We start from the raw sequence: 273,510 nt of genomic DNA, 5'->3' as shown, positions 1-273,510 counted from the left end.
TTTGCGTTGGGGAAAGCAGCTACCACGTCTTGAGAAACCCATGGAGAGACTTCGGTGATTCCTTCCTAGAACTTACCCCTCTCTTTCTGCTCCCATCCCCCATGGCCAGTACCACCCATTATATCTCATTATCCCTATGTGAGTGCTTCTCTGAATTTCCCCAGCTCCTTGAGACCAGGTATGGACATTTCTTACTTGTCTCTGAATCCTCAGTGCCTATCACAGTACCTGGAACATAGTAGGCTCTCAATAAATGCTTTTTGAATAAAGAGTGGAAGGAAATTTAGTTTTACATTTAGCTTATAATCATACCTCATATTTATTTATTTTTTCCCTTTTGTTCAAGTATCAATTTTTAACATGTTTATTGAAATATAATTGATATATAAAGAAGTGCACATATTTAATGTGTACATTTTGTTGAATTTCAACCTACGCAAATACAGGATACCATCACCACAGTCAAGGTCATAGACACATCCAACACAGCATCTCCCAAAGTCTCCTTCTGTCTCTTTGTTGTTGTTGTTGTTGTTGTTGTTGTAGTTGTTGTGGCTTTGTTTGTTTATATGGTAAGAACACATACCATGAGATCTACCCTCTGAGCAGATTTTGAAGTGCACAATACCATAATAACTGTAGGCACTATGTTGTACAGCAGATTTCTAGAATGTATTCATCTATTATAACTGAGAGTTGGTATCCACTGAATAACAACTCTTCATTTCCCCCTCCTTCTGGCCCCTGGCAACCACCTATTATATTCTCTGCTTCTATGAATTTGACTAGTTTAGAAACCTTGTGTAAGTAGAATCATGCAGTATTTGTCCTTCCATGTTGGGCTTATTTTGCTCGGCATCACGGCCTCTAGGTCTATCCACATTGACGCAAAGGGAAGAATATCCTTCTCTATTTAGGTCGAATAACATTCATATTTTACATGTCAAAAGTGTAGGGTTTGAATGTTTTCCAATAGAAGCCAAGTGTAGCCATCTATACTAGATTTCACAGACATTTAAGATCACTAAGTAAGTCTGTGTGTAGAAGTAAAAGACAAGTCTAAGAAATCTCTTGAACTTCCATAGGGGTTTCGACTCTGTCTCCAAATTCGGCCTCATACTTTTAGTTCCAGTGTGTACCAGAGTTAAGCCCCTCTTCACAATGGAGAACTTTATTTTTTCCCTTCTTTGTCCTTATGCCTAATTAAATTATATCCAGTGTTTATCAAATTATATTTACTAAGCTGAATATTTTGGCCCCAAAGATGTATTAATTCCAAGTTTCTTACTGTTGCCACTTTGGGTCTGTTTTTACTCAATTATACAGTCTCCTGAGATTGGCAGATGTTAATTCCAAGGACTGAGTGGACCTCTAAGAAGAGAGAGGATGGAGAGGAAACCACAGAGGCCAGGCTGACATTTTGTTTGTCTCCTAAATCTAGATTCTGAGAATCGGGCTAACATTGAGCCAAAGGCCCCAGGAAATCTGCTTTCATCTTTCTGTGCACTCCTTCTCCTTCCCTCAGAGACAAAGCAGTCTTCACAAGTTGATCAGCTGATTATATGTGGGTGCTCAAAGTTCAAAATCTTTAACTCCGAAAAATGCCAAATTTATTTTAAAGATGGATTATGAAGAAAAATTATCAGGAGGAGGACATTATATTCATGATGAATCTAAGAAAGTTCTGAAAAACAGTCAAATGTCTACATGCAAAGTTAGGTGAGTGTGTGTGTGTATGTGTGTATAAAACCCCTTCTTTGGTATACAGTGCAGGGTTCTCTTATCTTCCTGTGATAATCTCCTAGAAAGCCATTTTACTCAGAGCACAGAGTTCCATTTATCCAGTTTCTGAGGACTAGTCTCAGGGGTAACAGATGTAATACATATTGGTGATAATACAAGGCTTCTCTGCTTAAATCAAACATCCAAAGTAAGACAAACAGTAAGACAAACAGTACCTTCTCTTCTGTACATGCTGTGTCTGCATATGTGGGGTGAAATACTACTTTAGTAGTGAGAAATTCAGCTCTTTTGAAAGTCTTCACTCCCTTCCTCTTCCTAGATGATTCTGGGATTTAGATGTGCAACAAACAAAGCAACAGAAAGAAGAGGAGAAAAACACTTTTTCCTGGAAGCTACAAAAGACCAATTTCTCTCTTTTTTTTTTGAGCTTTGCAGAACACACATAAGACAGAACACATCTCTAAACAGCTCTGACATATTTATCAGCCACGATGCTTTCTCTGTTAAGAGAGAACAGACACAGAACTATTGTTGCTGCCAAAAAAAAAAAAAAAAAAAAAAGTGCTGTTTGAATCCTTTGCACTTCCTCTTTGCAAGGATGACTTGGGCTTCATTAAATCATCACCAGAAGACAAGATCTCTGTTGCTTTGGGACAGACAAGCCAACGGATTAACTTTGCCACCTCAATGTGGTAAGAGGTATCAGATGTTGACCATGTAACAATTGGCTAAAACTGATAATCATCTCAAAAAGTGCATTAATAGTGTTTATACTTTCTTGGAACTGGGGGTAGCTTCCCTGAGCCCTTCCCCCACCCCAGCTTCAAAAAAGAAATTGCTAAATATTTAATTTTGTGTTTGCCTAAGAGTGGCTAAACCAGTCACCCAGTGTGGTGCTTGTCCTTACTTCTGAGAAGGCAGCCTGTTATTCAGTTTGGTTCTAACAAAAACTAGTCTACTGAAACTAGTAAGGGAGAGAGGACTTGTCAACAAAGGTCAACAGGAATCAATACTGACTCTGAGAATAGGGTTTTCTAGAAAAGCCACAGAACAACTGAAAGGCACAAAGAAATCTTCTGGGTTCCAAAGGAGACCCAAAGACTCCACCTGTCTGGTTGGTCTCCAGATATCAGAGAGTGAATCAAAACTTGTAGAGTGCTTGTAAAAGCTTCCTCTTTAGAAGCATAGCTTGGGAAAAGGGTGGGCAGGGATGTATGGGGGATTTTGTAGGGGTCAGATGCTCTGTTCTTATGCTCTGAAAGTGGCATGTTCTCAACCATATTTGTAAAGTCACAGTTGTTAAGATGATCGTGAAGGATGTTAGAAGAAGCCGAATGAAAAGCAGGATGTCAAGTTGCACAGTCTCAACCCTAGGCTTGCCCCCTAACATTAGAATGTGATGAGAACTCTAATATCTTCCCCCAATCTCCAGAGACCGCAAAGCTGGAGCCAGAGCCAATGAAAGAATAACTCTGTTCAAAGCATTGCTCTGGAGTGTGCAAACTATCTATTTGGCTCTGAGGCCACAGAGATCTGAACTCTACCGGCCATGCCTCTTCCACTTGAAGAAGAGAAAGGAGAGTAGTTTAGGATGGCGGACTGAGCCCACATAGCTACTTCCCCTTCCTCCCAGTGAAACAGGATACATCAAATAAGACAAAATCCCAGGCCTTCCCTAGAAAATGCCGGCTGAGTGGAAACAGAAGAATTCCTGGGTGGTAGCAGACTAGCAAAACTACCAGAGAGTTAGGAAACACAACTGAAGAAGGGGGCTGCTGGGTGAATAATTCTATAGCCTGTAAGCTTCCTCAGGACAAATGATCATCGGTCTTATTCATGACTGTGTCCCCTCTGCTTTGGAGAGCTCCTGGCCCAGAGCAGGTATTCAGTAGTGACTGTTAAATATGATTATGTGGTCTTCCTAGGAGAAAAGTAAGTTTCAGGCCAGGAGGAGAGGATAGAAGTGTATTGTGGGATGCTTGACTGGGGAGTTGAAGCACTGACAGGCCAGTGCCCCCCAAGTTGCACACAGGCTGTTTGGTGTTTGCCCAGGCTCTCTGAGGAAAGTAAAGGATCAGTCATGGGGACTCACAGAATAAGGATCAGGGCCAGAGAGAACAGAAGGGCATGGCGTACATATTATTGAATTGTTAATTAAGGAAAGGCAACTTGGAACAGGTGTGAAATCTCCTGAGGTGTTCCAAGGCTGGTAACTTTCCCTACTTGCTTATTTGGAAAGTGCCACCAACCTGCTGGCCTATTCCCCCTGCCCATTAACCTTAGAGCACAACACATCTGCCACAGTTGGTCGTCACATTTGGAGGGCAAGCCTAGCAAGGGATGTTGGAAGGTAACCTCAACAATTACTCAGGAAATGATGCCAGTTATCAATACTGATCCATTTATGTATGAAACGAACACCCAGAATCACCAGACTTTTGGACCAAACTCAAGTCCTAAAAACTGAATCAGTAGAGAATGGATCTCAGAGGAAAGAGCAAATGCAGGAAGCCAAAGAGAATGATGAAAATGTTTTATTTAGTATCTGAATACTCTGGATATTATATCACACAACAAGAGTAAGCTGCTATAGAAAAAGCAGAATCAGAGAAAAATAGAGGCATCTTAAAAATTAAAAATTTGATTAATAAATCATAAAACTCAATGCCAAGAACGAATTACAGAATAAATACAACCGAAAAGAGAACTAGTGATTTGGAAGACCCAATCAAGGTATTTTTCCAAGAGCATAAAGCAGAAAGTCAGAGAAAGAAATTATGAGGAAAAAAAAAATACAGATTTTCCCAAGGAAAAAAATATGTTTAATAGGAATTTAAGACATTATAGATAGGATAACAGGAAGTCATTAATAGAAAACTACTCTCTCAGGCTAAATAAGGACTCAAGTCTAGGTTAAATTTAAAAAACCATGAGGCACCTGCATGGTTCAGTCGGTTGAGCGTCCGACTTCAACTCAGGTCATAATCTCACAGTTTGTGAGTTCGAGCCCCACATCAGGCTTGCTGCTGTCACTGTAGAGTCCACTTTGGATCCCCTGTGTCCTTCTGTGTCTGCCCTTCCCCTGCTCCCATTCTCTCTCTGTCTCTCAAAATAAATAAAAACATTAAAAAAAAAAAAAGAAAAAGAAAAAAACCAACAATTCTGGGCCTGCTATGTCCCAAGCAAGAATACTGAAAGGAGAGGTACACAGATATCTTCCACTGATGTTTCTGAATTCAAAAATTAAAGAGAAAATCCTAAGCATTCAGTGGTGGGGTAGGATGGAAATAGTTTCTTATAAAGAGATACCTTGGGTTAGACTGGTAACAAACATTTCATTTTTACTACTGAATGATGGACAACAATGGAATGTCTACATACTTTAAAGAAAGAGGATTTCAAATCAACCAGCTATACTAGCTTTTAAGTGAGTGAGGAAAATAAAGACATTTTCCATGTACAAGGATTCAGAATACATACAATAGAAGTAAAAAGTTTTCTGAAGCATTTCACTTACAACTAAGTAAAAGTCATTTCTTCAGTTGAAAAACCATTAGCTACTAGATACATGGAATTACTTTCCCTCTACTCAGAAAATTTTATGTGTACGTATGTGACCGAAAGAACAAGACAGGCTAGCAGTGGTGTAATTTAAACTTAGGCGAAGTTTAAAAAAATATTTTTTTAATATTTACTTTTTGAGAGAGAGAGAGAGAGAGAGAGAGAGAGCTCGAGTGGGGGAGGGGCAGAGAGAGAGACACACACAGAATCCGAAGCAGGCTCCAGGCTCTGAGCTGTTAGCACAGAGCCCGATGTGGGGCTCGAACTCACAGACTGTGAGGTCATGACCTGCGTGGGAGTCAGACGCTTTACTGACATGTTTCCTGAACAAAAACGACTTCCGGAAAAACAAACAAACAAACAAACAGATAAATAAGTATTTCCCATTAGAAGACTTAAAAATAAATAGGAAGGTCTGTATCAGGTTTGTTTGTATTTAATAGGATGACTCAAAGCAACAGTGGCTTGAACAAAAGAGGCTGTTTCTCACATAAAATAAGCCTAATAGGTAGTTCAGGCCTGGTATAAAAGGAAGAGTGTTCTATTCTGTCACTCCCTAACTTTCTGTTCTGTCATCATCAGGCCTAAATGACCTTCTTCAAGTCATCTGATGGCCCAAAAGGGCTGCTGGAGTTCTACCCATTATTTCCACATTCCAGATAGCAGCAAGGGCAAATGGGCATTCACAACTGAGAGAACATCTTTTATTATTTTTTTAATGTTTATTTATTTTGAGAAAGAGAGCACAGGAGCAAGGTAGGGAGAGAGAGAGAGAGGGGGAGAGAGGGGGAGAGAGAGAGAGAGAGAGAGAGAGAGAGAGAGAGAGAGAGAGAGAGAGAGAATCCCAAGCAGGCTCCACCCTGTCAGCATGGAGCCCAATGCAGCGCTCAATTCCACTGCAAGATCATGACCTGAGCAGAAATCAAGAGTCAGACGCTCAGCTGACTGAGCCACACCCCCTGAGGTAACATCTTTTAAAGACACTTCTTGGATCCCCTTCACTACTTCTACTTACATCTCATTAGCCAGAACTTTGTCACACGCTCATACTTAGGGCAAGAGAAGCTGGAAATTTAGTCTTTTATTCTGTATGGCAACGTGCGCTGAGCTGAAAATCCATGCTGTGTTTCAAAGGAGGAAGGCGAGAGCAGAGACTGGGAGGCCACTAAGCAGTATCTGCACAGAATACCACTTTGTTGACTAGAAAGATTCAGTCTTGTAAAATTCAAATTTCTTCAGGTACATCTATAAATTCAGTGCAAAGCCAATGCCGGTTTTCCCTTTTAATTTAAAAACCTGAGGTAAGACCTGATCTAGTAATACACAGATCTTAACCATTACAGCTTAATGAATCCGGACAAGTGCATACAGCAGTAAAAACAACAGGCCTGTCACGACCCAGTGCCCCTGGGCAGGGCTTCATCCTATCAGCGGGGGTCTGGGTAGAGGAGGCCAGACCTGGTTCTCTCTGCCGTGCCTGCCTGGAATAGAACTCCAGCAACACGGGGCTGGGGAGTTTTAAAAAGCCAGTAGTCTGCCCCTCCGGGCCTGAAACCATAGCCCCAGACGGGAAGCCCAGAGAAGAGGGCGCCCTCCCAGGTTCTTAGCTCACACACCCGAGGTGGAGCTCCCGTTCTTGCCAAGATTTAGTAGATTTTCTTGAATAAATATTTCTCTATTTGCTGTATGCTTTTTGCCCTTGGGACAATTTCCAGAGACTTGGCATGATTTATTTAAAAAGGTATTTTTCACGAGTTAAATTGTATTTTCCTGGCGGAGAGGGTCTAGGAAGGCCTGGCTCCACCCCTGCGACCCCATTCGTCATCGCTGGTGAACAATTTTCAGACATTCTTGTCTTTATTCTCATATATATGACGTGTCTTTTATCTGGCTCTTTTAAAGATATTTTTCTTTATGCTCAATTTTTAGCCATTTGACAATGAAGTGCCTTGACAGCGGTTTCTTTCTCTTTCTTTCTTTCTTTCTTTCTTTCTTTCTTTCTTTCTTTCTTTCTTTCATCTTTCTTTCTTTCTTTCTTTCTCTTTTTTCCTGCTTGGGGTTTACTGGGCTTCTTAGAAATATTTCAGCCAAAACTTCCTGAAATATTCTTTGCCCCATTAATTCTCTCCTCTCCTTCTGAATAACACATGTGTTAGATGCTTATTTTTCTATAGATAATTGAGGCCCTGGTGGGTGTTTTTTTTGTTTGTTTGTTTGTTTTTTTTTTTTTTGCCTTTTTTTCCCCCCTTCAGTTTGGTGATTTTTGTTGACTTTTCTTCAAGTTCTCTGATCTTTTCTTCTGTCATATTCACGGTGTTAATTCCATGCAATATTTTTTCAGGTACTGTATTTTTATTTCAGATATTGTACCTTCCAGTTTTATGATTTACACATTTTTTTTTTAGCATTTTCATATCTTTCCTTAAATCCCCATGTGTTCACATTTTTTCCCCTAAATTCTTTAACATATTTGTAATGGTAATTTTAAAATCCTTATATAGGGGGCAGCTGGGTGGCTCAGTCCGTTGAGCATCTGACACTTGGTTTGGGCTCAGGTCACGATCTCAGGGTTAGTGAGACAGAGTCCCCGCATCGGGATCTGTGCTGACAGTGCAGAGCCTGTTTGGGATTCTCTCTCTCTCCCTCTCTCTTTCCTCTCCCCAGCTCACACACACATGTGTGCACACCCTCTCTCCCTCAAAATAAATAAACTTTTAAAAAATAAACAAAATCCTTGTATGTTAATTCCAATATCTGTGTTGTCTGTGGGTCTCCTTTTATTTTCTGGGTTTTGGGGGGGTTACTCTTGTTTTATTAGGGGTCATATTTTTCTGCTTCTTTGTATGGTAATTTTTATTGTATACTGGGCATTGTAAATGATACATCGTGGAAACTCCAAATTCTGTTATCTTCCTCTGGTGAGTATTGGCTTTTGTTCCAGAAAGCAGCTAAATTTCTTGTGGATAACTCTAGTCCTTTGCAGGCTTGTTTCTTGGTTTTATTAAATGAATTATACTTTACTTTTTGCCCTTAGTCCTAGGATACAGCTCATAGTCCTGGGATGTGGTCCTTACATGTAAAGCATGATACTTTTGGTGCACCACAGGAATGCAAGAGATGTTTCTCAAGTCCATCTAATTTGATAGGCTTTAACTTCAAACTCTATCTCCCTAGAACCAGGCAGCTGATGAGGTCTCTGCTCAGCTCTTTCAACCGTCCAGCTGTTGTTTTCTACTATTGCTCCTTGGAGTCTTGCCCTGGGCATTTGCAGTTGGGAAGAGTCAGCCAAGGTTCTGAGAAGATTTTGTACATAGATCTGGGGGCTCCCCCACTGTTACTCCGAACCTTCTGGGACTTCCCTTCCCCCTTCAACTTGCAGTTGCTCTGGCAGCCCTGTACTCTGGCCTCTAACTCTTTAGTCCAAGAAGTCTAAGTTCTACAGATTGCTCAATGTCTGCAGGGGAAAAGCCAGCGAAATGTGGATTATATGTCCTCCAGTTTGTGTCTGTTTGTGGTCCTTCTCTAGGGCCTTGAAGTAGGTCTATAAGCAAAGTTTATAATTATTATCAATGTGAGATTTAGTCTAATCCAAACTACTCTGCCATTACTTGAAGCCGGAAGCCTTTATATTTTTTTAAATATAAAGGAGATCATGTTATATATTCTATTTGATAACACTTTTTAAATTGAATAACATATTTTAGATATTGCTATGGGTCAATATATAGTGATTGACCTTATTTTGCCTGATACATGGTGCTTCAAGTATTCAATTCTAAGGCCGTACAACAAGAATAAGCTTAAATGGAACTATGAGTTATGAGTTAGACCTCTTTCAGTGTTCCTTGAAAGATACTAAGTTACTTTCTTTTGAGTACAACTCCTTATGAAGACTGGACTGTAAGAGCTCTTTGCAGATCTACAACATCATGAATTTAAACAATCCTCTATTAATGTGCATTTTGGTGGTCTCCAGTTTTTCCTATTCCAAGCAATGATGTAATAAACATCCTTATACATTAATTTTTTTGTCTTTCCTACAGAATCATTATCCTAGGAGTAGAATTGATAAATCAAAGTAAATTCATATTTAAAATGTTAACATACAATTACAAATTACTCTCCAATAAAAGCGATCTCAATATATCCTCTCCAACAGTATATGAGAATGTTGTTCAACATTGGATATTATTAATCTTCTAAATCTTTCCCATAAGATTAACTATGCATATGACACTCATAAGATGGGGAGTATCCAGCCCTTTTTGCTGTTCTCAATCTTGATTTTGAGCTATTGCCCCATCCAATTTTCTGACATTGTGTCTCAGTCTTGCCTTTCCTTTGAAGGAAACAATCAGTGCTGTCTTCTGGGCTCCCCATCAAAAACAATTTAGATTCTTCCAGCCATGCTTCCTCTGACTATACCTGCAAAACCTCATTCCTGGTCCAACCTGGCCCAGAGCTTTATCCCCCAGTGCTGCTCTACTATGAATATTCACAATTGACCACAATCCTTTCACATTCCCTCATTTACTTTCACAATTTACTTCATTTCTCAAAATTTTAAATAGACAATTTTGTCTTTGTGAATTAAGGTCACTGCAATTTCATTTTAACCTACAACAATTTTGCCAACTGTGTCAGTAAGAAATGCTTTAACATGCCTCCAAAATTATTGCTGTAACTTCCTTGTCTTTCTTACCTTTAAAAAGTAACCATTAAGAGAGCAAATTACATATTGGGACATTTTCTCAGTAAAATATATGTAAAGGAAGAGTCAAAGTCACTTTAAAGTTAGAAAACTAGACACATTTTTCCTGTACTTTCTCTGGATTCCCCCTAACTGACAGAAAGATATTCTTAAAAAAGATATAAAGTCAAGATAAAAAGAGAATTGGAGGGGAAAGGATAGCTAGAAAACATTGCAAGTTAAAAAATAGGAGGAAAGATAACCTACCTAGCAGACCCAGGAAATCTAAGTCCTAAGTGAGCAAGCTTATAAGCTTGTATAAAACCCAAAGCATCAAGAATTAGAAGCAATAGGAGTCTGTAATTTGGGAATGAAGGGAGGACAGAAATCTAAGGGGAAGCTAGATACAACCCTCTTTCCCAGCAAAAACCCTCTTCCCTACTTTGTGCAATCAGGTGACTCACTCTCTTTCTACGTCAGCAGAAAATGAGGTTTATACCCTGGAGAGAGTATAAACAGGTCTCTGAGATGGGAGACACATGGCATAGTTGAGAGAAGCAACAATTTTGGAAACAGAAGGATTAAATAATAAATATTAAGACACTCCCCTATAGCTCCTCACTCTCTTCCATCACTTGGTTCCCATAATACTGTGCAGGATATAAGGCAATTCTTCTCTGAAAAACATCTGACAAGCCAAAGGAAAGATCTAAAGACACTGACACTAGAGTTATCCAATTAAACAGCGCAGCCTGATCTGGTGGTCTTTCAGTCTCATCGACCATACTGAGCTGTCATTAAGTTTTTCAGTGTCCCCATTTTTTTTTTTAAAAGATGTTTATCCATTTATTTTGAGAGAAAGAGAGAGAGAATGCAAGCAGGGGAGGGGAGGAGAGAGAGAGAGAGAGAATCCAACGCAGGCTCTGCATAGCCAGCATGGAGCCCAGTTTGAGGCTCGATCCCAAAAACCATGAGATCATGACCTGAGCTGAAATCAAGAGTCTAATGCTTAACCAACTGAGCCAGCCTGGTGCCCTGCCCCTGTGATGTAAATGTAATTGAACAACCACAGATCACCAGATATTTGAAGAAAGACTTAAACATGAAAGAGATTAAAAACAAAGAATTAATTTGGAGAAAACAGAAATTAAATAATAAGGTGAAAACTATCAGAGAGCTACAAGGGTATGCTATAAATGTGAAGCAGTAGGATGATGTTTTATTTTTTTTTATTTTTTTTATATGAAATTTATTGACAAATTGGTTTCCATACAACACCCAGTGCTCATCCCAAAAGGTGCCCTCCTCAATACCCATCACCCACTCTCTCCTCCCTCCCACCCCCCATCAACCCTCAGTTTGTTCTCAGTTTTTAACAGTCTCTTATGCTTTGGCTCTCTCCCACTCTAACCTGTTTTTTTTTTTTCCTTCCCCTCCCCCATGGGTTCCTGTTAAGTTTCTCAGGATCCACATAAGAGTGAAACCATATGGTATCTGTCTTTCTCTGTATGGCTTATTTCACTTAGCATCACACTCTCCAGTTCCATCCACGTTGCTACAAAAGGCCATATTTCATTTTTTCTCATTGCCACGTAATATTCCATTGTGTATATAAACCACAATTTCTTTATCCATTCATCAGGTGATGGACATTTAGGCTCTTTCCATAATTTGGCTATTGTTGAGAGTGCTGCTATGAACATTGGGGTACAAGTGGCCCTATGCATCAGTACTCCTGTATCCCTTGGATAAATTCCTAGCAGTGCTATTGCTGGGTCATAGGGTAGGTCTATTTTTAATTTTCTGAGGAACCTCCACACTGCTTTCCAGAGCGGCTGCACCAATTTGCATTCCCACCAACAGTGCAAGAGGGTTCCCGTTTCTCCACATCCTCTCCAGCATCTAGAGTCTCCTGATTTGTTCATTTTGGCCACTCTGACTGGCGTGAGGTGATACCTGAGTGTGGTTTTGATTTGTATTTCCCTGATAAGGAGCGATGCTGAACATCTTTTCATGTGCCTGTTGGTCATCCGGATGTCTTCTTTAGAGAAGTGTCTATTCATGTTTTCTGCCCATTTCTTCACTGGGTTATTTGTTTTTCGGGTGTGGAGTTTGGTGAGCTCTTTATAGATTTTGGATACTAGCCCTTTGTCCGATATGTCATTTGCGAATATCTTTTCCCATTCCGTTGGTTGCCTTTTAGTTTTGTTGATTGTTTCCTTTGCTGTGCAGAAGCTTTTTATCTTCATAAGGTCCCAGTAATTCACTTTTGCTTTTAATTCCCTTGCCTTTGGGGATGTGTCGAGTAAGAGATTGCTACGGCTGAGGTCAGAGAGGTCTTTTCCTGCTTTCTCCTCTAAGGTTTTGATGGTTTCCTGTCTCACATTTAGGTCCTTTATCCATTTTGAGTTTATTTTTGTGAATGGTGTGAGAAAGTGGTCTAGTTTCAACCTTCTGCATGTTGCTGTCCAGTTCTCCCAGCACCATTTGTTAAAGAGGCTGTCTTTTTTCCATTGGATGTTCTTTCCTGCTTTGTCAAAGATGAGTTGGCCATACGTTTGTGGGTCTAGTTCTGGAGTTTCTATTCTATTCCATTGGTCTATGTGTCTGTTTTTGTGCCATGGATGATATTTTAAAAGGTGAATTCATAAAACAAAAAAGTCTTAGAAATTTAAAAAATGGTATAAACTAAAAATCCAATTAAAAGGTTGGAAGAAAAATTTGACAAAACATTACAAAGGATGACAAAATGACAGAAAACAGGACAGAAGAGATCAGAACATCTGAGGACCAAATCAGGAAGTTCAATATCCAAATAATATGAGTCATGGAAAGAGGAAAAAATTAAAAAATGGAGGAAATAAAATCACTAAATAAATAATTCAAGAAAAATTCTTAGTATTGAAGGCTATTGTCAGATAAAAGGGGCCTATCACGTGTCCAGCAAAATGAATAAAATATATTAGTCAAACTATATCATATTTAAGAATATTGGAGTCAAAGAGAAAACCCTAAAAGCTTCGAGAGAGTAAAAAACTGGTTAAATTAAAAAAAAAAATCAGAATGGCTTCGATCTTTTCAACAGCAACTAAGGAAACTAGAAAAAAATCTGCAAGTAAGTGAATTTTATAGAATTTTATGTCAAATGAAACTAGCAAAAATTAATATTAAAAAAAGAAATAATTAAATAATGTAAAGCCTTTTCAGATAGGTAAGTTCTCAAACAACATACCCACTAATGCAGTGTTCTCAGGATGCAACTGGAGGAGCTATTCCACAAAAATAGGGGAATGAAATACGAGAAAGACATGGGATCTAGGACAAAAGGAACCCACAAGAGAGAGGTGAAAGAAACCCCTGCGTGTTGGTGAAGGGAAATCTCGTGATAACAACCATACTGCAGGTCTAAAGAACAACTAGTCTAGATTGGAGCAAATCAGAAGACTCTGAGAAAAACCTGGGAGGACAAAACTGATAGAATGCCTAATGCATATGAACATTTTGAGAGGAGATGAAATAAGGATGAATTAGTGATAGATACATAGAAAATAAATAAGACAAATAACTCCAGGTAAAATCAAAAGTTCCTTAAGGAAAAGTAGTCGTAGTTCAATATTTATATTATCATATTAATTCTGATCCAATCAAAATTATGATATAAACATTGGAAGAATGAAGGATGGGAAGTGTGTATGTGGAAGAGAGGTAGCAATGGAAGGTAAGATGTCTCCATAGTGACTCCATGTGAGAAGCCAGTAAATAATGCCCAAAGCTTGAAAAATCAGTGACTCAGCAATTCCACTCCTAGGTCTGTACCCGAGAATTGACAACATATATCCACACAAAAACTTGTACACGGATGTTCGTAGCAGCTTCCTTCATAATAGCCAGAAAGTAGAAACAACCCCAGTGTCCATCAACTGTTGAATGGATAAACAAAAAAGTGGTATATCCTTTCAATGGAGCATCACTCAGCTTACAGAAAGGAATAAATTACTGACACATGCTGCAACATGGATGAACTCTGAAAACATTACTCTAAGTGAAAGAAGCCAGACACAAAAGGCCATATACGGCATGATCCCATTAATGAAATGTCCGTAAAAAGCAAATCCATGAGATGGTAAGTAGATTAGTGGTTTCCAAGGCTGGGGACAGAGGACATGGAGAGTGGCTGTTAGTGTGTTTGGTGTTTTGTTTTTTTTAGGATATTGAAAATGTTCTAAAATTACATAGTGGTGATGGTTGCATAACTCCATGAATATATTTTTAAAAATCAATGAATTGTACAATTATTTAAAAGGGTAAATTTCATGGTATATGAATTATATCTCAATATAATTGTCATAAAAAATCAAGGGGTAGCAGCTATTAAGAGATATAGTGGATCTGAAATGAAACAGCTAAATAAATTGAAGTGGGTTCCCTAGTGGACTAAATTTAAATGAGGGAAGTAGATGGTCAAAGGATGTTCTTTGTAATCAGTCATGTAAGACTATCTGACTCTTTATAGGGTTGCATTACTTCAATGGAAGTAAAAATGACATAATCAGTGACTGAAGAGCAAGTGGAAAGATCTGGAAGTTCTTGCCAATCCCCTAAGCTGGCAGCACGGACTGTGGCTTTGTAAAGTCTGGACCACGTGAGTTGCCTTGAGTATGACTGTTGCCCCTTCACCAACAATGGGCAGCATCTCCACTGACGTCCTGATATGTTCATTTAACTTGGCAACAATGGACACAAGCTACCTTGAACAAGGTGCTGTTCATGTCTTGTCACCATAGCCCCCTCACTGCCCTAGCATCTGACACATTGGCTTAAATATTTTTTTGAATTAGTGGAAAAATGAAACAAGTTCTAGGCAAACTAGAGGCAAATGAAATAATATTGAGGTCTTAGAATATTGGGGTCCTACATATAGGGCCTGGACAGTATATGCTGTCTGAGTGTGGTGAAGGGCCAGGTCACAAGAAATGGCACCTCATTACCAGTGCTGTAGAACCGGCACAGAGAATTTACAGTAATATTTTCAGGTTACAAGCTATTGTGTCTCATGCCAACCTCTTTCTCACTGTTTCCATAGTCATTGACTAGCATTTGTAAAATAATCCTTGATAGCTTTCGCCCTGTTATCTTTGACTGTGGTTCATTGAATAAAGGGGCATTACTGAAAGGTGACATCTTGGAGAGGAAAACTCAAAAGCAAAATAAATGGTCCAACAGAGCCACCAAAATGGAAGGCTAACCGATGACAGAGCTCAAGGACCAAGCCTGAGGTAATGAAGCAGAGAGTAGAGGACCAGAGCATCCTCATAGGAACCTTCTGACCCCCAAGTGAGAGTGGGCCTCCTTTCAGTATGCTCTCATAGCTCACTGCACTTTTTCTTCTTATCATTTGTTGTAGCTTATAACTCTTCACTGGATTGTAAGCTCCATGAGGACAGGATATATGCTTGTTTAGTTCACTATGATATCCCTCACCAGTGCTTGGTACATTGTAGTACTACAAAAACTTATTTGTTGAATGAATGAATGAATGAATGAATGAATCAAGGAAGAACAGAAAAGTCTGAGGTTGCATGTGAGATGTAGAGCCTAGGGAAAGAAGAGGAAACCATTAGTGACTTGATGTGGGATGCCAACAGCCTGGACATGGGAAGGAAGAGGTTCACAGAAGTGCCAACTGTACCTGGAGACTGGAGCAGTAAAGACGCACACACATGAGTTTGTGCCTGAAGCACTCACTATGAATCTTAAATACTGGAGCCATTACTGCCTGAGCAAGCCCTGTACTGCAAGGGAGGCCACCATGTTTGGAGATCTGTTTAGGTCACAGTCAGTGGGACCAGGAAGGGAATTCCTCAGATTGTTACATGTTACAAACTTCAGGTTGACCAATATTGACTTCACATAATCTTTGCTGAAATTAACAAATTCAGATGGCAGATCATGTCCCAATCCTGTGAGTGATTTAAAAAGATAAGCTGTTTGGAAGGCTGGATGGCAGTCACAGTCAGCTATAAAGGGCAGGGCGATTGTTCCTCAGAGGGTAGAGTGGGCTAATGACATTTCACTTTGGAAACAGTTTTGGCGTCTACTCCTTGGAGACAGAAGGAAAGCTTTAGGGTGAGGACAGAGAGCAATGAGATTCTTTAGTGATGTCAAGGAGGAGCTCAGATTTCCTTTATCTAGATCAAGTAAGAATACTTACTCCCCAGAACACTCAGATATGATGATAACTTCTTAGTACTGCCCCCATAATTGTGGGAAAAAGAAAATTTAAACCATTTATCTAAATCATGGTTGCCAGGAATGGAATGTGGAATCCTCATGCTCAGAGAAAGGGAACAGGCCCCTTCTTGCTGAGAATCTGGCTTTTCCTACACTTTCTCGTGCAAAGGCTATCAGGAGAAGGTTATGAATAGAGTCCTTTTCCTTCAGCCAATGAGACAAATGCTCTATTCAAACCCAAGCTGTGCCCTGCCTGCAGACTGTCTCAGCCAGGATTATCTTGGCTTTTGATGAAATCCCACAGGGCAATAACCACAACCTCACTTTGCTGTGCCACATCACATGACTTTATGGTTGGCGCAGCAGGAGATATTAAAGAACATCTATTTTATGAACATCACTCACTTAATTTCTGTAATAATGACAGGAGAAAGGCACTGACACCAAAAATCCAGCAGGTGGACTGGAGACATGTTTCATATAAAGCTGACGGGGCCATTCTGGGCCCTTGGCTATACCTCAGGAGGTTATAAACAACAACAACAACAACAACAACAACAACAACAACAACAACAACAAAAACAAAACAAAAACTCAGGCAGACCTGAGTTCAGATTTTGGCATTGCTATATATCTTAGTGAATGACCTCGGCCAGGTTAGTTAACTTCCTGGAGCATCAGGTTCCTGACCTGTAAAATAAGAGAAGTGAGACTAAAATCCTGGCTCCTAAGGTTGTCAGAGGATGAAATGACACGAAACTTAGTTGAGATCACCTTCCATGTGCCTGGGTCATATGCTCCATCAGTGCTGCTTCCTCTCCTTTTCTCTCCTCCCACCCTCTGCTCAGGGTATGTGAATGTGGTGCTCTGGCAGACTGAGTCCATTGAGATGGAGCAGGAATTTAGCTAAAGGGATGTGTTCTAGCATTGCCTTAAATAAGTACCAGGACATAGTCTCTATGCAACCTGTAATTAGGGGGAAAGGAAGCATATCCTGGGTCACCTGTTCTGGAGAGTTCTTTCTATGCTGATGACTACAGCAGGTCCCCTCAGCGGAGCCTGGGACGCTGTGCTTCAGCAGCTGCAGCTGCCCCCGGGAACTGCTCAGCATCAAGGATGTGGAGTGTAGGAACATTTAGACCCAGCATCCGTTGACTCCCTCTTTCCACAAATATTGAAAACCTAAATACAAGACAGACACCATTCATTCATTCATTCACTCATTCATCAAATATTTCTATAACTTTTATTCTATGCCTGACACTGTTCTAAGCACTTTACAAATACTATCTCAATGACTCCTCAGATCAGTGCTGTGAGGGTGACACTATTATCTCTATTTCACAGGTAACGAAAGTGAAGCACAGAGAAGTTCCAGAACTTGCCCAAGAAATACGTGCACAAGACTGATTTTTACAAAGGGACAGTTAACATTTATAGTACTTCATTGTTTGTCTAGCGGGGATGGGTAAGCATACACTCATTTGTTCACATTTTCAGTCACTGAGACTCATTAATCATGAAGCTTGTGCCATATTAGGAAAGGCAGGGTCACAAGGTACAGGTCTGCCCTCATGGAGCTGACAATCCAAGGAGCAAATGCCAAGTGAGCCTCACTTGTATCCTATGACTTTGCAACCAGCAAAGTTGGGTCAAGAATGCTGACTTGGGTCAGGGATGCTGTCGTTTCCAGTCGAACAGACTTCTTTATATAAAATAAATGACTTTTCTGGGACATTAAACAGGTGGCCTTTGCCCTTATAAGGCCCATACTAAGGAGTCCATCAGTTGTGCTTGTTTAAACTTCATAGTTTAGAAGAGAAAGTGCATGTAAGGCTAATGCACCCATCAAAAACCCAACAGAGTATAAGAAGGGCCCAGTGTTCCCAAACTTCCTATGTGTATCACTAATGAAGAATATTTTGTATGAGGTGTTAGGTATTTATTTCTGTGTGTCCTGTAAAACATATACACGACAACAGTGACTCATATTTCAAACATACTATTGCTTAAAGATTTTTTAAAGTGAGTTAATTCAAAAAAAAAGTTAAATTAATAACGGCACAGGTGGTATATTTGATACTGAAAATTAACAAAGTGGCACTCAGCTGACCGGAGTTTGGGAAGCATACAGCAGCTCCCATTGGGGGATGACTGGCATTTCAAGCAAGGCAGCTCTTCACTGGGTAGGGCGACCTCCCATAGTGTCAAATGCTTACTATGGTACCCCCCACGCATGGGGACAACCCCCTCCAAAAAATGCCTCCAAACATTTCCAAATGCCACCTGGTGAAGGGCTAGGGGGATGTAGTGCCACCCCGGTTAGGAACTACTCCTAAAGATTTTCTGGAGGCCCCTTTAGAAAAAAAAAAAAGCTATTTTCAGATATTTTTGAAATATAGAAGGAAGAGAAGAAAAAGCCAAGTTCAGTTTCCAAGTGGCAAGAGGTACCAGAGTAAGCAAATTGAGAACCCAAATGGGAAGACAGCAAATATACAGAAACTCCTGGCAAGAGTGGGGACAGACAGAGAAGGCCTGGGGCTGTCGACAGAGCCTTCTGGCTTGGGGCTGCTGTTATGGGGCAAGAGCAGTTCCTTCCTGCTTGTCTTACAGGTGCCACCTGGCATCTGACAATGACCAGAGAAAGTGCCCACTGCCTGCTGAAGAACAGGCAATACAACCTATTGCCTGAACCAAATGCAATGACAGCAAGCCAGGAGGGTATTTTGCAAGAATACAAGGATCATATGATAAAACAATGTGACAGACTCATCAATCATTAAAGCAAGAAAAGAAGGTCCTGGAAGACCACAAATCTGTTTCCAAGTGACCCACAATGTGCTGCTTACAGTGAGGAGGAATCATGAGAGGAGAATAAATTAATGCTATTCGTACGCCACCCAGGATACTATTCGTGCCCTTTAAAAACCTTGATAATTTTTGGCACCTTTGAGCCACTAGTCTTCCCAGCACGCTCTATGTTTGAGTGTCCTCTGCCTCAGTGTGCCTATAGAATAAACCTTTCCAAAGATGGCAACAGGTGGTCTCATGGAGAAAAGTTTTCAATGTCAAAATAGGTTTGGGAAATACTGCCCATTTCCATCTTGGAGATTCACAATGCATATTAGCACCTTAAAGGTTTTGAGAAAATTTCTTCTATTCCCTTGGTAATCAAAAAAGGTGAAATTCAAACCCTTCTGGTTTTAAAAGTTAGTGAACTTGTCCCACTGAACCCAACTGATGTAATCTTCTTGGGAAGCAAGCTCATCACCACTGTCCCTAGTCTCTGTCTTATCCATCCTCACCTCTGGGCCTCCTGTCACATTCCTCCTCCCTCTAGAAACACCCTTCCCCAGCCTTTCTACTTATCTATGGTCTGTCAGGCCCCAGCTCAAAGATTCATGTTCTATTTATTGTACCCTACAATGGACTTTTTTTTTTTTTTTTTACTATGAACTTTCTTAGAGCTGTATCTGCGCAGGGCGGTGTCATGTCATGTTGCCTTGGGATTATTTTCTGGGTGTGTGATATAGAGAGTTTGTAAGCAGCTTTGCTTCTTTTCAACTTCTCAAGGGAGTCTGTTATTGTACTATGAATTATAAGGGCCTTATTAAAAAAAAAACACTTCTTGATACACATCCTGGTGGATGTGCCAATGGCTGGCTTTGTTTCCTTATAAAACCACTTAGACTCTTTCTGTCTCTATGAATTAGCAGCCATTGCATAATGGTTGAAAATATGTATTCACATTTTGTATGTTTAATTACTCTCACATTCCTCAAATTAAATGAAATGTCTACTACAACAGATTTTATCTAAAACTGTGTAATGTTGGGGAGTATTCAAAGCCAAAGTTAAGAATGTCCTCCTGGAAATGGAATTTGGCCTTTTACCCACATGAATCTTAAGAGTTTATTTTTATTTTTAGTATATTCCCTACCTTCCTCACCCCCCCCCCCCCCGCCCCTGCTCAAAACCCCTGCCTTTCCCATGGCCTTTCTCTTAACGGTAAATAGTGATTTCATCCTTCTATTTGTTTAGGAAAAAAATCTTGTCATTTCATCATTGATTTTTTTTTACTTTTCTTTTTTCTTTTTCTTTTACAGATTTGGGGGAAGGGACAGAGGGAGAGGGAGAGAGAGAATATTAAGCAGGCTTCATGCTCAGTGTGGAGCCCTATGCGGAGCTCAAACTCATGAGTTGTGAGATCATGACCTGAACCGAAATCAAGAGTCAGATGCTTAACCAACTGAGCCACCCAGGTGCCCCTGACTTTTTTTTCTTTTAACATCACACCCAATCCATCAACAAATCCATTTGGCTCTACCTTCAAAACATTCAGAATCTGACCACTGCTCCCACTCTCCATGTGACAGGTTGTGTCCCCTGGAAGCTGACTCTGAGATGGAGTTAAGTGGACAGGAAGGTTATCAAGGAGTGCTCCTGGGATTAATGCCTGGGGAAGGGAAGCAAACAGGCTTGGGCAGAAGGAAAAGTTGGGCTGTGATTTGGTCACCCCAAAGGCCTGTGCTGACTCCACGAGGAGCCCTGAGCTGGGACGGCCCTTAGGAGTTGTCTTGAAGTGGGGTGAGGGGCCACGTCTTTGTACCCCTTACTGGTCACAGGATGCAGACTGCCCTGGGAAGGGGGGATGCCACTGGGCAAGAGCGCTCTCTTCAGAGGAGACAATCCTTGAAGACGGCTGCCAGCCAAAGGCCATTAGCTGGAGACCTCCCAGCTGCTGGAGAAATCAATCTGCCATGCCCGAAGAAGAGCTGAACAGCGTATCTGACATTCACTACACTTGGCCATGACCATCTTGATCCGAGCCCCCATCTTCTCGAGAATGGTGCAATAGCCTCTCTACTGTTTCATTCAGCCCTCTTAAAATGTTAGCTAGCCCAATCCTTTGCAAATGTAAGTTAGATGATGTCATGACTCTGCTGAATGCCATCCAGTAGCTTCCCGTCTTACCCTGAATGAAAGCAAAGTCATTACAGGGGCCCGTCAGATTCTCGGCCTCAGCCCCTAGTACTTGCCCTCTTGCCCACTGCACTCTAGCTGCTCTGACCTCCTTGTGATTCCCTGAAAACGTCTGGCAAGTTCCCATCTCGGGCCCTCAGTTTTTTTCTTCCCTCTACCCAGAAGATTCCCTCAGGCCTCAGCATGGCTCCCTCCCTCACCTAGCAGACTTTACTCCTGTTACCTTCTTACTGAAACCTTCTCTGACCAACTTTTTAAAAGACGGCATCACTCCTTCCTCTGGCTCTCACCGTCCCTTTGTGTGTTCTTTTTCTCCATAGAGGAGAGCTCCATGAGGGCACGAGTTTTGGACTGGAGCATCGACTGCTGTAGCCCCAGCACCTGTACCCGTGCCTGGCATTCAGTGGGTGCTCAAAAAGTACATGTTGACTGAATTTTTGTAAGTCACAGCCTTCCCATAACTGGTGCAAACTGAAAATCGTTCCATGTGTTCTCTGTGTCTCTAGGAAAGTCATAATAGCTTTGTTTCCTTTCCTTTTGTTGAGCTTTGATCGTGTAGGCCATTCATTTTTCTCTACCCAAATTAAATGAGGCGACAGCTTAAGTGTCTTTTATAGAACAAGCAGTCGAGATGCCAGAATTCTGATTTTACCTCATATCCAACTCTTATAAAAACAATTTTTTTCTTCCAAATTTTGTTAGGCTCTTAAAAGCTAAAGAAGATACGACTTTTGACAGTGTTGAACTTTGTCTAAACCCTGTGCTCCCTGACGGCAGTGATCTTTGAGAAATCCCCCCACGCTTTTTTGTTCTAAGAAATGGCTAACCACCACAATGGACAACTCAGCCTTCCCATATTCTAAGATCCACCTCCATTCTTCCTCATTATTCCCACAAGACTTGTGGATGACTCCCTTGTTTACTTGCCTCTACAAAATTCAGGCCTCCTTCCTTTTCTTTGAGACATTTCTCATTAATAAGTGTTCCTCCTATTGCAATAGCCTGAATACAATTATATCCACAAGTGACTGGTCTATTGTCTTCCACACTATCATAAAGAGAGGACTTGTGTGGGGAGGGTTTATTTTTAGCCTCAAAGATAGTGTTGGTTGGAAAATCAGCAGCTGACAAATAGTAAGTGACAAAAGAACTCCTGACAATAGAATAGCGACAAGCCAAAGGGTCCACGCTGTCAGCAGAAAGCCAGCATGGAGCCCAGTTTCAGAGCTGGGAATAATTACTTTTTCCAGAGGTTGACAGACAGAAACTTGATTCAAGCAGATGGCTGGACAAAAAGATACTGTTGGAAATAATTTCCCAGTATATAAAGTAGATGAGACTGTATATATAATTTGCCCCTGAAAATCAATGATCCCCAATGTGCTGGGCACAAAAGTCTCAGTCCTCTCCTGTGTAAGATCTCTGGTTGTAAAGAGTTGGGGCTGAGGCAGAAAGCTCCTAGAAGCCGGAGACTGTCATGCACTGCATGTCTGCAAGCTCTTACCTTTCCAAGAGGTGAGTCTAGGAGGACCACCTGCCTGCCCTCCCATAGGGCAGATGGTCTATGACCCGCTGTGTAAAGATCAGAGCTCAGACAAATGGTTTCACCATTATTCCCATACTGTGGTTAGCCCTTCATACCAGGAATTACATGCTAGCAAAATCCAACAGAAACATTTAGCTTCATTCTGTTGGACACAAGGCTTCCAAATACTCTACAAAACGAGAAAATGACCAGTCAGGCCTAGATGCTAACGAAGTCTGATGCCAGGGACCTTTTGACAACCTAAAGATTTAGGGTTCTTGGGATGAATGAACTAGATGCAGGTGTGGTGGGAATCTCCTAAAAATTAAATGCCAACTGTTGTGTGTGTGTACACATGTGCATTTTTTAAAAGAATGATTCCTCAAAGAAGCCTGCATTCTTCTTGCAGATCTCACAGCCTTTTCACACCCTTAAAGGGATCTATGCCCCCTAAATGGGTAAGAACCACCACCTATCACAAATATTCTGAGCCTTCAAGAAATATTCCCTACACAGCTCCCCCAACCCCCCCCCCCCCCCCCATCAACGGCCATGACAGCCAGAGGCACTAAGTTCACCACTCATCTATGAATGGACTTACTCACTTCATTTGTGAACACTTGGTCTCTTCCTGGGATCAGCAATGAGCCAATAAGTCATGCCAAAGACTGTGGTATCAGCAAAGTCCTGATTAAATCAATACATCTCCTAGAAGCTGATGAGGGAGGTTTTATGCCATCAAAAGAAAGAATAATAATTAGTTGATCTAATCCATTTGATATTGTCTCACTCTATTTGTGCTGCTATAAAAAAATATACCACTGACTGGATAGCTTATAAACAACAAAAACTTACTGCTCACAATTCTGATAGCTGGGAAGTTCAAGACCAAGGCACCACCAGCATGGTCACGTTCTAGTGAAGGTCCTCTTCTGGTTCAGAGCTGGGGCTTTCTCACTGTATCCTCACTAAGCAGAAGAAGCCAGGAAGCTCTGTGGGGTCTCTTCAAGAGGGCTTCATGCTTGTGACCTCATCACCTCCCAAAGGCTCCACCTCCTAAGACCCTCAACTGTAGGGGTTAGAATTTCAACATATAAATTAGGGGAGGAGGAACACAAGCATTCAGACCATACCAGATATTTTCCACGAATATGCTCCATGAAGAATGTCATTTGACACTGCAATCAGCACCGGCTAAAGACAGAATGTGAATATGAAATGGAGACATGTAAATATTATCAACACATTGGGTCTATGTTTTTTCTAAGTACTCAAACCTGGATTTCACGGCCTATGTTTTGAATTAATAATAGCTTTCAGAACCATTGCCATATATTTTGCATAATTTTAACAAACAAGGCTTAGTTGGCTCACTGAACTATGTCTTTGTGAGACTTTAATTTTTCCTACAAAAACAGTAAATGCCAACAAGATGGACATCCCTGTTCTTCTAAGCCCTGTTTATGATTCTAAGAAGTAAACAGGCAGTTATTACATTAAAAACATTCCCTGTATGCCAGCAACATCTAATTTTAATCTGTGGGTCTTTCAGAGGAAGAACTAAGGGCTAGAAATGGCACAGAGAACCCCCAAATGAGCCTGATATCTGAAATCTGAAGCCTGATCCCATTCTCCTGTGGATAAATAAACCACATGTTTCTCAATGTCTTGCTGTCTTGATGTACGGAATGGGATAATATTGGCCAACTTAGTCTATAAATAAGGTTCTCTTTATTTCTAAATCACTTTGAGGCAGCACCAGGGAGGTATCCTGTAGACCCATGGCAAGAAGTGCTATTTGTCAAATTGGGCATGAAATAAATTAAGTGGAATTCTGGTGTCCATACACATTAATGCCCCAAGGAACCAACATGCCAACTTGGGCAGAACTTACAAAACCTCAGTTGAGGTGCCACCTCCTCTGTGGCCAACTTAATTGCTCCTTCCTCGGTGCTGGCCAAAGAATATCAGAATTGCTAGCTGTTACACTGGTGTCCTCAGCAGGCTGAGATCCTATAGGGCGGGAACTAGGTCTAATTTATCTTTGTATCTCTGGTAGCTTAAGCAAATTAGTAGCTCACTGTTTGTAGGGATTCATTTAATGACGGTCAAGTGTTAGATCAGAATCCCACCCCAATTCTGAATATGCTCTGAAGTGTGCCTACTAGTTCCTGTTTCTTATTTTTAGAGTCCTGCTAAAAGTACTGAGAAACCATGCACTTTGTTTCCATATTGCAAATCACATCAGGAGAAGGTGATTCTGACCCTCGCACTTCTCAGGGCCCCAGCAGGGTGAAGAATGTTAGAAAAACCCTGATAGCTAAAATAATTCAGCACAATGATTTAGCGAAACATTTTTTCTCTACCGGACACTGTTATAAGCTTTTATCTTGTGGGATCCTCACTGTGACCACAGGTGGGTACTGTTACTGTACCTATTTTACATACGAGGACTCCGGCACAGAAACGTGTCCAAGAGAGGGAGCCTCTGGAGAGTATTCCCCATGCCTCTCACCTCTGAATCAAGGCAGAATGAATTGCTTCCCCTCTGCATTCCCAGAGACTTGGTACTCAGGCATGGACCTTATTGAATCGTGCTGTGATTAGAGATCCATGCTTCTCACTGGCCAAACAGTAAGTTCCTGTCGGACTGTGGACTTATTGGTCATCTTTTTGCTTCCCCACCCAGCACAGAGACAGGCTTATAGTAGCTTCTCAATACATGTCTGCTGAGTAACTGAATGAGGGGAGTCTCTCTCCAAAACTACCACTTCTGGGGAATTCTCCAGAGAAAGGGATGAAGACAGACTCATTCTACTGCCTCAGTTGCGTGTGTGTGTGTGTGTGTGTGTGTGTGCATGTGCACGTGCCCCAGCAGGAACTTCCGCAGTGACCACTGATGTTTGGGGGAATTAACTGGCGTAATATTTCAAACCAACCCATTATACTTTGCTCACGCAAGTAGTTTTTAAATAACTTTTTAAAAGTTTTAGAAAGTGTAAGTAGCTTTTAAAAACGTGCAACGTTAAGCTGGGCAATTCCTCTTCTAGGAGTTAATCCTAGGAACCTTCCTGGCTGTACGCCCATAAATGTAAATGTCTGTGGGGGCTGAGCGGATAATGCAGCAGGCAGAGGAGCTGGGTAACAAGTGTGCATTCTGTCGAAGGTGAGGATGGTGACACTCTGCAACAGGTCTGCCCATTAGTGCAATGGGACAGAGGAGATCCAGGGTAACCAAACTTTGTTTTTCAACAGGGCCCAGAGATCTCAATTTTAAAATACTGGCTATAGTAGACTGCAAAAAATGTACCCACGTTATTCCCCTCCCTCTCCTAACGCCCTTTGGGAAAGCCTTCCAATGTAGACTCTGGGCTGGCTTTAGGACTCACTTTAGCCAACAGAATATTAGCAAAAGGGATGCAAACAGAGGCTTGACAAGTGCTTGCACACTAGGGTTTGCCTCCTTGCTGCCCATGGGGACCCCCGCCACCACTGCCAAGTGAAGAAGGCAGGGAAACCTTTATGTAGAGATGAATGACCCAGACGCCTCTGTTGCTGCAGGCAGCAGCATGTCACTTTCCAGGCGTGCAAGCGAGCCGTCCCAGATCAGCCATTCTCAGCCAGCCCCCCAGCCGACCACAGAGGCAGAAGGGCCCACAGAGATTAGCTGAGGCGACCCAGGTCAGAACAGTCCAGCTGGCTTCAAGAATTGTGAGCCAAGTTGTAAGCCAACACACCTTGGGGTGGTTTGCTGTATAATAAAACTAACTTATCTGGCGCTAAACAAAGGAGGGATCCAATTCATTGTAACTTCCGGTGAATGTAAAGATTTAGCAACAAGGAACTTCCTTGCATCACATCGCTGCTTACAACAGTCAAAAAGCAGAAACTACCCAAAGATCCATCTTGTATAATGGGAAATTGGTTAACAAATGATGGCACATACCTATGCTGGAATAGTATGCTACCACTAAACACGAAGGTGTAGAGCAGCAGTCACACACGGGTCTATCATATTTGGTGTGCCACCAAATTTGGACCAGCACAATATTACCGCTCACCGGAACACATTCTACTCGTGTAGAAATGAACACTGAGGGGCGCCTGGGTGGCGCAGTCAGTTAAGCGTCCGACTTCAGCCAGGTCACAATTTCGCGGTCCGTGAGTTCGAGCCCCGCGTCAGGCTCTGGGCTGATGGCTCGGAGCCTGGAGCCTGTTTCCGATTCTGTGTCTCCCTCTCTCTCTGCCCCTCCCCCGTTCATGCTCTGTCTCTCTCTGTCCCAAAAATAAATTAAAAAAAAAAAAAAAGAAATGAACACTGAGCTGAGTGGATCGCACGGTGCAGTGGAGAGGGCTTCTGACTAGAGGAAGAAATAAAAAGCTCAGAATAAAGCCCAGAATGTTTACAGGAAAGTGCTCAACTTTGCTTTTTCAGGACATAAGTGTTAGGGGGGAGCAGCAAAAAGCTCTACTCAAGCAATGACACGGCCCTAAAAGAGGATCAAACACTGGGATAATGGTGGATGTTTTGACAGCGAAAGACAGTCTTACGTAGCTAGAGTCTTTTAATTTCTCCAGGCATGCTGCCAAAAATTATAGGACTTGGAAGTGTGCTCCAAACACAAAGGATGCTGAAAATCACTGGTATAGAAAAATCTTTAATGACATGGAAAGATAGCTATATGTTAAATAAAAGAAGCCAAGTGTAAAACAGCATGTACAATACAATCCTATTTTTTATTGAAGTATAATTGACATATAATATCCTATTATTTTCAGGTACACATCATAGCGAATTGACATTTTTACACATTATGAAGTGATACCCACGATAAATCTAGTTAACATCATACAAAGTTATTACAGTACTACTATGTTCCCTATGCTATACATTGTATCCCCATGAGTTATTTATTTTATAGCTGCAAGTCTGTACCTCTTAATCCCCTTAATCTATTTTTCCTGCCCTCCCAACCCATCCCCTCTCCATCCTCCATAACCAACATTTTATTTTCCGTACCTATGAGTCTGTTTATGTTTTGTTTTGTTTGTTCATTTCTTTTATTTTTTAGATTCCACATATAAGTGAAATCATATGGTATTTGTCTTTTTCTGTCTTATTTATTTCACTTAGCATAATACTCTCAAATTTCATCTATGTTGTCATGAATGGCAAGATTTCCTTATCTTTTGTGACTGAGGAATATTCCATTCTATATATACGCCGCATCTTCTTTATCCATTTATCTATCGATGGACACTTAGGTTGCTTCCATATCTTCACTATTGTAAACAATGCTGCCATAAACAGAGGGGTGCAGCTTTTCCAACTAGTGTTTTCATTTTTTTCTGGGTAAATTCCTAGAAGTAGAATTACTGGATTGTATGGTACCTCTGTGTTTAGTTTTTTGAGGAATCTCCATACTGTTTTCCACAGTGGCTGCACCAGTTTGCATTCCCACCAATAGTGCACGAGAGTTTCCTTTTCTCCACATCCTCACCAATAGTTGTTATTTCTTGTCTTTTTTGATACTAGCCATTTTGATAGGTATGAGGTGACACTTATCTCACTGTGGTTTTGATTTGCATTTCCCTGATGATGGGTGATGTGATTTTCACGTGTCTGTTGGCCTTCTGTCTTCTCTGCAAAAATGTCTATTCAGGTCTTCTGCCCATTTTCTACTTGAATTATTTTTCTGGTGTTGAATTATATGAGTTCTTTATATATTTGGGATATTAACTCCTTATCAGATAGAGATTTTGCAAATATTTTCTCCCATTCAGTAGGTTGCCTTTTTGTCTTGTCGATGGCTTCTTTTGCTGTGCAGAAGCTTTTTTGTTTTCTGTAGTTCCAATACTCTATTTTTGTGTTTGCTTCTCTTGCCTAGGGAAACATATCCATACATACGTTGCTAAGGTTGATGTCTAAGAGATTACTGCCTGTGTCTTCTTTTAGGAACGTTATGGTTTCAGGCCTCACATTTAGGTCTTTAATCCATTTTGAGAATATTTTTGTGAATGGTGTCAGAGAGTGTTCTAGTTTCATTTTTTTTTTTTGTATGCAACTGTCCAGTTCTCCCAGCATCATTTGCTGATGAGATGATCTTTTCCCCATTTATATATTCTTCCCCTCTCTATTGTAGATTAATTCACCATGCACGCGTGGGTTTGTTTCTGGGCTTTCAGTTCGGTTCCATTGAGCTACGTATCTATTTTTGTGCCAGTACCATAATTTTGATTATTATAGCTTTGTAGTATATTTTGAAAACTGAGGTACTTACATGATACCTACATCTTTTAATTTTGTGCGTCCTTTAACTACTTATTATAATTATAGTTGATTTGACACAATCCCATTTTCATTATAAAAATATGCAGCCATAGGAAAGTAACTGGGGGTAGAGACTAAAACTCGGGTGTCATACTGGTTATCTTTGAAAGACAAGAGTAGGGGTAATGTTTACTTTGTCTTTATTCTTGCTCAGTGGTATTTTTCAAACTGCTATAATGAGCATGCACTATTTTTATACAGAGAAAAATTAATAAAAGTTATAGTTTTTAAAAACTAAGAGGGCATACTCATGAACGCACATGCATGTGTATCCCAAACCAAAGTGGAGCAAGACTTTATCTTTTTTCGGGCAGTGCTTGCAAATGCTCTGCCTCTTCACTGTACTCCTTCAGAATTCTATTGGGGGTAGGCAGCCTCTGGAACTGTAGAATCTTCCACCATGCAAAAACACACGGACTCCTTGCAGGCGCATCACCTACTCAATTCTCTTGGGAGGCGGGCAGAGGCATTCAGTATCACTTTTCACAGCCACAGGCAGAAATGAGGTAGTGATTTAGATGCTCTGTTCTTCCATTCTGCTAATCTCCTGCAAGAAAGTGAGCAGGCCTAGCAGGTGCGACTGCTATTTGATGGTGGAGGCACCCTGCTCGTTAAGGGCAACAAGTCAGAGCTCTCTGATGGCCCTGGCAGCCCATGATGGGCAAGTTCATCACAAATTGTCCTTCACTGCTGACAGAGCACCAAGGTATCTTTGTGCATGGTAGATTCCAAGCAAATGGTGGGAAGATGAGCTAGCTTATCATCAGACCCATTTCTAAAATGCCATCTAGTCAGAGGCAGCAGAGCCTGGCCATACTCCCTTGGCCATAAATGCGGTGAGGACAAAAGCCAAAGCAATCCTCTATTAGCAAACCCAGGGGACAAACAGCAACGTAACAAGTCCAAGGTTCAAAATGACAGGCAGTTTATTGAAGATGCCATAGAAGTTCAGTCTATCACTAGCACAGTGATGGGGCCAGAAGTCTGAGAATTTTACAAGACAGTGAATTAATGGCTGGGCTACAAAATGGAAAATTAAAGCTGATGGGGCCAGGAGACCATCCTTTTGAACTGCTTGTTGAACTGTGAAATAACTGATCTTTTTTAGTAAAGGGAATATGGCTGCCAGACATCTGAGAGGATGTTATCGATGTGCCACGGTCACCTTGGTGAGCACTCATTTCACATTCAATTCTTCCATTCTATATTCTCATCCCGGAACACAGCGAGGTAAAAAGTCTAATTTTTTCCCTTTGAAAAAAATCCTCGGTTAAGTTAGGATTAGGAAATAGATTCCCCGATTGTTCAGAAGAACAGGTCACAGATTGGAACTGTTCACCCGTCCTTCTCTTGATTGGACCCACGGTAGAATTAGTACGTTACATCACAGGTTAAAGCTTGGCAGGAAGCATGGTAATAGCACTTCCTCCTGCAGTGCCCTCACCTGTAGCCACTATTCGGCTTTGCCTGTGAACTTTGTCCATGTGCAGCCACAGCAGCAAATTAACAGCTCCCATTTTCTGAGAGCTGACAAAAGGCAAGGCACTAGACGAGCCCTTGGCAGACATTATCTCTTTAACCATCACAAAAATCTTGGAAGAGGGGACAATCATTTCATCATCTGTAGAGGCTTAGGCTAGAGAAGTGGAGTGATTTGTCCAAGGTGATGCTGCTAGCAGGAGGACAGCAGGACTCAAGCTTCTTCGAGGGGCAGGTGAGAAAGAGGAGAGGCAGCATGGAGCAACAGGAAAGGAGCAGGGCTCCAAAGACACCTATTCTAGCTCATTCGGCCCCGGAAAATCATGCAATTTCACTACAGAAGGAGGCTCACCTCTCTTGCCCAACTGCTTCATAGGATTTTTGTGAGGTCCAAACGAGATCACATACATGAAAACTCTTGAAAACAGTGAACCATTTGACAAATATCATGTGTCATTAATAAAAAGACAGAAGACTAAATCGTACTCCTTTAGAGCACAACACTTAAATCCCTGCAATTTCAACGGAAAGACCACACCCTCTTTTGTCCCCCAACTAAAGCCTTTAAACAAATGGCACAGTTATTTTCTTAAGCAACCTTTTAAAGATCAAGGGCTCAGGTGTGCATGCTGGTACCTGAAGTGGTCTTGCAGGGGAGCTTCAGTGTCTTAAATTTAATGCAGACACCCTGCCTATTTACCTTGACTGGAGAAAGTAAGAATTTCGTTATTACCTGCAATTCTGTTTCAAAACAAAAATGACTTCTGTAATTACGCACTTTTAATCTATGCACTACAGGAATGAGAAAAACAAACAAACAATACTCTCTCATGAAAGGGTCACATTATATATAGTAATTCACTTTTTATTATCATCATCATTAATAGCAAAGTGCACAGGTCAGTTTCCAGGAAATATAAAAGTGGATGCTTTATATATAGGACACCTGCATGTAATGTGATAGCACAGTAGGTTTGTGTGTGTGTGTGTGTGTGTGTGTGTGTGTGTGTGTGTGTTTTGAGCCAGTATGATTTACCAGTTTACTGAAAGGCAACCACAAAATTAAAACCTGCACAATTAAAACAATGCAATCTTCAAGCAATTAAAAACAACCAATTGTCAATGTGGTAGAGCCACTGAGTAATCTGGCCTTTCAAGTAGTATCAACTGGAAATCCTATTTTCTCCTTTTATCTAAGAATCTTAAAAAGAAAACAACAACAACAAGAACAACAACAACCAAAAAAACCCCGAAAACTACCTGCCCTGGGAGAAAGTCAGGATTCTGCACATGCAACTTGGGGACATGCTCCCCATGGGTGGATGGAGGGAGACACCATTATTCCAACATGTGCTGGAGCACCGAGGGGTCCACCTCCACGGCCTGAAGGCCTCTCTGCAAGCTCCGGAAGGTGGCCTGCTTCCCGTAGCGCTGCCGCCAGCGGACGAAGGCCTCCACCATCTGTGACTGCACGTTGTGGGGGTGGTTGGCCTTACAGCGGTAGATATCCGTCTGGGACAGTCCCAGAGACAGCACCACGGGCTCCCACTCAGGGCCCAGCCTTTGCGCCAGCTGGTTAATCTGCTGGTCGGATGGGGAGCTGTTGAGGACGTGTGGGGGGATACCGGTCATCCGGTCATCTGGGGAAAAGAAAGACATAAAGGTGAAAAGAGCAAACATATCAGATGGGGGCAGACATGAAAACTGTGGGAGGACAGCCCAACACTTCCATACGGAAGGGCCAACTTTTCCTAGTCTTCCTGGGGGCTGCTCAGTAAAAGGCCATAAACAGGAGTTTACAAAACACCATTTAGCATCTATGAAAATGTTTATTGCAGAAAATGTGAAAATAAGAAAATGACAATACTAGAAATCCCATCAGAGAAACCCGCTGATGATTTGATCTACAGTAAAACCTTGGTTTGCAAGCATGTTCCAGAAACAAGCTTGTAATCCAAAGCATGTGTATATCAAAGCGAATTCCAAGAACCACTGGCTCAGTTGTGACCATGTGACATTCGGCATCACATACTACTCGTATTGCAAGACATCGTTCATCAGGTCAAAATTTACTAGAAATGTTTGCTCATCTTGCGGAACACTCGCAGAACAAGTTACTCACAATCCAAAGTTTTACTGATATTTCTTTTCAGTTTTTTTGTATATAAAACATACATTTAGGATTACCTGGCACATAGTGCTTTATAACATGATTTTTTTTCACTTCCATATCTTTTACCAGAGAGGCCAAGCAGGGGTTGGGGAATTAAGAATGCCAGCCTGGGCCCCAGGGGTGACACTCTCTCCTGCAGGAATGGCTAGTGCTGGAGGGTAATGGGCTACATGGAATACCTACTCTCTCCTGATAAATGTGAACACTACACAGAAAAGTTGCGGTTTCTAACAGAAGCAGAAGCAAAGAGGCCTGCTCAGGAAAAATAAAACTTAGGGGCCACGAGGTAGCAGGAGGAGAGTTACCACCCTGGCAGAGCCCAGTGGAGGAAGAGAAAGCATGTGCTGTGGAGGGGCAGTGAGAGAACCTGACCTTGCACCTCCTAGATCCCCGTCTCTCCGAGGCCAGTCTGCTAAGGAACTCTGACACTGAGTGAGTGACTACAGACGGGCTAGGCATATCCAGTAAGAAGTACCATCGGTTACGATATAGAAGGCCTTCCAGAGGAAGGGGCTTAAAGCTAGGCCCTGAACACGAGGGAAAGAGCCCAGGGAATGGAAAGATAAAGAAGTGTGTCCCGCACAGAGGGGATTGCCTGTGCAGAGGCCCTGAGGCAGAAAACCATGGTAAATCGAAGAAAAGAAAGCAGTTCGGGGTAGCTAAGCGCAGAGAGTCAGAAGGACTCCAAACATCCCAAATTCTGGGGCTGCTTATTGGTTAGGCCGGGACTAGAAGTGAGGCTTTCATATCCCTGGCTCAAATGTGTGCACGACAGTACTCTACTTGTACTACACTTTGTCACCAGTATTACAGGGATCTGGAGTCAATCCTACTTCACACTCACCAGCTCATTGTTTAGATTTATGAATTCAAGAAGAAGGCACAAAGCATCCTATTAGAACAGCTAATGTTTTCCACCGCATGTGCCTTTGGTCCCGAGGCACTTGCCAGTATCTTAGGCAAGTTGCAAGTTGCTGAGTTGCAAAAATACGGTCAAGGACTCTGGTGGTGTCGAGACTATAATTTTTTTTTTTTTTTTGGAAATGATTAAGAAGCAATTAGAATAATGATGATACTACTGACAATATTTTATATTAACAGTAATGATTTTACAGCTTTTATACAAATATGGGCACTTTTATAAAAATGTGGGCTCATTGAAAAAAGCCCTTATTCCTTATTATTCAAGGAAAATAAAAAAAGTACAAAGAAGAAAACAAGGCATCCAGTATCCCACCACTAGACTTACAGTTGCCATACATCATTCTGGGCATTTCTTTATGCACACATACTGCTAAAAGGGTAATATAATAGCTTTTGTCTCATAAGAGTTATTGATTTTTGCTTGAATATAACAACAAAAAAAAGAAACAGAGATGAAACTAAATGGCTTTCTGACCTACAGTCAAATATTTAAACAACAATGACAACATGTACACCCAAAAGATATAATGCTGAGAAAAAAAAGTATAACATAATTTATCTATTTTCACATATAAGTGGTAAACTATATATTTTCACATTAACACTCTATAATTAACACTTGATATTTCCTGTTCATTCCCTCATGATTTTTCTTGCTTATATCATTTTTATTGTGTTGGGTACATAACATTTTTATGCTTCTGTAACAATAATCTGCCACCCCCTTGCCCCCCACCCAAGTTGTTTAGTCTTAAAACTACATTATAATGGTTTGAATGTTCACCGAGGCTTTTTTGTTGTTGTTTGTTTTAAACCATGACTTTTCTACTTCTGAATCTGTTCTTTTGATTTGAGTCAGTTGGGTCAATTTCATCACAGGGTGATGTTTTTCAAGAAATGCTCATGGTCACCATATTCTTTGAGTTCCTTCAGATCAGGACTGTCTGCTTTCTGCTTTCACTGTTGAATAATATGCAAACAAATTTATATATTGTTTTACTATTATACTTTTAAAGTTTTTTTTAATGTTTATTTATTTTTGAGAGAGAGAGAGAGAGCAAGCAGGGGAGGAGCAGAGAGAGAGAGGGAGACACAGAATCCGAAGCAGGCTCCAGGCTCTGAGCTGTCAGCACAGAGCCCGATGCGGGGCTCGAACCCACGAACTGCGAGATCATGACCTGAGCCGAAGTTGGACGCCCAACCGACTGAGCCACCCAGGCGCCCCACTATTATACTTTTAAATTATAAATATAATTCTATATTATTTAAATAATTTTATTCCTCTCCTAAGTTTGTAGATTGTGCTCATATTTTATGGTGGGAATGTCGGTATGGGGAATTTGGACACCAACTTGACTGTCCCCCATTTTGTAGAACTTGTTTTTTCTGTCCGAAGCTTATGATCCTGAAGCTTTAGACCAGAGTACATCTTGGCCATTCTCTGTCTTCTTTTCTAGATATGTAGCATGATCTTCTGACTGAAGATTTAGCCCTTCTTCCCTTTCAGAAAAATCTTCCTGTGTTGTATCTCTGCATTCTTTTTCTGTTCCAGATGCCGGATGGCTTTGCCAATCCGCCATGGCTATCACTTTCTGTCTTATTACCTTAACTCCCTTCCTGTGATTATCTCATGCCTCTGCCCCATGCCATTCATTTGATGTTTGGTTATTTTTATGCTGTTTTATTTTGCTTTGGGTTTTTTTGTTGTTGTTGTTGGGTTCAAATCTTCTATTGTGTTTTTATTTCTCAATTTCTTTTCTTGGCTCTTCAATCTAGCTTTTAAAAATCCCATTCCAGGGGCGCCTGGGTGGCGCAGTCGGTTAAGCGACCGACTTCAGCCAGGTCACGATCTCACGGTCTGTGAGTTCGAGCCCCGCGTCAGGCTCTGGGCTGATGGCTCAGAGCCTGGAGCCTGTTTCCGATTCTGTGTCTCCCTCTCTCTCTGCCCCTCCCCTGTTCATGCTCTGTCTCTCTCTGTCCCAAAAATAAATAAACGTTGAAAAAAAAAATAAAATAAAAAAAAATAAAAATAAAAATCCCATTCCACTTCATATCCATTAGGATGGTTATTGTCAAAAAAAAAAAAAAAAAAAAAAAAAAAACAACTCCAGAAAATAACAAGTGTTGGTGAGGATATAAAATGGTACGGCTGTTATGGCAAAGAGTATGGTGGTTCCTTAAACAATTAAAAATGGAATTACCATACAACCTAGCAATTTTACTTCTGGGTCATAGTCCTGAAAGGATCGAAGCAGTGACTCAAAGAGATATTTATACACCCATCTTCACAGCAGCACTGTTCCCAATAGCCGAACAGTAGAAGCAAACCAAGTGTCTATCAAGGGATGAAGGGATAAACAAAATGTGGTAGATTATACATTAGAATATTATTGAGTCTTAAAAAAGGAAAAAAGCCTGACTCGTTCTATGTGTGTGAAATTGGAAGACATTATGCTAAGAGAAGTAAGCCAGGCACGAAAAGACAAGCACTCTGTGATCCCAGTCATATGAGCTACCTATAGTAGTCAATCCCACTGAGATGGAAAGAATGAAGGTCACCAGGGGAGGGGAGAGGGGAATGGGGAACTGTTCAATGGGTAGCAGGTTCTGCAAGATGAAAAGAATTCTGGAGGTTAGCTGCACAATATGAATGTACTTAACACAATGGAATTGTACACCTAAAAATGGAAAAGATGGCAAATTTTATGTTATGCATATTTTACCACAATTAAAAATAAAAATTAGGGGCACCTGTGTGGCTCAGTCGGTTGAGCATCCAACTCTTGATTTCGGCTCAGGTCATGATCTCACAGTTCATGGGATCGAGCCCTACACTGGGCTCTGTGCTGTCAGACAGCTTGCTTGGGATTCTCTCTCTCTCTGTCTCTTTTTGCCCCTTCCCTACGTGTGCACGCATGCATGCACCCTCTCTTTCTCTCTCTCAAAATAAATTTAAAAAATAAAAAATAAATAAAAGGAGGGACTAATCTTATAAAGATAAATAAATAATGAAGTTTAAAAATCTCGTTGTTTTATCGTAACTACACTGAGTTTTTATTTCCACTGAATCGATACTGAGCTCTCCTATAGCATGAAATATTCGTGAGGTTGAGTTTTCTTGGGTTGGGTTTCCACTCAGGCCACACTGGTGTATGTTTACTTTCTGCAAGCCGGGCTCCTTTCTTTTTTCTCCTGTAGCATTTTTGCACAGTTGTCACGACACTTATCTTCATCTTGCTCCCATTTAACATGAGCATCTTTATCCAGGGCTTCTGTTTGCTCTCTTATGGTAAGCCAAGGTACCCTTGACACTTTCTCCCTCCGAGCTACAACTTGGGGTTGGCTGTTGCCTTCTATGCAGTGTTCTGCCACGGAGGAGAGATAGGACTCACTCGCCTGCCCTTGCTGGGAGTGCGGTGCCCCGCTCTCTCTTTTGGAAGCCAGTTAAATGTCTTGTACCAAGCCTGCTTTGCCTAGCCGGGGTGCACTTACTCCTGTGGTCTCTTTCCCGTAGCTCAGCGTGGAGACTGGGAGATGGCCTGCGTTTGGTTGCCTTCCTGCCTCTGCTGAGGGTGCTTCTTGACATTTACCAAGGCCATCCACTCACCTCCTCCACCAGCTTCTTTTCATACTGATCTGAACTAACAGGAGTCCTTAGGATTTTGTACACTTCCCTTCTTTTCCCAGGATTGCTTCTGAAGGGTCAGGGTCTGGTGTTTCTTTCCCTGCCTGCCCCTTTTCAAAGCACATGGCATAAAAGCCGTGATTGGGTTTTGTTGTTGTTGTTGTTTGGCTGCCGCTGGCAAATGTTTCTGCTTTTAACTTTTTTGGTTCAGTTTATCGGGTGTCGGGGAGGAGCCTGTGACTGCTGCACTCGGTCATCATTCTGACTCCTGGCCAACTATTAATGCAACATACGCTTTGGGCCAATTATTTGGGAGCGAGGGCAGTATTTGCTCTCATTCCTCTACACTTCAGGGTCACATATGCCTTGTGAATACTGCCACATAACTGGGAGAGGGCCAGCAATCTGTGGACACAGTCTGGAGCAAAGATAACTGGCACACGAGCACGACGCAGCCAAGGGCAACTCAAGCCCTTCCAAGGAGACCTTACACACAGAAAGAGAGAATAACAGCTGTTTGTGCTGTCTGACCTCTATCAGGAAAAGAATCCTCACGAGGCCCTTCCAACTCGTGAGTTCTGCTGAATATGAAGTTATTTAAAAATGAGAATCCTAAGGCTGGAGTGTCAACATCCAAGGATTTACTGCATAAAATCAGGTCAAGCTATAAATGAATCCACCGTGACCATCTGGACACTGCTCCTCAAAGCTTGCTATGCGTACCACTGGGGGTGTACAAGATGATATCAGGTGGTACACAGGTGAACATTCTGTATTTGAATTGTCAGGTACCTACTTAAATACAATTAGAAAAGTATAAATACCAGTTCAAACTCATGACTGCAAAAATCAAGACAAGTAAATGAAAGTACATTACAAAGTGGATATAGGATGACAAAGCAAGTGATCAAAAAAGAAAAATAAATGTTTAAATCAACAGTAAATTTAAATTAAAGGACGAACTTAGCGGCACCTGTGGTACAAAGATACAGCAAAAATTGCACAAGCAGAACCCCAATGACAGAAGTGTGGGGGACGTCGAGTGTTTCTACAAAGGGTGCTATTGGCACTTGAGGCAGGGAGATCCGCTCAGCAGGGCTGTCCCAGTGCACAACAAGGCCTTCAGCGTGCACTTACTAAGTGCGAGTAACACCCTAGCCTGAGCACACAAGTCCACATATCCTGGGCTGAGGCAATACTGTTCCTGGTTGAGAACCACCAGATACAGTGGCGTTAAGTATCCACTAGTTTTAAATACCCTAAAGCAGGGATTCTCTCCCTCTATACTGACAGAATGTTCTCTCTTATACAGATCCTAAATCCTTCCTGCAACTCTTCAATCCCATTCCTGGTGAAGTTCAAACTCCCATGTTTCAGAAGAAACAACATTCCCTGACAAACGGGTCTATCACAATGAAGCCATGCATTTGAAGGGATAAATGCCCCCCTCCCCAGGTCTGCTCCCCACCCCCACCCCCGTCTCCTCCCATCCTTCCACCCCCCCCCCATCTTTGTGGTCATGACATGAATAAAAACAGCATAATGTTCCCTCTCTTTCTCTATCTCCTCCTCCCTCACTCATACCAATCAACAGCTGTTCTGGCCTCAAACCAAAAGTCTCCTTCCCAATTCTTATTGCATTTAGAGTCAAGTATAAAGATTCACACTTCACTTTTTTGTTTCTTATAGGCCACTTGTCTCCCAAGCTCATTATGGGCAGAGATCATGTCTTTTACTTCTTGCCCTCCTTCTCCAATCTTTAGCCCCTTGCTAAGCAGAAAATGGAGCTCAGTGTACAATAACTAATCACATTCTTAAAAAGTTGCTCCAAGTCAAGTTTCCAACTCATCATCTACACCAGCTCGGCGCTTCTGACTTTTTCATTCGTTACAGAAAAAGAAGTCATCTCTTCCAACAAATCTCTGTGCAGACAGCACCCTGTGGTCTATCCTGGCTGAGTATGTAATCTGTGAGAGAAGGAAAGCCCACGAGCCCATCCTCCCTGGTAGACCTCTCTTTTTTGAGCTGTATTCTATAATATGCGGCCACCTTAATGGTGACCTGCAAGGAGGAACTATACAGGATTCCAAAGCACAGTTCAGAGAATGAAGACTATGGAAGGTCACAGAAGACATGTAAGCAGCTGCTGGGAGACTCAGACACATCTATGCTCAGGAATCTACAATAACGGAAAGGATTTCAAGGATAAATTCCTTTAACTATAAACTTCTGTAATATAATCGGAGATGTAAGTACATAGGAGTTCCTTATAAGAGTGACTCAGCTGGACATAGGGTTGCAGTTTTAGAAACTATGTATGTTCCTTTGCAGAATTTGGTAACATATCCCTCTTGCCAACTCACTGCTGTAGTCAGCCGCTATCACTGCTGCGAGTATCATTATGCTTCAGGTTTGCTGGACCAGAAAAAAAGTTGAGCTATGAGACTTCCCCTTTCTAATGTGGCCACTGTTGGAGTAAAAGGCTAATCCCTGCCTCAAGGACATGTGAGGCCTCTACTCAGGTTGAGTCCACTGATGTTCCACTGACCAACGCAAGGCATGTGGCCAGGACCAGTGTGACAAGGAATTAAGTCTTTTCATAGGGTGAGAGGAGTAAAATTTTGCCAAGCAATAATCTATAAACACTGACCCAGCAATTGCACTACTAGTTATTTCTCTAAAGGATACAAAAATGCTGATTTTAAGGGGCACATGCACCCAATGTTTATAGCAGCACTATCAACAACAACCAAATTAGGGAAAGAGCCCAAATGTCCATCAACTGACGAATGGATAAAGAACATGTGGTGTGTATATACGTGTGTGTGTGTGTGTGTGTATATATATACACATACATACAATGGAATATTACTCAGTGATCAAGAAGAATGAGATCTTGCCATTTGCAACAATGTGGATGAACTAGAAGGTATTATGCTAAGCGAAATGAGTCCGAGAAGGACAAATATCATATGGTTTCATTCATATGTGGAATTTAAGAAACAAAACAGATGAACACAGGGGAAAGGAAGCAAAATAATATAAAAACAGAGAGGGAGGAAAACCGTAAGACACTCTTAAACACAGAGAACAAACTGAAGGTTGCTGGAGAGGAGGAGGGTGGGGGGATGGGCTAAATGGTGATGGGCATTAAAGAGGGAAGTTGCTGGAATGAGCCCTGGGTGTTGTATGTAAGTGATGAATCACTGGGTTCTCCTCCTGAAGCCAATACTACACTGTATGTTAACTAATGTGAGTTTAAATAAATATTTTTTTAATTAAAAAAATGAAAAAAATCCACAAGTGTACAAATACATTTTTTTAAATCTAGATGAACTGATACTGGGATATATAAAATACGAAAATTAGTGCCGGAAAAAATAGAAAACTCGAATAAGTCAAAGCATTAATGAAATACGTTGAAATGGCAATCAAAGCATTTCCCTGCTAAAGAGCCCTAGGCCCAGACAGTGTTCTGGTGAGCTCTATCAAATGTTCATGAAACGTTTCACTTCCTAGCTTCTATAAGCGATTCTAGGAAATAGGAAAATAACAAAAGTTGTGTAGCCTATTTTAATTAGGCTGCTTTACTTTTTGTTCCAAACAGGATAAGGAGAACACAAGAAAAGAAAGATTACAGGTTCTTTGCAATTATTATTTTAGATGTAAAAATCCTAAATATTCACTGAGTAAAAAAAAAAATCTATTTAAAATAATATATTGTGAGCAAGTAGAATTTATCCTGGGATTACAATAATTTCCATATTACAAGGTCTATCAGTTAATTCAACATAGCAATCGTCCAAAGTGGTAAGTCACTATTATCTTACTAGATGCAAAGAAGTATTTGATAACATTTGATAAAATTATGATTCCTTAAAAAGATATCTTTAATTAGGAATGTGAGGAACCTCCTTAACTTGGTAAAGACTGTAAAAACCTTCAATAAGTATTTGGTTTAATTGACAGCTTTTAAACATTCTCCTTTTAATGGTAGAGACAAAACAAGGATGCTCGATGTCACCACTACTGTTGCATATTGTCGTGGAGGTCCGAACCGGAGGTATAAAGAAAAAGAAATTAGGTACAAACATTTGAAGGGAAGAGGTAAAACTATCACTATTTTCAGGCTAGTTGATCTAATACGTAAGAAAAGGCCAAGATCAACAGATAATCCATCAGAACAAGTGAGAGGGTTGAGTAAAATTGCCAGAAAACAAAAATAAAAACCAACAAACCAGTATTTCTGCATTCTAGCAATAATCAAACACAAAATATAATAATAAACAATAAAATTAAACAATAAAATTGTAAAGTATCTAGACATTCAATTAACAAAGATCACACAAGACCTCAATGGGGTAAATCTTAAGCATTTATTAAAAGACATAAAGCAAGATCTGAATAAATGGGGAGTCATTCGTGTTCTGGGTGGGAAGGCATATAAACATGACAAGTCTCGTAATGACAATTGAAATTTTATAATGGGGAAAGGAGAGGCTTTCTCCAAACTGGGGAGAGCTAATTATACAGAAAAAAATAAAACTGCACTTTTGTATCACACCATAAGCAGTGATGGATTCCTTTGGATAAAGGTCCAAACATAAAAGGTAAAACTACTAAGTTAATAAAAATAACAGCGAGTATCTTTGTGACCTGCAGTGGGAAGATCCTTTTCAAAAGATAAAATTTTTTTTACATCAAAATTAAAGATTTCTGTGCAATGAAGGAGACCCTCATCCAAGATGACGGAGCAGAACGGGTCTACACCCCAGGAGGGAAGACCACCCGGACGGTAAACGGTAGTCCCGAAACCAAGAGAAGGAAGACAAGCACCTCCACGGGGAAAAGGATGAAGGTGGGACAAGGCGATTCAAATAAGAGGGAACTCAAAAGAGAGAGAGATGCTCAAACACAGAAATTTAAGAAATAACAACAGAAATAACCATGGCAGGGGCGCCTGGGTGGCGCAGTCGGTTAAGCGTCTGACTTCAGCCAGGTCACGATCTCGCGGTCCGTGAGTTCGAGCCCCGCGTCAGGCTCTGGGCTGATGGCTCGGAGCCTGGAGCCTGTTTCCGATTCTGTGTCTCCCTCTCTCTCTGCCCCTCCCCCGTTCATGCTCTGTCTCTCTCTGTCCCAAAAATAAATAAACGTTGGAAAAAAAAAAAAAGAAAAGAAAAGAAATAACCATGGCAGATCACTTTATGTGCCTGGAAATCTAGACAATGCCAAGCTCTGGCCGAGATGTGGAGACGCAGGGACTTGACTGGGCACTGGGCAGCCAGCCATTCTACAAGCCAGCAGCAGGTGGGCAACGCAGTACACAATCTCGTTCTCACGCGCGTGTACCCACGAAAAACTCTGAAAAAGCCCCCTCAGGGACATGTACAAGGTTGTTTATACAAAGTTGCATTATTTGTGCTAGCAAGTACACATATGCCTTCCAACCCGGTTCTCCTGTTTGGGGGTTTATAGATCCCAGAAAAATTCTCACACAGACTCGTGAGGAGTCATGTACGAGGCTGTTTAGATCAGGTAACGCTGTGGGAGGAAAGGAGCTCAAAGCAATGTCAGAGCTCACTACTAGGGGAAGAGGCAAACATGAGGGAGTACAAAGGGAGTGCTGGACAGTTAGGATAAAGCAAAAATATAAGAAAAAAGAAGGAGACCTGTAACAATGGAATATTTAAAATGTATGTTGTAAAACACCACCACTGGTGAAAACACACACAAATGAAAGAACATATCCGAGACAGAAAAAAACGTTTTGTCGTGGGAGGGAAGGGAATGGAAAGGCTGGGGATGCCAGACTGAGAAAGCCAACCTGACTGGGCACCTCCCAGGGCCTGCGTTAACCTGGGTCCCTGAGTATAGCGTTTCTGCAGAGACGTCCCTTTGGCTGAGGCGCCGGCTGCCTGGAAATGAAAGAAAAGCACTTTAAAAAGAAAACTAATTAGAACCACTTGTTCTGATAGATAATCACAGAGAACAATGTGGTCCTCACAGAGAGGTGGAGAAATAAACTGGTCTTTCTAAAACTGATTCCTGGATAACGAAGTGACCGCCTACTCCAATAACAAGGCTGTGTTGCCAAATACAAGTAAATCAGACTTATTGCAATGGAAAACTTGATTTGACTATAGTCCACGGAAGGTCAACAACAAAACTACTAGCAATAACTGAGCTCTCACTGAAATAAAAGAGGGAAGGGACGGTGGCCACAGCTCTGGCTAAGAATTAGCAGGTGTGGGTCCTATCTAAATTTGAATCTGCCATCAACTGGCCCCATAACATGGGGTAAGACACTTAGCCTCTCTCAGAATGTTTTCTCATTTGCAAAAGGTAAAACCAGATGATTGCCAAAGCCTCACTTAGATTATATTATTATATTATTATTATTATATTATATTATTCTTAGCTAAGATGATTGTCAAATATATAGGTAAATCGGTAGATATCTTATTCTTGAACAGAGAAACAATTCAAGAACTTGTTCTGAGCCTTTCTTTAAAAGTCTTGGCAATCTACCTAGTTGGTATAATGAATAAAATAAAGATACCAGCAGTGCGATACCAAGGGTGAATACATGGAACCGTCTGCTTCAGATGCAAGCAAAAAAAGGATGCACTGTTTCTAGAGAATTGAAAAACAGTAATAAAACCACTAAAAATCTGTTTTTCATATCAACATGTGCCAAAAATTCTAAACAATGCAAATGACAAAATATCTCTTTTCTCTGGGGTGGAATGCTTCCCTGCCGGGTAGTCTGCCCTGATCCCCTTGACCCATTTCTTGATATCAGTAACAGGAACACCACAGTAAAAAGATTAGTACAGAACACTGAATTCATTTAAATATAAAACTAATTTTAAACAACTGAACAGAATCTAATGTTATATACCCCGACTATATCAAAACAATACAAGTGATCAGAATTAAAGCTAGATTCTAGAACAGAAGATAAATATTGTATCTTGACTTTGTGATGATAACAACGTCACTAACAAAAATCCAGAAGGGAAGAAGGACAGACTGTGAGAGCACCGATGATCTCATTTATCACAGTAGGGAGGAAATCAACACTTCCTAAAATGGAGAGGACGGCAGTCAGGATAGACTATTATCTATGGTAGGAGAGAAGCCCTGAATCTCAGTGAGGCCCACATGGCTCTTCAGGGCATCACCTGCGCGACCTGGGTGCGCACCCTATGCTGCATTGATATTATGCTCCTCCACATTCACAGAAGCGTCCATGCTTACCAAGACGGAAAAGAAAGGCTAAGAGATAGAAGATCTGGCAATTAAATACATCACTCCATAAGTGACCTTCTGCTCACTTCTGCTCACATTTTGTAGCTAAAGCAAGTCACAAGGTCATACCTAACTTGAAGGGATTGAGGGAGTACTCCTATATCCCTGAGGAATTCCTATAGGAATTCCCCCATGTCCCAGGATGGGGAGAGACCTGGGTGAACAGCATTAATGTCTCCCGAGAAACATAATTGGGGGGAAAGAAAATACAAAAACATCAAGTTCTTCATCATCTCTTAACCACAGACGAAAAAAAGTAACATTTCTTACTATGAAAAAAAATGTTTATTCAAAGTTCAGTAATTTCTTAATTCTCACTTCATTTCTTTTACTCTAGTTAAATTCAAATAAAATTAAATGTAGTGGTTCTTAAATTTAAAAATCAGCATGTATCATATAACCATACTTTTCTGAAAGTATTTCTCCTTCCTCCCTTCCTCTTTCTTTCTTTCTTTCTTTCTTTCTTTCTTTCTTTCTTTCTTTCTTTCTTTCTTTCTCCTCTCTTTCTCTTATCCACCCATCCATCCATCCATCTTCCCATGTATAAACATGCTTAAAGAGATGTCCAACAGGATGTTCACTTATTGTTGAGGCTTACTTCTAAGTGATAGAATTTGTGATCTTTTCTTTTTACTTTTCTGAATTCCTGGGATTCTTTTTTTTTTTTTTTTATAAATTTTTTTTTTTCAACGTTTATTTATTTTTGGGACAGAGAGAGACAGAGCATGAACGGGGGAGGGGCAGAGAGAGAGGGAGACACAGAATCGGAAACAGGCTCCAGGCCCTGAGCCATCAGCCCAGAGCCCGACGGGGGGCTCGAACTCACGGACTGTGAGATCGTGACCTGGCTGAAGTCGGACGCCCAACCGACTGCGCCACCCAGGCGCCCCTGGGATTCTTTATATAAAGTGAGCATGTATCATTTTTATAAAAATAGCAAGAGTCATTATTAGAATATGAATGAATGAGAGGAAACACCGGACCTTCTATCACTAAGCCTTAGAACCACTAGAGAGTGAGAAAGAGATGAACATAGCTTTACGTTGCTGTAGGAAAGGACAGGGGATTATAGGAGCAGAAAATGTGGTATTTCATGATCATTATAGCTCGTTTGAAATTACAAAATGGGTAAATGCTGATAGCTTCAGGCCATGTAGCCGGTTTGAATCGATTATGTAAAGGACATACATTTCTCTGTTTTATCAATTTCTTGAAAAGCCCTTTATATTTTATTCAGAATAGCTGTTGATATATATTCAAGGCTGATACATGTCATTCCCACTAAATATGCAGTTAGTTGCTTATTGAGTTTAAAAGAGATGTTCTTTGGAAATGGAGTTGGTTTTCCCCATTTAAAAAATAATGGACATTAAACACAAAAGAACGATTAATAAACTGAAAAGGGAAAATCATAACTTCTAACAAGAGCCTATTTACCCATTACACACAGTGGGGACGGGGATGAGAGCCCATGAGAGCCCACAGTACTTCTGGAAGCCCATGGAAATGTTTTAATTTCTTTTAAAATGGGAAGAAAAAAGGAACTTTAGGTCAAAGAAAATGTTTGAATGTATAATATTAATATATACATCTTTATAACAAGAGTCATAAAATGTAACTTTTAATATTTTTTTATGGAGGAATGGGCCACAAAGGCAAGAGTGCCTCCAGCCCATTCAAGTCATAATGCAGCCCTGCTTCTAACATCTCTAAGTTACAAGTTCATTGGCAGGTGGCAAAAAATTACTTGGTTTATTGAAACATGCTTAAAAACTACCTTTGGAAATTAAAAACAGAGTGTGATTGTTGAGAGACAAAATTCCAGAGTGCCTTGTAGATTACCCAGAGTGCGCAAGTGACTAATGCAAATTCTCAACGTTAATGACAACACTGCTTTTTCGTAGGTAATAAGCAAATGACATTAAAGATTCCTTTACATGGAAGTTCCACTATATGGATATAAAGTTTTGGGTTGTCGCCTTTTTCTAAATAGGCAAAATGAGCTCCTTAATCACATTATTTTCCACAGATGATTGTTCTTCAAAATTTTCAAAATCGTTTAAAAATGTTTGCAACTCTATTTTAGCCCTCAAGATGGAAACATCAATGTTTAAACTGATACCCAAACTACAAGAAGCAAGCTGCCCCCATGGTCCCTTGATATTATCTTTGTGGCTGATTCCCAGGCAGGAAGGGATAACGGGAGTTAGTTTAAGAAGCCTCAACTGCATATTATAAATTATAAAATAACTCTGATAGCTATGTGTTCCTTATCAGTACTAAACCTGCCTGGAAGAAGCGTAAGATCGCTGATGAGTGCTTACAGGCAGCTGACTCCAGGCATCAAAAGTACATTCCTTTGACAGTTCCACTGGGCTGAGCGGCTTGGCGGTAAGACCAAAGAAATAAAAGGGGATGGAGACCGTGTACATTTGCCAAGCGAAATCTTTCAAAGTTATGACACAATAACCTTAAAAGTGAAAATTTCAGTCCTCATACCAGCAACTGAAGGAGGGGCACGAAGTCAGGTTTTTTAAGTTGCTGCTTTCCCGCAATTGTAAGAGACTATTCGTGTGGTGAGTGACATAGTCGAGAATCAAAATCACTTGGATAGATCGATGGAATGATACTAACAAGATTCAATTTGTGTCGGCATAAATGTGACATCCTACCAAGCTTAGAAAATCAATCACAAAAGTACAGAATGTTTTCAGCTTGTCTTAAATGCAGTTCAAGGGAAAAGGTTCTGATGTTTTCATTGCTGGCAAAGGGAATAGGAACCCAGCACACGCACAACACGCTCGCATACAAACAACAAAACACTTCAGTTTGGAATCAGAAACGAGAAGACGATAGTCTCACAGAATTAACACGAGTCAGTCACACGGACCACTTCCAAGGTCAATGATCTGGCTGCACACTGTATGGACAGAGATGCGGGACCCTGAATCTCAGAGATTATACGGACCTTGAACACCGGGTCTGCCCAAAGCCAGTAACCTGCAAACACACAGGAAGTTAGTGTGAAAGCACTCGGCACCCACCACAGTGAACCACAAGTTTTAGCAAGACAGAAACTGTGTATCAGTCTTATTCACAGTGAGGACCTCGCACATGTCTGGTACTAACAGCTCCCAAGAAATTTCTTTTAAGTCTTTAGTTAAAAAAAAAAAAAAAAAGTATGGAGGAAGCGCATTTTATGGAGGGGATGCATTCCAAACATCTCACACAACGTAAGCACAGGGGTACTGCCATGGAGCAAGAGCTAAGCACAGTAGAGAATTCCATTTGGCTTCAGAACTTTGTGATTCTTCACAAAATTGGAATTTTCTAGGATTTGCAGGACTTCAAATTTTGTGCCTAAAGTACTACTTACCGATGATTTCAAATGTGTCTAATTTCACGTAAGATGGAACGGTACTCTGAAAATAGATGCGTTAATTCAGCAAATATTAACTGCGGCCTACAATGTTCCTGGTCACCTCTTAGTGCTAATAATGCAGCAGGGGGCAAATTTAGCTATTTATGCAAATCGTTTGCAGCGTGCCTAACACACCTCTGTGGAACTTTGGGAGTGAAAACGACCTACCTGGACGAATTCATTTATCTCACCAGGAAAATAATGCAGGAACTAAAATCAGAAGAATTAAAGTCACTTGCTCATTCTCACAATTAATGGGTGACAGAGCTCAGTCAGGGCCATCCACAGATACCTCTCCTAGCAGGTATTCAGTGTCTACTTAACAGTCGCAATCAGCAGCTGAAGTTAACAATTTATGACAGGATCTCAGAAATAACATGGGGTAATCATTAATAACTATTCTTTTAATCTCCTTGTTCTTCTCAAAAAAAAAAAAAAAAAGGATATTTTTCCAGACTATGCTTTTCTGTTTTTTAAGCTAAAAATTTTTTTATTATTGTATTTTAAAAAATTGTTAAGCTTATTTGGGAGAGGGAGAGGGAGAGAGAGAGAGGGAGGGAGGGAGGGGCAGAGAGAGAGAGAGAGAGAGAGAGAGAGAGAGAGAGAGAGAGAGAGATTGAGAATCCCAAGCAGGATCTACACTGTGAGCACAGAGCCCGATGCGGGACTTGAACACACGAGCCGTGAGACCATGCCATGCCATGACCTGAGGTGAAATCAAGAGTCAGCCACTTAACTGACAGAGCCACCCAGGTGCTCCTTTAACCAAAAATTTCTTTTAAAAAAATATGTATTAGAAGCACGTGCATGTATGTGTGTGTAAAACTGAGTGAAAAGTTTAACAAAACAAAAAATACTTACCTTTTACTATATGATATCCTATTTTATTTTAGCCCTGATTCAACCATTAAAATGATTTCATGTTCCACAAACAGGTAGCAACAGGAAATCTGCTGAACGCTGTTCTAGAATATATCCAGCTGGCTCATTTCTAACTCTACATTCAATCATTAGCTTGTATGTCACCGCCTCAGAGAAGCCTCCCAGGACTCTTCCAAGTATAACCAACCACGCCCTTCTTCGAAGCCTGAAATGAGTGACAGTGAGGATACAGGCAAGGGGCAGGGTTCAGGAGAGAATGGGAGGTGACACTGGAATGAATGTCTAGGCCACACCTAAGCCCCACACTGGAAGGGGAGCCTCTCGAGCACAGGGACAGAAAGGGTGCCTCCCATCGCTGATCGATTTCCTGGCCACCTGAGCACTTCCTGGCACATGACGAGTACTCAATAAGCAATTGTTGGAATAAGTCCTTTAGGGAGCTGATGAAAGGGCTGACCCCGAAAGCAAATAAAAAAGCCCATCCATCAGAGGCTGCACACTGGTAGCCAATGGACTTCATTTGGCCCGCAAACATGTTTCGTTTGGCCTATGCTGTTCAAAAAATACAGAGACAGCATTTGAAAATTGGGAGCTTTAGCAAAATTCCAGATTTGTGGCTTTGCTGGTCAGCTCACCAGAGTCATCCTCATGCTGGATACCCCCCAACATCCACTCTCTCCCACAATGCACGTGAAAGTCCAGTTCCTGGGCTGCTTTCCCTTGTCCTGGATCGCTCAGGCTCTACAGGTGTTTAATCTGTGACTCCTATACTAAGCCATAGTCCACAACAGTCTACTGCTTGGCGAATGAGCCTGCAGCCATCTGGGGAAAGAAGAGCATAGCAAAAGGGACCCTTCTCACCCAAGAAAGCATAGATCCTCCCAATTATCTATGGTCTTTTCCCAGTGGGGGAAATCTGCCCGAGATAATTGTCGTCTTCCCTGCCTCTGGGAGGAGAGTTTTTAAAAGGGTGAATTTATAGGAAATAGGGACCAGAATTAGAACATTTTATTTTTCCTTGTATCCTTTGGCACTGAATAACACCATTTTGCACAGGTGGGTTTTCAATAAACTTGGAAGTGAGGCTGTGGAAAATTTTTTAAATGCTGTACTGGTCTCAAAATTCCAGTTGTTCAGATTATAAAAGTGATGTTTGAATACCTTCCTCCCATGGACACAGCCTCATGAAAGTCCAACAACTCCCAATTGAAATCATGCTCCATCAAAATCCCAGCATATTTTTAAATAGGAATTGAGAAGGTAATTCTAAAACTTACAAGGAGATGTGAAGGAACTAGAACAGCCAAAATAATTAAAAAAAAAATTTTTTACCGTTTATTTATTTTTGAGAGACACAGAGAGACAGAGCATGAGCAAGAGAGGGGCAGAGAGAGAGGGAGGCACAGAATCCGAAGCAGGCTCCAGGCTCTGAGCTGACAGCATACAGCCCAATGCGGGACTCGAACACACAAACTGTGAGATCATGACCTGAGCCAGAGTCAGACGCTTAACGACTGAGCCACCCAGGCACCCCGAACAGCCAAAATAATTTAGAAAAAGGACAAAGTTGCAGAATTACACTGCTTGATTTTAAGACTCATTCTAAAGAAATGAAGACAGTGGAATATGTTCGCGAAAAGACAGAGAAATAGATCACCGCAACAGCCTGAAGTCCAGAAATAGATCTACAGCTACGTGAGCCATGGATTTTCAACAATGGTGTATAGGCAATTCGGCAGAGAAAGGAGAGTCTTTTCAAATGATGCTGAAACACCTGGGTATCTGTGTGCACACACAGAAAGGGGAGGACTTCAGCCTGCCAATTACAAACTTGAACTCAGAATGGATCAGAGTTCCGAATGAAAAACACGTAACTAGATACCTTCTGCAAGAAACATTAGGTGGGAAATACCTGCAACTTTAGCTTAGGCAAAGATTTCTTAGAAATGACACCAAAAGCATGATCCATAATAGAAGAAGATCGTCATCAAAATGTAACACTTCTCTTTGAAAGACACAACTCGAGGGGCGCCTGGGTGGCGCAGTCGGTTAAGCGTCCGACTTCAGCCAGGTCACGATCTCGCGGTCCGTGAGTTCGAGCCCCGCGTCAGGCTCTGGGCTGATGGCTCAGAGCCTGGAGCCTGTTTCAGATTCTGTGCCTCCCTCTCTCTGTGACCCTCCCCCGTTCATGCTCTGTCTCTCTCTGTCTCAAAAATAAATAAAAACGTTTAAAAAAAATTAAAAAAAAAAAAAAGACACAACTCGAAGAATGAAGAGACAAACTACAGACTGGGAGAAAATGTTTACAAATCATATGTCTTATAAAGGCCTTATCTACAGTACATACAAAGAATTCTCTACACTTAATAAGGAAACAACCCAATTTAAAGATGACAAAGACTTGAATAGACTCTTCAGCTAAGGAGATATATAGATGGCAAATGAATACATGAAAAGATGCACAACACATCATTAGTCATTAGAAATATGCAAATTAAAACCACAGTGTGATGCCATTATATACCTATTAAAATGATAAAAATTAAGAAGACCTATTCGATGTTGGCCAGGATGTGGAAGAACTCAAACTTACAGGCACTGCTGGTGGGAATGTATAGTGGGGACAGCCACTTTGGAAAACAGTATGGCAGTCTCTTAAAAAGTTAAACATATACCTACCATATAATCCAGCCATTCCACTGCTAGGCGTTTACCAAAGAAAAAAGAAAGCCTGTGTCCATACAAAGACTTGTACGTGGACGTTCACAGCAGCCTTATTTGTAAGAGCTAACGATACGAGTGTCCATCAACAGGTGAATGGAAAAACAAACTCTGGTATATCTATACAATGAAATACTATTCTGTAATAAAAGGTCATGAAATATTTATATGCACATCAACATGAATGAATCTAAAAATGATTATGCTGAAAGAAGCCAGGCAAAAAAAGAATTTCTATGAAATTCTACAAAATGAAACCAATACCAGAAAGCATGTCTGCCTGGGGATGGGGCAGACAGGAAGAAGAAGGAATTACAAAGGGGAATGAGGAAACTTTTGGGGTGATATGTTCATTATTTGATTGTAGCGATGGTTTCGTGGATGTATACATGTGTCAAAACTTATCAGATTGTACACTAAGAATATGTGCAGTTTACCGCATGCCAATTATCCCTCAATACAGTGGTTTGTTTAAAAAAAAAAAAAAAGACAACAGAACAAGACAAAACACCAACCCTTCTTGTCCCCTGGCCCCACATCATGGTGTGAGGTCCTCCTTCCTAGGCTGCCCCATAACACTGCACGCTGGCCCCACGGCCATCTTCATCACTGTGAATAGCTATCATCTAACTACTGGATTGAGCCATATGAAACTGCCAATATTCTACCATTTCTGGTCTAAAAAACGGCAGCTTCACCCAGTTCAACCTAAGTGCTTGCTGTCCCCCATACCTGATGGTGAATTCTCTGAGGTCCGAGGACAGTCTGGCCCAAGGATGTTTGCTAAGTGAATGCACCGCCACTTTGGAAATCCTTTGCTCTCCAGCCCGCCCCTCTCTGTTGGGTCATCACAAGCAGCTGAGTAAAGGGGCCCTGGGGGAGGGGGGCTGCCTTTAATCCTCATCCCTTTTATCCATTTAAAATCACTCGAACACTCTGAACTGTGAAACCTCCTTTTTGCATAATTTTAAAGCTTCCCATTTGAAAACGATCTTTCAAAGCAACAGAAACACACCCCTAGGTGCTGGAAGCAGAGGATGTAGCTTTGAAAATGTAAAAAGTGTTAAACATTTAAAGCAACCATAAATCAAAGGAAAACTCTGATTCCAGACATCTCTCTGAGGAAAAATTCCAGAGGCTGCAGTATTTTAAAATAATATCATGTGCTTTGGCCCCAGCCTTGGCTGCTTCTCCCTTGGAACAACAAAGAGAACCGCACCAGCCATCACAGGCGGTCTTGTTATATAATGCAGTTAATCGCACATCCTCTCCCCTATGGGATTTAACCTAAGTTTCACAGTGGTCTATTTTATTTAGCATTGATAGTTTTATTCGTTTCATATTAAAGAGATCTTTCCACAAAATTGGCTGCTCTCTCAGCCTTGGCTTGAGAAGGAAAAATATCTGAATTAAAAATCTGTGCAACAGATGGACCTCAGTTACAAAGAATATCTCTGGCTTCAGAAATTCCTCACAGAGGCAGGTGTGAAGCCTGTTAATAAGTTCCTGGCTTTCAGATTTTCCTGAAGACGATGCAGCCCTTCCATTTATGCATTCTGTAGGCAGAACAGAATGTAAAAACACACAGCTCTATAAACACGTGTCCGATTCTAGGGATGTATTTGCCTCGCTATTTGTTCATTTATAAGGCACTGTACTTTTACTAATGGGAAAAACAATACCATCAGGCAGACCGGAGGAGGAGGGAGAGAGGGGAGGTGTGGGGCCACTGACAGGCCCCCTCTCCTGTGTTCAGGGCTCCGGGGCCGCGAAGGGTCCGAGAGGTGGGGAGTGATGCACCGGGCATCTTATCCCCTCCTCCTTGCTGCAGTGGCTCTTTTCCAGGGAGGGGTTGAGAAAGGGTTGCACCAAAGAGGTTCTCGTGGCCTCCTGCTGCTGTTCATCCTCGCCTTAACCCAAATCTCCCCTCCAGCTACTGAGTGGATGACAGAGAGGAGAAGCAAGAGAAGCCCTTTCATTCTCCACTGTGACTAATATGACAAATGCCCTGCTCCCAGCTTATAAACGGTTTCGAACACGGTCCTGGGCGGTTTCAGAGAGTTCTCCTATATAAGTGTGTTCCCCCTTGTATCATTTTAAAACAAGGAGAAGGGACGGCAATGGCAACACTTTTACTCTTGAGGCCGTCATCAGGAGATAGGTGTTATCATCATTCTCTTTTTGTAAAGAGGGTGTTAATATTAGGAGAAGCTGAATAAGTCTCTCCAAAGCACTCAGCCTAAGAAGTGACAGTCTGGTTTCAAAGCCGGGTCTGTCTGGCTCTGGAGTCTGCTCTTCCGATGAGGCTCTGTGCTCTGCTGTCTCTGTCGGATTAGGTGTGTGTCCACAGATCCCTTGCGAAAGAGGATTACTGGGCAGTAATTTCGTGCTGGTTCAAATATGGTTCCCAAACTGTTCAGATGCCCAGAGACACCTACTAAATGGTTGAGCCTGGAGCCAACGAGGAGGTCGCCTACAGAAAAGAAATTATTCATTTCACAGCCTGAGTTTCAGGGGCAGGTGTACCCTAATAGATACTATAATACAAATAATAATACATATTTATTTAATAAATAATACATGATTGATTTAAAACAAGCCCCTTATAAATCCACATTGGCAATGTCCATCTGACTGAGAAGATAATGTGAGCATTTAGCTGACAAGTAGACGAATGGGCCCAAAGGAACTTCCTGTAAAGTGTCCCCACCAACATGTCCCATTTGTGTCAGGGGCAGCCTTCACCTCCCGCTGGTCAGTCACGTTTCTTGGACAGAGCAGCGCCCTCTCACCGATGCAGGAGACACAGATGTCACAACCAGCATCTAAAACTTTAATAAATGAATACAGTGACTTCCCAGAGGGAGTGCCTTCAGGAATACCACTCAGCAGAAAGCTAGCTTTTAACTTCAGCTATGATAGGACATTCCGAAGTATTCTTGGGTGTTAACACAATAGTTCCAGAAGTAATCTGAGCCCTGGGAAATACACTCAAAGTAATTTTTTTGACTTTCTTTCCCCAGCAGCAAGGTATTTCCTTAAAAAAAGAAAGGAGAAAAAACCCAAAACAACAACAGAAAACCACATGTAATATTTTTTTAGCTTACTTACTGGCAGCATTGTGTGTGTGTGTCTGTGTGTGTGTGTGTGTGTGTGTGTGTGTTCCAAAGAGCATAGAAGCAGCTTTTATGGTTAGAAAATTGAAGTGCTATCAAACCTAGCAAATTATAGGGATGAAAAATAAAACAGCTTATCTACATACGTCCCATCTGCTTTTGGTTTTGTGTTTTGCACAATCAATTACTGGAAGCATTGGAAAGTATGCCGAGACACTGAAAATGAGACCCAGGGTGTGTCATAAGAGCGACCTAGAGGTGAGGGGGATGCCGCCTCAGAGCCTGCACCAGAAGGCAGAGACTCGCAGTCGAGTTTCCAGGAACCATCAGTGCAGGGTATTACAAACAAAAACACAACTCACCCCCTGGAGCCGGTGTTTTGGGATATGGTAAAAAGCAAATTTCCATCCACTGGGGAATCGCCATCCATTTCATTATGTTGTCAGAGTGGGTCACTGTGTTCTCCACAACTCGGTATTTTTACTGCCGAGAGCAGTTGCCCCCGAACTGCTTGGATGGCGGACTCTTTGCTATTTGGTAATTTCCCAGATTTGTGCAGCTGGGTTTTTATGACGGCAGCCCTTTAAAGTAGGGTCTCTTTGGACCACTCCGTTCCAACAGCCCTGCTTCCTTCTCCTGTGACAATCCCCCCTTCATATCCCACTCTCACTAATTAATTACCTGGTTCTATGCTCTCCCCCTTGCACCCCTCCTCTTAACTAGATCCTTCTCTCTACTTCTGCCTGAACCCCAGGCAAGGAAAAAGGCCTCACTTTTAAAAAGACAAGCTTAGACAAAGATGAGAATAGCAACAGATTTTACACTTCGAATGAATAAAGTCAATGCCTCCTGAACTGAAGAAGTATTGTGACAAACTAACAAACATTCTTAAGCTGAAAGAACTTGGTGGCAGAAAAGTCTTCGCGAAAAAAGAAAAAAGTTTCTTCCTCCTGTTGATCCAACCAACTAATGGAAATATATCATTAGTGGAAGTAATTTAGTCTGAATTTCGAAAATTACTTTTGTCTAAGAGCAGGGAGTGGAAGACTATTAGTTATTGTTTAATTTTAATTCCAGTGTAGTTAATTTAGTGATGTATCAGTTTCAGGTGTATAATATAGTGATTCAGCAATTCTGCACATCACCCAGTGCTCATCAAGCTAAGTGTACCCTTGGGGCACCTGGATGGCTCAGTCAGTTGAGCATCTGACTCTTGATTTCAGCTCAGGTCATGATCCCAGGGTTGTGGGATCAAGCCCCGTGTTGGGCTCTGCAGTGAGCAAGGAGACTGTTTAAGATTCTCCCTCCCGTTCTCCCTCTGTGCCTCTCTCCCACTTGTGTGCTCTCTCTCTCTCTCTCTAAAAAATAAATAAAAAAATAAGTGTACTCTTAATATCCATCACCTATTGCACCCATCCCCCGCCCCACCCCAGTGTTACTTATTGATCCATTACTCACTCTTTTAAGTATAGTCTCTATGGGGAAAAACAGAGGCCCCAGGGATTCTAGAAATAAAATCAACAATGTGAGCCTATTCTTCTACGAGCACATTTTGTTTGTGTAAATCACTATGTCCATTAGTCGGCCATCAAAAGGAGAGGACTATGAAATTATAAATCTGACTTCCATTGTTGAGCAATGGCTCAGAGATCTGAAAGAGAGGACTTGATTTCTACATCTAGGTCTAGAGGAAAATATTTCTGTTACTGATAAAATATTCTAATTGCCTTGGCTTAATTATGAGAAAGTGTTAATGTATGCATGGGTTCCAAGATACACTTGAATACAGATAAAAGAAGTGTAATTAAGTACCATTAAACATTTTTAGACCCTAATGAGAAACAAAAAAGAGAATAATACAAGAGAGACAAAGCCCAGAAGGTGAAAGCATGTCACACTGTACCCCCCTGCCCCCCACCTATGGCTTGCTTTTGGAGACAGGTCCTGTCACTCCATTTTCCCCCTCATACACAGCCTGCCTCTTTATTAGCTTAGGAGAAAGGAGCCCAGGGTTGCAATGAGGATGAGGTCTTGAGTCACTCAGGACTCAGAACAGCTTCATGGCAGTGTCCTGACCATGATTCACTAGGGGACAAAGAGGATGCAGTATCCAGGAGGATCTGGTAGCTGTCGTGGCTAATTTCCCTATGCGTGATGTGGCCTCTTTCCTTAAAGAACACAGGACGACTTTATCTGATTCGAGACTCTGGGGCTATGCTTCATCCAAGTTCCTCCTGGTTGGTCAAGGCTATTGTTTGCCAAGTCAACTGCAAACTTCCCTTTTTGCAATCATCGATTTGTCCACGGTAATTTTCAGGGTGTGACAGCGTGGCATGGGGCACTGAGCCCACAGATCTGCTCTCTGGTCCTTTTCCTGCCACTCACTCCTGTCTGTGTAACAGACTCACTGCTGTCTACACCTCGATCTCCACACCCCGGGAAAGGCATCAGAGCCCAGCTGGCTTTCCACAACTCCGCAAGGAAGAGGCCGTTCCTGTCTCAAAAGCTGTCCGGATTTTATTTTCCCTGTCCTTTTCAGTCCTCCCTATCTCTCCACTTTACTTATTTGGCCTAGAGTCTCAAGCAGTGTAGGTGATATTCATAGAACACCATCCTGGTCCTCCAGACTGTATGTTCTAATTTTCACGTTGCTACAGATATAAGCAAAACTAAAGGACGCGTTGGTTAGCAATCACAGCAGAAAGAATAATTAACCCAGTTGCATATTGTGTCTTTCAGTCTTCAACTGAGAGGCCTCTGTGATTCAGTAGAGACAGCAGAAGCCACGAGATGGTTCAAGACCCAGCACAAGACCTGGAGACTGATGTGCCACCTTTCTAGCCTCAGCTTCTCTCCTGTCAAATGAGCTTAGGGGATGCAAATTCAAATATCTGCCAGGGCCTAGTAGGGGTCACAAGTGAGTATAAAACGTGGAGCAGTGGCGGCGAGGGAGAGAGCGCCACTCAGCACCAACCAAAGCCCTAGGAGGAGGAGGAGACAATGTCTCCACATCTTGTAAACTTTGGGAAGCCAAGAATCCAGGTTTTAGGTGAAATCTCGATTTTAATTAGGGTCAACTAAACATTGGTTTTACATGCTGTGATAGCCTGTCTGCAGGCTGACTCCAGACCTTAAGTGTCCAGCCTATCGCCTCTGTACTAGGCAGAGTGCCTCTCAGCTCTATCTTGGAGCTAAAGTTCCGGATCTACCCAGAGCTAGTTTTTGCAGTAAAATCTCTTATTAGTAGCTATTAATGCCAATTACTGTACCATTGTAGATGGAACCCAGATTTGATTTAGAGCTCAAGGGCAACAGGAAGCCATGAAAGACTGGGGGTCTGGGTGATATTAGAAAGAAGTATGGTGAGATCCAATTTACATTTTAATAAAATCGCTCTGTTGGAAGAATGAACTGGAAAGAAGGGCCAGTGCACATGGCTGAGCAGGTGTTGAGGCACAAGGACACCAGCCACACGAGCACATGATGGGGGAAACCCGGCCTCTGTCTGCTTACAAATACCTGGTCCCAGCTGCAACTTCTTATGTGGTCAGTATATATTTTTTCTACCCCAAGCTGCCCTGTAGGCTTGCTGGCCTTAAGGCAGAGGTAAAACAACAAGGCCAGTTGGAAAGTTACTGCAGGGGAGAGATGATTGTTTGAACAAGAAACCAGTCACCAGGCAGTGACCATGGAGAAAAGTAGATGGACTCCATATTGAAGAGTAGAGTGGGTATCTGTTGTTGACTGATTAAATATAAGGACCAAGATAGAGGCATCAACAACAAGACCGGGGGTGCTGGTATTGCCACTGCTGGCATCGAGATGGAGAAAGATGCAGGAGAAGTAGGTAGACGCAGGATCCAGAGATCAGCTTTTTGAACATGTTAAGCATAAGACGCCTGGGGGACATCCAAGTGGAAATGCCAAACAGACGACTAGATAGATATGCAGAACTCAAAAGGGTCTGGGTTAGAGAAGAAACCCCTTCAAACTCTCAAGTTTTCTTTGCTCTTTATTTTTCAAGGTCCCCTGTTGGGTAACTCTAATTTTTCAAGGTCCCCTGTTGGGTAACACTGAGGCAGATTTTCCATCACTTTGTCTCCTCTGCGTACCAGGTGCAACCCACTGTCTGCTCCCTGCCTTCTTAGGCATAGCAGCAAATGCTCGAATGGTGCTCTCTCACCCTGTCACAAGGGCTTACTGTGTATCAACCTGCTCAGTTCTCCCGTCAGCCCAATGAGATAGGTACCATATTGTCCTTGCTTTCTTAAAACGGAGAAAGAGAAGCACAGGGAGGTGAAATGGTTTGTCTGAAGTCACACAGGGGGTAAGTGCCTTCGGAGGTTGGCTTTTACCTACCACACATTAAGTCCTACTGCCTCTCCAACATCCGAGATGGTGTTCACAGCTTCTTTTAGTTACCGCCCCCCCTCCTTCCACACTACATACCCCTCCCTGCTTCCTCACCTGAACTGGCGACCAGAATCCCTCACTAGCTTTATTTGCCTCACATGAGCTGGTTTCCAGACACCCCCCATTAGTTTTATTTTCCTGTTCTTGAACCACCGAAGTCTGCTGCCACGGACCATGTGTATGAATGAGTCTTCTCTTCTAGACGAAGGGCAGGAAGCAGGCCCTGTGTTTATTCCTTCCGAATCCTTTACAGAGCTGCCAAGTGTAGGCACACAGAGCAAGCCCTCTAATAAGGACAGGGCCAGACCAAGTAGGGATGATAGGTCTGCCCATGCGGATAACAGGGGTTGGCTGGGAATATATTTTTATCTGTCACGGCCCTAATTAAGGGAAAAGGCCTTATCTTGTGGCTAGAAATGTCAACATAATGAATTGGCTAATTGTTCCTTCTGCAGACCTTCTCCGGTGCTGTCTCCAGGTCAGGACGCTGGAGCTGGAAGGCACCTTACTTGGCTGCTCTGGGGCCAGGTTGTCTCTCACAATGTTTTTGGTCCCTGCCCTGTCCCTTTGGGGTGTTTTCCTGGGGGAGGGTTGCTGCCCCCTTCAAGACAGTGAAGGGGCAGAGCCCCCCTTTGTCTCTCCCACTCTGGGGTTTTCTTTCCTGCCCTGTTCCCCAGAGGCTGGGAGTGGTTAGAGAAATACCCACCACCCGTCCACTTCCTGCCAGGGGCCTGGGTACACTCCTTTGCACTGTCACCAGATCTCCTCTCACTCACCCCCACACCCTCCCCGGGACAGTAGAGCTCTTCCCACTCCACAAGCCCTGCGTGCCCCTCTCCCCAGCTGGCCTGTATCATCTCCACGCTTCCCACCTCCCGACCCTCTGATGTGTCAAGAAAAAACTGGTCCAGGGAGGGAGACCACCCAGAAGACGCAAGTTACCTGCAACGTAAGTAACGTTGCAAGAAAGGCCTGTGCAGTGGGCACATCCCTATTCAGGAAATACAGCCTCAGACAATCTAACTTGTGGAAGAAATTGGGAATACGGGTTGCCTCTGAGGAAGGGGCTAAGGACGGAGAGGCAAGGCCTGGAAGAGAGGCTGACCTTTCTCACGAAATGCCATTTTGTATCACATCCTCTTCAACTATAAATACTTAAATGTTTCAACAATAACTCTCCTAGTTCTGATTCCAGGTGTGGTACACAACTTCCTGATAAAAATCTGGCTCCTAATGCAAGGTTTTTCTGTGGAAATAAAAATATGCTGGCCTGCCTGCGGACATAAACATCTGTGCCTTCCAGCACATTAATGAACAGGTGTTCTGATTTATACATTAGTCTCTCCTACGACTGGGTGTCATGAATCAGCTTCTCCCACGCCGTCTCCCAGCCTGTGCTGCCCTCAGTCTGAGATTACCCTTGACGTGCAAAGCTGAGGAACAGACCTGGAGGGGGGAGTTCTGGCAAGGCTCTGCTCATCGGCAAGGCCCTGCCTAAGTGGCCAGGCAGCCCCCCTCTGGTCTTGGGAAGCAGCTTTTCTTCCTATGGATCCCTAAGGCTGCTCTCATGTCTGGATCCCTGGGAGATGACAGGCGAATGGGATCCCCCATTGGCCGAATGGTGACCTGACAGAAGTTGAATGTCCCACATTCCCAGCTTGAGCTTCCTAAAAAAGGAATCTGAGCCATCAAATGGAAAACCAGTTTAGAAGTCTGAGGGGCACACAGAGTGGAGTAGAAGCCCTCAACATGTTGTACGATGAGGGACTCCCACCTGAAGCACATTTGTGGTGGAGGGTGAGGGGTGGGGAAAGAAGGTGGCATGGAAAAGAAAGATGAGCACTCAGAGGCAGGCAGGTTACTGCCAAGAAAGAAAATTCTGCCTGGCAACCATAAATATAAAGATGACAGCTACTGGGACCTGGAGGAGGTTACTTAACCTCTTTGGCCATACTTTCTTTTGTGGAAAATGAGGATAACTATACTGTCTACCTCAAGTGGCTGTTCTATTGATTCAGTAGGACGATGTAAGTAAAGCACTTTGCCCAGCCAGGCTCCACGTTCTCTGCCCCCCATACCCTCCATCCCTACACACACACAGCCCTGAACATAACTCTTAGCGATTATGAAAACACATTTCAAATACCTCAGGGCCAGGCAAGGCCTGGCCAGGAACAGTCCTTTGAAACACCAGGTCAGAGGTTCTGATGGGCCCCTTTACAAATGAGGGGGCAGTAACCTGGACAGGGAAGGGCCTTCGACGATCACCAGGTCTGATTCCTTTTGTACGTGCATTGCATAAATGAGCCAAATGAGCAGATGAAGATGAGAAGAAAAAATAAATTACTTAAAAAGTAGTAAACCTGTGACATTCTGTAGTCAAGTTCTGTATACTGAGCCCTCGAGCGTCTGGCACTCAACCACTTCTCCAAATCCCAACCCCGGCTTCCAGGTCATCAGCCCTCCCTTCCTGGGCTGGCTCTTTAGCACACTGACCTATGTGAGCAAGACTTCGCAGAAACCCTCCGTACTTTCAGCGCCTTTGACGCTAGCACAGGGAGGAGGTGGGTGGTGGTAAACGCCACTGCGGCACCCCCCCCCCCCCCCTGCCGTCCCCAGCCGTTGTCATCTCACGGGAGTGCATCCTCTAGATGGGAGTCACTGCGCGGGATGGGAAGTCATGGATGGGGTGCCTACATGGCTGAACTAGGTGGAGGCAGAAAAGGCGCTGAGAGCCACTTCCCTGGAGCCGCATTGTCCAGTACAGGAGCCACCAGCCGTGTGTGAAATGAGCCTTGCACGAATTGAGGGCTGTGTGAAGTATACACCAAGATTTTGAAGTCCCAGTGAGAAATAGAGGGTAAAGTATCTCATCAATACTTGTTTGCCATTCCTTTCCTGTTGAAATGCTAATATGCTGGGTATATTTGGTGAAACAAACTATATTATTCGGACTAATTTTACATTTCTTTTTACTTTTTCAAATGGAGCTACTAGAAAATCTAAAATCGCGTTTGTGACTTACGTTGCAGCTTGCATTATATTTCCACTAGAGGACGGCGCTCTAGAACCGGCTTTCTGTGCCCCCTCCCCTCTCACCATTGACGGCCTCATGTCAATTCTTACCCTCATGCATGAGCAGCGGTACGGGTGGTGAGCTAAACAGCTACTCCTGGGCCTTTGTTACTCGGAAAAAGAAAGTAAACTAAAATCACGTTCCGTTAGTTGGTGGGATATTGCCTACCTACCCAACGATCAGAGCCAGAAACATTTCTGGCCTTATCATGTCAGGCCCCCCCTTCAGGCCGGGCAGGGAGAGAGAACCAGCCCTCACAGCAATGGTGGGTTCTAGATGCAGCTGAGCTACTAACCAATTACTGGGTTTTCTTTCTTTCTCTTCCTCTTTCTCTTTTCTTTTCTTTACTTTTTTCTTTTCTTTTCTTTTTTCTTTTCTTTTCTCTCTCTCTGTCTCTCTCTCTCTGTCTCTCTCTCTCTCTCTCTCTTTTTTCCTATTTCTTGGCATATATCTATCTCATCTTGGCTACCAGACCCAAGGCTCCTTGTAGACAAGGATCACATTTTTTGTGCATAGCACACAACTACATGCCCATCTCCCTAGGAGACCATCGGTAAATCTGTCGAATGCAATGCATGAAAGACTTAACGGCCTTCAGTTTACTCACCAGTAAAAATGAAGGCATCAGATTAAATAATCACATATGCTGAGAGAATTTTAAAACTAAAAGGGAGCTTAGGATCCTCTGGCCCAGTGGTTTTCAATTCAATCAGATACAATGCCTTGTTAAAAACTTTTTATCGTAGTATATTTACTAACTGATAAAAAACCTACCAATATTTTTAAACAATATGCAAATTATAATACAAAGGAGCAATGAAAAGAAAATAACTTCTATAAAATGATACATATGTCAATATATAAATACTCTGCATGACTCTTCTAAAAAGCAATTTTGCCTCAGATTCATACACCTGTGGAATCACCACGAATGTGACATCGATAACACAGACTATTCTGTGTTATTGCTGTGTTGGTGACTCAAACATCATTAGTGTTTGCTATTGCTGATCTGGTTTTTCTGAAATGATGAATACTTCTTGGTAAAGTTTTGAAGAAAACAAAGTACAATCTTACCTCTACTTGTACATATTCCTGGAAAATTCAGTGTATATTTTGAAACGTGAAAAATACACATCTATACGGAAAACAAAGTTACATTTAATATCTGGCAGCAGATATGAAAGCCGTGCAAGTTGTGGGATAATTCTTTGCTCTGCAGGATTGTCCAGAGTACTGTTCAACAGCTGGGCTCCTGCCCATCAAATATCACCCACACCTCCCTGCCCCTAATCACTGTGACATCTAAAAAACACCCCTGCAGATTGCTAAAAGCCCCCAGGGGGGTGATTCCAATCTCTGTGGAGAAGCCGTGACAAGCCAAACTTTTGATCGCTGGCATAACTTGAACAAATGTGGGGGGGGGTCACAGATACCAGATCGTCATCTAGTTCATTTTCTATTTTGAAGACACAGTTGCACTGATCCACTATCAGAGAATGAATGGAACCATGAACTTAGGTTTCTCAATTTGTGTGGCTGATTTCATGCACCCCTGTGGGTTCTATCATGTTGCAAGTTAGAAAAACGACTTGTCCTCTGAGATGTTTTGCCCATGTCCTTACTTGACAGAAGAGGCCCTGGGGTTCAGGCTGAGCTGGAGGACCCAGGCCTCCTGACTGCCAGTTCCACGTTTTCAGGCCTGTTTCCTCTGGCATACTCCAAAGTTTCTAGGACGTCACAGCAGAAGTTGTACTAGTTGCAACACTTCTGACTCCAGTTCCAGTGTTTGCTTTCAGGGCCTTGGTCATTAGCACTTACACATGACTCTAGGATTCATGACGAAGGGAGATTAAATATTCAGATCCCTCAAACAAGTCGAAATGCACTTGCACTAGATTTGTACTGGGTAATCCCACTTGAACCTTATTTATTCTGGGGGATGGGGGGGGTGGAGTGTGGGCTCTACTCATTTTATTCAGAACCTGCATAAACAGAAGGTGAAGTCAGCTCCTCTCCACCCCCTTCCTTATCTCAGAATGAGAAATCCATCCAGTTCCTCTGAGGATTTGCCCTGCCTTGCTCACAGCACAGTGCGTGTGCTCAGTGGGAACAATCTGCTCATGCCAGGAAACTAGATCCTGTTTGAATGACAGTAGTTATGAGAAAACAGTATGTCTACAGCCAGCACCAAAGTATGGCTTGTACTTGGTGGCTGGCACTGACCCACCAGAGAGTCGCCAGGCAGCTGAGAAACCTCATATGACCGCCAGGCTCCGACTACTGACTTTGCTTTCCCCTACCTGTCCAACCCTTTGATTTGAGCATTTATCTGCAGGCAATATTCTGTGGCTTCAAGTCGGCTTCTTTTCTGTGACCCCCTCAGCAGGTGGGGGAGAGGGTGGTTCTGGCTTGCCCTGAACTACAATCTGCTCTCAGATTCCCCAGAAATACCTCTTCTTCAAACACATACTCTTTCCCTTTCCTGGGTAGTTCTGAGCTCACCCTGCCTCCCACCCTGGCTCAGCTCCATACCCTTCCACAGTCCAGTGGTTCCCCAATATCCACAGAACCCAGGGCAAGCCCTAGTTCTGCCGGCAAGTGCCCCTGTTGCTGACGCTTGGACCACTGAGGTCCGTTTGGCTTTGAGATGATCTGTTATACAGACTCTGGTACATGAGCTAGAGACCTCAATCTAAAATAGTTACAGAGGTGGGACAAAAGAAACCAACTAGGGGCACCTGGGTGGCTCGGTCGGTAAGCGTCCGACTTCGGCTCAGGTCATGATCTCACGGTCCGTGAGTTCGAGCCCCGCATGGGGCTCTGTGCTGACAGCTCAGAGCCTGCAGCCTGCTTCGGATTCTGTGTCTCCCTCTCTCTCTACTCCTCCCCCACTCACACTCTGTCTCTCTCTCAAAAATAAATAAACATTAAAAAAAATTAGAAACCAACTAGACTGGTCATCAAGACTTTTCCAACAGGCATGGATAACGTAAATGTGAGAGAAGGTATAAAGGCACACATATGTGCAGGAAAAAGAAAAGGAAAAGAGAGAGAGCAAGTTTCTGTCCCAACTTCCCCTGACTGCTTGCAGTTCCATGTCTCTAAAATGAGCCAAGAAAAAGCTGCCAAGCGAGAGGTAGAGGACAAGGACATAAATGTAACATTTAGTTGCAGCTCTCAGTAAAAACCCAAAGACTATTTAGTGCATGTTCTTGACAACTTCTCTGCATTGTTGTACTGGATTCTGTGGGATTTGGCCACTTTGGACATTTTTGCATGGCTAGATTCTTAGCATCGACTGAAAAAAGGAAAGAGACTCGGACACATTCGATTTTCAGTCACAGAATAGGTGTTAGTTCTTATTTAATTATGCACCCCCTCGTATTCTATCAGATGTCGGCAAATTTAAAATGTGCACCATTTTAATGCTTTGTCATATAATTCTTTTATGCTTAACATGTGTCACTTAAATTTATATTTCCTGCCTATTCTTCCCACGCTAATTTGAACCATACAAAAAAAACTTACAAAGAGGAGAAACTTCATGCAAGACAAATAAGGATATTGTATCGGGGCAGTTCTTGATTAAAGGCAGAATTTTACATAACAATACAGGATATATGGCAAAATCAACTCAAGACCTTATATTGCAATCGCATTATATAACTAAGCAAATCCAGACCCAGAGTTTACACCAACCGTAATTCACGGACTGAAATAAAATTCAATGAAACTTGTGCCTGAGCCAGAGTTTGCTTTGCTTGGGTTTGGCAACAAATTATTAACTTAGCAGAGGATGGGTGGCAGGGGGAGAAAACAGACGCTTCTTTGAACCAATCCATGATTATAAAAGACAGCTAATTCTCATTTGGTAACCAGCTAGATTTTTAAGTAATATTATCACTTTTAATTAAAACTGATACATCTAACCCAGACAGAAACTATGTCTAGGGGCGCCTGGGTGGCTCGGTCGGTTAAGCATCCGACTTCGGCTCAGGTCACGATGTCACGGTCCGTGAGTTTGAGCCCCGCGTCGGGCTCTGGGCTGACAGCTCAGAGTCTGGAGCCTGTTTCAGATTCTGTGTCTCCCTCTCTCTCTGCTCCTCCCCTGTTCATGCTCTGTCTCTCTCTATCTCAAAAATAAATAAACGTTAAAAAAATTAAAAAAAAAAAGAAACTATGTCTAAATGATACTATTGGAACTTAGAATAAGAATAGAAATGATAACAATATCTATCATTTATTAGAGCCTAGCATATACTAGTTAGTAGGTTAGGTCGTTTAGATACATCCTTTTGTTTGATCTTTTGAGGAAACTTTCTTTGCGTGTTTATTGAAGTCCACAGTTTACATTAGGGTTCACTCTTGGCACTGTACGTTCTACGGGTTTTGATAGGTGCTTAATGCCATGGATCTACCATTACAGTGTCATACAAAATAGTTTCACTGCCCTAAAAATCCTCAGTGCTTCACCTCATCATTGCTTAGCCCTTTACCCCAAACCCCTGGAAACCACTGAGGTCTCTACAGTTTTGTCTTTTCCAGTATGCCATACAGTTGGAATCATACAGTATGTAGCCTTTCCAGACTGGCTTTCTTCACTTAGCTATATGCATATGTTTCTTCCATGTCTTTTCATGACTTGATAGCTCGTTTCTTTTTACTGCTGAAAAATATTCCATCACGTGGATGTACCACAGTTTATCTATTCAATTACTGAAAGGCATCTTGGTTGCTTCCAGTTTTTTGGCAAATTATGAATAAAGCTGTTATAAACACTAGTGTGCAGGTTTTTTGTATGGACATAAGCGTTCAACTTCCTTGGCTAAATACCTAAGAGGAGGGCTTCTGGATCATGTGGTAAGACTATGTTTAGCTTTTTTGTTTAAAGCTTATTTATTTATTTTGAGAGGGTGAGAGAGGGAGCAGGGGAAGGACAGAGAGAGGGGGGGAGAGAGAGAAGGAATCCCAAGCAGGCTCTGCACTGCCCGTGCACAGTCTGATGCGGGGCTGAAACTCACAAACCTGAGTTGACCTGAGCTGAAACCAAGAGTCAGATGCTTAACCAAGTCACCCAGATGCCCTATGTTTAGCTTCTTAACAAACTGCAGAACTGCTTCCCAAAGTGGCTATCCTCTTTTGCTTTCTCATTACTTAATCTTTTAGCAATCCTTCAATGTATGTATTTTACATCTGTTACTCAGATGAGAAAATGGAGATTCCAAGAAGTTAAATAATTTGACCAAAGTCACACAGCAGAGTAAGGGCTAATGTTGGAATTCACATTTGGGTTGGTCTGGCTTTCGAGCTGGTGACCCTTCTACCAAACTATGCTGCATCTCCAAGCAAAACTCACATTCAGCCAGGGCAGGGTCCTTCAGTGGTGCTTGTGTATGTAGCCAGTTTCTACTGGAAATATTAATGTCCCTGTCCTGAGCCCAAAGCCAAACATCAGGGAACTGTCTGATTGCACAAGTCTTATAACTTTCCTCCTCTGCTGAGCCATGGAGTCACTCTCCCTTTCCTCCTTGGCCACAGCTCCAAAGAGGGGCTACAAGGCCATGTGAACAGGGCAGAGGGCAGGTGTTAGAGGTAGATACACCTGAGCACAATTCCAGCTGTGGACAAAGACAGTTTGCTATCATTAACCTTTGCATTATCACTCCATAAAAGTACTTTCAGTAATGCAAATACTAACCAACCACCCCCCACTCCCCGCAGCGGATTTCTGAATTCAAGGCATCTTTCAAAGATCTAGAAAACCAGCAGCTGGCTATTCTAAGATGCAAGACTGGGGGAAAATGTCACTGGCTGCCATTTGTAAGTTGTTTTGTCAGAAAAGAAAAAACAAGACCTATAAGCTAGGAGATTTAGTCACTTAAAAATGTTTCTATATTTTTAGCTCAAGACAAGGGAGTTTTACATTGCATTCTTGAAGTGTGATCTGAGATATTCCTCATTCTCAAGCAGGGCAGAAATCCAGACACACTTGTACATCAGGTAACTGATCACCATAACATGCAGGTAGGTGTGGGGAAGGAGTGACAGGCAGTGATGGTTGAGGGAAGCAGGGGCTACAGCCAGCCTATGTTCACTGTTAGGTTTGAGGTCTAGCCGTCACTCACTTAGTATGACCCTGAGGTGGAGACCATTCTACCACATAGAAGTATGGGATAGTATTTCCACATAATAATACACATATCAGCCACACTGTATTCTGCAAAGAGCCCGGTGAAATTCCCTATTCTTAAAGCACCTCAGTTATCTCTCTTTCTCTCCTCTTTTTGGCAATTCTAGCAATGTTAGTCACACCAGCTTGCAAAGGGGCACAGAATGTCCTACTTTAAGAGAAAGCACAATTTGGTAAAGCCTGGAGAAATAGCTTAGAAGCTTAAGAAGAGGGATGCTTGCTCTCATGGATAGTACAGTTTGGTTAGTATAGAGAATGTGCTTTACATAGCAATTTGGATGAGCCTAGAAGTACTGCCCTTTGATAGCGGTCTTTATTTAAAAAGTTTATGTAACGTTTTGGCTATTGGTAGAGGTTACACGGGAATATTTTGTTGGCTGGTACTTGTATTAGTGGCTAGGTTTCTATCAGGGAGGATACAGGTTGAAGGGAAGGGATGAGACTGTTGAATATGAAAGCAGACTAAATTCATGAAAACCTTAGGTCCATTTCTTTATTTGCCAGATAAAGGCTCTGGACTTAATTCATATTTCCATCTGGGTAGGAAAGGGAAAGAAAAATGTATAAACCACTTATGCCAAGATGCCCACTCATCTTTATTCATTCAATAATCAAAACTGAATTGTAATCATGAAGTAGTAAAGAAGGGCAAAAAGTTGTACAAATTGGATCTTATGTCTATAATGTGCAACCACCTGGGCCTGAGGTCATGGATCCAGCATGCCAGAGTCTATGTCATTATAGAATGACAGGAGGAAGGGGATTTATGGTTATCCAGTCTGGCCACTCAACTCTCCTCATTCATATAAAGGAAATGGAAACCAATAGCTTCAAACGATTTTCCCAAGGTCACACAGCTAATTTATGGCAAAGATGGGGCTACCCAAATACTTCCATCCCCAGCCCAGCCAGTGTTCTTTCCCATACATCCAGTTCCTAAAACTGAGGCAGAACCATTCCCTGGGGTACAATCAGTGTGCAAGCAACAAGATAAACATGGCGTATTTTCCTAGAGGGTCAATTTTATTAAATGATAAACATTTATATGTCAAAACAAATATGAATATATTCTGGAATAGAAATTTTAAAAAATGTTTAAGATAAAAAGGTTTCACAAAGATTTTATGCTTGAGGTGACCTATTACAGTCTACCTTCCAAGACCCTCCTAGTCTGAGGCAGAGGTTCTTCAGAGAAACTTGGGAGAAGCATTTTAGAGTATGCATTCATGGTGTTTAGCTATTCGATAACATTGGCTCACTCCGAGATGAACAGGGACTGGACCTGTATTAACCAAAATCACAAAGAGCTGAACTAAAAGGATACAATTGCAAAGCAGTCTGAAATACTGTCACTTGCCAGAACCTTCTTGTCTCACTGGCCTCCTTGAGAAACTGGGTAGCAACAGTATTGGAATAAAGGGGAGAAGAATAATTTCAAGATACAATAAAATCAGACAAATCTACAATGGCATGACATCATTTCCTCCACGGAACTTCATGGTTACACTGGCCAGTCAGGATACCCTCTCCCTTCCCTTTATGACAAAACTTCTTGAATAATTTGTCTAAATCAGCTACGGTAGTCCCCCCTTAACCATGGTTTTGCATTCCATGGTTTCAGTTACCCCTGGTCAACTGTGGTCACACACTGTCAGAGGGTCAAGAGTAGCCTAACGCTAGGTCACAATGCCTATGTCACTCGCCTTGCTTTATCCCTCATGTAGGCATTTCATCCTCTCACATCTCAAGAAGGGTAACTGAAGTACAGTAAGATATTTTGAGAGAGAGACCCACATTCACACAATTTTTATTATAGCATACTGTTCGAATTGTTCTTTTTTACTATTAGTTGTTAATCTCTTACTGTGGCTAATTTATAAATTAAACTTTATCATGTGCAGAAGAAAAAACATGGTATATATAGGGTCCAGGACTATCTGTGGTTTTAGGCATCCACTGGGGGTCTTAGAATGTATTCCCCGTGGAGGAGGGACTACTGCCTTTCCTAGTTTTTCCACTTCTCCTTCATGAATGTGTCACAGAAATGAATGAATAATTGATTTAAAATGGCGACTTTAACCAATAAATTTATAAATAAAATAACTTTAACTATACTAGATATAATATTAGACAGAGTATATTATTTCAAATTCCTTTCTGAGTTTTGTGAACCAACCTAGTTCCATGATGGAATTTGGAAAATAGCCAGTTGTCATGGTTAACACCATGACTTTTGAAAAGTTTTCTCGAAGGTTTTTAAAAACTTGGTTTCCAAATTATGGGGCTATATAGCCTGTTTAGAACCTAGATACTGAAGGGGGGGTGACGCATTTAACCCTAAAGACTCCACACTACATTGTACCAAATTCAGAGAACATTTTTAGATAGTGAATATATACTTTATTTCCTCTTCATTTTCTTGAAAGACAATAGTACACTACAAAAGTTTCTGGGTCCTATTCTGTTATTAAAACTGAAGTTACCTAGGCAGAATGTTCTATTCATATAGAATGGAATAAACAGTTCATGTGTATATGTCTTAATTCCTCACTTTTTACACAACGCACCTGTACTATTAAGCGCAGGTGACTAGCTGGTACATCTGTGCCCGGAAGTCACTAAAAGCAAGAGTCACTCTGGTTTTCAGAGCACCCCTGCCCTTTCTTTCCTTCGTTCTGGATTTGTCTCTTCCATTCCAGGTTCTACCACATCCAAACTCTGTGTTTCCGCTGTCAGTGTTTTTGAATAATCTTGGTTTCCCCATCTTCATCCCCTGTGCCCTCTAAAAGACCATGGCTGTGTTCAACCCTGTGGCTCTTGAGCTGCGCTGGATGGGTTATCTAAAACCCGACCAACACTCCTTATATTCCAGCTTCTCTCAAAGTAGAATACAGGCCTCAGAAATTACATCTCTTCTATACTGACACAAACCAAAGATACTCATTAAATAATTTTTATTGTCTTAATCAACGGCTAGTAATCGTATTTTCCCACATTGATGGGAAGCATCAAGTTTATACCAAAAGGTCGTATAGGAAAAAGTGAAGCTGCAAAACCCAACTTTAATGACTTCCACACAAATATTTCGGAGAAACATTAAAGTTTCCAAAATTCTAAACACTGAATTCTCAACAGTAAAATCACTAAAATCAGTGAGGACAAACAATACTACTCTACTTTAACTACTGGCTTCCTGGAATATATCAAACTTGAATGGGAAAAACAAGCTTGACCACTATGAGTAGTTGAAATACTCTCCCAAGAGCAAAAGCACTTTCCAGGGCATCCACTTGTTACACCATCCCTTAATCTCATGGTTTCCTGTGTTTGGTCAGGATTCCTTGGTATAACTTGAGCTTCAATTTTACTCATGTTGCCAGAGCTAAGAAAACAGAATGTCACTGTACTTAATCGAATCTAGGAAATAAAGAGATACATCTCCTACCATTTCTTCCTGGAGTTCTACAAACAAAATTACTATAAAATCTGAATCAAATTCTATAATAGATAGTATTTCTGCCACCTGCCTTTATATCTGGTCACTACAATGCAGTGTCCACAGTTTTCAAATGCATTGCTAAACAGCCTTGAAAACACACAAAAACCCTAAAATATTTAATATAGTTAGTATATTTAGTACCCCTAAGTTAAAACAAGCTTAAAATAGCAAAGAGAGTCAAGAAGATATTTAACTATTTAACTATGTACTTAATTATAGCGTATTTACCTATGTATGTGACATTCCCCCTGTGATGTCAAATAGGAATCTTAAATTTGACATGACCTAATCAGATGTATTTCTCTCTCTCTCCTCCCTACCCCAAATCCAGTTCTTGACACAAACCCTGCTGCCCAACCTTCCTCACGTCAGCAAATGGTAGTACCTCCTACCCATTTCTCAGACTAAGACTTCTTTGGTTCCTCACTTTGTTCAGTTTTTTACAGACCATATTTTCTTGTCCTTCCTGACTTTTAGTGAACTAATTAAGTTTTTGTTACTTTTCCCACTGCCACCTCTTAAAAGTATATAGTCTACTGATAAATTTTAAACATACATATTTAAATTAAAACTTTTAGCACACAGCTACAGTATATTTACATACTCCCCTGAACAAAACAGTACCTGTGGAATACCTTCTACCCCCCTCTATCTCCTTGGCCTCTCTTTCCCCCGTTTCTGCCACTCCCTCATTTTAAAAATCATACAGTTTCAGCCCCAGGTGATTTTTAAGCGCATAAAATTCAGTAACAGTTTTTTAACGTACAAGTGGAAGAATAAAAAATTCTCCTTCTGCCTCTGTGCTTTCCCCGAATCTTCGATCCAAACCTGCTCCACGACAGCTTTCCTGATGCCATCTCCCACTTACTCAGGGCACAACCTTGGAACCGTCCTGTGTCTTCTCTTCGTGCCACATCCTGGTCCAATCTGGAAGGAGATGGTGCCGCCTCTCCCTTCAGTACACAGCTAGTCCCACCACGTCCACCACCTCTTCTCTGAAACACCTGCTCCAGACCATCTTCACCTCAGACCTGGATTACTCGGCCCACTACACCGGGCCCTCTTCCTCTTAATCCTGAGTATCTACTCTTTACACAGCAGCCACGGTGACCTGTTGAAATCTAAGTTGGCTCAAAACTCTGCAACGCATCTCCATTTTGCTCAGAGTGAACACAAAGACTCCTCCCAGGGGCCTATAAAGCCTAGAGGGCCTGGCCTCTGGTGACACCTCTGATCTCCTGTCGGAACCCTAAGTCTTTCATTCCCTCTGCTCTAGCCGTCCTCTTGCTGTTTTCCACACGTATCAGCCATGATTTCCACCTGGGGCCTTTGCTCTAGCTCTCCTTTATGTGGTCCCTTACACACAGCTAATTTCTTCGCTCCTAGGTGACTGGCTCAGTGTCGCCTACCCCAACCACCCTAAGGAAAGTTACGTTTTGTATCAACAAGAGCCAAAGTATGGAAAGAGCCCAACTGTCCATCGATGGATGAATGGATAAAGATGTGGTATATATATACAATGGAGTATTACTCGCAATCAAAAAGAATGCAATCTTGCCATTTGCAACTACGTGGATGGAACTGGAGGGTATTACGCTAAGTGAAATTAGTGAGTCAGGGAAAGATAAAAATCAGATGACTTCACTCCTATGAGGACTTTGAGAGACAAAACAGATGAACATAAGGGAAGGGGAGCAAAAATAATATAAAAACAGGGAGGGGGACAAAACAAAAGAGACTCCTAAATATGGAGAACAAACTGACGGTTGCTGGAGGGGTTGTGGGGGGGGGGATGGGCTAAATGGGTAAGGGGCATTAAGGAATCTACTCCTGAAATCATTGTTGCACTATATGCTAATTTGGATGTAAATTTTAAAAAATAAAATGAAAAAAAAATGAAGGTTACATTTTGTTCCCATCCTACCCATTTTCCCTAGCCTGTTATACACCTTGTCTTTCTGCATAACACTCAACACCTTCTAACATACCATATAATGTACTCATTTATACTACTTACTATTTATGATGTGTCTCCCCTGCTGTCCAAGGTAGAATGTAAGATGCTCAAAGATCTTTGCCTGTTTTCCAATATAAACCAGGTACCTAAACAGTGCCTGGCACCTAATAAATATTTGCTGATTCTGGATGTACTGATTGATTTTTCTGTAGATGACTTTAGGTCTCAACATGAACACCACTTCCTCTGAGAAGCCATTTCTGATCAGCCAAGCTAGAGTTGCCATGCCAGTCATAACACACAGGTGGTTTTTGTCATGGCGTTATCCTGTCTCACATGTTCTCACAGATTTGTGTTCCCTGTCTCTCCACCTCCCTGCTCCCCAACTTCACAGAGGTACCACTTTATCCGCCTTCATTACCAGAGTATCTCTGGTACTTAAGACAATGCTTAGCACATAGCAGACACTCAAATGCCTCAGATCGTAAGTTGGAGGACTAGTTACCTGTTTCTTCATCTAGCATAGCAGCCTGAACGAACTTAGGGGGCTGAGGTCATGAGCGATCTGAGGGTGCCCCTTTGGGGGAAGCCCTTCCGTCTCTTCTGTCACCTTTTGTTGGAGAGAACTGCCTGCACCCAGAATGAGCTTAGCGCACCTTCAAATGGACTGACCCATGGCATCTAAACTGATCTAAATGGAGCATCCCTATTCTTTCCCTCAGTCTGTCTTATCTGTCTCTTCCATATTCCTCTTACTACACAGCCTTCATCAGGTCCACGGTGAATCCCAGCAGCCTTTATTCCAGCACTCCTCAAATGGACTTTCCAAAGGGATAGTTTTATGGAAATGAGCTCCTATATCCTCAGCTTCCATATGTACCCTTTTCTAAAACTGCCTGACAGCTTTTCAGCAGTAACAACATTTTTTCTCCCACCCTACAAGTCCTACTATTTATAGATCTCAAATCTCACCATGGTGCACCACCCTAAATGATTCCAAATATTGGTTTGGGAAAACCTCGGGCTTTTCTGTTTCTCTCTGTCCTCAACAGGTCTGTTGAGATGAGCCTGGCCAGTGTTGAGAAGTTCTGAATTCAGAATAAAGTAACAAAATAGTGATGTGGATTATTTTAAAGTAACTGTAATGTTAAAAAAAAAAAAAAAAAGAAAGAAATCTGGAACCACCAGATGTGCTGGATATAGTCTGCATATGTTTTTTATTGATTCCTTTCAGACTTAATATGTTATTTGGTGAGGTCATTAAAACCTATTTTATCAAATCATGTCATGAAATAATTTATTCCATGCATGATCAATCTTTACCTTCTTTCAACTAATGAAATGTGTAATGTTTTCTACCTTCTATTTTTACAAATGATGAAGACATTTAGATGTCAAGATAAAAACTCAAGAAAATATGATGTTTTAAAAAAATCCTAGGACACCTGGGTGGCTCAGTTAAGCGGCTGACTTCGGCTCGGGTCATGATGTCACGGCTCCTGAGTTTGAGCCCTACGCTGGGCTCTGTGCTGACAGCTCAGGGCCTGGAGTCTGCTTCAGATTCTGTGTCTCCGTCTCTCTCTGCCCCTCCCCTGCTCACGCTCTCTCTCAAAAATAAACATTAAAAAAAAAAAAATCCTTGTAGGGGTTATCCAGCAAAGAAGTTAGAAGACCACTGATCTACACTTACTTCTCTCACAGCGATGCTTCCGTTTTGTGAAGATGACTTGGAAATGAGTTCTCTGGAATCAGCTTACCGAACCTATTAGAAACTCCTTCAAGTTTCTGACACACGGACAGCACCCTCCTCTGACTTCCAGCACTCAGCAAAATATTTCTTATTTTACATATCATTTAGGATAGGAGAGAGTGTCAGATGACTATATTCAGGCACTAACTACTATTTAAAAACTAATCTGGGGGCGCCTGGGTGGCGCAGTGGGTTAAGCGTCCGACTTCAGTCAGGTCGTGATCTCGCGGTCCGTGAGTTTGAGCCCCGCGTCAGGCTCTGGGCTGATGGCTCAGAGCCTGGAGCCTGTTTCCGATTCTGTGTCTCCCTCTCTCTCTGCCCCTCCCCCGTTCATGCTCTGTCTCTCTCTGCCCCAAAAATAAATAAATAAAAACGTTGAAAAAAAAAATTAAAAAAAATAAATAAATAAAAACTAATCTGGCCTGCATGGTGAAACTGTCAGCAGCCCAAAAGTCTGACCTTGATCTTTTACAAACATCACATGTCATACTCTGGGAGAAAGCAACTACTACGCTTTGCCTTCACAGCACTTGTCAACAAGGAGAGGCAAGGCGTGGAGTGGGGGAGCAGAAGAGAGGCAGAAGCGGCTCATCCAGTGGGTAGGAGACACTTTGTTAGCGTTCAAGCCACCAGAGGACAAAGAACGACAGTGTGTCAGTCCACCTCCTTTGTTTTTGTAAAGAAGGCCAGCTACACCTGTCTGATGGTAACTGACATTTTTGGCAGCTGAAAGGAAACAGAGGTGTACCCGGAAAATTTCCCAAGGCAAGAAAAGATGCCGAAATACCCAATCAGCTCATTACCAAGCATGCCGCCCTTGCCAATGTCTAAGAAGACAGCAACTCACGCACACGGCGTTCTTTCCTTTATCAGGCCGGAGAAACCACAGCATCCTTCAGGGACGTACGCTACTTTGCCCAGCCAAGCGTTTCTGGGTAATTTCTGAAGGAACCGAGTACTATGCAGCATTAATATGATCCGTGTTCTCCTCTTTCCCTCTGGCAGGCATACCATCATAAAGACACTTGTCACACTCTGTCCCAGAGCCAAGAAGCAGGCTGCTGGATATGGCTGTAATGTCCTAATTTCACATAACAAATCAAGGTGGGTTTCTGGCCATCTTACTAATACATATTTCTTCAGGGAATTTGTGAGGGGTTTTCCTATATTAACTAGCTGTTGGTCTTTTTTTTTTTTTTTGTATGTATACAAAATACTGTTGTTGTTCCTTTTCAGTGAACGACTCAATGTACTGGGTAAGAGAAAAGGAGAAAAGCATGTTCCGCTCTGAGGACTAGCTCAAAAAAAAGGGGGGGGGGAATGGACTACCAAGTGATCTCTTTAATAAATCTCTTTAATAAATCTCTTTAATAAATATAAATTATTAAAATAATTTATTAAAACTTGTATTATTTTTTTTAACGTTTATTTATTTTTGAGACAGACAGAGCATGAATGGGGGAGGGTCAGAGAGAGGGAGACACAGAATCTGAAACAGGCTCCAGGCTCTGAGCTGTCAGCACAGAGCCCGACGCGGGACTCGAACTCACAGACCGCGATATCATGACCTGAGCCGAAGTCGGCCACTTAACCGACTGAGCCACCCGGGCGCCCCTAAAACTTTTAATAAAATAAATTATTTTGACCCTATGTAACCCCTCCAAAGGAATTTCTATGCTTTAATAATTTCCCATTTCTTGTTAGTTATATCACAAATTTGTCAAGAAAAGAATGACTTAGAAAGCTCTTTCGGACCCAATCAACTTCAGTGTAAGGCTGATACCTGTATTGCAGGATTCCACATATGGCAAGAGAGGCACACCTCAGAATTCCTAAGCACGAGGATGGCATGATTTGATCTTCAGAATTGCTTTACAGCTCTAGCAAGGGAATTCCTGCGGCTTTAAGAATCTTTACCACAGAAAGATAACCAGTGCCCAGCTCAGAGGTGACTTCTTTTTATTTTTTTAAGTTTATTTTTATTTATTTTGAGAAAGATACAGACAGCAAGTGGGGGAGGGGCAGAGAGAGAAGGAGACAGAATCCCAAGCAGGCTCCACACTGTCAGCACAGAGCCCCATGTGGGGCTCGAACTCACAAACTGTGAGATCATGATCTGAGCGGAAATCAAGAGTCCAACCTTACCCAACTGAGCCACCCAGGCGCCCCAGAGATGACTTCTTGAACTCATCACAGTCCTTAAAAAAAAGCAACATGAATATATTCTGAGAAATCTTAAAAGCAGGAGCTGTTATGTTGGCTGACTCACCATCCTTAACTACCATTTATTAGGTCTCCCCACCCTTATGTGGCAAGCGTTATTAATCACTTTTTAGAGTTCCGGGAAGTTAAGGGTCAAGGAGGTCGATGCAAGGTCAAAACGGACTCCATGGCCAAACAAAGACGTGACCCAAATCTAAGAGACTTTCATTTAGCTTTGGGTTCCTAGTTGTGTGTTTCCTCCCTTTCCTCCCTCTCTCCTCTCCCCTCAGCCCAGCCATGAGGTTTTATTTTCCTCCTGTCTTGCTTGGTGTGACTTAGAAGGGTGACACCCTGAGAGATGAAGCAGCTAGCCACATTTCAACGGTACAGGAGGGGTGGCGATTTAGAAGGAAAGAAAAGCTCAGTGGTGTCGCTTGCCCAAGGGCCTGACCACAACACTCAGTGGCTTGTCCTGATGAAAGCACCATGAGTCCAGCGGACATCCAGGGCCACATTTCATTGTTCTCCCACCACACGGGAACGACATTAGTTCCAGCCGGATCTCACACAATCTGGATATGTCAATGCTTGCCAGATGTCCAGACGAAAACTAAAAAGATCCCCACGGCAGTAGCTGGTCTACACCTGGCTATACGGTTCCAATATCCACATATTTGGAATCATACATATTGACTAACTAAATGTTTACATTCTCTCTGGAACGTCTGGCATCATTTCCCCAGCCTAAATATATTTCGGCTACTGAGGAACATCCTCATTGACATCATGCCTGTCAAAATGCACTAATTAAGCATCTATGCTTCTAGAGATAAATGCGAGGCAGTAAGGACCTCTAAGTGTATCTATTGTACAGAGATACACTAGACAGGGAGAGGAAGAGATAAAAATGTAAGGGCTTTCTGGTATGAGTTTTCTATTGCTGCCATAGCCAATGACCACAAACTTGATGACTTAAAACAACATTTATTTATCTTATGGCTTATTATCTTACTGTTATGTAGGTCAGAAGACCAACATAAGTCTCGCTGAGCTAAAAATCAAGGCATCAGCAAGGCTGTGTTTCTCTTTGGAGGCTCTGGGAGAAATTCCATTCCTTTGCTTCTTGCAGCTTCTGGAGATGGCCCACATTCCTGGGTTCATGGCCCCTTCCTCCGTCTTCAGAGACTGCAACAGTGGGTCAAATCCTTGTGGTCGCATCTTTCCAACCCACTCTGCTGCCTCCCTTTGCCACTGTCTTTCATGTGATTCGACTGGGTCCATCTAGATCATCCAAGGTAACACCTGCATCCCCAAATCAGTCCCTTTTGCCACATAAGGTACTCATTCCCAGGTCCTGCAGGTTGGGATGTGTACATTTTGGGGGGGCCATTATTCTGCCAACCACAGATGAGTTTTTGTTCTGTTTATTTTCCATTTCAGCTGGAAGTAATTTGAGACCTCTGCTTCTCAGAACGCCAGGAGAGACAGATCTCCCGAGTTAAGACTTGTTAACAGCTTATTGGCAAGGCAAGGCACTTACAGTTTTTTGGATGGTTTCAGATGCTTAGTGCCAAAAGGTGGATGTCGAATGGCTTCAAGAGAGAAACTATATTCGTTAGGTTCTTTTAAATACAGCAGATATTTCTTTTCTTGCTCACAAACAGTACTGGGTGGGCAGACAGGTTGGAGAGCTGGCTCCTACGCATTACAAACGGGACTGCCAAGCTTTCTGCACCTCTTGGTGTGATACGTTTGTGAGCTTACACTATCATCTATGAAGTATTCTTGCCTGAAATATTTAGCCTGAGTTTAATCAAGCCCCTAGATCTAACTACTCCGCTTACGGGACATACAGGGGAAGGAAAAACACACCAAACACCACCACAAGAATAAAATCACCCGAATCTACAATGTGTGAAACTGTACAAGTTAAACGATACATCCACTTTAACAGTGTGTCCCAAAATAAATAAAATACGGACTTTAAGTTTAATGAAGAAAGCACCATCTACTTGTTGCCGCATTTTCTGCTAATGAATTGCTGTAAGCTGGTATATTCAGAGAGAGGACCCATATACACACCTGCTGGCAAAGTAAACAAAACGGCCCGGGAGGCCGTGGCAGAGGCTATCATGCTGCAGCTGCCTATGGACCTGTCACACAACCTCTGTTCCCGTGGCACAGAGACTCTGAGTTGGCCTTTTCTTGGTGTGGTCATTCTAATCCACAGACTAAACCACCTGGGTAGTACTCTCAGTGATCCAGAACAAAAGAGTCATTACTTCGTACCTTTAGCTTATTCTCATGATCTCAAAGTGAAGGACCTAATTCATTAAGTAACTGAAGAAACTGAAGACGTATTCCATAAACATGTCTTTCAGGGGCAACTTTCCACTGCAAGAGAACTTAGCAGCCTGGACACGCTCAGTGCTCAGTGCTGTGACCCTCTAACTGAAGTTGCGGTCGTGACTAGCCGGGGAGGGTGGGGAGCGACAGGGCACTTCCCGGGTAGAAAGAGCACGTGACACTCCAGGAAGCGTCTGGTTGCACACAGATTTACATGGATGTGTGTGCTGGGTTATAACATAATGTAAATTTCAAAAAGGCTGACGCTTCAGATGACTGACACTTGTTCTGACGTCACGGTGACCGACACAACTTCAGAAACTGAAATCAAGAGGCAGGGGGTCCATGAGAAATGATCCCAAATAAGGCAATATTAATTTTTGTTTGAATGTTTAAATAAAATTACCTAGTACTCATGGGACTCATAGATCCCCTGAGTCCTGAGACCCATTTGGAGAAAGAATAATGTAGTTCAAGTCCCTCATATTAAGGTTAGGATACCAAACTCAGACAGGTAGGAATACGTGCCACCTCTCCCTGTCCCTCACTCTGTTTGCTCAGAATTCTGTCTGGGATCTCTCTCTCTTCCACAGGCTGTAGGAGGGATGGGCCCCCAGGCCTGCAGGACCAGGTTACCAGACTTGCCGTGAGCTGGCAGCTGACGTGGACAGGTTTTCCCAGGACCACAGCGAGAAATTCCTCAGCATTCCTTGCCCAGCCTTTCTAGGGCTCACCTGTCCCAGCTATCTGACAGCTCAGCAGGGGTGCATCTGGAGGGGGTGGGCTTGCGAAAGGAGTCAGCCACACGTTCAGCGTAGCGCTTTAATAATATTACAGTAGTACCCAAATTACTATTACTATCACACTGACAGTAATTACAATAATACAGCAACAGGAAAGTAATAGTACGGTAAATCTGCGACCACGCAGATCTCACATGTCCAGGATCTGAGCTCTCTCAGTGTCTTCCAACCTTAGAGAGGAAGGATAATGGCTAAAAGCCCAGCCTGTGGCGTTCAAATCCCAACTGTCAAGATTACTAGCTGTGTGATGTTGAGCAAGTCACTTGACCTCTCTGGGTCTCTGTTTCTTCCCCCATCAATTGAGGGGAGGACCTAATAATAACAACTGCTATCTCACAGGGTTGTTATAAGGGTTCAATGAGTTAATCCCTGCAGTGCTTAGAACAGTGACTGACATAGCTATTATTAGCATCGCCAATATTATTTCTCCCTCTGCCTCTTCACTTGTGCTTCATACCAGCAAAAAGACAAAGATAGTAAAAGTATATCTTTACTCATGCCCCAAAGGCATTCATTCAGCAAATATCTGTGGGAAGTCACCAAACACAGACAAGACACACTTTCCTGCCTTCAAGAAAGGTATAATCTCCTGGGAAACAAAGAAAAATTCATACGACCGGTTGCAAATACTGTGCCAAGTGTAAAAACCGAAAAGCATGCAAAAGCGCTGTAGGACCAAGGAGGAGACAGCAACAGAGGTTACAGGGGTGGGGTCGGGGGAGCCTCGGTGACGCTTAAAGCCAGAAGCCAGGGGGTGATGCTCCCAATGAGGCCTCAGCGATGTGGAAAGAGACTCTGTCCGGTCTTGAACAAAACTTCACTGGTTCCCCATAATCAATTCCGCAAAGCCTGGAAGACGCTACCGGGCTGCGAAACCAAAAACAGCTGATTCACAGGATGCGGAAACTGTGAGCTCAATCGGGAAAGCTGCTTAAAAACAGCAGCTTTTTAAAAATGCAGCTCCACCCTGACCACCTGTCTGCCACACATTCTAGACACGTTTGGCTGAACGCGTCCCTTTGTCTTGCTTTTTAAGGTTGTTCCTGGTACGCAGTTATGTAATATCCTTTGTGCAATGAAAACATTTGTAACAGAATTACGGACAGAGCACACACAAAATACAACATCAGCAGCCGAGCTACCGAGGTAGCTGGGCTCGTGTGTTAGCTGGAGCTCTCACCGTCCTTCAAGATGTAGGGAAAATTGGCTCAACCCTCCACCAGGTCTGCAGCCTCTGGAAACCGAAAGGCCTTCTCAACATTGAGGCAAGATTATGTTCTCGGGGCCTCCTTTACTTCCTGGGCCCCCGATGGCATGGGTGCCATCTCCCCGCTGCCCCACACCGACTGAGATGTGAGCGTCTGCATCTCGGGTGCCCATCCCGAGATCCACTCGGTGATGGACGTGCACCAGCTCGGCACACTGCACAGAAAAGTCAGGGGGCCACCCGGAACAGTACCCTCGGGATCCTCCCCCACAGTCTTCTGCACTTAGCTGGGACCCCGTCCCTCCCCCGCCCTCCCCTCTCCTGTTCTTGCACATGTCCCTCTTGCTCTCTGAACAACAAACGCTTTCCCTTGACTTCGTGCAGAGTAGTTCTGCCGACATCCAGACCTTTGGGGCCTCGTATTCTTCCTCCAGCATTCATCAAGGAGTTTTTCCCAAGATTATTTCCTTCATAAAACAAATTCCGATGCCAGATGTTCAGGTAATAGTGTATCCATTTCCCCCTAACATTTCTATGGAAGAGGAGGGGCGGAGCCCGGCAGAAGCAGCAACAGTGCCAGGCAGATTCGGCCGTGGCCAGTGCAGACAGCGGAGGTGGCATCAGGACATGTCACGTGACCTCAGGCCTAAGCTGCTCCCGAGCATGGGACACACGCCGAAGGGGAAAAAGAGATTTGCAAAGGGCTGGAGCCCTGTTAGAGCAGAAGTGCTAAGAACCGGCAAACTGAAAATTATTAACGTCAAAGAGACCCATTAACCCTAAGACCTCAGGAAACGGGCTGCAAGGAAAAACTCCTACGAAAAATTGTAACCTTGACACGGAATAGCCCCAGAAATGGTTTCATTGGTCTACAAGTAAATACTTAATATTTATAAGGTATAAGTATTATTCAGATGACTTATATGGGAGTTCATAAAGAATGATCTTGGCAAAAGAACAGACATATCTATATTGCAAAAGAATGTCAATAACAAAACTGTTAGCTATGGCAGAAGAGAAAATCCCAACAGCTTAATTTTACCTCAAGTTTTCCCTTAAGATAGAATTCTTTGAGAAAGAACCCAAAAGTCCTTGAAAACAGAATGTACCCTCCTACACTCTCTATCAAATAAACACACATAGCTATTATTACACCCATTAGAAAAATAGATAAAAATTGGTGATTCCAACTCATCCCCTGTCTAGGAGATTCCTGAAGTACTTGCTAACCTACTCTGAGACATGACAACGGATTTCACTTTTGTCAGAAATTTCCTGACGTCCTCCTCAGAGAAGACTAAAATTTGTTCAGATCCCTGAGTCAGCCCTGGCCTGTCCCAGTCTAACAGTCAAACTGGTAACAACACACTTGCCCGGTTATTTTATACAAGCCTGTTCAATTATCATATTAAAATTAAGACTTGAGCATAGTTTTTAGTTATATAAATAAAACTGGGGAAGGACCTTTCCAGCAGTTGATCTCACTAAACTAGAAATTTATGAGCTGTTTGCTACATGAAAAGAAAAATAAAGGGGAAAGAAAGGAAGGAGCAAATTGACAACTAAAGACAAAGAAAGATAAGAAACAAGAGTGTCTTAGATCAAAGAGCAAATGGAGCTGGTGAATCTCTGTTGCTCTTTGCTCAGACCTAGCTCTGCAGATGAATGGTCTGAAGCTCAAATACTACTGGAGAAGAAGACGTGGCGAGCAACTATGAAATATTACTGTCTTTCGGAGAAACTGGGAAACTAGACAAGCCCCCTGTGGATGGGGCCCCCGACAGAATCTGACAGCTGGAAATGACAAAGAAACCAAAGTACAATATGTCCTTAACCTGTTTGAAAATGTCGAACAAGGTTTTTACCCAGTATGCAAGAACAGAGTCCAAGTGAGCAGGGGACAGAGGATGGGGAAGAAGTATGGGGGAAGACTGCACAGACTGGTCCTTGGGAGCGAAGTTCTTTGATCCTGAATCAGAAACACAAGTCTTTTGTTCCTTCACGCAAGAAGTACTAACCTCCTATATGTCCAAGATATTATTCTAGGTACTGGGGAGACAGCACACACAAGACAGACAGGGAATCTGCTTTTCTGGAGTTTACAGGCTAGAAGCAAACAATAAACACACAAACACACAAGCACACACATGCTTTTGTATAAATTAAAAGAAAACAAGCTGTGGGCAGGAGTATAACCTGGGATCACGTGGGCACTTTGGATGGGGTAGTTAGGGAAAAGTCTCTCTCAGCTCTTACTGAGCTGAGACCTAACTCACGAAAGGAAGCCAGCCTTCTAAAGTGATCTACATACCAGCAAGAGAGAAGAGAACTGCAAAGACCTTGAGGTTGGTCACCCACATGGTGTATCTGGAGAATAAAACAGGGGCCAGTGTGACTGCAGTAGTGAGCCATGGGAGAGGGGTGGGAGATAAGGGACAGGTATAGGCAGGAGCCACATCATGAGGGAGTTTGTATTTTCTTCTAAGAGCAATGGGAAGCCAATGGAGGATTTTAATCAGGGGAGTGACATTTATGTTTTAAAAGACTGCTCTGGCTGCTACCTGTGGTTGATGGCAGGGGCGAGCACAGAAGCAGAACGACAGGTCAGGAGGCAATCTGGAAGTCCAGAGGCAGATGTCAGAGGTTTGGACCGGAGTGGTAGTTTAAGAGATGAGAGAAATAGATAGATGGATGTGGGTACATGCGGAAGTCTTTCAGCAGGTGATAGTGATAGACTGGATGTGGGAGATGAGAGGAAAAAAGCAAGCAAGGATGATGCTCAGGTTTGAGGCTCAGTTAGGTGTATATAATGGGGTTCCTTGTCGAGACGGGGCTAACAAGGACGGGCCGGCCTCACAGAGAAAGCGGAGTGAGAGTAAGAGTTGTAATTTGGGTGCATTAAATTCAAACTGCCTCTCAGACATTCCAGTCTGGAAGTCAGGGTTAAAGACGTCAGCTGGCAAACAGAAGATACATAAAGCAATAGGACCCACTGAAATTATCCAGAAAAGGAGAAAAAGAAGTCCAAAGACTGGGCGTTAGAAGCTTCCTAATAGAGGTCAGGAGGAGGAGGAACATCAGTGAGGTATAGAAAATAACAAGAAAATGTGGGTTGACATCAGCCAAGAAAAGAAAATATTCCATAAAAAAAGTGACCTATAATATCAAATGTTGCTAAAAGTCAAGTAACATGAGAAAAAGGCACGGACTGTCATAAATCATCACATATGACAAGATGGAGGTCAGCAGTGCCCTTGACAGAGGCACAGCCAGGGGGCTGGAAGCCTCATGAGGTGGCCTGAGCACAGTATGAGGAAACAGAAGCAGAGATACAGAGGGTTCTTTCTAGAAGCTCTGTAATGAAGGAGAGGCAGAGAAACGAAGTAGGTAGGACAGGGGTCAGGGAAGGTGTTTTGCTGTTGCTGTTGTTGTTAACTTTATTGTCAAAGATACAGAGCAGAGAGTAGAATGAAGCCCTAGTGTCACAGTCTCAACTCCTCATCACACTTCTTTCACCTAGTCCCCCACTCATTCCCCACTCTCCACCCACAGGGTTATTTTGAAGCAAACCCCAGACGTTATTTCAAGGAGAGGTTGTTTTGGGTTTAAGTGAGGAAGACTGTTTGTTCTGAAACACAGAAAACCCCATTAAACAATTGTTTCATGGAGAAAATTCCAGCTCTACTGCTTTAACAGACTGACTTCAATAAAAGGTATGAACTGTATTTTTCCTTTAAAGCAAGAATTCTCAAACTATGGCCCACAGCCAACCATGCGGCCATGACGGGCTTGCAGGTGAACAGCAAACTGATGGGAAGACCTAAGCCCTTCCATCGGTTCTAACGGTGGAAAAGGAAGTCCAAGATCATGGTCTTTTGTTTGCTTTTTCTATTTTTGGTTTTCGTTTTGTGCATGAATAAGTAGTATAACTTAGTAAGTAAGTTGTCTAGGATTACTAAAATTAGGACATTCCTAGAATTTGCAGATGACTCTCATTCAAAATTATGCTAAGAAGTCTGATTGCCACACAATGCCTAGTACTGTTGTAGAATATATATGTATGATTGGAATTTCTATAAATTGAAGGAATTTCACCCTAATCACCCATGCATGCCTTGAGCTGCTTACTGTTTGCAATTCTTCTATTCTTGCTTTTTGGCTACAAATTACTCAGCTCTATCAGCAACAATTTAGTGTATTATGGGTTGTTTGGGTAAACCCTCAGTATATAGGGATGCATATTTATATCATTGATATTAATTTGCCACTTGTTCATTCATTGGTTATCTGCAGTACTGGCTACAAATATTTGAGACACAGAACTTAAAACAGAAAATTCTATATACTCTTAACCTCTGTGGATCGAGGGGGACTTGGTCATTTTATTTCAGTTGTGGAAAACCTTAATCCTGTTGAGACATATAGCAGTTAAGATCACAAACTAGAACTCAACAGACTCTAGGTTCAAATCAAGGCTTTGCTACTTAGTAGCTGTGTGACCTTGGCAAGTTAAGTCACATAACTTTTCTGTTCCTTAGTTTCATTATCTGAAAAATGGGAATAACAGTACGACACAGAGTACTCAAACAGTGTAACTTGTAATGACAGTGACAACTTGTATCTTTAAATGAGTAGGATGTCCATAACTGGAACAGTACCAGGCACACACTAAGTTCTGCATTTTAACATACATATTTTGCTACTACACCTGCTACCACAAGTGGTACCAGTATTATAGTTTATGACACCAGCGTTCCACAAGAGGACACTGAAAATCAGTAAAACCTAACTTGAAATCTATATAAGTGATAGACATAATAACATAAATAGTGTCAGGTTTTATTACCAAACCGATTTCACCCACAGTATAACCAAACTACTCACTAAGAGTCCTAGTATCATTCCCTTCATGAATACTGGACCAGCCTTGGAGCACAGCAGAAAGCAGATGGAAGGTCTTCAACATCCTATCACATCTTTCTGCAAGCCTCCCCTACTTCCGAACTACGTGCTCTCCAAGCCCCCAAGTACCCTTATTTTGTCCTAAGTCCTTTACTGTAATACTCACCAGTATTTACCATGATAGTCACCCATGAATTCTTTCACTAGGACCTTCTACCCCTAGCTATGTGTAAGGAGAAAAAATTTACAATTTTATTTCTTTTCCAATTTACAATTACTTGTATATAGCTATTAACATCTTAAGAGTCTCAGAAGTATTTCTATTCTCAAAAGAAAGTTTTTATCAAAAGTTCTAATTACTGGAAATTTAGGCAGAGTAAGAAAACTAAGTAAAAAAAAATTAAGCAGTCTAGAACACCATAGCGCTTCTTTTGGAAAATGGCCTTAACTTAAGAAAAAAAAAATCCATTAGCACTATTTTCATAGTTTGTTCTGTTTTGAAACAATGCAGTTTTGTTTGACCTAACTTTTCTCTACAACAGCTCCTGTGGTAGCAGAGACCCCAATGTTTGAGTGAAAGGAGGAAAGAAAAGGAGGGGAGAGGCAGAAATTAGCTCTGTATGCCCAGAAAGAGAGAGTATGTGTGTGTATAACATTTTACTTTGGAGGAGATGCTGATTCTCAATAACCACTGTTAATTAAATGACTGCCTTTTCTTGGGGGGGGGGTATAAAATATGATTATTATTCATAATGAATTCATACCTAGTCAAAATTTGAGACCTAGAGGGGCGCCTGGGTGGCGCAGTCGGTTAAGCGTCCGACTTCAGCCAGGTCACGATCTGGCAGTCCGTGAGTTCGAGCCCCGCGTCGGGCTCTGGGCTGATGGCTCAGAGCCTGGAGCCTGTTTCCGATTCTGTGTCTCCCTCTCTCTCTGCCCCTCCCCCGTTCATGCTCTGTCTCTCTCTGTCCCAAAAATAAATAAACGTTGAAAAAAAAAAAAATTTGAGAGCTAGAGAGACCATTCCTAAAGTCCAGGGCAAACCTGAGGACTGAACATGCTTAAACCTGAAGAACCCTGTTAGTATTTCAAATTTACCATAATCTTTGATTTTTCTAGCACAAATATCCCTTGCCCAAAGAAAAGTTACTGGATTAAACCACAGATTTCATCTCCTGACTCATTATAAGAAGAATTTTAGGGGATTTCTATCAAGGTCATAAAATTATCAATATTCAAAAACTATAGTGTCTAAGTCAGGAGAATATAAATAAAATAGAAATTCATGACCCATGAAAATATAAACACAGTTACACAGACCATGATTGTTATGGCTAAGCTTTAGGTCTATCTCTGAGTTGCTTGGAAGCCAAAGAGAAGAAAGGAACAGCATCTGCTACAGTTATCAGAAAGGATAATAGATACTATTTCCAACCAGAGAAGCAAAGCTCTTCCTGCAGCTGGGCTCCACAAGAAATTTTTGAAGTGGACTTTGTGGCCTTGAGTAACAGAGCGGATAGGATCCTTGGCTCCAGGACCTCAGGCCAGGGCCCACAATGCTTGGGAGTCTCTGCAAAATTCCATCAGATCACAGATTCCCGGGTGGGACAGGGGGCTTATATTCAATTTACAAAAGCAACACATGAACATGACTTTCTAAACCCACATCTGCTACCTAGATGATGAATTCAAATGAACTTTAAAGAGTTCAGACTACTTTTACATATTGAAAGAAATCCAATTAAAGGCCCAAAACAGAGAATTTGTGGGAGGGGGAGGGGGAGGAAGGAGAGGAGGAGGAAAAGGAGGAGGAAGAGGAGGAGGAGGAAAAGGAGGAGGAGGAAGAAGAGGAGGAGGAAGAGGAGGAGGAGGAGGAGGAGGAGGAGGAGGAAGAGGAGGAGGAAGAGGAGGAGGAAGAGGAGGAGGAAGAGGAAGAGGGGGGAAAGGAAGGGGAGGAAGAGGGGGGAAAGGAAGGGGAGGAAGAGGAAAAGGGGGAGGAGGAGGAAAAGGGGGAGGAGGAGGAAGAGGGGGAGAATGAGGATGAGGAAGAGGAGGAGGAGGAGGAAGAGGAGGAGGAGGAGGAGGAAGAGGAGGAGGAGGAGGAAGAGGAGGAGGAGGAAGGGGGGAGGAGGAGGAGGAAAAGGAGGAGGAGGAAGAGGAGGTGGAGGAAGAAGAGGAGGAAGAGGAAAAGGAGGAAGAGGAAGAGGGGGAAGAGGAGGAGGAAGAGGAGGAAGAGGAGGAGGAGGAAAAGGAGGAAGAGGAAGAGGGGGAGGAGGAAGAGAAGGAGGAGGAGGAAAAGGAGGAGGAGGAAAAGGAGGAGGAGGAAGAGGGGGAGGAGGAGGAGGAGGAAGAGGGGGAGGAGGAAGAAGAGGAGGAGTAGGAGGAAGGGGGGGAGGAGGAGGAGGAGGAGGAGGAGGAGGAGGAGGAGGAGGAGGAGACAACGACCACCCCACAAAGAACCTGAAAAACTATGTTTGGTTTTTCTTTCTAGAAGGCTATTCTCTATAGCAAACATCTCTTCCAAAATTTCCCTCCTTCCAGATGATAAAGCTATACAATTTTTAACCACTTTTTTCACATACACCTGACATAAAATAAACTGTACGTATTTTAAGTATGGAATTTGGTACAATTCGATACACACACACACACACACACACATATGTAAAACCATCACCACGACCGAGATAATATACATATCCATCTTCACCTGAAGTCTTTGCCTGCCCCTTTGCCATCCCTTCCTCCCACCATGCCTAAACCCCTCACCCCAGCTAGCCACTCATGTGCTTTCAATTTTTAATGCTACGTGATTTAAAAAAGCAAAACACACACACACACAAAAACAAACAAAAAAACCCACCTGTTTTTTAACCAAAAACTAAAATCTATACTTAACACTATTGTTTTGCATGTGTTCCATAGTCATGCCCTGGATCTTCCAGACCAACCCATCACCTTATGTTCTCTCTAAAATTATACACTATAGGAAGTCGAATACCATGCCTTCCGGTTCGTTCTCGCAGAGGAGGCTGTATCAAGGTGGCATGCGGAGTTCACTCGAGAAAGATGGAGTGACCACCCTGGAGGCTTCACCTTCCGGGGCAATTTTCTGGAGATAAAATAGCCACATTCTGAAAACAAGTGACTGCACAGGGTACTTCTTAACCTCTGTTTGGGGAGAAACATGAACCCAGACTCTCAGACAAGAACTTTGGCCACTCTGAGAAATCAGGAGATTCTGTCAATGTAGGATGTGTGAAAATAGAAGGAATGGGGGCGGGGCTGGGGGCGTCCACCAGCACAGTCTCTGACCTTGAGAAACTTGGCTACTAAAGTTAAGACATGCAAATAACCCACAGGAGGAAGAAGAGATAAGAGCTAAGGGCTGCGAAACAAAGTCTCAGGAGCTCCCAGGGAGAGCTAGTCTGTCTCGGTGCAGCTGAGTCGTCATCATCAGAAGGACAATAACAGCAACAAGGCCTAACATCCCCCAAATGCTTTCACACACCCAGGCCCCCGCAGTGCCCCACAACAGCGCTGTGAAGAAACAGGGTTACTGATCTCCCTCGGAAGGTGAGGAAATTGAGGTTTAGGTAGGTCAAATGACCCTGAGGAGAGCAGAGCGGGGACCGGAAAGTGTTGTCTTCTGATTCCAGGGCCATTGCTCTTTCTCCTTCCCCAGACAGCATCCTCAAGAGGTGATGGAACATGGCAACAACCTCGGAGCCTCCCCCGCAGAACCAAAAACATCATTCTAACAAGGGCTCAATGACACATTTGGGTAAGAGGTGCCCCGAGATCGATCCTTGGACCTGCGGGACCACACACGTGGTGACCAGGTGCCACGGCAGAGTATAGACATACTCCAATGGTCCTAAGGTGAACAGTATTTCAAATGTACCAGAGATGCTCACCACTTCATGAAACTCCAAATTATCCTTTAAGAAAAGAGTAGGACAATTGATAATACTACTATTAATTATATTCAGGTTACTTATAGAGTAAGTTTACATTCTTACATATAAGGCTTCCCTGGGGTGAAACGTATCTATCATCACCATCATCATGATAAGTGCCTGATAATGCCTGGCATGCAGTCAGCCTCAAAAGATATCAGTGGAATGAATGAATGAGGTCAACAGGCCACACCACAGAATTCTTTATTTCTACTGTTAAACATTCTGACAGGAAATTTATTTGTCCCCAAATCATGGTAGAATAATCACGGTCAACAATGAGGCAATCCTTTCCAAAACAGACAGCTTTAAAGAACTTGTTATAAACATGTATTTCTTTCTATTAAAGTCTTCTGAGAATGGATCTAATTTGTTTTATTTTCTTGGAGGAAATCTGCCCCTGAGCTTGAGAGAATGCTATACGATTTTAAAGGGAAAAACAAAACAAAATTCAGTCTGCTACGAGGTTAAGTACGAGGATCTTTAAGCAGACATACTACACACAGGGACAGATGAACCCTGCTTCTTTCAAAGCAGCCCTGTTGGGAAGCTATAAATATATTCCAGTGATACTGGTTTTGAGCAACACGCCTGCAGAATGCCTCTTTTGGAACTACCCTTACCTCTGTGATCAGTTTAGTGACATTAAAAAAAAAGAAAAACTTGTCATATTGCTTTACGGTCCTGGCCATCTTTTAACCAAAAATGACTCTAGCCAGTTTGATTACCACCTGTGTGGCAGACTTAGTCATGAAGTGTTCTTGGCCAGAATCAAATCAAACCCACCTTCTAAGGATGAATGCCATCAGCATGAAAATCTTCAGCAAAATGCACCAAGGGCTCTAAAGACAAATTCCAAAGGGAGACTTCAAAGATACCTTGAACAACATCACAGGATGGCCTGTGTAGCCTCTCGAGATGAACTCATACACAATTCTGTCCAAACTTGAATCTAAAGAGTCAAGACAGTCTTGTACGTAACAACTGCATTAGGTCTTAGCCATCTTTATATTATTCCCTTGGAATAGTGCCCTGTACATAGTAGGACATGTAGCAAATTCTTTTCAAAATAGATTTCCCTTGGGAATAATCAAACTATGAAATTACTACCAGTAACAGCAGGGTCTCCAACCACCAGACATTTTTTTTCTAAGGAGGAAATGCAGTGTTACATTTCATCATTGTCAAAAGTAGTTTTTAAGAGTAACAGACCATCCTATACTGCCTCCTATATCCACTGGCAAATAGGAAAAGTGTCCTTCCAAAATGGTGTCTTTTAAAGAAGAAATCTTTATTTTTAAACCACTGAAATGTAGGTTGAAGAGATTTCAAAATCTATGAAAAAGCACTGGCATCGACAGCATTCTTTTGTAAATTTTGAGCAACTCACCATCAAGATAAGAATGAAAAAATTACAGGAGACCTTCCACCATGACAAAGGTAATGGAATTAACATTTAGAATGTGGCTACGGTGTGTTAAGTACCGTGGAACATGTAATCTTCAGGAAACCAACAAAAGAGGTACAGCCATTCTCACTTCTACAGATACAGCAGCTTGAAACTCTAAGAAGTTAAATACAGATATACAAGCGAACACATTAGAAGGCAGAGCTAAGGTTCAAACTCAGGCTTGTCAGAATCCAAAACCTTGTCCTTTACCCCTTAAGTCTGAAGTCCATCCCAGAAGTCTAAAGCAGAAGGCCCATTGGCCAGCTGTGTGTCACCAAGAACGGTGATTTGATAAAAATGAAAAAACTTGACAATGTTGGGGCGGGGGGATGGGTGAAACGGGATGGGGATTAAGAAGGGCACTAGTTGTAATGAGCACTGGGTGTTGCAGGAAGTGCTGAATCACCATATTGCACACCTGCAACTAACATTACACTACACGTTAACTAACTGGAATTTAAATAAAAACTAAAAAACTAAACTAATTAACTAACTAAATAAGTGAACAAATAGATAAATAAAATAGAACCACATGATCTAACAATTCCACTTCTGGGTATTAAAAAAAAAACAAACAGAAAGGACTTGCCAATGTTCAAAAATAAGGGGTTTTACGGGGCACTTTGGTGGCTCAGTTGGTTAACCGACTCTCGGTTTCAGCTCAGGTCATGATCTCAGGGTGTGTGAGATCAAGCCCTGGGTCGGGCTCTGCACTGGCAATGCACAGCCTGCTTGGGATCCTCTCTCTCCTTCTCTCTCTGACCCTCCCCCCACACTCAAAATAAATAAACTTAAAAAAAAATTAAAGTAAGGGGTTTTACATAAATTATGGATTTGTACTTCTCGTATATCAAATTCACTTCACTCATCTGCCTACACAGGCCAGGCAGATAATGCCTTTAGGTCTGTGACCCCTGCCATTCTCTGTTGCCTCCCCAACACTTTCTTTCAAGGCAAAAACCAAAACTAATATTCCACCCATACCTTACCTGGGTATTTCACAGGAACTTAGAATCATACCACTGTGATGAAGTAGACCATAACTACTGAGGTCGAGTGCAAGCCTTTCATACAGAATTGAAGGCCAAAGAGTTAAGTGACCAGTTCATCGTCACAAGAAATAGGACTAGATCTTGAATGTTCTTAATCTTGTCTGCTCTGCTACCCAGCTCATCTTTGATAGCCAAACATATGTCTGAGTTAATGACCTACGAAGTGGGGTATCACTATTCCTCCGAGATTCTGTTTGATACTATTAGCATGAGCTTGCGTTTCTAATAATCACTGCTCGTACTGCCAAAATTTCACATCTATTTTCTTTTATTCGCCAAAGCGCTCCTATGCACAAATCGCTCTGCTTTGACGCATCCGCTCCTTGGCCTCCCTTCCTGTTCTGCCAGAAGCTGCCAGCAGCACTTGTGGTTGAATACCAAAGGGTAAAAGAAGGTGTGAAGGAAGCTCCAAAGAGCACCCTTCACTTCCCACTCACAGGTCGAGGACTGGAAGATGATACCAGTGGGTAACTCAAGCCTACTACCCTCCGGAGAAGACACTGTTTTAATGCTGAAGTTTTTACAGCTTTATTAGAGAAAATCAGTTTGAGTCATTCTCAATTATGATATAAATGCTAAAGCATATTCCAATCATATAAGCTGGCAAAACTTCTTGTCCTTACTTGTAAAGGTACTGAGTTGATCAAATTTAAGTTTTAAAACCTTGTCTCCTGGACCAGGAGAAGATACTAAAGAGACAGCTTGTCAAACTGCAAGTTATTTTTAGAGGTGTTTGTAGCATATGCATTAGCAAACATAGTTCCTATTTTTTTTTAAAAGCGAAACGTCACGTTGGACTCATTCCAATGTTTCTATATGTGACTGAAGCCAGAAGCAGCATTTGTGAAAATACCACTCTTGAGGGAAGTACACCACATTAATAATGAGTTGGGCCCGAAAAGATTTTAGGATTTCAAAGTAAGCAGTTTCCATGCTTCTCTAATAAATCAAGAGAGAATAGATACTCACTTTACTAAGCAGGAGAAAATTTTAGATTTCTACCAAAATGCTATTTCTTTGCCATCTGTCTTCATTCCCGACCTGATTTCTTTCTGGTCGTCTTGAATGAATATCCATTCTTATGTCCTTAACTGTCTTGCAAGGTAGCCAGGCCAACTGGCTTTCCCACTGGACTGCAAATCACTCTGGAACCCTGTGTTCTAGCAACAACTGCGTATCTGACATCAAATACCAGAGATCTGCTACAGGTGCTTCGTCAATCTCTTCATCTCCTGTTTGGCTTCACGTGTCTGCAGAACTATAAAATGGCACTCTGGCACATAACCCAGGTTTTGAAGGTGCCCTCATGTCCACCAAGGGACAAGCCATGGCAGTGTGGATTACTGGGTGGGATTACTTCCTGCTGATGCTCTGAGACTGTACAGGGGTTGACAGCAAAGTCTGGGGACTCAGAAAGCCTGACTCCAGAGCCCTGCCATTCTGCATTCTCTAAGTGTGCAACCTTGGGAAAGTCACTTAACCTCTCTGCGCTTTAGCCACCTCAGCTCTAAAACAAAACTGCTAAGAGGGTTGAACATTAGTAGGTATTTAAAGGACTTAGCACAGCTCCTGGCATACAGCAAGATTCAATATTTATTATTTATCCATTTTTGGTGCCTTCACTGGCACGCCCTGGATATGAGCAAAATTTTGTCAGTTAGCCTGACTACATTTAGTGCCTTGATTCTTGAAGGAAACAACAATGTCAAACCCATTAATATAATTTTCTAGGCTCTCAGTCAGACATCTCTAGGGCATAAATCACTGTGTGGGACCAGCCACGAAGAACCACACTGCAGGTGCTTTGGAACGTCACACTAAATCTTACAAAGCAGAGGTTATGATTCCCGCACGCCCTGCAGCAGGAATTCAGTGATGTGGCTTGCTATCATGCCCTGACTGATGACTGCTATTGCTCACATCCAGAGCGTCGCACGTGACAGATGACAGTGACATGGCTGCACGTGCCCATGGGCACGCCTAGGTTTTACAAATGCCAAAATACTTTTGCAAGAAAGTAAAGCAAACCATGGCTTGGGGGAAGTTCAGGATTTTACTTGTTTGTTAGTTTTTGAGGGTTTCCTTATTGCGATAGTCCTAAACGTATTTTACAAACACAAGAGAAAGGAAATCAGCCATTTTTCTCTGGCCTCCATTTCTAGTAAAAAGACGATTCAACATTGCTGTTGAAGAGCAAGCATAAATTAACCTTATTTGGGGGCTTAAAGTTACAATTTATAGAGTCTTACTTTTTTATGAGTATGAAGAAAGTTGCTACATTTCAGGCTCATCACTGCTTTGCCTTTGATCAGGTCTTTGTAATTATTCCAATAAGGAAGACACTTTGTGTCTTTCTCATACACAGATGCTACTCCATTTGATTTACTCAGTGTTTAAAATTTATTAATAAACATTGAGGCTGGAATTGTCAACAAAAAAAAAATAAAAAAAAAATAAAATTTATTAATAAACAAAATTAAAAATAAAATAGAAAAATTATAAAATCAAAGGCCTATTTCTGAGAAGCAGCATAAAATAATGCCTAAGAATTCAGATTTCAGTGACAGACAGATGTGGGTTTGTGGACAAGAAACTTCACCCCTCTGTATTTCAGTTTCCTCACCTGTATGGGGACAACAGTAGTGCCTAAGTTTTGTAAGGCTGGCAGCACCAGAGTGATGCCTGGTGCAAAATGTGGCTGAGTAAAAGACAAGTGAAGCAGAAGGAATGGAAGAAATGGAAAAAGGCAGGGAAGCAGGAGAAAAGGGAGTTAGCCAGGACTCCCCGAATTACACAAATACTGGCTAAAATCCAGGCTTTTTGCCAGGATTTGGCCTCTAAAATAGCACAGCTTGATTTTCTTTATTAGGTAGATTTTCCATATTCAATAAAGGGGAGAGAAAAGTGGAAAGAACCCCCCTGACACACCACCAAACTTCAACAACTGTTACTTCCTACCATTCTGATTTCATCTACTTCCCTAAACACACTTTTTTGTTTTCTTTTGATGGCATGGTTTTAAAGAAAATCTCAAGGCATAATATCAACTCAACAGTAAGTGCTCCTGGAGGTAAAGACTTTTAAAAAAATAATCACAGGGGCACCTGGGCAGCTCGGTCGGTTAAGAGTCGACTCTTGATCTCAGCTCAGTTCTTGATCTCAGGGTGGGGAGTTCAGGCCCTGCATTGGGCTCCATGCTGGGTGTGAAGCATACTTAAAAAAAAAAAAAAAAGTCACAATACCACTATCAGATCAATAAAACTATCAATAATTTCTTAAATAACACATAATAGAGTTGTGTTTCATTTTCTCCTATTGTTTAAAAAAAAGAAAGGTATTTTTATATTATTTTTCTTCAGATCAAGTTCCAAACAAGGTTCACACATGGCATTTGGTTTATAGGTCTCTAAGTTTCGTAACATATAACCATTCCCCCTTCCTACACCCTACTTTTTTCTCATAACATTTATTTGCTGAAGAAATTGGGTCATTTGTTTTGTAGAACTTCCCACACTCAGGACTGGGCTGATCTGTAGCCTTGTGGTGGTATTTAACATGTCCCTCTGTCTCCTGTATTTCCTGTAAATTAGCAGGTAGATATGGAAACTTGGTAAGATTCTGGTTCTAATATGTGCCGAAGGGATGTGGGCAGAATACTGCACAAATGGTATTGTTTCTTTTCAATCAGATCACGTCAGGAGGAGTATGATGTTTGGCTATTCTACTTTTAGTGATGCTGAGACTGATCAGTGGGTTCAAATGTCGTCAAGCTGATTCTCAATTACAAAGCACCAATTTCACTTAAGATTTTAGCAGCCATTAATGACTGTTGCCTAGCTCCATTATTTCATTAGATGCTGCAAGACGGTGGTTTTCCATTTCTAGCTCCCTTCTGCATTTATTAGCTGTCATTCTCTATAAAGAACTTCCCTGCCCTGGCACTTCCTTTTGTGGGGGGGCGATGAAAATGGAGGGTGCGCCCTGAGGCGTCAGGCACACCGCGGGTGTACAAGGTGGTGGGGTGCTGCCTGCCCAACCCTGAATGCTGCACTCTGCCCCTCTACGGCACATGAATCTTTGCACCTAATCATGTTGTCGCCAAGGCCCGTTTCTGGTACTTTGTGTTTCAGCCGAAGAAGATGACGTCTTCAGGGTAAACCGTCTACTGTGGACAGGTATTCGAGAAATCCCCTTACGGGTGAAGAACTCTGGTACCTGGCTGTGCTATGGCTCTCGCAGGGGCACCCACACCAGGGGAGCCCTGGAACCTGACCACTGCAGGTGCTGTCACCCAGTGCCAGCGAGGCATGGGCACCCCGCACCGCACCCAGGCCCACTCCATCCAGATCATGAAGGTGGAGGAGACTGTGGCCAGCAAGTGCTGCCAACAGGCAGTCAAGCAGTTCCACGACTCTGAGATCAACTTCTGGCTGCCACACCGGGTCCCACCGTGCCACCACAAGCCCCACTTCCCCACCAAGAGGTCCAACGCTGTTTTTCAGATGCAGAGCCTCCTTGTCCCCAGGTCTGCCCAAATTCCCTGGGAAAACCAAGAAAAAAGAACTCACCCTGAAGTACTGGCTGTGTGTGCGTGTGTGTGAACACTCGTATCTTCCTTTCTTCCTTATACCGCAAGGACCATACTCTGTAAACACCTCGCCATTTTACTTGTACAGTTAACAATGGATCCCGAAGACGACGTCATGGCAAGATGTGGACATTTTCCTGGTTCCTTCTTATAACTGCATATTATGCCTCTTTATGAACGTACCATTTGGTAATTTCAACCATTCCTCTATTGATGGATATTTGGAAGGTTTCTAATATTGGACTATTACAAACAATATTGTATTAACTTGTGTCTGTACCATTGTAGATTTGGGGCACAACATGTAAATGAACTGTTCGATCCTCTCTTAAGTTAAACATGCCATCTTAAAAATGGTATTTTCAGTGCATTACATTTAACAAAAAGAGGCTGAAACCCAAGATACAATATGGCAGAGAGAAAAGCTTTTTATTTTTTGTTTCCTTATTTTTAAATGTTTCTTTCTTTATTTTGAGAAAGAGAGGATGTGTGCAGGCATATGGGGGAGGGGCAGAGAAAGAGAGAGAGAGAGAGAGAGAGAGAGAGAGAGAGAGAGAGAGAGAATCCCACGCAGGCTCCACACTGGCAGTGCAGAGCTCAGTCCCACAAACCATGAGATAGTCACGCCTGACCAAAATCAAGAGTGGGACGCTTAACCAACTGAGCCACCCAGGCGCCCCAGAGAGTTTTTTAAAGTACAGTCCATTATACACCTGCATCACAATCAGTCTCCTGGAGTATGTGACAAAAATGTGAATTTCTAAGCCCACCTCCAGGCCTTCTGAACAGTCAGGTGTGAGATTCCCTGATATAGTGGGGAAACTGCTGTACTCAGAATGGAAAGACTGCCCTCTGGGTTCAGTCGTGAGATCTGAGCCAACAAGACCAGCCCTGGGTTCTTTAGGAATGATTCTTCATATGCTGGAGATAATAAATACCTTCCCTACCAACTTCACGGGATTTCCATGTAGTTCAAATGCAATTATGTGTGAGAAATCAATTTGAAAACTAAAGTAAAATTAAAATGTTAACATCTAGCAATAGGAAAGGCTTTTGCTCAAGCAATATCCCCATCTTCTCCCTCAACAAATATCCTACTTATTTATGTAGCATTTAATGTTAAAGACCCATAATTTTCCCTAAATGCCCACATTCCTTCCTTGATTCATTTTTGAAAGTTCACGTAAAATAACTTAGCCAGTTGGCATCCAAAATGCATTCTTTATACAAGACACACTACTCTTCAGGAATACCCACTCACCTCTGTCTAGGATACCATAAGGCAGTCATGACAAAACCTTGATCCAACACGGAGAGGAAAAGTAACTCAAGGCCACCACGGGTCTGCCTTTGATTAATTTTATACAAAGGTGGAAAACGCCTGATGCTTCAGAAATCATTGCCAGTAATGAGACACACAAAGAAAGAAAGAAAAGCCCAACCTACCATCAGTGTCCTAAAGAAGAATTTGTTCTGCCATAATTTGGTGCATGGTGTACTTTCAGTCTGGTTCTATGAAGCCAATAAATCCAGACAGGTTCAGAGTCTGTTTATTTTTAAATGACAGGCAAAACCACTATAATTTTTGTCTTCTTTCCAAAGGAGAAGACTATGCACTGTTCAGGAGTAGTTTTTTCTTAAGGATCCGGAACAGTTCCTACCATGTGACTTTGAAAGTCATTCCTCCAGTACAGGGCTTGAAGTACAAGGTATGGTCAAACAATGTACACGGGTAAATATGAAAGCTTTCGAAAGAAGAGGGGGGGTGGCTGGGAAGAAGCACTGGTGTTTTTTACATCTACCCTGAGGGGAAAAAAAAAACTTTAGTTAACACCTATTGATGAGTCAAAGAAATAAAAAAACACCCCTGATGCAAGACGAGGAAGCTTTAGACGACTTTTCAACTGTTGGATCCGAGTAAAGCATCCATTTTCAGAACGCACGTCAGGGGTTAGGTTTTTGGTGGATAATTGATTTTAAATGGCCTACTCTCCGAATCAGGAATTTACTAATCACAGATGGAGGTGCTACTGGGATAGGGGTGTGTCAAACCAGAGCCCCTCTTCTCTATGAGCTGTGGCCTCAGAAACAAGTATCCTTTTCTATATGAATGTTGATCTTCCGAGCACACGTTCAGGTACAGAGCAAACAGTGAAATGAAATTATTTTCTTTTCAGAAACACACTTCACAGTGGTACTGTATTTTGGTGCGGTGAAGTGCTATGTTTAGAAAAGGTATAAGCAGGGGAATTCTTCACTTTTCTCCCTCTTGGCGAGAAAGGTTTCACGAAGGGAAGGGGACTTCAGAAGGCCCTTAAAGCTCTGTAAGTGAGACCAGCTGACAGAACCGGACAGGGAAGATCGGCCCAGCCCAGACAGTGGGATACGGGTGGAGAGGATCCAGACTTACCGGTGGACAGTGGTGACAAAGCCTGCGTCACAGATCGACCCAGACCAGAGGGACAGGCAGGACACACACCAGAGTGATTAGAAATGAAAACATCGGGAAAACCCAAACAGTCTGTGGATGAGCCTGAAACTATGAGTGACGCTCTTGGCCTTTATTCAAAAGAACACTTGACATTTATTGAGGATTTGACTATGGGCTTTTTACTTTAAGAACTTTTATCTGGGTGATATGCATAATCAGCAATCCTGTGATGGTGGTACTTTCTCATCTGCCCTTTTCAGGTGAGGAAACTGAGACACGGGGATAATTTATCCAACATGACACGGCCAGGAAGAAGCCAAAGCCAAGATTTGAGGCCTGGCATTCTGACTCCAGAGCCCATGATCTCAACCACCCCTCAATGCTGCCTCTCTAGAAGAAAACAGGGAGAGTTCCCATAGGATATATTGGAGAAGAATGGCACAGTTAGCCTGGTAGAAAGATGAATTCTTCCATGGTGTTCAGACCTGTTGTGGGAAGTAACAGAAGACACAAAGACTAAGGTCTGATAGGCAAAGTGGGAAATGGCCTAGCACTGACCAAAGAGTTAAACAGGGCTGAACCCTGAGGATATCATGTAAGAGGATCACAGTTTCAGTATCCTTTGAAAAGTGGGATGCCAAGGATCCACCTCAGTCTGTGTCTGTGTTTTGCGTGAGGGAACAGCAGGTGAGAAAGGGCAGGGATGTCAGAGAGAAATGAAAGAGCAAAGATGCGTGCAGTCCAGGGAGGCTGCCTAGTGTAACAGCAGGAACGGGAGATTTGGACCCAGGGATGACTGGGTTGAAACCTGGCACTTTCTCTTTATTTCTATGTGAGTGCATGTAAGTTAGCTCTCTGTGTCTTTGTTTCTGTACCAGCAAAGTAAGAGTTGTTGTTGTTGTTGTTGTTGTTGTTGTTGTTTTTAACTGAGAGCATTATATAGGATTAGATACATGATATATGCAAAAGTATTAGCATAGTGTTTGACATGTGTGAGGCATTCCAAAAATATGGGAAGGGAAAGGGAGGGGAGGGGAGGGGAGGGGAGGGGAAGGGAAGGGAAGGGAAGGGAAGGGAGGGGAAGGGAAGGGAAGGGAAGGGAAGGGAAGGGAAGGAGGGACGGAGGGAGGGAGGGAGGGAGGGAGGGAGGAAGGAAGGAAGGAAGGAAGGAAGGAAGGAAGGAAGGAAGGAGAGAGCGAGAGATAGGGGAGGGAGGAGGAAAGAAAGGGAGACCGCCCACCAGCTGCTACATCTTACAATGGGGAAATTGGCAGGAAAGGCCTCAAAAGTAGCCAGAAAGGGAAGCAAGACTGCAGCCATATCACAAGTCCTATGACACAGTGCCTGCATGCCACATTTGCCACATAGGATACCAATGCCTGTACTGGCCAGTCCTATTTCCAGAAGGGTCTGCCAGCACATAACAAAAATGGTTTGCCTGTTCATTTATTCCTCCCTTTGCTCATTCAACATTTGTTATAGCCACAGAGCTTGGCTAGGAAGAATGCACAATTGAGGAGATGCGAGAGACAGGACCATCATGATGTAGTGGTTCCCCTGCAGCTCTGTGATCATCCACCTAGTGGCTACATACAGCAGAGGGATCCAGGCACAACACAGTGACGACCAAGACATAATCTATAATTGCCCCCAATTCACTTACGATCTACTAGGAAAGAGACACACGAATACATTTTTACAACACTCATATGATCACTGCTATGAAGTAATTTGGAACGGGGAGGCAACAGTGACAAAATCTTATAAAAGATTTCATGACTGTCAATACTTCCGTATCAGGGTCCCATAACTCTTACAGTCAGACAAGACCATATAATGGTTACTCCAACATGACTCTCTATGCAATTTATTCAACACTCATACTTTATCAGTCCCTTGTTCATTTCATATTGTTAAGCACAAGTGTGCACCGAACATCATAAAACTATTCTCTGTTATATTCTTTGGGGGGGGGGGGGTGGAAAATATTTTACACGCACTTGACCAAGAAAAAAATGGTTGTTTGTTTGTTTGTTTGGGGGGGGGTGGAACTGTTATAGTCTTAAAACGCTGATGTTACCACTAAATTCACTCAAAGTCTGGTCCCGAATTCCAGCTATAACTTCCAGCAATGTTTCGTTTCAACAATAAGACACAGTTAATCCCATTACTAAGTTATTCATTACTGTGGAGAAATGAGCTATTTTCAAAGAACCACTGCTTGCTTTGAAAAAGTGAACATACAGCTCTTTGCCCTGGCAAAAATTTCAGAAGCGTTGCTTCCAATCTACCTGTAGGGCAAGATAACGTTCATTTTATTTCAAACTTCCGCAAGATTTTAATCTCAGCATAATCAGGTTATATGCAAACAGTTTCCTAACCAAAATTTGACTTCTCTTCTTTCAAGATCAATAAAAACCACGTAGAATAGTGCTATTGGAAGTTCAGGCAGTGGTGACAACCAATCATTTCACTGGAATAAACTGAAGGGACCATAAAATAGATCCACTGCCCAACCACCCCATTCCCTTTGAATAACCAAGGCAGCAATTACTTTTCAGAACTGGAGACTGCACATGCTTTTCTTGGATAATAATGGAACCACAACAAAACAGTCTTTGATTTTTAAGATTTTGACAGTACCCAAAGGCTATCCTATTTTTGATTACGTACGAGACAGAAATGTCTATAATCATAGAATATTAGAGTCAGAAGGTCATCTTCTCCATCATCTATCCAACGTCTGAATCTCCTCTTTATATCTCTAACAGATATAATATAATCTCTTACTGAACCTTCCAAATTACTAGAATGCACTTCGTTATATTGATATGAAATCTCTTTATTTGTAACTTCAACTTACTGCTCCTATCTTAAGCTACTGGCCACTACACACACTATGTCTAATTCCTCCTTAAATCTCAAAAAGTAAGGTATAAATAGAGATTAAAGCCTAAAACAAGAAAGAATATGCCTAATTCCTTTAAAGGAGTCCAAGTTACCAAGCCAAGATGAATTCTATTTAGGATACTGAATTAACTGACAGATATATTAAGATGTGGAATACTCTGAAAAATTAAAGAGAAAGCAAACAATCCAGATTTTGAAAAGGATGGATGAATCTGATTCCCTAAGTCATAGATTAATGAACTTAATGCCTATCCCTAGCAAAATTTAACAACAAATTATTATACAGATCAGCATTTCTGAAACAGTGCTCTCATGAGACGACACCTATTCTATTAACTTTTAAAGCATCTTTAGAGTTCTTCACAAAACAGCCTGAGGAAAGCTGAAACAGAATGTTCATACTCACTTAGAAGGCAAAAAATACCAGGAACCATCAGGGGTTTACCATGAACAACTTAAGTCAAAAAACTTCATTTCCTTTTTTGATAGAGTCGCTATCCAGACAGATAGGGGGACTGCCACAAACATGGTATTGTGATTTCAGTAAAGCTCATCTATCTAAAGTCAATAATCTGTATAAAGTGGTTCAATTAAATATGAATCTGCCTACTGAGTCTACATTAATTCAACTTGTTTACCGGCTTTCTGGAGTCCTCTATCGAATGACAGGAAGAAAGAGAAGGAAGAAGGGACGAGTCTAATTGGGCGTGCTTTGCGAAGCTAGGCCCCTTTTTGAGAATCCTTACTTTCATTCACAACCATCTGCTTGCATAGCACAGTCGCAAGCGTGCTGAGGGTCAGTATCAAGCAATTTGTTCTAGACAGTCCAAAGTGAACCTTTAAAAAAGAAGTCAAGGCAGGCCTTGTCTGTGTTTTATCATTTTGATGTTCCATTTTCCTTGTTTTCCCTGAAATTACACACTATGGCTCTTGGCTAACATCTACAGGGTACTGTTTGCTTGTTTATGTGTCTTACAATATAATTTAAGATGCAGACACAATCCTGTTTAAAACCACTAGGTACTGATAGGCATGGGAGTCAGGGTGTCCAGTCAAAAGAGCCAGACTTTGAACCTCGTCAGGTGTGGATCTGAATCCTAGCTAATCACTTAACGGTTGCGTAGCTTCAGGCTTGTTATTAAATCTTCCTGAGCCTCAGTGTCCTTGCCTATAAAATAGGGTTGATGATAATACGTGCCACCCACAGTGGTCATAAGCAGTAGAAAAAAAAAAGTAACTAAATTCTCCTTCCTCGTACTCGGTCCTGAGTGGAAACTCAACAAATTGTAGTTGTGACTATTATTATCATCACCAATCTTGTGTGCTTCAATTTATTCTGAACCATGTTTATGTTCTACATTCCAGTTTGAAGATCACTCTCTTTGATAGAGAAAGAGAGAAGCCAAATAGTTGAGTGGGTCTGCTTTTCGTCATGCTAACATTAGTCCATCCGCCCCAAGCAAAGAGCTCAAGCCCTCAATTGTTCTTGTTTTGCGCATAGCTTTTCAAGAGCCTTTTCTGCCGTCTTTAGCGCTCTCTCCAGCCTCACCTCGGTCTGAACTTGAGCGTTGCAGGTATTTTCTTTTTTTAAATTTTTTTTTTCAACGTTTATTTATTTTTGGGACAGAGAGAGACAGAGCATGAACGGGGGAGGGGCAGAGAGAGAGGGAGACACAGAATCAGAAACAGGCTCCAGGCTCTGAGCCATCAGCCCAGAGCCCGACGCGGGGCTCGAACTCACAGACCGCGAGATCGTGACCTGACTGAAGTCGGACGCTTAACCTACTGCGCCACCCAGACGCCCCTTTTCTTACAAGTTTTATGCCACTCTTCCGAATTGGTCCTTGAGCATGTGCTCCGCTTTCAATCTTGGATACATGTTCTCTTAATACCCAACTCACTAAAAACTTCCTTGTTCTTAGAGTGGTTCCCTCCCTTTTCTCCTTCACCCCCCAAAATGGTGATTTTTGCCCTCAGAATTCCCCTTCCCTCCTTCCTTCCTTCCTTCCTTCCTTCCTTCCTTCCTCCCTCCCTCCCTCCCTTTCTCTTTTTGTAGTGCCCTCTTTTCAAGTCTCTGGACATTGAAACATACCTATCCTTTCTCTATATTTTCCTGAAGTCACCATTACTATTTGGTTATGTCCAACTTTCCTTTCTTTGGCAGTTGCAAAACATTACGATCACAGCCATTCCCTCCCAAGGTTTCAGTCATTTCTACTTCAGTTACAGTTGGTTAGAACTAAGTTCACAGTAATATTTCCATCTCCTTGCTTCCTCGATCTGTGGTTTAAAAAAAGAAAATGGCAGAAGGACTTCTGCTCTCCATGGACTGAAACATTTATCAGACATGGAGAAATTTCAAGTCCTCATCAATGACTGTATCTTGGCTTGTGGCAATTTTGACATTTTGCTAAATCTAAGCATGTGCAGTATCACCAACCAGCCAAGTAAGACTCTCACTCACTTGTCTACACTGACCTACAATAGTTATTCAGGCATAATCAAAATGTTTTGGTGCCACTGCCAAGAGAACAAGCTGTGCTTTGAAGTTCAGTCACGACAGTTCACGGTCACAATGTGAATGGGGTTGGAAACAGATGAAAGTTCGTACCCCCAACTCTGTACGTGGTAGAAACCTTGCTCTCACATTCTTTGTTCATTTTGTGTGTTTTTGCTATTTTTTTAAATTTAGATATAATTGACCCATAATTTCTTACATTCTTGAGTTCTTCTATGAATTCATTACAACTTCCAGAACCCTAATACAAGAAGGAATTCTAATACAGGCCATAAATGTATTTAAGAGAAACAACCCCAAAATCAAACAAACCCAAACCAAGCAAAAACTCTGTGTGGCTACGTTAATGGTTAAGATTTAGCTAATAGCCAGAAATAAAGAGCAATTTTAATTACCTTGCAGTTTAATCTGTCTTATTAATCGGAAGTTTTATTCTTCATTTATTGAATGAGAGGGAATTCCCTAAGAGAGGGTTTGCCTTTCAACAATCAGCTAAACATACTTAAGTTCCCCCAGAGGTCTAGACACTGACCTATCCAAATTAAGATCACCAAGCCTGATAAGTGTAACTGAGCTTGGTTACTTCCCAGTTAACTGCAGGCTGGAGACTAAGAATAGAAATGCATATAAAAATATCTGCCAGTTATTCAACTAGTACGCATGGGCCAGAATAGCTCCCTTCCCTTCCCTCGTGCTCTGAATCACCAACCAAAGTGTCTCTCACTGCTAAAGTTTCTTTGGCAAGTCAAAATAAAATCAGAAGAAAATTTATTTCTTATAAAGGTTTAAAAGTGAGTAAGGTTCCTATTTACATCCTAATCGAGCACAAAGGCTCGTGGTTTCTTATCCACGGTAGATTCTTAAACGAAGTTTTAGAGAATAAAGTGTATTCCAGGTAGTAAATCAAATACAGTGACCAAGAAAAAGATTTCTTGTAGAGGCTGCTTTTAGGCAACCAACTTGAACAATGGAAACCTGAGGAAGGTAGAAGGGCCCACAGTGACCCCCCCCCACCCCCCTGGCTGAATATAAACAGGGCCATTTGGCAACCCGCCTCAAAATATCCATAGGCCCTAGATGACCACTGAGTTACTTACACCGGATACAGGTGCCAAAAAATGAAAATTCCATATGTTCCTAGAGCTCCTCACCTTCCCCCTTTAACTACAGCCCCCCACCACCGTCTCCTGGCAGACAGCCTCTGCTTTGCAGTCCTGTCTGCTGCTCCTTTGTGCTGGATTCAGTAAATTTCTACCTCCTTTGTTCTGCCTTACATGAATTCTTTTACCACCCATGCCGCCAGCCTCCACCCATTCAGGAGACCCCACACTTCTGCCTGATACAAAATAATTTTGCCATTATGTCAATACGGACCCACACATGTGCCATCCTGGGCTTCTAAAGCAAACCGTTGGTGAGCAAGGAGTAGCCACCTAAAAAGATTAACCTCCAAAATGTAACCATGGAGACCTACCTGAGGCTCTTTCTGAGGCTAACCTGAGACCTGAGAATAATAAGAAAGTTTTGGATGTTACAGTTTAACCTGCTCTGTGCTACAGAGCCACAGTGATGGGTAACGAGGACACGAAAGGGTAAAGAGTGTTAAAAAAGCCCCAATTATAAGGAAAACTGGGCCTTCACGGAAAGGTATGTTGATTTGCCCGTAACTTTCAGTGTTTGCTGTTAAGTTTAAATCTCTTTCCCTTAAGCTAAATTTTATCAATCAGTACAACTCAGAGGCCACTTAAAATCATAACTTCCTTTTAAACATTCTAATCATGATAGTTGCTGGCAAACACATTCCAAAAGAACAGTCACTTCCACTATGTAGAAAAAGCTTAATTGCTGAATTTAAAATGGACAAGTTGCTCTTATTCACAAAGGAGGGCCTCACTGTCCTTTGTGACCCTAGGCCTTCCTCCCCTTCTCCTTGACTCAGCAGCTGAGCTCAGCTTCCTCTCCCTGACCTTCCTTTTCCAAATGCTGGAGCACAGCAGGCATTTCTAGGTCAGCAAAGGAAAGTATTACTGCCTTCCAGGAGAACAGTATCTTCTGTGTATTCAAAGGACTGAACAAGGACAAGGAGTCAGTAATTCAGTGTACTAACCCCCATTCTCACCCTAACTAGGGCATGGCATTACCTGCCCCTTGTCTCCATTCTGCTAGGGGAGAAACCCCACCAACCAACTCTGTAGCTGGCTATCATCAACCACCTGAACACAGCTCAGCTTTGCATAGAGAAATACCTTCCCCATCAAATTCCCTGCCACACCGCTGTAACATTGTCTTCCTGCCTGTCCCATAAGCCCATGGTAATGGCCACCTCCTCATCCTTTCCATCCCATTCCATGAATTCCGCCACCACTCATTTTTTTAAACGGCTTCACTGACAAATAATTCACATACCATAAAATTCCACCATTTAAAATATGCAATTCAGTGGTTACTCACAGAATTGTGCAGCCACAATTCTAACTAACTGTAGAATAGTTAGTTAGAGCCACAATAATCTAACTGTAAAATATTTTCATCACCACCTAAAAAGAAATCCTGTATCTATTAGCAGTCACTTCCCAAATCTCCCCTGCCCCCACATCCCCGCCCTGAGCAACCACTTATATACACTCTGCCTCTATTGATTTGCCCATTCTGGACATTTTACATAAACATGTATGGTGTTTGTGACTGGCTTCCTTCACTCAGCATAACGCTTTCAAGGTTCATCCACATTATAGCATATATCAGTACCTTATTCCTTTCACTGCTGAATAACATTCCATTGTGTGTACATACGACATCTGGGTCATCCATTCAACAGCCAATGAACATTTGGGTTGTTTCCACTTTTTGGCTGTTATGTATAATGTGGCTACATGCAAGTCTTTGTGTGAACACGTTTTTAATTCTCTAAGTCATCACTTATTTTTAGTAGGCTCTCTCCTCTTTGCCTGTTCTTATCTGACCCAAAGTCCAGGATCCTCTTTAAAATGAAAAATATTGGGGGGGAAAAAGGAATCCACGTACACTGTGGATAGAATGAAAATAAGTGCAGCCTTTCTGGAGGACAGTTTACCAATATCTATCAAATTTTTAAATACATGTACTCTTTGGTCTAGGAACTCCACTGCAAGTACCCTACCAAAAAATCTCTCCATAAGAAGTTTGTGGATGGCTACAAAAACGTTCTCTGAAGCAGAGTGTGCAATAAATAGCAAAGGATTAGGAAAAAAACCTTAAAGACTGTTCATTAAGAGTCATGGAAAAGTCCTACAGTGGATGACAATGCCATGGGCTAAAATAATAATAATAATAACAAGATAGAACTATGTGGCAGTATGAAAAGCTGTCTTACATAACTAAGAGACTTACACAAAAATGCATATATTAAATGAGTCCACGTATGTAAAAAAGGATACATCTGCGTGTGCTTCTTTGTCCACACGTCTAGAAAGATAACATTTATTTTCATTAGAATCAGAGGTTTCGGGAAGAGGGACAATGACTTTGCACTTCATATCCTTTTTGTACAACTTGAATTCTTTCTATAAGACTGCTTTTAGAATTTAAGGTGTATGTTTTAAAACAACACAAATCCTCTCTCCAGGAGTCCCTTGATACTCTACTATGAGAATGTTAGGGAGAGTGTGAGAAAATGCTCGCTAAAAAGAGAAGAGATGCACCAAAGAGGAGTGGGGTGCTGAAAACAGACATCTCTTGCTTGCTGACTGATTCCAGGTAACCCTCAATCTAACCATCGAAAGCCGCTTAGATTCTGACTCCTACCTGCGTTCCCAGAGAGACAGTACGGCACTAAGGGAGAAGGACAGACGTCAGACAAGACTGGGTCCCAAGCCATATATGCTGCCACTTACTAACAGTGGAACTTTCACTACACCTGTCTTCCCCCAAATCCTCTTGGCCAGACCACAGAATAACCCATGCTCTTTCACTATGATGTAACAGTAATGCCAACTCCCAAGCATTCCCATCAGTCCTACAAATTTAGGCTCCAAATAGTACCTGTCAGAGAAAACTTTTGAAGATCAACTCCCAAATTCAGACCTATATACGTGTTTGCACATCCTCTGCAGTGGGTGCATGTGCTCCCCCTTCACACTGATTCAGTCTTCTGGTATTTCCGGCCTCTATAAACTCTTCTAAGGGTCTGTACCTAACCAAAAATTATGCAAGGCCCATTGGGCCTAGAAGGATGGTATCAAGAACTTGTTGGCTCACAACAGAGTATTTGTTTTTGATGACTGATCTGTATCCAAAGGTTGTCTTATGCAATTGTTTACTTGTAAAAACTCGACAAAATGATAAATGAATGGTAAATATAAGTGTTCAATGCTCATCTTATACAGGAGACTTGATCAGGATTTGGATCTGTTTGTTTGCATTTTTCTCCCCATTTTTCCCAGTGTATAGTCACCACCGGCCAAAGTTATCCACACAGATTACAGAAATACAGATGTGTCTGTTTCAGAGCAAATCAAACTCCCAATAAATGAACCCATTCTTTAAGATCCAATTCAAGTACCCACCTCCTCCAGGAAGCTTTCTTTACTCCCTTCTCCTTCCCACCCCAGCAGCTGGTCACTTCCACCTTATTGCTTCCAGGGCACTCTCATTTTATGTAGTAATTAGGGGTAAAATATTTGACCCCTTCCTTAGGCTGTGAATGTTCCTGTCTTAATCACTGCTCCATCCACACTGCCTCTCATAATTCAATACACATACACGGGGAAGAAAGAAAGATTGCTCAAACACAGGAGTGGGTGAGTGAAGATTAATTCTCACCCTCAGTATAAAACACCCACTGGCTGTGGAGACTCCAGCCCCTGCAGTGTCTATCCCACCACCCTAAAATACCAAATCCTCCTTCCAAGGAAAACTGAAGTCCAATAATGATCAGAATAACATGTTTTTAAATCTCCATCTTCATATGCCAAAAGGCAAGGGCAACCCTATGGCAAAAAACAAGGAATAATGTTTAAATAATTAAACGCAGAATAAATAGCAGGATTTGGGAAAAGTGGGTTTAAGTTCTAGTCCTGTCACTAATAGCTGGACTAAATTCTCCAGGTCTTCAGACTCTTCATCTAAAGAGAGTAAAATGTGATCACTGCTAAAGCCCTCTATCAGCTCTAACACTCTAGGAGTCCATGAAAAAGAAAATGAACAGAGAATCCATTCTTTCTTTCTTTCATTTACATAACAAATGTTACTGGATGCTTGTAGTGGAGGACTATGTGCTCACCAAACAAACCCATTTTGTTTTCCTCCTAAGACAGACATTTGGAGGGCTAACTTGAAAGTAGGTGTGTCTATGGAATTGAGTTCTGGCCAGTGCGAAATTAGTGAAAGTGATATACACCAACCCCAGCCTGTCCCACAAAGCCTCCTGTGCGATCCACATGCTCACAATCTTCCGTCACCTCCCAGCCAGAGAGAGATGACCCAATGAAGGTTCCAAGGTCTTGGGGAACGCCAAGAAGTCTGGGTCACTGAATGTCTGCATGGAGCAGGGCCCTCCCTCCCCACAGCAGGAAATGAACCAGTGAGATTTGGGGGTTCTTTGTTATAGCAGATAGCCTGCTCTAAGTAGTACCTTACATACATGATCACCTTTAACCCTCCCAACCTGAATGGTAGATATTACTATTTACATTTTACTGATGAGAAAATTCTCAGAGAAGGGAAGTAATATGTCAAGGTCACATAGCTTCAAAGTGGCACTGGCAAGATTTGAACCAATGAATCTCTAACTCCAAAGTTCACCTTCTTTATTTTTTTTTTTAATTTTTTACTTATTTTTGAGAGAGAGAGAGAGAGAGCGGGGGGGGGGGGGTGCGCAGAGGATCCAAAACTGGCTCCTCGCTGACAGTAGAGTGCCCAAGCAGGGCCTGAACCCACGAACAGTGAGATAATGACCTGAGCTGAAGTCAGATGGTTAACCAACTGAGCCACCCAGGCGCCCCCATCTTCTTTATTCTGTATCACACAGTTGCTACCAAAGCCCCTCTGTACCCTCCTCCTTGCTCCTGGGTACCTCAGACTTGTTGCTAATAGTTCACAGGTGCTATTCCAACACAAATAAACTTGTTACTGAGAAGTAGTGCAGAATATGCCAAGTAGACCTATCTAGAAACTGTAGGCAATGGAAGGCCAGAATCTGGCTTTGCTGCAATCAAATATGGAAGTAAGTCTTGTATCTGACTCAATTTGGCCTACAAACAGAAGATTAAAGCATCCAGTAAGACCAGATAACCAGAATTACCAGTAACATGCTCTAGGAAATAATCAAGAGATAACCATACCATTTTGATTTTCCCTTCAAAGAGTCAATTTGACATCATTAAGAATGACATTTAAATGCTAATCGAAAAGCAGCGTTTCTCTAGACAAGCACTTGCATGTTAATTAATTCTGAGGATAAGAAGACCAGCTTCCAATATGAGGTGTCAAAGGAGACCGAGCTCCTTTGGGGAGGAAGATAAAAGGCTATGGCAAAGACATAATTAAATTACCTGGTTTCAAGAGTTTTAAAAAGAAATGTTACCCTTTGCAATGCAAATTCATATTGCTCTTTTGTGAGGACTGCATTTTAAAGAATGGACCAAAGTACAGATTTCCAACATCAATGCCCTTTTAATGTAGTACCCTTATCACAGATCAAAACTTTTACCAGAACAGTAGCTAATGAGCTCACAGAGAATGTCAATACTGGAAAGAGAAGCCTAGTGCCCTAGAAGCCAATATACCACAGACACACTTAATTGTCATAAAGAATATCAGCTTCAATTTTTTAACATTTCTTTTTAGAGGAATCATGTAAATAAGTACAATAGCCACAAACCACAGACTGAGAAAGATGTTAGGTTGAATATTTTATGTTAGGTTACCTCAAAAGGTAAATTTTTTTTAAGATTTTATTTTTAAGTAATCTGTATACACAGCGTGGGGCTTGAACCCACAACCCCGAGATCAAGAATCACACATTTCACTGACTAAGCCAGCCAGGTGCTCCTAAAAGATAATTTTAACAAAGCATACATTCAACTTGCTAAAATTATACCATACTTATTAGCGTATTATAATTTGTATTGTGTTAACTTTTACTGTTTACAATGTATGGATCTCATCTTAGCCCTGCGAGATATATGATATACATTGTGCTCTGTACAGATAAATGAAGGCCCAGGGAGAGTCTATGGACTAACCAAGATCTCAGAGGTAGAGACTGGTCAGGCCAGGTCTAGTACCCAGGCTTCTGACTCTAATTTCAATGATCTTACCACTCTATTACATTATCTTTCTTCTATCTAGTTGCTACTAGTCCCTCCTGTCAAGCACATTATTGCTATGATATTACTAAATATGTGAAGGACATAAAGATTTGGGGAATCATCACAATTTGAAACAGGGTTTTCTTTTTGCTCTTCAACAAAGGCCCATTCTAGTAACAAAAGGATTCTGGTTAACTCATGTGTTGTACAGATGTATATTTTGTAAATATATGTGACAAAGGGTTTTTACCTAAGGTATAAAAAAAAATAGAAAATATGCAAAAGCTATGAACAGGCTATTCACAAAAGAACTACAAATGGCTTGCTCAATTCCATTAGTACTAAAAAATGCAAATTGAAAGAACAATGAGTTATTATTTTTTCCCATCAAACTGAAAACTATTTTTTTTTTAAATCACAAATTCCCTAGGTTGACAAGAATGGAACCTATTATAACAGTGGGTGAGAGTTTAAAATGATACAATTCACAGGGGAAGATAAATTCCAGTTTTCCAGTTTTCCAGTTTCAGGAGTTAATTACAAGTAAAAAGGTATTGAAAATGCATATACATGGGGACACCTGGGTGGCTCAGTCAGTTAAGCATCTGACTCGATTTCAGCTCAGGCCATGGTCTCGTGGTTTGTTGAGTTCGAGCCCCACACTGGACTCTGCTCAGAGTCCAGCACAGAGGCTGCGTGGCAGCCAGCTCTCTTCCTGTCCCTTCCCTGCGAGTTCTCGCTCTCTTTCTCTCAAAATAAATAAATAAACTTAAAAAAAAAGTTTTTAAATGTATATACATGAATGCTCATACCGTTTATAACAGTAAAAGAATAGAAATAAACTATGTTGTAACATAAAGTTACTGATTAAATTTTGATGTTAACCACAAAATTCTAAAGCCATTGAAAAGAATTAGAAAACCAAATAATTAACATATGAAACACTGAGTAAAGAAGACCAAATGAAAAGATATCCCACGCATACAAACTGAGCCGCTCAATACTGCTAAGATGTCAACTCTCCTATAGATGTGACTGTCAAAGCAATGGATCTACAAGTCCAAAGCAGTCTTTTTTATTCTTACATTACCTTTCTTAATCCAAAGCAATCTTGATCAAAATCCCTGAAGTTTTAGTATGTCTCTGAGTATGTTTGTGGAAACTGACAAGCTGGTTCTAAGCTTTATTTGGAAACGGAAAGAACTAAAGAGTATCATCAGGAACTGGTACAAAGAAGACTTGCCTGCAGTTTATTAAGCTACAGCAATCAAAACTTGCATTAGCGCAAAAGAAATGCACCAATGAAAGAGAAGAGAAAGTCCAAAACCGGATCTGTACATAGATTCCTACTTTATTTACAGAAAAGATTGCACTGCACAGCAACACAGAATGGATGGTCTTTTCGACAAATGCTGCTTCATCAACTGGATATCAATGTGCTATAAAATGAAACTTGAGCCTAACTTCTCACCATACACATAAATTAAATCCAGGTAAGCTGTAGATCTAACTACCAAAAGTAAAACAATAAAGCTGATGTAAGATAACCCAGGAGGATATCTTGAGGGCCTTGGGGTTGAGACAAAGCAAAGATTTCTTAACTAGGACTCAAAAAACACTAATAACAAAGGGGCAATTCGTAAATTGGATTACACTAAAATTAGGAACTTTCACTAACCTCTATCAGAAGAATAAGAAAAACAAACCACAGAGTGGGAAGTGATATTTTTTTTTTGAGGTATTTTTAACACATGTAACTAACAAAGGAACTTAATATCTAAAATATATGAAGTGCTAATAAATCAGAAAATGTCTGGCAATCCTACAGAAAAAATGGGCAAGACACTCAAGTAAGTACTTCAAACCTCTTCCTCCCCCACCAAAGACACCCAAATGGTGAATAAGCACGTCAAAAAGTGTTCAACCTCATTAGACATCAGGAAAATGCAAATTAAAATCACAAAATACTACCATACGCCTATCAGATTGGATAAAATCAACACAACGGACAATACCAAGTGTTGCCAAAGATACGGAGCAATAGAAACTCACATATGAGTTGGTATGAGGGGGTATAAATGGGTGAGAGTATAAACTGGTGCAGCCACCAGAGCGGTACCCCCTAAAGTTGAACACAAACATATCCTGTGACCCGCTAATTCAATTCCTAGATACGCAAACAACAAGAACTAGAACCTTCCTGGCTATCCCAAAAGCCATGTACTACAAGAATGATCGTAGCAACATTTTTCCCAACGGCCCCAAACTGAAAACAACCCCAACGGCTATCAACAACAGACTAAGTACGTATTCTGGCATTTCATTTCAATGAAAAAATGTTCAAAAGCGACAATGAATGAATACATGATACACATTAAAAACACGGATGGAAGCTCACAAAAAGTGTGGAGTAAAAAAGTAAAAAAAAAAAAAAAAAAAAGGTACAGATGCTTCTTTTATACAAAGTTTGAAAACAGAAGTGCAACAGCAGTTATCTCTGGCTGGGAAGCGGAGGCTAGGGGGGCTCCCAGGGGACTGGCAATGTTTCTTGACCTGGGTGGGGGCTCCACGGATGTGTCTGCTTTGTGATCATTCAAGGATCTGTGCACTTTTCTGAACATATGTCATACTGTCATAAAATACTTTAATCTGTATTTATTGGCTTGGAAATGTGTCTACGATGTATTAAGTGAAAAAAAAAAAAGTAGCTCAGCAGATTACATGATTCTCCTTTTGAGATATACAGAACAGAAGCATGCTTCTCTAACACATCTGGGAGCAGAAGTTAATCGCTTGATTTCAAAAGGTAGTGAAAGTGAGGATTCACAAACAATAAAATAAAATAAAAATAAAAACACCTGCCGCCCACAACATCTCGTATTTTCACTTAACACTAAGGACCTGAGTATTTGCTTACTAGAACTCCACGCCATCTTTCCTGCATAAGTCATATCCTACCCCATCTTCTCCATTTCAGCTTTAGTTCTGTTAACATCAAACAAAAACGTAAATACACTTGTGAAGCAATACGAATGTGGACTCCTTCACGACTTCTAACATTTCTTCTCAAATCTTTTATAGCTATTTCACCCACTGTGAATTCCAGAGCAATTGTTTTAGAGATTGCAATTTGCTAAAGCATTCAACCTAATTTTAGTGGAGAAAACTGTTCTATTTTTATACTCATATTTCATTGGTTTATGTAATATTTAGATTACGTAACTGCAACAGTAACTTCAACTGGCATGAACAGGGCTAAGAAAAAGCACAAAAGGCTCTTAGCAAGCACACCATTTGGGGTACACTAAAGACACATTTGTTAGCAGAACGCACTTAGCCTTGAGAGTACTTCACTTGCTCTCTCACTCGCTCCCCCCAAAAAAGGGGGGGAGCCCCTGGGTGGCTTAGTTGGTTAAGCATCTGGCTCTTGGTTTCAGCTCAGGTCTTGATCTCTCGGGCTCACAGGTGTGAGATTGAGCCCTGTGTCAGGCTCCATGCTAGGCGTGTAGCCTGCTTAAGATTCTCTCCCCCTCTCCCACTGCCCCTCCCCAGCTCATGCTCTCTCTCTCTCTCTCCCTCTCTTGGGGGCGGGGGGGGGGGGGGAGTGCTTCTTATATATATACTTAAGTCTTTGCATAAGAAATATAGAGTATATATTCCAAAATGTTAATACTGGTTTATCTTCATTGGAAGGGTTTCTGGTAATGTTTAATTTAATTTGCTTGTGTATTTCTTCACAGAACTTGTATTCATACATTTTTTTCCAAGTTATAAGAAGCTTGTTATGAGAGCGGTTTAAGAAAGTTGGTGGGGGTTGGGGGAACTAGATGACATGAACCCTGCCCTCCTCTAAGCGAGTGTGACATGTGATGATTACGGCCACTGAATCAAACAGATCAGTTGAAACCCCAGTTCTGTCATGTGCTGGCTGCACATCCTTGCACATGCTCCCCCTCTAAGACTCAGACTTCTTTTCTGTAAAATGGGGATCATCCCACCTACTGCAAACAGCTGCTGTGGGAATTAACATGATAGTGTAAGACCTACAGTGAAATCACAGTGCTTCACACATAGTAAGCCTCAATAAAAGTTACCTTACAGAACAAAACCAGGAGGGAGGGACCAAGATGGCAACATAGAAGGCTCCTGAACTTCCCTCCTTCCCCAGACACATCAACTGTACAGCTATACAGAGCAATTCTCTTTGAGATAAATCCAGAAACTAGCTGAGTGACACCTAAACATCAAGCAAATGAGAAAATTCCCACATTAAAACTGGTAGAGAAGGTGGAGACACATCTTGCCATAATCTCACCCCCAACATCTGTGCCATACAAACAGGAAGGAACTTCCAACTCCCAGCTTCTCCCCGAGCAGTGAAGGATTTGGACTATACACCTAGTGCCCCAACTTTTAAGACTCTCACCCAAGGGACAGGCCCCCGAAACACTCTGCTCTGGAAGCCAATAGGGCTTGTATCCATGAGACTCCTAAGTAATATTATAGCAAACAAAGAAGTAGTTCTTAATGGGCACAGAAGCACTCACCGAGGCTATCCCCCAAGGGTTCAGTGCAGAGAAATCAGGCAAAAACATCCATCACTCAGTCTTTACCTAGAAAGGATCTGAGTGCATACTTTACAAGCTGCTGCCTGAGGGTCCAACTTTAATTTGGAATGCATCCAGGGGCTGGCTGCAATCCGCCTAGAGCCTGGGGAGCTAGCTGGAAGCCACCTCCCCCACCTTCCCCCTCTGGCCTACTACTGTGATAAAACCAGGTCACCTGCATCTCTCTGGAAGGAGCTTGAATACAGGTCTGGCAACCCAGCTTCTGGGACTGCCACCTGACACAAGCCCCCAGACTGCCCAATTCAGGGCTTACATTCCTGAGTCCCACAGGACTATAGCAAACAAGGAAGCAAAGAAGCAGTTCTTAAGAGGCACCCATGAGCACTCGCTGTGGCTATACCCCCAGGGCTCAACACAGAGAGAACAGGCAAAAATGCCCATCTCCTAGTTTTCACTGGAAGGGGTTTGAGTACACATTCCATGAGCTACTGCCTGAGGATCAGCTTCTAATTAGCATGCTTATAGGGGCTGACTGCGATCCTCCCTGGAGCCCAAAAGTGCCAGTGGGCACTTCTTCCTCCTCCCTCTGGCTCACTCCAACAATAAAACTAAGTCACTAGTATTTCCCTGGAAGGAGCTTCTCTACACTATCTTGTGCCCTAATTTTATGGCTGACTGGAGGAATGAGCCCCCAGATCACAGAGCTCTGACAGTCAAAGGGACAAGCATTCACGAGTCCTATAAGACTATGTAAATAGAGAAGTAGTTTTTAAACAGGAGCAGGAGTACCCACCCCCCACAGCTATACCCAGAATCAGTGCAGAGGGAGCAGGCAAAAGTACCCATCTCCCAGTATCTCCCTGGAAGGGGCTTAAGGTACACGTACTCAGAGTATATATACTTTCCCATCTGCTGCCTGAGATAAGCCTGCATCCAGGTGCTGACTGCAATCCTTCCCCCTTTTAAGACACTGATGGGTCTTTACACATACTCAGCTACTGGGAACCACTAAGAACAAAGATGGCAACTTGGACGATCACAAAAGTTTGAAAGACAACCAGGAGAGCTCGGGCTAGGCTGATTAACAAGGTTCATCTTCTACACGAAACCAGTCTGTCAAGAAGGGGAGAGGTAGTTTTACCTAATGTGCAAACACCAACATAAAGAGTCAAGGATAACGAAAAGAGAGGGCAATATGTTAAAAAAAAAAAAAAAAAAAAAAAAAAAGAACAAGATAAATCTCCAGAAACTAATCTTAATAAAATGGAAGTAAGTGATTTATCTGATAGAGAGTTCACAATAATGGTCATTAAGATGCTCACTGAGGTCAAAAAAACATGAAAGAACAAAGTGAGGATTTCAACACAGATAGAAAATATAAAAAAGTACCAAAGAGAAATCATAGAGCTGAAGAATATAATAACTGAACAGAAAAATTCCATAGAAAAGTTCAACAGCAGACTAAATCAAGCAGAAGAAAGGATCAGCAAACTTGACAGGGCAGTGGAATTCATCCAGAGGGGCAAAAGGAAAAAAGAATGAAGATAGCTTAAGGAACTTATGGACACCACCAAGTGGGCCAGTATTTGCATGATAGGAGTCCCAGGAGAAGAGAAAGAGAAAGGGGCAAAAAGCTTATTCAAAAAAATAATGGCTAATAACTTCCCTAACCTGGGGAAAGAAACAGACATCCAGAGGCAGGAAGCCCAAAAAGTACCAAGTAAGATGAATCGAAAGACCCACAAATATTATATTTAAATTGTCAAAAGTTAAAGACAAAGAGAAAGACACTTCAAAGCAGCAAGAAAAAAGCAACTCGTTATATACAAGAGAGGCCCCCATAAAACTATTAGCAGATTTTTCTTGCAGGCCACAAATAAATAAAATGATATATTCAGAGCTGAAAGAAAAAAAACTACCAACTAAGAATACTCTACCCAGCAAAGTTATCCTTCAGAATTTAAGGGGAGATAAAAGAGTTTTTTAAACAAACAAAAGTGGAAGGAGTTCATGACCACTAGAATGGCCTTACGAGAAATGTTAAAGAGTATTCTGAAAAGAAAGGATGCTAATTATTAACAGGAAAATAAAAGTACAAAACTCCTTGGTAAAGGTAAATACATAGTTAAATTGAGAATACTCTAATGGTGTGATGGTGGTAGGTAAATCACAGCTCTAGTATAAAGGTTAAAAGACAAAAGTAATTGTAACTACAATAATTTGTTAATGGATACACAATACAAAAAGATGTAAAATGTGACATCCAAAACATATAATGTGGGGGGAAAGGGAATGTAAAACTGTAGAGCTTCCATATGCATTCAAAGTTAAGTTGCTATCAACTTAAATTAGACTGTTATAAATATGTTTTATGTAAGGCTCATGGTAAACCAAAAAGCAAAAGCCTATTCCAGATACACAAAAGATAAAGAGAAAGGAATCTAAGCATACCGCTACAGAAAATCAACACATCACAAGGGAAGAAACCAAGAGAAAAGGAAAGAAACTACAAAACAGCCAGAAAACAATAAACAAAATGGCAATAATAAGTCTATATCTATCAATAACTCCTTTAAATGTATGACTAAATTAGGGGCACCTGGGTGGCTCAGTCAGTAAAGTGTCCGATTTGCGCTCAGGCCATGATCTTGTGGTTTGTGGGTTCAACCCACACGTCAGGCTCTGTCCTGACAGCTCAGAGCCTGGAGTCTGCTTCGGATTCTGTGTCTCCTTCTCTGCCCCTCCCCTGCTTGTGCTCTCTCTCTCAAAAATAAATGTATGACTAAATTGCCCAATCGAAAGACACAGAGTGTGGCACAAAAACAGACACATAGACCAATGGAACAGAATAGAAACCCCAGAACTAGACCCACAAACGTATGGCCAACTCATCTTTGACAAAGCAGGAAAGAACATCCAATGGAAAAAAGACAGCCTCTTTAACAAATGGTGCTGGGAGAACTGGACAGCAACATGCAGAAGGTTGAAACTAGACCACTTTCTCACACCATTCACAAAAATAAACTCAAAATGGATAAAGGACCTAAATGTGAGACAGGAAACCATCAAAACCTTAGAGGAGAAAGCAGGAAAAGACCTCTCTGACCTCAGCCGTAGCAATCTCTTACTCGACACATCCCCAAATGCAAGGGAATTAAAAGCAAAAGTGAATTACTGGGACCTTATGAAGATAAAAAGCTTCTGCACAGCAAAGGAAACAACCAACAAAACTAAAAGGCAACCAACGGAATGGGAAAAGATATTCGCAAATGACATATCGGACAAAGGGCTAGTATCCAAAATCTATAAAGAGCTCACCAAACTCCACACCCGAAAAACAAATAACCCAGTGAAAAAATGGGCAGAAAACATGAATAGACACTTCTCTAAAGAAGACATCCGGATGGCCAACAGGCACATGAAAAGATGTTCAGCATCGCTCCTTATCAGGGAAATACAAATCAAAACCACACTCAGGTATCACCTCACGCCAGTCAGAGTGGCCAAAATGAACAAATCAGGAGACTATAGATGCTGGAGAGGATGTGGAGAAACGGGAACCCTCTTGCACTGTTGGTGGGAATGCAAATTGGTGCAGCCGCTCTGGAAAGCAGTGTGGAGGTTCCTCAGAAAATTAAAAATAGACCTACCCTATGACCCAGCAATAGCACTGCTAGGAATTTATCCAAGGGATACAGGAGTACTGATGCATAGGGCCACTTGTACCCCAATGTTCATAGCAGCACTCTCAACAATAGCCAAATTATGGAAAGAGCCTAAATGTCCATCACCTGATGAATGGATAAAGAAATTGTGGTTTATATACACAATGGAATATTACGTGGCAATGAGAAAAAATGAAATATGGCCTTTTGTAGCAACGTGGATGGAACTGGAGAGTGTGATGCTAAGTGAAATAAGCCATACAGAGAAAGACAGATACCATACGGTTTCACTCTTATGTGGATCCTGAGAAACTTAACAGGAACCCATAGGGGAGGGGAAGGAAAAAAAAAAAAAAAACAGGTTAGAGTGGGAGAGAGCCAAAGCATAAGAGACTCTTAAAAACTGAGAACAAACTGAGGGTTGATGGGGGGTGGGAGGGAGGAGAGGGTGGGTGATGGGTATTGAGGAGGGCACCTTTTGGGATGAGCACTGGGTGTTGTATGGAAACCAATTTGTCAATAAATTTCATATTAAAAAAAAAAAAAGAAAGACACAGAGTGGCTGAATGGGTTAAAAATCAAGATTCAATCATATGCTGCCTATTAAGAAATCTACCTTAGCTTTAAGGACACACATAGACTAAATGTGAAAGGATAGGAAAAGATATTCCATGAAAATGAAATCCAAAAGAAAGTAGGGGTAGCTATAATCATATCAGATAAAATAGACTTTAAGTTAAAAATTGTAACAAGAGGGGTGCATGGCTAGCTCAATAGGTACAGCACATACCTCTTGATCTTGGGATTGCGAGTTTGAGCCTCATGTTAGATGCAGACGTTACTTAAAAAAAAAAAAATCTTTAAAAAACAAATGTGTAACAAGAGACAAAAACGACCATCATATAATGATAAAAGGGTCAATTCATCAAGAGAATATAACAGTTGTGGGGTGCCTTGGTGCCTCAGTTTGGCTTCCGACTTAGGCTCAGGTCATGATCTCTCAGTTCATGGGTTCAGGCCCCACATCAGGCTCTTTGCGGACAGTTCGGAGCCTAGAACCTGCCTTGGGTTCTGTCTCTGTCTCTCTCTCTCTCTCTCTCTCTGCCCCTCTCCTGCCCATACTCTGTCTTTCTGTCTCTCAAAAAGAAGTATTAAAATTTTTTTTAATTAAAAAAAGAGAATATGACAATTGTAAATATTTATTCGTTTAACATAGGAGAACCTAAATAAAGCAAATATTAACATACCTGACAAGAGAAATAGGCAGCAACACAAAAACAGCAGAAGTCTTCAGTATCCCACTTTCAACAATGTATAAAATATTCCAGACCCAAACAAACAAACAAATAAGCAATGCAGAAACACTGACCTTAAAATTACATGTTAGACCAGATGGACCTGACAGACATAGAGAAAGTTCCAGATGATAGAATACTCATTCTTCTCAAGTGCACATGGAACATTCTCCAGGATAGATTGTATGTTAGGTCACAAACAAGTCTTAATAAATTTAATGAGGTTGAAATCATATCAACCATTTTTTCTGACCACAATGGAATAAAATTAGAAATGAATTATAAGAAGAAAACTAGAAAATTCATGAATATGTGAAGACTAAACAACATGCTCCTGAACAACCAATGGGTTAAAGAAGTCAAAAAACAACAAAGATCAGAGCATAAATCAATGAAATTAGAGACGAAAGAGACAACAGAAAAAAATCAATGAAACTAAGAGCTGATGTTTGACAAAATAAATAAAACTGACAAACCTTTAGCTAGATTAAGAAAAAAAAAAGACAATGACTCAAATGAATAAAACAAGAATGGGAGAGGAGATATTACAACTGATAACATAAAAGCACTAAGGATCATAAGAAACTACTATGAACAATTATAGTGCCAACAAATTAGATTACCTAAAAGAAATGAAAAAATTCCTAGAAACATACAACCTACCAAGACTGAATCATGAAAAAAGAGAACTAAACAGACCAATTACTAGTAAGGAGACTGAATCAGTAATCAAAAAATCTCCCAGCAAAGAAAAGTCCAGGAGCAGATGGTTTCACTAGTGTATTCTACCAAACATTGAAAAAAAAAAAAAAAAACCACATTAATTCCAGCCCTTCCCAAACTCTTCCAAAAAATAGAAAAGGAGGGAACACTTCCAAACTCATTTTCTGAGGCGAGTAGTACCCTGATACCAAAGACAAACAAGAACACTATAAGAAAAGACAATTACAGGCCAATATCCCTGATCAATACAGATATAAAAACAAACAAACAAACAAAAACCCAAAACAACAACAAACAAAAACTCAACAAAACATTAACAAACTGAAGTCAACAATACATTTAAAGGCTCATACAACATGATCTAGTGGGATTTATTCCTGAGATGCAAGGATGGTTCAATATATGCAAATCAATAAATGTGATATACACATTTTATCCTACAAAATGAAGGATAAAAGTTATATTTTCATTTCAATAGATGCAGAAAAAGCATCTGACAAAACTCAACACCCTTTTGTGATAAACATTCTCAACAAACTGGGTACAGAAGAAATGTACCTCAACATAATAAAGGCCATATATGACAAGCCCACAGCCAATAACATACTTAAAGGTGAAAAGTTGAAAACTCTTCCTCTGTCATGGGAAACAAGCAACAATGCCCACTCTCACCACATTTATTCAACATAGAACTGGAAGTCCTAGCCAGAGCAATTAGAAAGGAAAAGAAATAAAAAGCATCCAAAATAAAAAAGAAGTAAAACTACCTGTGTTTACAGGTGGCATATTATACATAGAAAACATGAATGCCTCCACCAAAAACATTGTTAGAATAAATAAATTCAGTAAAGGTACAGAATGAAAAATTAATATACAAAAATCAGTTGCATGTCTATATGCCAACAACAAATTGTCAGAAAGAGAAAATAAGAAAACAATCCCATTTACAATAGCATCCAAAACACACACACACACACACACACACACACACACACACACACACACACACAGGAACAAATTTAACCAAGTAAGTGAAAGACCCATACACTGAAAACTATAAGATTTTGATGAAAGAAACTGAAGAAGATGCAAATAGAAAGATATTATGTGTTCACAGATTGGAAGAATTAATATTGTTGACATGCTAATACCACCCAAAGTAATCTACAGACTCAATGAAATCCCTATTAAAATTCCAATGGCATTTTTCACAGAAATACAAAAAAAATCCAAAAAGTGTATAGAATCACAAAAGACTCCAAATAACCAAAGCAATCTTCAGAAAGAACAAAAGTGAAAACATCACATTTCCTGATTTCAAACTATCTTACAATAAGCTATAAGATACAATAATCAAAACAGTGTGGTCATTGACACAGAAAACCCAGAAACAAATCCATACATATATGGTCAATTTATTTTTGAGCAAGGGCCTAGAATATAAAATGCTGGTAGTTTCTTCAATAAATGATGGTTGAAAAACTGGACAGCCACCAGCAAAAGAATGAAACTGGACTACTGTCTTAACAATATACAGAAATCAATTCCAGATGGATTAAAGACTTGAACATAAGGTCTGAAACTCCTAGAAGAAAACATGGGTAAGCTCCTTAACATTAGTCTTGGGAATAAATTTTTGGATTTGAAACCAAAAGCAAAGGCAATAAAAGCAAAAATACATAGGTGAACTCCATCAAACCAAAAGGCACAGCAAAGAAACCACGAACAAAATGAAAAAAGGCAACCTACCAAACGGGAGAAAATACACTAAAACCTTGGACTGTCAGCAACTTGTTCTGTGAGTGTTCTGCAACACAAGCAAACATTCCTAATAAACTTTAACTTGGTAAACAAGAGATGCCTTGCAATGTAAGTAGTACATGATGCCAAATGTCACATGATCACAACTGAGCCAATGGTTCTCTCTCTCTCTCTCTCTCTCTCTCTCTCTCTCTCTCTCTCACTGCAGGATTGTGGGTGATCATCTCCCATGCTCAGGCTACGGTGTTTGGCAGAAATCAGTGGTGTTTCACAACGCTGGAAGGTGCCCACAACTGGCACTAGTGTATTTCTTGTCACTTCAAAGCACCTATGGATGGTCCTTTGCTTTTCCATACAAGGGTACGCTTGGGAATGCTTTGCTTCATTCTAGGTTAGGCTGCCTGCAGATAAAGACCCTTCCTCTGCTGCCTTATCACCAGTTACATTAAATACAGTACATGACAAGAGTTTATTAATACTGTACTGTAGTCAATCCATGTGAGCATATACAGTGGCCCCCGTGCAGAAAAAAGTTGAAAAGAAAGGTGGTAAGAAGATGATTACAGTGGAAGCTAAGAAGGAAACCATCAAGAAGTATGAACAAGATAGGTGAGTGGCTGAAATTGCAAGATTTTATAAGAAGTCTACGTTGACCTTTTGCACAATATTAAAGAAAAAAGAAGAAGTAAGGGCGCTAGATGCAGCAAAAAGAGTCAAGAGAATATCAAAGCAATGGCCATATGTTCTGGAAGGTGTAGAAAAGTTGCTTCTGGTTTGGATAAATGAGAAGCAACTAGCAGGTGATACTGTGACTGAAAACTTTATCTGTGAGAAGGCAAAGGCCTTGTACACTGACCTCGTAGGCAAACGGCCAGATACATCAACAGAAAATGAAGAAGGCTTCAAGAAAACAGGGGATGGTTTGATAATTTTAAGAGAAGAAGTGTTCTGAGGCACAGAAAGGCTGTGAGTTTGGACATTACGGCAGCTGAAGCAATTGCTACCAAGTTCTAGAAGCTCACGGTTTCTCAGTGTTACCTGCTGGAGCAAGTTTTTGACTGCGGTAAGACAGGGCTTTTTTGGAAAAAGATGCCAAAGAGGACCTACATTACAGAAGAAGAGAATGCAATGCCTGACTGCAAGCCCATGAAAGACCTCTCACCCTCTTGTTTTGTGCGAATGCAAGTGAGGATTTCAAAGTGAAGCCCCAGCTCGTGTCTCATTCCAAGAATCCACAAGCCTTCAAGAAATACAAGGTGCAGAGCAGCCAGTTCAACATTATGTAGAGGTCCAATAGCAAGGCTTGGGTCACTTGTATCTTGTTCTTTGAGTGGATCAAAGAGGTCTTCCGTCCTGCAGTGAAGAAATACCTTTTAGAAAAGAATCTGCCACTCAAAGCCTTGCTGGTTATAGATCATGCTCCTTCTCATCCTCCAGGCTTTGAGGACGATTTACTGCAGGAATTCAAGTTCATTAAGGTCAAGTTCCTTCCTCCCAACACCACTCCAATCCTCCAGCCCATGAATCAGCAGGTCATTTCGAACTTTAAAAAGCTTTACACCAAAGCACTATTTCAGCAATGCTTCAAGGTGACTGAAGGAACAAACCTTACCCTCCAAGAATTTTGGAAAAGTAATTTCCACATCATGAACATCAACAAAGCCTGGGATGGGATCATCAAGAGAACCCTCAATTCTGCTTGGAGAAAACTGTAGCCTGATTGCATTCTTGGACATGACTTAGAGGGGCTTGCTCATGAACAGGTGCTGCCAATTGTTGATGAAATTGTGTCCTTGGAGAAGACCACAGAACGGGAGGTGAATGAGGAGGGCATTCTAGAGCTAGTGGAGGAGCATGGCCAGAAGCTGACCACCGACAAACTGACGGATCTGCATTGTGAGCAACAGCAAGAGGTGTGGAGGAGATCTCGTCTGCAGAGGAGGGGGAGAAAAAGGCAGAGGAATCCCTCACTTCAAATGAGATAGGGAGATGTGTAAAATGCGGGAAACTGCAAAATTTTGTAGAAAAGTACCACATGAATAAGACTGTAGCAGTGCGAGCGATGAATCTGTTTAAGGACAATGTAATGTCGCCATTTCCACAAAATCTTCAAAAGAAGGCAAAAGTAAGTGTCTTTGGATAGGTTCCTTGCTAAAGTTGCACAAAAAGGAAACGATTTCATTGAGTCAGTAGATAGCAGTGATTCCGTTAGTGATGGTGAAAGTTGTCCTACACAATAACCCTCCTCTCTCTTGTCTCCCTCACACCGGCCACAAAAGTTTTCAAAAGTAAGTTAACTTGTTTATGTTTCTTTATATTTTGTATTTTCTTTATTATTTTATATATTACAGTATCGTAATCATTTTTATATGAATATTTTTGTTGTAGAATGAATTATCTGAGTTCCCATTATTTCTTATGGAGAAATTCGCTTTGATATTCAAGTGCTTTGGATTACAGGCATGTTTCTGGAACAAATTGTGCTTGCAAACCAAGGTTTCACTGTATTTGTAAACCATATATACAATAAGGAGTTAATATCTAAAATATACAAGAAACTCAACTCAATAGCAAAACAACCTAAACAACCCAATTTTAAAAATTGGCAAAAGACCTAAAGTAAACACTTTTCCAAAGAAGGCATACAAATGGCCAACGGGTACATTAAAAGGTGCTCAAGCATCACTAATCATCAGTAAAATGCAAATCAAAACCACAAGGAGATATCACTTCACACCTGATAGGATGGCTATTATCAAAAAGACAAGAGATAACAAATGCCTGTGAGGATGTAGAGAAAGGGATTACTTGTGCACTGCTGGGGAAAAGGTAAACTGGACAACATGGAAAGCAGTATGGTAGTTCCTCAAGACACTGAAAAGAGAAGGAACACATGATCCAGTAATCCTACTTCTGGGTATATACCTAAAGAAAATGAAATCACTATCTTGAAGAGATATCTCACTCCCATGTTCATTGCAGTGATATTCACAACAGTGAAGGTATGGAAACAACCCAAATGTCTGTTGACACATGAATGAATAAATGGTAAATTTATATATAAAGGGAATATTGTGCAGCCTTAAAAAAGATGAAAATCCTGCCATGTGAAACATGGATGAACCTGAAGGACGCTTATGCTATAGAAATAAGTCAGAGAAAGACACTACTGGATGATATCACTTACATGCAAAATTTAAGAAAAAAAAGTAAAATTCAAGTAAAAAAGTAGAATGGTGGTTGCCAAGGGCTGGAGAAGGAGGGGAAAGGGGAGAGGGAGGCAAAAGGGTAGAAACTTTCAGTTATGAGACGAATGTGATCTGCGGATCTAACGTATAACATGGTGACTATAGTTGATAATACCGTATCGTGTAATTGAAATTTGATTTGCTAAGAGGGTAAAACTTAAGTGTTTCCATAAAAGAAAAAGGAAAGAAAACAGATTTTAAAAAAATAAAATCTCAGATTGTTCTTAGTAATCATTTTGTTGGTGGTAGTATCAGTGTTGTTACATTAAGACTATTGTATGTATGTTGTAGAATAAAGTAAACGATTTTTTTTTTTAATGAAAGGTGGGGGGGTAGAGAGAAACAGAACAAATGTATACATAATGTAACAAAACAGATGAAAGGCAACACAGCACAACCTACTGGCAACACGCTGAGGAAACACAAGGTGAGGTATGAGGGACGTAAGGGAGATGAGGTTAATGAGGGAAGGCTTCTTAGGTAAGAAGGGGCTCCAGTTAAGGCTTAAAGGAAGTGAAGAATAGAAACCAAGAGTTTAACACTTCACCTATCTCTAGAAGGGGAAGGATATAAAGAAATCACAAATAAATTTGTTGAGACCCTTTACATATGTTTGAAGCTTGGAACATATAGATAAACCAGAAGAAATTTTTTTTATTCTTTGTGAGTGTGAGACTTAGTATCTTGGAGAGCAAGGCGATGGGCTTTCTGCCTAGAACCACAGAAAGGACAAGGACTTTGTCTCTGGTTGGGTACAAGTGAGAGGAAGAGAATCATGGAAATGGACCAAGCTCATTCTATATCCTTCACTTGCAACCACGAGACCTGATGCACACATCTCTCAATTGAGCCAGCTGTCTCTAGGGAGTCCCCACAGGAAAGTTTCCCTCCTTCAACTGGCCAGTCTTCGTCTATAATGTTCCAGGCACTGTCCTGGGCCCCTGGAAGAGAGATGGATAAAACAAGTTCACTGCCCTCGTGGAGCTTACATTCTAGGTTTGATTCTCTACTACCCAGCAAAGGATAGTTGATGGCATTTACACTTAAAATATCCATTTTCTGAGAATGGGGAATACCCAAGAAAGAATGAAACATGACCACCTTCACCAGGATCAGCTTCATTTTGGAGTTAGTTTTAACCTTGGCCAAAGGTAGAAGAGAACTAGAAAAAAGCATTAGGATCCTTGCCAGTTCAATAAAGGGACTGGAGGACAGTAGCCAGAAAAAAGTCCCAGAGTGGCGACAGGGAGGTGACCATTCAAATCAGATGATACAGCCCAATGGACAACTCCGATAAAAGTATCTTGTTACAGGTGACAATTGGGAGTCTTTTAGCTTTTGTTTTAATCAGAAAAAGCAGTATCTGTAATTATACTGAGCATTCCCTTATTACACCCCCATTAAAAGACTGCATTCTTGGCTAAATTGTGTGCAGCAAAAGGCACTGTAATAGGGAAGGGGCGTGGGCGGGGGCGGGGAGGGGGGAAGCGGGTGGAAAGACACAGCATGGGTGCAATCTATCCACTAAGCTTGGCCCTAGAATCTTTAGATTCGCTAATGAAGGCTTATAGTAAGTCTCAAAAATAACCAGAGATTAGTAACTTAGCTAGTTTAAGCTGTCAAAAGATAAAGGATGTCAGGGGCAACAGGCAGGCATTCAGAGTTTTCCATTAGATATTTACTAACTGTCTCTCAAAAATTATATTTCTTTATAATGCTATTATTTCAAATATGAATGATTTAAAAATCTACACAAATGTTCCTCAGAAGGCATGTCTACCTTTTCAAGTCATGTCCATTTTAATCACTTTTAAAGTGTTTATGTGGTTCTTAAACTATGCCCCCAAGGATTACTGGTTAGAGTTTCTCAATCGAGACCAAGATATTCATTCATTCTGCTAATATCATACATAGCAGTCTTTTACTAATTCACAGAAAATAAGTCAATAAATAAAACATTCTCAATGTAAAGGAATTTGCACGTATTTTTTTCCCTTAAATTTATGGCACTACTTAATGCTCTTCCTAAAGAATCCTAGAGAAAGATAAGGGAACCGAAAACAAATTTTATTGAGAAAAAAATAAGGACCAGCCCATCACGCTTAGTCCAGCATCTTTTTTGTTTCCATTCACGTGTGCGATTAGAGTTGTGTGTTTTATATTGCAAATTTTTAAAGCAATCCGAAGAGCACAGCTAGGAGACCATACACTACCTCACCCTCCCTAAAGGGGCTCCCCTTCTCCACACTGATGCACCATGGACACCATGGTAAGGCACAGAGAATACTGGTGTTTACTGGGAAAAGTACCGCTCTGGGAATCAAATAACTGGAGGTAAACCTTGGATCTCAGTTTCCTCATCTCTAAAGTGGAGAGGATATTTGTCCTGCCTACTTCACAGAAGGCTAAAAGGACCACGCATTTTAAAGAGCAGTGTAAACTGGGAAGGGCTACACAAATATAAGACATCACTAATACTATTATTATTAATTTAAAACTTCATTAAAAACAAACCAGAAAACCAGTAATTCTCTCGACCTCTTTCTGAATAGCTGTCCAAAAAGCCCTTTACTCCCTGATAGGCTGGCAGTTAGCACTAAAATGATGTTTCTCTTCAAGCATATCAAGCTCACAATCTAATCATTAATATTTGCAAAGATGCTCAGTCTTTCTCAGTCTCTAGATTGGACCTAGACTAAATCTTACATTTCTAATTTATAACCACACTCATGATTTAAAATGTCCATTGAGTCATATCTCAGTATCTGAAATTCTGAATTAGAGAATTTTACTGATCCCTTATGTTCATTTGCCCATGGGGGTTTCTTTCCCAAATAATTCAAAACTGGATGAGTGCCTTTCATTTATATGAGGTATTTATCCCCTTTTCCACATTCATAGAAAGAATTCCATGAAGATACTTTCCTTGCACATAAAATTGCATCAAAAACTTAAGAGATAGAATGAACTTTTATATACCAATGATCTCCATTCCAATCCCTGTAGTCAAAAAAAAAAAAAAAAACCAGTAACAATTACCAAATATCACAAAGAAGTCTACAATTAGGAAGAAAATTGTTCTATACCGCAGACTCTTTCCTAGCATGAAGGTGATTTCTTGAGCAACTGAAACTCAAACCCTCTTCCCAAAAAAAATTAAAAAGAAAGAAAAAAAGGAGACAGAGACACAGAACGAGCATGAAGAAACATGATAATTCAAAAGTCTGAGATGACTTTATTAAAATCCATTGATAAAAGAAAGACTACGAAGCACCCCTTCTATATGCTCTTTGTCATCAAAGAATACCGTTACACAAACCAGAAATTCCCAAGCTACTCGAGTCCTTCTTCTCCTTCTTTTCTATCCCTAAACATTTCTAGAATTCTGCCACTTCCCTCCATCCGCACTGCCATGATCGCCACTCACTGGGGTTACTGTGATCGCCTTAAACAGGTCTCCCTGTTTCCAGTCCCATCCTTTCCAATTCACTGTTCACAGAGCAGCCAGTGATTTTTCTTAAGCCAGAAACCTGATCATGTCTGATCCTTCAATTAGAATAACTCAGCAGGAAAAAACTCCTAAATCCATAATGTGGTTTACAAAACCTTCCAAGTCTAAGCCATGCAAATGGCTTCAGTGTCATCTCTCAACCCTAGCTGGTCTCTCACACTCTGAACCTGCTAACCTTACTGAACTCCTTAAAATTCCCTGCACAGGTCATATTTTCTCTCTGCCTCTGGGCTGTAGAAATAACAGAGCAACTAAAAGAAATAAGGCTTATTTCTCTCACTTAACAAGGCCACAAGTAAGCGAGAGACGGGTGAACATCTCAATGCTTTCAGAGCCAGTGAATCTGTTATTCTCTAGACCTCTCTCTCCTTCAAGGTCCCGGACGGAAGCCACAGGCACTACATTCATATTCTAGGCACAAGGAAAGTAGGAAGAGAAACTAGAAAATGGGGTGGGACTAAGAAAAATAATAACAGTAGCCAAGAGCATGTTTACTTTGGGTTAAACACTGTTCTAAGTGTTTTATTTATACTCATTTACTTCATTTAAAGCTTTGAGGTAGACATTCTATTCTATTCTTCACTGTGCAGGTATAACTTGCCCAAGGTCCCGTGACTAGTAAGTGGGAGATCTAGGACTCAAACTCAGAGTCCCTGTGCTTTAACTAGACCCACTCAGCCTCCTCCAAACAAACAAAACTAGCCTGTCAAGGATCTGCTATGAGGGAGCTCTCTCTCCAGCCTCGGGTTATAAAGTCCACCACTCTGAACACTGACACTAGCTCATGCATCACTGGTGAGACACGGCAGTCACACGAGCCTGGCATCACCTCCTGCCACAGAGTGTTGGCATTGTGCACGAAGCCTGGGACCAGTTACACATAAGCACACTAATAAAAAAAAAGTGCAAAACAAGCAAGAAGACAACTGTCCTCCCTATTTTAATTTTTTGACAATATTTTGTCAAAGGAGATGCTGGACAAAACGAAAAAAGAAAAAATTTCTAAACTTGAATCCAAAATGCTAATTAGGAGAAGGTACTTGTTATTCATGAGATTCTCATCTCAAGTTCAAAAAGTCAAAATGAGAGAGGCGGTTTATCCACATTAAATACACACACACACACACACACACACACACACACACACACACACACAGCTTTGACTCACAGACCCCTGTAACAGAGCTGTGAATTTGCCGTTTTCCTGCTGGCAGACTTTTTTTAATAGAGAGGAACAAAGCTTCTGCTCATTTTCCCTCTCTTGGGTCACCACAAGTTCACATCAATGTCTCAGAACTTAAGCCTCAGAAGAAAGAATGGCAGCAGTACTCCAGCTCAAGTCAGCTCCAACCTTGACTGCACCTCCTATTTGCCGTGTGGCCTGAGTCTCAGCTTCCTAATCTGTAAAAGAAGGAAAAGGCCCACTTGGTGGAGTTGTGGTGGAAATTAGAAAAGATAATCATGAAGTTCAAGCCCAGCATAGCACTCAAGACAACATTATCATCATTCTCCAGGCAGTTGAGGTTCACAGTTGCTTACTTTCCAGTTACTGAGATTCTTTTTTTTTTCATGTTTACTTATTTTTGAGAGACAGACAGCATGAGTGGGGGGGGTGGGCAGAGAGAGAGGGAGACACAGAATCCAAAGCAGGCTCCAGGCTCTGAGCTGTCAGCACAGAGCCCGACGCGGGGCTTGAACCCATGGGCTCCGAGATCATGACCTGAGTTGAAGTCAGATGCTTAACCGACTGAGCCACCAGGTGCCCCGAGCTACTGATATTCTAGTGGGTGTGGAAGCAAACATCACATGGAAAGCAAATCTCACTCACATGTTGCTCACCACCAATGAATGAGACCGGCACAGCTGGGACCTGCCAACAAGGAAACCATTTGTTGGGTTTCTTTTGGTTTGGTTTGCTTTGGTTTGGGGGTTTTTAGATCACATGTTCTTTACTATTTTAGCACTTGGGAAAGGGATACATTTAAAAAATGAAACTAATCAATTCAAATAAGAAATGATATATATATGTGGCTGAAAGTATTACGTTGTATCTGGAAGGAACTGTTGAGAAATGACTCATATCACTGCCTCTGGCTAGGGCACTGAGGAGGAACTAGGAACACAAAGGAGGAATACAAAGGAGACCTTCAGCATTTGTAACCTGTGTACCTGTTGACAGTTCAAAATAAGTAAAATGTGAGATATTAAATCAACACTGAATAAAGTCCTATGTATCATTTAAGGTCCAGCTCAACTTCCACCTTCATTCAACCAAACATTTGAGAGCCAAGCCTATGACCTAGAAGGCCTCTACTGATCTCGTGGCTCTTCCTGCTGGCCTCCCTTTTCTCTGAATGTCCATTCTTCTCATCTCCATCATTTAGCTCCCAATTACATGTCATATACTTATTATCTGGTTCAAGAAAGTCAGGCATAAACTCATACTAAGCGGTGTAAAACTGAGAACTCTTCCCCTAAGGTCAGGAACCAAAGATGTCCACACTCACTGTTATTCAACATAGTACTGAAGTCCTAGCCACAAAATCAGACAAATAAAAGGCATCCAAATTGGTAAGCAAGAAGTAAAACTCTCACTATTTGCGGATGACATGATACTATACATAAAAAACCCTAAAGATTCCACCTGGTTGTGGATGCTAGAACTGATAAATGAATTCAGTAAGGTCACAGGATATGAAATCAATGTACGGAAATCTGTTGCATTTATATACACTAATAATGAAAGAGCAGAAAGTAAAATTAAGAAAATAATCCCATTTAAAATTACACCGAAAACAACAAAATATCTAGGAATAAACTTAACCAAATAGGCTAAGTACTCTGAGAACTATAAAACACTGATAAAAGAAATTCAAGATGACACAAAGAAATGGAAAGACATTCCATGCTCATGAGTAAGAGCTAATATTGTTAAAATGTCTACACTACCCAAAACAAACTACAGATTTAATGCAACCCCTATCGCAATACCAACAGCATTTTTCACAGAACTAGAACAAACAATCCTAAAATTTATATGGAAGCACAAAAGGCCACAAATAGCCAAAGCTATCTTGAAAAAACAAAACAGGGGCGCCTGGGTGGCTCAGTCGGTTGGGCGTCTGACTTCTCAGGTCACGATCTCGCGGTCTGTGAGTTCGAGCCCCGCGTCGGGCTCTGGGCTGATGGCTCAGAGCCTGGAGCCTGCTTCCGATTCTGTGTCTCCCTCTCTCTCTGCCCCTCCCCCATTCATGCTCTGTCTCTCTCTGTCCCAAAAATAAATAAACGTTAAAAAAAAAAATTAAAAAAAAAAAAAGAAAAAACAAAACAGAACAAAACAAAACCGGAGGTAGGTATCACAATTCCAAATTTCAAGTTACATTACAAAGCAGTAATAATTAAAATAGTATGGTGCTGGCATAAAAATAGACACACAGATCAACAGAATAGAACAGAAAACTCAGAAACAAACCCACAATGATATGGTCAATTAATCCTTAACAAAGGAGGAATGAATACACAAGGATAAAAGACAGTATCTTCAACAAATGGTGCTGGGAAAACTGGACAAGTACATGCAAAAGAATGAAACTGGACCACTTTCTTTCACCATACACAAAAAATAAACTCAAAATGGATTCAATACCTAAGTGTGAGACCCGAAACCATAAAAATCCTTGAAGAGAGATAGGCAGTAATCTTTCTGACATCAGCCACAGCAACATTTTTCTAGACATGTCTCCTGAGGCAAGGGAAATAAAAGCAAAAACGCAGTAGTGGAGCTACACCAGCATAAAAAGTTTCTTAGCAGCAAAGGAAACAATCAACGAAACTGAAATGGGAGAAGATACTTTCAGACAACATATCCAATAAAGGGTTAGTATCCAAAATGTATAAAGAATGGATACAACTCAATACCCCAAAAAACCAAATAATCCAATGTAAAAATGGGCAGAAGACACAAATAGTCATTTCCCCAAAGAAGACATACAGACACATGAAAAGATGCTCAACATCACTCATCATCAGGGACATGCAAATAAAAACTACATGACATATGATCTCATACCTGTCAGAATGGCTAAAATAAAAAACACAAGAAACAACAGGTGTTGGTGAGGATGTGAAGAAAAAGGAGCTCTACCACACTGTTAGTAGGAATGCACACTGGTGCAGCCATTATGGAAAACAGTATGGAGATTCCTCAAAAAATTAAAACTAGAACTACCCTATGATCCAATAATCACACTACTGAGTATTTACCCAAAAAATACAAAAAACACTAATTAAAAGGGTCACATGTACCCCTATGCTTACTGCAGCATTATTTACAATAGGCAAACTATGGAAGCAACCCAAGTGCCCACTAATAGATGAGTGGATAAAGAATGTATGTATGTATGTATATACACACACACACACACACACACACACACACACACACACACACACACCTACACACAATGGAATATTATGCAGCCATAAAAAGGAATAAAATCTTGCCATTTGCAACAACATGGATAGAGGTAGAGTGTATAATGTTAAATGAAATTAAGTCAGTCAAAGAAAGACAAATACCATATGATCTCACTCATATGTGGAATTTAAGAAACGAAACAAATGAGCAAAAGAAATAAACGAAACACAAACCAAGAAACAGACTCTTAAGTGTAGAGAACAAACTGATAGTTACCAGAGGGGAGATGGGTAAAATAGGTGATGAAGATTAAAGAGTAGACTTACCATGATGAAATAAAATAAAGTAAAATGGAAAAAAAATGAAAAAAAAAAAGATAATTGAATGGAAATGTGCATAGGTCTTGACCCATGCCCAGATGCATCATTCTGGAATCACTGAGTGCAAACCCCAAAACAGGAGAGCCACAGACTCTCACCTGACTGGCTCCTGTGGGGGAGGGAGGGAGGGAGGGAGGGAGGGAGGGAGGGAGGGAAGGAAGGAAGGAAGGAAGGAAGGAAGGAAGGAAGGAAGGAAGGAAGGAAAGAAGGCAGGCAAGTACACAGGCAGGCATAGTTCTCCAATAGACTGCAAATCCCTTAAAAGCAAGGAACAAGACTTCTTCTTTATTGCTCTCAGCCTTAACCCAGAAATGACGGCAATAAATATTTGTTAATGGCTTGCCTAACATAAGCCAGAGAGTAGTAGTTACAACTGATCACACCATCTTCAAATTTCTTTATTCAGTTATATATCATGATGGAACCCAGAAGAGGCAGACTATCACTTCAAAGACTACGAGTCCTTTCTTGAGCTAAAAAAAAAAAAAAAAAAAAGCTTCAAGTTATTAACCTTTTCAAATTTATTTTAAGCTTATTGGTCTTTTACTTTCTGCTGAGTTGGATCTTTGTTCTAGGTTTTTATTGCAATAGGGTAGTGCTTCCTTTAATATTAGGAAGAAACAGCACAGAAGATGGAAGGAAAGCAAAGCTCATCCTCCAAAAAGACACTGTAATTTTTTGAGTTCACAGTATTTATCTGCCACTCCTTTATATGAAAATGTGACAGAATTTTTCTGAAAATCAACAAGAAATACATCAGGACCCAAAGCATACTGAGCAACAGAGAATTAAAATTGGGGAAATTACTGAGAATTTTTCCTCTGTTCCTATTTGACACAAAATGGAACCAGTGCTCTTAAGCCCAATTTGGTCCCATAGTGAATTTTGCTGAAAATATGCAAGTCCACACTAGGCGGTACAACCCGACAGTGTGGTAATGGAGGCATGAACCTGAAGAGTTGTAGCAAGTCAAGGCGTGTCATACGAGCTATGTCCTACAGGAGCAGATGGAGTTGCCAGAGGACAAAGGGAAAGGGATCACAATCCAGGCCAACTTCCCTCTCCCTGGCCCACCAAACCTGCCCTTCCTTCACTGCCCCGACTCAATTAACAGCCACTCCACCAACCCAACTGTTCGGGCCCCAAACTGGGAGTGACCCCTTGACCTCTCTCATAGCCCCACACCCCACTTCCTGAAAGTAACCACTTCTCACAGTCACCTCCCATGCTGCCTTAGTTCAAGCCACCATCATCTCTTGCCCAGGACATGACTAGAACCCCCTAAGTCATCTTCCTGATGACACCCTTCATCTCTTTCCTCCCTTCACACTACACACAACCCCAAAGTGATCTTTTAAAGAATGACAACCTGATGATACCACTCTCCTCCACACACTCTCCAGGACAATCGGAATAAATCCAAACTCACATTAGAGTTGCCCAGGGAGTTTTTTTTTTTTTAAATGCTGACGGCTGAATCTCACCACATAGATTCTGAGCCAGCTGCGGGACCGCAACTGTGCAGCCAGGGTTAACACGCTGCCGACCTACCCCATCTCATCTCCCGCCACTTCTCACCTTGCTCCCTGAACCCCAAACACAGCAGCCTCCTCTCCCTTTCTCATACGCCCGGCTCAGCCTTACGGCCTCTGCACCGCAGGCCCATCTGTTGGGACCAATCTTCCTCTTGCTCATTACTTAGTTTTCAGCTCAACTGTCCTTGGGGGGGGCTTCCCGACCCTGGCAAAAGCCACCCATCACAGTGCATGGTATCCCCACATCCTCACTAAAGACACCAGGAGAAAACAGCAAGTCACATGGAAAGTAGGGAGCCCCCTCACACTCGCCCCAGATAAACAGCACCTGCAACAGGGCTGGTGCTCAGAGGATGCTTGCTGAATTAATGAATAAACAAACAAACCAGCCAAGACATGGATGCTCAAATGGAAGTTCCTACTGAGGAGCCACCATCCTACCTCTGGGCTCTGGTTCGACCCGCTGTGAGTGGTGAGATATTAAGTGCTAGCAACTACGGAGTAGAGGAAAGTCTATAGACTCTCAGACATCTCATGTTTTAAAAACAGACAATAAGAACTGCTAGTCTTAGGTTAATTTCTCTACAAACGTGAGAACTAGAAGACTTCTCACAGCAAATAAAAAATGCCTAAACAAATAATCTTCTAGATATATTAGCCAAACTCCTAAAAGTGTGGCCTGGTATCCAAGACCTTCTATTATAAGGCAGACCTTCCCTTACATGCACTCTCCCCTCCAGTCATATTAAGTTGGTCCTTTTCCAAACTCACCTCATGCCTCTCACCCTCCATACCTTCATCATCCTACCTCTGGCTCTAGAAATTCCCTTCTCTCCAAATCTCCATGTGTCCAAACTCCAACCATTCTTACAAGTCCATATAAAATATCATGTCCACAACATACTTCTCAATCACCTAAGTCCTCAATACTCCGTTTTGTCCCTTGTAGTATAGATCATATTGTGGTTTCCATGCTTCCACTCTGGCCCCCTAAAATATATTCTCTATACATCAAACAGATCGGACTTTAAAAGACAAACTGCCACCAAGCACTCTCTTTCGGCGGCTCTCCAGTGTACCTACAACCCCAACTCCTTATGGCTCCAGGCCCACCTCCCTCTTGGATCTCATCTTGGACACTCCTACCTTGCTCACTCCAGCCATCCTGACTGTTGCCAGTTCTACAGAGTGGCCCGTTCTTCCCCTCAGGGCACTTTCCCCTTTGTATTTACTTCTCCCTCTGACCAGGACACTCCTCTTGGCTCTCCCCAAGACCGGCTTCCTCTCACCCTTCAGACGTCTCCTGAAATAGCCCTCCTCAAGGAGCCTGCCCAGTCCTCCCTAGGAAGGCAACTTCCCCCCTCCGCTGTGTCACTGCAAAGAGTATTTGTTTCCTTCACAGCCCTTTGTACAACCTGTAACTCTTTACTATTTACGGGCTTGTTTCCTGTCTCTCCATTAGCATATAAGCTTCTAGGAGATGGTGATCATGCATATATTGTCACCACTATTACACTGTTCCCTCAGTTCCTGGCAGGCAGGATGCCTGGTATATGGGGGATGGGGGAGGGGTGTCAATGAATGAATGAATGAACCATGAATGCAAAAAAAATCATGCCTAATTATTAGCCTCCACAAGTAGATGAAGTCATTTTTCTCAGAACCACCACAGAACTTTGTTTTCTATCTCTCGAGTAGAATTATTCTCACTGAGTACCTCGTACAGTTATTTGTGTGTGAATTTGTTATCAACCAAGCTAGATTTGTTCTTAATCGTCTTTGTTTTCACCACAGCACCATCCATATTAAGCTCAAAAAAGAAGGATAAAAGGAAGATCAGGAGAGAGGAAACGAGGAAGAAGAGAGAAAACAAAGGAGAGGATGAAAGGGAAGGAAATCAGAAATCATAAGAAAGAGATAAGGAAGGAAGGAAGGGATGATAGGGAACACGAATATAACACATAGATTAGTAAGGTGATGGTTTGCTTCTAACTGTAATTTTTTGGCCAACATTTCTATATTTTTCCCTAGCCTCTTTTCTACCTTCTTTCCATTTCAACTGAACATCCTCCCATACCCTTGTGCTGCTTTCACCTTGGGGCCTAGACGGACGAGCGACTATCACTCGCCACTTCTTTCGAGGGGGGGACCGTTAGCCGGTTATATCTGCAATCAGCACACTGACTTTGCAAGGCCAACAAGGGTGGCTGCCACTCCCAGCATCCGGCGTCTGGGGGAGTAACTAACAAGGCAGTCTGCTCCAGGTCAAAGTTTATTTTGAAAAGAGTAGACTACCAACAATTTCCATTCCTGGAAACCAAATGAACAGTCTTCGTTGTTCTCACATTTTCCTTTGGCCACTTCTTTCTATCTGCGTGGAGTCGAGCTGCGTGTTTTCCTGTACTTCCTGTTGTTTGTTTTTCTGGGATCAGACGGAGGGAGGGTGCCTGTGAGTGTATCGTACCAAAGGGATTTTTCAGTAGGTTCATAAAAGAGAAAATCATGGTTAACAAGTTCCTTCCTTGGCTATAGTAAAAGAGGTGGTGATGAGGCGAGCAGCGGGGCGGAGGAAAAGGAAGAACGAGATGAGGAAAGGCTCTCAGTGGGCAAAGTGCAAGCTAAGCTGGAAACAGAAATGATTTCAAAACAGCCAAACAGTATTCTCTGGTGACTAACATGAAAGATGAAGAGCTTCAGAAAGCAAATAGTGGAGTTAGTTTTTCATCTAAAGAACCCAAGAGGAATTTTTCCCTTTATCAAGTACCTAAGCAAAGAAATAGGGAAGATGTTTGTAAATGTTCAGAAAAGCTAGGTAAAGGTTTTGTTGTTATTCCTTCATCTATGCAATTCTGTTTAACTGTAAAAGATTTTTTTCTCTTCTTGTGCAATACTCCCCATTCCCTGTGCCCCCCCCCAACTCCTAGGCAAGATTATATCAACAATTATTATTTCTTTGGTTTTTTTCCATTCCAGTTACATCATGTGCAGTAAAAGTAAACATACTTATAACACTGCATGTTGTGTAACACAATACAGTTCTGCATTTTGCTAGTCCTCAAAACTTAAAAAGTAATAAACACTCTGCACTCCCATAAAATTAAATGCCTTGGTATTTCAAGTTCTTAGTATAATGTTTCTTAGCCCTTGCATTCCCAGAAACCTGTAAGGGCTCAGAAGAAACAACTATAAAAGCACAACAAATAATGGCTGTAAAACGATTATGAGAACTTATCTGATTTCACAAGAGTGAGCTGTGAACAGTCCCAGCCTAAAGGTTCCATACGTTTCTTTCTTATAATAAAATAGTATAAGAAGATTGGATACTTAAACTGTGTACTCCCAGGATCTTAATGAAGCTTTTGAATATAAATTGATATACAGTGGTATCACATCAAAATCTGCCAAATCGAAAATTAATGATAAATCAGGTAAATCAAACTAAAAACACATCAAACAATTTGAGTAATGCCAAATGTAAAACCCCCAACTGTATCTAAAACTCTGAAACACTCAGGCGATCTTATTTTATTTAGAAATGTCATGAACTATAAAAGAACCACAAAAATTTTAACTAGAAGAAATGAATCAAATTGTAAATTATATTTCTTAGTATCCTGTAAGAGATATTTCAGCCATTGAGTTGAAGATTTGTGTTCACTTCCTGAAAAATTGTGGCGTTTCTAGAAAAGCCTCCAAATTACCTTTCTTTGGTACATTATATAACAAGAATCGCAAGGGGCAATAAAATCTAATGTTTATTGCTAAACATACATTCTGACAACTCTTTAGAACCAAATTCTAATTTCTAATCTCAGACACCTGGATTGCTTGCCCACAGGGTAGGGACTGGTCTTCATTCTTCATTCCTTATTGGTAATGTACCTTTCAGAGCAAACCAACCATGGTCCTAACAGTAGCAATGAGGACTAACTGATACACTTGACTCCTTAGCAATCACCAGTGTGGGGTATGAACACACATTACTAAACTCTAATAATAGGAGCGATGGACCATATAATCTGTTCTACCTCAGTTACATACTGAGTCCAACCACCCTTTACTACCTGTACCACTTCTGCACCTGCCCAAGTCACCATCTTCCCTCACTTGGACAACTGCCACAGCCTCTTGACTGGCCTCTTTGCTCCTTCCTGATCCTCAACAACCCATTTTTCCACTCCAAAGCCAGAAGAACCTTTCAAAACTATCTACTAGAACATGACACTCAGTGCGCCTGGGTGGCTCACTTGGTTATGTGTTCGACTCTTGGTTTCAGCTCATGATCTCATGGTTGTGAGATCAAGCCTCACATCAGGCTCCGTGCTGGGCATGGGCCCCGCTTGGGATTCTCTCTCTCTCTCTCTCTCTCTCTCTCTCTCTCTCTCTCTCTCTCTGCCCCTTCCCTGCTTGCATGTGTGTCCATGTGCACATGCTCTCGCACTCTCTCAAAATAAATAAATAAATAAATAAACATCAAAAAAAATCCTACTTCCTGCACATTTTCTCTTCCCTTCTTCCTCCTCCTTATCCTTCTTTTCCCGTAGAAACAGACTGGGTGAACAACATCCTATGGTTGTTTTCTCCTTTTCAGGCTCTGATGAGAATGGGGCTAAGAGAGCTGGCCCCTAAAATTGGCACATTCTTAGTAGTGATATTACTGGAGTCATTAACACCTCACTTACCCAGAAGCCACATGTCTGATGAGCCAAACTTTCTAAAACACTACTGGAGAAGAACCAGAAATTATAGAAAGGGGAAAGAAGACTCAGAGATATCACAAAGTCCTCACATCAAAGTTCCCTCATATTTGGGTGCCTGGATGGCTCAGTCTGTTGAGCATCTGACTTCGGCTCAGGTCATGATCTCACGGTTGCTAAGCTGGAGCCCCACGATGGGCTCTGTGCCTTCAGCTCAGAGCCTGGAGCCTGCTTCGGATTCTGTGTCTCCCTCTCTCTCTGCCCCTCCCCTGCTTTGTGCTCTGTCTCTGTCTCTGTCTCTCTCTTTCTCTCTCCAAAATAAAAGGTAAAAAAAATTTTTTTTTAAGTTCCCTTATATTTTAGACAAACCTAATAACCCCAGGCATCCCTTTTTCTACATATAACCAGAGGGAATATATTGTTGAGGATGGAGCTCTTGAGGCAGGCACACGGCAGTATCAGAAAGTGAACACTAATAGCCTGCCAGAGAGGAGATAACAAAACTATGAAAAATAAACATGAGAATTTAAAAAACCAAACGATAATATATGGTATTCAGTGTAATGGAAAAACTCCACCTGGAGTAAACCCTAAGTGTATCACTATTTACAGCACAGTATTTCCAAAATGATCCTGAAATAACAGGAAGACGTTAGATGGTATTCCAAATATTTTCTTAGGAAGATGGAGAAATGCACAATATGTTTTAGTAAATTTTCCAATAAAATGGTTGCAACGGTTTTAAGAGATGCTGTTTAAAAGGTTATAATTCATTCATCCCTTAGACGAAAAATTCACTCTTCTGTGACAATGGTAATAACATGAATAAAATACTGACTGGCAAAGAAATTACTCTTGTTTAAGTTGAGTTCCCCTGCCAGTGGTGTGCTTATCTCAAGAGGGCACTCAAGGCTTCTCCCCTGCCGGTGTGCCAGAGGAGGGGGCATCCTGGTACAGATGAACGCCAGGAGGCTACGAGTTCTCAACAGCTTGCAAGCTCCCCGGATACCTGACAAGCTAAGAGGTTGAGGTTCTATGCCTGTCTGGCATGTTTTCATCAGCTTTTCCCCATTGGACTCATTTCCTCTTTGGATTTTCCTCCCTCTTCCATCCTGTATACAGAAGCTGCCTCCTACCTGGGAAGACTTAGCCGTTCTGCATTCAAAAAATATTTATTAAGTACCTATTACAGATCAGGCCTTGTTTTAGATGCTGGGGATACAGCAGTAAACCACGAAGGCCCCACAATGAGTAGCTGATGCCAGCTCTGTCCTAGGCCTTCATTGTCATGTAGGGTACGGGATGAAATTAGGACACAGAGGAGGGACCTTCCAAATCAAAAGGAGATAAAAGCCTGCACAGAGGAAATGCTGGACTTCTCTGAAATGTGGCCTCCTAAGCCCACCACTCTCTTGTGAGGGATAAGGCCACATTCAGGAGCTGTATCCATTTACCATCAGATAGTCTTTGTCCTGACTGGTTAGCATACATCTTTTACCCAAGATAAGAAAAGCTACAGACCTTAGTACATGTCTGTGTCCAAATGTTCCATGTCTGCTAACCCACTAATCCACAGGGGACTCTGGCTCTCACAGTCTAAACTCACAGAGTTAATGTGACCAGTCTATTTTTCCTTAAGACTTAACAGGAGATACGGTCTTAGTAGTTGGCAAAACAAGGTATCAAAATTCCTCAGTGATCACTATCACAATCTAATATCCCTGCCTTTAATGTGAACATGGCTGATATCCTTTTTTTTTTTTAATGTTTATTTATTTTTGAGAGAGAGAGACAGACAGACAGAGCACGAGCAGGGGAGGGGCAGAGAGAGAGAGGGAGACACAGAATCTGAAGCAGGCTCCAGGCTCTGAGTTGTCAGCACAGAGCCTGATGCAGGGCTCAAACTCACGAGCTATGAGATCATGACCTGAGCCGAAGTCGGCCACTTAACCAACTGAGCCACGCGGGCGCCCCAACATGGCTGATATCCTTATCTAGCAAGTCTAAATAGAAAGACCTTGAACCCAAAGGACCTCTACATTATGACTTAACTAGATAGTCGCCATCCCCAGTCCTTCATGCTAACTATACTTTGGAATGCCACCTGGAAACTGTCAGCAAAAGCCCTGCCTTACCCTCCCCTGTAGTTCAGTGGGAATAAGGGCCTAGGAAAAGTTACGGCCCACACTTAGCAAGTAAAGATGCTTTCAAGAGTTCCTCAGCATAGGGCAAGCAGTTACTTGCCTGTTCCTCTCCTGCAACCTTCTGAAGGCAAAACTATCCTCCACTTCCTGCTTTTTCACTACCTTCTCCAGAGAAAGGTGCCTATGTGGACTCTACTGTTGTCAGACAGTCAGAAGTTCCTGCTTTGTTGCTATACCTCTTTGGATAGAACTTCTGAGATTAATAGTAACCATAGTTTTTATACAAATATACAAAATGATTCTGTTATCAGTGGAAACTGAAAACAACAACTAGATATGGGTATACTTTATAAAAAAAAAAAACAAGCTTTTTTGTTAATTTGTGGGTAAAAGGATCTCAGTTTTAGGATTTAAAACGTCAAGCCTTAAAAAACTGTTTTAAAACACAGAAGTCTTTTTGTGATAGCCAGCCTGCAAAACGACCCAATAATTCTTGCCTCCTAATATTTACACCCCTTTGTAACCCTCCCCCCCCACCCTACTCAGGGTGAACTGTGTAACCAATAAGATATTCCTGAAACAACAGAGGAGTGTGACTTCCAAGAGTAAGTCATAAAAAAACATTCTGGCTTTCACCTTGCTCTGTGAGACTATTCGCTCTGGGGGAGGCTGGCCTCCAGGCTGTGAGGATACTCGAGCAGCTCAGGAAGGAGCTCAGATGGGAAGGAAGGAAGACCTGCCAACACCCAGCCCCATGTGAGTTGTGTGTCAGTAAGCCCATTGACAGTGATAGCATGGGCAAGAAAGGCATCCCCTGGGCCCAATTACTTGTGGCGAACCCTGATGGAAGCCAACGTTCTGGCTGGACCAGCCCTTGTGGCTCTCATGACTGCAGGATACACACTTCAGCAAACTATCAGGGAACTTCGAAGAATAAGATTCTTTACTCACAAGCCCTGGAGGATATCCGACACACCCAATGGCCACACACCAAGATGGCAGGTAGAGAGGAAGGAAGAAGAGCCTGAGGCTCTGCCTTTATCGGGTCTGAGGGCTGGGTGCCTAGGAGTTCATGGCTTCACTCCTTATTGGCAAATTTAAAGCATTAAGGCATGAGAAGGGAGAAGCAGAGTCACCCAAGTGGTCAGCTATCCAGGTTACCAGGGGCTTTCTAAAAGGGGAATTTCATGGATGGGGGCAGCCTGGTTCCTTATCTAGTTGTTTTGCTAGTAGCTGTGTTACACAGCTAGAAATACGTTTATTCAAGATGGATGTCTTTGAAGTAAATGCCTCGGCAATGAAAAACATAATGCCAGGCACTTACATCACAATAAAAAAACCTAATGCTGGACACTTACGCTACATGAGTGGACCATCTGGGAAGTGTATTCTCCAGAAGCATGCCAGCCTTCACATCACTCAAGTGCCAGTTGACATATTGAGATGTCATGAGGGATCCCAAGCCAGAGCTTCAGCTAAGGCCCTTCTAAATCCCTGACTAAAAGAAAATGTGTGAGATAATAAACGCTTACTGTTAGCTGCTGCTAAATTTGGGGGTAGTTTGTTATGCAGCAACAGATAACTAATATAAAACTTTATACTGTGAAGTTTCCAGCTGACAAATGAACCATTCGATGTTAACTATCAATTCATACCAGATCCAGCTACTACATACATTTGAATAAACAATACACATACACCTGTAGTCAACAGCAGGAACTCAAAAGTCAGACGAATTGGGTTCAAAGAAAGGTATGTTCTACACTGTGTGACCCAAAACAAGTTATTCATCTGTCCAGTCTTATAAAATGGGGATGATGATAACAGTACCTGTCTCATAAGATTGTTGTGAGTAATCCTAGTAAAGAACTATGTCAGGAATGTAGTAAGTGCTCAATAAATGCTACTTACTATGATTATGAGTAAATGAAGTTATTCTTTTTAAAAGGGTAAAAATGACAGTAGAATGAATTGGGAAAACACATTCACTTGGCTGCTGATTCTTTTTTGGCTTCTGCAACATATAGGAAAGGGGGAAAAAGGAGCCAAGAGACCAGAGAAGGCAAACAAGATTTGGATTAATAAGTCTTAATCACATCTAACCAGGGAAAAGGACGGTGACCATATAGTTTGCCATGAAAACAGGGATAACTCTGAGAGTGAAAAGGAACCCTACTGAGAATGGTATTGGCATAAAATAGGACGGTCCCTAACAAAGCAGGTACGTAAACATCCTTCAGTGACTACAGTGTGGGAAATAAAACAAAAACTGTTGAAGATGAGAATAAAGCTCTGGAAAGGAGATTCAAATTCCAGAGCTATCCTGAGAGGAGCAGTCAAAAGTAAAAATTTAGAGCCAAGCATGTCAATAAAGCATTATGCTAGAGCCTTGACTGAGATCAGCTCTAAGATTCCTTTGAGCAGCGATGGAGAAGTTAAGAGTTTACCAAGAGGTACCAAATAAATGTTTTATGCCCTTAGTTTTTCTCTCACTGTATCATATGTTCAAATAAAGAGTCAATCTTCCTTAGGTTTTTAGTGGGGTGGAACACATACTAATGTAGGTTTCAGTTAATAGTGACTTTAAGTGAACTTCCAGTTTCGACAAAGAGGACAGGAAAACAGCATCAGGTCCTGACAGCTTGCCTTCATTGTCGGTAAAGAACCCTTGAGGAAATAAACACTAAGCATGCTGAACTTCCAAATGCAACTGGAAGTGACTTCCTATGCTTTGGGTCTAGCAATTCTTTATGGTAAACAATTCAGAACCTACTTTTCCTATAATTATGTTCATGCTCTTTTTTTTTTTTTTTTAAGCAAAAAAAAGCAAGGCTATATTTGGGGAAAGACTCTCAAGCTTACTTATTTATTTTGCTACCATATAAGAAAGAGTATGGTGAATACAGGCCCATTCCCAGGGTCAGTTCAATGAGAGCTCTCCCTGAGACTGGCTAAAATTAAGATTATTTACATTGAACTTGAACAGGGGCAGATGCCCTCAGAGAACCTCTTAAAGTACAGCTTTTCTGGAAGCAAAATTTTTAACTATGTATCACACTAGAATTCCCCTTATTGTGACATCTATAATGTTTCTATTCAGAAGTTATGTGGTAACATATAATTAGGTAATTTGGATAATGACATGTACGTTCAGGTCTAAGGACTTTACCGAATGTGAATGCCAAAATATATTTTTTAAAAGGCTAAAAATACAGTCGATATATAAATATGTAGTGAGCACATGTCAAAGACCTATGTAACTTATTAATGGGGAAAACAGCAAGGTGGTAAAAAAAATTGTTATAGCGAAAAAAAATAGTTATAGTGAATTTAAAAAAAAAACTGAAACAAGATCGCTAAATTACATACAAAACCAGCTAGTGTTCTATAGGTCAATAAAACTTAACGCTCAGGTTATCTCTTCTACCTGACAAAAATCATTTGCATCACAACAATTTTCTGTAAGTTAACTTTTAACTTTAACAGAGTCCGGGTACTAATTAATAGCAGTTAATACATAAAACAAAGTTACATTGTCTAGAGAATGAGATGACCCACAAATTTACATTCTCTAGAGAATCTCCGATGACCCTTAGGTCTTACTATAGAATGCTCTAGTATGATTTTAAATGGTTATTATTTTGTCTTATTAACTTATTACCAAGTTTCAGAACATTTTCCTTAAACTGAACAAACTCCTGATTCAGTTGTCCATTATGATAACAACTATACTTTTTTCCCTGAAAACCCACCTAATTAAAAAGCCAGAACAGAGGCTAGATCTGAGGTTCGGGTGTCAAATTTATACCCCGAAGTTCCTTTCCACATTGTACTTACCTCCCATTATCAGGGTCCTATGCCAAACAATGACATTTAGTCCTTAAGTGGCCCCACTTAGACAACAGCCCATTTAAGGGCATAAATAGGACATATTCTTGCTCACGTTCACCACAAAAGCCCAGATCTTGCTATTTTTTCATTTACATAACAAAACTTTACTGAGAACCTACTATGTACAAGGAGCGGTACCAGGTCTGTTATTTTTTTTTTTTTTACACTGAACCAAATTCTGTATAAGAAATCAGCATAGCCAAAAGAGAATGCCCCAAAGGTCCCAAAAGAAATGGACAAACACAAAAAAATCTATCATAAGTATAAAACCAAGGGAGGAAAAGAGGAAGGATTAAAAGAGAAAACATGTCAATGCTGGCAGCAAAGGATGGGTGTGCTGGACGATAAATGGACAACAGACAAAATCCCCAGTAGGAATAAAGACAACAGCAACAACAGGTAATAGAACTGCTCAATATTACAGAAGTAATTGCTCATGCATTCTTTCACCAAAAAGCAATTTAATGACAATTGTTAATTGGATTTGAAGAGAAAATATAAAAAATAAAAGAGGGGCAAATGACATCAAATTATTTACATTTGAGTTAAAAACAAGGGAAATACTGGAATATTGCCAAAAGAACCTAACCCTGCCAATTTTTAATATTACATGATGTCCCACTGAGGCAAAGTGGACTCATGCAAACCATATTCCTTCCTTGCTTAAAAACCTTCGGGAGCTTCTTGTTCTTCAAATGAAATCCATATTCTTGTTCAGAGCTTACAAGGCTCAGCAAGGTCTGGCCCACCTGCCTTTCCCTCCATCCCTGATCCTCTCTCCCCTTTGGTCATGAAGCTCCAACATGGCCTCTGAAGACCCTAGGAAGAACCAAGCTCCTCCCCATCTTAGGTCTTTCAAACTTGTGGCTCTCTATCTAGGATTCTCCTGACATGGCTAACTAACTCTGTCCATCCTTTGGAACCCAACTTCAATACCACTTCCTCAGAGAGACCTTTCCTAACCACCCCAACTCAAGGAGCCCCCATCTGCCTGCATCTTACTATTTCCTAACTTAGTACGCTCACTTGTTTCCACGACAGCAGGGATCTTGTCTACGTCACTAACCATTACATCCCCAGAACAGTACCTAAGCACTTAATATTATTGAAAGAATGCATCTGGTCAATATGAAGAACTAGATTACCACCCAACAGGTCCCACATCAGAGCCCTAGAATAGGTAGATTCTATTTCCTAGAATAGGTAATGCAACTTCTTGTCACTTCTTGGAAGTCCTCCTGCTACTCCTACTAGGCCCCAGCCCATGAAGCAATATCAGCCCTCATGGCTGCAAACAGCTTCAGATAAGCCCCAGAGACATTTGGTTCCAACCTAACTCTCAGAAGGGCACACAGATTATTCCTTCTTCCAGAAGCTTCCGAGTCTGAAGGGTTACCAAGCCAGGATCAGGCTCTAAAGAGAGACTGGACACCCTGGTCAGGCCAGATACAAATGCTCACACTGTGGGGCCTTCACGCCTCTGCAGACCACTTCTCCATCAGTTGAGAAGAGTCTTCCCTCCCGTTTCTAGATACACTGCAACTCCACCCAGGCGCTGGTTCCCTGCACCTCAGCCAAAGTCGGGAGAGAATTACTGGAAGGTATGTGAGGGGACAACAATGCTGGTAGATACTACTATTTATTGAACACTCATTCTGTGTGAGGCACTTTCACATAACAACATCACACTGACCTCAGAATCTAGAATTTTCTCAACCACCCTAGGAAGCAGATCAGATTTTTTTTTTTCCCATTTTGTAAACTGAATAAACCATCTAAGGTCACATTGCTAGAGGGGAGGAGAGGGAGGATCTAGACTTAGGTATAGCTACCTTTAAAAGCTACATTATTTCTGGCACCATCTGATGTCTTTACAGGCAGTTGTGGGGAAAGGATGGGAGTAGAGGGGAGGGGAAATGCCATCCTGACATCACTGCTCTGCTCCCCACCCTAACATTAGGAGGAAAGGAAATCTGGGAGGAGAAGGTAGAGTAATGAATAGTAAGAAGAAAGAAAGAAAACCTCCCACCCCGGCTCTCCCCACTCTCCCCTGATGCTTCTTACCAGCCCCCCCCCCACCCCCCACTTTGGTCTCGCACTTTCACCAGCACCTGCCTGACAAGAGCCTCCCCTCTCCGATTCTGGCCTGATTGAAACACTTCACTCTTGCTGCAGGGCTACAACAGTGTGATGGCTTACTAGCTTCCCTAATTGGAATTCAACACATTTTTCCATAAAATTACATTACATCATGGTTAGGGTTTATAATAGCAGCAGCCTTTTTATTTAGAAGAAGAAGAAGAAGAAGAAGAAGAAGAAGAAGAAGAAGAAGAAGAAGAAGAAGAAAGAAAGAACGAAAGAAAGAACGAAAGAAAGAATGAAAGAAAGAACGAAAGAAAGAAAGAAAGAAAGAAAGAAAGATAATAGAGATCCACTAATCTGAAATCCAAAATGCTCTGAAAACCATAAGTTTTTTCATAACTCATTTGGCAGCAAAACCTGACCTGACCTGAACTCATTTGGCCTGAATTCATTTGGCGACAAAACCGGACCTGAACTGACATGTGGTTATTTATAGTTTTTATTTATCCCACTGAGTGTGAATATTCATCAGTTTCACTGCAGAAGTATTAATGTGTCTGATTATAGGATCCTGCTCCAGACCACACTGCAGTGCTATGTAATAACTGGTATATACACAATATTATCCTTTACAAAAAAAAAAAAAAAAATCTAGAGTCAGCAAAATCTGGCCTCAAAGGTTTTGAATACAGAACTGTAGACCTGTCTTTATTCAGATTTAACCTCTTTGAACCTTGGGTTCATCGCAAGTCTGAAATTAGGTCACAGACAGCATCATTTCTTTAGGAAAATATATTCTTAATTTCAAACAAGCAACTTAAAAATGAACTTTTGGGACACCACTAATTCATGGGTTGGAAACTATATAAAAGTATACAATAAAGAAAAATTCTTCATGATAAAAGGTTTCCATCCTGCAAAAAAAAAAAAAAAAAAAAAAAAAAAAGATCCGACCCTGCTTCCCATTCCCACACAATCTTCAAGGAAGTCTTCAGCTTCAAAAAAAAAAAGGCCAATCTTCTTGCACTTCTCTATACACTGAGGAGTGTTGGAATATTAGAACATGGACCAAAGAAAAGAGAGGTAATACTAGAAATTCTGTTAACTGCTTCCATTCTGTCCTTCTGTTCATTTATATTTCTGCCAAATTATGTTTATAAGACTTTTATTGCCAAAGTTTACCTTTCTAGCAGAAGGAAAGCATCAAATGCCCTTTTCAACACAAGATACATTCAAAGGAAAATTCCAATCTTCTTATAATCATCTTACGAATGTGATGAATCCTGTAGCTGATTATTTTTCTCCCATTTTGTTTGGTAAAAAACCAGAGCCAAATTTATAGCCTTCCTCTAGCTCCTATATAGAATTTTACACTGTAAAGTTATACCAGCCTTGTTGTTCTTCTCCTATTTTCCTTTGGCCCAATTTCTTCATCTATTTGTTTTATGCGGTGGTGGTAGTAGGGGAAGCAGTGGATGTGTTTGTATGTGTAAATTTCCTCAAAATCTTCTTTTAATAAGGTGGAGTTTGGATAAATAAACAAATAAGTAATTGTATACTTAATAATGTACTGGCATGGATCCATTTACTCCCAGCTGTAAAGACTTCAGTAGTAACAGAACTCTAAATCATTCTACTTGATTAACTGCAGGAATACTGAGCCATAATTAAAACCTTCTATACCAAAATGCCCATGGCCATCATTCATTATATGATCATAAATTAGGGAAAGCAAAAAAGCATCTTAGCTATGTTGCGTGTTTCAAATATATATATTGTCACCCGAGCTATGTGATTGAGATTTGACCATCACTTTACCCCAAAGGCTGGGGAGACACGAGTTTCAAGTCTCGGCATTCAAGCTATCTCTCTACTCCATATCCCCAGACCATCAGTTGTTTCCCACAGCACCACATCTGAGCCTGAAATTATGAAATTCCCACTCTTTGCAGCAGACCCCCTACTTGCTGGAGTTACTGGAAGACAATGGAGTTACTGAAAGATGGGGAAATCCCAAAGAGTATTCACAAAACCCCTAAGAGCCAAATGCTTTCTGTTCTATGGCTGCATCTGGTGAGCAACCTTTTCTTTTCTTTTGAGTGGTTCCAAAGCATTCGAATTTTTCCTTATAGAATCCATACTTCTGAAGAGTTATCTAGTTAACATTTCTGAAAGGAAAAATTAGAATTTTAGTAACAAATGGCGGTCAAGATCCATAAATAGTAAATTAGGGTACATAATGTAAGCCTGCCCGCCCCCGGCCCAAACTGTAAGAAGCTCCATAAGAAGTGGAAAAGGTGTTTATATGTGCCCTACGACAGAAGTCACACAGTCAAGCACATCTTAGGTACGAGTAACTGGTAGCTAGGTCAGTTTCTTATCCCAGATTGGATGCTGACCGAATTCTATTTGAATAGATCGAAAACTCACCAAGGCTGAAATCAGGCTGCAGAGGAAAACTATTCTTTCTAAAGTGCAATTATTAGTATTACATATGATATTGGTACTATAAACTGAAATCTATTTGATGCTACCCCATATGATGCCAAAAACAAAATGAAACAAGAAGACTGGTGGAGATTTTGCAACATAAAAGTCTAAGTTGAAAAAAAAAAAAAAACAAAACTTAGAGGTGATGTTTTATTAAACCTCGAAAAATTCTTAATATTTGATGTTACCTGGCCTTTTTAAATTTTAATTTTACCTTGCAAAATTCTGAGACTTAAGGTGCTTAAAATCTCTTTAAGATGATGGATTAGTACTATTACCGTCACAGGAAAGCTGTACCTGGAAGGATGTGGTAAGCAGAATTCTAAAGATGTGCCCCCAATATTCCCATCCCCTGTGAGGTAGTGCTGTGAAGGAACTTCACTGTGTAATTAAGGTTACTAACCAGTTGATTTGAAAGAGATTATGCTGAATTATTTTAATTACACAGGGAATTCAATTTTATACAAGGAATAATGTTCTAATAATTAGAGCTCTCCAGCCACAAAATGGACTACCTCAAAAGTCAGTCAGAAATGTTCTAGGATGCTTACAATTCCATAGGGGGGGGAAAAAAGAAGGCCTGAATGAGCTCCACCTCCAACTCCAAATTCTGTGATTTCATCCACTTAGTAACAGAGTTATATTGGCTGCTACAAGAACTCTGGCATTCTCAGAGTCCTGGTTAAGGTGCTATCATTCTATATACAGACAGGCACATGAACTTAAACTCCAACATTAAGGTGCACAGGGTCATTCTCCCAGCAACATAAATTCTTACCATTCTAAGTTTCTAAATAAGAATAACATACATGAGTATACAGAAACAAAACTATTTTAGAGGGCAGGCTTTTGTTTTTCATTCTGTAGAATTCCTTTTCAAAAGTGAAGTTTGGATCTCTCCTTCTGGTTCTGAAGTGGAGGATGAGAAGGTGAGAGGGACCCAGCGAACCTGCCCTGAATAAGAAGGGACCCAGAACACAACGTGTTAATGTCCCTGGGTCACACAAACACCTGACTACTAGTACGGTTTGTCCCTTCACAACAAAATCTGCAGAACCTCCTCATCACACAAAAGCAAGAAGTTTCCCGGCAACCTGTGATTGCTAATTTACTGAAGCAGCAGGCTGCTGTAAGGAATGCCAATTTTCCCTGTATTCTCTTTCCCAGACACAAATGCAAGTGTTCGTACAAGATTCACATTTCACTCAGGTTCGCGTTAGGTTTGGTTTGTTTCCTTGAGATTGGCTGAGATTCCCTGGTTTTGGTGGAGTGAGGACAAGCCAGTCACTTCATATTTACCTTTCACTAAGGCCAAATTGGACGAACGCAAATAAACACGTCTTTCAAGTATACCTCTGTCACGCCGGGCGCTGCGTTTGCGTAATAGGCTGAGAACGAAGAGAAACTGCCCAGTCACCCGCAGATCACACCCAGGGCGCCCTCGGGGCGGCGGGGTGACTCTCCGCCTCCCGATCAAGGCTGCACTGGACCGACGAGCGCCCCGAGCCAAACTCTCGGCTTATCTGCAGTTCGCACAGCGCCGCCACCGCACTCACCAGTTCCTAGAGAAGGCATTCTGAGAAAAAAGAAAGAGCCCGGTTCCCTAGAAACATTAAATTAACACAAGGGATCTGGAAACAAAACAGCAGATGCCTGAAAGCTTTCCCCTTCACTGTTTCCTGCCTTCTTGGAAAATCTTTGCATTAAAATAGATTGGATTACCCTGCGGAGCCAGATGCCGCTTGAGAACTTCATTTTGGGTTAACATGAAAGCAAAGTTTGCCATCTTTTAAAAAGATTTTTCTTTCTGAGGTGGTTTGAAATATCGCCTTTGGGTTGTTGATATCGGCTAGGACCTGAGGCTGAGATTTTTCTGCATCACAATAGAGAACTTGCCATAACATTGACTTGCAAATCAGATAACAAAAATCATGGCTTGCATGAAAGGTGAAGCATAGAATGATTACCAAGAGTTCAGAATCGGAGATTCACGTCTCTGGAAACAGCCTAGAAAGAGCACAGTCCAGCCCCTTATTTTACAAGGAAGTAATACGTTTGATTTCTAAGCCTGTTTACTTCAACCACAGCTAAAGGCATACAAAACAATAAAACTATCTAACAGCATTTCCAGAGAGTCAAAAACAGAAGCACAAAGGCTCATGAGTATTATTTCGCCAGCCTCCTCATTTTAAACCCCATGAACTAACTTCCATCTACCCTATCTGCAAATTAATCTCAGACTACATAATTTGTAAATTCAAACCAAGATTAATAACCGCACACCTTGAGAACAGTGGGCCTTCGGCACAGAATGTCTTACACGTTCACGTCACCTTTACTTTCATATGTAACCATTTTTGATAGCTGAGGACAGGATCCAAGGCCTCCTGTGAGGTATCAGGGTTTTACGGAGGAAATACAGTTTCTATTGTCACAGCACTGTCTTTGGCATTTTCACTTTTTTTCTTGATAACCTTTAAGTAAGGACTCATAATCCTTAGTCACTATTTTACATGAGTCTTGCTTTTCAGTAAGAAGTTACCTGTAGTCCTAAAAGGATTCTATGCTTATCCCAAACTTGGGAGCCTGAGATAGGGGAGAAGTATACTACAGGAAACTCTCAACAAATATAAAATTAAATATCTTTGCCTAAGCAGGAAAGCAACAAAACTCATTTGAAGCGAGGCAGTCAGACAAAATCATTTCATCTGTAATAAGACAAGTAGACCGCTCCACGAGAAGAGCAGCCCGAAGTATTTTTGTTTTAACAACTCACAGGGGATACACAAAATCTATCTTTCCTCCCTGATGTATGAAAAATAAAGGGCAATTTTTAGTAACTTCAGTGCTTTCTAGCTTAATGGTTGGACTTACGGAAAAGCAAGGAAAATTTTTAAATGTTTATAAGAAAGCAAAGGAAAATACTGCAAAAATTATTTAGCTGGCAAGTCACGGAGAAAGCCAGAATCTTTGCAGGAGTCACCAAACTACAGAGCAGTTTTAAAACCGAAAGTCAATCCAAACAACTCTTAACAGGTATTAAGTGTTCTACACAACAAAATTATCAAATGTACATACTTTTTTTTTATATCACAAATAGACATATTTCTATGAGGAAAAAGCTATAGGTATACAAAAATCACTAAACTGCTGTGCCAAAAATAAATAGCCACACAATGCTATTAGCCAATACAGGCTTTAAAAAAAAAAAAAAGATCAGAAAATTTCAAACTGATTACAAGTGATCAAATGTGCCTCCTGCATTTCCTAGGTAGGTACTGATGTTAGGACTATAGCTTTCACAGAAATCCATTCCACTCTAATTTTCATGTATTAATCACAGCAACACTAAAACAAAAATGAACGGACTCAGCTTCTTTAAAAAAATTTTTTCACTGTTTAAAATAAAACCTTTGGTAAATGCATTTGGGAAAATTAACAAATTTTAAAATCCCCCTGCAAAATTATTTTTAGAAAAAAAAAATCTTCATGACATAGAAAACTGTGGACAGCTTATAACTCTCAGAATTCCTTTCACACAGCTAATGGGTCTCTAATTTTGGGGATTTCTTCACATTTAAGTGAAATGTTAAAAAAAATGCATATTTAGATATTCACTAAAAAGTTATTCTAATTATCCTGCTTTGCTCTCTAATTTCAGCTCAACCAAGTTAAAAATCTAGTAAATACCTGGTCAGCTTCGGTAGATTTTTTTCCCCCTGTTTTAAAAACCATTACTAAACAGATGAGGTTGCTATAGTTAAAACTCTGAATCCAAATGTCACATGCTGTATTGTACAAATGTGCACAGTATTAAATATACTTTCCCTTCTATATATCTTTGTGTCTTTGGCCAAACTCCCCACATAAAGTTTTGGTTTATGATTTTGTATCCTAAAATACAAATGTTTGTATTTTATGCTATAAAAATCAGTAAACTCTTTCTAAAGTCAGATGCTTCAAAATAAATGATTCAAGTGTTTTAATGAAAGCCCTCTTGTAATTAAAGAAGGCAGTTGGTAATGAGGAGGAAAATTGAAGGCATATTTACAATAAATCAAAAACAGTGTTGCAATTAGTAGCCTCCACAATGATTATTAATGTTCATCCATAAAACACCGGTCTTTGCATTAATTCACAAAGACAAGCTCATTTTTGTTCTTAATACATGAAAAAAAGATTTCTGTTTTTTTTCCATTTTTAAGGTGAGAATGACTAATTTAAAAACAGAAAACAACTGCCAGCATCTTTCCTTTTCTCCATTTTAAAACTACAAGTTTTACTTTTATTTATCTTTTGAATTCTTGAAATTCAAGGACATTGTCACAGCTCTGAGAACCGAGAGAACAGAAACCACCAACAGTAGGAGATAGCCTTGGTGCTTCTGATTATATTTTCCTAGAAGGATTTATAGGATACTGATATTTAATCTTAATAGCTTTTACTTAAGAAAATCTTGCAATGCCAGAAAAAGTTAGACCATCTAAAATCTCAATAGTTCAGGCAAATTTAGCCTGTCGGCATACCCTGAAAACAGGATAATTTAATAAAACCTAAATAAGACATTGTATTTGATTTCAAGTAATATATGCTTTCAATATGTATGTCCTGTTAAGATTAGTGACACCAGCCTCAAACCTGTCGGAAATGGGCAGTGTACGCATTTTTCAAAGAAGAGGCTCCGTCAACCACGGCTCGAAGTCTTCCCAGTTGGGTGTAAGACAAGGACGGAAAGAGTGCACGGCCAGCCTCGTTCTCCTGCGGGGAGCTGCCTACCCCGTAGCACCACGCTTCCCACTACATCCTGATCATCGTCAAAGTCAGTCAGAAATCTCAGTTTAAGTGTCTCTACAGCCAGCTATCTGTCTGTTCTGCTGTGAGAAAAAGGGAAAAAGCAAAGAACATAAAACTCTCTATTCCCAAACTCCCTGTATCCTTTCGAAATCAAATTTTACTACCATAAGTTAGTATGAAAGAACAAGAAACCACCCATAACCTAAATGATTTCCCCTTAAGACACATTTGAAGGCCAACAAGTAGGCACATTCTTTTCTTCCCTTTTTTTGGTCCCCTTTTTCCTTTTTTTAAGTCAGACTCACTTAATGATCTTTATTCTGTTTGAATCTGGTCCCTGTTATCTTAGGTGATTTTCCGGAAAGAAGTAAGATTTCCGTTGCTTATAAAGATGAAATAGCAGGGCAACACTTTACGCACAAAGAGGCAGAGACAAAGGTTACAGTGACGTCAACTTCAGTTTCTGCTGAGGGCTGCTGGGGTGTCAGTGGGGTTTTCTGGCAGGGCGGGGTGGGGGGTAGGTGTGAAGAATTGAGTGTGCTTTCTTAGCAGAGAGAGGATTTTCACTTCGTGTCGGTGTTATCCTCGTTCTAAGGAGGGGGCCTGCTTTGCCAGCCCTTCCGGGCAGACTTCAGAACAGAGTGAGCAGGCTCTATTCTCTAGGAAGACTGAAGTTGGCAACTGCATCTCGTGGAAGATTCCACAAAAGGCTAAGTTAGGATGAGATCGTCAACAGGCTTCAAAAAAGGCAGAGTTCCAGGCTCCATCCCCGAGGCCAACGGGCCCCTTCAGGTCCTTGTCCCCACAGTCTGACACTCTTGGCCTCTCCTCTCTCCTCCAGCTTCCCACCCCATTCTTCTGCCAGCCCTTCCTTTCTCCTCTAACCCTGCAAAAAATGAGCAGCGCTGTTGTTTTGCTCCAACTGACAAAACAGCTAAGAAACACCAGAGGAACATGACTGCCCTTTGCAAAATGGGCCACGTGATCACCCTGTTTAAATCCAGCTCTTACAGTAAAAATGAATAGAGAGGGAGCTGTTTGCAAAACTCTCCTGCTTGCCTTCATAATACTGTCATCCCCTCCCCTCTCAGCCTCCTAAATACCCACATGAAATTATATAATGAGCTTTATTTTCTCACTCTGAAACTCTTCCTTAGTCCAAATTGCTAATGCGGCAGGTTCCAGCTGCCTAAATTCCCTAAACAACATTCCCTGTTCCATAAAAAGCACACAACTGTGAGCACAGCAGTCCTGCTCCAGGGCTCAGAACTAGGAGGCGACTCCCCAGTTCCTCGGGCCCGGGAAGGCCGTGAAAGAGGCAACATGGCCGATGTCAAGACATATGATATCCAAGGGGCCTTTTCGCTCCTAGGCAGCCAAGAGTGGACAAGGAGGGGCCGCCCTCCATTTTTCTTCTGACTCTTACATCGATTCCATGGGAACTACCTCTGCTCCAAAAGAAACCGCCCTCCCAGTGAAGAAAGGTTGACACTAAATTTGAACTGTTTTTTATGAACACGCATTTGTTTCACCGAGAGGGAGCAGAGTTCTGTACAACAGAGTGCCTTAGTGGGGCTCTGGGGTGGCTGAGTCGGTTAAGTGTCCGACTCATGGTTTAGGCTTGGGGTCATGATCTCACGGTTTTGTGGGTTCAAGCCCCGCGTCGGGCTCTTTCCTGGCAGCACGGAGCCTGCTTGGGATTCTGTCTCCCTCTCTCGCCGCCCCTCCCCGACTCACGCCGTCTCTGTCTCTCTCAAAATAAATAAATGAACTTAAAAAAATAAAAATAAAAAAACAAACAACAGCCTGCCTTACTTAGGTGACTTGAAAACTGTACATACAAAACAGGTAAATATAGCGAAGTGCAAATTTTGAGGCCATTCTTTAAATTAATTAATATAATTTCAATGTTTACGTAAAAGTCATTGACCTATCTAACACTTACGGTCATGTGCCTCTACCTCTGACAAAAATAATACCCAAACCATCCTAAGCAGATGTGAATGCTTTCGTGTGATTTTTAAGACTCCGAAGACAGAAATTCCATGACCTACCTTGCGTTGCCAGACTTCACAACAGCCTTTATACTTAACAATCGAGCAATCTAATTACTTGGGAGTTTCCTGCACACACACTGTGCTAAGCCCACGTCTCGCTGTCTCTCCATACACTGTTTCCTCTACTTAGAATTCCCTCTCCAACCCTATCTGCATAGCAAACTCTAATTTACTCTTCAACAGCTGGCCCACGTCGCCATCTCTCACCTGTCCCAGACCTAAGTCATCACGGCCCCCTTTGCTGCTTGTACACGTACCTAGATTACCCCTCTCAGACAGCAGCACCGTTTGTTCCTCCAGGGGAGGGACAGGGGAGGACGTCTGTCTCCCCTGCTGGACTCACATTCCTTAAGGGACGAATTGTTTTTATATCTCTAGTGCCTTGCATATTTTGCACCAAATAAAATAAAATTAAAATTAGGAAAAATTTAAAGATAAAATAAAAATTAAAAAGAGAGAAAGAACTAAGCTCGTGTGGCTGTAAAATGATTTGTAGTTTTTAACCATAATGAGCATAATGAGCCTCATATGCTCATAGAGACCAAGTTGGTTGATCTTAAGTCTGTCACATTATTGTCTGAAACCATTTGTTCTTGCTCTGTCCTCAAAGGAAAAGAAAAAAAGCCTGGCCACACTTCTCTGTGCTCTTTGGTGGGGGGCAGTGGGGCGCTGGGTTACTGGAGAATAACTGGATTACCTAGTCGTATCCTAAATCAGTGTAGAACTCAAGGAAACCAGTGGATCTATCAACATTTAACATACCCTCCGCGCTACCCATCATAACAATTGGAATTGGCATGGACGGAAATAAAACAGAGAGTTTACTGTTGCGAACAGGATAAAACTACCATTGAGAACAAACAGAAGCAATAATCCAAGGAAGAGCTGGGATGAGGCGGTATCTGGAAGAAAAGATGGGAAAAACAGAACGACGAATGTCAAAACAGAAAGTTTTGAATGTGAGGGCTTTAGAAATCAGTTTGGTCTCTCTTTTCTAGTAATAGGCTGCCCATAGACAAGAATAATAGGAACATCATTCCCCAATTCCTACACAGTGCGCTGCACTGCTGTTTAAGCATCCCAGCGGCTTGCTTGCTTTGACAGACACAAGGGCTACGTACCGATTCACGTCATAGCCCTGTTGCCATTATTATGCTCTCAGATTCTCTTTCTCTATTTTAACAATGTACATACCATATTCCTCAAAAACCTTCTGGCACTAGACCAAAGGGAGAGAGGCAGAACAGGAGAGCTAAAGATCTCTTGAGGACCTGTTATATCTTCCTGGTACTTGCTAAGCACTTTATATACACCATCTATCCACCATTCTCCCAACAAGTCCATTTAGTAGGCATACTTATTCTCATTCTCAATGCAGTCTTAAACCCAGGTGTCTCTGGTTCTAAATCCAGTATTCTTTCCATAAATCGTACTATTCCTGTTTCTAATATCAGCAGTGAGAATACAAGAAGTCAGCTTCAAAGGTAAGAAGTGTATCATTCATTCATTCATTCATTCATTCATTCATTCAACATTGATTCAGCAGCTACTATGAGCCAGGCACTTTACTCTTTTTGAGGATATAAACACAAACTAGTTCCAGTATTTGACTTCAAACTACTCAATTTATTGGGAAACAGACACCGAAACAAATGACTTGGCTTATTCTTTTCCCCCAGGCTCTATATTAGGTTTTGTTTTCCCCTTTTGTCACTTTTTACTGCCACTTTACTAACTTTCCAAATCTTAGGAGTTGCTTTCCCATTCTTTATTTAAATATTAGTAAAACATGGGAAACCTCCACCACCATTTCATAAACTCCCTCCATTGCTAGAATGACATTCTGGAGGGAGCCAAAACTGAACAAACCATAATCAATTTAAATTTGCTCGTGCCACTCTCAGTTCCATGCTGCTTGAGTAATCATTCGTTTGTTCACATATTTTTAGAGCATCTACTATAAGGCCCAGGGCTAGCTGAGGTGACAGCAGTGAGAATTAAGATAACCGGGGTCTCTGCCGTCATGGAGCTCATCTTCTAGCCATTCCAAGAGGGGAGGAAAGCAGCAAACAAAGCCACGGTTTGGGGCCAGCATGCTGTGAAGGAAAACCACAGAGTGCTGTGAGAAAGCATATAGGGCTAGGGATCTGACCTTGGCTGGGGAATGAGGAGGGCCTGCCTTTAGAAGTGACATTAAAGGGGCACCTGGGTGGCTCAGTCAGTTGAGCATCCGACTTCAGCTCAGATCATGATCTCACAGTCCGTGAGTTCGAGCCCCACATCGGGCTCTGTCCTGACAGCTCAGAGACTGTATCCTGTTTCAGATTCTGTGTCTCCCTCTCTCTGCCCCTTCCCCGCTCATGCTCTCTGTCTCTCAAAAATGAATAAACGTTAAAAAAAAAAAAAAAGAAGAAGTGACATTAAAGCTGAGACCCATGAACTGAGTGAAGCTTGATGAAGATAGGGGTGGAGGGACAGGAAGGGGAACAGAGAAGAGCATTCTAAGCAGAGGGAACAGCATGCGCGAAGGCCTGAATCTGGAAAGAACACAATGCTTCTGAGGTGAGGAAGAAAGGCCAATGTATCCAGAAGACAGGTAACAGAGGGAAGGTGTCCCACGTTACAGCTGTGAAGGTGGCACAGGCAGTTGATGCAGGGCATGGCAGACTCCCTTTTGGGTTTCAAATCTCACCCTAAGAGCAACGGGAACGCACTGAAAGGTTAAAGCAGGTCCACTGAACTCACTTAATGTTCTTTCAAATTCCCTTGGCTACCTGAGATCAATGTATTAAGAAAAACCAAACAGTGTGAAAAAGCATTTTTAATGATAAAAAAACAGATTTAGAATAGAAAGCAGAGTGTCGGGGAAGAAAGAGTGCTAAACTAAGAATGAAAAATAATGGGTTCTATTCATAGCATTATTACCCTGAGTAGGTTATTTAGTGTCAAAATATCTCCATTTCCTCAACTATCAAAATACTAAAAAAAAAAAAAAAAAAAAAAAAAAAAAAAAAAAAAAAAATCCAAATTCACATGTGTTTTAAAAAGCAAATGCATTATTCATAATAAATAGTCATATTATGGAAGCAACCCAAGTGTCCACTGATAGATGAATGGATAAAGAAGACCATATATATCCATATATCTATGTGTATATATATATACATATGTATATACGTATACATATATACACACATATATGTGTATATATATATGTGTATATATATACATATGGATATTACTCAGCCATAAAAAAGAATGAGTTCTTGCCATTTGCAATGACAGGGATGGCACTAGAGAATGTTACGGTAAAATAAGTCAGTCAGAGAAAGACAAATACCATATGGTTTCGCTTATATGTGGAATCTAAAAAACGAAACAAACAAAACCAGAAACAGATCATAAATATAGAGAATTGGTGGCTGCCAGAAGGAAGGGGGCTGGGGATATAGGCAAAATAGGTGAAGGGAATTAAGAGACACAAACTTCCAGGTACAAAACGAATTAAGTCATGGAGATGAAAAGTACTAGAGAATATAGTCAGTAGTATTGTAATAAACATTGTATAATGACAGATGGTGATGACACTTACCGTGGTGAGCACGGAGTAGTGCTTAGCATTGTCAAATCACTATGTTGTACACCTGAAGCTAATATAACATCGTATTGCAACTATGCTTCAATAATTACAAATAAGTGAATAAATAAGTAAATAAAGCAAGCAAGCAAATGAGATAACACACTCGAGAATGCTTTAAATCTCTAAAATGGAAGCTCCTTAAGGCAAGGGCCTTACTGTTTTGTCCACTGTTATTACTAGCACCTAAAGGGTGGATGGAAGGAAGGAAGAAGAGAGGGAGGGAGAAGAGGGAGGGAGCAGGCAGACAAATGGATCCCATCAAGCACCGAACTGTACACATATGAAGCCAGAGGTGCCACGTGTGGACAAAGCCCACCCAGGAGGGCAGCCTCCACAGGGGAACGAGCTAGTACAACATCACAGACGCTTGCGGACGAGCCAGGCCTCTCGGTGCCGACGCACCTCCAGCAGCTATCCTAGAGGCCCGGCCAGCAGGCCAGCCCGCACAGGATCAGAAACCTGCGGCACCCACTCCTTCAGGGTAGTAAGCGGAGGTGATGTGAGAAATGAAACCACTGCCCTTCATGCTGCTTCTGCCCGAGAGACTGGTCCCTGACAGGGACCCCAAAGTCAGGTCTTCTCTACCAATACAACCCATCACTCCAGATTCTTATCCTTTCTCTTTGCCAAATGTCGTGTTATGATGAATTTTTATATAGCTTCTTAAACTTTTCTTATCTTGCATAGTCATGGCCGCGTGCACTCAATTTCTTAAAGAATTATAACTAAAAGGCAAAAAACAAAGATAAGAGGGATAAGATGTTCTTTGATATTTATTAGCTTTATGACAATGATAATAGTAACCATTCATTGAATACCTACTTAATTCCAAACAGAGAGTTTGATACTTAGCCTATTATTTCTAATTTTTTTTAATGTTTATTTATTTTTGAGAGACAGAGCACGAGTGGGGGAGGGGCAGAGAGAGAGAGAGAGAGAGAGAGAGAGAGAGAGAGAGAGGGAGACACAGAATCCAAAACAGGCTCCAGGCTCCAGAGCTGTCAGCACTAAATCTGACGCAGGGCTCGAGCTCGGGAACAGCAAGATCATGACCTAGGCCGGTCGGACGCTCAACCGACTGAGCCACCCAAGCACCCCAACCTACTATTTCTAATCCTCAAAACATATGAAAAGGTAAGCATTACTGACCCCATTTCACAGAAGAGAAAATTAAGGCTCAGAGCGTAAGTGACTAGCCGAGGATTACAGGGTTATTAAGAGGCACATGCAGGGTTCAAATCTAGGTCTTTTAGATAATACAGTAAACATTCTTTCCATTATACCATGTATTACTAGGAAAATGTTCTAAAAGAAATTGAACTATATATTGGAAGAGCAACCTGAGCATTTACCGTGTACCAGATGCTATTAAGCTCTCTACAAAAATTCTCTCATTTAATCCTCTCAACAATCCTATAAGGCTGGTACTTTTGAGATGACGAAGCCAAAGCCTCAAAGACTGGGGTAACTTTCCAAAGGTAAATACACTGCTACGTAGTAGAGATTGGATTTTAACTCAGGTCTGTCTGACTCCAAAATGCACCCTCTTAACTGCTACTAGCCACTTCCTTAGTCATCTTGTTCTGTTGCCCCAGATGGCCTCTGGAACAATCCACAACCAGCATTTTCACTACAAGTGTGTTCCTTCTTCATTTGATAAGCAAGTTAAAAATCTCCTTCTTAAACTACCAGTCCAATCGAATGCAACTCCCTCCTCTGCATCCAAATCTTCAGAGATGCCACCAAAATGTACACTAGTTCCCCAGTCTACAGTTCTCATCATTAAACAATGTTGAGTGGTTAGGAAGATGTTCAAAGCCACTATGCAAATTATCCACATGCCATATAGAGTATCAACTTTCAGAGTTTCGTTATCAACTCTAGGTTATGTATCAAGCCTCCTACGATATTCCCAACATGGCTACCTCCCTACCAGAAATAATACTTTTTTTCTAAACCAGCAGGTTCCCTGGGGAGGACTCCTTCAGCTATATTTAGGACTAAGTTTAAAAATTCCATTTGTTATTAAGAAGGGGTCAGCCTGGAGCACCTGGCAGGCTCAGGTGGTGTGGCACATGTGCCTTCTGATCTCAGGCTCTTGAGTTCAAGCCCCACGTTGGGAGTAGAGATTAATTAATATAAAAAAAAAAAAAAAAGAACAAAAAAAAGGTTAAAGAAACAAACAAAAAAAAAAAACGGTGTCAGCCCAATAAAGAAACCTGACCTTGTGGATCTACTGATTGGTCAAACATGAATAGGACTCCCTTATATCTATTCAGAAGTTTACTCACATCAGTTTCACACTGATTGGATTTATAAACCAAACAGCAGGCAAACCATTACTTTAAACACAATCAGGGGGGCGCCTGGGTGGCGCAGTCGGTTAAGCGTCCGACTTCAGCCAGGTCACGATCTCGCGGTCCGTGAGTTCGAGCCCCGCGTCGGGCTCTGGGCTGATGGCTCGGAGCCTGGAGCCTGTTTCCGATTCTGTGTCTCCCTCTCTCTCTGCCCCTCCCCCGTTCATGCTCTGTCTCTCTCTGTCCCAAAAAATAAATAAACGTTGAAAAAAAAAAAATTTAAACACAATCAGTAAAAAAGAAGTCTGGCAACTCTTGGAAAAACATGGGAAACCATGTGTATGTGTGAACTTATGCCTGTGTGAACTTTCAAAGAGTAAAATGTAAGTACAGGAAGTACCTAAATACTCTCTAACAAAAGCAAAGTAAATATACAGACCTGGATGAAATCCTCAAATTTGTGCTTAATCTTCACGTTGGAATGTTCCGTGAGTATGGGAAAATTATAATAAGTACTTTTAAATACTTTTTAAAAACCAGAGTATATTTGTACAGCAAAAAGAAATCAATAAATACTACAGAAAAACATAAAGAGGAAAATAAATCACTTATAATTACCCCACTGTCAACACCGTGTCCCACTTTTTTCTTGGCATGCATGGGTATACAAACAAACACTGAGTTTTCTCAAACATAGATAGGGTTGCGCCACACGCACTGTTTTGCAACCAGCTGTTTTCTTTTTCCATCCAACGGTAAATCAGGAACAATATTCAAAAATAAATATAGCTGTACATCTTCAACTCTCCTATAACTGATTTCGCCAGTCTTTCATTAATGGACAAGTTTCTTTCAGCCTTTGTGCTTTTATAAACAATACTGAATTGAACATTCTTGTACATGTAGTACTTGTCAAATTAATCCTTTCAGACAAATTCCTGGAAGTCGAAATACTATGTCAAAGGATGTGGCTCTTGATACATATTGACAAACTGCCTTCCAGAAAGATCATGTCAATTGACAGTCTCACCAACTACAGAAGCGAATACAGGCTTCTCCACACCCTGACCTTCCCTAGCAATGAGTTATCTTTTTTTTTTTTAATTTTTTTTAATGTTTATTTATTTTTGAGACAGAGAGAGACAGAGCATGAACGGGGGAGGGTCAGAGAGAGGGAGACACAGAATCTGAAACAGGCTCCAGGCTCCGAGCTGTCAGCCCAGAGCCCGACGCGGGGCTCAAACTCACGGACCGCGAGATCGTGACCTGAGCCGAAGTCGGCTGCTCAACCGACTGAGCAACCCAGGCGCCCCAATGAGTTTTCTTTTTAAACCATAGCCAATCTGATAGACAAAACAAATGGCAACTTCTCGTTGCTTTCACCTGCATTTTCTTTTCATATGCATATCGATATATAGAGACGGTAAGTCAGTGTCTACCGAAGACCAAGAGCATTGGACGCAAACAGTCCTGGGTTACAGAAGCCCTGCTAAATGTGTGACCTGACCGAACTCCTTAAACTGGACCCTCTTCATGGCAAAATGTGAATAATTGCACCTGTCTCGTATTTTCTTAAGTCCCTTAGCTCAGTGTCTGACATACAATAAACACTTGGTAAATCATAGGGCTAGTTTTAGTCGTCATAATGGTCGTCAGAGTAGTAGCAGAGGATTAGCAGCCTTTTGTATGTCTTTCTCTTGCTAACTGCCTTTTCATGTTCTTGGTCCATTTTTGGGCTAAAGAATTCATTTTTTTGTTTAGTAACCTATAAGAGCTCATTCTAAATTATGAGTTATAATGACTCTTTGGCTGCCATATATGTTGCCAATATTTTCCCCATGTTGGCATGAGTTTTTAACTTTATTTATGGGGTTCTTCACTATCTAGAAGTTAATCTTCACATAGTGAAGTCTTTTTTTTTTTTAATTCTCTAGTTTCTGCCATTGGTGTCATGCTTACGAAGATCTTCACTATCACAAGAAAGTGAAGTCTTTATAAATAAAGATTGGGTATATATTTCATTCTACTGCTTTTATAGACTTCAATTTTTTAACAGTAAAATATTTAATCATCAGTAATCTTGCTACAAAGTAGGGATTTAATTTTATCTTTTTTTCTCTCTTAAATGACTACTCTGTAATCCCAACACCTTCAGAAAAGATTTCAGAAATCCCTTCATCACTGATTTGAAATGCTACCTTGATATCAAAAAGTTGCTAATTCCTTATCTGAGATTCTGAAATCATAAAGCTCTGAAAACAAAGAACTTTTTTCCTGTTTTTTTAAAGAATGGTGCCAAAATTCGTCTGGTAGCAAAGTCTGACCTAAACCAACATTGAGGCCATTGCTATCTTTATTTATTCCATTTCATGTCACTATTAATGTGTTTGGCTATGGAAATAAACACATATATGACTAAGGGAAGTTGCTAAAAACCCTGAATTCTGAAACACTGCTGGCCCCAAACATTTCAAAGAATGGATTGTGGACCTGTACTAGGTTTCCATACATACTCAAGCCTGCTTTTAGACGTCCCATCATAGCTATGCCATTCTAAATTCTTCTATTCTGTTACTATGATGAAGTATATTGACTTCCAAATGCTTCTCGAGAGGAAGAGAGAGAGAGAGGGAGAGCGAGCGAGAGACCAATCTTGAATTTCTGGGATAAGCCAATCATTTGGTGATGACATATTATCATTTTTCTGTTTTACTGTATTTAACTTGCGAATATTGTGTTAAGGATTTTTGCATCTATGTTAATGAAGTCTAATTTTTCTTACAATGTCTCTGTCACATTTTGGCGTCCAGGTTATACTGGCCTCTATGTTCTGAGTTTATATGCTATTTTACTTTCATTTACTATATTTTATAATATTTTAAAATTTGATGGGATAAAATCTTCCATTTTTATTCTTCACTAGTTTCAAACAATATTTTTTCTAAACTTTAGAATTATTCTATCAAATTCCATAGAATAATCCTATTGCAATTTTTGTTGGAATTGTTTGAAATTTTAGATTAATGTGGACAAAAGCAATACTGATATACTTACTATATTAACACTTCCCACCAAAGAACATGATATGTTGCTCCATTTATTCAAATGTTCCTCTATACGGGTCAGTCAAGTTAGGAAGGGTTCTTCATACATGCCCTGCACAATTGCTATGTATTTTATGATCACCTTTATTTTTCAACTCTGTTCATGTCCATGGTGCTATTCTGATTACTACTGATCCTACTGATACTACTATTCTGAACTAATTCTGACTACCAGTTGTGGGTAACTGGTAGGATTTCTGGTATAATATTTGTCCTTGGAAGGGATGGAGGACCTTGTGGAAGAAAGGAGCTGAATATCGCCATTTCACTTGCTTGACATTTATTGAATACATAGTGCGTCCTAGGCATTCAGTTTCCAAACTACCCCTGTCCTCAAGGGTTCACAGTTTAGACAGTGAGATACACAAGGACACAGATCAGCATAATATGGCAGCATAAGCTCTGTGTTAGAGGAGAGCTCAAGAGATCAACACAGTCTTCCTCCACAAGTAGAGGGTATAATTAGAAAAAACTTCCCAAAGAACTGACCCCTGATCCCCGAGGTGGGCCCCTGTTTCTCCCCTTAAATAGACCTGGCAATGAGTAGGCACATCTAGAAGCTGCATTAAATCCTCCAGAACTAATGAGTGCCGTTAAGGCAGAGCTGAGTATGTCCTGTCTTCCATGTCTAAACATGGCAGCAAAGCCCTTCAACTTGCTGGCTTCACCCACTGGCTCAGCTACCCTGGCTGCCTGTCATTGAGCTGGACCGTAAGAACACTGTGGGTCAAGGAGCCACACTTCCCATAGCCCCTCTCTTCAGCCTCAGGAAAAGGCCATCAGTGTCAAGTTGAGTCATTACAGTTTCAGTTACTAATGGGTCTGGCTCTCGACTCCTTAGAATCCCTAAAGTACTTATTTCTAAGCAGGGACATTATGTTCTGGAGAAAATGGCTCCATTTCAGGCCTATAATGGTAACAAATCAAATGAAAGCGAAATTGCCGTGTGTCTCCTGGACAGTGACAGGTTTTGGTACCAGATAAGCAGACCTAGTCAAGCTCAGGGACTGGCTGCTTGAGTGAACTATTTACCCCTCCTCCTCGGTTCAGTATGAACTGTGGAATCATCCCACAACTACAGAGCCCTCTGCAGTGTGACTGCAGGAAGATGTGCAGAGAGGAAGGGGAGAGAACACACAATCACTTGTGTTTTTCCTGAAGAGATCCCAGGGATCTGCCCAGTTATTCCAAAGCACATCTGGAAAAAATTCACCTGTCTTGAACCCTGCTTGCTCAACACAAAGCAAGTGAAAGCACCACAAAATGCTAGATCATAGTGATCTTTTCAGTTGCTGGGGCTGAAAGTTTTCCCACCTGAGCAGCATAAATGAGACAAATTGCATAATAGGATAATAAGAGCTGCTGCTGAAAGATGCAATCACAAAATAAAAGGACCTTTCAAAATCTTGGTATAGTTGGTAATTAGCCAGGAATGGAATATACGGAAGAACAATCCCAAGGTTCCTGCTTCTTCATGTTATCGTGAAACTGAGATGGCCCAATGCCAAAGATCACTCTCACTTACAGCAGACCTTCTTCCTCTTCCGTCTTCGTCTTCGGCAGCAGCTCTATTCGTTTCTGTTAACTAGTGTGCTAGAGTAGTCCTGTCTACCAGTCAAATCTCAAATGCCACAATTCACAAAGTTGCCATTTGTTCTTTCCTGCACTGAAAACAAAACTTTAACCTTGTAACATTCACAGCAGAAAAGAATAAGGAAAATGCAATAACTTGCAGTTCTTTGTGCTTCAATCACCATGGCATGGATTTATTTATATGAGTAAGATTTTTGCCTGAGAAGAGATGTTCCTGTCCAAGAAGAGTACTAGTAAACTTTGGTTCCCTCATACAAAAAGCAAGATCTGAAAAAAATCAAATGCGTAGTTAAATGTGAAAAATACATTTATTGACCCAAATAAATAATATGTGGTCTCAAAAAAATAAGCCCAATCAAGTTGAGAGAGTCATTAAATAAACTACTTGTTGCCAGTTCAAGAGCATCAACTACGAAAGCAATTACAGCTGCAGACTTTGCATTCAGACTAACTCAGTTGGAGAATCACAGGTCTTGGGAACCAGTTCTGAGTTTAAATAATAGTGCCATGATGTGTAGCTTTGAGGCCTTGGAAAAATTCATCTCTCTGAGCTTTCTTCTCTGCAAAATGGGAAAAACACTTACTTCATACGGAGAGGTTTTGAGGATTGAAGAAAGGTATATATGAAGCCCAACAATGAATAGACAGAGGAGGCATTTCACCCCACTAGTTTCCTATTCAAATTCTCAGCCCACTAAGTGGTCAAAATAAATGTCTCTAGCTTTTCAACACACAATGGACACTTACTATTTAATATACGGATCTTTCTTGCCTTACAATTAGGTTACTTTCAGATAACCCCATTTTAAGTTGAAAACATCATAAACTGAAAACGCATTCAATACACCTACCCTACAGAACATCATAGCTTAGCCTTGCCTACCTTAATAGTGCCCAGGGGCGCCTGGGTGGCTCAGTTAGTTAAGTGTCCGACTTCAGCTCAGGTCATGATCTCACGGTTCACGAGTTTGAGCCCCACGTCGGGCTCTGTGCTGACAGCTTGGAGGCTGGAGCTTGCTTCAGATTCTGTGTCTCCCCCTCTCTCTGCCCCTCACCAGCTCACTCTCTCTCTCTCTCTCAAAAATAAATAAACATTAGAAAAATTTAAAAAAATTAAAAAAAAAAAAAAACAGTGCCCAAAACACTTATGCTTGCCTGCAGCTGGACAAGGTCATCTCACACAAGACCGATTTTATAAGAAAGTATTGAATATATTATGTGATTTACTGATTCCTGAAAGTGGGGAACAGAATAGGTATATGGATGGGTTCAGATGGTCGTGAGGGTAGGGGTTGTTCACACCTGATCTTGTGTGGCTGACTGGGAGCCGTGGCTTCCTGCCGCTGCCCGGTGTCACCAGAGTGCTGTCCCGTGTATTGCTAGCCCAGGGAAAGATCACAACAAAATGTGAAGTGCGGTTTCTGCTGAATGTGTGTAGCTTTCACACTATTATAAAGCTGAAAAATCAAGTCAGGGACCAGCTGTTTTGACTTCTTTCCGTTAAAGCACACCAAACTCATTTTGCATTACAATACTCCACAAGTCCATTCTCTTCAGCAAAACTTGAATTTCTTATATATTTCCAACCTCTCATTTTCCTGTCCTTACAAATACCATTGTACCACCACCATTTCCCATAGTAGTTCACAAGGGATTCTGCTGGGAGGAGTGGGGCAGGGTACAGTGGGGTGGGAGCCTTTAGTCTTCAAAGGCAGTACTGGCATTTGGTTCAATTTGTATTTTTTAATCAATCAACATTTTTTTCTTCAAAGCAGAACGATTTGAGAACATGCAAATGATTATCTAAGGAGTACGTGCAGCAGGTGGTGACAATCAGAAACTCAGCTGAACACTGCCAGTAATCATGGTGGTTTAAAATTGTTTTATTCTTAGACATACATTGTTCATACATTATGATACCCGTAATGGGCCAGTGGTGAAAAAAGAGAGGCACAGAGAACACTCATAGGCAAAGACAACAAGTTAACGAGGAGGTTAACATAAAAATTGTAACTCTGCTACTCATCGGATAAGACTACTGAAAATTCCTTTGTAGTAAAACAAAATGTCCAAACCAATGTTAAAAAGATGAAAAATGGTGACAATTATACCCAACGTGCCTTATCATTTTTCAGGAATACATTCTTCTTGCTAATGAGGTTAGAAAGGTAGAAGGAGATAAAACGAGAAGCCTTACTTTTACCCTACAAGTAATTTATGTAAGAATCAAAGGCGGGGCGCCTGGGTGGCGCAGTCGGTTGAGCGTCCGACTTCAGCCAGGTCACGATCTCGCGGTCCGGGAGTTCGAGCCCCGCGTCAGGCTCTGGGCTGATGGCTCAGAGCCTGGAGCCTGTTTCCCATTCTGTGTCTCCCTCTCTCTCTGCCCCTCCCCCGTTCATGCTCTGTCTCTCTCTGTCCCAAAAATAAGTAAAAAAAACGTTGAAAAGAATCAAAGGCAAGAACATCTCTGGTCCTCAGTTAACTCATCTCTAAATAGGAGTTGTCTAACAAAACTCAACCCAGGGCACAACCCATCAGTGGCAGCTAAAATCACTCCAAAGAATTTTTAACAATAAAAAGGGCATTGGATGATGTTCTCTCTTGACTGCAAAGCACTCCAATGTGACTTGGAAATAGTACCCCCAGTCACACCTAAGACTACCTGTGACAAACTCCGTTCTTTGGGCTAATGTAACTATCGTTGCCAACCTCTTTCTCCTGTACCATCTCTACTCTAGAGGCTGGAGGAGCAAACGTTCATGTTGCAGCCTCTCTCGAAGCAAGGGGTGCCCATGTGACACTTTTAGCTAATGAAACAAAACAGGAAATGTGCTGAGGATTTCTGGGAAGACCACTGCTTTTCCTGATAAAAGTGACAGATGCATCAGGAGTGGCCCCTTCCCCGCTAACTTCCAGCCTTACGGAGGCAGCCATATTGCAACCACAAGGAAAACCAATTCCTTCAACTCTCCCTTCTGAGAAAGGCAACAAGTTCTAATGACACACATACGATAATGCAAGCCACCCACACAATTTTAAATTTTCAAGTGGCTTAGCAGCCACATTTCTAAAGAGAAAACCAAGCTGAAATTAATTTTAATAATGTATTTTAGGTAACCCTGTATATCAAAAATATCACTTCAACAGATATTCAAAACAAATAATGATCAAATATCTCACATTACTTTTTTTATACTGAACTCCATTATGCATTTTCCACTTCAGAACACATCAACTTGGAGTTATCACATTTTCCCTATTCAACAATCATATGTGTTATATGGGGTAGAGGCTGCCATGTTGAACAGCACAGGTGTATTCGAAGAACATATGCAGTTTTCTGTACACGGAAGATAGAGTTCGGTTAATCAAATAAACTGGCCAAATATCATAGTACCAAGGTTCTTGACCTAGAATACCACACAAACCTCTTTTAAAGGAGAGGAAAAGGGAATTAGAACTCATGGATCTCTAAGAATATGTCCTTGAACTTCCAGGGATCAGTGTTCCCCAACTGAGTCTTCAAAAGGCTTTCAAAAGTGGCTTTTTTTTTTTTTAGCTTATCCTCAAAATAACCACATACAAAAGAAAAGATTCTATTTCGGGGGCACCTGGGTGGCTCAGTGAGTTAAGTGTCCAACTCTGACTCAGGTCATGATCTGGCGCTTGGTGAGCTGGAGCCCCGCGTCGGGCTCCGTGCTGACAGCTCAGAGCCTGGAGCCTGCTTCCAATTCTGTGTCTCCCTCTCTCGCTCTCCCTCTGTCCCTCCCCTGCTCATGTTCTGTCTCTCTCTCCAAAAATAAATAAAACATTAAAAAATTTTTCTTTTAATTTTTTTAAATCTTTTATTTCTTTTTGAGAGAGAGAGAGACAGGGCAAGCAGGGGAGAGACAGAATCCGAAGACAGGCTCCAGGCTCTGAGCTGTCAGCAGAGCCTGATGCAGGGCTGGAACTCATAAACTGGGAGATCATGACCTGAGCTGAAGTCAGATGCTTAACCAACTGAGCCACCAAGGCATCCCTAAAAAAAAAAAAAAAAAAAAAAAAAAATTGTTTTTAATTAAAAAAAATTGTTTTTAATTTAAAAAAAGATTCCATTTTGTATAAATACTGAGGAGCTCTATGATCCCAGTTTGAAAACACTGTTGGAAAAGAATCAGGAGGTCTTTATTTTTATTTGATTCTACTACCAAACTACATGGTGACTGGGGTTGGAGGAACCTATTTTTCCAGGCCTCTTTCTCTAAGGGTGCCCCCACTCTCCCACTAAACAACAACACTGTTCAAACATCCACAAACCATCTGTTAATAATCCATTCTAGAACTCTGCCACAAGGAATTTAACACTCCCTCTCAGTCTATAGCTTTTGAGCCATATTCCTCACTACTGAAAATCAGGACTGCGTTTACCTACCTTCATAATTCTGACATTTTTCCATTCTTCAAAATTCCAGGAAATAATACTTAATAATAATATATTATCCTGAAGTTCTTTCAGTGTCCTGGAATAGAATTCTTCTGGATCAAAAATCTTAAACTCATTTTGAGCAATTAAACAATGTCTTCCTATCCATTCAAGTTTCTCAAGCTTTAATTTCATGTTACCAAGGATTTTTCTGGCTTGTTCAGGATGACCATTCCTGCCTTTCATTTATTCATTTTGTAAGTACTTATTGAAGATCTACTGTATATGCCAACATAATGGGACCAGAGATGGGACATGCACAAGACAGGCAAAGGCAGTCCCTGCTTGCAAAGAGCCAACAGTCTAATAATGGATAGAAGTCAGTAAGCAAGCAAATAAATAAATATGACAATTTCAGGTAGTAGAGAGTGATAGAATAACACAGTTAACGTTTGGGAGCACATCATGTAAATACTAATTTAATCCTCATAACAACTCTGAAGGATTTTCTGTTGTCACCAACCCCATTTTATCTATGAGAGAACTGAGAAACAGAGATTCAGTGCTAGAAAGAACAAAAGAGAGAAACAGAGAGAAAGAGTGCCTGGTGCACTGCTCTGGTCTGGGAGGTCAGGACAGGTCTCTCCGAGGTCATCTGGGCGGGGCCTGGCACGAAGAACCAGCCACACAGAGATCTAGGAGCAGAGTATTCCAGAGAGAAGGAACAAAAGGCCCTAAGACAGGATGAACCTGGCAGGATAAATCCGAGGGGCTCCAGAAACAGAAAGAAACAAAAAGTGGTTTGGAACATAAACAGGGAGGGGAGAGTCATAGGAGGGGAAGGGTAAGAGGTGGAGCAGGAGCCAATTTATGATAAGGAGTTGGTATTTTATTACAAACACAACGGAAACCCTTTGGCATATTTTACGCTGAGGAAGGACATGATCTGATTTACATTTTTAAAAGATCGCTCTGGTTGCTCTGTGGGAAATGAACTGTAGGAGGCAAGGATGGAATCAGAAAAACCAGTTGGGACAGGGAAGACAGAAGCCAAACAGCAGTTGAGTAGCTGACATTTTCCTCTGCCATCTGTTAACATTATAGCATCAGCCCAGGGCAACAGGCTTGTTGTTTCCTTTTGCTTCTTGGCCTGTGCTTCCCTGCCCTGCAGATGGAGTCACTCGCTCTAGGTTACACTGAGAACTAGAGAAGAGCCCAGGACCACCTTTCAGATGCTTTGGCTTTTGATTCCAATCTCCACTCTAACCAAGGGAACACAAACAACACTATATAAATGGCAAGTAAAGCAGAAAACAAGGGCAACACAGTCAATTATGGAAAAATAGGTGCTGCTTACATAAATGGGTTAGAAAAAAAGCTAGGGCAGAAAGCCGCCACCACGGGGTGAAAGTGCCCAAGTTTAGCTAGCGAGATATTGTAATGGGATCATGAGAAACTTGTTATATCACCTGCAGGAAATTACTTTCTATCTGGTGCCAATGTACCTGATCACAAACACCACTTGCCCCCCAGACCTTTTGCCTTTTTTTTTAATGTTTATTTATTTTTGAAAGAGAGAGACAGAGGGAGAGAACAAGCGGAGGAGGGACAGAGAGAGAGAGGGAGACACAGAATCCGAAGCAGACTCCAGGCTCTGAGCAGTCAGCACAGAGCCTGATGAGGGGCTCGAACTCACGAACCATGAGATCATGACCTGAGCTGAAGTCGGACACTTTACCAACTGAGCCACCCAGGTGCCCCATGAGACCCTTTGCTTCTTACACATACAAGTTAATGATTACTGTCTGATTGTTTTCTCCACATTCATGTGTGTAAGGTCTTGTTGTCTTCACGTTCACCACATGGGTACTACCTTGTGAGCTCAATAAATACAAAGACAAAACCCCTGTTTGGGGCTCTTGTCTCTTCCCAGACATTAGCCTCTCTCATATTCAATTCTGCATCCACTCTCTCGCTGGACAAGAGAGAACTCCAGACTCACAGTCTGCAACACTCAATGATCTTCGGCTGCTGCTCAATTCAGCCCAAAATGCGCACAGCACTCCTCTCTATAAACAATTCACAATGCAAAAACAAGGGGTTCAAATAATACTCAAAGACATGTGACTTCACTAATAATGCTCCCCTTTGCATTGAAAACATACTACTACTAAATATCTAAGCATGCTGGCATGTACTGTCTGCAAACATTGCCACTAATAATTGCTCACATCCCTATTACATGCATGTTACCCAACCCACCAAGAGGTGGAGTTTACTTCCCCTCCCTCCGAATTTGGGCTGGGGCTGGCCTTGTGACTCACTTTGACCAATAAAATGTGGTGGAAGTGATGTGGTGCCAATTCCAGACCTAGACCTCAAGAGCACCTTCCATATTTACCCACTTGGAATCCAGTGACCATGCTATAAAGAGACCAGACTAGATGCCAGAGGAAATGAGGCCTTAATGGAGAAGAACAAAGAGGTCCCATCTAAAACCAACACAAGACATGTGAGTGAAGCTCTCTTGGACATTCCAGCCCCAGCCAAGCTCTGAAACTGAAAGCATCTGCTGCATTAGTGATACTAAGTGACACCACATGGAGCGAAAGAACCACTCAGCTGAGCCTAGCCAACTTAAAAAATTGTGAGGAATAAGCTATTATTGTTTGAAGCCACTGTATTTTAGGGCAGTATGTTATGCGGCTATAGTTAACTGATATAAAAATGTGTGAGTTGTTGATTCACAAGGCCCTGTGCAAATCATGAAGTCATCCAAGGATGTTAAACAGATCAAACCAACCAGAAAAGCCCATGGATGAAGTTACTTTATTATTGTTTAGTTTCCTGGGGAAATTCGCATTGCCTCTTCTGACTTCTAGGCATATGTATTTGTTTTACATTAGAAGCTAAAGTACTCTAATTTCTCATGCTCAAGTAAATTTAACATGTTTTGTTAAGAATCATTTATGTACTGTACTGGAAAATAAAAGATAAACTAGACCCAGGCTCTGCTCTCTAAGAGTTTATATTTAAGTGGAAGAACTACATGTACATAAATATTTGCAATTGAAGCAGAATGTGCTTATTTGATAATCAAATCACATAACTAATAAGTACAATGGATGAAAGAGGTCATTCACATGGAATTTCAATAGGTCAAGGCAAAAACCAGGATACTCCAGATGGAAATATGAACAGGAGCAAAGACAAAGAAGCACTGTAGTACAGAGTATTTTTTAGGAATGGCAAGTTCTCTGACAACTGAGACCCAGCATGACACAGCTATTCTAGTCCAAGTGAATCACTCCCTGTGCAAGCCCTGTGATGTGCTTACCACATGAAGCTATGAAGAGAGGGGTCTGAAGGACCCAAAGTTATAAAATGAGGACCCCTGATGTCAAGGTGTTAAAACAAATTATCTATGAATCTATCGTGTATATTTCTAATTCTCTTTCACTCTACCTTGCAGACAGTCAACAACACCATCTGTTCTCCACTTTGCTAAATCCTTCCCCTGTCTCAAGTTCTACATTTGCTTACCCATTTATTCATTCAACTGTTTTTTATCAGGCACCAACTATTTGTCAGGCACTGTTCTAGGTGCTGAGGATACAATAATGAGCAAGGCAGACAATGGCCCTGCCTTCATGAAGATAAACAGGAATGAAGGATAGGAGGTAGATACGGTAGGTGGTCAGAGAAAACTTGAAGAGGGCATATTTGACCAGAGGTGTGATCGAAGTCAGAAAGCAAGCCATGGGACCATGTGGGGAAAGAGCATTCTAGGCAGAGGAATGAGAAAATGCAAAGGTCCTGAAATGTCTGCAATATTCCAGGCAGGAGGCTAGTGAGTGAGGAAAAGAGAGGTGGAAAAGGAGATCATAGAGGAAGCAGGGATCCAGTTCACAGAGGCACTTATAGGTAATGACCAACACTTTGGATTTTGTTTTCAGTGTAATGGGAAGCCTATCTCCTGATGCCCTAACCCCGCCCCAACAAGCCTCTACTGATCACTTCTCCTTCCTGTGCATTTATCACCTGTCCTTTTATTTGCCACCCCGTCTATATTCAATGGACTTCTATTCATCTCTAATGCATCAATTCTATTTCCTCAACTATGTCTCAAGGACAAGAATTGTATCATATTCTCCTCTGCATTTCCAGGGCTTGGCACCTACCTACATGGTGCTCAATAAATCTTTTTGGAAGGTGATAATGATGATGTAATCCCTTGAAGTCCTTTCCAGCTGTAAGATCTATGTTTCCTTTGAACTCTTTTGACAAACTAGTTTGCGCTATGACTCAGAGGACTGACATCTTTCTAGATATTTTGAGATTACAGTCATCCATTAAATGACTGAGATGAATCACATCAGAGTTTTTATTTAAATGAAGGTTGTACCACTTGGAATGGGATCCTCTTAAGTGGAACTACTTATTAGTATTTGTACTTTAAGCCATTTGAACCTCAGGACAGGCATATATTGCTATTAAGTAAATACTATCCTGATGTGATCCCAACACCTGCCATTAAAGATGGCCTCGAATTCTTCGCTGCTTCTAATGAAAGGTGGAGGATAATTCCCCTCACCTGGAGTCTGAGTTGGTCTTAGCGACTTATCTGACCAATAAAATGTAGGAGAATTAGTGTTCTGGAACTTATGGGGCTAGGTCACAAAAAGCCTTGAGCCTTAAAGTTTCCACCCACACCTTTCGGAGACACTCCCTCTGGAAAGTCAGCTGCCATGCTGTAACTCAAGCACAATGGAGAGACAATATGTCAGTGCTCAAACCCAACAGCCACAGCAAAGTTCCCTGCCAAGAGCCAGCATCAACAGTCGACCACCCCAGCCCAGACACAGGAGTAAAGAAGCCATCCTAGAAGTGGATCCTCCAGCCCCAGGCACTTCAACTGACATCCTATGGATCAGAGACAAACCACACAGGTAAGTCTTTTCTAAGTTCTTAACCCACACAGTAAAATGGTTCTTTGAGTCTGCCATGTTTGAGGGCAGTCTGTTATACAATAGTTTTTTTTTTTTAATTAAAAAAAAAAAAAAACATAGAACATCACTACTCACAAAAGTGCCTGTCCCCCAATCATTTATAAAAATGACAGATACACACAGTCCAAGATTTGTCCTATGTCCAATGAACTGCTCTTCCCAGAGATTTAACCCATAGACACAGGGAAGACAAATGAGGTGATTTTGAATGAGTACTCTGAATCAATCTCACTACTAAAATTGCAGGCCAACAAAAGTCACCTGAAATGCATCCAATGTAAAAGCCACAGCATCCATTTGGTTATACAGGTCACAGAATTATGCTATTGACCAAATTATACATATTTTCACTCAGTCACCCAACAGGTAAGAAAACAACTTAGAGCTGACCCTTGAACAATATGGGTTTGAACTACGTGGATCCACTTACACATGGGTTTTTTTCAGTAAATACAGAACAGTACAGCAAATGTATTTTCTCTTCCTTGTGATTTTCTTAATAATACTTTCTTTTCTCTAGCTTACCTTATTGTAAGAACACAGTGTATAGTAAATAAAAATACAAAATATGTGTTAATTGACTGTTTATGTGATTGGTAAGGCTTCCGGTCGACGATAGGCTATTTGTAGGTAAATTTGGAGAAGTCAAAAGTTATTTGCGGATTTTTGACTGCGCAGAGGGTCAGCACCACTTAACCGTCATGTTGTTCAAGGATCAACTGTATTATACTATTTAAAAACATGGGTGGGACTTAAAACAGAAATTAAATGCACAATTCTATCATGCAAATAAAAAGATCCAACTGCGAGACAATGATTACATGCAATACTAGGAATTTGTGAATATTATTCTCAGACGCTACCAGAATGGAAAACACTCAACTGCAAATGGACCCTCTCTTTTAGAACATCCTTTTGTTTGTGCAAAGAAGTTCTATTATGAAAACAAAGGCTCCTCAAAATGGGCAGGCATTTTTAGCCCCATCATTATGAATATCACTTTTCCCCAACAATAGTCATTTCAGACCCTGCACGTGAGAGGCTTCTGGGAAAGTAGCCTGCTCATTTTATAGCCTCCTCCTCTTTCTTCCCCCACTACCTTGTTCAAGTCATGTTTGGTTCTTCAAAACACACACACACACACAACACAACACAGAACCATTATGTGGTGCCAAGGGCAGGGAGGAGGGGTAAGATGAAGAGAACAGATTTTGGTAGTAAATGCTTTAGAGCATCAATTTTTCACATAAACGACTACCTTGTAGCATGTCTAATCATATTCCACCACGGTTTTCATAATATGAATTCACACTCACCACTGGTATGCCATTTTTAAAAATCAACAGAAGAAAATAAGTTCTCAAGAAAACCCCCTACAAGCGAGAGGCATAGCAATGTGAAAATGGCAAAATGCTTTTAACAGAAAACATCACCTTCCAGATTTATAAGCATGTGTGTTTGCTTGAAAAATAATTCATTATCAATAACAACAATAAAATCATAACAAAAGGAACCAAATGTCGACATTTATATCACTAGCAGCTACGTGGGTACATGCATTTTTCAAAAGAGAACTCCAGAATTTAATTAGAGAAAAATGTATTAACCTCTGATAAAAATACTTAATGAAAGACTAACGATTTCCTTCACACAGAAACCATTCCTTCAGCAGCAGTAAATCATTAGGTCAGCAAAACACATGTCTAAAAACACATGTATTTATATTCCTACACTGCATTGTATTTCTAAAACTGCTTAAAAGGCACAAGTAGCTAGTAACACCATCAAAGCACACACAGTGACGTTTTGGTTACGTGGCTCTCACTATCAATAAAATGAAAGTTAAACAGGAATTTAAGAAATGTAGCAGAGGACATAAATCATGCTCTTTTCATTTCAGTGAGGACATTAGCAGCTCTGTGTCTTCCAGCCTCGGGAGCCATTACTTATATGTGAAATTCAAAAGAAAAGGAAGGCGTTTAAGCCAATAATGAAAGCAAGTTTGGCAAAATGTCAAACCACATGATACTAAGTTTCTTGCACCTTATTTATTACCAAGAAAGCTAAAACTTGCTCAATGGTCTTCTCTAATGCCAAAGCACCACTGATGGGGGAAATGAATATATGTCAAATTTACTTCTTCAAATCACTAATGTGGCCTGACATGTTCAGGCAGACAGGAGCCTGTTACCAAGGTACAGAGGATTTACATTTTCCACCTCAAATGGCCCTAACTCAGAAATAGACCTGTTATTAATACACGGGTACACAAAAGGGAACGTATAGTACCTAGGAATTGAATCATAATGCATTCCTCAGAGTCCCAAATACAGAAAAATTTAATAATTTGAAACATCAGATTATTTCATTCAATCAAGTAATCTTTTTGGTTTCATGAATCTCTGTGATTACCTGGTCCATTGATGGACCATTGATGGTCCAATGATGGCTACTCAAAAAATAATTACTGATGGGGCAGGCACTGCCCTAGGGGGCAGGGGCTGTCCTGGGCACTGGGGATACAGGGTAGCAGCCCCACTTCTCAAGGAGCTTCCAGTCTATGGAAGGGTAACTCACTGGTCAAGTAAAAACAAATTCAATCAAGTACAGGGATAGATTCTGATGGTGTTGAAAGCTACAGAGGAGACAAAATAGGATCACACGATAGAAGGTGACAGACGAGGGCTCTAATTTGGACCGCCCAGGGAGGCCTCGCTGAAGAGGCCCGACACCTAAATTACCAGAGGAGCTAATCATGACAGGAAAAGTAGGAGCAGGGCACACCGGAGAAAGGAACAAGCTAGAACAAAGGCCTCGGCAGAAACTGCCCTGGGCACCAGGAGAAGCTGCTAGTTGACCTGGGTCACCGTGGCTGGAGCACGGTGAGGGACAACAGCAGATGTGACTGGAGCAGCCTTCCGACCACAAGGGCCTCATGGGCTCTCATACGGGTTCGGACTGCATTTCAGTACAATGGAAAACCACCGGAGGAGGGTTTGCTCAGAGGAGTTGCACACTGCTGTGTGGAAAATGGATGTACTCCCGTACATGTGGAAGCCACTGTAATTATCCTGGCAAGGGAAGAAGATAAGTAGACAGATCTGAAGAACATTTTAGAAGGTTGGGTAATGGAACAGATGTTGGGGAGGAGGGTTAGTGCGGGAAAAGATGAAAGCAAGGATGATGATTCCCAGGTTTTCAGCTGGAACCATGGGAAATCAATATTTCTGTCCAGGTTAGGTCCCTCATTCCTTCTCCAGTTGGACAGCTGGAATTAGAACCTGACCTTCTACTTCCTAATCCAGAAGTCTTTTAATTAAGAGTATTAAATTGAGATTTCCACATTAAATAATACCCAGTTTTTCTATTTTGCTATTACTAATTATTCACACAAAGGCTCAGAATAATTTCAAGGTAAGTGTGCATTAAAAATCAAAAACATACACAAATCAACATGTGATAGAATTTCATAGAATGAACACGCGCGCACACACACACACACACACACACACACACACACACACAGTACATGTTAAAACTATCCCAGTACGGTCTATATTTAAGTTAATAGTACCAATGTCAGTGTCCTGGTTTTGACAATGTATTATGGTTGTATATAAGATATTTTTGGTTGGTGGGAACTGAGTGAAAGATACCTGAGAACTGTCTGCACTACTTCTGGAACCTCTTGTCTTAAATTATTTCAAAGTAAAAAGTCATTAAAAAAAAAAAATCTTGTCTAAGGACACAGAAGCAGTGGGAAACAGCCAATATCTAAGTCTAGATCACCTGATTTCTCGTTCTTTTGAGTGTACCATATTTTTTATTCAAAACTTCTTTGAATTAGGGGCGCCTGGGTGGCTCAGTCGGTTGAGCAAACCAACTTCAGCTCAGGTCATGATCTCGCCGTTTTTGAGTTCGAGCCCCGCGTCGGGCTCTGTGCTGACAGCTCAGAGCCTGGAACCTGCTTCAGATTCTATGTCCCTCTCCCTCTGCCCCTCCCCTGCTCACGCTCTCTCTCTGTCCTTCAATAATAAATAAACGTTAAAAAAAATTTTTTTTAAACTTCTTTGAATTAAAAGAGCCTTAAGATAAAAAAAAAAAAGCAATACCTGATTGGCATCTGTTTTCTTGCTTTCTAAAGAGAAACTGCCTTTTTGCCCCTTTTGAAGGCAAAAAGAATCTTTGGTTGTGTTCACTTCTGCCAAGAACATGGGCAGCATGCAGTCAGCAGCCTTGGAGGCAAAATCTACATTTGGCTGGTCTATAGTAGGTGCAAAGAAACACTCATTCTAAAAACAATTAAAATGTCAGCTTTGTGTCTGTTTTCATTTCCCAAGTGAACTGAACAAAATAACCTAAACGATGGAAGCCATTGGTGAAACGAATCCGGATGGAGCTTATCAAATGTGAATGGCCCAGAGTGTGGAAAACCAGTGCCCTCAGGTGGGTGATTTTCTCTCATTTTTCCAGGGCCACTGCTCTCTCAAGAACTATCAACAGTGCCAAAAGACCAACAGCGGTGCCCCCATTCACAGGCTCACCACAGCACCTACAAGGTGAATTTTCCTGGAAAAAGTTGCAGGCGTTGGTTTGGTTGTTCGTTTTGTACAGGGTAGAGAAAGGATGGAAAAAATGGAGATACAGTTTCCAGGTGGTGGCACAGCGTGACCCTGAAAACCAGGTTGAGATACTTCCCCTCTCACAAGGGAAACTGCAAGGTTGAGCGTCATGCCAAGCAGAGCCACAGTCAGTTACCACCCGGGACATGGGATTCTCGGTTTTCCCCCAAAGCCTATCGCTACCAGACCTAACAGCACCGACCTAAAGCCAACTTAAGTTAAAATGAGAAACGGAATGAAAATCTCTGTCTCTGCTAAAATCTAGGGAAACCTGGAAGCAGATGGGGCAGATAAGTCAGCCCCAGAAGATGGCAGATGGAGTGATGTTCTCTCTCCCTAGGCCAGTTTCCTCACATTCAAGGCTCGACCTCCGCCCCCAAGCCCAAACAGTAAGATTATCCGTCAGCTCATCTCTCTCTTACCTGCCTCTCTCTTTTTCTCTCTTTTTCTAAACACATCAATTCTTCATTTGAGCCAAACAATCTATTTGCTATCCTTCCCCTCACAGAATCCACTCATTCAAGGACCTGCTTTGTAAAAAGAGCAGGTATATAATTCAGAAAGTGAAATGACACTGACAATACTAAAGGCAAGAGGAGGAGCTGGGGAAAGGTCATTCCATTTGCAACATGATAGGTTTAATGTTCCAGCAAAACATCTTGGGAAGGTATCTTGGAGAAAGCACTCAGCATCTACTCTGGACTGGCTTCTCCCCTAGGAATCATGACTACCTTCCCCCCCGACCCAGAGCTGCCCTAGAAGCATTCCGTACTTTACCCTTCTTCCCACTGAGATTGCTCAGTCATGCTTCATGCTCTGGTGCCACTCTATTCTCTGCAGGCCACTGTTAAATGTCCAGAAATTCACATGCGTGTCACCCCTCTATTGCCATAAACACTACAAACTCCTTGAAGGACCTTCTATTTCTGATGTAATCACTTTGACGCCTTTTAGAGCCCACAGCACTTTGTGAACACTCAAAATGTATTGTTAACAAATGCCTCAGGGGATTGAGAAACCTCATACAGCCACACTTCTGAATAACAGACAGAAATAGCACAATGGCTATCTCAGGAAATGGGAAGAAATTTCTTAACCTTGCTTGGCATTACTTGTCAAGAGGTTTGAATTTCAGTGGTAAATGATTTCCTTCAAAGGAGGTGAAAACAGAGACAAGATAGGGGGTTGTAAAAAATACACTAAATACGTGAGAGATGAGAACAAAAGCCAAATCCTCATGACGGCAAACCTTGCTTAACTCTTTTTGTGGTTAGTACCCAAATGCTAACATTATCTCATCACCCCAATACTTCATTTTGAGACTAAACCATGAGTAAGTATATGGGATAAGCTGAAATGAAATCCTCGTGTGAATGTGCAGAGCACAAAGGAGTTTTATCTGTTTGGTTTACCTAATTCTTTTTCTCTTATGTACAATTTTAGAAATGAAAGAAAAGGTTCAATGGCCCTGGTATGATGAATCGCTTCTGGCAAAATTTAATTCTAAAGAAATGGCAAAGATAATAACATACTTTCACAGAAAAAGTCTGTCCTGAAGAAGGGCCTCTCCCCTTTGGACTCTCAAAACAATTTTAGAACCAAGCATTAGCTTTAATCCAGCACTCTGGTAAGCACAAAGAAAAGAAAGGTAAACAAAACTGATTCCTGTCATGCAAAGCTATTTTCTGTCCCTTCTAACTCTTTATACGAAGTGTGGGGCAGACCTTCTCTGTAAAGGCCCAAATAGTAAATATTTTCTGGACCTTCTAGGCCAAAAACTCTCTATTGCAACTACAGAACTCTGCCGGTATAGTGTGAAAGCAGACACGGACAACATATGGACAAATAAGAATGGCTGTGTTCCAATAAAACTTTATTTATAGACGCTAAAATTTGAATCTCCTATAATTTTCATATGTCATGAAATATTCTTCTTTTGTTTTGTTTTTGTTTCAACCCTTTGAAAAGGTAAAGACCACTCTTAGCTCACAAGACACACAAAAGCAGGTAGTGGACTGGATATGGACCACAGGGACATGACCATAGTTTGCCAACCTTTGCTTTATACCAAAGGCAAGGTGGCAGCAAAAAGTCAAAATTAGCTTGGAAACTTCAGCTTGCTTCTAAAAGAAGGTTGTTGGGGAAGGAAAAGGAACAGAAGGTGAATAGAGAAGGAAGAAGGGATGCCCATGAGAAACCAGGAAACTGCAGCCTAAGGGAGGAGAAACCCAAGTAAAAGAGGTGAAAGCTTGGGGCTGTGGGAGGAGGGTAGAAAAAAGGAAGCAGGAGGCCAAGTTTCTAGGGCATCTGTGGGAAATGAAGGGATGAAAGGGAAGTCAGCTAATGAGTAGCCCAGGGGAGGGGCTGTAGATTAAACTGTGAGAAAGCTGAACATCATAAAAATGCAGATTAACCGAGCAGCCCAGAATTTAAGAACTGAGGCTACTATGTGTACAAAATTATTCTCTTAGCAGGCAAGGACAATTCTCCTTACAAGTCTGTTGGAGACGGTGATTTTCGTTTTGCTTTTATGCAATTGCTCCTAGGAATATCAGTTCAAGAAGGCCAATTGTGAAAGCCTCAACTCTTCAGTCTTAGAATTTCCCTCATCCTTTTTTTTTTTTTTTTTTTTTTTTGAGAGAGAGAGAGTGAGTGGGAGAGAAGGGCAGAGGGAGAGAGAGAGAGAAAGAGAGAATCTTAAAGCAGGCTCCACATTCAGCATGGAGCCCAACATGGGGCTTGATCCCATGACCCTGGGATCATGACCTGAGCCAAAATCAAGAGTTGGACACTCAACCGACTGAGCCACCCAGGCACCCAAGAATTTCCTTCATCTTTAAAATGATTTGGCCCTGGGAAGAGATGTGCTTCAAGGATTCTAACTGCTGCACCCACTCCTATACCTAATCTGTACCTCTATGAGACAAATTTTCACCAGTGAGAAGGTAAAAAACACACACATATGTGAGACTTCATTGTTACAACAGTTAAAAATAAAGCTGATAAAATGGTCTAATAACCAGACAGGTTAAAAACTGCAATGCACAGAGACCAGAACAAAATGCTTTAAGTTTTATAAAATGAATGGTTAAAGGCTGGCACCCAGCAAACATTAAATAGCAACCTTTAAGAAATGCCAAAGAGTCAATTTCATGGAGGATCAAGAACCAAAGGGTTATTATCTACTGACTACTGAAGAAGACTGACAAATAAGATAAAGTTAAAAAAGCGATAATAGTGTCATGGGCTGAACTGTGCCTCCCCAAAAGCCGTATGTTAAAGCCCTAACCTTACCCAGTGCTTGGGAATGCAACTGTATTTGGAGTCTTTAAGAAAGTAATTAAGTTAGAATGAGGCCATTAGGGTGACCCTAACCCAATATGAGTGGTATCCTTGTAAGAGAAGGAAATTAAGATACATGGACACACACACACACACACACACACACACACACACACACACACACACGGGAGACCATTTGAAGAGGCAGCAGGAGGGCCGCCATCTGCAAGCCAATGGGGCCTCAGAAGAAACCAAACCTGCTGACAACTTAACCTGGGACTTTCAGCCTCTGGGACTGTTAGAGAATAAATTTGGGTTGTTTAAACCACCTAGTCTGGATACTTTATTATGGCAACACAAACAAACTAATATAAACAGTTATGACACCTAGAGATTAAGAGGAAGGTGAGGGGAGCAAATAAGGCTACCACAGATTCATACACTCAACCAATATTTATTGGTCCCAATAAGTATTTCTGCAATGTGCTAGGTTCTGAGTCTACAAGGGTGAAAAACTGAGTTCTTGCCTTCGATGAACTCACAGTCTACTTGAGGACAAAATTTTCTAACATAGTATGGATGTGCCATAACAGAAATATTCCCATGACACTTTGGAAACACAGAAGAGGGGTTTCTCAGTCAGCCATGAAAGGGGTGCACAAAGCTTCAAGAACAAGGTGACGTCTGGGCTAAGGGCTTTCAAAAAACCAAACAACGACAACAACAACAACACTACTTTCTTCCGGTTGTTTGAATAGGAATATATTTTCGAAGTGGAGAAAATAAGTATCACTGAGGAAGAGGAAGTGTGATGCGAGCGATGGGAGGTCCTCCTTTGGCCGTGTGGAGTTAAGGTGGAGGACTGAAGTGCAGCTGGCTATTCGGCCAGGAGACAGGGATTTGGAAGAGTTCACTCTGAGGTGGTCATCAAGCCAGGAGTGCAGATGGGCTCTGCCCTAGGAGAAGGTTGCTGGGAAAGGAAGCTGAGCCTCCACCCAGGGAGAAGATAAGAATTTAACACATCTCCAGAGAAGCGAAGCATTTAAGAGGCACGTAGAGCAAGGAGAAGCGGAGAAATAATAAATAGAGGGGCAGGAGGAAAAACAACACCGAGGAAGGGGGCAACACCAAGAACGAAAGAGAGAGCGGCCCCCATGTCAGATGTTGCCAAGACAGCAAGTGGCAACCTGAAAAATGCCAATGGACTTAACCAAAAGTCCCTGGTGACCTCTGTGAAAACAGCTACAAGGAGCAGAAGTGCAATGGCCACAGCTTGAGAAGTGAATCACTGTGTTCAGATGGGAGGACATTCCTGAAAAGTCAAGGAAATAAAAGCCGCTTGAGTCATCTTCTGGGGCTGGTAAGAGAGGAGGAGATGGACGACACAGAGGCAGTTGCAACAATAATGCTGGGGGTTGAGGCTGGGGGGGGGGGTGGGGCCGAGGGGACTCTCGTTCTGTTCTTCCAGTCTTCTGGGGGCTGCTTGAAGAGAGTGGAAAGGAAAGTGAGGCAAAGGAGAAAAAAGGCATTTATTGACTACCTGTGAGGCACTCGCTGACATGAAAAACACTACCTCCATGAACACAGCACTTTTTGTTTTGAAAGATTCATTCATATACCCTCTCATTTAACCTCAACAACTACTCTCAGGGAAGAATACCGGCAGCTCTGTTCTACACATGAAGAAATTAACATTTAGAGGAAAAAAATAAAAACAAAATCATCTACCTGACCTCACAGAGCAGATAAAGGTAGAAGCAGGACTTCATCCAGAGCCTAGACCCAGGATCTCCAAACGCTCACCCAGCATTTTCACAGAACGAAGTGCTCGTGGCTCTGGGCTGGGTCTCAGCTTCCTCCTATGAAAAATGGGAACGACTGGGGCGCCTGGGTGGCTTGGTCAGTTAGGCGTCCGACTTCGGCTCAGGTCATGATCTCGCAGTTTGTGAGTTCGAGCCCCGCGTCGGGCTCTGTGCTGACAGCTCAGAGCCTGGGGCCTGTTTCGGATTCTGTGTCTCCCTCTCTCTCTGCCCCTCCCCTGTTCAGGCTCTGTGTCTCTCTGTCTCAAAAATAAATAAACATTAAAAAAAAAAGAATTTAAAAATGGGAACGATAATAGCCTGTACCTCACACTATTAATAAATGTAAGGCACCTAAGGGGCTGGCTCACGGTCAGTGCTCGATAAATGTGAGCCACTGTCAGCTTGCATTCAAGGAGCAGAGCGTGTACACAGAGCTTACACAGCACGTGTCCATTCTCGGTGAGCAGGAAGAGCTGTCCAAACTAGAAATCCAGGAATCACGCCGGAATCCTCTTTCTCCTCCAGCCCACAATTCAACCAGGCAATGAGTCCTTCTAACCCCGTGCTTCTCAGCCTTCGTGTCGTCACTGCCTCTCTAAGAAGACGTCCCTAATAGCGTCGCTCCCATGAAATTCTAACAGCATGGATAACTGCTTATCTGTTTATGTACTGTGGCCCTTTTGAATCTGAATATCTGAGGATTTTTTTTTTTTTACATCATTCCCCCAACCAATTTTCACCTTGGGAAAAGATCCCCTTGGGACCACCGCCGCCCCCCCCCCACCGCCCACCCCATGAAGAACACATCTAATAATCCTCCCTCCTAAATCTCTCTCAGCCCATCCCCTTCTTCTCTATCCTCAATGCCAGTAACTAGCCCTCACCATTTTTCATCTAGATTGTTCCAACAGCTTCCTAACTGGGCTTCTTACCCCTGTTTTGCCCAGCTCCCCATCCATATGTCACCAGAGTAGGCTTTCTAAATGCAAGTCTGTTCGTGTCAATCCCTTTCTCAAATTTCATCAAGTTGTGCTCCATCACGGATTGAACCTTTACATGGCACTCAAGGCCCCTGTCGAGCAGCACTGGGCCTGAGCCTCCAGCCTTAGCTGCCGTCACACCACCCCATCCCATCCCTAGACACTAGGTGCATGCGACGTAAAGCCATTGCCTCCGTGCCTTGGCACTTTGTTACCTCTGCCTAGAATGCCCTTCCCCTCTGCTTTCTTGTGAACTCCTACTTACCCTTCAACACTCAACTATACACGCTCTCTAAAGCCTTCCCCAGTTCGGTCTTACCACAGGCTAGGTGGAGCCATCCCGTCCCCTGCACATACCTCTCTGCGTCACAACTCTTCAGTTACCTCTAATGGTAATAGTGACAACTAACATTCACTGAATGTTAAACAGATGCCAGACTCTATTCTAAGCAGTTTACATGTATCATCTCATTTATTTGCAGCAACCCGAGCGCAGGAATTATACTTTATTAATTTCCGTATCTAACCTTCCGCATTCCCAGACAACAGTAGAAATTCAATAAATGCTCACTGAAGTAATGCAGGAAGCAAAGTTTTGGAGATGCTCAGATCTGCTCTTTCCTCTGACTTATACAGCCCCTCCTACAATGATTTATAGTGTTTACTCTGATAATAAGGAGAGGGATGAGATATGATTATTCCGCCAAAGGTTTTAACAGTTTCTTTGAAATATACTCCGTGATTTAGTGAAAACAGTCATTAGGAATGCCTTTCCAAGTGCAAAGGGGGAAAAAAAAATCTCATCTACCATCCAGAACACTCACATATTTACAAATCCAGTCAACGTGAGGGATATAAATAGATCTTAAAAATGCCACAGGCAAGAACTTAATCACCTATAGTGGAGCAGCTTGAGAAAAACAATGAAGAGAAAAGATTTAGAAACATAATATTTAAAAACATACAAACAGGAGACCTAGAAAAAAAAATCAGGTTATATAATATCCTAGTGAAACACTTTGAAATAGAATACTCATAGAAAGATAAACAGAAAAATACTTGAAACAACAGAGTGAAGAATATTCCTCATAGTTCCTTAAGGGTAACTGGAGAAGGTCATTTAAGTCCAGCGCACCCCACCCCCACCCTCTGCTAACTGAAATGAAACGACGAGGGACTAGCCTCAAGGATGATTTAACGGACTACGTCAAATTGATTCCGGAAGTTTTACTCTCTGGAGAAAAAAAAGTACATATATTTTTACACACACACACACACACACACACACACACACACACATATAATCTTCTGACTTTTATTCTTTAGTTGGCATCACAAGAAATTCCAGATTTAAGTGTTAGTATCAAGTAGATAATAACGTTCTGGAAATGACTGCAGTTGAGAAAAGAGAGCGCTTCTAAAACAATGTCCTAGAGTAAAAACCCAAATACTGCATTTCACTACTCATTTGTTATAAACGGTGACTATCTCTGGGCAATAAGATTATGGATGACTTCCATTTTTTTGGTATCTTTCTAGAGCCTTTGCTTTTTAAGCAACAAATTGCCTTTATATTTGGGGGGGGGGGGGGAAAGAGCTATTTTCACTTTTTAAAACATTTTTTTTGTGAAACTAATAAGAACGTTTGTTATTAATTTACAAGTCACTTTCACGTATGGCAGCTACATTTCCATTTATGATAACAAATATACATACTTTAAGTCACTACATCTGGTAAGTGCAGTAAGGCCCCAAAATGATTTGACATACCTCCCAAGAAAATGTGAGGTTTCTATTTTGACTCTTTGAATCTGGCCTCTAGGACAGCTGAACCAAAGAATACAGTGAGAGTTAACACTATGCCAGCATCTGGGCCCAGGCCTTAAGAAACTGGCAGTTTTCACTTCCTGTCTCCTGAAACTCAACTACCATACTGTGAGGAAACCCCAGCCACCTGCAGAAAGGCCTCTGTGGAGAGGAACCGACAAGCAGCACCAACTTGCCAGCAATGTGAGTGACACATCTGGAAAACGGCTCCTCCTGCCCCGGTTAAGCCGCTCCAACTGACAACAGCTAGAGCAGAAATGAGCTGCCCCCTCTGAGCCCTGCCCAAATTGCACGTGCACGTAAAAATAAATAACTGTTCATGATCCCAGGGTCGTGGGATCGAGCCCCATGTCAGGATCCACTCTGAATGTGGAGCCTACTTAAGATATTCTCCCTCTCTCTCTCTCTCTCTCTCTCTCTCTCTCTCTCTCTCTCTCTCTAATTAAAAAAAAAAAAAATCATGGAAAAAAATAAACAACTGTTATTTTAAGCCATCATGTTTTAAAGCTTGTTACACAATAAAATATAACTAGAATACCATATTATATTTTGCCTCTACCTTTCCCCAGTTATAATTTAAACTCTTTGAGGGTATGATTCCATCTTTACATCCATCTTCGTAGTCATTCCTTCGTTCATTTGATAAACATGTGAGGACTAATGTGTACCCAGCACCATGCTAGACAGGTTATGCAGGTACAGAGATTAAAAACAGTCTCTGCCTTAGATGTGATTAGTCTGTATCTTCAGAGACAAACAAAAATAGACAATGATAGCCATAACACAGCCTCTGCTGAATAGCCAGCAATGGTAGACAGTCAATAAATGTTGGCTAAATAAACGAATGACTAAATCAGGTTCTTAGAACTACTTTGGGAATTATATACTCTCATCATTTTATAGATGAGATGCACCAGTTAGCGATGTATTACTTCTTAGTTTTAAATTCGCCCTCTTTGCCCTGCTTCATGACCCTGGGGCTGGACCCTGGGAACATTTGGCCTTTGCCAGATGGTGTAGTGTTCGTTTCCATCAAAAGAGGGCACTGGAGGGACACTGAAAGCCCATGGCAGAGGCAGGGGCTTTTCATTCGGGTTTGGGATGCTTTATTCCCTCCCACCCCCAAAGTGTACTGCCAGTGGCATTTGGGAAACGCAAAGGTGCTTACTCTCCAGGGAATTTCTCTGCCACTCAGCAGGCTGCTAAGGATCAACTCTGGCCCACCCACATGCTCTCCCAAGATTCTCGGCCAAGTGGGCTTACAGACCGGTCCAGCCAGTTCACTGGCCACCAGTAGGCCTCATATTCAAGTGGCAGTCACTCATCTCCAAAGGGGACTGAAACTCAGCCTTGGGGGTGGCGAGGGGCCTCTTGCGAGCTCTTGGTGCCTTCATCCTGTGCTCTCCTTCAGCCCTGGAAATAATAGCTCCTTCCATCTGCTATTCCTATATTCCTTAGAGACCTCTTTTACCCCTTCAGTAGTTAACCATAGTTAACCTTCTACTAGTTAATTATTCTTTATATTAAATTTTCCTTGTTCAAATTACTGTGTGGTTTTGTTTCCTGAATAGATCCAGACTGGCACAAAAAGGAATAAAAGGGCTCAACTACGAGGAGGCCTGAAAAAGGACAACTGCCCACAGCCCCATCAAAGGGCTGATTGAGAATAAAAAGAAATTGAAAGGGAAAAGATAAAGACTCAAGGAACAAAAACTGCCGTGTCAATCTCATTCAAAATCTTTATTTTTGTCTAATCACGCTTCTTAGAAAATATTTTTTATCTTCTTTGGTATTTTTTTAACTTCTCATTTGATAAGCTATTTTTAAAAACACAATGAAAATGTTGGCTACATGTGAGGCTCAAGGGAAGAAAGGGTCAGAAAATAAAGAAGCTGTAGCAAGCCCAGGTCAGGTACTCTGAGACACGTGACATGGACCAGAACCAAGAACTGGTATTGGGAACAGAATAGCCTAGCAATTAACAGCATGGACAGGAGGGCCAGACTATCGGTGTTCAAATCTCAGCTCTGCTACTACCAAGTTATGTGACCTTGGGCAATTCATCTAATACTTTCATTTGTAAAATGCAAGTAACAATAATAGTGCTGACCTCAAAGGATAAAGTGAGTTTATGTACGTAAAGCCCTGAGGCCAGAACCCAATCCAAATTCTCTTTCTACCACCTCTCTACTTCAACATTCTCAAATCCGTTTTTTCCGAACATCTTCTCATTTTGGAAAGGTTTCAGAAGACCTACCTTGCCCTCAAAATTGTTCTCCTCTACTTTTCCTACTACCTCTGGCCTTCAACCTCAGCCTTGCTATATACTAAGACTAAGATGTAGAACATTCTCCTTCCTTTAAAGGGCTTTCATTTTTTTCCAGGTCCACAACTATAGAATGGGTTCAATATAAAAACAATGGGAATGATACAGTATGGTGGACATGTCTTCACCAGCTTTCACCTCTTCCTTTTGGATCTGTCCCTTTCCCACTCCAGGTGACTCTGGTGTCCTAAACGAAGGACTCATGACTCAACCTAGGCCAGTCAGACCCTGAATCTTGAGAGACGGCAAGGTGGAGGGACTCAGAGGAGGAACACCAATGGCCAGAGATCCCCAGAGGTGCCCCATTCCCACCTTACTGGGCCCTGAAATTTTAGCAATTCTTTCAAAGTTGTGAATAATCCAGTATACGTCAGAGAAATTCCTATTTTTGCTTACGTTAGCAAGAGGGCTACTGCTTGAACCAAAGAGTTCACATACATGCTGTCAGACTGACTTACATCTTTGAGTTTCCTCATCTGTACAGTGGGGGTCTCTGAGGTCCCTTCCGGCGCTAACCTTCCACAGTAGTTCGAACAATGGGGCAAGTCCCAGCAGACGTGCTCTACTGCCTCTGCAAGTCTCCTAACAACTTGGTCATTATCACTCAGCACCTTACACCTTATATACAAATGGTGGAACTGAGAGGTGCTTTAAAAGTCTTATATTTAGGTTATGAAACCACAAAGCTCTCCTTTGCCACTTACTACATCTCAGCAGTATTATTTTGGTAACAGCGTCACCACCCTCTCTGAGCATAAATAGAACATGAACATTTCCAGGAATTGTCAACTTGGCACTTCTTACAAGGAGTTAAGATTTCTTTTATAACATTAACAAAAATAAAGCCTAGGACTAAACTTCTTTTAGAGGTCACATTTCCTTCTCAATTAAAATTTACTGTTTGGAAAAGTACAATGTACCCTTTTTCCCCCCTCTGGGGGAAAAGTCCTCCAAAGAAGCATATACATATACTCCTTACTGTTCAAACTGAGCAACAAGTATAAACACAGCTGCCTATTAAAATTAAGCAAAGGCAAACATTCCTGCAGCTAGCTACAACAACGGCCTACAAGTTTGAACGACACCCGTAAAAATAGAAAGCTACCTAGCTAAGCATACGGTTAAACTCTGAGGTTGTGCCATCGGAAAAGCTGGTTATTAGAACTGATAGCTTTCACCTTTCGATAGCAAGATTTAAGAGCTGCAAAAGTGGAACCTGATTCCAGTATCAGGAGAGCCAATACACCGTCTCCTAATCACAGCCAAGAAGATTTAGTCTTTTTTTACTCTCAAGGTAGCAAGCTGGGACAGGAGCAACCCAGGGGCTCTGTTCCTTGACCCCATGTGGCCTCACATTAGACCTCACCCCCCAAAAAAGAGTAAAATAAGAGACGGGGGAGAGAGACATACCAGCCAGAATTTAGTCTTCTGACAATAGGCAGTAAAGAGAAAGACAGAGAAGTCCCTCGGGCTGCACGCCTGGGAGTGACTGGAGTAGGGGAGGGAAGAACACTGGGGGCTGGCAAATGATGGGCTCTAGAGCAGCCACCGTTGTCAGAATTAGGGGGGAGAGAAAAGCGTACCTTGAAAATGTGTTTTTATAGGCCATGAATTAGCAGGCTTTAAAGTGCCTGGATTCCAAATTTGGCCCTACTGGGTTGTATGACCCTGAGCACATGACTAAACATCTCCGTGCAATAACAGTAATAATACCACCACCTGTCTCACCACGTTATTGCCAGAATTAAATGAATTAATAAATGCAAAGGACCTGGACCAGTTCCTGGCACAAAGTAAAGCTGCCAATAAATATTATGGTAGTTATTTCACTGGCTAAGCCATTCCCAGTACATCAAGCCTGTATATCCCCCCAGGGTTCTTCTAATGGATTTATATGTTGGCAGCAGAGTCACACCTGTGTAGGGTCTAAGGTTCTGGAACATTCTTGAGCAACACAGTTCAAGAAATTCAAAGAATTAAAAACACTTGGTTTTAGGGGCGCCTGGGTGGCGCAGTCGGTTAAGCGTCCGACTTCAGCCAGGTCACGATCTCGCGGTCCGTGAGTTCGAGCCCCGCGTCAGGCTCTGGGCTGATGGCTCGGAGCCTGGAGCCTGTTTCCGATTCTGTGTCTCCCTCTCTCTCTGCCCCTCCCCCGTTCATGCTCTGTCTCTCTCTGTCCGAAAAATAAATAAACGTTGAAAAAAAAAAAAAAAAAAAAAACACTTGGTTTTAATCAAAACAAAACTACGTATCCTTCTACATCTCCATTCCCACCACCTTTCCACCTCACCTCACCAGAAAACAAGAACAACTCTTCAAGCAAGTACACAACTTTGGGAAGTTCATACTTGGGGAACAACAAGTGACAAAGGAGCCACGCGCCTAATCAGCTGGTCTGATTTCAAGGTTCTCAACCCTGGCTGCATTCTACAATGACCTCACTGAGGCATTTGCACATGTCCCTGTGCTTGCTTGTGTACACATGCATGGGTGTACAAATGCGTGTGTGCGTGTGTGTGTGTGTGTGTGTGTGTCTTACTACCACTGCCCAGATCACACCTCCACAGATTTTGGCACGAATTGGCTTGCATCAGAGTCTAGCGATCAGTAATGTTTTAAAGCCAGGGCCGAGAAACAACAACCTAAATCAACCACGATAGTCAATAGGGTGATTGATGTAGCCGCGTGGCCCATACATCCACAGGAGGGAGAAAAAAGTCACGGTGAGAATTTCTAAGAGAAAAGAACATAAAATCCATTTTTTAAAGTGAAATGGAAGCATCCTGCTGGGGAGAGGCCTGTCACATGGTTTGCTATTCCTAGAAAGAGCTACAATTAGCTGCCAACAGATGCATTATTTCATCAGTCCCATAAATACTCGATAAAAGTCTTCCACTCTCCCTTTATGTCAGCCTTGCAGAAGCAGGGGGAGAAATCTTCTGATAAAATGCAGTACTAAACTATCAAAATTTCCTTTTAAATGATTAAAATTAGCATTAATAAAAATAAAATATTTTAGCAAAATCTTATCCCAGTACACCTCTAAAAGCCCTTGAAATTTTTCCTCTTAAAACAAAAAGCATTACTATAATTTTTTAAAAGCTTATTTCAATTATTAACACAACAGCATAATACAATTCCACTTGAAACCCAGTGGGGAGCCAAGAATAGCAAAAAAAATCCTAAATCAAGAGTTGGGAGGCCTGGATTCTAGTTCGACAATAAATTACATTAACTAGCTATGTAATCATGGGCAAGCTGACTTAATCTCCCTAGGCCTCAGCTTTCTCAGAGAAAAATTAGATGATCTATGAGTCCCTCCCAGCCTAAAATTCTGGAATACCAGAATATGTCTCCATCTTGCTGACTCTGGTACACTAGCAAATGAACATGTTTAGAACTTAGAAAAATTAAAATTCAGTCATTCTGGCAATTCTACTAATAAATTTAACCAACTCCCAGCCACTCTGCATAATCTGAATGAGAAAAACAATAAAGTGCCTTGAATATGGTACCATCTTCTATATGAACTATAGCTGGAGCCTTCCTTCCCCAACTACACGACCAGGGGATGGTTTCTGCCCCAAACTCCTGTCTTTTTAAATAAGAAAATGTGTGGGAAGAATCTTTACAATCTTTTGCCACATCTTCAAACCATTATTTCATAGTATTTTTCTTCAAGTGACTCATTTTTACCTAAATAAAAGCTATGGATTTTTTAAAGTAACTTCACGGGACGCCTGGGTGGCTTCGTCAGTTAAACGTCCAACTCTTGATTTCGGCTCAGGTCATGATCTCACGGTTTGTGGGTTCGAGCCCCACGTTGGGCTCTGCACTGACAGTGCACAGCCTGCTTGGGGTTCTCTCTCTCCCTCTCTCTCTGCCCCTCCTCCTTTCACTCGCTCTCGTCTCAAAATAAATAAATAAACATTAAAAAAAATAAAAGTAAGGGGGCGCCAGGGTGGCTCAGTCAGTTAAGCCTCCGACTTCAGGTCAGATCATGATCTCATGGTTTGTGAGTTCAGGCCCCGCCTCGGGCTCTGTGCGGACAGTTCAGAGCCTGGAGCCTGCTTCAGATTCTGTGTCTCCCTCTCCCTCTGCCTCTCCCCCACCTGTGCTCTGTCTCTCTCTCAAAAAAAATAAATAAATAAAATGTAAAAAAAAATAAAAGTAAGTTCATAGATAGAAAACAGTTTTACTTGCCATAAATGGAAGGAGACCACGAGATTAATATAAGGGAAAAAAGGCAACACAACTCAAATCTAGCTAAATACTGTTGTCCACAGAAGGCTTTAGGCATAAGGACCTCTTTCTCTTTGTTAAAAAGAAAAACCGGCAAGTGTCAAGAGATATATTACAGCAAAGGGAGGCTTTCATTTGGATATCCTCAGGATTGAAACAGAAAGAAAAAGGAAATGACTCTCTCGCCATGAGATTCACTCCCATATCTGCACATCACCTAAAATCATTTTAAGAACTACCCAACGTCATGGCTGTGCACGCATCTCACATTTGGGGAAGCACAACAACAAATGACCAAGACTGGGCCTTTGCTGACACGCAGCCTGACTCATCTCTCCGTGAGGGAGGTTATTATCCCAGACAGGCCTGGGCTCTAGCCACACTGTCACTGAGGGCTCCCACTGGAGCTCCTGCGCCTTTGTGGTCCCCTTTATCTGAAACGTTCTTCCTCTCGGTACCCACTCTGTTGCAGAATTCAGGTCTCTGCTCTGTGTCATCACAGCGGAGAGACTGTCTCTGACCACCCCGCGCGGTCTGCAAAGCCCTCCCTCGCCACCACCACCACACACACACACACACACACACACACACACACACACAGCATCCCCCCCATCTGCTTGTTGCCTATCCGCGTCAGAATACAGAACACAGTGAGCTCCAGAAGCACACGGGCTTTGTTTCCCATAATATCCTAGCACCTAATGTCAACACTCAATATTTGTTGAATGAACAGTGAATCCCCTCAGTTGATCTGGAGGCCCTTCACGTGACTTTATTTCCTAGCGCCTGGTATCTAGTTGGCCCTCAGGAAGGACATGATGGTCACGACGGGGCTCTCTGTAGACTCCGCCCTCACCACAGCGAAGGGTCTTACCGTGGATGCTGACCCACCACTCCCTCTCGAGCACACAGGATGCCATAAAGTGAACTCTACTCAGCCACACAAGTGCCTGGATAGACCACAAGCTGGAAAAACCGAGATCAACACTGAACTTACATATGCCGAGTAGGGCTCGTTCATGGTAATGACCGTAGAATCCCAGGCTAGAAATTGTTCCAACAAACCTACTACAATCCCTGAGATTTTTGCTATTATTGCTCAGTAACTTCAGATGCATCCAAGCATACATCTGAGAGCCAGAGTGTATCTTGAGAGGGTAGCCGATGTGCCTCTGCACGGTCATATTCCAAAAGGGACAGACAGAGCCCTGGAGCCCGTGGGTAGAGGAGAAACAGGCCCGTCCTGCGTCCTGCAGGGCAGGGCGTGAGGGCGGCCACGGTGTCAGGGCATAGGGTCAGTGGCGAGGACCGGCTCAAACTCAAGCAAAGCTGAAGCAAATAGCCTCAGGAGGCTAGAGAGTTGAAGCAGCTGATGCTAACATATGAGGCACCGAGTTGTGTTCCAAGACTGCTGTTCTTCATCCTTGCCAGTGGCTAAGAGGACATAAAGCAGGAATCTAGCCTCCGGACAAGGGGGGAGAAAAACACTCCCAAGTCTAACAGAAGACTGGAGTTAAAGGCAAAGTTGCCAGGCTGACTGTTAAGTGAGAATCACAGCAGAGACCTAGTCCCACAAACAGGGCCAACACCTTGGAACAGAGAGTCCCGGGGCCCAGGAGTCCCTCCCACCGTGACTTAGGCTAAGTCCTACCAGCTGGTGAGACTGGGGCTGCCCATAAACCTCCTTTCCAGATCCAGATTAGCTCAAGCACTAGAGACAGCTTGTCAGCAGACAGGGCCCATGAGCAGTAGGAAGCCAGGCAGGCGGGCACATGCTGTCTACATCCAGATTCAGCCCTGTTCTCATCTCCTAAAAGACCAGACAGGAGCCCAGGGAGGACTGCCAGCTGATCTACTGTCTACTGTGTGACCTTGGCTAGCAAGGGACACACTATGAAGTGTCCCTTCCACGGTGCCAAGCTGGATTAAGTAATTTTATTGCCAGAAATCCTTTTTTAAAATATTAAGAGTCCTTACAAGGTGAGAAAAACACAAAATCAATTATCCATTAACATCTTAGACTTTTTTTTTTTTTTAACAGAGATAGGAAAACCTATCATCTAGGCAGACTGAAGGAATCAAAGCTTTAAGGTATTTCTTCATGTTTCTGGATTTGATAAGGGTGGGATTTAAGAGACCAGAGGGGATTAAGATACAACTCGATTTTTCTCTAAAAAATTACACCCAGAATATAAATAAAAAGCAACTAACTAGGATCAATCACCAAATAAGGCCTTCTGAGGCAGCTCAGAATTTACAGCGAAACACAGAAGTTCAACAAGCAAAGGGAAAACCAGGATTCCTGGAGAAGACCAAAACAAAAATGCTTTTTAATCAAATGAAATCAGTTCTTTCTTGGAGAAGTTGCAGGCTCTTGGCCAAAGAGAAATAGGTATTTCAGCCCATTTGTTCTCAGGCCTCCTAAGAGGAGACCACCAAACCTACGCAAATCAATTACTAACAACAAAGTGAGTAAATGATCAGACGAGGTTAATGTATTACACAGAATATATAAGCTCCACATTGTCCGACAGTTTAATCCCCCAAAATTCAAAAAATGCCTTTACAAGATTTAAATGGACTCTTTAAAAGTTTATTAAAACTACTCTCTTACAACACTGGAAAAGCACAGGGTCCGGGGGAAATAGACCTCTGGGTCCATCTGCGTTTTTGCGGGAACATGAACTTGAAGGCATCTCAACTCTCATACTCTTTCCAGGATTTAAAACAAAAAAAAAAAAAAAAATATATATATATATATATATATATATATATACACATACATATATATGTGTGTGTGTGTGTGTGTGTGTGTAGGTTTTCAATTAATTAAGTCCCAATTAACTATAGAATTAAAATATTGCCATCAACTTAATTAAACACTGAAAGTTTAAGCTCCCAAATAAGAGAAGGCTATTAACAGCTCCTTTAAAATATATCATCTCTTCCATCTTTTACCCTCCCACACACATTTTATATATTTTTTAAATTTATATCTTTATATATCTTGCTAAAACTTTTGGTATAGTGGACTTTCCATAACGTGTGGATATTAAAAGTGATTTTTATGAGAGGGAAAACTACAAAGTAAATAAGGGAGTGATAAATTCCAAATCTAGGATTTATCAGTAAGTGGGCTTTGGGGATGAGCTAGGACTAGGAGGAGCATCCAGGGTCCTCAAAGGCAATGGTGATTTTTTGTAATTTTTTTTTAATGTTTATTTCTGAGAGAGAGAGAGAGAGAGAGAGAGAGAGAGAGAGAGAGACAGCGTGAGTGGGAGAGGGGCAGAGAGAGCGGGAAACACAGAATCCCAAGCAGGCTCCAGGCTCCAAGCTGTCAGCACAGAGCCCAACGCACAGGCTTGAACTCACTAACCGCAAGATCATGACCTGAGCCAAAGTCGGACACTTAACTGAGCCACCGGGGCGCCCTCGTGATATTTTTTTAAAAAACTGAGTGATGGGGAAGCAGGTGTTCTCTGTGCCGTTTTTCTCCACACCATACCTATATTTTATAATCTTGCTTAAAATACTCAATAATTAACAAAAGTTATTTTAAAAGTGAGTTTATGTGATTATCATTGTAGAAGATAAAGAGAAATACATGTAAATCAAACTCTCCCTTCAAAACATTTTTCAATAGCTATGTTGCTCAACAAAAAGTAGGACAGTTAAGAGTATTCAATGTCTACAGTAGCCAACCTATCGTTCATTTGAACACTTCCACAGAATTAACAAATCGATATTATTTTTCACACAGACACATTCAACTTTTTCTCACGTTAAACTGTTTCATTCTGCTTACTTAAAAAAAAAAAAAAAACCTATCTTGCTCTCGGCTTCTGTGTAACTTTCACCATTTGGTAAAAATAAACCATAATTTTTTTTCTTGTTCTCTGAATAAATCTGAAGAAATGAAAATAGGGTCACACCTCTATGAACAACATACAACAGGACAATTTACATCACCTCACATCACTTACATCACCTCAAATGATTATAAAATTAAATTAAATATTTTGGTAGCAACAGGCTCTCAGTTTGCCTGCTTTGTTGTTTCCAACTGTTTAGCGCAAAGAGGAATCTCAAAGTCGAATACCAGGAAAAGACACTGGATACCCTATTTTTCTTCACGTGTCCCCAGTTCTATGTTATTTATTTTGTTTTCAGTAAAGTGGTAGATACGTCTTAGACACTTCAGCTTCAATTTGTTCACATACCTGGAGTATTTAATTTTGTAAGGACAGTCGAATTTGAGAATTCCTGTGGTCCTCAAAGGACAGCTATTTTCAGTATTTCAGAATGCCTAAAACATACATTTACCTATAATTTGGTCATGCTAGAAAATGAAAATATGTTTGCTGTTTCCACTAGGATTTAACCAAGCCCTCTTACATTAAGCGGTTATCTCATGCAGAGCAGATATTCAGACATATGCCATTAATAAAAATAGAAGAGTTAATCATGATTACTTAGTATGTGTGGCCTGAAAAATCATTCAAAATATGAGGTCCATGAACAAAAAACAAAAATAAAATATGAGGTCCATGGGGCAAAAATAATAAGATCGGTCTTTTATTCCTTATTTGTTTTTTAACCAGTTAGGTTGGTATGTTTAAAACTACAACAACAAAGTCTGAGGACTACCGTCTCAGAGGAGTTCTATCACTGCTTTTAAAAACTAAAGAGAAGGTTGACTTCCTGTTAAAAATTTGCAAGTCAACTTGAAACTATTTATTTTCTTTCTTTTTTCATTGATTTGTTTTTATTTTACTTATGTATAGATTTATTTATTTTTATTTTTATTTTTATTTTTTATTTTTATTTTTTTGCCAGTTCAATTCTCTGCTCCTCCTTCTTTGTAAAACAGTAAACGCCATGGAAGTGTCAGAGGGAAAGTGTTTCATAGCACATCTTCCTGCTACAAGCCATGCTAATAGCACCAGGACTGTTTCTCTTCTCCATAGCTTCCAACTTACCTTAAAATCGAAATGAGACCCTCTCCAAACTACTGACCCTCTAACATTAAATACTCCGGGTGTCTGAACAAAGCCAAACAAAAAAGAACGACTTTAAATCGTAACCTTTAAAAACTTACTTAACCAGCTTTCCAAATAATCCCCTTTGGCCATGTAGGACAGCTTAGGGAACAGGTGCAAGGCGTGCCTTCCTAGAGGCTGTCTCCTCCTTCCCGAAGCTGACCTTTTCCAGCCAGCAGCTCTGGCACCCCACAAATCAGTTATCAGTGGGCCCAATGCCTGCTTTCCCATCTGCACTTTCCAAATGGCTCCCAATGCCAAGGGCTGAGATATGACCTGGCTCTCAGATGAGAACATGCCTCCCAAGTGACTTGCCAAGCTTCCCTGGAAGCATTTCTAAATGTATTCTCTGACCTCCCTTCCCACCCTCGCAATCATGGTTCATTCTTCCTTCCTTCCCTGCACTTCCTAATTCCACTTCCTCATCCTGTGCCTCCGATACCATGTGCCTTCAGTCCAAACTGCTTACCCACTCCCAGCCTAAAACCCCAACTTCACATCCAAAGGGCAGTTTCAACAATTTTGCAACTGAAATCAAATGATCTTTTTGAGGCCTACCTGCAGGCAGCTCCGTTATGGCTTCTTCCCTTGCCTTCTCCAGCTTCTCCCTAACCCAGGGAAATTCCTGCAGGGACTCTAGGAATGCATCAAACGCTTTAGGACCTCTGGAAGGTAGGATATCCAGCAGCAGCATTGTTTTCCGGAGGCCTGTGGCTTGAGCTTTGATTTCCTGAACATGGTTTTCCGTCAAGACGCCTTCCTGGTAAAGATATTGAAGAACCAGTCCCTCCACCAGTACCTCGGCACCCAGCTCCAGGCGAAGGGAGCGAAGCACCTGCTTGTCTCTAGCCTCCATCTCTCCCTGGGAAAAGACAGAATAACAGCTCAGATTACAGGACCGCTGACCAACCCCTAAAGACAGTGTCCTGCATGCGAGGCAAACTCCTTAAGGTCAGGTACCTCTTTGAATCCTAGCTGAGTGCCAGACCACGGTGTATAGTCCCTGGCTGTTAAGTCAAGGCAAATTAATCTTGAACGTTTCCGAACATAACGAACAACCCTGAACATGAATCATCTTTTCTGTTTCTACTTTCCTCACAGTGGGGTCCTAGCTCGATTCCTTGCTTGATAAAGAGATTCGGAAAAACGTGGGTCAGAGACCCTGCTTTAAAAAAAAAAAAAAAAAAGCAACTTTGATCGGAGAATTACAGAGCAGCATTTCATTTTAACATACTTAAAAAGAAACAGTGGCTTTATTTTAACACTGCCTTCATCAGAGATGCCCAATACCAGAGTTAACTGCCAATACGCATGCAAGGTGCCCTTCTGACCATGGGCATTTGCTGAACTTGTACAACAATGGGAGTGAGCACCAGAGCCCAGTAGGTACCAGTGAGTCTAAGGTTCTTTTCCCAAAAAAAAAAAAAAAAAAAAAAAAAAAAAAAAGCCCTATACACCATCACCTTCAAGAAAAATATTGTGTATGCCCAGTCTATGATAAACCTTACATATGGTCACAGACTCCACCCCTTCCCTCTAAGAATTACGAATCCCTGTGACTACACTGCCAGGACCACACACGCATGGGACATTTAATGGGGATCTTCTTTTTCTCTACAAGAAAAAAAATGTCCACACGCCACTCCTGGTCAGTAGCCATGCACGATTTAAAGGCCACTACCCGTGAACTCCAGGGCGCCGGTGCGGAAGCCGTGGATGTAAAGAAGCGGCGGGGATGGGGGAGGGGAGGACGCGGCACATGGGGCTTCCAGGCACCCACAGAAAGTACCACCGGCCGGGGACCCGACCCCACCCCGTCGAGTAGCCCTCGGTGAAGTCTGAGAGGTGGCAGGTGAGGGGGAGGGTGTGCACTTTTGGCCGCCAGAGCCTATTTGGAACTTTTATTCCCTGCCTCGCCAGCTGAAATCCTGTTGTATTACGAAAGGGAAGAACTATGAGAGATTCTCGGGGCAACCTGACAAGCTAAAACGAGGGTGCTGGGAATGAACTTCATAGCGGACAGAAGCGGGAGCGGCCCCGGCACCCCCCACCGCCACCCCAACCCGGTCGGGCTCGGAAACGCCGCCAACAAGTTACGTGGGCGGGGGAGCCAAGCAGTGCCCAGGCCGCAGACACCACAGTGCGGGGCCTTCGAGAAAAAAATGGATACGGGTTTCTGGTTTCCTGTTACTTACGTCTGCAAACACGTATATTGAAAGGAAAAAAAAAAAAAAAAAAAAAAAAACGCAACCGAAATCCAGACTGTTAGGGAACCTGTACCATAAGCACCATCTTTGTTGCAGGCGAAAGCCCTGAACAGGAAGTGGTATCGCCATCTTTGTTGAGGGCAAACACGGGAAGCGCTGTGAGCATTTTTATTGGGGGACCCAAGCGTCAGATTGAAGCCTTTTTCGCCATGTTTACTGTGGGTAAACAACATAGCCTCTTGAGATGGAAAAATAGTAGCATCATTTAGCGGGTTATCTAAGGAAAGGAGTAATTGGATAATTGCATTTTAGTCCTAGAACTCCACCAGGGCCTTGCACACAATTCGCGTACCTTGTCAGCGAAGGCTACCATGACCATTCTATTTTAAATTGCAACATTGGGGCCCCCGGGTGGTTTAGTGGTTAAGCAGCAGACTGTTGATTTGAGCTCAGATCAAGATCTCAGGGTTGGTAGGATCCAGCCCCTCATCGGTGCCTGCATTAATAGCGCGAAGCCTGCTTGGAATTCTCTCTTCCTCTCCCTCTGCCCCTACCGGGCTCACATTCTTTTCTCTCAAAATAAACAAACATTTAAAATTGCAACATTCATCTCCTGCACTCCCCATCTCTATTCCAACTTTGTTTTTATCTGTAGCACGTATTACTATCTTATTAAAACTTTCACTTAATTGTCATCTTTTTCCCTCCTCTAAAAATGTAGGATTGTTTATATCATTTTATATCAGAGTTCCTGCCCACAAAGAGATTACAAGTCAGTCAGTCATGATTCAGTTGTAGCAATCTGCTACTCTAGACAGTAAGGAATTTGCCACAGAAAATTGGGGACATTCACAAGAAAGGCTGGAAAAGTCCTGGCCGTCCAAAAATGACTCCCTCAACAACATTGCCTAACTGACTCATGGCCACAATTTGGAAGGTGTCGTCAGGAAGCCACCACTCCACAGTCCCCACCTCTTCTCAACACTGACAGAGCAAGTAACTGGACATTGAAACACTTCTGCAGAAAAACCAAGGTCTCCACAGCCGTAATCGCCAACAGCATCAAAACAGCACCTGCAAATCTTATTCTGATGCATGCAATTGGTAAAACCTACTTTGCATGCAGAACATTAGCAGCAAAGGTGTCTGGGGCATGATTTGGAGTTTTCCAACTTCTGAAACGCAAAGACATTCTAAAAAGACAGCAGCTGATACTGGGGGGTGATCTTCTGAGTTCACCACATTTTTCATTTGGAAGGCAAGACAAATGCATGATCCAAATATAGAAAGATGGCAGAATATCAATATCAGGGTCCTTCCTGAATTCTTTTATGAAATGAGGCAATCAATAAATACATTCATTGATTCACTTTTAAATCAGTTGGGTGATATATGCAGAAAGTCATATGCCTGCTAAAAATTTGTTGATAGTAACAGGAAAAAAACCTCAAATATCACTATTTCTATAAAGGTTTTCTCAACCAACACCTCTAGTGGAAGATGAAAATATCTTTGTAAGCAAGTCAGCGGAAAGCAATTCTAAACCTCCCTCCTCAAAACCTTCTAATTTTTGTAACCAGTTTAAAGTGTTATTATACTAATATACCATTTTATTATACCAGCAGTGACAATTTTTTTACATAGGTGACAAGTATTATCACTAGCATTTTACATATGTGAATACTGTAGAATCAAAATGCCCGAATGTCCTCGCCAAAATTTCACAGCTATATGTAGAAAAACCTGAATTCTAACCAGGTCCTTCCAACTTCATGCCCTTTCAGTACACAGTATGCGTGGTGAAGAGTCTGTTATTCTAATGACAGCCAAAACATTGGCGGATCATTCTGGTGCCACCTCCTACTCTTGATAGTCCTGAGTTCCTAGTACTCTCTTCACTCTCTTCCTCTTTTTTTCCTTTTTTTCCCCTCTGGAATTGCTTTCCTTTCTTGGGCAAGATTTATCTTTTGTATGTGGACAAGTATTAGAAACATCCTCTGCCTTCAGCCAGATAAAGTGCAGACCTCTCGTGACACTAGCAATAGCTGAGGTTACAGACTTTTGGGTGTAGTTTTTCCAACTATAAACTTTGATCATTTTCAAACATGTAGTAAAGTTGAAACACATGGCACAAAGCACACCCACATAAAACTACCTAGTTTAAAACGCTTCCTAATGACTTGTTCTACTTGGAAAGACTTGAGATCTTCTGGGATCTAGAAGGAGACAGTGATGATGATGCCCAGGGGAGGTAGGGAGCCAATAGTGAGTTCCATGAAGAGTTCACAGAAGAGAAGAAAAGAGAGTAAGAGACAGCATGAGATGAGTTAGTGCAGGAGCTGAGGGCTGTGGAGTCCAGATGGTGAACAATGTAAGAGGTTGGCTATTAAGAATTTGACTTAAATCCCGAAGGTGAAGCCCTTGACCATTAAATTCCTCTTCCTATGGCAAATTTAGATGAGGATTCATGCTGCCCCCTAAGCAACTAGGCTGGCTTTCTGATTACTAGCCAACTGCCATCACTTAGCCTATTGACGGATCACCACCCCACATCAGCATACAGTGATACTTCTGAGCAGCACGCCAAAGATTCAGTTTCACTCATATAAATATCTAAGACCAGCAGACCCGAAAAAATCAAACAGACCAGAATCTCTATCACGGATGATTCCTCCTCCACTCTGTTTATTCCCTCTCCGTAGGCTGGAAATGTGCCCCCACAGAGGATTAAGCACCTGTTACTCGGTGGTAACAAATCTATTTTCAGGAAGGACAGATATTTTCTTTTTTCTCTTTCTCCTACCATGTTTACTTGGGTCAAACCCATTGTTAGTTTGCAAAACAAAGAGTCAAAAAGAACAAATGTATTATTTTTCTGTCTTTCAATTTGGTCTTTGGTTCTGCAACTTTCAAAACAAAAATCAAAGGAGTTGGACACTTTTGCTTCTTACTGTTTAATGGATGTGGAAATCAAGTCATGGAGAAAAATAGATTCTCTTCAAGCACACTTGAAACAGTCACAAAAATAGGTCACGAATTAAGTCACAAAGAAACTTTAATAAATTCCAAAAAAAATCAATAACTTACTATGTACTCTACCATTTTACAATAAAATTAGAAATTTTAACAAGATAGCTTCCATCGATCCCATCAGCTTAGAAACTAAATAAAATAACTCTTAAACTCTTGATTTAAAAAAAAAGTCTGTTAGTACATCAAGATGGAAAACAGCGTGGAGATTCCTTTAAAAAAATCAAAAGTAGAACTATCATATGATCCAGCAATCTTACTTCTGAGTATAGATCCGTGTTCATTGCAGCATCATACACGATAACCACATCACGGAATCAACTTAAGTGTCCATTGGCAGATGACTGGATACGGAAAATGTGAGATTATGTGTATGTGTGTGTACGTATAATTCTAAATATGCACATATTTGGCCTTAAAGCAGAAGAAAATCACACCTGTTAGAATGGCCAAAATCCAGAACGCTGACAATACCGAATGCTGAAGATGTTGAGCAACAGGAACTCTCATCCATGGCTAGTGGGAATGCCCAATGGTAGAGCTACTTTGGGAGACAGTTTGGCTGTTTTTAACAAAACCAGATATACTCTTATCATATGGTCCAGCAATTGTCCTCCCTGGTGTTTACTCAGAGGAGTTGAAAACATGTTCCCACAAAAACCTGACACAAATGTTTATAGGAACTTTATTCATAATTGCCAGATTTGGAGGCAACCAAGATGTCCTTCAGCAGGTAAATGGCTGATTATACCATCATACTTCTGGACAGTGGAATATGATTCATCCCTAAAAAAAAAGAAATGAGCTATCAAGTACGAAAAGACATGGGGGAACCTTAAATGCATATCACTAAGTGAAAGAAGCCAATCAGAAATGGCTACCTACTGTACGTCCCAACTCTATGACATTCTAGGAAAGACAACACTATGGAGACAGTAAAAAGATCACTGGTTGCCAGGAGATTGAGAGGGGAATATGAATAGGGCAATCACAGAGGACTTTTAGGGCAGCAAAAATACTCTATGCAATGCCATAATGATGGATCCATGTCATTATACATTTGTCCAAACCCATAGAATGTACAACACCAAGAGTGGGGGCACCTGGGTGGCTCGGTCAGTTAAGCATCTGACTTCAGCTCAGGTCGTTATCTCACAGTTTGTGGGTTCAAGTCCCACATTGGGCTCTGTGCTGACTGCTCAGAGTCTGGAGCCTGCTTTGGATTCTGTATCTCCTTCTCTCTCTGTCTCTCTCTCAAAAAAAACATTAAAAAAAAATAAACAGTGAGCCCAAAGGTAAATTATAAACTTTGGGTGATGATGATGTGTCAATGTAGGGTCATCACTTGTTACAAATATACCAGTCTGCAAGAAGATGTTGATAATGGTGAAGTCTCTATATGCATGGGGTACAGGGTATATGGCAAATCTCTATACCTTTCCCTCAGTTCTGCTGTGAATCTTAAACTGATCTAAAAAATATCCTTAACAGAAAGAAAGAGAGAGAGAGAGAGAGAGAGAGAGAGAGAGAGAGAGAAGGAAATCTTGTTGTATACCACAACATGATGAACATGGAGGATATTATGCTAAGTGAAATAAGCCAGACATGGACAAATGCTGCATGATCTCACTTACATGCAAAATCTGAAAAAGTCAAACTCATACATACAGAGAGTATGATGGTGGTTGCCAGGGGTTGGGAGAGGGGAAAATGAGGAGATGTTGGTCAAATGCTACAAAGTTTGAATAATGAAGGATGAGTAAGTTCTGGGGATCTAACGTAGAGTATGGTAGCTATCATTAGTACTATATCGCATACTTGAAATTTGCTATCAGAGTAGATCTTAAATGTTTTCACCATACATTAAAAAAAATAACTATGTGACATGATGGATGTATCGATAAGCTTGATTGTGGTAAACAACTACAACGTATACATATATCAAACTATCACATGTGCTCCATAAATGTAAACAATTTTTATTTGTCAATTATATCTCAGTAAATCTGGGTACAACAGCACTTCTAACCAATATAGAAAAAAAAAAAAAAAACTTCATAACAGAGAAACCTGGCAGGCACCACCTGAACCCAATGATCAAGGTTAAACCTCACGAGAAACCAATCATATTGACATCACGTGTCCCAACATGATGTGACAAGAAGGACATACCACCTCTGTGGTCCTTCCCCAAAGTTCAAAGTCTCAGTCTTTTCATGAGGAAACATCAGGCAAACCCAGACTGAGAGACCTTCCACAAAACATCTGACAATCACTAGTCAGAGTGTCACAGTCATGAAACTGTCACAGATCAGAGAAGACTAAGGAGATAGGACAACTAAAGAAAGAGAAGAACAAAGGTACAGAAGTGAAGAGGAAAGAAGTAGAAAAGGAAGATGGTGAAAGGTTTGCCCATCATCAGGTAAGTATGAAGACTTCTGAACCTGAATTCTTATTTCTCATTTCATGTTTGCTATTTTCTGAACACGCAACAGGAATCTCATGTAGCTACTCTTCCCCATACCCTCCCCTCCCCCCCAAAAAGATTTAAAAACAGAATTTGTCAAAGGAAATATAAGCATCTATCTCTCTAACTGTAAATCTTTCAACTATACTTGGAATCTGCAGCCATGCTCTCCCCTTTTCTGTATAACTCTTGGTAAAATGCTGTAGATAATATTACATGAATCGTGTGTACTAATTGATACCTCTTTTACTAAGTTATGGATTCTAATGATTCCTTAAATTCTCTAATATTTTGTTTTGATCTTAGGTCAATTATTGCTTATTGTAAAAATTCTGGGACAGTTTATAAAAACCTAAATTGTAAACCTTTTAAAAGAGCTGAATACATTATCATGCAAATTATCATGTACTTATGTAATATCCCAACAACATTTCTAGATGTTCGAAGTATGTTAAGACTTGATAGTCTAAGTGATTGATAGTACTAGGATTACTACAATTCATTCATAATTTGACTACAAGTTTTTATTGAGCATTTACTACGTGCTAGGATCAGGTAGGGCTAACATACTGAAAGAGAGATATGGTCTCTGTATGGAGCTTAGAGTCTAGAGAAGGAGACAAACATAAACAAGGACAAATAATAATTAATATTTACAAAATATTACAAGTTCAATGAAGGAAGAGTGCTTTGATAAGAAAACCCGGCCAGGGGGCCAGGGGAGGGGAAAGCCTCCTATTTTTCTTCAAAAAACTTGCAATTATTATAAACCTGTACTACACACATTTAAAAGATGGATAAGAAGCCAGTTAAAAGTTTAAGATATTAGGATACCTAAAGATATTAGGACATGCTAAAATAAGTTCTTAGTTTCCTGGCATTCATGATAGAAAGAGAAAACCATTTGTACTGTGGTTCCCATCTCAGAAAATACACTGAGTCATCTAAAAAGACCAACATTTCTCTGATGCTGGTTTCAAGCAGGATTTTTTCCTGTGATTCTTTATATAAGGAACACTAGATAAATTAATACTATGATTTCTCTGTGTTATTTTGTATAAGATACCAAAATGTTCTTCAAATGTACCTTCCCGGTATTAACCCAACTTAAAGCACAAAATAATACAATATCAGAATGACTTTCTGGTGATATAACTAAATGCAGTGACTGAAAAAAAAGTAGTAAATGAGTGTCATTTAGATTCTCAAGTACTAGCTAACAACCAAACCGAAGTCTTCTGAATGGCAAAATTTAATAGCTAAATTCTCTGCTGAATACCTACTGGGCTCAGATCATGTATCATTATTTGAGGAGAAATCCATACACTTCCAATAGCAGACATAAGGAATTAACGGAATTAACGTTTGTGATGAACAACTTAGTAACTAACCTTCTATTCTTGTTCAAGGAAAGTGACAAAGAAGCAAACTATATGGATATCAGGGGACAAGGGTTAAGACGTTTCTCAACGAACAGCAACAACACAAATTTGAAATTGTTTAAGCGTATGGCCAAGCATTTGGCTGAGATGACAAAATCTGACATCATAAGGCACCAAAAAATTATTTTGACTCTATCCCCCCCCAGAAATGTAAGTATTTCCATTACTAATTGACCACACTGACCACAAAAAACTTCACATGGAACTCACTGAGTCTTTCTTTCCAAGCAGAACTTCATCATCACAATGGGTCTGCCAGGATGATTTATCAGAAAATGTACCAGGTATTCGAATGAACTAAGCTTTTATCTGGGTTTATTTAATAAAGTCCATTTAAAAATTAGACAATGACTACTAAATATAATGATTTTTGTTTCCACATAATTGATGCTAGGCTGTTCTTTCTGACAACAATCCACCAAAACATTCAGCTGCATCTTCATAAAGCAAATACAACCATTAGCCCAGAAGAGGTGCTTCCTTTCCTTTCCATTTCCACTGATAAGTGGGCACAGATCCAATCCATCCACTAGCAATGGAGGAAGTATAGAATTCTGAACAGTGGATATCAATATTGAAAGCATTAGAACTGTTCTTCAGAGAGACTGTGCTTGATTTAATGGGGAAAAGAAATCAGCCATTAAAAGTGCTGATGGATTCTCTATGTCTCTTGTCCCCAGATAATAAGGATGTGAATGCTGGGGTGCTTGGAGCACGAGTCAACCACAAGTATGAGATGGGCTGAAATAAGCTTCTTTCCACTCATGGAAGCCCTCCCACAGACAAGAAGTAGAAAGGAGGGGAAAAAACAAAATGGGTTTTGTTTATTTTATGATTTATTTATTGACTTATTTATTTATGTATTTCTAATATGAAATTTATTGTCAAAGGGCACCTGTTGGGATGAACACTGGGTGTTGCATGGAAACCAAAATGGGTTTTAGACTGTGGCCTACTTCACCAAATTCATTTGGCCCACATAGACCTTCTAATGGCCAATGACCAAAGGCCATCCATACGTAGAAGAAAAAAGAAACACACTTTCCTTGCGACTTTTGAGGGGTTTGTTCTCCTCTTGAGCGGCCGTGGTAGACTGTCTTCTCTTGGGAAGAGAGAATTGATTTTTCATTTTTGTGGTCTATACACACAAATCATCTAGTACAATGCACACAGCATGTGTTCGGCAAATATGTTTCACCAATAACATGATTGGTTTCTTTTGATCTCATTTTGTACATAGTCCCTAACAAGGCACCTGGCAGTAGGCACTCAAAAACATGGGTCAAATGAATGCGAATATAAGACAGGTGTATTAAAACCAGACTTCTTTTTGGCCCCCAAAATATATCAAAGAATGTAAGAAAGTCAAAAATTCCTTTCAATTCGTTTTAATTCTACAAGAGTGTTATTACTCTGAAGTTTTGTTATGAGTCATAAGTACCTGAGGTTTTAAGAATACTCCTACAACCTCTTCTCTTTTCTAACTGTACTCATTTCCCTAAGTACTCTCATCCAGCTCAGTCCATTAAGTATTATCTAAAGGCGAAAAAAAAAAAAAAAAAAAAAAGAACTCCCAAACGTTTAATTCTGGTCTCATGTACCCAGTTGTCCACTTGAAAACTCCACTCAGAGTTCAACAGGCAACTCGATCTTTCCAAATCCAGACTTCTGATTCTTCTTACCCCAGCCTATTCCTCCCCAACCTGCTCGCTTCTATAGATGTACCACTAACTCATCAAGCCAGAGACCATGAGTCATCTCTGATTCCTCTCTTGCCCTCACACCTTCCATCCAACCCATCAATAAATCCTGTTGATTCTATCGTCACATCTCCTAACTTGGTCATGTCTCTCTCCACCCTCACCACTACCGCTATCTTATCTTTCTCAGACTTTAGAACTTTGCTCCATCTTGTCATTCACATGACATTTTAAATGTCACCTCTTCAAAGAGGCCTTCCCTGAACACCTGATCTAAAACTGCTCCCCAGACTCTATCACATCACCTTGTTTCATTTTTTTCTCAGCATTTATCACTATCAGTTAATTTTCTTGTTTGTTGCTTGTTTATTCTTACTTATTTGTTTCTTTCTTTCTGTCTCTCCCCATTAACATGTGGGTCCATAAGAGCAAGGACCTTTGCTATCTTGTTTGCTGCTGTGTTTCCAATGTCTGCAAGAAAGTCTGACACATAATAGGTGCTCAATAAATAGTTCATTTTCTTCCTTTTTTTATCGTATTTTTAAAAAAATTTCAAGTTTATTTCTATTCATTTTGAGAGAGAGAGAGAGAGAGAGAGAGCAAGTGTGGGAGGAGCAGAGAGAGAGGGAGACAGAATCCCAAGCAGGCTCCATGCTGTTAGCGCAGAGCCCAATGTGGGGCTTGAACTCATGAACCCCAAGAACCACAGATCCTGACCTGAGCCAAAGTCAAGAAGTCAAGTCAACTGACTGAACCACCCAGGGGCCCCTCTTTTTCTTTTTTTTTTAAGTAGGCTCCACACCCAATGTGGGGCTCAAACTCACAAGCCCTAAGATCAAGAGTCACATGCTTTACCAACTGAGCCAGCCAGGCACCCCTAAATGGTTCTTGAATTAAGAAGTCAATGAATCAGGGCATCTGGGTGGCTCAGTTGATTAAGCGTCTGACTGTTGATTTCAGCTCAGGTCATAATCTCATGGTTCATGAGATCAAGTCCCACGTCAGGCTCTGTGCTGATGATGCAAAACCTGCTTGGGACTCTCTCTCTCTCTCTCTCTCTCTCTCCTCCTCCTCCTCCTCCTCCTCTGCCCCTCCCCTGCTCTCTCTCTCACACACTAAATAAATAAATAAATAGTCAATTAGTCAGTAAACCTAAGACACAACTGTATATGGAGAATAAGCAGAATGCAAAACAACACAGGTTTGTATGTAAAATAACATATTCACTGAGACCCACTTTGGATGATCCAATTGCCCTCAACAATTCTAACCTTAATTTTTTAAGCTAATAATTATTGAACACTTACTTCCTCCCAGGAACTGTGGGCATTCTTTACACATATCATGTCGTTTAACTTTTTTCAATCCTTGTACAGCCTTAGGAAGTAGGTACCACTAGCTAAGGGGCAAAGCTAGGATTCAAATATAAGTCAGTCTTATCCCAAAATCCTAAATCCTAATTACTGCCCTCCTGATACCCTATTCCCTTCAAAACCAGTCAAGTTCTCTGGAAATATGCGCCCCAGAGAATATGGTCATGGCAGCTTAGCCTCAATTTAGAGCTCACGGATCTTTCCTGGAATGTCATGGTTCACTTTGAGAACATATAGAAATCAAGGCATGGCCACCCAAAAATATGCTTCTTATGATGCACATCCTGCAAGCTCAGCAAGACATTACCCAAAACAGCATGTCCAGAGTCAGTTGATTATTAAATGCGTGAACCTTCTGCTGAACCCTATACAATGATTATTACATGCTTTCTAAGATTCAGGTCTCCAGTACAGAAGGATTGTGTTCTCATAAAAGTCAAGTGAGCTAGTACATACGATATCTCTCTGAAAAGAAATGAGATCTTTCACAGAATGTGCAGTATCATCCACTCACAGAATTCTGGACACGGAAAGGAATTGAGAAATGGCCCCTTATGTTACAAAAGTAGTACAGGAGGCACAGGAGAGGTGAAGTGACTTGTCGCAGAGCTAGTAGCTGATGGAATGAAATTACACCATTTACCAAATTTAATTCTCCATATGTAGCTGAGCAATGACCTTTTCAGTCATTCTGCCTGAGTTAGTACCCATTATTTCAAACTTTCAAAATGATGCCGAGTTTCATGATATTGATGTGCACATATTTTTTTTTCTAGACTTCTATTTTGTTTCATTTAAAACCTTTCAGGTTGCCAATCTCCATTGTTATAAGCAATGGGCATCGTTTCACCTTAATGTCTCTGGGGAGAGAGAGAAAACAAAGAAATTGCTATATAGTCTCAGTAAATGATCTCTTCGGTAACTGACTGCCTGTAGATGTACCTGGTGAAAGGTGTTTACAAACGGCTCCAATTACAGCAGGGCATAAGTGTGGTCTGCCTTGAAAAATCTCTTTCATTACATACGCTTTTCTCCCTCTATGGTTATTTCCTGAATTAATTTCTTCCCCAGTTCAACATGGTTCAACAGTTCCACAGTTATTCAAGATGATCCACTAGTACGAAACTGAACTTAGCCCTTTGCTATCTACTTTGACATGTCTCACACAGTAATCCTAACTCTCGATGTCCCTGGTATCAAACTTTAAGGGTCATTAGAATCACCAGGTGGGCTAATGAAAATGGGGTGCTGAAACCCCAGGGTTTCTGATTCAGAGGGCCCAGAATGGGGCTGGGGAATTTGCATTTCTAACGAGTTCCCAAGATGATGCTGTCTGGAGACCATTGTTAAATTATGCCAACACACACTTTTCCATCAAGATTAACTGGAATTGAAATTACTTGAGATGGATTCTTATAGTCCTGGATTAAACCTAGGCCGCAGATCCATACCTTCCACAAAAAATGAATGTCCAAAACCTTGTTGAACTCCTTCACTCAGAGAACAGAAAATGTAAGCTAGTGTCAAAGAGTCTCCTGTGAAAATTAGTTATCAACTGCTGATTAGTGCCCTGAAAAATAACGAGTGATACTGTTGCAGGTAAAATTCTATTAAGCACTTTCCATTTAGTAATTCTTCATCATCCTGAACAAAGAAGAATTTTCAGTCCTGGGCAGTCCAGACCTGGTTCTGTTGCTTAGCAATTGGCTTCACGTACCGCTACAGTATTGTGTTTTCCTCTTCAAAAAGGGACAGTGTGCCACAGGAACTTTTTAACTTTACCAGAGTGCTCCCATGAAAAAGGATTAATAATCATTTTGTATTTAATCTAGCAGACTAAAAATTCTCAAGTTGAGAAGCTTTCTTTTGGGATGTTTAAATACACTTTGCTCTTTCTTCAAAGTGAAGCTTTATGATTCACAATCACTGAAGTAACTTCTGGAGGGATTCATCTTTCTGACAAAGAGCCATCAATCAGTTCATATACGTTGTAGAGTGCCTTGTCCATGTTCAGCTGTGAGCTGAGCAAGTGCAAGGTTCAAAAGATGTGCAAAAGAATACCTGTGGACACGTTCTGTACAATGTAAGGGAGCCGGTCTAGATATTATTAAGACAGTGTCTCCTTCATGAAATTTATGATGCATAGGAAAGATATGATTAACTTTGAAGAAATAGAGCAAACTATATAAGACAGTATGCGATTAGCTACTAAATTATGAGGCACTCCACCAAAAGCCTTTTAAGGATTCAGAAAGGGTATAAACGAGCTAGCATTTATCCAGTGCTTCCTATATGCTAGGCACTTCAAATGCATTATCTCTTTTAATGGTCACAGCAGTCCTGCGAAGTCAGAATTATTATTATCCTCATTTTCAGATGAGGACACTAAGGTTAATTAGCTTGCAAGTAAACAAACCCAGCTCTGGGTTAAGTAAAGGAGAGCTTGGTGGAATATATCTAGACAGAGAGAGACTCACCCATCATACTGCCCTTTTCCCTGGCATCACTCTGTATTATTCATAAATGCAGGGCCTAATTCCTACTTCCTCAGGGAAAAGACCTATGCTCTATTTCATGCCTATAAACCACTGTGAATACCTTTCAGCCAATAGAAGTTCTTCTGGGACAAAGGTAAAGGAAGAAGGATTTCTTTCTATATTATCTTTGAACAATGAGTTCTGTAAAGTAATGTGTGATTTGCATGGAATTAAGTACGTTGACCTATAAATGCCTGCCCCATATTTTTGTAACAGCAGAATCACAACAGCCTTCCAGATTTGAACTGTTCGACATCTCTGTCCAAACTACCTTTCTTTTTTATTGCATTAACAATAACCTAGACCTATTCTGATGAACTTTTTCAATTCAACTATTCCTTGAATTTTATCTCTAGCTGTGTCTTAAAAGGGCCCCAACTCTCCAAATGATGGCATATCACACCATCCCCAATGCTCTGCCCCTATTTCCCATGTACACTTAGAAAAACACAGCAAGGTAAGTGGTCATGTTTTCCATGAGGCTTTTGAAATGAAAGGTAAGGATGGATGCATTTCCCTACTGCTAGACAGGTTGAGGGGAGTTATAAGGCAAATCCAAATTCCAGGCCCACAACTATGTCAATTATCTTAAAATTTGTAGAAAGTAGAGATACAAGGGCGTAAATGGTTAATATTTAAACCACTACTGAGCCCTGGGTTGAGAATAAAGAATCCTGAGTTCCAGAACTATTTTTGCCCAAGTTCTGAGACTTCCAGAGTTTATAAAGCGTGAAGGACAAGAATGAAAAAAATCTGACACTACTCAACCCTGTCTAGGATACAAAGAAATGAGAACTCTCATAATCCAAAGAGTTTCTTCTATGGACAAGGAAACAATCAACAGGGTGAAAAGACAGCCTATGGAATGGGAGAAAATATTCACAAGCCATATATTTTACAAAGAGTTAATATCCAGAATAGATAAAGAACCCCTAAAACTCAACAACAAAATAAACAAACAGTTCAATTTAAAAATGGGCAAGAGACTTGAACAGACATTTCTCCAAAGAGGATATATACAAATGGCCAACAAGCATACAAAAAAATGCTCAAGGTCACTAATGATGAGGAAAATGCAAATCAAAACCAAATGAGATATCAAACCTCACACTCACTAGGATAGCAAACATCAGAAAAGAAAAGAAAAGGTAATAAAAGGAAAGGAAAGGAAAGAGAAAGAAAATAACTAGTACTACTAAGGATGTGGAGAAATTGGAACCTTTGTGCACTATTAGTGAAAATGTAAAATAGTTCAGCTGCTTAGAAAACAGTAGAGAGGTAATTTTTTAAGGTTTATTTATTTATTTTGAGAGAGAAGAGAATTCACACGTGCACATGGGGGGTGGGGGCAGAGAGTGAGGCAGAGAGAGAATCCCAAGCAGGCTCTGTGCTGACAGCCCCAATGTGGGGCTTGATCTCATGAACTACAAAATCATGCCCTGAGCCAAAATCAAGAGTTGGACACTTTTTTTTTTAATTTATTGTAGTTAGCTAACATACAGTATAGTCTTGGCTTCAGGAGTAGATTCCTGTGATTCATCACTTACATACAACACCCAGTGCTCATCCTAACAAGTGCCTTTCTCAATGCCCATCACCCATTTTCTCCACCCCCATCTCCCACCCCCATCAACCCTCAGTTTGCTCTCTGTATTCAAGATTCCCTTATGGTTTGCCTCCCTCTCTGTTTGTATCTTATTTTTCAGTCCCTTCCCCTATAGTCTTCTATTAAGCCTCTCAAATTCTACATATGAGTGAAATCATATGATATCTGTCTTTCTCTGACTTATTTCACTTGGCATAATACCCTCCAGTTTTATCCACATTGTTGCAAATGGCAAGATTTCATTCTTTTTCATCACCAAATAGTATTCCATTGTATATCTATACCACATCTTCTTTATCCATTCATTAGTCGATGGACATTTGGGCCCTTTCCATACTTTGGCTACAGTCGATAGGGCTGTTTTAAACACTGGGGTACATGTGCCCCTACAAATCAGCACTCCTGTATCCATTGGATAAATTCCTGGTAGTATTATTGCTGGGTCATAGGGTAATTCTATTTTTCCTTTTCTGAGGAATCTCCACACTGTTTTCCAGAGTGGCTGCACCAGTTTGCATTCTCACCAACACTGCAAGAGGTTTCCCCTGATCTCCATATCCTCACCAACATCTGTTGTTTCCTGAGTTGTTAATGTTTGCTATTCTGACAGGTGTGAGGTGGTATCTCATTGTGGTTTTGATTTGTATTTCCCTGATGATGAGTGAGGTTGAGCATTTTTTCATGGGTCTGTTACCATCTGGATATCTTCTTTGGAAAAGTGTGTATTCATGTCTTTTGCCCATTTCTTCAGTGGATTATTTGTTTTCTGGGTGTTGAGTTTGATAAGTTCTTTACAGATTTGGGATACTAACCCTTTATCTGATATGTCATTTGCAAATATCTTCTCCCATTCCCTCAGCTGCCTTTTAGTTTTGCTGATTGTCTCCTTCTCTGCGTAGAAGATTTTTATCTTGATGAGGCCCCAATAGTTATGAATTTGGTAGTGTGTGGGTGTCTGAGAATTTGTCCATCTCTTCCAATTGTCCAGTTTGTTGACATACAATTTTTTATACTATTAATAATTGTTGTATTTCTGTTGTGTTGGTTGTGAGCTCTCCTCTTTCATTTGTGACTTTATTTGGGTCCTCTCTTTTTTCTTCATGAGAAGTCTGGATAGGGGTTTATCAATTGTGTTTTTCTTCCAAAAAACTAACTCTCAGATTCATTGATCTGTTCTACTGGTTTTTTTTTTATTCTATATTGTTTATTTCTGCTCTAATCTTTATTATTTCTCTTCTGCTGGTTTTGGGCTTTCTTTGCTGCTATCTTTCTAGTTCCTTTAGGTGTGAAGTCAGGTTCTGTGTTTGGGATTTTTCTTGTTTCTTGAGATAGGCCTGGATTGCAATGTATTTTCCTCTTAGGACTACATTTGCTGCATCCCAAAGGGTTTGGACTGTCGTGTTTTCATTTGCTTCCATATATTTTTAAACTTCTTCTTTAATTTCCTGGTTGACGCATTCATTCTTTAATAGGATGTTCTTTAACCTCCATGTATTTGGGGGCTCTCCAAATGTTTTCTTGTGGTTGAGTTCAAGTTTCATAGTGTTGTGTGATCTGAAAATATGCATGGTATGATCTAAGAGTCAGAGGTTTAACCAGCTGAGCCACCCAGGTGTCCTTAGAAGTTCTTTTAAAAATTAAAAATAAAATTACTATATGATCCAGCAATCCCACTTCTGGGATTATCCAGAAGAATTGAGAATAGGATCTCTGTATGACTCCACTCACGTGAGGTGTAGAGTAGCCAAATGCATAGAAATAGAAAGTAGAATGTGGTTACCAAGAGAGGAAATGGGGAGTTGTTCAATGCTCCTAGAATTTCAGTTTTGCAAGATGAAAAGTTCCAGAGATCTGTTGTGCCACATGGTGAATATAGTTAACACTGCTGTGCTGTACAATTAAAGATGGTTACGATAGTCAATTTTATGTTATACATTTTTTACAATAGTCATTTTTATTTTTTTTTTCAACATTTATTTATTTTTGGGACAGAGAGAGACAGAGCATGAACGGGGGAGGGGCAGAGAGAGAGGGAGACACAGAATCGGAAACAGGCTCCAGGCTCTGAGCCATCAGCCCAGAGCCTGACGCGGGGCTCAAACTCACGGACCACGAGATCGTGACCTGGCTGAAGTCGGATGCTTAACCGACTGCGCCACCCAGGCGCCCCTACAATAGTCATTTTTAAAAACATCCATGAAAGCAAACTGGACCTTAGACTTTATTAAAATTAAAAATCCTTTAGGGACGAAGATTTTGTTATACAAATAAAGTTGGAAAGACCAAAAAAAAAAAAAAAGCAAATAGAACAGGTGAAACTAAATATGCTTAAAGAAGTAATTCACGTAAACCACGTACTACAGTGCCTGACACACAGCAAGTCCCAGTAAATAATGACTGTTATTTTATGTTGTTACTGGCAAGGTTCATGTAGCAATTTGTGTTCAAATAGTGAAACAATTTCCTAGGTTAGAGCAACACTTTCTTGAAATGACCATACTGTAGTCTCAGCTCCATTTCTAGGCATCTAGAGGATACTCTTTAGTGCACATGAGATATGTATATGAAAGTTTATTCTATTATTGTTACTGCCCCTCCTGAAAAAGTGGCAGGTCAACCTATCTAGATGTGAATAAATCTCAAATGTATATGCTTACCTGAAGATGGCAAATTTTAGAAGCATACTGTGATGTGCACTTTGAAAATACATGGAATAATTCTATGTATACATACTTACTTATGCAGGAAGCATCGCAACATTTGTATGGTGATACCCAGCAATCTCATGCTATATATTACTTCTGGATAAGGAAAAAATCAACGGATGAAGGATAGAACTTACGCTGTAACTATTGCATTTTATTTCCTAAAATTAAAACAAATGTTAGGAGAGATATCTAAAACAAAGCTCAGTGTATTACACTTGGGTCATGGGTATGCAGAAGTCTGCTACAGTATTTTCTGTGTTTTGTGTATGTGTAATATGCTTCATAGTTTACAGCCTATAACATTAGAGTGTTAATATTAATTTTCACACGCATTTTCATTACTCAGTAAAACTCATAAGCACCCCTCTTGAAAGCCTCCTCAGAATCCTCTGGAAGTTTCTCTTTCTGGACTCTCACAGCATCTATTTTAGTCCCCTATGGTCAGTTCCTTATTTATTTTTTTTTAAAACTCAAGGGTAAACTGTTAGATTCTCATTTTCAGTGACTGGCACTTCTTCACCTTTGTATCCTATCCAAAGCTTAAAGCCAAATTGGCTATGTTAGCATATTTTTAATAAACATACAATAAAATAATGAGGTTAAATTACATATTCCATAATTGCTGATGAAGTATGGTGTGGCTGCTTACAAAAATGAGGAAAGAAGTTAATACAAAAAAAAAAAAGGTATAGTCATGAGACAATACACCTGAGAAATCCAATTTATTCATCAAATCCTCAGAAGCCTAAATCTCTGTCTTAGCTCAGGCTACCATAACAAAGTACCATACACTGGGTGCCTTGAACAACAGACATTTATTTCTCACCTTTCTGGAGATTGAGAAGTCCAAGGTCAAGGTGCTGGCCAATTTGATTCCTGGTAAGAGCCCTCTTCCTGGCCACCTTTTCACTGTGTCCTCATATGACAGAGACAGAGTTCTTGTGTCTCTTGTTCTGCTCGTAGCAGCACTAATCCCATCCTGAAGGCCAACATTCAAGACATAATTACTTATGGAATTTACATTCCAATAATCTCCTTAAGCCTGCGTCTCCAAATACCATCACAATGAAGGTTAGGGCTTCAACATACAAATCTGGGGATAAGCGGGGGTGGGGGGTGGATACAAACATTCAGTCCATAACATCCATCCAGATGTAACACTCCACCTGTGAACATTATCACAAAGTGAGCAGGCAGGGTGTGGGCACTGGGGGCTACTACCCATGCTCAGAGTCTCATGTCTGTGTGAGGCAGGGAGAGGACAATGGTGGCAGAATTGTATGGCTTTTCTCCTGGTCACACATTTCTAAAATCTCTTCCACACCTGAGTGCCAATGAATTTTAACACTTAACACTTCGTAATTGGCTTCGTAATGCTCATCAGCTTGTCATTGATTGCCTTCATGTCTAGATGATGGAGGATTATAGAATTTTGCATTCAATTATAGAATTTCATAATCAATTACACAGCCCTTGAATGGTCCACATCTCCTTCATGCAAAAGTCATCTCAATGTTAAATTGTTGAAAAATCCAAGGAAAGCAAAGAAAAAATGATTTGATGCATCCATTTCCTGTGGTTTAAAAAAAAGACCTACCATAAGCATAAATTGTTAGCATTAGATTTAGATAAATTATTGTAAAAATCAATTTAATAGAATTATCAATAATTACAAATCTAAAGAACGGTTTCTACATGAAGGTTGGTTATGTTAACATAACCAGGTAGTTGTTTATTGATGGACAAAAGGGTGCGTAATTATTCATTGTCTTGGAGATGATGCTGATTCATCACTCTGCTGATGGGCAACATTAACCGCATCAGAAAAGGAAATCTGGTTCATTTGTCTAAGGCTCCATAAAAGTCAAGTGTTAATTTTTGTCACAAAATTAAAAAGGTTCTTTTCTTTATTTTTAATCATGAAATAAAAAAAACTGTGCACTTTCCTCGTTTAGAACTTGAAGCTCCTGGGTTTGAAAGATAAACTTCCAAGCCTCCCTTTGCCAAAACGAGGTTCCAGGAGATCCCCCCACCCCCTCTTATTCATTTCCTATAAACCTAGAATTCAAACCAATGACTCACCATATTAGTTTCTCAGCAATAGACTGATATTTCTTGTTATTGCTCTCCTGAGTTCTGCACGTCTAGCCTTAAGAGACCATGATAATCTCTCCCAACTGCAAATTCATTCTCATAAAACTGGATGAGAATTCTATGAGGAGTCATTATAAGAATCACTACCGAGGTGAGCAGTTCTATAATTAATATGTGGGTTGCTTTTTTTCTCCAGGTGATGAAATTTTTTCTCCATAGCCCATCAAAGTACTTTCAGCTGAAGTAATGATGACATTGTAATGGTCATTGTAAAACTGGCTCAAAAGCTAGCCAATGGAAAATACACTGAACTAACAGGAAGTAAGCTGAGCTTCAGACATGACTGCCTGACTTATCCTGGGAAAGTCTCTTATTCCGTTCCCAGGCTGCCTTAGGTCTCTAACCCATAACTTTCCAGTCTCTGGAGGTCAAGTGCACTGAGAACTATTCTCCCACCTATTCTTACTTATTACTACAATACACACACCAAACTGTGTGTAGGCGCGTGTATATGTGGGCATTCATTCATCTGACAAGCCTTTATTTTGGGCCAACTATATGCAGAAACAGCCTCAGGCTCTCCGGCATTCAGAAAATAAAACACAGTTCGCTCAGAAGGATGTACTTATGTGCAGTGTACGAAATAATGTGATTCAGCAAATCACAATAGAAATACAATGACCAATAAATACTTGAAAAAATGTTCACTCCCACTGGTAATCAAAGAATATTACATGACAATAGGGAACTATTTGTCACCTATCAAATTAGAAAAGGCTTTTAAACATTTTAATATCCTGTACCAAGTAGGGAAGGAACTTGGCTCCTATAAAACAGTTACTCTCAAATCTTCCTTAATAAAAAAAAAAAACATTTTTTTTTTTTTAGGTATTGGATGTGATAGGATACATCTAAGCCAATCACAGAGTCTTGCTGCCCTTACAAGCACCTGGTTTCTGCATTTGCATATGAAGCAATTCTGTCTGTCAGACCTAAGGGGAAATTTTCTGGGAAGAGGAGGTTCCTGGGAAGGTTTTCCTCTTCCCCTTTCTTTCTTTCTTTTTTTTTAAGTTTATTCATTTAGTTTGAAAGAGAGAGAGAGAGAGAGCAAGCACGAGCAGGGCGTGGGGCAGAGAGAGAGGGAGAGAGAGAATCCCAAGCAGGTTCCATGCTATCAGCATAGAGCCTGACTCTGGGCTTGATCCCAGGAACTGTGGGATCATGACCTGAGCTGAAACCAAGAGTTGGTCGCTAAACCGACTAAGCCATCCAGGCGCCCCAAGGTTTTCCTCTTTCTGTGAAAGGGACCCAAGACAGTAACATTTGTTGCTTTCTTTCCTTTGGATCTTGTTTGCACACCCCTGAACTCAGCAACTGTATTTCTAGGTCTTCATCCTTAAGAAACAATCAGAAGTATGCAATGATTGACATCCAAGGCCACTCATCCCAGAATTATTTACATTGGAAATGGTCATAAACAGTAGAAAACTGGCATAATATACATGGTGCTCTATTTTCTCCAAGGATTACCCCATTGAGGGTCAATTGGTTGGGAAAGAACTGCTAATATTACATTGCTCTGAATAAAGAATGTTTAAAATTGGGGGGGGGGGAGAAATAGTCATAAACATCTGACAATCCATTTTGTTAAATAAAGTATGGGACGTCCATCCATAAGGTATTACATATTTTTTTTAAATTGTATTATAGGGGCGCCTGGGTGGCTCAGTCGGTTGAGCATCTGACTTCGGCTCAGGTCATGACCTCATGGCTCATGAGTTCGAGCCCTGCATCGGGCTCTGTGTTGACAGCTCAGAGCCTGGAGCCTGCTTCCAATTCTTTGTCTCCCTCTCTCTCTGCCCCTAACCCACTTGCATTCTGTCTCTGTCTCTCTCAAAAATAAAATAAACATTAAAATTGTATTATAGATTGGGGTGCCTGGGTGGCTCAGTTGGTTAAGCGTCCAACCTCAGCTCAGGTCATGATCTCTCAGTTCACAAGTTAGAGCCCTGCCTCGGGCTCTGTGATGACAGCTCAGAGCCTGGAGCCTGCTTTGGATTCTGTGTCTCTCTCTCTCTTTCTGCCCCTCCCCGCTCATACTCTGTCTCTCTCTCTCTCTCTCTTTCAAAAATAATAAAACGTTAAAAAAATTTTAATTGTATTGTAGATGTATAAGAAATTCCTTGTGACATATTGTCAAGAGAATAAGTACAAAATGAAAAATTTTGGGAAATTATATGTATATGTACATGATGTGTGTGTGTATATATGTTGTACATATATACCTCCTGGAGGGTGCGATGATGGCAGATTTTTATTTTCTTTTTTGTTTGTTTGTTTGTTTTGAGACAGAGAGAGAGAGTAGAAGCAGAGGAGGTCAGAGCAAAAGGGAGGGAGAGAGAATCTTAAGCAGGCTCCACACTCAGCACAGAACCCACCGCAGGGCTCAGTCTCACAATGATGAGATCATGACCTGAGCCAAAATCAAGAGTTGGACGCTTAACCGACTGAGCCACCCAGGCGCCCCCATTTTCTTTTTTGTGCCTATTTGGACTTCCAAAGTTTGTAGCATTCACATTTTTTGGTTACTGCAATTAGAGGGGAAAAATGTTGTTTACAAGACCAAAGCATCATGGGTAGGTGTTGTGACAGAGCATAAAGGAGACACGGCCTAACCCTAACTGTAAGTGTGCTGGAGCTGAGTTTTGAAATTAGCCAGGATTATTTACTCATAAGGAGGAATGGATATTTCAGGCAGGGGGGAAAGTACACCTTGAAAACTGAGCCTTTGGGGAACATAGCCCTTTCAGGGAAAGGGCTTTAACCTGGTTAGAGGCTGGTAGATAGAGTGTGTGATAGGACCTCGTGGCAGAGCACACTGGGGAGTGGCTCTCACAAAGGCCCTTGTAAAACATGCTCTGAATCTCAACTTATCTTTCAGGCAGTGGGATGTGACAAAGACACAGAAAATTACTTACGTGGAAAAGCAGACATTTGCGTGGCCACTTTTTTGTTTTGTGATATTTCCTCCGTGCTTTTGGGGGAGTCAAACTCCTATCTATCTACCATCCGCTGCAGCACCATCCTGAGGTCCCTTTCTGGACTTTCCTGCATCACACTTGAAGTCCGACGCACAAGATAATAATCCCCACCCATCACCTATTGCAGACGGTGTGATCACCATGTCCGGTGTGGCCCACAGGCCAGAACCTGCAACTCCTACACCAGTGCCTCACAACCCTGGAATCTCCTTAGAGATTCATTCTCCAGAGGTATAGAAGAAAGAAAAACGTGTCTGCACTCTGGCCACGTTCCTTTTCAAAAAACGTCAGCAGCAAGTATGGGGTACCGGGTAAATGTGTTTTGAGCTGGCGGCCAAGCACCACCTTTCTGGAATGTCCCCCTCTTCCTTATCCCACAGATGTCATAGAGTGATGGTTCAGAGACTGACACCTATTATGAGCTGGAATTAACCCAGTTCTCTCAAAGGAATGTGAAATACGAAATACAATTTTTTTTAATTTTTTTAAATGTTTTTATTTATTTTTGAGAGAGAGAGCACGCAAGCAGGGGAGGGGCAGAGAGAGAGGGAGACACAGAATCCAAAGCAGGCTCCAGGCTCTGAGCTGTCGGCACAGAGCCTGACGCGGGGCTTGAACTCATGCACTGCAAGATCACGCGTGACCTGAGCTGAAGTCGGATGCCTAACCAACTGAGCCACACAGGCACCCCTGAAATAAATGTTTTTAGTTGCAATCAAGCTGTTCTCTTGAATGGAAGAGAGGTCACCTTGGTTGCTATGGTTGGTGGCCACTTTCCCTCATGCTGAATAAGAAGGCAGAGGAAGCTGGTATGCAGCAGACAGACAGACGATGAAGGGGGCAGGCAACAGCAGACTCAAGGTATGGTGCATTGGGGTAGACCACTATAAGAAACAACCCCAAGTCTCCGTGGCTTAACACAATGCAAGTTTATTTCTTGCTCACACAAAGTCCAATGTTAATGTTGTTGGCTGGGCAGTTCTCTGGTGCAGCTCTCTCCAAGAGGCGATTCAGGGACTCAGGCTCTTTCATTCCATCTCCACAATCTGGTGGTTTCAAGATTCCCCCCAGCATCATCCCCTCCCATCCAGTACTGAAGAGAGAGAACATGAAAAATCACACGGGATATTTTGTAAGCAGGCCTCGAGGAGGCATATATCACTTCTTCCCACAATCTATTGGCCAGAACTCAGTCGTGTAGCTCCATCTAGACACGAGGAGGGCAAGGAAATAGAACTTCACTTTGTGTCTATGAACGAGAGCGGAACCAGATATTGGTCAGCACTGGAAGGATCTGCTGCATATGGAGAGAGAGAGAACCTCTTGGTTTCCTGTAGCCCCTCAATCTTGCCTCATATACGAGGCTTCATTAGTCAAATCCAGTATCCTTACTGATGCTCACTCAGTTGACTTCTATTTACAACCCAAAGAAAACACTAACGAATAATCAAAACACTTTTCAGATCGTAAAGCAGTTCAACCACTCACAATCTCAATTAAATCTCACATCAAGCGTGTGGGATAAATATTATTACCATTCTCATTTGCTTGACGAAGAAACAGAGTCTCAGAGAAATTGTGTCAATTGCCCAAGTCCCATACCAACATGTCCTGTCAGGACTGGAATTAAGGCCTTCAGACTCCAAAGCCGAGCTCTCTCTTCACTTCATTGTGAGCAAGAACCTCTGGGGGGATGGGAATTACACTCCTGACTCCTTACTTTGAGAGGTTTTTATGAGACTAGTGAGAACGCTGACAATAACTCCGGAGGGAGAGTGAAAGATGGTACAAAGCCACCAGATCTCAGGGGGAAGGGTAGATAAGGAGGAAACAGAAGGACTTTCCTGTAGAACGTCCAGGAAGAGCAGGCACTCCACTTTCTTTCCAGTTTTGCAGAGGCTGTGCTGGGAATTCAGAAAGAAAACTTGATCAGAGCCGAAAGGGTAGGAGCCGTTGCCGTATGGAGACCCACATTTTGCGTTCGGTGCCGGAACAGAGTCCAGACCATGACCCTGAAGAAACACTGAAAGAAAGCCCTGAAGGAAAGCAAGACAAATGCAAAGTCCTTGAGTCGTGGCCCCAAGATGAAAGGCATCCGTTCCCCCAGCCTGGGTGAGAAGAACAAGGATGCGGGAGAGCTATAAATCCGTCTTGGTGCACAATGAATGATGAGATAGCTCTGGAACGACAGCGAACAGCTGCCTGGTTTCCTCCGAGCTAACAGCTGCCGCCTCTGCTGGGCTTTCTCCGCCACCAGCTCCTTTGACATCCAGCCTAACAGAATTGATGATCAAGGCTCTCCGGTGTGGCAGCGAAGCCTCTGCCAGGGGGAAAGGCGTTTGAACTGCCGCTGAGTGAGAGGGGAAAGTGCCAGGTGGGAACAACCTTGACAAAATAAGGATAACAGAAAGTGCTCAAAGCAAATTGGTAAGAGGGAATGGATAGGGCTCTTAAGGTAGCCGTTCTCGTGTGTCTTTGTAGAGATTTTCACTGGTCCCAGGCAAAAAGAGAAAAAGGACAATGTAGCAAGTATTTCTTTTGAAATGCATTCCATTTAAAGGACCGTCCTTTATTGCAAGATTATTTCCTTGCTTGCTTTGATGTTAAAATGTCCTTTTATGAAGTGATAATAATAGAAAATGGTATTTTTAAAAAGGTGTACTCCCGGCAAAATAAAATGTTGGCAGAGGATTTCAGTTCTCAACTTTTTTCTCTTTTGTTGGTCCACGAAATTGATAAGTCTGGTACCCATTCAAAAGTCCAAAACTCTTTAGGCATTATTCACAAAGAAATTGTAAAAAGGAGAAAACTTGGCAAACACCCTTACGAATCAGATGGTTAAATCACACAAACTTCAAGGGTACATCAGTGCTTATAAGTAGGATAAATAATAGACCTTTGAGAAAAGTCATAACTCCAAACAGAAATGAATTAAATAGTCAGCTTCTATCAGCCTCAAATATCAGAATTCTGGGGACGCCTGGGTGGCGCAGTCAGTTAAGCGTCCGACTTCAGCCAGGTCACGATCTCGCGGTCTGTGAGTTCGAGCCCCGCGTCGGGCTCTGGGCTGATGGCTCAGAGCCTGGAGCCTGTTTCCGATTCTGTGTCTCCCTCTCTCTCTGCCCCTCCCCCGTTCATGCTCTGTCTCTCTCTGTCCCGAAAATAAATAAACGTTGAAAAAAAAAATTAAAAAAAAAATCAGAATTCTGGGGGTGCCTCGGTGGCTCAGTCACTTAAGTGTCCCACTCTCGATTTTGGCTCAGGTCATGATCTCACGGTCGTGACATCAAGCTCCACGTTGGGCTCCACGCTGACAGCATGGAATCTGCTTGAGATTCTTTCTCTCTCCCTCTCTCTCCCTCTCTCCCTCCCAAATAAATAAGTAAACTTAAAAAAAATTCAGAATTCTGGGTGCCCCTTCAAGACATGTGAAAAAGGGTTTAGATGGCCCAACCAGTCTCAACTATTACTCATAATTATCTCTAAGACAAGAAACGTTATGCACATGAAAAGCCAGAGGCTATTCCATTTTGCAGAATGAATTACAAAATACTACCAAGGAGCCAGCTGCAAAGACTTTGATAGCAAAATAGTCCCCAGTGTTCACAAGGAGACTGGGAAGCACTGACAACAGCAGCTGTTTTACAAACGTGCAAAACACAGGTAAAAGAACAAGAGGAAAATGCTTGGCATAGAAGCCACAAGTGTTTCTACATGAAGGGGACTACCTCTACCTGCCCCCTGCTTGCATTATAGGACCAGGGCATGTGACAAAATGAGACAGGTTGGGAAAGGCAAAGGCTTGGGGTGCAGTGCAGAGGAGCAAGGTAAAAGAGTAAGGTATCTTTTCCTTGACTGGTTTTCCATGAATTTCAGATACCCATGCCTCAGCTTAATTCAAGGTTGTGTTCCTAGCATGCAATAACTTAAAGAAATGTTGAGTGCTTTATAAGCAGGAAAAGAATTGTAAATGGAATGTCAAGACATTCACGTTCCCTGAAAATTATAACAATCATTCCCTTGTCCCGTGTTTTTAACTTTCCAATGGAAACAGAAGTGATCGAGAAGGGTTTTGGGGAAGGAACTAACATTTATTAAACACCTATTATGGACCAGGCATGGTGCTTGAAACCCTCTTTATGTATGTTATCTCATCAACTTCTAACAACAACATTCTGAGGTATCATGGCCCCACTTTTCAGACAAGAACTCTGAGGCTCAGTGACAATGAGATGCTTGCCCAGCGGTCAACAGCTAAGTGTCAGAGTCAAGCACGTGTTTTCGCCACTACTGTCCACATCCAGCTACTCTCTCTGCATGGGGGCAGGATGAATGGCTATGGCAACTGAGATGAAGACGACCCCTTCTCTCAGAATCCCTCCTCCTACTGTTGCCCACTTTGTCCTCCACAGCGTCAGTTTCACACTCCAGTGTCAGCCCCACCTAATGCTGAACCCTCTTATTAGCTCACATCAAAGTTAATTTACTTTTCCTTTCTGGTAAGCACAGAAAATCACTTTGGTGCACCAAGTTAGAAGAGCATTTATCTGGTCAAATAATACAAATAATCTAACAGAGGAGGACAAAAGAACAAATCCCCTACAGGGTAGAGATACTGGACCTGTCTTTATTAGCAACCGATTACAGATTCCACTGGGAGGAATTTCAAGTCCACTAACAGGATTGCTCAGCAGAAATCTGGTGGGGTTTTCTACTTCCACTATCCAAAAAGCATTCCTTTTGTAGTAATTACCAGTTCAAAACTACAATGGCTAAAAAATATATGCAGGTATCCTGTTCCCAGCAGGCGGCACAAAGACATGAAAACTGAAAGACTTGTTATGCTGGGTTGAACAGTGCCTCTAGTCTGTACTCCCAAATGCATGCCCACCAGAAACCTGTAAATGTAACCTTATTTGAAGATAAGTCTTTGATGAAATGAGATCATACCTGATTAGGTGGGCCCTGATCCAATGGCTGTGGTCATTATAAGAAGGAAATTTAAACACAAACACATACAGAGGGAAGATGGCCGTGATGGAGACAGAGTTTGGAGTAAAACAGCTACAAGCCAAGGAACACCAAGGATTATAGGCAACCACTAGAAGCTGGAAAGAGACAATCTTCCCTCGAGCCTTTTAGAGGGACCATGGCCCTGCCAGTACTTTGATTGCAGATGTCTGGCCTCCAGAACTGTGAGAGAATAAGATTCTGTTGTTTTAAGTCATCCTACTTGCAGTACTTGGGTTCAGCAGCCCTGGAAAACTAACACACTTAGCACGTTCCATCAGTGAGAGTCTTGTCTAATGTAAAATGGCTAATTCTGTTCAAATTCATGTTTGCTACAACTCCAAACAATACCTAAGTCCCTCCATCCTAATCAAAATCTCAGTGGGATTAGTGGAGGGGACAATTTAACAAGTTGACACTTTGTGTTGTCTGGAGCTAACTGGATCCTAGCAAGATGGCAAACTACCAGAACAGTGTTGGTGGGGCATGCCCAGAGATGCTCTCACCGAGCAGAGAATGAAGGAGGCAAGAAGAAAGCCCTGAAGGCAGACGACTCCTCCAAGCAGAGGAGCAAAATGCAAAAGCACAAAGACTCTTGGAGGGAGTGTGTCTGAGGCCTCAAGGAACCAGAAGGGCCTGGGGAACAGGGTCTGGTGAGCAGCAGGAGATGAGTTTGGAACACCCAGAACACGAGGAGCGCATGCAGTTCTATGAGACCTGTGTGAACCCTGTGAGAAACTTTTGGGGAATGAGGACAGTTGGAAGAAGAGAGGATTCTTTGGGAGCTGTGTTCTTTCTTCCTCTCTCACAATACCCTGGGGTTGATTTTCACCTGCCTCTAGAGAAGCAGAAAAACAGTGGCACCAGCCCCACAGTGCCAGCGTAGGCAGGGTAACACATTGGCAGGCGGCCCTGGAGCTGGGTGGGTGAGAAGAAAACAACAGGTGCAGGTGGACTGGCTAGCACAAGGTACTTCATCCTGCTCTCATGCCCACCCTTAAGAGAGAAAAACTCTTGGAAAAAGCTCATATGTAGGGCAGAAGTGATGGAGGTTCCCTAAGGGACAGGTGACTTGCCCTATGTGTGATGAACAGGAGACAGCAAAGATGGCTCAAGCCCATACTATGGGGCTGAGAGTGGGAGGCAAGGAACTCTCCATCCTGGGGCAGGAGACCCTCTGCCTCCCAGGACCTGACCCTACCACACCCCAAGACCTGACAGTTCCCCAGTACAAGTGCATATTGTCAAATACTGAAGTTGATTTCCCAGGGGAACAGAAACCCAAAGAGAGGAGCATTACTATTTAACAAAAAAAAAAAAAAAAAAAAAAAAAGACAACAAAAAGAGAAGAAACAATTAATGGAGTAGTTAAATAATGCTAAGTGACCATCAAAATTTTCAAACACATAAGAGACAATATTGGTAACATGACATCAGAACTAACAGAATAAAGCACCAGGTTGAATACCTAATTTGCTTTGTTGAAATAACTCAATAAATGAGATTAATAACTTGAGAACTACACCCAAAGAACAAGTTGCTGTGCTGGGAGACCAAGTTGGAGGAACTCTACCATATAGATACACAGAAGGGATAGGATGATGAAAAATGTATAAGAAAAATTAAGAGATAGGAGAATAGACATAGAAATGTCAACATGTGTTATAATGGGAATCCCAGAAGGAGAAAAAACAAACAGAGGGGAGGAAGTTTTGAAAGGGTAACAGAATTTACCAGAGAGAGGAAAGCTGTTTTAGATCAAAAGACCTTACAGAAAGCCAAACAAAACTAAGGGAAAGACAACACCTGGATGTATTATGCTGAAACTTATAACCCAGCTAAAGTATCTTTTCTATGTGAGCATACAATAAAAAAGAAAAAAAGACCCAGAAAGTTTACCATCATGTGGCTCTTTTTGAAAAAAAAAAACAAAAAAAACAAAACAAAAAACAAAACAAAAAAAAAACCTCTTGAAAGAGAAATACAGAAGGCTGCTACCATGATAAAGGAAAATAAATAACTTGGAAATATTCATTGCCAGACAAGATGGAGTTCAAGACCAAAAGCACAAGGGATAAAGAAGGACATTATGCATGAGAGAAGGAACGGAGTTCAATACAAGATAATGGCTAAGGGGGCAACTGGATGGCTCAGTCAGTAGAGCATGCAACTCTTGATCTTGGGGTTGTGAGTTTGAGCCCCCACTGGGTGTAGAGATTACTTAAAAACAAAAAATCTTTTAAACAATCATTCCCCATCCCCCCCCCAAAAAGGTTAAAAGAACAACAAGATGACTGTGGACCTCTCTTCACTAAATAAAACAACAGCTGGCAGAACTATGGGGAGAAACAGAGTTATGAATGTTGTTGGTATATTTAATATATGCTTGTCAGAAGCTCTGTGATCAAGCAAACACCACCTCCCTCCACAAAACCCAACAGGAACACACATACACAAATAATATGGATTGTTTGAAAAACCAACTAATAAACAAACATGCACCGAGCAGAGAATATACATTCTTTCCAAGCAAACATAGAACACTCACAAAAAGTAATCACAAAGGCCACCTTAATAAAGTACAGTTGATGTCTTACCAATCATGTTCTAATAAATAATAACAAAAGGATATTTAAAGTTATTCTTTATGTCTGAAAACTAAAATATATTCTACTAAACTAATTCTTAGGTTAAAGCAGAAATTGTAAGGAGCATTTAAAAATGCTTAGGGTCACCTGTGTGGCTCAGTTGGTTAAGTATCCAACTCTTGATTTTGGCTCAAGTCATGATCTAATTGTTCATGGGTTTGAGTCCTGCACTGGGCTCTGCACAGCATGGAGCCTGCTTGGGATTTTCTCTCTCTCCCTCTCTCTCTGTATTGAACCTCAAAAGACCTGAATAGCCAAAGCAATCCTGAAAAAGAAAAACCAAGCTGGAGGCATCACGATTCTGGATTTCAAGCTATATTACAAAGCTGTAGTCATCAAGACAGTATGGTGCTGGCACAAAAACAGACACAAAAAAATAGATCAAGGGAACAGAATAGAAAACTGAGAAATGGACCCACAACCATATGGTCAACCCATCCTTGAAAAAGCAGGAAAGAATACCCAATGGAAAAAAGACAGTTTCTTCAACAAATGGTGCTGGGAAAACTGGACAGCAACATGCAGAAGAATGAACCTGGACCACTTTCTTACACTGTACACAAAAATAAATTCAAAATGGATGAAAGACCTAAATGTAAGACAGGAAGCCATCAAAATCCTAGAGGAGAAAACAGGTAGCAACCTCTTTGACCTTGGCCAGAGCAACTTCTTTCTAGACACATCTAGACACAAGACAAGGGAAACAAAAGCAAACATGAACTATTGGGACCTCATCAAGATAAAAAGCTTTTGCACAGTGAAGGAAACAATCAACAAAACTGAAAGGCAGCCTACGGAATGGGAGAAGATATCTGCAAATAACATATCAGATAAAGGGTTAGTATCCAAAATCTATAAAGAACTTATCAAACTCAACACCCAAAAAAACAAACAACTCAGTTAAGAAAAGGGCAGAAGATATGAATAGACACTTTTCCAAAGAAGACATCCAGATGGCTAACAGACATATGAAAAGATGTTCCACATCACTCATCATCTGGGAAGTACAAATCAAAACCACACTGAGATACCACTTCACACCTGTCAGAATGGCTAAAATTAACAACTCAGGCAACAACAGATGTTGGTGAGGATGCAGAGAAAGGGAAACCCTCTTGCACTGTTGGTGGGAATGCAAACTGATGCAGCCACTCTGGAAAACAGTATGGAGTGTCCTCAAAAACTAAAAACAGAACTACCTTGCAATCCAGCAACTGCACAATTAGGCATTTACCCAAAAGATACAAAATTACAGATTCAAAGGGATACATGTACCCCAATGTTTATACCAACATTATCAACAACAGCCAAACTATGGAGACAGCCCAAATATCCATCAACTGATGAATGGATGAAGAAGATGTTGTATGTATATATAATGGAATATTACTCAGCCATCAAAAACAATGAAATCTTGTCATTAGCAACAATGTGGATGGAGACAGAATGCATTATGCTAAGCAACAATAAGTCAATCAGAGAAAGTCAAATATATGATTTCACATACGTGGAATTTAAGAAACAAAATAGATGAACACATGGGAAGGGGGGACAAAAAAGAGAAGAAAGGGAAATAAGCCACAAGAGACTCTTAATGACAGAGAGCAAACTGAGGGCTGATGGAGGGGAGGTGGTTGGGGGATGGGCTAGATGGGTGATGTGTATTAAGGAGGGCACTTGTGATGAGCACTGGGCCTTGTATGTGAGTGATGAATCACTGAATTCTACTTCTGAAACCAATATTGTACTATATGTTAACTAGCTAAAATATTTAAAAAATGAATTTAAAAAATGCTTAGAATTGAAAACATCAGAAATGCTACAGGAAAGAAATATCAAGAAAGTACCAAGAAGAGAATTTAGAGCTTTGCATACATTTATTAGAAAATGAGAAATTGAAAGAAAATGAGCTAAACTCTTCTTAATCTGTGAATTTAGAAAAAAAAATGAGTAAGCTCAGTGAAATAAGAGGGAAAGAAGTAATGAAGGTAAGGATAGAAAGAAAATAGAGAAGACCAATAACCAACAACAAATTACTTGAAAAGATGAACAAAATAGGCAGAACGATCTGTGGGATTTTACACTGAGTGTGCATTTTAAGCACACACAACAAACAATACACATCTTATAAGGGTGCGTATGTTATTTGAAGACCTACATCAACCATACTAGGGTGAATGTCGATGCATAAGAAATGAGAGTAGGATCAGTGATGGAAGTAAAAACATAAATCAAGAGATGGGTCTCACATGGATGAATGCGAACAGAGTTCTGTGCCATTGGATACGATGAGCAAAGAAAGCCATTTGGTAACTTGTAGGAGAATAATTTGGGGGGAAAATAATAGAGTTAAATCCTTCTTCACTCCCTACAGTACTTTCTTCAGGTGGATTAAAAAGTTTAATGTTAAAAACGAAACCAAATAGCTAAATAAATGTCTGATTATTTACCTTAATTTATCCTATCTTATCTTTAATTTACGGTAAGTATAAATGCAGTAAAAGAAATATCAAAAGAGGAAAAAATGAATGCGTTGACTTCATTAAAATAAAATCTTTAAAAAATAAAATCATTTTGTCCAACAAAGAGACATTAGAAAAATTAGGTACCGGGGCGCCTGGGTGGCTCAGTCAGTTAAGTGTCCACCTCCTGAGTTCCAATCAGGTCACGATCTCGCAGTTCATGGGTTCCAGCCCCACATTGGGCTGTGTGCTGATGATGCGGAGCATGCTTGGGATTCTGCCTCCCTCCTTCTCTGCCCTTCCCCTGCTTGTTCTCTATCTCTCTCTCAAAATAAATAAGAAAAAAAAAAAAAGAAAAGAAAAATTAGATACCAAAAACAAGTGGGAAAGAATATTTGCAACAACAAGTACAAAAGAAAAATATCCACAGTGTATTAAATGGTTATATAAACAGGAAAATAAGCCTTACTAAGAGTTGGGCAAAAAAATTCTTAATCCACAAAGAATATACAATTGGCTAATAAAAATGAAAAATATTCTATCTCAGTAGCAATATAAAAAATGCAAATTAAGACAGAAATTTTCCATCTACTAAATAAGCAAGCTACTATGCTCATACACTCCCTTTGGGAATATAAACTGGTCCCACTTCCTGGAAAGCAATTTCACACTGCATGTCAAGAGACTTTTAAATTTTCATATATTTTTGACTAAGTAATTCCTCTTCTAAGCATCTGTCTTTAGGAGAATATCTACACATTCATCAAAATGGAATACTAATTTTGGTACATTCATACTGTCACAGTGAAGCTTCATGAGAACATAGTCTCTGAATCCCCAGGGCCTGCCACACAGCAGGGACTCAACAAATGTTTATTAAATGACTCTGAAATTCTATGTGACAGTTAAAAAAAAAAAAAGAATGAATTCAAATTATTAAATGGAAATATCCCTTAGATATATGTTACATGGTAAAGAAAACAAGATGAACAATAGGACATACAGGATGATCCCCCCGATGTAAAACTAAAACCAGCATCAAAATAAACAAAAAACATGTGTGTGTGTGTATGTCTGAGTGTGTGTGTGAAAATGCATAAACAAATACATTAAAAAGTGTACACACTAAGCTGATAAGAGTGCTTATGTCTAGAAGGAGATGCGGATGCCCTATGAAGGGGACTTCGTGTTACTGAATGGTTTCAGGTATAAGCATATTCTCAGATGAATTGCCTACTTTAAAAATGAAGGTGGGGCGCCTGGGTGGCTCAGTCGGTTAAGCGTCCGACTTGTGCTCGGGTCACGATCTCGTGGTCCACGAGTTCGAGCCCCGCGTCAGGCTCTGGGCTGATGGCTCAGAGCCTGGAGCCTGCTTCCAATTCTGTGTTTCCCTCTCTCTCTGCCCCTCCCCCGTTCATGCTGTGTCTCTCTCTGTCTCAAAAATAAATAAACATTAAAAAAAAAAAATGAAGGTGTCCTTTAGGACACATACATACGTACATACATACTTACATTAACATACATGCAAAGATGTTAATGATAGCATGATTTGTAACAGTGAAAAGTTGAAAATAAACCCCTTAGAAGAATAGTTAGATACATGTTAGCCATGAAATATCATGTAGGCATAATAAGTCATGTTTTCTGAGGAAGAGTTGACAGGAAATGTCATGGTACATTATCAAGTGAAAACAACAGCAGCGACAACAACAAAGATTCAATGCAAAAGATACAGACTCACCTTTCAGGAAACACCAAAGAAAGTTGTTCAAGCTGAAAGCAAGTAAGTCTGGAGAGTAGTTTGACTCCAGACACAAAATACATAGAAAACCCAGGAAGGTAATTATGTAGGTAATTATAAGAGAAAGGCTAAATGCATAAAATGTATATTTCTTTTCTTAACTTATTTTAATAGCAATTATATAAAACAGTTTATACATAATCCTTGGGCCCACAACATATAGGAACATAATATATTTGAGAGTAACAGCACATAGAAGGAACAAAGCTGTACTGGAGTAAGGAAATGACACTAGATGGTAATGCACATACACAGTAACAATGGAGAGAACTAGACAGAATAAATAAGAAGGCTAATATAACAAACTAATACATACTTGTAGTATAAATGTATACTACATAATATGTATATGTATATATTATACATATATAACCTATATATGGTATATACCCAACAATCCGTCATTATTACTATTATTTTATATAATTTTATGTCTTTTAAAGAAATTGAGAGAAGAAAGGATATATATAACAGCACAAGAAGGAGGAAGAGGGAATAAAACTATGTAGGAGAAAATTTTCTATATGTCATTGTAATTAAATGTGTATAAATCTTAAGGCGATTCCAATAAGCTAAAGTGGATATGGTAAGACCTAGAGCAACAACTAAGAAAATAACGCAAAAAATGTAGTGAGAAAAATCATTTGAGGAATTAAAATGTTATACTAAAAAATAACCACTCAATGCAAAAGAAACAGCAAAGGAGACTAAAGGAACAAAAAAGACATGAGTTGGGGTGGGGGGAAGGAAAATGGTAGACATAAATCCAACTATTTCAATAATAATGGTAAATGTGAATAGATCAAACAATCCAATCAAAAGGAAGAGATTGTCAGGCAGAATCAAAAAAATAAGAACCAAATACATGCTGTATATAAGAGACACAATTTAGATTCAAAGATACAAATAGGCTGAAAGTAAAAGGATAAAAAAAGTTGCATCAGGCAAACGGCAACCATAAGAAAGCTGGAGTGGCTATACTAATATCAGACAAAATCAATTTTAAAACCAAAATAAGTATTACTAGAGATAAAGACGGATGTATTATAATGATTATAAAGTCAGTTCAGCAGGAAAATACAATAATTATAAATATATCTGTACGCTTAACAACAGAGCCCCAAAACACATGAAACAAAAACTGACAGAATTGAAGGAAGAAATAGACAATTCAATACTAATGGCTGGAGACGTCAATACCCTTCTTTCAATATTGATAGAACTAGGCAGAGGATCAACAAGGAAATGGAAGACTTGAACAGCACTGTAAACCGACTATACCTAACATCTATAGAACACTCCATTCAAAAACAGTAGAATACACATTCTTTTCAAGTGCACTATGAAACATTCTCCAGGGTATATATTAGTCTAAATAAGTGTAAAGAGGATTGGAATCATACAAAATATGTTCTCTGACCATAGTGGAATAAAAATAGAAATCCATAACAGAAAGAATAACAGAATTTTAGGGAAATTCACAAATATGTGGAAATTGAACAACATATTTCTAAATAACAACTCAAAGAAGAAGTCACAAGGGAAATTTAAAAATATTTTCAGAAGAATGAAAATGAAAGTCTTACATACCAACATTTATGGGATGCAGCTAAAGCTGTGTTTTCAAGGGAATTTATAGCTATAAACACCCATACTGGAAAGGGGAGAAAACATCTCAAAGCTGTAACCCAAACTTACACCTTAAGACATTGGAAAAAGAAAAGCAAACTAAACCCAAACCAAGTAGAAGGAGGGAAATAATTACAATTATAGTGGAAATTAATGAGATAGAGAATAGAAAAACAGCAGAGAAAAATCAACAAAACCAAAAGTTGATTCTTTGAAAAGATAAACCACATTGACCAATATTTAGCTAGACTAACCACGGAAAAAAAGAGAGAAGGCTTGAATTACTAAAATTAGAAGTGAGAAAAGGGACATTGTTACCAACATTAGAGAAACAAAAAGGACTGTAAGAAAATACTATGCACAACTGAATGCCAACAAATTAAATAACATAGATGAAACAAACACATTTCTACAAACAAAAACTACCCAAAGTGACTCAACAGGAAATGGAAAATCTAAAGAGTCCTATAATAAATAAAGAGATTGAATTTGTGTATTAATCATGCATTTTTATTTTCTGTATTTCTGATGCGTTGATATCTGAAGTCTTGTGGAACCTGAGAGACTGCCCCTTCCAGATTAGCCAATTCCCATAGATAGTAACCTACTCACCTGTGAGTATACCTTTCATATGTAAACTAACACATCCAAAGCCTGCCCCCCACCCCAGCCCCCACCATCTCTGTGAATGGGCTCTTATACTCTGGGCCACTATTCCACTACCCTAATCATCCCAGCTCCAAGTGCCAGGCAACTAGGAAAAATCACTATGCCCTAGAGCCTGCTGAAACCATTAAATTAACCATCCTAAACCTGATGGCACTGCTTTCCATGAAAACCATAAAAAAAGTCCTTGCCAATGTGTTCCTTCCCCTTGATCTCCTTGCCTCCTCACTGACGATGTTGTTTCCCCATGTGTGTAAGACCTTGGGAACTGCGAGTAACAAACTGTCTTCTCAACAGCAATGATCTCCTCATCTAATAGCTTTACCACACTTGAATGATAATAAAATAAAAAATAATTGTTTTAAAACAATTAGTAATTTTGAAACTATCCACAGAAAAATCTCAGGTACAGATGGCTTCACTGGTGAATTCTACAGATAATTAAAAGAAGAATCAAGGGGTGCCTGGGTGGCTCAGTTGGTTAAGCCTCCTACTCTTGATTTTGGCTCAGGTCCTGATCTCATGGTTCGTGAGACTGAGCCCCACATCGGGCTCTGTGCTGAAAACTCAGAGCCTGGAGCCTGCTTCAGATTCTGTGTCTCCCTCTTTCTCTGCCCTTCCCCCGCTCATGCTCTGTCTGTCTGTCTCTCTCTCAAAAATAAATAAACATTAAAAAAAATTAAAAAATTAAAAACAGAAATATAGATGCAAAGATACAGAAAAGCATTTGACAAAATCCAACACCATTTCATTAATTAAAAAACACTCCACAAACTAAGAATAGAAACTTTCTCAAGCTGTTAAAGGGCATCTATGAAAAACCCACAGCTAACATCAGACTTAATGGTAAAAGACTGAATGCTTTCTCCCTAAGACTAGGAACAAGACAAGGATGTCCATTCTCACCACTTGTATTAAACATTGTACTGCAGTGAATTAGGCAAATAGACAAGAAAAGAAATAAAGGCATTCAGATAGGAAAGGAAGAAGTAAAACTGTATTTGCAGATGACACAATCTTATACATAGAAAATCCTAAGGAATCCGCCAAAAAACTATTCAAACTAAAAAATGAGTTCAGTTGGGGCGCCTGGGTGGCGCAGTCGGTTAAGCGTCAGACTTCAGCCAGGTCACGATCTCGCGGTCCGTGAGTTCGAGCCCCGCGTCGGGCTCTGGGCTGATGGCTCAGAGCCTGGAGCCTGTTTCCGATTCTGTGTCTCCCTCTCTCTCTGTCCCTCCCCCGTTCATGCTCTGTCTCTCTCCGTCCCAAAAATAAATAAACGTTGAAAAAAAAAAAATTAAAAAAAAAAATGAGTTCAGCAAGGTTATAAGATAGAATATCACTATATAAAAGTCAATTGTATTTCTATACACTTGCAATGAGCAATCCGAAAATGAAATTAAGAAAATGATTCCATTGGGGCGCCTGGGTGGCTCAATCAGTTAAGCGTCCAACTTTTGGTTTCTGCTCAGGTCGTGATCTCACAGCTCAATTTGAGCCCTGTGTCATGCTTTGTGCTGACAGGGCAGAGCGCTCTCTCCCCCTCTCTCTCTCTCTCACCCTCTCTCTGCCCCTTTCCTGCTCACATGCTCTCTCTCTCTCTCTCAAAATAAATAAACTTTAAAAAAAGAAAATTATTCCATTTGTAATAGCATCAAAAGGAATAAAATACTTAGAAATAAAAATTAACAAAGGAAGCTCAAAGTATATACCCTGAAAGTTATAAAATACTGCTGAAAAAAACTAAAGAAGACCCATTAAATGGAAAGACATCTCATGTTCATTGATCAAACGACAACATTGTTGGATAGGGCAAGTCTCATCCAACTGATCCACAAATCCAATGCAACCCCTTTTGAGATTCTAGCTGACCTATTGGCAAAAATTGACAAGCTGATCCTAAAATTCATACGAAAATTCAAGTGACCCAGAATAGCCAAAATAATCCTGAAATAGTAGAATGAAGTTGGAAAATTCACACTTATCAATTACAAAATAGTACAAGCTACAGTAAGCAAGGTAGTGTGGTTATTGGCACTAGGACATATATATAGATCAACAGAATAGAATTGAGAATGAGACATAAATCCTTTTTTAAGTTTATTTATTTATTTTAAGAGAGAGAGAAAAGGTGGGGGAGGGGCAGAGAGAGAGAGAGAGAGAGAGAGGGAAAGAGAGAATCCCAAGCAGGCTCCACCCTCCACCAGAAGCCCAACGCAGAACTCCATCTCACAACTGATCTCCACGGCAAGATCAGGACCTGAGCCAATATCAACAGCAGGGCGTTTAACCAACTGAGCCACCCAGGAGCCTCCAGAAATAAACCCTTACATCTACAGTCAGTTGATTTTCAACAAAGTTGCCCAAGCAATTGGATAGAGGAAGAATAATTTCCTCAACAGATGTACTGGAACAATAGATATTCACATGAAGAAAGTAGGACCTCTATCTCACACCATTTACAAATATTAACTAAAAATGGATCAAAAACCTCTTAAATATAAGAGCTAAAACTACCAACCTCCTGGAAGAAACTATAGGTGAAAATCTTCAGTATCCTGGATTAAGCAATGATTTCTTAGATATGACACCAAAAACACAACAACAAACGAAAACTAGATAAATTGGGCTTCAAAATTTAAAACTTTCATGCTTCAAAGGACACTATCAGGAAAGCGGAAAGACAACTCACAGAATGGGAGAAAATGTTTGCAATTTCTATATCTAAAAAAGAAATTGGACTTATATAAAGAATTTTGACAACTAGATAATAAAAATAAATAAAGAAACCAGTTACAAATAGGCTAAGGATCTGAATGGGCATTTCTCCAAAGAAGATATATGAATGGTCAGTAAACACATGAAAAAAATATTCTACTTCCTGAGCCATCAAGGAGGAAACACAAATCAAACCCACAATGAGATACCACTTAAGACCTGCCAAGACAGTTATAATCAAAAAGGCAAATAATAATAAGTGTGGGTAAGGATGTGGAGAATTTGGAACCCTGGTACATTGCTGGTGGGAATCTAAGCCGGTGTCACCCCTTTGGAAAAAAGCCTAGCAACATAAAGCTGGAGAGGTGGGCCATGCTAAGGAATCAGGACTCAGCATAGTCTGCAAAGGTATGTCCGCATTCAGCCGAGCCTTTAAGAAGCCTTCAAGGAATACGTTGTTAAGACAAAATGGCAGCTGTGGGATAAACAAAAAGAGGCTCATTTTACTTTAAATACTCCCTAGGAAGACTTAAGCGATGATCTCAAGCTGTAAAGAGCCAAGTCTGGCAGAACAGTTTAACAGCAGGGCTAAGTATTCGCTGTAGTGTCCACCCTGGGTGCCTCTCACATCGCTTATCACTTTCATCAGGCCTTTCTCTCTTCGTTACTGAGCATCCTATATTTTCAGGGCTTTTTGAAAATCATAAAACAGGATTGCACCACTGACTCTGCTAGTCTCATTACTGAATAATTTCAGACACGGGGTTTGGATGCCAGAAGAGTGGAAGGTAGCAAAACAATGGATCCAATGGGCAAAAGAATGATGATAGGCCCTTCTTTTTCATCAAGGAATTCTTAAGCTTCTTGAAGCCGAATCCTGAATTTAATACTCTTGGCTAAAGCTGGGACTTGGTTAAAGATTAAATAATCAAATTTTTATTTCATCTGTATGAACCAGAAAACTACAATACCAGTGAAGACGTGCACCGAGAAAGCAGAGATTTGGTATTAGATGACTGAAACTCTTTTTGAGAGTCTTACTTTGCATGTGCGTGTGACCCATCAACAAAAATAAATAAGAGAACTAGTAAGGATACATGAGGATGTTTTAAACTATTTGGCTCCCCCAGGAGATGGCCGGAAAGCTGGTGCCTGATTCGGCATGGGAAATAACCAGTAAGAGCAAATGCCAAATAACCAGTAAGAGCAAATGCCAACAGTGAAGGGATCTGAAAGCCACATCAGAGGTGGGGAGAAGTGAGACCTTCCCTTGCTGCTGAGAATTTTAAAAGGATGAGCTTAAGGGATTAGTGAAGGGCTGGGCCCTAATCTGCTTGTTTCAATGGTAGCTTATAAGATACAATTGGAAAAGAACAGTAAGTTGCATCAGTCACTTTCATTGCTAACCCAACAAGATTCTTTCCACCAAGGAACATCTTGCCGGGTCTTGTTTTGGGGTTCTATCATTAGCATGGCATCAGAAACAACTTTATCTACGTAGCTTCTACAGAACTACAGCTTCCCCCCCCCCTTAGTTTATGAAATGGCATGCAAGTCCTGTTAAGAAATTCTAACAACCTAGGCAATCTCCAATGCCTGCAACATTCACATGCTCTGCTCTTATAAAATAACACCCTCCGTGGGGCACATGGGTGGCTGAATTGGTTAAGTGTGTGACTCCTGATTTCAGCTTAGGTTATGATCTCATGGGTTGTGAGATCGAGTCCTGCATTGGGCTCCACACCGGGCATGGAGCCTGCTTAAGATTCTCTCTCTCTTCCATCTGCCTCTTTCTCTCTCAAAATAAATAAATTAATTAACGAATTCATTCATTAAAATAATAAAACAATGCCCCGCAAAGTTGTTTGGGAGGGCACACATCCCTGTATAGTATCTTTCTTTAAAAAATTTTTTAACGTTTATTCATCTTTGAAGGAGAGAGACATGGAAGTGAGTTGGGGAGGGGCAGAGAGAGAGGGAGACACAGAATCCGAAGCAGGCTCCAGGTTCTGAGATGAGACATAGGGCTTGAGCTCACGAACTGAGAGATCATGACCTGAGCCAAAGTCAGACACTTAACTGACTGAGACACCCAGGTGCCACCCACTCCCCCATAGTATCTTCAGTGGCACCTTATTCGTGTACCTGGAGATCCAATAAATATGGCTTGGTGCTGTTGATTATCCAGGCAGGAGTAAGTATCTTAATTGAATTTCAAACTCTAAAAAGTAAAGTCATCGTGGCATTTGCAACCTCTGTAGGCCTTCTTCCTAAAGAACTCAAAGTGATTATTAAAAAAACAAAACAAAACAAAAAAACTTGCTTAAAGTAATCATACCTCAAACCTCTCAGAAGACAGAAAATTAGTAGCTATTACTTGTTGAATGCTTATCACATGGCAAGCAGTCTTCAAAGCATGCATTAGTTGTATCACTTTGGGCAAATTTTGTATTCTCTATGAGCTTCAGTTTATCTGTAAAATGGGGCAAACAGTCCTCCTCAAGAATCATAGGGGCGCCTGGGTGGCGCAGTCGGTTAAGCGTCGGACTTCAGCCAGGTCACGATCTCGCGGTCCGTGAGTTCGAGCCCCGGGTCAGGCTCTGGGCTGATGGCTCGGAGCCTGGAGCCTGTTTCCAATTCTGTGTCTCCCTCTCTCTCTGCCCCTCCCCCGTTCATGCTCTGTCTCTCTCTGTCCCAAAAATAAATAAACGTTGAAAAAAAAAATTAAAAAAAAAAAAAAAAAAGAATCATAAATTCGGCTGCCCCCGTGTAGCTAAGTAGCGGGAGCTGGATGTATGCACTTGAACTGTTACCAGGTGAGCTGTACCTGGCATTCTTGAGAGCCTACTCACCAACCTTGTTTCCTTCCTGTAGGCAGATCCTGCCTTCCCATTTAGAACAGCAGGAAGTGTAGGACATGCTTCCCGGCCCCCTTGCCACCCCCCACCCCCCCCCCACCCCGGGGAATTGGTAATATGATCCAGTCCTGGCCACTGTGAGCTCAGGGGGAAGTCAGCTAGGGTTCTGTTTTGTTGTTGTTGTTTTTTAAGACTTTCCTTCATAAGAAAAAGAAACGAATGCAAGGGCATGCTCTCCTCTTCTGGACACGTGTGTTTTTGCATGCGTCCTATGAGCCTTTGGAGCGTTGGGAGAAATGAGGAGGAACATCATTGCTGACATGCTTGAAGATATCAGAGAGGAAAGGCAGAAGACCTCAGCACTGGGGGAGGAGCAGCCCTTACCAGTGTTTTTGTGCCACTGTATTAACCTTGGAACTACCCCCACCTCGGGCTTAACTGAGGTTATAAATCCTCGCCTGAAGCAACAGTGTCACCACTGAAATCAACCCATTGTATGGTGGCGGGGCTAAGGGCATGCCTCCTCTGAAGAAGCCGGCAGCATGGAGCCCCTGCTGGTTGCGGCCAGGTGAGGATTTTTAAAGAAGAGCCAGGAATCCAGATTTTTATAGAAAAGTCCAGATTTTTAAATATTGGCTCATTTGAAAGAAACGTGTGCAAGCCAAACAAAACACGTTTGGAAGCCAAGTTCGGCCCATAGGCGGGCAGTTTTCAACCCCTGCTCCACCTCAGAGAGTTGTAGGAACTAAATTAAAGGAGTTTAAAATAAGATCGGTAATAATATAAACACTCACATAGCACTTAATACGGCCCAGGCGTTATTCTGCTTGCTTTACCGACCCAGTCCTCGTATGTAACCACGTCCTGCAAGCACCTCATAGAGATATTTTAACAGATCAAGAAAGTAAGGAAAAGAGAGCCCCCTCGCCCTGCCCCTTCAGGCCTAGGGGCGGGGGTGGCCTTTCCTGGGAGCTGGTTCCCTTAGCCCTGCCCACATTTCTGTACAAGGTCCCTTTGTTAAATTCTTCTTGGTTATACTCTTCTGAGTATGCCATCCGCTGCCCTCCGGGACACTCACTGACTGATATGAATGATGAAGAAGGTGGATGGGTCCTTGCCCTCCTGACGCGCACATTCTGGTAACAACTACATAAACGAGATAGCCACGGGTACCGTGAAGAAAATAAAAGGTGATGCGACTGAAGAATGGCCGAGAGAGGCTACTTGAGGGGGAGACATCTGAGCTGAGACAGAAGGTCCGAAGGGGAGCCAGCAACCCCAGGACCTGGGAGACCCCTCTTCAGGCACACGTGCCTGTCTATGTCAAAGTTTTGGGGCTAGAACAAGCACGGCGTGCTGGAAGGATGACAAGAGGCCAGGGGGGCTGGAAATTGGTGAGGTGGGGGAGAGTGGTGGGACGATGGTCAGGGAGACAGAAGGCACCAGTCACTGCTGGGCATGCTGGGATCTGGGCTTTAAGACTATTGGCAATTCTTACATTTCCTGTAGGAGCCACAGGGATGAGAGGAGGGTGGCTGTCTCCTCTCCCCACGATGGCATGTATTTATTCATTGATATCCTTATACTCCGAAAAGGGGGAATCATCTGGCAGAAATGCTACTTTGCCTGCCGTGTTCAAGCCTCCAATTCGACCTGATGTTGTGAACTTTGTTCACACCCACTCGGCAAGAACGACAGACAGCCCCGTGTTGTCAGTGAGTTAGCAGGTCATCGAAGCAGTGCTGAGTCTTGGGGTGCTGGCAGAGCCGCGGCTCCAATTCCCAGAGTTCAAGGCAATGGGACTCACCATTCTGGCCAGGTGCCTCTGAAAACGTGTGTTGTGGGGGCTGCGTGTTCGCACCAACCGAAACCTGGCGTCGTTAGCACTGCAGAATGAGCACGACACAGAGGCGGTGCGTCATCTGCTCTGCCTGGCTGCCTCCACCTTACCAGTGCTGGTCATGTCTGAAGGTCATCGTATTGGGCCCCTGGGTGGCTCAGTCGGTTCAGTGTCTGACTCTTGATCTCAGCTCAGGTCATGATCTCGTGGTGGTTCGTGAGTTCGAGCCCCCCTTGGGCTCCGCACTGACAGCGCTGGGGCCTGGTTGGGATTCTGTCTCTCCCTCTCCCTCCCTCAAAATAAACAAACTTTAAAAAAACTAAGTAAATAAAAATAAAGGTCATCGTATTGAGGAAGTTCCTGAACTTCCTTTGATGGTTGAAGATAAAGTTGAAGGTTACAAGAAGTCCAAGGTGGCTGTTTTGCTTCCTAAGAGACTTAAAGCCTGGAATGATATCAAAGAGTTCTATGCCTCTCAGCAAATGAGAGCTGGCAAGGGGCAAAATGAGAAACCGTTGCCATATCCAGTGCAGGGGACCCTGCGTTATCTCTAATGAGGACAACGTTGTCCCCAGAAACATCCCTGGATTTACTTTACTTAATGTAAGCCAAGCGAACATTTCGCAGCTTGCTTCTGGTGGGTATGTGGACGTTTCTGCATTTGGACTGAAAGTGCTCCCCGCAAGTTAGACGATCTGTATGGCACTTGGCAGAAGGCTGCCTCCCTCAAGAGTAACTATAAGCTTCCCGTGCACAAGATGCTTAACACAGACCTTAGCGGAATCTTGAGAAGCCCAGAGATCCAAAGAGCCCTCTGAGCACCACGGAAGAAGACTCGTCGCAGAGCCCTGAAGAATCACGTTTGAAGCTAACCCTGTATGTCAAGACTATGCCCCAGAACAGCGTTCATCGCCAGGCCAAGAATCACAAACTCTGGATGGACAGAGCAGCCGCAGCCTTAGAAGCCAAATCAGAGAAGAGGGTTCCAGGCAAGAGGTCTGTGTAGAGAAGAAAGGAAAGAAGGCTGCTGGTGTGAAAAAGCAGAAGAAACTTTGGCGGTGGCGGGGGGGGGGGGGGGGGGGGGGGTGCACCGACCGCAGCTTCCAAGCAACTGACAAGAAGCCTGAACAAGAGAAACCCACCTCGGAAGAAAAGAAGGCTGCTGCATAAAAAGTTAAATTTGTTTATTCCATAATAGTCAAATCATTTCGGACAGCTAATTTTGAATAAAGACCTGATCAAAGGCAGGGAGAAAAAAAAAAGACTTTTAGGAATTTTTTGAAGGTCTTCCAGTAGGGGAGTTATTTGAGCTGTTTTTTAAGTCTACAGTCTTCTCCTGTGTGGACAGTGGATTATACATCAGCGAGAGGTTATTGTCACAGTCCAGCCTAGAGTTGTTGGTGCTTTGAACAAGAGTGGTGGCAATCGGGGCACCTGGGCGGCTCAGTCGGTTAAGCGTCTGACTCTGGATTTGGGCTCAGATCATGATCTCGCGGTTCTTGAGTTTGAGCCCCGCAGTGGGCTCTGTGCTCACATTGCAGAGTCTGCTTGGGATTCTCTCTCTCTCTCTGCCCCTCTCTGCTCTTGCTCTCTCTCAAAATAAATAAATAAACTTAAAAAAGAAAAAAAAAGAGTGACGGCAATCAACGTGGAGAGAGGTGAACGGGTCTGAGGTCCGTTTACACTGATTCTGAGGTATCTTAATATTCCAGTTTTTTCCATCCAGTGTCCTGGACCCCTGGAAGACAGTGAGCATGCTACGAGATTTTTTTTTTATATTTTCATTTTTATTATATACTTTCAAATTAATATGAACATATTCTGGATCATTTGTGTGCCCACCTTACAAGAGAAGAGCATCATCACATAATTTCAGTGGCCTCATTTGACTGCCTACAATGACCAGCATTCAACACACTGTAATGTTTTTATTGAAATACAACACACAGAGAAAAGTACATCACCCATAAGTACATAGCTCAAGAGATTTTCACAAACGGAACTTTTCCGGGTAAACAGCACACAGTCGAAGAACACAACGCTCCAGAAAACTCTCTCGCACCCTCTCCAAGACCCTCCCGGCCCACCTCCCAAAGGTAGCCATTGTCCCGCTTTCTAACGCCATAACTTACTTTTGCTTATTTTTTTAAAATTTTTTTAACGTTTATTTATTTTTGAGACAGAGAGAGACAGAGCATGAACAGGGGAGGGGCAGAGAGAGAGGGAGACACAGAATCTGAAACGGGCTCCGGGCTCTGAGCTGTCAGCACAGAGCCCGACTCGGGGCTGGAACTCATGGACCGTGAAATCATGACCTGAGCCGAAGTCGGACGTTTTACCGACTGAGCCACCCAGGCGCCCCCTATTTTTGAACTTTATATGAATACAGAGAAGAGAGTTACATTAGCAGGATGAATCCGACCTCTAAAAACTCCGTCCTGGTGTGTGTGGGCAGTATGGGTGGGGTTCCCACCAGGGACAGACCCTCCATTTCAGTTCATGCATCCTGGGCATTGTGATGAAGATTTGACCTCAGAGACTAGAAACCAAATTATCACCAAGGTGGGAAGCCATCTCATTAGCATATCTTGCCTGCAACAACAGGCATGGCCCAGCACAGTCATATCAGTGGTGCCGGGACATAGAGAAGGTTCACTTGTCGTGGCTGTGGCCGGTCTGTGGCACAGAGTTTCCCACACTTAGGGGAGTCATGAGATGTTAAGGGTAAAATAGTGATGTAGTGACTTTTGTCCTTGCCTTGCCAATCTGCACCCCAGCAACTTCCCCAGGTCCAGACCAAAGGGTCTTTTCATTCATCTAGAAGAAAAGCCTGGCTGAATTTGCTTCTAGTCACATATATGCCCCCACCTCTAACCACCCCCCATAGCCCCCCACCTCCACCCCGTGTCAAAACAGGAAAACAAGCAAAATTTGGTTTTTAGCTACTCTCTTTTTCGCTCCAGTTCTAACGCCTCCTGTTACCCCAGTGACTTCCCACTAGTCCCCAGAGTCCCTCACTGGAGACACATCCCCTACTCATCAAAATGTAGCCCTGTTGTCTCCCATTCCCTCCCAATTCTACTTTCTCTTATGTGATGATGGGTGGCATAGGGTTAATTGGAGGAATGCCCAGTGTGGTCCAGTGGAAAGAGCACTGCATTTGGGGGTAAAGAGGCCTGGTTCTAGTTCTAACATTATATTAGAGTAACTGGTTGAAAGGAACAGAATTGAACTTAAGCAAAAAAGCCACACATACACAATAATTAATGAGTTCCTACAGGAATCAGGGATCAGACACATCTGTATCAGGGTCTCCAATGATGTCATTAGGACAGACTCACTCTCTTCATCTCTTGGCACTGTTTTCCTTGGCTCTCCACTCATGGTGACAAGATGGCTGCCAATGGTTGGTCCTATCTTCTCAGCAACCCCAATGGGGCATATGAACTTTTCTTTTCCAATGTTCTGGAATCAAGTCTCATCACCTTTGACTGGCCTCCTGGGAACACATGTTTTGATGCTCTGATTGGCCAGACCCAGTTCATATGCTCATCCTGGATTTGGGAGTAAACCCAGCACCACTCAAAATGCTATGACTGAGAGTGGGAAGGGCTGGTTCCCCCAAAGGGACTGAGTTAGGCAGAAGCAACAGATGTCTTTAGCTATTAATTGATCGTGAAAGCTTAACAAATCTTTCTACCCTTGGGCCTGGTTTCTCACCTGAAAAATGAGAAGGATGATCCCTATAACCTCTAAGGTCCCTTCTACTTCAACATTCTATTATTCTACCTAATTTCTCATAAGAATTCAATATCGTGTTTTCATGTCTCAGAGAATAACTCCCTTAATCCAATTAAAAGGGGGAACAATAAAGACACAACTGTGTATATAATAAGCCTGTTAAGAAGGGCAAATCCCACCATATATGCATGTCTTCCCCATCCACTCTGCAGGATCCCTGCCCAGTGACCCTTAAGGAAGGAAGCAAGAGGCTGGTGCCACTGGAGAGGGAGGGGGACCGCATCGGAACTAGCCACTCATTAGATGATTAAATCGACCAATAATTATTACGCGCATCCTAGACCCCAAGCACTGTACAAGGCTCTGGGAATGCACAGTGAACAAGATACAGCCCCTGTCTCTAAGACAACAGTCTTGAGCTAGGCATAGACATGTAAGCCACTGATTTATCATCTAGAACGTCAAGGGCTATGGCAGGATGATAAGGCAGCTCAGATGGGCACCTAACGAGTGGAAGACAGGGTTTAGGGCATTAAAAGATGAGGGGATAGTCAGAGACGTCGTCCCTAAAATGAGGATCCTGACAGGCTCTGGAAAGAGAGAAGAAGTTGGCGTGATGGGAAAAGTAGAGAAAGAGCATCCTCAAATGTACCTAGTCGGGCATGCTCGGGGCACTGCAGTTTGTTCTCAGTGACTGCCATGTGGAGTTTAATCCGGGCAATGGCAAGAGGGGAGGCTGGGCCTGACTGGGAGGGAAATGAAGGACCAAACCAAGGAGACTGAGTGTTATCACGGAGGCACCTGGGAGCCACTGAAGATGTCAGCAGGATACAACATCATATTTGCACATGATGTACATATTTGCATGTAACACAATATCATATTTACAAAGGATCTACCAGTATGATGTGGCTCAGAGAGACGGAAGGCCAGATTTCAGTCTTTTTTTTTTTTAATTAATTTTTTTTCAACGTTTATTTATTTTTGGGACAGAGAGAGACAGAGTATGAACGGGGGAGGGGCAGAGAGAGAGGGAGACACAGAATCAGAAACAGGCTCCAGGCTCTGAGCCATCAGCCCAGAGCCCGACGCGGGGCTCGAACTCCCGGACCGCGAGATCGTGACCTGGCTGAAGTCGGACGCTTAACCGACTGCCCCACCCAGGCGCCCCAGATTCCAGTCTTTAAGAAGTCTATGATCACGCCATTCCGATGGTAAAGGGACTTCCTGTGCGGTATCTGTCCACTTGCCTTCATAATTTCCATGTTGTGTATGTCTGTTTATTCACATTTCACCTTTCCACATAGAACATAAAGCTCACCCTTCAGAAAAATTCCTGCACCTGAAACAAAGACTTAAAAAGCCCATTCCCATTCCCATTCCAAAAACGGTCGTAGGTGATCTACAAATCTCTGCTGAAAATTTGACCACACTCCACTCCCCAGATCTCACATCTGATTGCAGAATACCTCGAGATCTCCGCAAGCCGCAGATATTATAAGGATTTCGTAATCCATCAGCATTTACGGGGCAGACTTGGGACCCTCTGCTGGCTGCTCAAAGAACCTCATTGGTCTGCCTTCTGTCGAAGGGAGAAGGTCCAATTTTCTACAGAAAGTTGCTCTACACAAAGGAAATCATGGGTCCCTGCCTGCCTAGGCTTGAGGGTAGGAGATTATTCCTGGTGGCATAAATCCTCAGAGCATATGTATCTGGGGGAAAAGCAGAGACGCGCCTGAACAGCAGCGCCTCCCCGGACAGGAGAGAAATAAGGAAAAGTACTAACTGATCTGTGAAAATACCATGCACCTGACCAACCCCAAACCCTGGTCTAGAGAACAGGCGGCTTCCCAATTCTGTCATGAAATGACGAATAACTGAAAAAAGCACCGGTTTACACAGAAGGATGATGCTCTCAGTGCACCGTAAGGCCAGTCCATTCGGAATCACGTGGGCCAACCACGGGGCGAGCAGACTTCCTTAAAAACTTTTATATTTGGGGGGCGCCTGGGTGGCGCAGTCGGTTAAGCGTCCGGCTTCAGCCAGGTCACGATCTCGCGGTCCGTGAGTTCGAGCCCCGCGTCAGGCTCTGGGCTGATGGCTCGGAGCCTGGAGCCTGTTTCCGATTCTGTGTCTCCCTCTCTCTCTGCCCCTCCCCCGTTCATGCTCTGTCTCTCTCTGTCCCAAAAATAAATAAACGTTGAAAAAAAAAATTAAAAAAAAAAAACTTTTATATTTGGCTGTGAAGTGCATGTTCTTGGTACTAGCTTCAACTCGCAAGCTCTGTTCCCTCCAGCTTAAATGACAGTGACAATGACAGTTGCTCCTTAGAGTCGTCCCACCTTCACATCTCGTTCGTATCCGTTGTCTCGCCTGGGCTCCTCAAGGCCCAGTTCTGTGAGCTCCCTAGCAAACGTCCACCTTGCAGACAAGGGACGCAGGCCACAGCCACCGCATAGCGACCACTGCAGCAGGGCTGGGTGGTTTTCTAGGAGGGGTGGAAAAAGCCGAAAAGAAAACGAAACCAAAGACCAGGGGGCGGAAAATAAAGCCTCGCTGCCCAGGCTTTCCAGGCTCCGCACAGGCTCCTGATAGAAAAGCTGGAGTTACTAACTTGGCCTCTAAACTGATTTAGCTCTTTCCCATCGCCATCTCTCAGCTCTTTTCCCAAGGTTTTCTCCTCCCTCCTCAGTGACAATTAAGAGCGTCACTAGAAAGGGAGGGGTGGGAGGAAAAGGGACTGGAAAGAGAAAGGAAGAGGAAGGAGAAGGAGCAAAAGAGATCCCTGGATAGCAACGCAAGAAAAGTTAGGTTCCCTTTGAAGAAAGGAGACGCGGCGGAGCATAAAACAGAAATTATTAATGATGTTATTGGCATTCATTGCACAAACATATGCTGAGATCCTACGGGGTCATGGATCCATGATCATGAGCTCATGAGTTCAAGCACCGCATCTGGCTCTGTGCCGACCGTGCAGAGCCTGCTTGAGATTCTCTCTCTCTGTGTGTCTCTCTCTCTCTCTCTCCCTCCCTCTGCCTCTACCTTTCCCCTGCTTGTGCTTTCTCTCTCTCTCAAAATAAACTTTTTAAAAAAGTATATGTGTGTGTGTGTGTGTGTGTGTGTGTGTGTGTGTGTACATATTTATCTGCTGTGTCCACTGCAGAACTCTGGTAACGATTGGCCAGAAACCCACTTCTCTAGGGCACTAGCATACTCTCGTAGAGAGAATTCATTCCAAAGTAAGGGAGCTGAGCACAGACGTCTGTGGCTTAAGGGGGTAGGATTGAGAAAACCTGTTTCCGTGTCAGATCTGAGTTTGAGTGACTTCCAAGTTATATGACGTCAAGCAAATCACTAAACCGTTGCTAAGCCTTAGGTTTCTTGCCTATTAAATGGGGAAGAAACACCAACCTCAGAGAGCTGTGAAGACATCTGGGAAGCTATAAAAGTTGAGCAACTCTCAACTTTTAGAAACAGAACACCAAGTATAGGCATTAATAGGATAAAGGGCTCTAAGCCACAGCTTCTCTAAGTGTGGTCCTTACACTCACAGCAGAAAACCTGGGAGCTTGGTTAGCAGTGCAAATCTTCAGGCCCCATCCCACCCAGGCCTGCTGCATCAGAATCTCTGGAGTCCAGGAATCCAAGTTTAAACGATTCTCCAGGCAGAGTGCCTAACCATACAGGTTTGCCCAGGACTGAGGAGCAACTCAGGATGAGGGGCTAAAATCAGAAAGTCCGGTGCAATCTGAGATGATTCTCTCCATGTGATTCTTAGTTCTGCTTGATTCTGAGAACCAGTGCTCTAACGTACGTAGGTGTATTTTCAAATTACTATAATATAGTGGGCAACACGTTTGAAGATTCTACCGGAGCGTTCCACAAATCCCTCGGAGACAGTTAGGAATTACTGGTTTAAGGTAAACCAGTATTTAGTCAATCTCCTTGTTAGGTCTGACATTTGGATAGATTCTGTTTTACCTGTTTGACCTTATCGCATCTTCTCTAGGAGGTAGGTATTTTTATCCTTACCTAGGAAACTTAGATTTAAAGAAGTTTGTAATCTGCTACAGGGTCACCAATGAAGCCAAAGGGCTTGTGGTTCAGAGTTGACAGTTTGCAGAGCCTCTGCTGGTTCCATTCGATGGATGTTTCTCCAGGATTGGGATGCGTCTCACCAGGAATGAGAGATAATTTAATGAGGTACAGGAGATTTTAGCAGGTAGAGGAGACAGAATTAAACAAGACATCACACTGTAAGAAATAATACTAAAAATTGGTAATGCTGAGGTGCCTGGGTGGCTCAGTCGGTTAAGCGGCTGACTTCAGCTCAGGTCATGATTTCGCGGTCCATGAGTTCGAGCCCCGCGTCGGGCTCGGTGCTGACAGCTCAGAGCCTGGAGCTTGTTTCGGATTCTGTGTCTTCCTCTTTCTGACCCTCCCCCATTCATGCTCTGTCTCTCTCTGTCTCAAAAATAAATAAACGTTAAAAATAATAATGAAAAATAAAAAATAAAAAATAAATTGGTAATGCTTATTTTATAGCCCTTCTTATCTGCCAGACACTGTTACAGGAGTCTCATGTGTATGAAGTAGGTAATATTATTATCCTCAGATCTCCAGATGAGGAAAAGGAGGCACAAAGGTCACACGGCTAGTAAGTGGTGTGGCCCTGGAATTAGAACACAGGCATCGGGACACAGCGTCCACATCTGAGCTGTTTGCCTCCTCCTTGACACTCCTCTTTCAATCTGTCTGATTCCATGAAAAGTAGTTCCGGTTTAGAGCTGGCTTGTCTTTTTCACCATTCCGGGATTTGTTAGTCTCCCTTTGTAACTGGGAGAGCAAACCTCAGGTTCAGAACTCTCTGTTTTATTGACATTGTGTGTGTTCTTATGGATATCTTCTATCTATGGTGAATGATACTGGATTTTCACTAAGACAGAAATAGAAAGTTCCTTTTCCTTTAGGAAAAGTAAGTTATTGAAAGAAAAAAACCTAAGTCCGTAATAATCACACTGAGAGAATTAAGAAGGTGGAACGTGGTAGTGTGTTCCCAGGATGAGGGAAGAGGGGGTAAGGAGGTGACTGGGGTAGCTGAATTTGGGGAGGTCCTGCATTTCTGCACATGCTCCCACTGTCTCAATCCTCAAGCTGTTTTGGTTCCCTAAATTCCCTTGTTATGTTAAGGAACTGAACCAAGGAAAGGGAGGTACCCAGCATTTTTTTTTTTTTTTTTTTTAGTCCAAGTTAGTTAACATATGGTGTAATAACGGTTTCAGGAAAATTTGGTGATTCATCACTTGCATATAACACCCAGTGCTCATCCCATCAAGTGCCCTCCTTAACGCCCATCCCCCATCTAGCCCATCCCCGCTGCCTTCCCACAAGCAACCCTCACTCAGTTTGTTCTGTGCATTTAAGTACTCAGCATTCTTAAGAAAATACTTTCCCTTTTCATGGGAGGCTCTCCACATTTCCTTCTGTTGGACTTTCAAGCCTCCTTCAGATTTTTCTCGCCAGCAGCCCTGATCCAAGACCAGGATCTCTGCATTTGAAAAGGAAGATAGAGGAGGAGCAGGGACTTCTGATCCTTCATACTCCGTTGTCTCTCTTTTCTGGGTACTTGGAAGAACCACGCATCTCCCTCTCCTTAAACTTAGGTGGGTCTACGAGACCTGGTTCCGCACTGACTCATGAATGCAAGTGCCGTGTGGCATTTACGAGGGAGAGTGCATTCCCCATGCGTCCTTCCTCTGTCCCAGTGACCTGGGAACTCCATGCTGGGGTCACGCGATGCAAGTAGATTCTGTCCCTGGGCTCCCACTCAGACAGAAGCTACCCTAGAGATCCATCAGGCCTGCAGTGGGTCCAGAGCCGGAGGGCAAAAAAAAGAGCTTTTTTGTGCTCCCCTGAGATTTCTGGGGTTGGTTTGCCTTAACCTAGCCTATCCTGACCAATACAAGTACATCTGGTCATATTGTTCATTACCTTAGAAAGCACTTTCCACTACTGAGAGTATAAAGGAACTATCTAAAATGTTCAAGAGGGGGGCGCCTGGGTGGTGCAGTCGGTTAAGCGTCCGACTTCAGCCAGGTCACGATCTCGCGGTCCGTGGGTTCGAGCCCCACCTCGGGCTCTGGGCTGATGGCTCAGAGCCTGGAGCCTGTTTCCGATTCTGTGTCTCCCTCTCTCTCTGCCCCTCCCCCGTTCATGCTCTGTCTCCCTCTGTCCCAAAAGTAAATAAAAAACGTTGAAAAAAATTTTAAATGTTCAAGAGGATTTTACAAACAGGGATTACTTGAAACTGTAGGACCTAGGACTTCAGCAAGTGGCTCCATGTGCAATGGGACCCCTGGCAGGATTGGGCGAGGCTGATGAGGGATGTGGAGGACACACACAGAAGGAGAGAATCCTTCCAATTCTATTTCTGAGAAACCATCCCTCGCCCAGAGCCAGCCCACCTCCAGGTCCGTGGTTGATAGAAGCGCTCAGCATGACTCTGGTAGATCAATGTGGGAATTCTTATCCTCCTCTGAAACCAGGGTCAGGAATCATTTGCTGCTCTGGGAGGGTTTCTTTTTGTTTCTGTTGCCAGAATTAATCCTGCTGCCTTTCACATAGGAAGAAGAAGAAGACGTTTCTCCCATTTGTGAGAGTACATTTCCTTGTTATTGTTTTTTAAATCACGTGGAAATCTCTTACCCAAAGTTCTATCCAGTTAAGGCTTCTGCAGAACTAAGAGGTAGCATAATTATGAGAAAACACTTGCAGACGTCTTTATTTTATAAAAAATAAGGCTTTATATTCACTCAGTGATTTTGTGCATTCTCAAAAGCATACGTATCATAGGACACTTAATTCTGACGACAGCCATCATGCACCAAGCACACTCTGTATTAAGCACTTGACTTGCCCTCCAGAGACTCCTCTCAACAGCTCTACAAGGTGGATATTGATACTGTTCTCATTTTAGGCACGAAAGAGGGTCCAGCACCTTGCCTAAGTCCCATAGCTAACCAGTGGCCGCAGAGGGATTCGAACCCAGGCCTATCTGATTCCAAAGCCTGTGCTATTCGTGAAATCACAGGCACTGCTACAGCGCTCTTTCCAAGGAGGAAAAGACACAGGGAGTTTCGGTGTTTTGCCGAGCATCCCGTGTGAGATCAGGGAGAGCCTTGCAGCATCAGTGGTTCACAAAGCACTGTTCTGTTGGGGAAATGTTTATTTAGAAAACCACTGGGATGGAGAGAGAGAGAGGTGATGGCTTCATTTGTTATTCAGAGCCTTAGGTGGTTTGAATGGCTGTTCCCCCTCCAATCCCAGTGCCCACTGGAACCAGACTGCAGCCCCACTGCAATGCCTGGCATGTCCCCGGACACACTAGGGGGAGGTGACCAGCTCCAGGGCAGGAGACCCCGGTGGTAGTATCTGAGAATGGAATCATCATCATAGCCAATATGCCCATATTAATGCACTTAATTCCCCATAATGACCCTGCAAAGGGGACTCTCTAAGGCTCCGAGAGGTAGCTTAAGGAACTTATTCAATGTCACACAGTAGGAGGGGCTGAGCTTTAAAGCCAGGCAGGCCGGCTTCAGGGCCAGCACTCTTAATCACCACATGGTATACAAAAAGTAGAATAGATTGGGAGCCTTGAGGGTTGGTTCTGGGCCTTGCTGTACCACTCACTCTATGTCCTTGAGCAGACATAACCTTTTTAGGTCTTATCTCTTCACCTGTGACTAAGGCGGTTCATAAGAGTCTATTATGATGATTGTACGAGGGTCAAAAGAATAACAAAGAAGAAAGTGTGCTTCCTTCTGTGAGATATAATGGCTCCCATGTGGAGCCTGAGTATCTAGAGATGCTGAGATACTACTTCTTCTCATCCTCCTCACCATCATCACCACCGTCATCATCATCATTTCTACTACTCATGCTTTCTATGCGTTATCTCTAACCCTCATAAGCAACCCTAAGAGGTTGTGTGGTGGACATTATTCAGTTGGCCTGGTATCTCTGCATTTGCTGGGAAAAGGAACTCCCTTCCGTGAGGAAAACCCCTCCACCGGCTCCCACATGTGCTTCTACAGAAGGTTGTCAATCACAGGAAACCACCCACCCTTGCCAAAGCCGACTGCTCCAATGGTCAGCATGTGACCCAACTTAGGCCAGTCAGGTCCTTCCCAGGATTTTTCAAGTGAGATCGCAGGGAAGAAAACCAATCTCCCTCTGGTAGAGAAGCTGTGAAATAGGAGGTCATGTTTCCCACCACTAGAAGAACCATCACTCCCTAGGAACTGCAATTTTTGCACGTAGGGACAAGCAGAGAACAGAGACAGAAAAGAGTGTCCTAACAATGTTGCAGATCCTGGTTCCATCTGTCACCAAAATTTAGCTATACCCCACCCTTTGGGGGCTTATAAGAAATAAACCAGAGAAGCACCACTGGTCAGTTCCCATTTAGGCCATTTAAGTTATTTACACCTATTTAAGTTCATTTGAGTTAGGTGTCTGTCATGTGTATCCAAGAATTCTGAGTGACAGAGTATTACTATTATTGTCTTTCCACATTCTCAATTTCAAACTGAAACTACCAGGCTAGTGAATGTCATTCTGGGACTAGAGCCCAATCTGTCAGACGCCAATGCCAGGGCTCTTTCCTTCACTATCCTTCCTCTTCCAACCTGAGAAGACAGTCCTAGAAGACAGGGACTCCTTGCCTGGTCTGGTGCCTACTGCAAAAGCATGACTTGAGTTGGCTAACCATTTTGAACCACTGGCCTCCTCAAGGAGGTAGCTTCTAGATTCCTCTGATACTATTCAGAAGCTTCAAAGAGAAGACACTCAGAGAAGACAGTGAACTGGGGCATGGAGGCTTTGCTGGCTGCACAATGGTGTAGTGGGTGGGGCTGGGCTCTGGTGTGAAGAGGTCTTTGCTATAAGGGTTCATGGTCAGATTTAACCAGTGGGCAGGGCAGACCTAAAGAAACCAGGGGAACTTTGGGTTTCAGGAACATACTCATGATCAAGGACCTACACGAGAATAAGGATGAGGCCTGCTAGACTTTTTGGGGTGAAACCCAGCCCATTACACCAAAGGCATCCCGTTCTCTTTTAGAGTTACCGGGCCTCCTGGTTCCCGACCCAATGCTCTTTCCACAGGGTCAAACTGCCTTTGCAATACCGCCCTTCCAGACATTGCGAAACATCACTTGAAATGTAAGAGTAGTTGTCAGGTAGGAGAAATACGGCTTATTCAAGACCTAACTCAAAACGGGAAAAAGGGATTTATTTCATTGACATTTAAAGGCATTCTTGATTTTTTTTAAAAATCTTGTAGCATCTGGGGCGCCTGGGTGGCTCAGTCGGTTAAGCATCCCACTCTCTATTTCAGCTCCTGTCATGATCTCATGGTTCGTGAATTTGAGCCCCACATTGAACTCTGTACTGACAGAGTGGAGCCTGCTTGGCGTCTTCTCTCTCTGTCCCTCCCCCACTTATGTTCTTTCTCTCTCCCTCTCTCACTCACTCTCTGTCTCAAAATAAATAAACTTTGAAAAATAAAAAAATTTTCAAAGTTAAAAAAAAAATCCTGTAGCATGATTACCGATAACATTTATTAAGCACCTGAAGCTTTACTTACAATTTTTATCTATTAAGAAGTCTGTATGAGGGGTGCCTGGGTGGCTCAATCAATTAAGCGTCTGACTCTTGATTTGGGTTCAGGTCATGATCTCACAGTTCGTGAGTTCAAGCCCTGCCTCGGGCTCTGCACTGACAGTACAGAGCCTTCTTGGGATTCTCTCTCTCCCTTTCTCTCTGCCCCTTCCCAGCTCTCTCTCTCTCCCTCTCTCTCTCTCTCAAAAATAAATAAACAAATAAACATTTTTTAAAAACCCTGTATGAATCCCTACAATATGTACACACTATGCTAGGTCCTGAGGGCTGAGTAATTAGCCAAATAGATATGCTCCCTGCCCTCAAGGAGCCTGCAATGTAGCAGGAGAGATAGATGTGAAATAAACACACACACACACACACACACACACACACACACACACACACACACACTTATAAATGGGAATCAGGCTTAAAACAGGAGAGAAAAAAAGAGGAACCTAATTTATCAAGGGAAAAATTGAGGAGATAGGGATCGGGGGATTTCCAGCATAGGTTAGATGATATTAACGCATATTTAGACAGACAAACAAAGCAGAGACTTCCATCCAGTGTAAATGTAAAAGGCTAAGTGGCACGATGATTAAAGGGACAGCAGTCGTGTGTTTAGCCAAATGGTCTCAGAGAAAGAACCAGTTAGGTCTCTCAAGAGTTTAGAGCTCCTGTAGCAACAGCTCACTTAGCATGAAAAGCTGGGTTCCCAGAAGTCCTGAACACTGCACTGTGGAGCCATACTGGAACCTGAGACAAAGGGAAAATGTACCCTCCTATATACACTCATCAAAATATCCCCAAAATATTTTGAGCCTAGTGAGAAAAATTAGTAAAAGCTCTATAATAAAAAATTATGACCATGTATAAAGCCCCGCATTCATTGCCCAATCTGTTCTCACACATTGTCAACCCTCGTAAACCCTCCTGGTGGCATCTGAGGACTTTGGGGCCAGGAATGTGGGGCTAATTGGAAATGACTGTTCCCATCCCACAACAACGCACCATGGTAACCCGAACAACAGCCTATCTTCATTTAAAATTTTGATATGTGTTCAACATGATTTTTTTCATTTGTTTTTACATTTAAAACTTCCATTAAAATATTATTTGTCTTGATTACTAAGTTTTTTGACACTTGCCAGAAGTGAGTTTTGCTGCCAGAAGTGAATGCCACCCTTGTCTCACCCTAATCCTGATGTTGGTCCTGAACCACACAAAGATTTCGCCTTTTAACATTTCCAAAGGCAGAGATCTACAACAGGTGACTACATGCCTTATCTAGGGTATTCCCTTCTGTTCCAGCATGAACTTGAATAATGTCAGATGTGAACTTTCAGGAACCAGGCTTCCCATTTGCAATTTTGGTTTTGGCACAGGCCAACTCTTGGAAATAGTGATCAGGGTGAAAGAACGGGGTCACCTGCCAAATGTTGTTGCACGGAAGAAGCTGCTGGTTGGATGATGTTGTAAAAAAGCAACATATGGTTTCAATGCTACTTGTTGCTCCTAAAATAAAATCATTTCTGGAAAACTTGCTACTTTTGATTTAGTATTTAGGAGATAGTCCATAGTCTTAACATTGGCACAGAAAAAAGATGTTAGAACATATATTCTATGAAAGCATTTCCTTCTTATTAAAAAGATAATAGAGGTGCATTTTCTAGCCTAACCAGAAGCCAGGTATGACCTGAACCAAATTAAAGAATAACATTTCCCTGGTATATGTTCCCGGTTTTGATTGGGCAACACCCAAATGTACTACCCATTGCTCAATAAATGTCACAAAATTCTTTGGACAAAATTAAATGGGTGCTTGCTTTCAACTCTGAAGTACAGGGCACACACTTCTTCCTGGATGATTGTTTTGAATGATGTGATGAAATCAAGCAAACACTGACAAGGTGTGGCAGTCCCAAGGAAGCTGAAATTCCCCGCTCAGTTCCTAGTATTAGAACTTCTCGGCAAACTAGATGCAAACATATGAAGAAACAAAAATACAGCCGCACCCAGCCCTACCACATACTAGCAGTGTGACCTTCAGCAAGAAATCTAATCTCTCTTCTTCTCAAGTGTTCAGTGAGTCCATTTGGGCTTGACTCCTAGTGTTGTTGTAAGGTTAAATAGAAACTCTTCACTGGGGCACAGATTTCTTATGGCTTCCCCAATGTGCATCTCCTCTTATTCGATAGGAATAGAAGCCCCAATATTTACAGCTGCCTTACATGGCTATGCAGAATAAAGACTACATTTCCCAGCTTCCTCTGTAGCCAGATGTGCTCACGTGGTTGGATTCTGACCAGGGAAAATGAGCAAGAACTAGTGAGAGAGAGCCAAGAACCATCATAGACCATGAGTATAAAGGCAATATTGTAGGACTAGCAAAGCAACAAGACAGAAGGAGCTTGGGTACTTGACCTTCATGGAGCCATCCTATCAGCCATGGATTGCGTATGTCCAGACCATTATGGGAGTCACAAATAAAATGGTATCTTCTTTAAGCTACTGTTACTTCAGGTCTCTGATACGGTGAACAAAATTGTATCCTCACTAATATCCCATGTACAGTATTCGGCAAGTGACAAACACATCGTAAGGCTTGCAATAAATGCCAGCTATGGTGATGACAGCAGTGGAGATGAATTCTACCTCTATCACCCTTCAGAAGAGCATCGGACAATTCAAATAAAATCCGGAGGGACCCAATGTGAAGCCCATTGCCCTTTCTTCCCTTTACTCAGTTCTCTGACTCAAGGGACAGTCATACAGTAGACACGTTTACAAAGGACATCTACCCATGATCATTTCATGTAATTTCCCTTTATTAATTACAAATGTGCCTGAGGGGAAGGAAAAACATTTCTAAGGAAAAACAGCTTCTTCTTAAAAAGTCAAATTGTCAAATGCCGTATCCTGAAAACCTCCAAGAATCAACATTTGTTAACATTTTCCATATTTGCTGTAGACGATTTTTAAAAATAAAGCATCACAGATATGGTTGAAGCCTCTGACTTCACCCATGCAATTTCCAATAGGTAATGACCCTTCAGAAGTAGTTGAGTACCCTCCTCACTGTATAGTTGCATCTTAATAAGTATATGTATCATAAGAAAGACATAGTGTAGCTTTAGATAATTTCTATTCTTATATATTATTTATACACTACATTAACACTTGGCAATTTTCTCATTTGGTAGACTATTAGACAACAATCATCCTTGTTAAATGTGGGGGAGGCATTAGTATCATTACTATCTATGTTTTTTGCATGTCTAAAATATATTATAAACATAATTTTAAATAAAAAGTAAGAGAATTTAAAATAAGTACTCAGAAGTTATAGTAACATGCACATCACCAAGACCATTCGGGTTGGGCCAGGTGTTATGTGTGTGGGGTGAGGGAGACAGTTGGTCATTTTCTAAACATTTTACCCTACATGTGTGAGCAATCAACTTTTTAAAAAAATGCAAATACAGTAAAACCTTGGTTTGCGAGCTTAATTCTTTCGGAAATATGTTTGTAACCCAAAGCACTGGTATATCAAAGCAAATTTCAAGAACCATTGACTCAATTGTAATCATCTGGCATCACATACTACTCTTATTGCAAAACATCACTTGTTTATCAAGTTAAAATGTATTAGAAATGTTTGCTCGTGGGGCGCCTGGGTGGCTCAGTCATTTGAGCGTCCGACTTCGGCTCAGGTCATGATCTCACGGTTTGTGAGTCTGAGCCCCGTGTCGGGCTCTGTGCTCACAGCTCAGAACCTGGAGCCTGCTTCGGATTCTGTGTCTCCCTCTCTCTCTCTGCCCCTCCCCCACTCATGCTCTGTCTCTCTCTGTCTCAGAAAGAAATAAACATTAAAAAAAAGAAAAAGAAATGTTTGCTCGTCTTGTGGAACGCTCTCAGAACAACTTACTTGCACTCCAAGGTTTTACTGTATTCTGAACTTACCCGGATGATAGTTATGTTAATAGGTGACTAATCACTTTACAAATGTAGGTCTAACCTTCTAAAATACCCATGAATAGAAGCGCCTGGATTTCAACTCAGGTTATGATCTCAGGGTCATGAGATGGAGCCCAGCATCAAACTCCATGCTGAGTGTGGAGCCTGCTTAAGATTCTCTCTCTCTCTCTCTCTCTCTCTCTCTCTCTCTCTCTCTCAGAGCACTGGATGGCTGAGTCGATTAAGCACCTGACTTTGGCTCACGTCATGATCTTATGGTTCATGAGTTCAAGCCCCACATTGGGTTCCTCTGCTGTCAGCATAGAATCTACTTCAGATCCTCTGTACCCTTCTTTCTCTGCTCCTCCCCTTCCTGTGCTCTCTCTCTCTCTCTCTAAAATAAACATTAAAAACAAAAGATGCTCTCTGTGAATCCACTCTGTCCCTCCCTTGCTCTCTCAAAACAAACAACAACAAAAAAGAAGTATTTCGGGGTACCTGGGTGACTCGGTAAGTTAAATGTCGGACTTCAGCTCAGGTCATGATCTCATGGTTTGTGAGTTTGAGCCCCCCATCGAAGGTTCTGTGCTGACGGCGTGGAGCCTGCTTGGGATTTTGTCTCTCCCCACCCACCCCCCCCCCCCGTCCCTCTTATACTCTCTCAAAATAAAATAAAATAAATAAGATAACCATTTCCTTAAAAAAAAAAAAAACCAACAGTAAGTTTTCCTTAAAACACTGAATTCGGGTATATTTGATAGGCATAACTACCTATAAAATAATATGTCTGACAGGGGCGCCTGGGTGGCTCAGTCGGTTGAGCGTCCTACTTCGGCTCAGGTCATGATCTCACAGTTTGTGAGTTCGAGCCCCGCGTCGGGCTCTAGTGCTGACAGCTCAGAGCCTGGAGCCTGCTTCGGATTCTGTGTCTCCTTCTCTCTCTGCTCCTCCCCTGTTCATGCTCTGTCTCTCTCTGTGTCAAAAATAAATAAACATTAAAAAAAATTTAAATTAAAAAAATAATAATAATATGTCTGACAAAATTCCTTCTCTATTATAGTTAATTTTGATAGGTGATCAATAAAACTCTTTTAAACGTAAAAATATTGGATCAGGAAAAAATGAATCATTTCTTCTTGGTCTGAGGAATATAAATGCAGATTTTGGGGGGCATCAGTTCTTTAAAATAGGCCTTCCCCATATTGTACTGATATATGGCCTATTTGTGCAAGGACAGCCTCTACTACTCACACTTTTAGAGGATTAACAGTGACCCAAAACATCGACTTTTTTTATTTTTATTTTTATTTTTTAGAACCTGTGTGTTCAGAAGAATAGAAGGAAAAGGATGTATTTGGAAACTGGCCCTTCTCACACAGGCATAGCCCCCTAACATCGTGTTTGAGCCCAATTCCTCCCCCTCCCAGGCCAGAGCTGACCTGACGTGGTCTGGGTCAGTTACATTCTCTGACCCTGAATTTGGACTTGAAGGACGGAGGCAAGGTCTTCTGGTTACAGAAGCTGAGGGCAGATGACATTGTGAGTTGTGAGGCAATCGTGCACAGAGCAGGAGACGAAGGTGACCCACAGAGAAGAGAAGAGAAAAGAGAAGGCAGGGAAGCAGGGACAAGGAGCCCCGGGTCCAAGAGAGGCGGTGCCTGACGGGACAGCTACCCCGGACCAAAAGTGTTCTGGTCTTTCCTGAAGCCCCCAACACTTGATCCTTGGAGTCCACGAGGTAAGCTTGTATCCCCAGAGTGACACGCCTGTCCTATTTCTGTGATCTCATGTATGGTTGGATACATGTATACATACGTGTGATGTACACATACGTAACGTATACACATCATGTATACGTATTATTATTATTATTTTATTTTTGCTTAAGCCAGTTTGAAGTAGATTTCTGTTACTTGTAAGCGAAAGAGGCTTGACTCTTACACCGCCCCCCATCCTCGGCGAGCAGGCATTCTGTGAGGCCACCACCTGCAACCTGACCTGACCTGGCCACATAATTAGCGGAGATTTTATACACGCACCCACCCTGAGAGGACTCACCAGGAAGTGGCCGGCCCCACGGTGTTTTCCCTCTGAGAGCTGTCAAATTAGAAACAAGTATACTGTCTCCACGTGGGTGTTCCCTGAACTTGTTTTAAGTAGGTAACGGAACCAACACCTTGCTTTCCATACGCCACTTACGTAAGATCGATACATTTAATTCAGAAAATTTCCAGGGGCAGCTGCTCTGATAATGCAGGCCAATCATCTCCGTAAATACAAGCCCCTGAACCTGATGTTTCTGGTAAAGCAGTCGACGCGAGGAACAGGCAGCCACACTTCTGGCTCCACCCTCAGAGCTTGCTCATCCTCTGATGGTTTCACTGGCCATTTAAAAAAAAAATTTTTTTTTGATGTTTATTTTATTTTTGAGAGAGAGAGACAGAGTGTGAGCAGGAGAGGAGCAGAGAGAGAGGGAAACATGGAATCCAAAGCAGGCTCCAGGCTCCGAGCTGTCAGCACAGAGCCCGATGCGGGGCCCGAACCCACAAACTGTGAGATCATGACCTGAGCCGAAGTCGGAGGCTTAACCGACTGAGCCACCCAGGCGCCGCTTCACTGGCCATTTTAAGACTACATTCCACACAGCTACTGGGTGCCCTTCAAACTGTCAAGCAATTACCCCAAATAACAGTGTGTTGGAAAAACACCTTGGGGGTTCTCTGTAAAAAGATAACATGATGAGAATAGGGTAACTTTGTAAATCCGATAGCTTTTTAAAAATAGTGAAACAATAAGAGAACTGGCATTTAATATCTCCCATATAGATGGACACAATTTCTTGATTATTGAACTTGACTCCAGTGATCAACTAAAGTTCCTTGGAGAACCTGGACCAGATCTCATGTAATAAACATCCCACCACAGACGCTGTTGTGGAATGTGGGAAGGCAGGAATAAGAAGTGGTCAAAAACACAGGTTGTGGCCTCTGGCTGGACTGACGTGGGTTCAGAACTGGGCCTTACATCTCAAAGGCTTTTGGACTTTGGGCAGGTGCCTAACTTTTCTGAATCTTGGTTTTCTCACCTGAAAAATAAGCATAAATAACAATGACTACTCCGTGCGAGGATGAAGCAAGATCATGCCCGGAGGGAACTTAACCTAATACCTGTGCAGAGTGACTCCAGACAAATGTTAGCGGTGCCGGGTATTATTGTTGGGGTGGTTGTTACCACGGGATGGCCTGTTAAGCTGAAGGCTGTTGAGACTCAAAGGTCTGGATTTCAAGCTATTTTTGCAAGCAGTGAACTACTAAAAATAGGAGGCAGTGTTTACTCTCATAGCTTCGGGGAACAGCTACGACTTGGTCTCTGACCAAGTAGATTCGGTGGTAGCGTAAGCAGACTGGTAACTGCCTCTCCGTTCAGACCACATCCTGACTGGACTTCCCTCCAGGGAGCTCTGGACAACCCAGAAAAGCAGGCCCAGCAAATTTCTATAGGCCAGCCCCTTCAGGAGGCTTTCCAAGAGAGCGGACCCGGTGCCCTTCTCGTTTCACGCAGGAAACTGCAAACACGGCGGAAGACCCAGGTGACGACAAGTTCAGTGAGTTCACTGAGTTTCTGTGTTCCTTATCCCACCACCACCACACCACATAATGCTAGGGCAGTGACTTGGTGACTTACAGAATCCAGAGCTCCGAGGCAGAAAAGAGCCGCCATCTTTTCCGAGGAGCTGAGCAGGGAAGGGGAGTTTTGCTACAACCCGCCCTGCGGACTATCCTGACTAGAATCCTAAGAGTTGAAGACCATCCAAACTTGAACCTCTCCAGGTCCAAGGGACGCATCAGAGATTAGGGAAATAACACCTCCCAAAGTCTCTTAAAAGCCTATCATACAACCTTTGAATCTTAATTGGAAACTGGATCCATTTCCTGGATTGGATGTTTCCAACAGTAGAAAAGACGTTCTTATTCCAATATGTTGTGCAGCTCACATGACTTTAGACACACACACACACACACACACACACACACACACGGTATGCATGTGTATGTGTGTTCTACAAATACCAACAATTGACAAAGTTTTCTTTTTCTCATGTTTTCTTAATATTTTTTTGCTTATTTATTTATTTTGAGGGAGAGAGAGAGTGTGTGTGTGTGCGTGTTAGCTGGAGAGGAACAGAGACGGGGAGAGAGAGAGAATCCCAAGCAGGCTCTGCACTGTCGGCATGGAGCTCGACACAGGGCTCGAATCCACAAATTGTGAGATCATGACCTGAGCTGAAACCAAGCGTCAGACACTTAGCCAACTGAACCACCCAGGTGCCCCTTTCTCATTTCTTCCTGACCCACGTCTTGCAATCCGTAACATATGTAGCATTTGTCTGAGTCTATGGTGGTATCACGGTTACCAGCAAGTGATGAATGGTGTCTAATCTCTTAAAGGTTTTTTAAATTATATTTTATTTTTATTATCAAAGTTTCAGTGAACATTCCCTAATAAATTAAGTAGAAAAGAGAATAGGAGGTAAAAATAAAGGAAAAAAAATTTTTTTGTTTTTTCTTTTTTTTTCATTTTTTTTTAACATTTATTTATTTTTGAGACAGAGAGAGAGCATGAACAGGGGAGGGTCAGAGAAAGAGGGAGACACAGAATCTGAAACAGGCTCCAGGCTCTGAGCTGCCAGCACAGAGCCCAACGCGGGGCTCAAGCCCACGGACCGTGAGATCATGACCTGAGCCGAAGTCGGACGCTTAACCGACTGAGCCACCCAGGCGCCCCAGTTTTTTCATTTTTTTTTTAATTTTTTAAGTTTATTTATTTATTTCGAGAGAGACAGGGACAGCACAAACAGGGGAGGAGCAGAGGGAGAGGAAAAGGGAGAGAATCTCAAGCAGGCTCCGTGCTGCCTGCACAGAACCAGACACGGAGCTCGAACTCACAAAACTGTGAGATCGTGACCTGAGCCGAAATCAAGAGTCTGATGCTCAACCCACTGAGCCACCCGGGGGCCCCTAAAGGAAACTTGTTGTGCGACATATCAAGATATTACATAATGCATCAGGAATGAGTACCCATGTCTTATTTTCCCCCACACATAGATACAAAAGCACTGAATGGAATCATAAATCCTACGGTTTGGAAGGGGCTTAAGGAAATTATGTAAAACGTTGGCTAACTGAGACACTAAAACAGCTATTTACGGACAATATGACTGTCTACAAAAAAATCTAAAAGACTGTTCAGACAAACTACTAGAATTACAAATGCTGCTGGATACAAATGAATATTAAAAAATCAATAGTGAAAAAAAAATCAATAGTAACACCACATCCCAACAGAAAACTAACAAAAGGCATAAATAAAAAATAAAAACAAGATTCCATTGACAACAGTAACAAAAACTTGGGGAACTTATAAACAAGTCTAACAAAGGAAATACAAGGTCATTACGGAGTAAAGCTTGATTGAGGCACACGAAAGACCTGAATAACTGAAACCATGTTCCTGTATGGGATGGGAAGATAAAGATGTCAGTTCTCTCCAGATCAGTCTGCAAATTCACGGCAATTAACATTAAAGCCATAGGTTTTCCCCCTGTGGCATTTGACAAGT

The 273,510-nt window shown here is 41.6% G+C and overlaps 1 protein-coding gene, 2 long non-coding RNA genes and 2 pseudogenes across 7 annotated transcripts; 3 read left to right on the top strand and 2 right to left on the bottom strand.

Moving 5' to 3' along the window:
* Positions 1–12,664: 12,664 nt before the first annotated feature.
* Positions 12,665–26,949, bottom strand: LOC123386683. Its single transcript, XR_006600974.1, has 3 exons — positions 23,589–26,949; positions 23,339–23,448; positions 12,665–17,407 (listed from the first exon to the last, which is right to left on the bottom strand). It is a non-coding gene; the product is annotated as an uncharacterized LOC123386683 (long non-coding RNA).
* Positions 26,950–29,972: 3,023 nt separating this feature from the next.
* CRADD (CASP2 and RIPK1 domain containing adaptor with death domain) lies at positions 29,973–210,661 on the bottom strand. 3 transcript variants are annotated; one of them, XM_045062156.1, is made up of 3 exons: positions 210,362–210,661; positions 205,246–205,549; positions 29,973–32,183 (listed from the first exon to the last, which is right to left on the bottom strand). In XM_045062156.1, exons 2-3 carry the CDS (start codon positions 205,541–205,543, stop codon positions 31,882–31,884), a joined length of 600 nt encoding a protein of 199 aa, XP_044918091.1. In that variant the 5' UTR covers positions 205,544–205,549; positions 210,362–210,661; the 3' UTR covers positions 29,973–31,881. The 3 variants fall into 3 exon arrangements, with proteins under 3 accessions (XP_044918091.1, XP_006933988.3, XP_003989164.2); XM_006933926.5 differs by lacking the exon at positions 210,362–210,661 and adding an exon at positions 206,883–207,070; XM_003989115.6 differs by lacking the exon at positions 210,362–210,661 and adding an exon at positions 205,648–205,844.
* LOC102902509 lies at positions 93,814–98,599 on the top strand (annotated as a pseudogene).
* LOC109501723 lies at positions 180,206–194,770 on the top strand. 3 transcript variants are annotated; one of them, XR_006600973.1, is made up of 6 exons: positions 180,206–180,507; positions 184,908–185,013; positions 185,455–185,578; positions 186,633–186,837; positions 193,076–193,263; positions 194,652–194,770. It is a non-coding gene; the product is annotated as an uncharacterized LOC109501723 (long non-coding RNA). The 3 variants fall into 3 exon arrangements; XR_006600972.1 differs by having other exon boundaries at positions 180,208–180,507; positions 186,633–186,816; XR_002159967.3 differs by lacking the exon at positions 185,455–185,578 and having other exon boundaries at positions 180,209–180,507; positions 186,633–186,816.
* A 39,216-nt stretch (positions 210,662–249,877) lies between the features above and the next one.
* Positions 249,878–256,724, top strand: LOC101090030 (annotated as a pseudogene).
* Positions 256,725–273,510: the final 16,786 nt, after the last annotated feature.

The sequence above is a fragment of the Felis catus genome, chromosome B4 (genome assembly GCF_018350175.1).
Source record: "Felis catus isolate Fca126 chromosome B4, F.catus_Fca126_mat1.0, whole genome shotgun sequence".
NCBI lineage: Eukaryota > Metazoa > Chordata > Mammalia > Carnivora > Felidae > Felis > Felis catus.
This window is presented reverse-complemented; position numbering and strand designations above follow the sequence as displayed.

Bases quoted from the DNA above. Each gene is read 5' to 3' on its own strand.
- CRADD (XM_006933926.5), bottom strand. From the start codon at position 207,023: ATGGCGATACCACTTCCTGTTCAGGGCTTTCGCCTGCAACAAAGATGG. The intron at 205,550-206,882 runs GTAAGTAACAGG...GTCTTTTCCCAG, and splicing joins CAATATACGTGTTTGCAGAC to GGAGAGATGGAGGCTAGAGA. The intron at 32,184-205,245 runs GTAGGCCTCAAA...TCTTTTCCCCAG, and splicing joins CATAACGGAGCTGCCTGCAG to ATGACCGGATGACCGGTATC.